The following is a 260,187-nucleotide window of genomic DNA, read 5'->3' as shown; positions in this document are numbered from 1 at the left end:
GTTGATGATGCCTGTCCGGAGGTCACAAACCGGTGCGGAGACCCGCTACAACTGCATCCAAGCCACGACCAAGGGCGTGATCGAGCGGTGCTTCAGCATCCTGAAGATGCAGTTCAGGTGCCTGGAGGGGCCCCTCCAGTATAACCCTCCAGCAGGCTGTGCTGGCCTGCTGTATCCTCTACAACATCGCGCAGCAGAGGGATCGCATGCTGGAGGAGGAGGAGGATGAACGCCAGTCTCGCCCGATGAGGTGGATGTGGGGAGGGCGAGGATGGATAGGGCATGGAGTCTGGACAGGCACACGAGGCCTCACAGCACGTGTGCCTGGGCCTACTTGCACGGGATACTCTGATCGCCTCCAGGTTCACCGACTGGGGGATTGACCATGGGCACGGACATCGTGCCCCCCCCCCCACCGTGATTCCTACCTCGCTGTGGGGTGCGGGAACCGGCTTGGCAGTAACAACGGGATTTGGCCCATGGGATGGAGGATGATGACGACCCGCTCTGGGATGAGCTCTAGTGCTCCGCATCGTTCGGTAACGCCCGACTCCTGCCCACGGTAACACTTTCCTCCGTCCATGTGGGTGATTCCTGCATGCAAACTGACCATTCGATCACACAGTCCCATTAAAGCCCTGGGGCCACCGGGCCTGGATTGGTCCAGCTGCTGCTCGGGTGTCCCAGCTGCCACCTGTTCTGTCTGCTGCCCACCAGGATGGCGAAAGAGGGGAGTACGACGCCATGTGGGACTCACCAGCATGGGCTACTCCATGGGATGGGCTGTGAGTGGAGTAAGCCCTTTAGGCACCCTCGCCACCTTGTGCTGCAAGTCCTGGTGGCCCGCTGATGTCTCGACCAAGTTGTGCATGCTCGTGGCCATGGAGCAGAGGGAGTGGACCACCTCTGTCTGGGTCTGGGTTTGTGCAGAGGGCAACAGAGCGGAGCCGCTGATTGGCTGTTGCGGGCAAAATTTGCATCAGTGCATTGCGGTCACTGTATCCAGAAGGTGGTTTGTGGACGAGCTGTTGTCAAGTGACAGTTTAACCCCAAACACTTCTTCAGTGTTTCCCTCCCTACCTCCTCCTCTAACCAAAAAAAAACAATCACTGTAAGGATCCCAGCCGAGTAAAGATCAAGAGAGAGACTCGAGAGCAGGTAGAGCCGTGACATCACAGCCAGCAGGTAAGTGATTGGCTGGTGGCTGGTAAGAGGTTTTTCTTTTCCCCGAGGTGTGTTGATAAGGTAAGGTTTTTCTATTTCCAGTTTTTCTTTTATCGTGTGATTGGTAACAATTTTTCTTTTTTTTTTCCTTTTTCATTTATCTATTATTTGATATTATAGTTGGACTAAGTTAAGCTTAAGATTAAAAATGGCAGGAGATCTCAGACCCGTGTTATGCTCCTCTTGCTCAATGTGGGAGCTCAGGGACGTGGCTGGTGTCCCTGGCTCCTTCACGTGCGGGAGGTGTGTCCGGCTGCAGCTCTTGTTAGACCATATGCCGGCTCTGGAGCTGCGGATGGACTCACTTTGGAGCATCCGTGATGCTGAGGAGGTCGTGGATAGCACGTTTAGCGAATTGGTCACACCACAGATTAGGATTGCCGAAGGAGAAAGGGAATGGGTGACCAAAAGGCAGAGAAAAAGCAGGAAGGCAGTGCAGGTGTCCCCTGCGGTCATCTCCCTCCAAAACAGGTATACCGGTTTGGATACTGTTGGGGCAGATGGCTCACCAGGGGAAGGCAGCAGTAGCCAGGTTCATGGCACCGTGCTTGGCTCTGCTGTTCAGAAGGGCGGGAAAAGAGTGGAAGGGGATTATGTAAGGGGAGAAGATAGGCGGTTCAGTGGTCGAAAACGAGACTCCCGACTCCCGAAACACCTTAAACCTATGCCCCCTAGTAATTGACCCCTCTACCCTGGGGAAAAGCCTCTGACTATCCACTCTGTCTATGCCCCTCATAATTTTGTAGACCTCTATCAGGTCGCCCCTCAACCTCCGTCGTTCCAGTGAGAACAAACTGAGTTTATTCAACCGCTCCTCATAGCTAGCGCCCTCCATACCAGGCAACATCCTGGTGAACCTCCTCTGCACCCTCTCCAAAGCATCCACATCTTTTTGGTAATGTGGCGACCAGAACTGTATGCAGTATTCCAGATGTGGCCGAACCAAAGTCTGATACAACTGCAACATGACTTGCCAATCCTTAAACTCAATGCCCCGGCCAATGAAGGCAAGCATGCCGTATGCCTTCTTGACTACCTTCTCCACCTGTGTTGCCCCTTTCAGTGACCTGTGGACCTGTACACCTAGATCTCTCTGACTTTCAATACTCGAGGGTTCTACCATTCACTGTATATTCCCTACCTGCATTAGACCTTCCAAAATGCATTACCTCACATTTGTCCGCATTAAACTCCATCTGCCATCTCTCCGCCCAAGTCTTCAAACAATCTAAATCCTGCTGTATCCTCTGATAATCCTCATCGCTATCCGCAATTCCACCAACCTTTGTGTCGTCTGCAAACTTACTAATCAGACCAGTTACATTTTCCACCAAATCATTTATATACTACGAACAGCAAAGGTCCCAGCACTGATCCCTGCGGAACACCACTAGTCACAGCCCTCCAATTAGAAAAGCACCCTTCCATTGATACTCTCTGCCTTCTATGACCTAGCCAGTTCTGTATCCACCTTGCCAGCTCACCCCTGATCCCGTGTGACTTCACCTTTTGTACCAGTCTACCATGAGGGACCTTGTCAAAGGCTTTACTGAAGTCCATACAGACAACATCCACTGCCCTACCTGCATCAATCATCTTTTTGACCTCTTCGAAAAACTCTATCAAGTTAGTGAGACACGACCTCGCCTTCACAAAACCATGCTGCCTCTCACTAATACTTCCATTTGCTTCTTGAAGAATTCTCTCCAGTAATTTCCCTACCACTGAAGTAAGGCTCACCGGCCTGTAGTTCCCTGGATTATCCTTGCTACCCTTCTTAAACAGATGAACAACATTGGCTATTCTCCAGTCCTCCGGGACATCACCTGAAGACAGTGAGGATCCAAAGATTTCTGTCAAGGCTTCAGCAATTTCCTCTCCAGCCTCCCTCAGTATTCTGGGGTAGATCCCATCAGGCCCTGGGGACTTATCTACCTTAATATTTTTCAAGACGCCCAACACCTCGTCTTTTTGGATCTCAATGTGACCCAGGCTATCTACACACCCTTCTCCAGATTCAACATCCACCAATTCCTTCACTTTGGTGAATACTGATGCAAAGCATTCATTTAGTACCTCGCCCATTTCCTCTGGCCCCACACATAGATTCCCTTGCCTATCCTTCAGTGGGCCAACCCTTTCCCTGGCTACCCTCTTGCTTTTTATGTACGTATAAAAAACCTTGGGATTTTTCTTAACCCTATTTGCCAATGACTTTTCATGACTCCTTCTAGCCCTCCTGACTCCTTGCTGAAGTTCCTTCCTACTTTCCTTATATTCCACACAGGCTTCATCTGTTCCCAGCCTTCTAGCCCTGACAAATGCCTCCTTTTTCTTTTTGATGAGGCCTACAATATCTCTCGTTATCCAAGGTTCCCGAAATTTGCCGTAGTTATCCTACCATGGATATGCGTGGAAAGATCTTTACGCAGAGGGTGGTGGGTGCCTGGAATGCATTGCCGGCGGAGGTGGTAGAGGAGGGCACGATAGCGTAATTTAAGATGTATCTAGACAGATACATGAATGGGCAGGGAGCAGAGGGATACAGATCCTTAGAAAATAGGCGACAGTTTTAGATAGAGAATCTGGATCGGCGCAGGCTTGGAGGGCCTGTTCCTGTGCTGTAATTTTTCTTTGTTCTTTATAAGCCAGTGACTGCACTGGCTCCTTCTGGGAAATGGGTCTCCTCCCTGTGTGTCTGCGCTACGTCAGCCAGCGCCTGGGCAATGCCGTGACACTCTCAACCATGGCCCACTGTGACTGGGCCCTCTGGGGCGCATTACAATGTCCAGACAGCTCTGGTAAATGGCTGCCTGTGATAGGGCAGCCCTGACCTGGACCTCGGCATACGCCTACACAGATTGCCCCAGGCCTTAGACATTTTGACCCATGGCTGAGACCTTTGCCCCCGAGGCCTCCACCATTGACACCACCCAGGGGGTGGGCAAACAGGCAGAGGTTGTTGTACATATTGGTACTAACGACGTAGGCAGGCAGGGGCATGAAGTCCTGCAGCAGGAGTTCAGGGAGCTAGGCAGAAAGTTAAAAGACAGGACCTCTAGGGTTGTAATCTCGGGATTACTCCAAGTGCCACGTGCCAGTGAGGCTAGAAATAGGAAGATAGAGCAGATAAACACGTGGCTAAACAGCTGGTGTAGGAGGGAGGGTTTCCATTATCTGGACCACTGGGAGCTCTTCCGGGGCAGGTGTGACCTGTATAAGAAGGACGGGTTGCATCTAAACCGGAGAGGCATAAATATCCTGGCCGCGAGGTTTGCTAGTGTCACACGGGAGGGTTTAAACTAGTATGGCAGGGGGGTGGGCACGGGAGCAATAGGTCAGAAGGTGAGAGCATTGAGGGAGAACGAGGGAATAGGGACAGTGTGGCTCTGACGCAGAGCAGACAGGGAGAAGGTGCTGAACACAGCGGGTCTGGTGGCCTGAAGTGCATATGTTTTAATGCAAGGAGCATTACGGGTAAGGCAGATGAACTTAGAGCTTGGATTAGTACTTGGAACTATGATGTTGTTGCCATTACAGAGACCTGGTTGAGGGAAGGGCAGGATTGGCAGCTAGACGTTCCAGGATTTAGATGTTTCAGGCGGGATAGAGGGGGATGTAAAAGGGGAGGCGGAGTTGCACTACTTGTTCGGGAGAATATCACAGCTGTACTGCGAGAGGACACCTCAGAGGGCAGTGAGGCTATATGGGTAGAGATCAGGAATAAGAAGGGTGCAGTCACAATGTTGGGGATATACTACAGGCCTCCCAACAGCCAGCGGGAGATAGAGGAGCAGATAGGTAGACAGATTTTGGAAAAGAGTAAAAACAACAGGGTTGTGGTGATGGGAGACTTCAACTTCCCCAATATTGACTGGGACTCACTTAGTGCCAGGGGCTTAGACGGGGCGGAGTTTGTAAGGAGCACCCAGGAGGGCTTCTTAAAACAATATGTAGACAGTCCAACTAGGGAAGGGGCGGTACTGGACCTGGTATTGGGGAATGAGCCCGGCCAGGTGGTAGATGTTTCAGTAGGGGAGCATTTCGGTAACAGTGACCACAATTCAGTAAGTTTTAAAGTACTGGTGGACAAGGATAAGAGTGGTCCGAGGATGAATGTGCTAAATTGGGGGAAGGCTAATTATAACAATATTAGGCGGGAACTGAAGAACATAGATTGGGGGCGGATGTTTGAGGGCAAATCAACATCTGACATGTGGGAGGCTTTCAAGTGGCAGTTGAAAGGAATACAGGACCGGCATGTTCCTGTGAGGAAGAAAGATAAATACGGCAATTTTCGGGAACCTTGGATGACGAGTGATATTGTAGGCCTCGTCAAAAAGAAAAAGGAGGCATTTGTCAGGGCTAAAAGGCTGGGAACAGACGAAGCCTGCGTGGAATATAAGGAAAGTAGGAAGGAACTTAAGCAAGGAGTCAGGAGGGCTAGAAGGGGTCACGAAAAGTCATTGGCAAATAGGGTTAAGGAAAATCTCAAGGCTTTTTACACGTACATAAAAAGCAAGAGGGTAGCCAGGGAAAGGGTTGGCCCACTGAAGGATAGGCAAGGGAATCTATGTGTGGAGCCAGAGGAAATGGGCGAGGTACTAAATGAATACTTTGCATCAGTATTCACCAAAGAGAAGGAATTGGTAGATGTTGAGTCTGGAGAAGGGGGTGTAGATAGCCTGGGTCACATTGTGATCCAAAAAGACGAGGTGTTGGGTGTCTTAAAAAATATTAAGGTAGATAAGTCCCCAGGGCCTGATGGGATCTACCCCAGAATACTGAAGGAGGCTGGAGAGGAAATTGCTGAGGCCTTGACAGAAATCTTTGGATCCTCGCTGTCTTCAGGGGATGTCCCGGAGGACTGGAGAATAGCCAATGTTGTTCCTCTGTTTAAGAAGGGTAGCAAGGATAATCCCGGGAACTACAGGCCGGTGAGCCTTACTTCAGTGGTAGGGAAATTACTGGAGAGAATTCTTCGAGACAGGATCTACTCCCATTTGGAAGCAAATGGACGTATTAGTGAGAGGCAGCATGGTTTTGTGAAGGGGAGGTCGTGTCTCACTAACTTGATAGAGTTTTTTGAAGAAGTCACAAAGATGATTGATGCAGGTAGGGCAGTAGATGTTGTCTATATGGACTTCAGTAAGGCCTTTGACAAGGTCCCTCATGGTAGACTAGTACAAAAGGTGAAGTCACACGGGATCAGGGGTGAGCTGGCAAGGTGGATACAGAACTGGCTAGGCCATAGAAGGCAGAGAGTAGCAATGGAGGGATGCTTTTCTAATTGGAGGGCTGTGACCAGTGGTGTTCCACAGGGATCAGTGCTGGGACCTTTGCTCTTTGTAGTATATATAAATGATTTGGAGGAAAATGTAACTGGTCTGATTAGTAAGTTTGCAGACGACACAAAGGTTGGTGGAATTGCGGATAGCGATGAGGACTGTCGGAGGATACAGCAGGATTTAGATTGTTTGGAGACTTGGGCGGAGAGATGGCAGATGGAGTTTAATCCGGACAAATGTGAGGTAATGCATTTTGGAAGGTCTAATGCAGGTAGGGAATATACAGTGAATGGTAGAACCCTCAAGAGTATTGAAAGTCAAAGAGATCTAGGAGTACAGGTCCACAGGTCATTGAAAGGGGCCACACAGGTGGAGAAGGTAGTCAAGAAGGCATACGGCATGCTTGCCTTCATTGGCCGGGGCATTGAGTATAAGAATTGGCAAGTCATGTTGCAGCTGTATAGAACCTTAGTTAGGCCACACTTGGAGTATAGTGTTCAATTCTGGTCGCCACACTACCAGGAGGATGTGGAGGCTTTAGAGAGGGTGCAGAAGAGATTTACCAGAATGTTGCCTGGTATGGAGGGCATTAGCTATGAGGAGCGGTTGCATAAACTCGGTTTGTTCTCACTGGAACAAAGGAGGTTGAGGGGAGACCTGATAGAGGTATACAAAATTATGAGGGGCATAGACAGAGTGGATAGTCAGAGGCTTTTCCCCAGGGTAGAGGGGTCAATTACTAGGGGGCATAGGTTTAAGGTGAGAGGGGCAAGGTTTAGAGTAGATGTACGAGGCAAGTTTTTTACGCATAGGGTAGTGGGTGCCTGGAACTCGCTACCGGAGGAGGTAGTGGAAGCAGGGACGATAGGGACATTTAAGGGGCATCTTGACAAATATATGAATAGGATGGATACGGACCCAGGAAGTGTAGAAGATTGTAGTTTAGTCGGGCAGCATGGTCGGCACGGGCTTGGAGGGCCGAAGGGCCTGTTCCTGTGCTGTACATTTCTTTGTTCTTTGTTCGACTCTCTGAAAGAGGACCCCACTCGGCCCACTCCCCTGTAATCCCACCTAGCCGTTGAACATTATGGGATAATTTAGCATGGACAATCCTCCTAACCGGAGCACCCAGAGGAAACCCACGTACACATAATGCCCGATACTTTGGCTCCTCCCGGTAATTATATCATCTTACTAAGCTGAAATCTAATTAACTCCACAGATAATCCCTTTAACCCAAACAACATTCCATGAGCCCAAGCTTTTAAGATGCTTTAATTGCACCCGTGACTCCCAAAATCTTTCAACCCAGGATTTTTTTAAACCACGAGTCACCTAGGCTTTTAACCCTTACTGCACCAAATACCTATGATACAATATCTGAAACCAGTCCAGATGGAGTCAGAGTCAGACAGACATGTCTGATGAAGAGGAAAATTCAATTGAAAGTTTTAAAAAAAAATATATATATCTATTAAAGTTTTTTAACACAATTTTTCACCCTTACAAACAATACCCCCCCCCCCTCGTAACAAAATAACAAGAAATCGCACAGAGCAAGATATATACATGGTAAAATGATATGTTGCATAGCTTTGTACACTGGCTCTCTCCCGCACGTGCCAGTTTCCCCAATCCTTCATATTATCTCTTGCTCATCCACCCTCCCAGGCAATCCCCCATTCCCCCCCCCCCCCAGGTTGCTGCTGCTGCTGACCGACCTTCCTCTAACGCTCCGCGAGATAGTCTAGGAACGGTTGCCACCACCTGTAGAACCCCTGCGCAGACCCTCTCAAGGCAAACTTAATCCTCTCCAGCTTTATGAACCCAGCCATGTCGTTTATCCAGGCCTCCACGCTGGGGGGCTTCGCCTCCTTCCACATTAGCAAGATCCTTCGCCGGGCTACTAGGGATGCAAAGGCCAGAATGCCGGCCTCTTTCGCCTCCTGCACTCCCGGCTCGTCCACTGCTCCAAATATTGCTAGCCCCCAGCTTGGCTTGACCCGGACTTTCACCACCTGAGATATTGCTCCCGCCACTCCTCTCCAGAACCCCTCCAGTGCTGGGCATGACCAAAACATATGGACATGGTTCGCCAGGCTCCCTGAGCACCTTCCACATCTGTCCTCCACCCCAAAGAACCTACTCAACCTTGCCCCCGTCAAGTGCGCTCTGTGAACCACCTTACATTGTATCAGGCTGAGCCTGGCACATGAGGAGGAGGAATTAACCCTACCTAGGGCATCAGCCCACAGACCTTCCTCAATCTCCTCCCCCAGCTCCTCCTCCCATTTACCCTTCAGCTCCTCTACCAGCGCTTCCCCCTCTTCTTTCATCTCCTGGTGTGTTGCCGACACCTTGCCCTCCCCGACCCATACACCCGAGATCACCCTGTCTTGAATTTCTTGTGCCGGGAGCAACGGGAATTCCCTCACCTGTTGCCTCACAAACGCCCTCACCTGCATATATCTAAAAGCATTTCCCGGGGTATCTCAAACTTCTCCTTCAGTGCCCCTAGGCTCGCAAACGTCCCGTCAATGAACAGGTCTCCCATTCTTCTAATCCCCGCCCGATGCCAGCTCTGAAACCCCCCGTCCATCGTCCCCTGATCGGGGACCACACCGAGGCTCCCATTGCACCCCTGTGCCGTCTCCACTGGCCCCAGATCTTTAGCGTTGCCGCCACCACCGGGCTCGTGGTGTATCTTGTCGGCGAGAGCGGCAGCGGTGCCGTCACCAACGCCCCCAGGATCGTTCCTTTACAGGACGCCATCTCCATCCTCTTCCATGCCGCCCCCTCTCCCTCCATCACCCACTTGCAGATCATCGGCACATTTGCTGCCCAGTAGTAGCTCCCTAGGTTTGGCAAAATTCAATTGAAAGTTAAGAGCAAAATAGTTTTTGTTGGAGAAAACTTCTCAGATCTGACCCAGATAGATCCAAGAACTTCCCGTCAGAGCTGGCCCAGATGGGTCATGGTTCCCATGGTTCTGAATGTTTGGTTCAAGAAACCGGTTGTCCTCTTAGGAATAGGAAACAGTGGTTATGTTGGGTTTGTAAATAAGTGAAAAACAAGAACTATATATAAGTTGAATGGAATTTGAATTTTTAGGTAACGTTTTCATGAAGGAGAGAGGGATGTAATGGCCTCTTGTGGCCATTGCCTATGAAAATCAGAATAAACCAGTTTCAGTTGAATACTTCACTTCTATGCGCACACACCTGACTCTTTTGTCCTGCAAAGATATCACAGGTATTTTTGATAAATGTTGAAATTTTACTTTCCATTCCAATATCCAAGTTATTTAAATATTGCACAAATGCAGTGGTCCTCGACTGACAATTGGGGAAGGCCACTGTTTATCACCCTCCAGTCTGAAAAAACAATCATATACTCTGACTTGTTGCCTTCTGTCGTTTAGTCAATTTTTAAATCCAATTTGATACGCGCCCTCCTATCCCTTAACCCAAATGTTTGTTAACTACCCTATCTTGTATTACCACTCTCCAATTCTCTGCTACCTCCCATACCGAGGGAAGATTGGAATATTCTGACCAGTCCTTTCACGATCTCTACTCCCACTTCCTGTAGCACCTTGGTTGCAAACCGTCCGGATCAAGTGACTTATCCACTTTAGGCACAGCCAACTCTTACCAGTACGTCCTTCCAATCACTTTTCACCCCATCCAGAACCTCAACCATCTCCACTTTTACCAAGATCTTGTTCCAACATCCTCTTCCCAGTAAACATGGTAACAAAGTTTTCATTCAATATTCTTGATTTGTCCTGCAACTCTAAGTCTCTAATAGGCTCCCAGCATGCCTCCTACTAGCTGCTTACTATAAACATGTCGGTCAAACAATATTGGGTTTCTTTGATGTTAGAGTCCCTGTGACCAGTATAATTTGCTTGGATCTATTATTATCATCATGCTCTTCCTCAGAATTCTCTGTCGTGGGTCATTAGAGAAACACTTTCTGGATGGGAGGTCAGTTCAAAGTGGAATGCCCCTCATGCTTGTCCCGCCCCCACACCATTTGGGGCCGAACAGCAAATCTTTAAGGTTCTCAATGGCTTTGGCCGCAAGCTGGATGTCATCCAATTACATATTGTGCAAGTTCTCCTGGCAACGTCCACCAGATCCCTGACTTTGGTCACCTTGGCAGTCTGGGCCCTCCTTTCTGACAGTACTGATGGGGGTGCAGATTCCTGAGCAGTGACCTTTGGACAATAACCATCACTCTGATGCAAGCAAGTACGTTCCTGGCCCTGATCAGTTCCTGGTACAAGACAGGCAGCTCTTGCAGGAGGTACGGAGACTTTCCAGCTCGGTATACAGTGTAGTGATCTCTATGTGTGCATGTACAAGGGGTTAATGTGTCATCAGTAGCACCACATGATCACTAGAGGGCCGAACCAACAGGGGTATAAAAGGCAGCCACATTGGGGCTCTCTCTCTCTCTTGGGTGCACTGTGATCAAAACAACAGCAGACTAGTTTAGATGGCCAGTGGAGTTACGTATAGTTACCATAGTTAGATTTTGTTAACCTTATCAATAGTATCAAAGTTAAAGTAGAGAATTCATGTAAATATTGTTGTAGTTACGCAATAAACCTTTTGTTACTACTGGAAGAGTTCAAATCTTCTTCATCGGGATTCAGAATACCTCATCACTAACCAAGGATTGAGTAGCACATGTTACCTACCACACAGATAACAAAACATGATACCAGTCGAGTGGCTTTAACAGATCTAGTTAGATAAGGTTAGACAAAAAGAGAAGAAAAAGAGAAGACTGGACAGTCGACTGTGGAAGATTTCACAGCAAATGGATCCTCGACGACTAACTATGGGACTCATTGGACCTCTAGGGCAGCTGGAAACAACCGGTAATTTAAGTTATGACTGGAAAAGATTTGAACAGATATTCCAAATATTTATCGCAGCTGATGGTTTAAGCACTGTCTCTAATGCAACAAAAATAGCACTACTACTCTCAATAGGAGGGCATGAAGCTAGATAAATCTATAATTGCTTTAATTACTTAGAAGGTGAAGACAACACCAAAATAGAAGTAATACTCAAAAAATTTGATGAACACTGTAAGAGTCACTCTGGTGAGATGCTGGAAAGATTTAACAATTGTCATAAATGCCAGAGAAACGGAGGGCCCATCACTGATTTTATTACAAATTTCAAGTTAATACCACAAGGCTGTAATTATGCTGATTTCAGAGACACTGTGATAATGAATCAATTAATTTCTGGACTATCTGATAAAAATTTGAGGGAAGAACTATCACAAAATAAGCATCTAACTCTAGAAAATGCTGTACAAAAATGCCTTGCTTATGAACAAAAACAAAGTCAATACTTGAGTCTTTACAAACACAGAATCAGTGTCTAGAAAAAAAAAAATTGGTAAAAATGGCGCCAAAACTTACCACGAGGCAGAGGCACGATCTCACTCGATGCAACAGCTCTTTTTGATTGGCAACCATCTTGATAAAGGAGCCGCACATGCGCCCTTCCCTAAAAGACGCAAACCTGCAAAACTGTTGCTGCAAAACAAAGCAGTTGCGCCAAAAGCGCACAATAAAGGAAACTCGAATTGCGCATGCACAATCGAGTCCTCCACATGACGTCACGAGGACCAGGACCACGCCCACTTAAAAGGGAAATGCACGAAAATGAACAAAAAGACATTTAAAGCTGCAAAACCCAATTTTCTACCTCAAAAGACAGAAAAATGCCCGAATTTACACCAGCAGTTGAAAATAACTTTCACAACACCCTGGAACAAGCAGTCTGCACCACCCAAAGTGAAGAGCACAATGAAAACTCCGAAACCAAAGAAGATGATTTGTTCATTGAACATGAAGAGAACGATTAACAACTCCGAAACAAAAAGAGATGATTTGTCTATCGAACAATACACACAATACTGCTCAGACATGGCTGAGTTATTCAGATATGCTGATCACAGCATCAGCAACACGGTTGAAAAGCTCAACACTACTCTTCTCATGGTGGATGAATCCAATACCATGGACCCATGGCAGATCGTCGATACATTGGATGACAGCAATACCCAAGATGAAGACGCCACACAGAGAGCACAGAACGACTACGTTGAGAGAGCACAGATCGACTACAGCAAGAATCTGCACGACTCCACAAAGAGAGCGATGACAGACTCCACACAGAGAGCGATGACAGACTCCACACAGAGAGCGATGACAGACTCCACAGGGAGAGCGATGACAGACTCCACAGAGAGAGCGATGGAGGACTCCACAGAGAGCGCGATGAAGGACTCCACAGAGAGAGCGCTGAAGGACTCCACAGAACGAACGATGAAAGACTCCACAAAGAGAGCGACACAAGCCTCCACAAAGAGAGCAACGCAAGCCTCCACAAAGAGAGCAACGCAAGCCTCCACAAAGAGAGTGATGCAAGCCTCACAGACAGCTTGGTGACAGACTCAAAAATGGAAGCAAGCAAACACTCCATAGGGAACGCCATGCATGAAGAAGACTCTGACAGTCTACCCAGCTCATTTAACCAACAAGAAGACACTGAATGTCTACCACTGTATGTGAGACAAGTGACGAAGAAATCACAATTCCCATACAGGATGTGCAGGATCACAGCGAGACTGACATATCTCAGCTTGTCTGCACAGAAGTACTCAATAATCAGAGGACGGCGACTCATGAGTCCAGAGAGACCATGTCAAATGAAATCGTGAAGATTTTGACTCCAAAAGAGGAGCACCAAGAGCCCAGAGAGACCACGTTGTTAAGTAATGGGTTAAGAGACATTGCAATTAGTTGTCTCATTTATGTTAAGTATCCATTAATTGACACTGATATGTAAAGCGGCTTCAGGTGGCCTCTGGCAGGTGATGTATAGGGAGAGTTTTGTGCAAAGGCTGTTGGAAGGAAATAAATGTGTGTTTGTGAAAAAGGAACAGAACTTTAGACTCTTCATATCACAGCAACTAAAATGTCTAACAATTGGTAGCAGAGGATGGTTGCTGTGTAAATGTGAAGGTTTGAAAGATACAACTTTTCCCGATCAAACCAAGGAGTGAGTGAGAAAAGAAAAAAAAAAGGGATATATGGCTGAACCGAGGATAAAGATGGCTGTATATGACTATCCTCCCTTATTTTCTGAAAGGGAATCGTACGACCAATGGAGAAGTGCAGTAGTTATGTGGACTAAGGTAACTGCTTTGGGAAAGAGAAAACAAGGTATGGCATTGGCTCTTTCTTTACCATATGGCAGTAAAATCCGAAATAAAGTGCTTTCTGAGCTGGAATTTGTTTCAGATTAAAATCCGAAACAAAGTGCTTTCTGAGCTGGAATTGGAAGAGTTAGACTCAGAAGAAGGTCTGGAGACTTTATTACATTATATGGATAAGATTTATAAGAAAGATGACTTGTTAAGTGTGTATGGTCGGATTTTGATAAGTTCCGGAAAATGGAGGATATCTCCATGGAAGACTATATAATGGAATTTGGCAGACTATAGAAAAGGCTGCAGAAACACAACCTGGAATTTCTACAGTCTGTGATGGCCTTTAAATTACTTGACTGTGCTAGAGTGAGCAACATGAATAGGCTCCTGGTTTTGACAGGAGTTCAGTTTACTGATAAGGACACCTTATTCGAACAGATGACAAAAGCTTTACAAAAGTTTCTGGGGAAACATTCAATTCCGATGGCTCTGATGACCCAAATAGGTCAGCCTGCAATAAGGCAGAATATGGAAGATACACTACTAACAGGATGGCGAAATCGTATGGCTACGAACAGGGCTCAAGACAGAAGGAGACCAAGACAAGGAAATTATGAATACAGAAACCCAGTTAGAATCTACAATAGGAAGATGAACCCCAGAAATGCACGGGGCATGATAAATCGATGTTTTTCGATGTGACTCTCAATATCATTATGCTTTCAACTGTCCAACTCGTTATGATAGAGTGTTTGAAGCGACACATGACACGGAAGAGTCAGAAGAGGAAAAAGATAGTGACCAGAAAGAAGGCATTGCCCTATTGACAAGCAGTTTTACACCGGTAATGAAGGTGTTGGTTGCAGAATCCTTCAACTGTGCTGTACTGGACAGTGGCTGCACATCTACTGTGTGTGGAATTGACTGGTTAAAATGTTACCTGGACTCTTTGAATGCTGAAAATCGTAACAAGGTTAAGGAATTTGAAAGTTCCATAAGTTTCAGGTTTGGGGATGATAATACTCTGAAGTCGCTGAAAAGAGTGGTGATCCCTTGCAATATTGCCGGAGTGAATCATTTCATTAACACGGATGTTGTATCAAATGAGATACCTTTGCTTCTGAGCAGACCATCGATGAAGAAAGCACACATGAAACTGGATATGGAACAGGATAAAGCAACAGTTTTTGGAAAGACGGTGGACTTACAATTTACACAGTCGGGACACTATTGTATTCCATTACTGACAAATAATATTTCAAGTAGAGTGGTTAAGGATGTGTTAATGGCAGTTGAAAATGGGCCTTTAGCTGATAAAAAGCTTGTGGTATTAAAACTGCATAGGCAATTTACACATCCGTCTCCTCGGAGGCTGAAAAATGTATTAAAGGATGCAGGGGTAAGGGATGACGACTATACTAAACTGATAGAAAAGGTTAGTGACCGCTGTGAAGTTTGTAGGAAGTACAAAAGGGCACCAGCACGACCGATAGTAACCCTACCTTTGGCCAGGGATTTTAACGACATTGTGGCCATGGACCTTAAGATCTGGGATAAAGCGAATAATATATTTATTTTGCATTTTGTAGATTTAGCAACGAGATTTAGTCAATCAACGATTGTACGAAGTAAAGAAAAGAGAGTAATTCTGGATCAAATCGTGGAAAAATGGATAGGGACAGGAATGGGTCCACCGGCAAAATTCCTTACGGACAATGGGGGAGAACTTGCTCATGATGAGTTTAAGGATATGTGTGAAAACATGAATATCAGAGTTATGAATACGGCTGCAGAAAGCCCATTTAGTAATGGTGTCTGTGAAAGAAATCATGCTGTCATCGATGACATGCTTCGGAACATTTTGGCAGATCGACCAAATTGCAGGCTAAATTCAGCTTTAGCATGGGCAGTACATGCAAAGAATTCATTGCAGATGGTTGGGGGCTATCGTCCTTATCAATTAGTGTTTGGTAGAAATCCTAAAATTCCGTCCATTTTGGATGACCAGCTTAGCGCTGGTTTTGCTGAACATTTAAATGCATTACATTTTTTTTTACATTTAGAGTACCCAATTCGTTTTTTCCAATTAAGGGGCAATTTAGCGTGGCCAATCCACCTACACTGCACATCTTTGGGTTGTGGGGGCGAAACCCACGCAAACACGGGGAGAATGTGCAAACTCCACACGGACAGTGACCCAGAGCCAGGATCGAACCTGGGATCTCGGCGCCGTGAGGCTGCAGGGCTAATCCACTGCGCCACCGTGCTGCCGTTAAATGCATTACATAGCAGTAGAAAAACTTTTTTGGAAGCAGAAGTCTCTGAAAGAATTCGCAGAGCTTTAAGACATAACGTACGACCATCAGATGCCGTTTTTCAGCAAGGAGGCATGGTATACTATAAGAGAGACAATTCTAATGAATGGAAAGGCCCAGAGATGATCATAGGCATAGACGGCAAAAACAATTATTTTGCAACATGGTAATCAAACTGTTAGGGTACATTCATCAAGGATAATGGGTACAGATTACAAATTTTCAAATTTAGACAGAGCAGACAGACATGATGAGGAACCAGAGTCATCTGGTACGCATGTGTTACAGAACTATGAGGACCAGTTAACTGATATAGACAGGGTTTCTGTGGAGGAGCACAACACTTCTGATGAATTAGAACAGGCCATTTTTCCAAAAGGGCAACTGCCAAAAGTTGGTACAAAAGTGACATACTTGCCTGAAGGGTCTAGTCAATGGAAGGATGCAACTGTTATTAGTAGAGCAGGGAAGGCCACTGGAAAGTATAAACATTGGTTGAATGTACAGCATTCAGGGGAAGGAGTGAAGACAATGGATTGGGAAAACGAAGTTCAAAAATGGAGGGCACAGAAACGCAGTGCCAGTTCAGATAGTACATCGGATAGTGAACAGGTCCGCAGGAAAAGGTCGAAAACTATTGAAAGGACATCCCACAGCAGAAGGGAAAGATCAAGCAGTAGCAGTGCAGAACGAGATACCAGGCGGGAGAGGCGACGTAGTTTATCAAGATCTCGGAACATGAGTAAAACTACAAATACTAATAGGAGTAGAAGCCCACATGTACCTGAGATTTTGGTAGCTTCAAATAAATTAGATGAAAAAGTTATCAAATAAGCTAAACAGCAAGAATTGCATAGTTGGAGTGAATTTGGGGTATTTCAAGAAGACCACCATCATACCGGTACCAAAGAAGAACCAGGCAACGTGCCTCAATGACTACCGACCAGTGGCCCTGACTTCAGTCGAAATGAAGTGCTTCGAGAGTTTGATCATGAAGCGCATCACCTCCATACTCCCAGAACGCCTTGATCCACTGCAATTCGCATACCGCTGCAACCGGTCCACATCAGACACCATTTCCCTGACCCTACACTCATCCCGAGAGCATCTCGAAAACAAGGACTCCTACAGTAGACTCCTATTTATTGACTACAGCTCCGCCTTCAACACCATAATCCCAGCCAAGCTCATATCAAAGCTCCAAAACCTAGGACTTGGCTCCCCACTTTGCAACTGGATCCTCGATTTTCTGACCAACAGACCACAATCAGTAAAAATGAACAACAACACCCAAAGGGTTGTAAATCTCTGGAATTCCTTGCCCAGTGAAGCAGTTCAGGCTCCTTCTTTAAAAGTTTTTAAGAAAAAGATAGATACCTTTCTAAAGAATAAAGGGATTCGGGGATATGGTGTACGGGCCGGAGCGTGGAGCTGAGTCCACAAAGATCAGCCATGATCTCATTAAATGGCGGAGCAGGCTCGAGGGGCCAGATGGCCAACTCCTATTCCTAGTTCTTCTGTTCTTATAACACCTCCTCCACAATAGTCCTCAACACCGGTGCCCCGCAAGGCTGCGTACTTAGCCCCCTACTGTACTCCCTGTACACACATGACTGCGTGGCAAAACTTGGTTCCAACTCCATCTACAAGTTTGCTGACGATACGACCATAGTGGGTCGGATCTCGAATAACGACGAGTCCGAATACAGGAGGGAGATAGAGAACCTAGTGGAGTGGTGTAGCGACAACGATCTCTCCCTCAATGCCAGCAAAACTAAAGAGCTGGTAATTGACTTCAGGAAGCAAAGTACTGTACACACCCCTGTCAGCATCAACGGGGCCGAGGTGGAGATGGTTAGCAGTTTCAAATTTCTAGGGGTGCACATCTCCAAAAATCTGTCCTGGTCCACCCACGTGGACGCTACCACCAAGAAAGCACAACACTGCCTATACTTCCTCAGGAAATTAAGGAAATTCGGCATGTCCACATTAACTCTGACCAACTTTTACAGATGCACCACAGCCTGGTTTGGCAACTGCTCGGCCCAGGGCCGCAAGAAACTTCAGAGAGTCGTGAACACCGCCCAGTCCATCACACGAACCTATCTCCCATCCATTGACTCCATCTACACCTCCCGCTGCCTGGGGAAAACGGGCAGCATAATCAAAGATCCCTCCCACCCGGCTTACTCACTCTTCCAACTTCTTCCATCAGGCAGGAGATACAGAAGTCTGAGAACACGCACGAACAGACTCAAAAACAGCTTCTTCCCCACTGTCACCAGACTCCTAAATGACCCTCTTATGGACTGACCTCATTAACACTACACCCTGTATGCTTCATCCGATGCCAGTGCTTATGTAGTTACATTATGTTGTGTTGCCCTATTATGTATTTTCTTTTATTCCCTTTTCTTCTCATGTACTTAATGATCTGTTGAGCTGCTCGCAGAAAAATACTTTTCACTGTACCTCGGTACACGTGACAATAAACAAATCCAATCCAATCCAATACACGGAAGTACCGGATAGGGGACAAAGAGCTCTATCCCACAGATGGATTTGCACGGAAAAGATTCTTCCGGATGGAACTTATAAGGCAAAAGCCAGGCTTGTGGCAAGGGGATTTGAAGAAAACTTAGAAGATCAGGATTTAAGGGTAGATTCACCTACAGCAGGAAAGGTTATTTTAAAGATCTTCTTGGCTCTGTTAGCCACAAAGGCATGGGAATGCAAATCTATAGATATAAAAGCTGCCTTTTTGCAGGGGCATCAGCTCTAGAGAGACATTTTTCTCCGTCCTCCTAAAGAAGCAGCTAACACAGAAGGGGTATTCTGGAAGTTGAACAAATGTGTATATGGATTAAATGATGCATCTAGAGTCTGGTATTTTTCGGCAAGGTCAGTTTTGTTAAAGTTAGGCTGTTGCCAGTTGAAAGCAGATCCTGCAATGTTTTACTGGCACTATAAAGGAAATCTTTCTGGCATTTTTATGATGCATGTCGATGATTTTTTGTGGGGTGGGACTAATGATTTTGAAGTTATTGTAATCTCTGGTTTGAGGAAAGAATTCAGGGTTGGAAGTCAGGCTTCCGGTGCATTTAAATATATTGGACTGGAAATTGGACAGACTAAGTTAGGGGCAACTTTACGTCAGCAATCTTATTTGGAAAGCATCAGCCTAATAGCAATTAGTCGTGGCCAGGTTTCACAAAAAGACGCAATGGTTTCAAAGATAGAAAAAGAGCAACTGCAAAGTTTAATTGGGCAACTGAACTTGTTAGGTAGACAGACTAGACCGGACGTGAGCTTTGATGTCTTAGGGTTGAGTACAAAAATGAATGATCCCAAAGTGGAAAACATAATAAGAGCAAATAAAGCATTGGCCAAACTAAAAATGCATGAGTGTGTTTTGAAGTTCCCGGTTTTAGGTGACCTTAGGCACTTGAAACTCATAGTTTATAGTGATGCGTCCTACGCAAATTTTGGTGATGGGGTTTCAAGCACAGGAGGTTTTATAATTTTCCTTTTGGGGAACAATGGTAAATGTTGCCCGCTTGTGGGGAAACAAAGAAAATAAGGAGAGTGGTAAAAAGCACTTTAGCTGCTGAGACATTAAGCCTTGTAGAGGCGGTGGATATGGCCTTTTATATAAGTATGATATTGACAGACATTTTGGGATTAGGGGATTTGGGAAATATACCTATTGACTGTCACATTGACAATAAATCCCTGTGGGAATATGTGTACTCTACAAAAAGTGTCAATGAAAAGAGGTTACGGATAGACATCGCAAGTTTGAAGCAGATGTTGGACAGAGGGGAAATAACAAAAATTAAATGGGTCGACAGGAGCTATCAACTGTCAGACTGTTTTACGAAAAGAGGAGCGAGTTCACAGAAACTTTTGGATATTGTTAATGAAGGGCGCTTGTTTCTGTGACTGTCTTTTTTTTTCTTTCTCATCCAAACAAAAAAAAAGGGGAAATCATGTGTGTGTTTTTGAGTTTCTTGAAATTTTGTTTTCACCTAATTATTTTTTTTCTCCAAGGAAGGGGAGACTGTTAAGTAATGGGTTAAGAGACATTGCAGTTAGTTGTCTCATTTATGTTAAGTATCCATTAATTGACACTGATATGTAAAGGGGCTTCAGGTGGCCTCTGGCAGGTGATGTATAGTGAGAGTTTTGTGCAAAGGCTGTTGGAAGGAAATAAATGTGTGTTTGTGAAAAAGGAACAGAACTTTAGACTCTTCATATCACAGCAACTAAAACGTCTAACACACGTCAATAGAAATCCTGAAGATTTTGACTCCAGAAGAGGAGCACCAAGAAACCAAAGGTGATTCAAATGAACCCGAAATGACTCTAGAAGATGAGTACCAAGGAAGCAAAGCAGAGGAATCAAACCCACCACAAATGACTGATGTCATCAACATCAATGCAACATCAGATCATTCTAACAATTCTCAAGAAGAAACGCTCAATGTACCAGGTACCACAAAGGACACTGACACCAATAACTGTGACAATTACTCACATCATCCAAACGGAACACTCATTGAGCGCAACAGCAACAATGAAAACAACATGCAGCGCAACAAGAGCAACAACACAAAGCGCTGCAGAAACAAGAACAACGACATCAAAAACTACAAGCACAACAACAAAAACTACAAGAACAACAAACACAACAAGAAGCATCACAAAAACAGAAACAACGAGCATGATGAGAAAAACAACAATAACTACGGCCAAAACAACAAAAACAGAAACAACAAGCATGACGAAAACAACAAGAACGACAACACCAAGAACAACAACGAAAACGACCAAGACAGAAACGACAACAATGAAATAACAACCTGTACAACATGGTACAACTCTGCACATGAAGGACAATGCCACAGCACACTGCAAAATAATGGCAAGAGTACAAACCTGCCATGGCATGGCAACCAATCTCACAAATTCACATTTGCTCCATGACAAACATGCAAACCAACTGTCAAGAAAGATGACATGCAGAATCAATACCACAAACACAAGAAAAAGTCCAGGTCAGACAACAAAGATGGCATACAGAATCAACACCACAAACACAGGAAAAAGTTCAGGTCAGACAACAAAGATGAAACACAGAATCCCTGCCGCAAGCAGAGAAAAAAAAAGCATAAATCAGACAACAAAGTGATTCGACCATTCAAAAACCTCATTGATGACTTCTTGGTTACTTAAATGCTGGAACACCGATGACGTTCACAAACAAATAACAACATCAACATTTCAAAAAAACAGAAGAAAGCAACTCCACCGAACAAACTCATAAAGTATGGACTCACAAAAAAAATAATGTTTTTAAAATTAAGACTGGACTCATAAATATTAATTGGCGTTGTATAATCGTCAAGATCACCACAACTTGTACATAACATCATTTGTCTACCTATTTTACGCAAGCAAAACAAAACTTAAGAGACAAAATGTATTAACATTTGACGGACTAACTCATTGATTTTATGTAATGCCTTTGCAAACTGCATCCATTATGTTTGTTCAATTTTCTTTACAACATACAGAAAATATATAACACGAGAAAAAGGGGGATGTAGTGATCTCTATGAGTGCACGTACACAAGGTGTTAATGTGTCATCAGTAGCACCTCATAATCACGAGAGGGCCGGACCAACAGGGGTATAAAAGGCAGCCACATTGGGGCTCTCTCTCTCTCTTGGGTGCACTGTGATCAAAGCAACAGCAGACTAGTTTAGATGGCCAGTGGAGTTACGTATAGTTACCATAGTTAGATTTTGTTAACCTTATCACTAGTATCAAAATTAAAGTAGAGAACTCATGTAAATATTGTTGTAGTTACTCAATGAACCTTTTGTTACTACTGGAAGAGTTTGAATCTTCTTCATCGGGATTCAGAATACCTCATCACTAACCAAGGATTGAGTAGCACATGTTACCTACCACACAGGTGACAAAACACACAGGAGCTGCAGATCATAATTGAGGCCTTGTAACTGATGGGAGAAATATGTTGCTAATGCACATCACTGGGTTTGGGGCCTAATGTAAAGATTTCACTCTAGGGTATCCCGGTCCAGTCAGGAAGGAAAGGATATATATATATATATATATATAAATACCAGACTACTTTATGATTTTTTTTCTATTGTTTTTCAAAATGGACAATTGCTGGAGTGACAATAGCTCCAGCTGGTCACATGCTAACTTCCGGAAATTTCTGAGCAGCTTGAAAGCAAACAAAGACCACGGCTACATTTGTGGCTGGGTGTCCCTGGAGAGGGAGCATGCGATGTCCACGGGCACCATCGAGGCCTTCCATGCCTACTGGGTACAGTAGGGACTGAAGTGCTTTATTGATCATTTTCATCACATTTCAGTTTGATGCTTGAAGTTTCAATTGCGATTTGTTTTTGTTTAAGGCAGTATCCCTTTAAGAGGCCGTCCCTTTCAATTTGTCCCTCAGTTTATTTAATTTAATTGATTTGGTTCAACTAAAATATTTGAAAGCAAACAAAGGCGAACACCTCAAGATTCCAGTCCTGGGAAAATACTTTCTCGTCCAACAAGTGGTGGAAGATATGTCACATGACCTCCCTCCAAGCTGGTAGAACTTGTACTATTGCCCTGTGGATATGACCTCAGCCGGTCACAGTTTGACCTCCGAAGAGAAACAGTAGCTCCAGGCAAGCAGCCTGCGCTGTCGACCATGTTATCATTGAGGAGGTGGCAGCAGAAAAAGTTTGGCCCCTCATCAAAACTGCAAACTGCTGTTGGAACGTGTGCCTTCAGGGCTAACTGACCTCAACATGCCTTCTCCCCTGGTGGAAGACTCATGTCTGGAAAGATGGATCACTCTGCAACCTTCCCTCTGAAGAAACAGTCCAACAGACGTTTGATGCTGGGCCCTGGACACACTCAAAACCCTAACTTGCATTTTATTCTGACCTGGTACAGAACCTTCTTTCATTTCCTTTTCCCACTTTGTGATGTGTGAGTGTAAAAGTGGGGAACATTGCAAAATCCTCTCCATATTTGTGTGCGCGTGTGAAATAAATCAACCTGTTTTGTTTTATCTTACAAAGTGTTTGCTGTGCGAGCTATTCATAGAGGATTGGAACACTCCAAATTTAAAGGTTGGGGAAAATTCTTATAATGGGGGAAATCAAAAATTAAAAACACCTTTCTGTTTACGGATGGGTAGAGAGAGGAGGAATCAGGGCTGTTTAACTTAACCTCCTTCCTGCCAGTAACAAGGTTGCTACCTGGGCGTGATGGCACACCAGCACCTGACCACCCTCCCTAAGCAGGATACTCAGATCCTCAGCAGTGAGCCAGTGCATCCTTATGTCCCAGAGGAACTCAATGTGTTTCTTCTGTACCTTTATGACAAACATAAGAGGAGGGATCAAAGTGGCCAACTGGTACCACATAACGGCAGGGCATCAGTTGGTTTATGACCAGTGCTCGACGCCTGTAGGACAGCACTTGGAGCAGTCGTTCAGTGTCCTCGGTGAGTGGAGACCTTGCCAATTTGCCAGCCAGGATGTCTCAGGAGGACAAAAGTCCTGAGCTTCTCCAGGAGGGAGTCCACTGACTGACCAGGAGTCCAATGTGATGAATGTAGGAATTTCACATGTATTCCAGGCATTTGGTGCAGTAAGGGTTAGAAGCTTGTGTGTGTGTGACTGCTGCAGGCATGTTTTAAAAGAAATCCTAGTTTGAAAGACAACAAAGCTTTTGAAAGCCAAGGGTGCAATTAAACTATTGGAAAAAGCTTGGTTGTTGCAAATTTGTTTGGATTACGGGGAATTCCCTGTGGAGTTAATTAGCTGGGTAAGATGACACAGTTACTGGGCGGAGCTTCAGCATCAGGCATTTGCAGGGAAAACAAGTCAGTGGAGTTCTAGCTGAAGCTATGAACAGATGTCAAGCAGTTTGCCCTCTGCAGTTCAGTGAAAGATATGTCTGTAGACATATTAGCAGTCTTTCAAAGCAATTCAGACTTGTCTGATGAGTAGGTGAGCAGAAGCAGCTTTTAAAGAGTTACAGGCAGAGTTTCTGCACGGTTCTGACAGGATTCAGGTATTTTCTTTAAAGTAGGATCTCTTTCACAAAGAACATTTCTGTAATGCAGGTATTCCAGAGTACTAATGGTATTTTAAAAAAATAATAATTTAGAGTACTCAATTCATTTTTTCCAATTAAGGGGCAATTTAGCATGGTCAATCCACCTAGCCTGCACATCTTCTGGGTTGTGGGGACGAAACCCACGCAAACATGGGGAGAATGTGCAAACTCCATACGGACAGTGACCCAGAGCCAGAATCGAGTCTGGGACCTCGGCGCCATGAGGCAGCAGGGCTAACCCACTGTGCCACCGTGCTTCCCTTACTAATGGTATTTTAATGGATTGAGAGCTGAGATGTTTTTTCTTACTTAGAACAAACAAAGAAATGTACAGCACAGGAACAGGCCCTTCGGCCCTCCAAGCCCGTGCCGCCCGACTAAACTACAATCTTCTACACTTCCTGGGTCAATATCCCTCTATTCCCATCCTATTCATGTATTTGTCAAGATGCCCCTTAAATGTCACTATCGTCCCTGCTTCCACCACCTCCTCCGGTAGTGAGTTCCAGGCACCCACTACCCTCTGCGTAAAAAACTTGCCTCGTACATCTACTCTAAACCTTGCCCCCTAAACCTTGCCCCTCTCACCTTAAACCTATGCCCCCTAGTAATTGACCCCTCTACCCTGGGGAAAAGCCTCTGACTATCCACTCTGTCTATGCCCCTCATAATTTTGTAGACCTCTATCAGGTCGCCCCTCAACCTCCTTCGTTCCAGTGAGAACAAACCAAGTTTATTCAACCGCTCCTCATAGCTAATGCCCTCCATACCAGGCAACATTCTGGTAAATCTCTTCTGCACCCTCTCTAAAGCCTCCACATCCTTCTGGTTGTGTGGCGACCAGAATTGAACACTATACTCCCAAGTGTGGCCTAACTAAGGTTCTATACAGCTGCAACATGACTTGCCAATTCTTATACTCAATGCCCCGGCCAATGAAGGCAAGCATGCCGTATGCCTTCTTGACTACCTTCTCCCTCTGTGTTGCCCCTTTCAGTGACCTGTGGACCTGTACTCCTAGATCTCTTTGACTTTCAATACTCTTGAGGGTTCTACCATTCACTGTATATTCCCTACCTGCATTAGACCTTCCAAAATGCATTACCTCACATTTGTCCGGATTAAACTCCATCTGCCATCTCTCCGCCCAAGTCTCCAAACAATCTAAATCCTGCTGTATCCTCTGACAGTCCTCATCGCTATCCGCAATTCCACCAACCTTTGTTTCGTCTGCAAACTTACTAATCAGACCAGTTACATTTTCCTCCAAATCATTTATACATACTACAAACAGCAAAGGTCCCAGCACTGATCCCTGTGGAACACCACTGGTCACAGCCCTCCAATTAGAAAAGCATCCTTCCATTGCTACTCTCTGCCTTCTATGACCTAGCCAGTTCTGTATCCACCTTGCCAGCTCATCCCTGATCCAGTGTGACTTCACCTTTTGTACTAGTCTACCATGAGGGACCTTGTCAAAAGCCTTACTAAAGTCCATATAGACAACATCCACTGCCCTACCTGCATCAATCATCTTAGTGACCTCCTCGAAAAACTCTATCAAGTTAGTGGGACACGACCTCCCCTTCACAAAACCATGCTGCCTCTCACTAATACGTCCATTTGCTTCCAAATGGGAGTAGATCCTGTCTCGAAGAATTCTCTCCAGTAATTTCCCTACCACTGAAGTAAGGCTCACCGGCCAGTAGTTCCCTGGATTATCCTTGCTACCCTTCTTAAACAGAGGAACAACATTGGCTATTCTCCAGTCCTCCAGGACATCCCCTGAAGACTGAGGATCCAAAGATTTCTGTCAAGGCCTCAGCAATTTCCTCTCCAGCCTCCTTCAGTATTCTGGGGTAGATCCCATCAGGCCCTGGGGACTTATCTATTCCCTAGTTCTCCCTCAATGCTCTCACCTTCTGACCTATTGCTCCCGTGCCCACCCCCCTGCCATACTAGTTTAAACCCTCCCGTGTGACACTAGCAAACCTCGCGGCCAGGATATTTATGCCTCTCTAGTTTAGATGCAACCCGTCCTTCTTATATAGGTCACACCTGCCCCGGAAGAGCTCCCAGTGGTCCAGATAATGGAAACGCTCCCTCCTACACCAGCTGTTTAGCCACGTGTTTAGCTGCTCTATCTTCCTATTTCTAGCCTCACTGGCACGTGGCACAGGGAGTAATCCTGAGATTACAACCCTAGAGGTCCTGTCTTTTAACTTTCTACCTAGCTCCCTGAACTCCTGCTGCAGGACCTCATGCCCCTTCTTGCCTATGTCGTTAGTACCAATATGTACAACAACCTCTGCCTGTTTGCCCTCCCCCTTCAGGATGCCCTCTACCCGTTCGGAGACATCCTGGACCCTGGCACCAGGGAGGCAACATACCATCCTGGAGTCTCTTTCACGTCCACAGAAGCGCCTATCTGTGCCCCTGACTATAGAGTCCCCTGTTACTATTGCTCTTCTGCGCTTTGACCCTCCCTTCTGAACATCAGAGCCAGCCGTGGTGCCACTGCTCTGGCTGCAGCTGTTTTCTCCTGATAGGCTATCCCCCCTGACAGTATCCAAAGGGTACCTGTTCGAGAGGGAGATAACCACAAGGGATTCCTGCACTGACTGCCTGCCCTTTCTGGTGGTCACCCATTTCTCTGCCTGCACCTTTATATAACTGCGATCTATGACGCTTTCCACCACCTGCATGCTCCTAAGTGCATCCAATTGCTGCTCCAACCGAACCATGCGGTCTGTGAGGAGCTCCAGTTGGGTGCACTTTCTGAAGCCTCCCGGACCTGCCACATCTCACAGTCAGAGCACTGCACCCCTCTAACTGACATTGCGTCAATCAATTAAAATTAAAAGTTTTTTAAAAATTTATATATTAAATTTTTTTTTAAAAAAGTTACTGTTAACTATCTGTTTCCTAGCACTAGATTTCTAATATGAATGCGAAAGCTAAATATAGTACTCTCCGATCTCTGGCTTAGATACCCCTCTAAATTATAATTAAGTAATTATGTTTAATTAGTTACCAATGCTTAATTTTTTTAATTTAGTGTAGATTCCCAACCAGCCACTCAGGTCACAGCTTTTCTGTGATGTCACTTCAGTTTCCCCCGACACACACAATTTGAAAAAGGTATAAAAGTAAAAATGAGTAAAAATCACTTACTTACCTTCTGAATGTCTTAGATGTTCTCAGGTTCTCTCCCTGACAGAGACTGCTCCTCCTCCTCCGAACGGCTCCCGAAACTAGGCCACGATCTTTTAAAATCTCCGCTCTGACCCGCAGCTCCTGCGCTTTTTAAATCTCCCGCGCTTTTTAAATCTCCCGGCTCCCTCTCCTCTCGCGCTGTTTTCAATATCCCGGCTCTCTTTCCTCCCGCGCCTTTTAAATCTCCCGCGCTTTTTAAATCTCCTGGCTCTCTCTCCTCCCGCGCTTTTTAAATCTCCTGGCTTTCCCTCCACTCGCGCTGTTTTCAATGTCCCGGCTCATTCTCCACTCGCGCTGTTTTCAATGTCCCGGCTCACTCTCCTCTCGTGCTGTTTTCAATGTCCCGGCTCACTCTCCACTCGCGCTGTTTTCAATGTCCCGGCTCACTCTCCACTCGCGCTGTTTTCAATGTCCCGGCTCACTCTCCTCTCGTGCTGTTTTCAATGTCCCGGCTCACTCTCCACTCGCGCTGTTTTCAATGTCCCGGCTCACTCTCCACTCGCGCTGTTTTCAATGTCCCGGCTTTCTCTCCTCCCGCGCTTTTTAAATCTCCCGCTCTCTCTCCACTCGCGCTGTTTTCAATGTCCCAGCTTTCTCTCCTCCCGCGCTTTTTAAATCTTTTTACGTGGGAATGAAGATAGCAGTTAAAGTTTATTGACTGTATGCCACTGTATTCAGTAGCATTGTCTCAGGGTAATTGGAAGCTATTTTCTGGGGTGATGTTAAAGATATTCAAATACTGTGTTAATAATAAAGTTTGTTTTAATATACCATATCCCTATTTCTTGGTGTAATCACTCCTGTGGGGAGGTATCCTTTCCTCACAGTCTTACAAAATTAAAATAAAATATTGGGGTTTCTGTCCAGTATCCTGGAAACTGTTGGGGTCTGGTCTGGTCGGCACGTTAATACAGTGGGGTCTGGTCTGGTCGGCACGTTAATACAGTGGGGTCTGGTCTGGGTGGCACGTTAGCACAGTGGTTAGCACTGTTGCTTCACAGCGCCAGGGTCCCAGATTCAATTCCCGGTTGCTCCGGGCAACCTCCCACAAGTCCCGAAAGATGTGCTATTCGGTGAATTGGACGTTCTGAATTCTCCCTCAGTGTACCCGAACAGGCGCCGGAATGTGGCGACTAGGGAATTTTCAGTGTTAACGTAAACCTACTTGTGACACTAAAGATTAAAAAAAAATAATACTGGAACATTTTCCCATGTTGATCCTGGTAGAGAATGCCGTGGATAGATTCGTTACAATCCTGTGTAGGTCAGCTGGCTCTGTGAACTTAAGGAGCACGTCATCAACGTAAGCCGAAGGCGGCACGCTGGCGCAGTGGTTAGCTGCTACCTACGGCACTGAGAACCCGTGTTTGACCCCGGCCCTGGGTCTTAGATAGTAAGACACGAGTCTTCCACCAGGGGAGAGGTCAGTTAACCTTGAAGGCACACGTTCTAATAGCAGTTTGCAGTTTTGATGAGGGTAAGTGTGGAGTTTGCATATTCTCCTCATGTCTGTGTGGGTTTCACCCCCACAATCCAAAGATGTATAGGTTAGGTGGATTGGCCATGCTAAATTACCCTTTACTTGGGAAAAAACAAATTGGGTACTCAAAATTTATTTTTAAAAATCAACATAAGCAACAACCTCCTTTGCAAGAGGTGCAGGAAAGGCTCCACGCAAATGGAACATAACTGGCCAGACATGGGGCAGTCCTAACGTACTCCTTTCCACAGAGAAGGGGTCCATTAACCTTAATGAGACAATCTTCGGTGGCACAGAGAAGTCGGATTGGAGCACCAAAATACATTCCGAATATGAATGCCCACAGAGACTCAAATAAATATTTGTGATTCTCCTGACCAAATTGTAGGCAGACAACCAATAGACCAGTTGTAGGGAAGTTTAGTGTTTTCACCCCAATGGAGGTCCCAGGATCAGGATCAGACGGTTTACCATGACCTCCCCTGAATATCAACTGTCCCTTTAAGGGTGCAGGGCTTCCCCTTTACAAAGAGAGCACCAACTCAATAAAAACCCCGGGCTGGGGGCAGATTTGGCAAGGAGACCCTTAGGGGAGTGGTGGAGTTTAGATTTGTATCATAACAAACCTTGGTCATTAATTTCTTCTTCAAAATATATATTTTCATTAAAGTTTTTACATTTTATACACTGCACTCGTTCAAGATAGATGCAACGGTTACAATTTACAATCCGGTGTTGCCCCCCCCCCCCCCCCCCCCCAGCCCCCGCCCCCCTCCCTTCTTTTGCTGTTTCAGAGCCCTTTCCTTGGCCCTGTGGTGGTTGTCTGGTGCTTATATGTCGGCATTGCCCTACTTCTTCCTCCCCCCTCCCGATCACTTGGGCTCCCCTCCATTTTTCTCCCCTCATCCCTTCCTGTTGTCGGTCTGCTTTTGAGGGTTCTCTTTTGCGTGGCCTTGTGCTGGCCCTCTGGTCTTTGTGTCGGTCTTGTTCTGGCCTGCCTTCTTGTTTCTGTCTGTTCCCTGTCACTTTGTGGCTTCGAACAGGTCTTGGAACAAGTTAGTGAATGGCCTCCATGCTTTGGAAAAGCCATCCTCCGACCATCGAATGTCATACTTGATTTTCTCCAGGTGGAGAAATTCTGATCGGTCTGCTGGCCAGTCTGCAGCTGTGTCTGGTGCTGCTGATTGCCAGCCGAGCAGGTTTCTCCAGCGGGTAATAAGGGAAGCAAAGGCAAGGGCATCAGCCCTCTTCCCCATATGTAGTTCTGACTGGTCCGATACCCCGAAGACTGTCACTCTCGGGAATGGCTCCACCCTCACCCCCACAATCTTGGACATCGCTTCGAAGAAGGCTGTCCAGAACTTGACGAGTATTTAGTGGTGCTGCCATCGACACCGGTTGTTACTTTCCTTGTTCACCTCATCTAGGTCTTGGGAGGCCCCTCTACTGACCGCCGAAATACCGTATAAAAGGAAGCTGGAGCCATTTAACGCAGGTACAGACGATTGGGGACAATTTATCTAATGCATGCAATAATTTTTTAAGAGGAATACAATTGTCGGCGATGAGAAGCAAACTGTGGTATTGCCTACGGCTTGCAGAGGGCCTGCCTACAGTGTGATAAAAAGCCTGACTCACCCGGACCTCCAAGATACCCGGTCGCTTGCCGCCCTGGTGGCATTTTAAGCCAAACTGTCGCTCATCGGACGCTGCTTCCAGTTCCACACGGCTACTCAGGCTGAAGCCGAGTCGGTGAGTGATTTCCTAGCCCGCCTCCGAAACCTGGAGGAAACTTGCGAGTTCAGGCACCATTAAATGAGATGCTCTGGGACCGCTTGGTGTGTGGACTTTGTGACGCAGCTATGCAGAATAAATTACTAGCTAACGGCAGCACGCTGGCGCAGTGGTTACCATTGCAGTCTCACGGCGCCGAGGTCCAAGGTTTGATCCCGGTTCTGGGTCACTGTCCGCGTGGAATTTGCACATTCTCCCCGTGTTTGCGTGGGTTTCACCCCACAACCCAAAAGATGTGCAAGCTAGGTGGATTGGACACACTAAATTGCCCCTTAATTGGAAAAATGAATTGGGTTCTCTCAATGAAAATGAAGAAATAATTACTAGCCGCAGGCCACTTGGACCTGCAACGCATGGTGGAGATAGCCATGTCCAGAGAAAGCACTGAAACAAGGTGTCCAGGAACTCCAGGGAATGGCGATGTTCAGTCTGGAATGCCAAGGCGAGTGCCAATCATGCTCGGCTAGGCCGCAGGGACCAGGGGAACAGGAGGCCCCGCAAGGATGTACCCGGCCACCGACCCGTCAAGTGTGACCGCCACCCACGTGACAGGGCTTACTATGTGGGAGACGACGACAGCACCTACCAGCTGTTACATTGTGTGGCTGTAGCAAGAGTGGCTCCCATCCCGATCGCTCTGTAAATTCATGGGCATCCCATCTGCATGGAGCTCGACGTTGGGGAGGTAGTGTCTGTAGTCAGTTGCCATACGTTTGACCCCATTTGGTCTGGTCTTCAGTCACTGACCCTGTTGGACACCAACGTGCGGTTGGCCACTTATACGGGGGAACTGCAAACAGTGGGCACTTCAACTGTTCTGGTCGAGTATGATCAGCAATCCGCAAGTCTGGGCAGCACAATGGCACAGTGGTTAGCACTGCTGCCTCACGGCGCCGAGGTTCCAGGTTCGATCCTGGCTCTGGGTCACTGTCTGTGTGGAGTTTGCACATTCTCCCCGTGTCTGCGTGGGTTTCGGGGGCTTTTCACAGTAACTTCATTGAAGCCTACTTGTGACAATCAGTGATTATTATTATTATTATTATTAGATGTGCAGGCTAGGTGGATTGGCCACGCTAAATTGCCCCTTAATTGGAAAAATGAATTGGGTACTCTAAATTTATTTAAAAAAAGAAAAAGCAATCCGCAAGTCTTCCTCTGGTGGTGGTCCACTGGAGCGGTCCGAGCTTGCTGGGGCATGACCAGTTAGATAAGCAGCGGGTGTGCTGCATCCACCCACGTGGCCGTGAAGGGTTCTGACCAGATTTCCGTCAGTATTCCAGGATGGCTCGGATACCATTAAAGGGGCAGTGGCCCGAATAAGTGTGGACCCATTGGCTCAGCCGTGCTACTTTCACACCCAACTTGTTCCATATGCCCTACGACCCAAGGTAGACAGGGAATTTGGACTGGATGGAGAGTTTGGGCATATGCTCGGTGCAGTTCACCGACTGGACAGCGGCAGTCGTCCTGGTCATTATACCTGATGGATCAGTGCGTATTTGCAGGGACTAGAAACTGATGGTCAACCATGTCTCGAATGGACCGCTATCCGATCTCTTGGATTGGGGATCTTTACACGAAGCTGAGCGGGGAGGGGGGTGGGGTCGCACGTTTAGGGCAGCATGGTAGCACAAGTGGATAGCACTGTGGCTTCACAGCGCCAGGGTCCCAGGTTCGATTCCCCGCTGGGTCACTGTCTGTGCGGAGTCTGCATGTTCTCCCAGTGTCTGCGTGGGTTTCCTCCGGGTGCTCCGATTTCCTCCCACAGTCCAAAGAGGTGCAGCTTGGGTGGATTGGCCATGATAAATTGCCCTTAGTGACCAAAAAGGGTAGGAGGGGTTATTGGGTTACAGGGATAGGGTGGAAGTGAGGGCTTAAATGGGTCGGTGCAGACTCGATGGGCCGAATGGCCTCCTTCTGCACTGTATGTTCTCTGTTTACTAAACTCAAAATGAGTCACGCTTACCTCCACTTAGTCCTGAAACCAAGAATCCAGTCGTTTCATAACCGTGAACATGCACCAGGGGCTATATGACTACACCCGCCTGCCCTTTGGGGTTTCCTCAGCGTGCGCATTATTCCCGCGCATAATAGAGAATATCCTGTGAGGTCTACCTCGCGCGATGCTGTGTCTGGAGAATGTCTTGATCACGGACTTGCTCCTGGCCGAGGTGGTGATGCGTTTTGAGGAAACTGGCGTCTGCTTCCGGTAGGATAAATGCGTCTTCAACGCCGCCGAGGTAATGTACCTCAGCTACCGTGTTGACCGCCATGGTTTGCACCCAGTGGAGGAAAAAGTACAAGCAATTCGGCAGGTCCCTGTGCCAGGTGGCCGACGGAACTCCGATCATTCCTAGGCCTGGCCAATTACTTTGGCAAGTTCCTCCCGAACCTGGCCACCACTTTTGCCCCTTTTTTAATAGATGGTGGAGAGGGGCTAATGCTGGGAGTGGGCCCAGGAACAGCAGGTGGCTTCCATCATGGTGAAGCAACAGCTTTCCTCAGCAAGACTGCTAACCTACTTTGATCCGTCACAACCACTCTTGTTGACCTGCGACGCTTCTCTGTACAGGTTCATTACAAAAGGGGAACATTGAGAGGACAATGGGCCTTTCAATATTATCTATTATCGTGGCCGCAACTGCAATGGCATCACCTTCCAGATGCTCATCACGTCCACTGGGTGTGCTCTTTCTTTTGTTGCCCTTTGTCTCTTGTGGGTCTCTTCTTTCCTACTTGCCCTTTTGTTTCCCTTGGTGCTTTTACCCCCCCCCCCCGCTTTCCTGTCCTCCACCCCCCCCCCCCCCCCCCAATCCCCTCCCCCCGTCCTTGCAGTTCCTCCCTCTCTTTCTATTCCTTATTTTGTAGTTTCACCCAGGTGAACCCTGGACCAAACCCAAACTGCTGCAGTACCTTTATGAGGTACATCATTTGACCCTGTTGAAGGTCTTTTCTGCACCCAGGGAGATGATCACCTCCGGTGTTCTCTCCCCGGATAGGGTCATGATCACGTTCAGCAGGTGCCTGATGTTCACTGTTAATTGCCTGCCCTTGACAAAGCCTGGCTGATCTTCCTCACAGTGCCAGGGACTCGGGTTCAGTTCCAACCTGGGTGACTGTATGGAGTTTGCACATTCTCCCCGTGTCTGCGTGGGTTTCCTCCAACAGTCGAAAGATGTGCAGGTTAGGTGGATTGGTCATGCTAAATTGCCCTTAGTGTCCAAAAAAGATGTGTAGGTTAGGTTAAGGGTTTATTGGGATAGAGCGGGCACTGAGCTTGGGTGGAGTGCTCTTTCAGAGAGTCAATGCAGACTCGATGGGCCGAATGGTCTCCTTCTGCATTGTAGGAATTCTGTGATTCTCTGATTCCCCGCCTATCTCTCCACCTCTACGCAGCTGCCCATCCGCCTCGCCAGTGCCTTCACCAGGCCCTTGGAGTCAGTATTAAGGAGTAAGATGGGTCTGTATGACCCACACTCCCATTGGGTCTTTGTCTTTATTGGGGTTCAGTGGTGGAGGCCTCTGCCAGTGTTGGCGGCAAGGTTCCCCTTGCTAGCAAGTCTGCAAACATCTCCCGCAGGTGTGGGGCTAGTGCTAGCGCAAATATTTTGTTAAAGTCCGCCGGGAATCTGTCCGGTCCCGCACTTTCACCGCCTGCACGGAGTTGATGCTGTCCATTACTTCCCTCAGTTCTTTTTTAAAAAATATATATTTTATTCCTAACATGTAAAATCAAGAACATTAATAAATCGAACAAAACAAGCAACACTAAACAGTTTGCACAATTTTATCTTGTTTTACCCCCCCCCCCCCCCCCCCCCCCCCCTGCCCCCGATGAACAAAGTCATGAACAATCCTCACCGTGTCTTGAATTCTTCCTCCGACTCCTTGACTTAAATTTGATCCTTTCCAAAAATAGAAAGTCATACAGGTCCTCCAACCAGGCTACCAGTCCTGGTGGTGTGTCTACCTTCAAATTTAACAAAATCCTACACCGGGCAATTAGGGAGGAAAAAGCAACAACATCAGCCTTTTTCCTTTCCATCAATTCCGGCACCTTCGAGACCCCAAAGATCGTCACCATTGGGTCCGGCCTGATCTCAATCCCCACAATCTTAGTTAATGTCCCAAACACCACTTCCCAGTATCTTGCCAGCTTCTCACACCCCAGAATATGTGCACACGGTTCACCAGCCCCACCCACATTTTTCAGACACATCAATCACCCACGAAAGAACCAGCTCAGTCGTGCTCGAGTCATGTGCACTCTGTGCAGTCCTAAACTGGATCAGGCTCACCCGCGCGCAAGAAGTGGAGTTCACCTACGCATAGCTTTGCACCACAGACCCCAATCTATTTGCTCCCCAGCTTCTCCTCCCACTTACATTTAATCTTTGCCCCGAGCCTCCCGACCGACCCATATATGTCCCCAATCTTGCCCTTTCCAGGCTAGTCTGGGAGTATCAATTTATCCAGCAGAGTATACCCAGGCAGCATGGGAACCATACTCCACTCTTTTTTTACAAAGTCCCGTACCTGCAGATACCTGAACTCACTCCCTCTTGGCAGCTCGAACCTTTCTTGTAGCTCATCCGACTCGCAAATTGTCCTTCCAGGTACAGGTCCCTCACCCTCTCCCGTCCTACCTTCTTCCATCTTCAATACATCCCATCTATCACCCCAGGCTTAAACCTGTTGTTCCCGCACAGCGGTGTCAACATCGATACTCCCCCCAACTTAAAGTGTCTCCTCAGTTCCATACCTTGACCATCGATTGCACTACCGGGCTCTCTGTGTACTTCGCTGGGGCAAACGGCATAGAGGGGCCACCATCAAGGCTCTCAGGCTGGATCCCCTGCAGGACTCCTCTTCCATCCTATTACACTCTGCTCCCTCATTCCCCCACCACCACCTCATCATCATCTTCACATTAACTGCCCAGGAAGACTGTAGCAGGTCCGGGAGTGCCAACCCGCTTTTCTGTCTCCGCCTTTGTAAAAGAGCCTTCTTTACCCTTGGCCATACAAATTCCGACATTACTGCCTCTAATTTCTGAAAGACTTCGGGAGAAAGATTGGGACGGCCTGGAAGACAAATGAAAACCTTGGTAACACATTCATTTTTATGACCTGCACTCTCACCACCAACGTCAAATGCAATGTGTCCCATCTCTTAAGGTCCTCCTTCATCTCTTCCACTAGTGTTGTCAAGTTCTACTGATACATCGTGGCCCATTCCCTTGTTAACATATCCCCAGATTTCTAAAACCTTCCCTAGCCACTTCAAATGGCAGCAACTAGTTAAGATAGCACTGCTGTGAAAATTGTTTTTGTAAGATGACAGAGAGAAACGTGATTGAATTTCCCTTCATTTCACTTTCCCATTTCATACTGCTCCGCCATCTTGGGTGTCCAGCGGCTGGGCTGCTCCGCCATCTTGGGTGTCCAGCGGCTGGGCTGCTCCGCCATCTTGGGTGTCCAGGACGGGACTTCCGCCCGCGGCCTCGGCCCGAATTGCCGGCTGCTTGTTGGGAGAGGAAGTTCGGCCATTTTGAGCGCGTCTTCTTGTCAGAACCGAGAGAGAGAGCGGAGTGAGGAGAGGATAAGATACCGGGTGGGTGAATAAACCGGGGGAGCGAGCAGGGTAGGAGGGTACGGAATGTGGGTAGCACTGGGCGGGATGGGATGGAGGCACTGCGGGAGTGGGGTTACTGGGGACTGCAAGGGGCACTGGGGGGGGCGGGAGGTAGTGAGGATGATTGGCGATGCTATTGGTTTGGGGGCTATTGAGGATGGTGGAGATGCTGTAGGATTTGAGGGGGAGGTCGGGGATGCTGAGTTTTTGTGGTCCTGACGTGTGGGGGACGGGTTTGGCGGAGGGCTCTGGGATACTGTAGCTAGGGAATGTAGGTCCTGGGGGTGGGAGATAAAACTGGGGAGTGGGTACTGGTGGAAAGCTCCCATGTGATGCCTCCATTGATGGTGTGGCACTGCCCCCATCGGCGGTGTGATGCAGCCCCCTGATCCCATCGGTGGGCTGGTGCTGCCCGCCTCCCCATCGGCAATGTGGTGCTGCCCCCCGCCCCCATCGGCAGTGTGGTGCTGCCCTGCCCCCATTCACAGTGAGGTGCTGCCTCCTGCCCCCATTGGTCGTGTGGTGCTGCCCCCATCGTCAGTGAGGTGCTGCCCCCTGCCCCCATCGGCAGTGTGGCGCTGCCTGGCATCGGGGGTGTGGTGCAGCCTGGCATCGGGGGTGTGGTGCTGCCCCCATCGGCAGTGTGGCGCTGCCCCTGTCGGTGGTGTTGAGCTGCCCCCGTCGGCGGGGTGGCGTGCCCCCGTCGGCGGGGTGGCGCTGCGCCCTTCGCCGGGGTGGCGCTGCCCCCTTCGCCGGGGTGGCGCTGCCCCTAAGGGGTGGTGCAGCCCGCTGCCCCCACCGGCATTGTGCTGCCATCCCGCTGCCCCCACCGGCATTGCGCTGCCAGCCCCCTGCCCCCACCGGCATTGCGCTACCAGCCCCCTGCCCCCACCGGCATTGCGCTGCCAGCCCCCTGCCCCCACCGGCATTGCGCTGCCAGCTCCCTGCCCCCACCGGCATTGCGCTGCCAGCCCCCTGCCCCCACCGGCATTGCGCTGCCAGCCCCCTGCCCCCATCGGCATTACGGTGCGGTTCTCACCACCATCGGCGTTGCGGTGCCAGCCATCCCCCATCAGTGGGGTAGCGCCAGACCATCCAATTCATCAGTCCTACAAACGTCCCTCGGTTGAGGGTTACATCTGCAAACTTGTGACTTTGTGCAAAGTGGTTGAACTAAAAACAGAAACTGCAAAACAGCAACATTGCTCCAAGACGTGCCATTTGTTTTTACAACCGGATAATGTAAGGAACAGCAGCTTTGCTGGATTGTGCACATAGCATGTACACTGCAACCAGCGAGTTGTAGCTGCTGTCTCTGTAACCCGGTGTGGGACGGAATGACCGTGTGGTGCTGAATTTTTTTTTCAGTTTCTGACTCTTTCTGAATTAAATTTCTTGTTTTCTTCAAAGGTACAGAGTGCCGTGAGTGAGCAAAAGAAGGCAGCAGTGAAAGTGACTCAAGGAGGGCTTCAAGGTAAGCGTTCTTAAAATATGTTCCCATGGCTGGCAGGGACGGCTGGTGTCCAGTTACTTGTTGACCATTGCCCAGAGTGAATTTGTATGAAGCAGTTTTGGACCTTAATTTTGGTTTAAATGAAACAAGGATTCTGTTATGTGGATACTACTTTAACTTTCTAACTATGGTTTTTTTTAAGCTGTTGGCAGCATATACGGTTTGGTGACAAGGGAAACGTAATCAATGTCCACATTACTTTGACCTCTCAAAGTGCAGCGTTCTGACCCAAAACAAGGCTTTGGTTTCAGATTCTTATGAAATTCTTCCTTTGTCACTTGAGGAGGAGACTCCGAGCTGAAGGTCGACAGCTCCTGGGGTCATTGTTAATTCGATAAATTGAAGTTGTGGAAGTGGGAGGCATTCATTAGATGAATAGTTGTGCAGGTATAAAGAAACACTAACATTGGGTTTCACTGTGAGGAGCTAAGAATTTGTAATGTTTCACATTGTCAAATCCAAAACTGAGTAACAATTGACCTCTGATCGCCTCCTTCACCAATTAGCTGTCAGGAGTTGAACAGGGTTGGCAGAGAATGGTTGTCTGAAGGTGAAGGTTGGGAACAAAGATTTTGTTAATAGACTGATGATTCCAATGCGAGCAGCATTTATGAAGAGCTGCGGAATGTAAGTGTGAAATGTCGGGGTCTGGTTACCCACTGATGTTATCAGAGTCTGAACCTTCTGAGCTGTGGAAGAATTAAATGAATAGTGGACACGTGTTAGGCCCCTACCAAAGAGGAAATAAGAGATAGCCTTGGCATTGTCGCTTCTTAGCAGCGGTTTGCTCAGAAGGAAAGTATTTTGTGAGCTGGAAACCTGTCAGTGGGATACTGAGGAAGGTTTTGTTCTTCTGCTCGGTTTCAAGGGTGAAATTTACCAGAACGTTGGATGTCTGCAAGGCATGGTCAGACTTTGATAGATTTCAATTAAAAAAAAAAAAATAATTCACAGGGTGTGGGCTTCGCCGGCTAGGCCAGCCTTTATTGCCCATCCTTAATTGCCCTTGAGAAGGTGCTGGTGAGCTGCCTTATTGAACCGCTGTCGTCCTTATGGCATAGGTACACCCACAGTGCTGTTAGGGAGGGAGTTCCAGGATTTTGATCTAGCGGCAGTGAAGTTGAGTAACTTGGAGGGGAATCTCCAGGTGGTGGTGGTGTTCCCAGACATAAGGCCTCCTAATAGTTCTAGGGATGTAGAGGAAAGGATGCCGAAGATGATTCTGGATATGAGCGAAAGTAACAGGGTAGTTATTATGGGAGATTTTAACTTTCCAAATATTGACTGGAAAAGATATAGTTCGAGTACAATAGATGGGTCGTTTTTTGTAGTGTGTGCAGGAGGGTTTCCTGAAACAATATGTTGACAGGCCAACAAGAGGCGAGGCCACGTTGGATTTGGTTTTGGGTAATGAACCAGGCCAGGTGTTGGATTTGGAGGTAGGAGAGCACTTTGGGGACAGTGACCACAATTCGGTGACGTTTACGTTAATGATGGAAAGGGATAAGTATACACCGCAGGGCAAGAGTTATAGCTGGGGGAAGGGCAATTATGATGCCATTAGACGTGACTTGGGGGGGATAAGGTGGAGAAGTAGGCTGCAAGTGTTGGGCACACTGGATAAGTGGGGCTTGTTCAAGGATCAGCTACTGCGTGTTCTTGATAAGTATGTACCGGTCAGACAGGGAGGAAGGCGTCGAGCGAGGGAACCGTGGTTTACCAAGGAAGTGGAATCTTTTGTTAAGAGGAAGAAGGAGGCCTATGTGAAGATGAAGTGTGAAGTTTCGGTTGGGGCGATGGATAGTTACAAGGTAGCGAGGAAGGATCTAAAGAGAGAGCTAAGACGAGCAAGGAGGGGACATGAGAAGTATTTGGCAGGAAGGATCAAGGAAAACCCAAAAGCTTTCTATAGGTATGTCAGGAATAAGCGAATGACTAGGGAAAGAGTAGGACCAGTCAAGGACAGGGATGGGAAATTGTGTGTGGAGTCTGAAGAGATAGGCGAGATACTAAATGAATATTTTTCGTCAGTATTCACTCAGGAAAAAGATAATGTTGTGGAGGAGAATGCTGAGCCCCAGGCCTGTACTGCGCTGTATTGTTCTATGTTCTATATGCTGCCCATGTCCTTCCAGATGGTAGAGGTCATGGGTTTGGAAGGTGCTGTCTATTCCACAGAGGAATATATCATTTACTTCAACAGATTATAAAGAATTGAAATAATTCAATTTAGAAATTCCTTGTTCTCACTGGTATTTAATACAATCCAGCAATTTAAGACGGCACATATGGACAGATTCCTGGTCTTAACTGGGATTTGGCTCTCAGACAAAGACTCCCTTTAGGAGTAGATGTTTGGTACCTTTAAAAAGTTCCTGTAGAAGCAGACATTTTGAGCAGCCTTCATGGCATAATTGGGACATTCTGTGGTGTCACAAAGAATCGACAACTCAATGATTGATGCATTTTGAGATTATTAAGACACTGAATTTCAGATGCCTGCCAATAACTTTAAGAAAGCAACTTCAAACCTCAAGTTGGCAACTGTGAGAATGACATGACCCGATTTCATGCTTTAATGCTTTAATGCTTTACTGTAAAACACAGGCTAAAGACATACAATCCCTATAGTGCAGAAGGAGGCCATTCGGCCCATCAAGTCTGAACCGACTCTGAAAGAGCACCCTACCGAGGCCCACTCCCTCACCCTATCCCCGTAACCACATTTTGGGCACTAAGGGGTAATTTAGCATGACCAATCCACCTAACCTGCACATCTTTGGACTGTGGAGGGAAACCGGAGAACTTGGGGGAAACCCACGCAGACACAAGGAGAAAGTGTAAACTCCACACGGACAGTCACCCAAGGCTGGAATTAAACTCGGCCCTTTGGTGCTCTGGGGCAGCAGTGCTAACCACTGTGCCAACATGCCGTCCACTATTGATTATTTTTGTAGACATCTTTTACTTTAAATTGCAGAACAAAACTTTCCACTTCGGGAGGCATTGGCATAGTGCTATTGCCACTGGACTAGTAATCCAGAGACCCAGAGCACTCTGGGGTCCCAGGTTCAAATTCCATCACTGCAGATGGTGAAATTTGAATTCAATAAAAATCTGGAATTAAAAGCTTAATGTAAACCATGAAACCATTGTTGATTGTTGTAAAAACCCATCTGGTTCACTAATGTCCTTTAGGGAGGGGAAATCCATCCTTACCTGGTCTGGCCTATACATGACTCCACAGCAATGTGGTTGACTCTTAACTGCCCCCTCAAGGACAATTAGAGATGGGCAATAAATGCTGGCGCAGCCTGCCACGCCCACGTCCTATGAACAAATAGAAAAAGACTACAAAATAACTCTCTTCCCAGGTATACTTTACACTGGTGATTTTCTGGACCCAGTCCAAATTGAATCTTTGCTCTTGAAGATTTACTTCTGTTCCTTTCCTATTGCAGCAGTGGAAACTTTTAATCTTCAAACTCTCTTTCACAGTGAGGGTTTTTCTTGATGATTCTCCTTCTAGTGAATCTAGCTATGCAAAACTTCTAGCCTCGTTTCAAATCCTCACAAATTTGTGCTTTTCAATCCGTGTCGCTCCCACTTCCATTCCTGCCCAATGAACCAGAGGAACTTCCTCTCTCTCCTGGATTCTGGCAGACTAACTCTTTGAGGTTCAATCATATGTTTTTAGGAAAACCTTCAACCCAATCTGACGATAGTTCCTTGGGTCTCTTCCCCCTGTCAAAGCCCATCTCCACAGCTTTGTATCCAAGTTGAAATGCTGATCGGCTATCCTTGAAATCCTGGCTCTGTTCAATCTTGGAATTAAATAGACTGTTTAAAGCATAACTTTACAACCTTACTTTCTCAACATCTTCCTGGGACTTTGGTGACGAGTAGATTAACCACTGTAAACACAGGTGCCGTTACCATTGTCTATAAGTGTGAACGCTTTACACCTTTTCCCAACAAAACAACCTCCCTTTCATCTTTAACGATGATGTGGAGATGCCGGCATTGGACTGGGGTGAGCACAGTACGAAGTCTTACAACACCAGGTTAAAGTCCAACAGGTTTGTTTCGATGTCACTAGCTTTCGGAGCGCTGCTCCTTCCTCAGGTGAATGAAGAGGTATGTTCCAGAAACATATATATCGACAAATTCAAAGATGCCAAACAATGCTTGGAATGCGACCATTAGCAGGTGATTAAATCTTTACAGATCCTACCCCAGGTTCATCTTTAACAGCATTTCATAAGGTGCCACATCAAAGGGTGTTGGTGTAGGGGGTAAGATTGGCATGGGTATAAGGTTGACTCGCTAACGGGAAACAATCTGCATAAATGTGTAAAGTTCTGGTTGGCAGTTTGTAATGATCGTCACAAGGAATCAGTGCTGGTTCCTTAACATCTTAGAATTTATTTAAATGACTTGGATGAAGGAACGGTTGCTAAATTTGCTGAAGACACAAAAGTAGGAAAGTAAACTGTGAGGAAGATATAAGCAGGCTACAAAAGAACATAGAGAGGTTAAGTGGGTAAAGATCTGGCAAATGGAGTATATCATGGGCAAATGTGAAATTGTCCATTTTGGAGGAAGAATAAAAAAGCATGTTATCTAAATGGTGAGAGTTTGCCGAGCCCTGAGATGCAGAGAAATCTGGATGTCCAAGTGCGTGAATCACAAAAGGCTGGTATCCAGGTACAGCAAGTAATTGGAAAGCTAATAGAATGTTATCATTTGAATACAAAAGTAGTGAGATTATGCTTCAGTTGTACAGGGCACTAGTGAGACCACATCTGAGGACTGTTTTAATTCCATGTGCATTCTGTGGCAGAAAGCTCGTCTTTTTTGCGCAGGTTTATTCTTAGAGCTCAGCAGAGTGATAGACTGTCCGAGTACCTCCCACTCCACGTATTCAGCTGTGACTGAAGGTGAGCCAATGCCTATCACTTGTTTTAACAATGCAGTTGGCTGATAAATTGACATTGTGAACAGCAGTGGTTCCCTAACTGGATTCTGCAGAACACTTTTTTTTGTTCGTTCATAGGATGTAGGCGTCATTGGGCTGGGCTTCCCACCCCTAATTGTTCTTGAACTGAGTGGCTTGCTCGGCCATTTCAGAGGGCAGTTAAGGGTCAACCACACTGTTGTGGGTCTGGAGTCACAGACCAGGTAAGGATGGCAGATTTCCTTCCCTAAAGGACGTTTGTGAACCAGATGGGTTTTTAGGACAATTGGCAATAGTTTCATGGTCATCATTAGACTTTTAATTGCATATTTTTATTGAATTCAATTTGCACCATCTGCCATCGTGGGATTTGAACCCGAGTCTCCAGAACAGTATCCTGGGTCACTGGATTACCAGTTCAGTGACAATACTATTGCACCACTGGGGTTCTGCTGGAGCCGCCGACAGGTTTTGCGGCAGGTCAGGCTGATTGATAAAATTTGTATTCCATGCTGTTTCGAGCTCACCCAGTCAGAGGCTCGGTTCATCAGAATCTAACTTCTGAACGAGCTGGAAACAGCACAAAACTATCGGTCAGGCTAAGCGTGGAGATGGAACGGCAGTGAGAGTGGCTTTGGGGGGTGAGTCGGACCTGGAGGGGGACAAGAATGCACACGTGTGTATCCAATATGAGAATCCAGCAGCACTCTTCCCATTTGAACCAAAGGAGCAGCAATGTTCCTCCCATTAAAAATGGCACAAAGCTAAGACCTAAGTAAGTTTTTAACAAGGGAATGTTTTAATGATAGTTAACGTATACATAAAAGTAGTATAAACAACTTCTATAAGTTAGGATTTCTTTGTATGTTTGTACTGATTCAGTTTCTTGTGGTTTGGCACTTCAGCACAATAGGATTGTTTCTTGGGTATAAAAACAGAATGCCGGATAAACTCAGCTGGTCCAACAGCATCTGTGGAGAGAGAAACCGAGTTAGTGTCTGGAGTCCAGATGACCCTTTGACAGAATAGAAGTATAGTGAGTGATATAGTTGGGGGGTGGGCCAGAATGGAACATCAGTGATAGGTGGGAGCTAAGGAGCAATTGACAAAGATGTCATGGACACGAGAAATATGGGGTGTTAATAGTGCCATTAAGGACTGAGGAAGTGCTAATAGTGGCATAAAGGTACGATAGCAGCATGTGTTAAGAGAGGAGTTTAGTGGCAGGAAAACTGAACAAGAAATGACAGATGGCCCTGCGGGGGAGGGATGGGGTTGTAATAGGGTAAGCCAAGGGAAGCAAAAAGTAATGGTGGCGGGGGGGGTAGTCCAGATGTTCAGATTCCCACATCTTTAGAGTCCAAAAGGTATCTGCTGCCTATTAAATTTGGATTCTTAAAAGCATGACTGCTTCAGTCACAAGCACACTAACCCAGGATTTTAACCCTTACAGCACCAAATACATATAATACAATACCTCTGAAATTTCTACACTCATCACACAGGAATGGGCTGGTTTAGCACAGTGGGCTAAATAGCTGGCTTGCAATGCAGAACAAAGCCAGCAGCGCGGGTTTAATTCCCGTCCCGGCCCCCCTGAACAGGCGCCGGAATGTGGCGACTAGGGGCTTTTCACAGTAACTTAATTGAAGCCTACTTGTGACAATAAGCTATTATTATTATTAGGTTGTCTTAAGGGGAAAGGTTGGGAGGATTAGAATTCTATCCACTGGAGTTTAGAAGAGTAAGCGGCCACTTGATTGAAACCTTTAAGATCCTGAGGGGTATTGACAGGGTGAATGTGGAGAGGATGTTTCCTTTTGTGGGAGAGTATAGAACTAGAGGTCACTGTTTAAAAATAAGGGATTGTTCATTTAAGACATGAGGAGAAATATTTGTTCTCTTGAAAGCTGAGAGTCTCTGGAACTCTCTTCCGCACAACACAGTGGAAGCAGAATCTTTGAATATTTTTAAGGCAGAGCTGGACAGATTCTTGATCAACAAAGGGGTGGGTGGTTATCGGGGTGGGCATGAATGTGGGGTTGAGGTTACAATCAGATTAGTTAAGATCTCATTGAATGGCGGAGCAGCCTCGAGGGGCTAAGTGGCCTCCTCCTGTTCCTAATTCGGATGTTCATGTGTCCATCGTGTTCATGGCAAGACGACCGAACCAAATATGACAGATTCAGATCCAATTCTGTTCTGATCCAAAAATGATTCCTATCCAGTTCTGGGTAAAGGCAATGGAAGGTCCAGCAACTTAATGACAGAAAAGCAAGGAGGCGCTGTGGGCCATTAGCAGCAGCAGAATTGTACTCAACTCATGGACCAGAATATCCCCCACTCTAACATTACCACCGAGTGTGACTGCTCACAGAGCACTATCTACACACACAGCCTCTCAGTGATAGATTCACACTGTATCCAGAATTACAGCTCACAGAGCACTCTCCATACGCACACTGTACCCAGTATTACAACTCACGGAGCACTTTCCAAAGGCAAACGCACACATAGACACACACACAGCCTCTCAGTGATAGACTCACACTATCCAGTATTACAGCTAATAGAGCACTCTCCATACACGTGCACACACACACAGCCTCACCCTCTCTGTGATCGACTCACACTAAATCCAGTATTACAGCTCACAGAACACTCACCACACACATACACTGTCCCTTACTGATAGACTCACATAAGTGTATGGGTTTTTGCAGTGAGGGGGCGTGTCTGGGTTATTACAGTGAGAGAGAACTGTCTGTGGGTTATTGCAGTGAGGGGACTGTCTGCGGATTTTAGAGTGAGGGGGACTGTGGGTTATTAGAGTGAGGGGGACTGTGGGTTATTCATAGAATTTATAGAATTTACAGTGCAGAAGGAGGCCATTCGGCCCATCGAGTGCACCTGCTCTTGGAAAGAGCACCCCACCCAAAGTCCCCACCTCCACCCTATCCCCATAACCCAATAACCCCACCCAACACCAAGGGCAATTTTGGACACTAAGGGCAATTTAGCATGGCCAATCCACCTAACCTGCACATCTTTGGACTGTGGGAGGAAACCGGAGCACCCAGAGGAAACCCACGCACACACGGGGAGAATGTGCAGACTCCGCACAGACAGTGACCCAAGCCGGGAATCGAACCTGGGACCCTGGAGCTGTGAAGCAATTGTGCTATCCACAATGCTACCGTGCTTATTAGAGTGAGGGGGACTGTCTGTGGGTTATTCGTGTGAGGGGGATTGTCTGGGTTATTCGAGTGAGGGGGACTGTCTGTGGGTTATTAGAGTGAGGGGGACTGTGGGTTAGTAGAGTGAGGGGACTGTGGGTTATTAGGGTAAGGGGAATGTCAGTGGGTTGTTACGGCGAAGAGGGAGTGTCTGTTTATTGCGGTGAGGAGCGAGTGTCTGTCGGTTATTGCGGCCAGGAGGGAATGTCTGTGGGTTGTTGCGGTGAGGAGGGAATGCTTGTGGGTTATTGTGGCGAGGAGGGAGTGTCTGTGGGTTATTGCGGCCAGGAGGGAATGCCTGTGGGTTATTGCGGCCAGGAGGGAATGTCTGTGGGCTGTTGCGGCGAGGCGGGAATGTCTGTGGGTTCTTGCGGCAAGGCGGGAATGTCTGTGGGTTCTTGCGGCGAGGCGGGACTGTCTGTGGGTCGTTGCGGCGAGGAGGGAATGTCTGTGGGTTGTTGCGGCAAGGCGGGAATGTCTGTGGGTTGTTGCGGCGAGGAGGGAATGTCTGTGGGTTGTTGCGGCGAGGAGGGAATGTCTGTGTGTTGTTGCGGCGAGGAGGGAATGTCTGTGGGTTGTTGCGGCGTGGAGGGAGTGTCTGTTTATTGCGGCGAGGAGGGGGTGCCTGTTTATTGTGGCGAGGAGGGAGTGTCTGTGGGTTATTGCGGTGAGGAGGGAATGCCTGTGCGTTATTGTGGCGAGGAGGGAGTGTCTGTGGGTTATTGCGGCCAGGAGGGAATTTCTGTGGGTTTTTGCGGCCAGGAGGGAATGTCTGTGGGTTGTTGCGGTGAGGAGGGAGTGTCTGTGGGTTATTGCGGCCAGGAGGGAATGCCTGTGGGTTATTGTGGCGAGGAGGGAGTGTCTGTGGGTTATTGTGGCGAGGAGGGAGTGTCTGTGGGTTATTGCGGCCAGGAGGGAATGTCTGTGGGTTGTTGCGGCGAGGCGGGAATGTCTGTGAGTTCTTGCGGCAAGGCGGGAATGTCTGCGTGTTGTTGCGGCGATGAGGGAATGTCTGTGGGTTGTTGCGGCGAGGAGGGAATGTCTGTGGGTTGTTGCGGCGAGGAGGGAGTGTCTGTGGGTTGTTGTGGCGAGGAGGGAATGTCTGTGAGTTCTTGCGGCAAGGCGGGAATGTCTGTGGGTTGTTGCGGCGAGGAGGGAGTGTCTGTGGGTTGTTGTGGCGAGGAGGGAATGTCTGTGAGTTCTTGCGGCAAGGCGGGAATGACTGTGGGTTGTTGCGGCGAGGAGGGAATGTTTGTGGGTTGTTGCGGCGAGGAGGGAGTGTCTGTTTATTGCGGCGAGGAGGGGGTGCCTGTTTATTGTGGCGAGGAGGGAGTGTCTGTGGGTTATTGCGGCCAGGAGAGAATGCCTGTGGGTTATTGCGGCCAGGAGGGAATGTCTGTGGGTTATTGCGGCCAGGAGGGAGTGTCTGTGGGTTGTTGCGACGAGGAGGGAATGCCTGTGGGTTATTGTGGCGAGGAGTGAGTGTCTGTGGGTTATTGCGGCCAGGAGGGAATGACTGTGGGTTATTGCGGCCAGGAGGGAATGTCTGTGGGTTGTTGCGGCGAGGCGGGAATGTCTGTGGGTTATTGCGGCCAGGAGGGAATGTCTGTGGGTTGTTGCGGTGAGGAGGGAGTGTCTGTGGGTTATTGCGGCCAGGAGGGAATGCCTGTGGGTTATTGTGGCGAGGAGGGAGTGTCTGTGGGTTACTGTGGCGAGGAGGGAGTGTCTGTGGGTTATTGCGGCCAGGAGGGAATGTCTGTGGGTTGTTGCGGCGAGGCGGGAATGTCTGTGAGTTCTTGCGGCAAGGCGGGAATGTCTGTGGGTTGTTGCGGCGATGAGGGAATGTCTGTGGGTTGTTGCGGCGAGGAGGGAGTGTCTGTGGGTTGTTGTGGCGAGGAGGGAATGTCTGTGAGTTCTTGCGGCAAGGCGGGAATGACTGTGGGTTGTTGCGGCGAGGAGGGAATGTTTGTGGGTTGTTGCGGCGAGGAGGGAGTGTCTGTTTATTGCGGCGAGGAGGGGGTGCATGTTTATTGTGGCGAGGAGGGAGTGTCTGTGGGTTATTGCGGCCAGGAGAGAATGCCTGTGGGTTATTGCGGCCAGGAGGGAATGTCTGTGGGTTATTGCGGCCAGGAGGGAGTGTCTGTGGGTTGTTGCGACGAGGAGGGAATGCCTGTGGGTTATTGTGGCGAGGAGTGAGTGTCTGTGGGTTATTGCGGCCAGGAGGGAATGCCTGTGGGTTATTGCGGCCAGGAGGGAATGTCTGTGCGTTGTTGCGGCGAGGCGGGAATGTCTGTGGGTTGTTGCGGCGAGGAGGGAATGTCTGTGGGTTATTGCGGCCAGGAGGGAATGTCTGTGAGTTCTTGCGGCAAGGCGGGAATGTCTGTGGGTTGTTGCGGCGAGGCGAGAATGTCTGAGTTCTTGCGGCAAGGCGGGAATGTCTGTGGGTTGTTGCGGCGAGGAGGGAATGTCTGTGGGTTGTTGCGGCGAGGAGGAAGTGTCTGTTTATTGCGGCGAGGAGGGGGTGCCTGTTTATTGTGGCGAGGCGGGAGTGTCTGTGGGTTATTGCGGCCAGGAGAGAATGCCTGTGGGTTATTGCGGCCAGGAGGGAATGTCTGTGGGTTGTTGCAGCCAGGAGGGAGTGTCTGTGGGTTGTTGCGGCGAGGAGGGAATGCCTGTGGGTTATTGTGGCGAGGAGGGAGTGTCTGTGGGTTATTGCGGCCAGGAGGGAATGTCTGTGGATTATTGCGGCCAGGATGGAATGTCTGTGGGTTTTTGCGGCCAGGAGGGAATGTCTGTGGGTTGTTGCGGTGAGGAGGGAGTGTCTGTGGGTTATTGCAGCCAGGAGGGAATGCCTGTGGGTTATTGTGGCGAGGAGGGAGTGTCTGTGGGTTATTGTGGCGAGGAGGGAGTGTCTGTGGGTTATTGCGGCCAGGAGGGAATGTCTGTGGGTTGTTGCGGCAAGGCGGGAATGTCTGTCGGTTATTGCGGCCAGGAGGGAATGTCTGCGGGTTGTTGCGGTGAGGAGGGAGTGTCTGTGGGTTATTGCGGCCAGGAGGGAATGTCTGTGGGTTGTTGCGGCGAGGAGGGAATGTCAGTGGGTTGTTGCGGCGAGGAGGGAGTGTCTGTGGGTTGTTGCGGCAAGGAGGGAATGTCTGTGAGTTCTTGCGGCAAGGCGGGAATGTCTGTGGGTTGTTGCGGCGAGGAGGGAATGTCTGTGGGTTATTGCGGCCAGGAGATAATGCCTGTGGGTTGTTGCGACGAGGAGGGAATGCCTGTGGGTTATTGTGGCGAGGAGGGAGTGTCTGTGGGTTATTGCGGCCAGGAGATAATGCCTGTGGGTTGTTGCGACGAGGAGGGAATGCCTGTGGGTTATTGTGGCGAGGAGGGAGTGTCTGTGGGTTATTGCGGCCAGGAGGGAATGCCTGTGGGTTATTGCGGCCAGGAGGGAATGTCTGTGGGTTGTTGCGGCGAGGCGGGAATGTCTGTGGGTTGTTGCGGCGAGGAGGGAATGTCTGTGGGTTGTTGCGGCGAGGCGGGAATGTCTGAGTTCTTGCGGCAAGGCGGGAATGTCTGTGGGTTGTTGCGGCGAGGAGGGAATGTCTGTGGGTTGTTGCGGTGAGGCGGGAATGTCTGTGAGTTCTTGCGGCAAGGCGGGAATGTCTGTGGGTTGTTGCGGCGAGGAGGGAATGTCTGGGTTGTTGCGGCGAGGAGGCAGTGTCTGTTTATTGCGGCGAGGAGGGGGTGCCTGTTTATTGTGGTGAGGAGGGAGTGTCTGTGGGTTATTGCGGCCAGGAGAGAATGCCTGTGGGTTATTGCGGCCAGGAGGGAATGTCTGTGGGTTATTGCGGCCAGGAGGGTGTGTCTGTGGGTTGTTGCGGCGAGGAGGGAATGCCTGTGGGTTATTGTGGCGAGGAGGGAGTGTCTGTGGGTTATTGAGGTCAGGAGGGAATGCCTGTGGGTTATTGCGGCCAGGAGGGAATGTCTGTGGGTTATTGCGGCCAGGAGGGAATGTCTGTGGGTTTTTGCGGCCAGGAGGGAATGTCTGTGGGTTGTTGCGGTGAGGAGGGAGTGTCTGTGGGTTATTGCGGTAAGGAGGGAATGCCTGTGGATTATTGTGGCGAGGAGGGAGTGTCTGTGGGTTATTGTGGCGAGGAGGGAGTGTCTGTGGATTATTGCGGCCAGGAGGGAATGTCTGTGAGTTCTTGCGGCAAGGCGGGAATGTCTGTGGGTTGTTGCGGCGAGGAGGGAATGTCTGTGGGTTGTTGCGGCGAGGAAGGAGTGTCTGTGGGTTGTTGCGGCGAGGAGGGAATGTCTGTGAGTTCTTGCGGCAAGGCGGGAATGTCTGGGTTGTTGCGGCGAGGAGGGAATGTCTGTGGGTTGTTGCGGTGAGGCGGGAATGTCTGTGAGTTCTTGCGGCAAGGCGGGAATGTCTGTGGGTTGTTGCGGCGAGGAGGGAATGTCTGGGTTGTTGCGGCGAGGAGGCAGTGTCTGTTTATTGCGGCGAGGAGGGGGTGCCTGTTTATTGTGGTGAGGAGGGAGTGTCTGTGGGTTATTGCGGCCAGGAGAGAATGCCTGTGGGTTATTGCGGCCAGGAGGGAATGTCTGTGGGTTATTGCGGCCAGGAGGGAGTGTCTGTGGGTTGTTGCGGCGAGGAGGGAATGCCTGTGGGTTATTGTGGCGAGGAGGGAGTGCCTGTGGGTTATTGAGGCCAGGAGGGAATGCCTGTGGGTTATTGCGGCCAGGAGGGAATGTCTGTGGGTTATTGCGGCCAGGAGGGAATGTCTGTGGGTTTTTGCGGCCAGGAGGGAATGTCTGTGGGTTGTTGCGGTGAGGAGGGAGTGTCTGTGGGTTATTGCGGGAAGGAGGGAATGCCTGTGGATTATTGTGGCGAGGAGGGAGTGTCTGTGGGTTATTGTGGCGAGGAGGGAGTGTCTGTGGATTATTGCGGCCAGGAGGGAATGTCTGTGGGTTGTTGCGGCGAGGCGGTAATGTCTGTGAGTTCTTGCGGCAAGGCGGGAATGTCTGTGGGTTGTTGCGGCGATGAGGGAATGTCTGTGGGTTGTTGCGACGAGGAGGGAGTGTCTGTTTATTGCGGCGAGGAGGGGGTGCCTGTTTATTGTGGCGAGGAGGGTGTGTCTGTGGGTTATTGCGGCCAGGAGAGAATGCCTGTGGGTTATTGCCGCCAGGAGGGAATGTCTGTGGGTTATTGCGGCCAGGAGGGAGTGTCTGTGGGTTGTTGCGACGAGGAGAGAATGCCTGTGGGTTATTGCGGCCAGAAGGGAATGTCTGTGGGTTGTTGCGGCGAGGCGGGAATGTCTGTGGGTTCTTGCGGCAAGGCGGGAATGTCTGTGGGTTGTTGCGGCGAGGAGGGAATGTCTGTGGGTTGTTGCGGCGAGGAGGGAGTGTCTGTTTATTGTGGCGAGGAGGGAGTGTCTGTGGGTTATTGCGGCCAGGAGAGAATGCCTGTGGGTTATTGCGGCCAGGAGGGAGTGTCCGTGGGTTGTTGCGGCGAGGAGGGAATGCCTGTGGGTGATTGTGGCGAGGAGGGAGTGTCTGTGGGTTATTGCGGCCAGGAGGGAATGCCTGTGGGTTATTGCGGCCAGGAGGGAATGTCTGTGGGGTTTTTCGGCCAGGAGGGAATGTCTGTGGGTTATTGTGGCCAGGAGAGAATGTCTGTGGGTTGTTGCAGCCAGGAGGGAGTGTCTGTGGGTTGTTGCGGTGAGGAGGGAGTGTCTGTGGGTTGTTGCGGCGAGGAGGGAATATCTGTGGGTTATTGCGACCAGGAGGGAGTATCTGTGGGTTATTGTGACCAGGAGGGAGTGTCTGCGTGTTATTGCGGCGAGGATTGATTGATATTTTTCTGCGACCAAGGGTATGTATGTAGGCAAAATGAATAGTAAGATAACATAGAAGAGCGTTATTACTAATTATATAGGAAGTGGAAAAGAGTTTTAGTCGGTCAGAACGGTGATAAGTGATAAATTAAAGGGGTCTGGTTGAGAGAGCTCGCAGAGGATCGCCATGCTCCGGCGCCATCTTGAATCGTGAAATCAAGGGGGTGTCTGTCACGGGCTCCTTGTGCTGTTTGGCCGCAAGTGGTCCTGTGTTGTTTCTTCAGCAGTTTCACAAAACATTTTAGTTGTGTCGGTGCTGTTTGAACCATAGAATTTCTACAGTGCAGAAAGAGGTCATTTGGCCCATTGAGTCTGCATCAACCCTCTGAAACACCCCTGTCCTATCCCCGTAACCCTATAACCCCGCATCTTTGGACTGTGGGAGGAAACCGGAGCACTCGGAGGAAATCCACGCAGACAGGGGAGAAGGTGCAAACTCCACACAGTCAGTCACCCAAGGCCAGAATTGAACCCGGTCCCTGACGCTGTGAGGCAGCAGTGCTAACCACTATGCCAATGTGCCGTCCCATGTTCATAGCATGCCCTCATTTTTCATTGACCCAGGGTTGATCCCGAGGCTTGTTGGCATTGGTGCAGTGGGGTATTTTCTGGCCCATGGCATTACATATTATTGAGTCGATGGCCCGCACTGTCATATTTTGCCCAGTCTTGAGTTGCTATATCTGTCTGAAGTCTGTCCTATTTCGTGCATTGGTGAATAAGATGGAGGATATCTTCAACGTGAAGATGGGTCTTCATCCCTCCAAGGACTGTGCGGTGGTCACTCTTACTGATACTATCATGGACAGATGCATCTGCAGGCAGCTTAGTGAGGATGAGGTCAGGTGGGCTTTTCCCACTTGTTGGAGATCTCACCACCTGCCGCACACCCATTCTAGTATGTATGTCCTTTCAGATTCAATGAATTTGGTCAGTCATGGTACTCCCGAGCCACTCTTGGTGTTGTACATTGAAGTCTCCCACCCAGGGTACCTTGTATGCCCTTGCACCCTCGATGCTTCCTCCAGTGGTGTTCAAAATGGAGGAGTACTGGTTCACCTGCTGAGGGGGTATGGTGAGACAATCAGCATAGAATCATAAAATTTACAGTGCAGGAGCCCATTCGGCCCATCGAGTCTGCACCGGCTCCTAGAAAGAGCACCCTATTCAAGCTCACGCCTCCACTATCCCCGTAACCCAGTAACCCCAACTCACCTTTTTGGACACTTAAGGGCAATGCATTATGGCCAATCCACCTAACCTGCACATCTTTGGACTGTGGGAGGAAACCGGAGCACTCGGAGGAAACCCACGCAGACACAGGGAGAACGTGCAGACTCCGCACAGACAGTGGCCCAAGCTGGGAATCGAACCTGGGACCCCGGAGCTGTGAAGCGACTGTGCTACCGTGCTGCAGGAGATTTATTTGACCATGTTTAACTTGATGCCATAAGACTTTATGGGGTCCAGAGTCGATGTTGAGGACTCCCAGAGCAACTCCCTTCCGACTGTATACCACTGTGCCACCGCCACCTCTGCTGCGTCTGTCCTGCGGGTGGGACTGTGTCAGGCTGTTGCTTGTCCGGTCTGTGAGACAGCTCTCCCAACTTTGGCACAAGCCCAGACGTTAACAAGGAGGACTTTGCAGGGTCGTCGGGGCTGGGTTTGTCGTTGTCATTTCTGGCCCAGTTGCTCTGTCCAATTTCATCCCTTTGAGACATTTTAGTGGTTAGATACAACTAACTGGCGTGCTTCGGGTGTCTCAGAGCTCATTTAAGAGTCAACCTCATTGCTGTGGGTTGGAGTCAAATGACCAAGTCAAGGTGGCAGGATTCCTTCCCTCATCTGAGTTAGTTGGGCTTTTATTTTTTTTAATAAAATATATTATTGAGGCATGATTAATGTTAACATACTTAACATTTTAAACAGAGAGATCCAACACACGCAAGAACCCCGCAATAACACACCCAAGTCCCCCCATCCCTAAACCTTTGACGACCCATACATTAGATTCCCTGCCCTTATCCGTCCCTTCCATGCCTCTCTCTCTCCCAGCTCTTCCTCCCGCTTCCTCTTCACCTACCTGATTGGGACCCCTTCCCACTCCATCAGTTCCTTGTATGTTTCCGAGACCCTCCCCTCCCCACACCTTATCCTGTAGCCCCTTTAGTGGAGGCAAGGAAAGCTCGGGACCTGCCTCCGAACAAAATCCCACACCCCCAGAATGAACCGGTGGTTATCACAGATCGGTGACCACACTGATGCCCCCTCCAGTCTCATGTGCTGCCTCTATTGCCCCCACACAGGGCTGCCACTACCAATGGGCTTGTGGAATACCGAGCTGACGAGAACGGCAGAGGTGCTGTTAACAAACCCGTGCCCTTGCAAGATGTCGCCTCCATTCGCTCCCACACCGACCCCTCCCCCACTACCCATTTCCTAATGATCGATCTATGAGCCGCCCAGTAGTAATTAATGAAGTTCAGAAGGGCCAAGTCCCCCTCCCCGCGCCCCCATTCAAGAAGGACCTTCACCCTTGGGGCTTTCCTGGCCCATATAAAACCCGGGATCGCCGCATTTATCTTCCTACAAAATGCCTTGGGGATGAAGATTGGGAGACAATGAAACATGAACAGCAATCTCGGGAGGACTGTCATTTTCACAGTCTGTACCCTCCCCGCCAATGACAGCGGGAGCACGTCCCACCTGCGGATGTCCCCTTTCATTTGCTCAATCAACCTGCCCAAATTTAGTTTATGAAGCTGACCCCAGTCTCTTGCCACTTGTTCCCCAGGAACCTAAAACTCCCACCACTTTGAACGGCATCTCCCTCAATCTCCTCTCCTGCTCCCTTGCCTGGATCGTGAAGACCTCGCTCTTGCCCATATTCAGTTTGTAACCTGAGAAGTGGCCAAATTCCTCTAGTGTCCCCCTAATTCCTGCAATTCCCCCCCCCAAAAGGGTCTGTGATATAAAAGGAGCAAATCATCCGCATCGATCGAGACCCTATGTTCCATTCCCGCCCCCCCCCCCCCCCCGCCCCCCTCACTATCCCCGGCCACATGTTTGATGCTCTCAGCGCCATTGCCATAGGCTCTATGACCAGGGCAAACAGTAGTGGGGAGAGTGGACACCCCTGTCTTGTCCCCTGGCACAAACTAAAATATTCTCATCAAACCCGGTTTGTCTTCACATTTGCCACCGGTGCCTGATATAACAAACCTTCCCAGAACATCTCACAAGTACTTCCACTCCACTCGATCAAAGACCTTTTCTGCATCCATGGCCACCACCGCCTCGACCTCGTGCCCCTCCGCGGGCATCATTATTACATTCAGGAGCCGCATAATGTTGGACGTCAGGTGTCATCCCTTAACAAATCCCGTCTGGTCCTCCCCTATACCCCAGAAACACAATCCTCTATGCGTGTGGCCAAGATCTTTGCCAGCAATTTTGCATCTACATTTAACAAGGAGATTGGCCTACACGAGCCACAGCTCTCCGGATCCTTACCCCGCTTCAAAATAAGGGAAATCGATGCCTGCGATAACGGGGGGAGGGGGGGGGGGGGGGGGGGGGGGGGAGCTTGGGGGGGGGGGGAGCACTCCCAGCTCCTTTGACTCGTTAAAAGCCTTTACCAGGATAGTGGAGGAGGGAGTGGACCTGGACCCTTTGGTGGCGATATTTGGGGTTTCAGAGAAGCCGGAGCTCATGGAGAGGAGGAAGGCCGATGTCTTGGCCTTCGCCTCTGATTGCACGGCGACGAACTTTGCTGGCGTGGCGGTCGGCATCACCACCGGGGGTAGCAGCTTGGTTGGGTGACCTGTATGACTTCCTGCGGTTAGAGAAGATAAAGTATGAGTTAAGCAGCTCAGCAGGGGAGTTTGAGAAAAGGTGGGGGATGTTTGTGACTGTGTTTGAGGAGCTGTTCATTGCAGGGGGGTGGGGAAGGGGGGGGGGGATGAAAAAGGAGAAAAATCTGTACAGTTGATTGTTGGGAAGAATGTTTCCCAGGGTGTTTGTTTGCTGTAACCTACTTTGATACATGTTTGAATAAAATGCGTTTTTAAAAAGAAGCCTTTACCAGGAGCAGCCCCAACAGCTCAGGAAACTTTTTATAAAACTCCACCGCGTATCTGTCTGGTCCCGGAGCTTTACCCGATTGCATAGCCCCCAATCCGTCTATAACCTCCCCAAGCTCAATTGGGGCTCCCAAATCCTCCACCAACTCCTCATCTAATCTCGGAACTCCAGCCCTCCCAGAAATCGCTTCATTCCCTCCTCCCCAGCTGGGGGTTCCGATTTATACAATTTACTATAAAACTCCTGAAACACATCATTTACTCCCGCCGGATACAAACCCCCCCCCCAAATTCCAGCTGCAGTCTCTGATGCTCCTTCAAAAGCCCATCATCCAGAGACTTCGCGTACCTCCTGTCCACCTGTAAAATTTCGCCTATGAGTCTGTTCAACTCCGCCGGCTCAGCCTTCTCCTTATGGGCCCAAATTGAGATGAATTTCCCCCTAATACCCGCTTTCAGTGCCTCCCAAATCACCCCCGCCATAACCTCACCCGTGTCATTGATCCCCATATATCTTTTTATTAAAACAGTAAAAAATATATACAAGACCAAACGGTACAAACGCTAATTATGCCTTGGAGAAACAGGGTACACTCCCCTCAGTACCAATGTATGGGGAGGGGGGGGTTGGATACTCTGATTATTAACAGTTCATAACACATTTCTACAAAAAGCAAATGGTACAAGCACTAAACTTTAAGCTGGAGAGACCAGATACCCTTGCCTCAGTACCAACAGAAGGGAAAGGAAGGGGGTGGTGGGGAGAGAGGGAATGGAGGGTGCTGGGGAGGGAGGGAGTCGGGGTGTTGGTGGAGGGGGGAGTCCAATAGGGCACTGCCTGAACTATCTCCGGAGGCAGAAAAATAAAAGAACCTTCAATTATGATGTGGCAGGTTACGGATTCCCCAGAGGGGGTGAGGGGCGACAATGTCAGACACGAGTGAGCCCTGCACCCCGCTACAGAGCGCCTCGTGCACCCTGCGCTCCCGACACTGGGCAGCTGACAGCCTTCGGACAGTCGCCCTCAGGGCCCTATATATCCCCGAATGACCTCTTTCACCCGCTCACATACCTCCTCCTCTGCTAACAGCCCCACATCCAGCCTCCATTGCAGGCGCTGGGCCTTTCCCTCGCTAACTTGCAAGTCCACCCAGTGCGGGGCGTGGTTTGACACCACGATTGCTGAAAATTCAGCATCTACCACCTCAGCCAGCAGTGTTTTGTCCATCACAAAGAAGTCTATCCGGGAATACACCTTATGCACATGGGAGTAGAATGAAAACTCCTTACTCCTCGGTCTCCCAAATCTCCATGGATCCACCTGCCCCTATGCGCTCCATGAACCCCCGAAGCTCCTTTGCCATAGCTGATACCTTCCCAGACCGAGAACTCGACAATCCAACCTTGGGTCCAGGACCGTGTTGAAATCTTTCCCCCCCCCCATAATCATTCGATGCAAATCTAGGTCTGGGATCTTCCCCAGTACCCGTCTAACAAACTCCACGTTATCCCAGTTCTGTGGTCCGCGTCTATACTCCGCATCCCGAATGCTACCCGCTTATTTTTTTTTAATAAACATTTTATTGAGGTATTTATGGTTTTACAACAACAACAACAAAATAAACAATGTACATGAATTTATAAACATAGTGCAAAAGCCATCTCCCTCCCTTACAGGTACCACCTTTACTAACCCTCTACTCTAAACTAAGCTAACCCCCAGCCCCCCCCCCCCCCCCCCTTTCTGCTGACGGTTAATTTTCCGCAAAGAAGTTGATGAACGGCTGCCACCTCCGGGCGAACCCTAACAGTGATCCTCTCAAGACGAACTTGATTTTCTCCAGACAGGGAAAGCTAGCCATGTCAGTTAGCCAGGTCCTCCGTCGTCGGGGGCTTTGGGTCCCTCCAAGCTAATAGAATCCGTCTCCGGGCTACCAGGGAAGCAAAGGCTAGGACGTCTGCCTCTTTCTCCTACTGGATTCCCAGGTCTTCCGACACCCCGAAAATCGTCACCTCTGGACTCGGTGCCACCCTTGTTTTAACACCTTGGACATGACCTCCGCAAAACCCCTGCCAGAATCCCCTAAGCTTCGGGCATGCCCAGAACATATGGACATGGTTTACTGGCCCTCCCGCACACCTTGCGCACCTATCTTCTACCCCAAAGAACCTGCTTGTCCGGGCCACTGTCATGTGGGCCCGGTGAACGACCTTGAATTGTATCAGGCTGAGCCTGGCACATGTTGTGGACATAGACATAGAATTTAGACATAGAATTTACAGTGCAGAAGGAGGCCATTCGGCCCATCGAGTCTGCACCGGCTCTTAGAAAGAGCACCCTGCCCGAGGCCACACCTCCACCCTATCCCCATAATCCAGTAACCACATCCAATACTAAGGGCAATTTTGGACACTTAAGGGCAATTTAGCATGGCCAATTCACCTTTGGATGCACATCTTTGGACTGTGGGAGGAAACGGAGCACCCGGAGGAGGACCACGCACACACTGGGAGAACGTGCAGACTCCGCACAGACAATGACCCAAGCCGGGAATCGAACCTGGGACCCTGGAGCTGTGAAGCAATTGTACTAACCACTATGCTACCGTGCTGCCCCTTAAGACTCTACTCAACGCGTCCGCCCAGAGACCATCCTCTATCTCTCATCCCACCTCCTCTTCCCACTTGCGCTTCAGCTCCTCAGTCTGCGTCTCCTCTGACCCCATGAGTTCCTTGTAAATGTCAGAGACCCTCCCGTCTCCCCACCCATATTCTAGAAACTACCCTGTCCTGTATGCCCCTTGGTGGTAGGAGCGGGAAGGTTGAGACCTGCCTGCGCAGGAAGTCCCGCACCTACAGGTACCTAAATTCATTTCCCCATGCCAATCCAAATTTCTCCACCAGCTCCCTCAGGCAAGAAAAGCTTCCCTCTATAAACATATCCTCCCTGCTCTCTGCCACCCTCCATCCATCCTTCCCGGGGCGAACCGGTGATTATTACAGATTGGAGACCACACCGATGCTCCCTCCACTCCCACATGCCTCCTCCGTTGCCCCCAGATCCCCAGGGCTGCCATCGACGGGGCTGGTGGAGTACCATGCCAGCAGGAATGGCAGAGGCGCCGTTACCAACGCCCCCAAACTGGTGCCCTTGCATGAGGCCGCCTCCAAAAGCTCCCATACTGACCCTCCCCCCACTTCCTGATCATGGCTATATTCGCTGCCCAATAATAATTACTGAAGTTCGGCAGCGCCAGCCCCCCCCCCCCCCCCCCCCCCCCCCCCCCCCCCCCCCCCCCCCCACCCCCCCCGGCTCCACGAAGCATCCCCTTTTTTACTCACGGAGTCTTACCCGCCCATACAAAGCCAGTGATTACCTTATTGACCCGTTTAAAAAAGGATCGTGGAATAAAGATGGGGAGACATTGAAACACAAACAGGAATCTCGGGAGGACCCTCGTTTTCACTGTCCGCACCCTCCCAGCTCGTGACAATGGGAGCGCGTCCCACTTCCGAAAATCATCCTTCATTTGGTCTACTAATCAGGCCAAATTTGACTTGTGTAGCCGTTCCCATTCCCGTGCCACCTGGATGCCTAGGTACCGAAAGCTTCCCCCTATCACCCTAAACGGCAGTTCCTCCAGTCGCCTCTCCTTGCCTGGACCGCAATACATACAGGAGCAGGTCGTCTGCGTGAAGCGAGACTCTGTGATCCACTCCCCCCTGGACTAGCCCCATCCAGCCCCTTGAGGCTCTCAGCGCAATTGCCAGTGGCTCTATGGCTAACGCGAACAACAGTGGGGAGAGGGGGCTTCCCTGTCTCATCCCCCGATGCAGCCTGAAAAAGCCCAATGTTGTCCTATTCGTCCGTACGCTCACAACAGGAGCCTGATACAACAACCTAACCCAGTCAACAAAGCCCCGCCCAAATCCGAACCATCCCAGTACCTCCCACAGATATTCCCATTTCACCTGGTCAAAAGCCTTCTCTGCGTCCATTGCGACCACTACCACCAAATCCCTACCTTCTGGGGGCATCATGATCACTTTTAACAACCTTCTTACATTGGCCACCAGCTGCCTACCCTCAATGAACCCCGCATGGTCCTCCCCAATCACGTCCAGAACTCAGTCTTCAATCCTAGAGGACAAGACGTTGGCCAGCAGTTTGGCGTCCACATTCAATAGGGATATCGGCCTGTAGGACCCACATAGCTTCAGGTCCTTGTCCCGCTTCAGGACCAATGAGATCGTGGCCTGTGACATTGTCGGGAGAAACACCCCACGCTCCCTTGCCTCAATGAATGTCCTCATCAACAGCGGCCCCAATGTCCCAGAGAACGTTTTATAGAACTCCACTGAGCACGCGTCCGGCCCCGGGGCTTTACCCGACTGCATGGCCTTCAAGCCCTCTGCTATCTCTTCCAACCTGAACGGGGCCCCCAGCCCTTCTACCAACTTCTGGGACACCTTCTGGAAATTCAGCCCCCTAAAAAGTGCCTCATCCCCTCCGGCCCAGCTGGGGGTTCCGACCCATATAGCCTACTGTAAAACTCCTTGAACGCCTTATTCACCCCTGCTGAGTCTCCAATCAGGTTCCCGTCCCTGTCCTTTACTTTCCCAATCTCCCTGGCTACCTCCCTTTTTCTAAGCTGCTGCGCAAGCATTCTGCTGGCCTTCTTTCTGTGCTCATAGACCGCCCCCCTTGCCATCCTCAGCTGCTCTACCGCCCTCCCTGTAGTTAACAAGCCAAACCCCGCCTGTAGCCTCCATCGTTCCCTTAAAAGCCCTGCTACTGGGGTCTCCGCATACCTCCTGTCGACCTGCAACATCTCCTTTATCAGTCGGTCCGTCTCTGCTCTGTCTGCCTTCGCCCAATGGACCCGTATCGAGATCAGCTCCCCTCTACTCACCGCCTTAAATACCTCCCCGACCGCCGCCACTGAAACTTCACCCGTGCCGTTGACTTCCAGGTAGTTCTGAAGACATTTCCTCAGCCGCCCGCACACCTCTCCGTCAGCTAAAAGTCCCATGTCCAGCTTCCAGTGCGGACGCTGGCTACTCTCCCTGCTAACCTTGTAGGTCAACCCAATGCGGGGCAAGATCTGAGATTGTGATCGCCGAATACCCCGTGTCCACTACCCCCCTCAGTAGAGCTCTGTTCAAAATAAAAAAATCAATCCGGGAGTACACTTTCTGCACGTGTGAGTAGAAGGAGAACTCCTTCACTCTCGGCTGCCCAAATCTCATGAGTCCACCTCCCCCCATCTGCCCCATAAACCCCCTTAGCCGTTGCTGGCACCCTGCCCGTCCTTGAGCTCGACCGGTCTAACTCAGGGTCAATAACTGTGTTAAAGTTCCCTCCCATGTCCAACTTATGCGAATCCAGGTCCGGGATCTTCCCCAGCATCCTCTTTTTGGTGCGTACACATTTACTAATGCCACCTGCAACCCCTCCAGTTTCCCACTGACCATAATGTACCGGCCTCACACATCCACAACTATTCTTCCCGCCTCAAATACAACTCTCTTATTAATCAGGATTGTGACCCCTCTAGTCTTCGAGTCCTGCCCTGTGTGAAAAATCTGTCCGACCCATCCCTTCCTGAATCTGATCTGATCAGTTACTCTAAGGTGCATCTCCTGTAACATCACGTCCGCCTTCAGTCCTCTCAAATGCGCGAACACGCGTGCCCTCTTAACTGGCTCATTTAGCCCTCTCACATTCCATGTGATCAGCCTAGTTGGGGGGCTCATCGCCCCCCCTTCGCCGATCAGCCATCACCTTTCTTGGCCCAGTCTCCAGCCCTTGCCCCACGCATCTGCCTGCCCGCCCCCAGGCAGCCTCCGCCCCCGACCTCCTTTCTGTCCTACAGCAAAAGACCCTCCCCGTCAGCAGAACATTTCCCCCTCCCTCAGCAGAACATTTCCCCCCCTCCCTCAGCAGAACATTTCCCCCCTCCCTCAGCAGAACATTTCCCCCCTCCCTCAGCAGAACATTACCCCCCCCCTCAGTAACAGCACTATGTCAACCACCCCCTTCGACAAGGATAACATCTGCTCACCCCTCACTGCGCTTCCGTGAGCCAGCCCGCACATCTAGCTTGGTGGCCCCCGCCCATGGCGCCAGACATTCTCCCACCTATTGTCGTCGTCGTCTTCTCCCACCCCCACCCCCCGGCTTGGACATACATATTTTTAAAAAAGCAGTCCCAACACAATTGCCCTATTTTTAAAAAACCAAGATAAATAAAGAAAACATCAAACAAGATGCAGCATCTAACAAACACAACTCCATCCCCCCATCAGTGCAAATGTAAACTTTAAGTCACTCAGCTCTGCAACAGGCCCCAAATCAATACAGAAGGCATTACAAATGATGTCCCCAAAAAAAGAAAAACAAGAAACTTTTTTAACGTGAGCGTTGCAGCAAAGTTCAAAGTGCTCAGTCCGCTACCTGCCCTTTCCTTCTAGCGAAGTCCATCGCTTCCTAGGGTGACTCAAAAACAAATGTTGCTCCTGATATGTGACCCAGAGACGGGCCGGATACAGCAGTCCAAACTTCACCCTTTTCTTAATATGGATCGACTTTATCTGATTGAACCCCGCTCTGTTCTGCACCTCCCCTGGCCCGCCCTTGTGCAACTGCCATCATTGACCCTCCTTCTCCTCCACTTCGAAAGACGCCCCCTATCCCCGCTTCTTTGACCTTCAGCTCGCCCCCCACTTTGCTTCCGCGAACTAGCCCGCCCAGCTAGCCTGGCAGCCCCTGCCCATGGCGCCTAGCATCTTAACCCCCACTGATTCCCCTCCCCCCGCTCTTAGTGCAAACATTCAAAACAAAGGCAAGAAGTAAAAACAAACAAACAATCTCTCCCAAGGTCCGAACACAAAGATCCACCCTTCTTCCCTTAACAAAGCACAGTATACTGGCCAAACCCCACCAGAGCCGAGAAACGGAAAAAAACCCAAATGAAATCCACACAACATAAACTCAAAAGTTTTTCACAATATAGTTCAGTTCTCCTCAAATCAAAATTCCTTCTCCTGCCAGTCCATTCTCCTTCGTAAAGTTTGCTACCTCCTTCGCCAAGCCAAAGTACAACTCCCAGCCCCCATAGATCACCCGTAGGTGGGCCGGTAGTCCGAACTTTACGCCCTTCTTGTACAGGGCCGATTTGACCTTATTGAAGCTCGTACTCCTCTTTGCCAGCTCTGCCCCCAGGTCCTGGTACACCCGAATCTCGGAGTCCTCCCAGGTGCATCGCCTCGTCTGCCTAGCCCACCTCATGATGCGTTCCTTGTCCAGGAACCGATGCAGTCGTACCACCATCGCCCTTGGCGGTTCGCCCCATTGGGGCTTGCACATCAGTGCCCTGTGTGCCCGATCCACCTCCAAAGGCCGGTTGAACGCACCTTCCCCAAGCAGCTTCTCCAGCGTCTTCCCAATGTACGCACCCGGTCCTTTGATTCCCTCCGGCAGACCCACAATCTTGATGTTCTGCCTCCGAGAACGATTCTCCCTCAGTCGCTTCTGCTGGTCACGCATCAGCCCAATCTCTGCTGCCATCGTGGTGGACTGTTCCTCATGCTCGCCCACCTGCTCCTCCAACTCCTGGATTGCATGTCCCTGTGCTACCAGTCTCGTCTTCATACGGTCAACCACCACCTTGATCGAGCCCACCGCCCGGGCCAGGTCCTCCGCACTTTCCTTCCGCTGTTGGGTGAACTTCTCATTCAGGAAGCTCACCAACTGATCCATCGACCATTGAGCCGATGGGGCCAGACCCTGCACATCCGCCATCTTTGCGTGCTTCTAGCTCACCTCAACCCACTGGTTCGCTTTTTTCCGGGCACTTTTGGACCGCCGTTCCATAAACTAGGGGTCACTCTCCTCTCGCTTCTGCACCTTTTTCTTACAAAAGTCCTGCAACAAACTGACATAAAGACCATCATAAGCGATAGCTGCCAAATATGCGACCCCTCACTCCATGGCCGCCACCGGAAGTCCTAGTTGGACTTTTATGATCATCGACGATGGTGTCATGGTCATCATGAAACTTATAATTCAAGATTTGTTCATTGAATTTGGTGCTGGGATTCAAACCCATGATCCCCTAGTATTTCCCTGGGTTTACAAGTCCAACGGCAGTATCACTACGCCACAGCTCTGCTTGACTAGTGGTGCAGCAAGTTCTGAAGCTCAAGTCTTATGTGCTATAACTGGAATACTGTCAAGGCCTATATAGCCTTTGTAGTATTCAATGTGTTCAGCCGTTTCCTGATATCACTTGGACTGAATCGAATTGGCTGTGATGCTGCGGACCTCCGGAGGAGGCTGAGATGTATCGTTCACTCTGCAGTTCTGACCGAAGATTATTGCAAATGCTTCAACCTTATCTTCTGCACTAATGTGCTGGGCTCCCCCCACTATTGAAGATGGGGATATTTGCGAAGCTGCTGTCTCGAGTGAGTTCTTTAATTGTCCACCACCATTCAGGACTAAATGGAGAGTGTGGGTTTAATTGAGACAGGTGATGAGCAGTGGAGAGTATGTGGGTTAATTTATAAAGTGTAGTGGGGATTAATTATTTAACTGATTCCTTTTTTTTTTAAATTCAGAGTACCCAATTCTTCTTTTTTCCAATTAAGGGGCAATTTAGCGTTGCCAATCCACCTAGCCTCACATCTTTGGGTTGAGGGGTGAGACCCATGCAAACACTGGGACAATGTACAAACTCCACACGGACAGTGACCTGGGTCTGGGATCAAACCAGGGTCCTCAGCACCATGAGGCAGCAGTGCTAGCTGCTGCGCCACCGTGCCGCCCTATCTGATTCCTTTTAAAAATATATTTTTGTTTGAGTTTTTCCATTTTGACAAATAACGCAACAAACTCCCAAAGCTGGTTCAGTACAGCAGAACTATTTCTCCATATATGGACAGAGGAAAAGATAGGAGGACATCAACATAGTTGGTTCAGTGTAATCATCCTGCCTGGCACCTCCATTTACACAAAAAAAAAATTGAAAGGGCAAGTGACTGGGTGGGGAGAAAGAACATAAAGGCATGGAAACATGGCAAAATGCTGCAGACCCTCATGTACAGCATGTGAAAGGCAGTGTTACATAGGTTCTGGAAAACCTTGTAAGAGCAAGCCAGATGTTCTGGAACCTATATATTTGAGGTAGAGCCGTATACTTTTCGGAATGCATACGATTTGAATCAGAGAATGCAGGTTAGGAATTACATTGGGATACATTCCATGACAATTTTATGCCAATTCTGAACTGGAGGAGATTAATCGCTCATCAAGGAGCAGAGTATATTCTTCCTGCGGCAAATGTTAGGATATGATACAGCCCTTTTTCATTAGCATGAATTATCTTTCTATCTGGTTACCCCAAAATGAAGAACAAAGAATCAAATTCTAAGGCTGTATCGAATATCTTCCCAAACTTTTTGAGTAGGTTTTAATTTGGGACTCTCGGTGACGGCATGTAGGAGGAAGTTGCACGTTGGGTGGCTCCTGCTCGAGGCTTGATTTTTTAGAATTTAGTTCCCGGTCCCAGGGGCAATTTTTTGACAAATAAGTGCAGGAAGACACAAGGCAGGAGGGGAATGTTGAAAAACCGAAAGAAAGCTGCTGTGAAGAAGGCAGCGAGTGAAGGTTCGCCGTCGAGCGAAAGGGTCAGCGCGGCAACTGGAAAGATGGCGGAGGCTGCGTTGCTGGGTGGGGCCGCACTGCTCATGGCAGAAAAGATGACCGAGGTGATGGCTTTGGAACTCAAGAAACAGTTTGCAAAGCACATGGAGGAGATGATGGTGGCGCTGAACGTGCTGGTGGAGGAGGCGATTGCCCCGGTGAAGGCGGCAGTGTCGAGGACTTCGGGTGAGGTGTGGGAGCAGGGTGAGAAAATGAATGGAGTGGAGGAGTCCTTGTCGCAACACAGCGATCTGCTCACCTTGATGAGTGAGGAGCTTGCAGCGGGTGGCCGAGGCCAACAAACGTCTGCGAGCGAAGGTGGAGGACCTGGAAAACAGATCAAGGCGGCAAAACTTGGGATAGTGGGCCTGCCTGAAGGGGTGGAGGGCCTGAAGCCGACTGAGATGTTCGCGGAGCTGTTTGCGGGAGGAGGAAGATCTTTCCTGTTACGAACTGGATCGGGCTCATTGGTCGTTGAGGCCTAAATCAAAGGTGAGTGAGCCACCAAGAGCAGTGATTAATTGTTTGCACGGGTACCATGTGAAGCAGAACATCCTGAGTTGGGTGAAGCAGAAGCGGGAGGTGCAGTGGGCTGGAGGCTGGTATATGTATTTACCAGGGCTTAACCGTGGAGTTGGCAAGAAGGCGGACGGCCTTTGGCCAAGTGAAGACGGCACGAAGGCTGATGTTGTGGCCTTCGCCTCTCTGATTGCCCAGTGGCAGTCCAACGCCACCGGATGTAGCGACCTGGTTGTGTGACCTGTATGATTTTCTTCGTCTGGAAAAGATCAAATACGAGTTGAGAGGTTCAGTGGAGGCTTTTAAGGCGAGGTGGGGGGATGTTTGTGACCCGTGTTTGAGGAGTTGTTCATCGCGGGGGGGGGGGGGGTAACAGAAGTGAGAAATAGGACTGAGGACTGATCATGGACCGAGGGTAGGGGGTGATAGATTGTATATAGTTCTATCTTTTATTTCATGTTATATTGTTAAATGGGATAAAGTTGCCTATTTGGATGAGGTAAGAGTGGGAATTTTTTGTAACAATGGTTTTCTGGGGTTTGTGTGTTTGCACTGGGGTTTGTTTGTTTGAAGGGGATTTCTTTGTTTCCCTGGGTCAGGGTTGGGGGAGGGGTTTGGAGGGAAGTGGGGCCTGGACAGAGGCCTCCACACTAACAAACTCAAGTCAGCTAGTGAATGGAGGTGTGGTGGGGGAGGGGCTACGGCCATTGAAGCCTGGTTGAACAAGTTTTGATGGGCCTAGGAGGTATGAAATGTTGGAGGGGGGGGGGGGGGGGGGAGGGGGGGGAGAGGACTGATACTGGATGAGCTGTTTTTGAGAGGAAGTGGATGGGGGGATTCTGGGAGGGGTTTGATGGCAATAATGGGACGGGGCGGACCAAACCCAATGGGCAGGGCCCGGAATTATGATGATGGCGGATAGGAGAGGCACTGGGGGGCGGGGGGGGGGGGGGAGGAAGGAGAATGAGAGACCCCATGTCAGGTTAGTTACGTGGAACATGAGGGGTTTGAGGGGGCCAGTGAAGAGGTTGAGGTGTTTGTACACCTAAAACACTTAAAGGCCGATGTGGTTATACTCACCTGTGGGTGAAGGTCATGTGAGGCTCAGGAAGGGCTGGGTAAGCCAAGTATTTCACTCGGGGTTCGACAGCAGGGCGCAGGGGGGTAGCGGTTTTGGTCAGTAAGAGAGTGAGGGGGCTTCATGTGGCACAGTGGTTAGCACTGGGGCTGCAGCGCTGAGGACCCGGGTTCGAATCCCGGTCCTGGGTCACTGTCCGTGTGGAGTTTGCACATTCTCCCCGTGTCTGCGTGGGTTTCACCCCCCACAACCCAAAGATGTGCAGGTTAGGTGGATTGGCTACGCTAAATTGCCCTGAATTGGAGAAAATGAATTGGGTACTCCTGGGTTGCTGCTGCTGCTGACCAAACTCCATCTAACGCTCCGCGAGATGGTCTAGGAACGGTTGCCACCGCCTGTAGAACCCCTGCGCAGACCCTCTCAAGGCAAACTTTATCCTCTCCAACTTGATAAACCCTGCCATGTCATTTATCCAGGCTTCCACACTGGGGGGCTTCGTATCTTTCCACACTAACAAGCTCCTCCGCCAGGCTACCAGGGACAAAAAGGCCAGAATGCCGGCCTCTTTCGCCTCCTGCACTCCCGGACACCTCGTCCGCTACTCCAAATAATGCTAGCCCCCATAAACACCCATTTTCTAAAGGTACTCCCACTACAGATACTTATATACACACCTATTTATAAGCACCCATTTCTTAAAGGTACTCGCACATGACAGTGGATATAGAGGAGAGGAAAGTGCACCAAAAGCTGATAGATGAGATGTTGGAGGTGGACAGAAAGTACGCGGGGGATGCAGATCCAGCACTTTTGGACAGAAGGAGGGAGCTACAGGCTAGCAGTGATCGCGTGTCCACGGGGAAGGTGGTATGCCAACTGAGGTGGGCGACGGGAGCAATTTATGAGTATGGGGAGAAGGCCAACTTCGGAGGGAGGCAGCGGCGAGGGAAATTGTCCAGGTGCGGGATAGGACGGGGAAATTGCTGGTGGCCCGTGACCAGATTAATAAGAACAAAGAAAAGTACAGCACAGGAACGGGCCCTTCGGCCCTCCAAGCCCGTGCCGACCATGCTGCCCATCTAAACTAAAATCTTCTACACTTCCTGGGTCCGTATCCCTCTATTTCCATCCTATTCATGTATTTGTCAAGATGCCCCTTAAATGTCACTATCGTCCCTGCTTCCACCACCACCTCCGGCAGCGAGTTCCAGGCACCCACTACCCTCTGTGTAAAAAAAACTTGCCTCGTACATCTCCTCTAAACCTTGTCCCTCGCACCTTAAACCTATTCCCCCTAGTAATTGACCTCTCTACCCTGGGGAAAATCCTCTGACTATCCACTCTGTCTATGCCACTCATAATTTTGTAGATCCCTATCAGGTCGCCCCTCTACTTCCGTTGTTCCAGTGAGAACAAACAGAGTTTATTCAACTGCTCCTCATAGCTAACGCCCTCCATACCAAGCAACATCCTGATAAATCTCTTCTGCACCCTCTCTAAAGCCTCCACATCGTTCTGGTAGTGTGGCGACCAAAATTAAACACTATACTCCAAGTGTGGCCTAACTAAGGTTCTATACAGCTGCAACATGACTTGCCAATTCTTATACTCAATGCCCCGGCCAATGAAGGCAAGCATGCCGTATGCCTTCTTGACTACCTTCTCCACCTATGTTGCCCCTTTCAGTGACCTGTGGCCCTGTACACCAAGATCTCTCTGACTTTCACTACTCTTGAGGGTTCTACCATTTACTGTATATTCCCTACCTGCATTAGACCTTCCAAAATGCATTACCTCACATTTGTCCAGATTAAACTCCATCTGCCATCTCTCCGCCCAAGTCTCCAAACGATCTAAATCCTGCTGTATCCTCTGACAGTCCTCATCGCTATCCGCAATTCCACCAACCTTTGTGTCATCTGCAAACTTACTAATCAGACCAGATACATATTCCTCCAAATCATTTATATATACTACGAACAGCAACGGTCCCAGCACTGACCCTGCGGAACACCAGTAGTCACAGCCCTCCAATTAGAAAAGCACCCTTCCATTACTACTCTCTGCCTTCTATGACCTAGCCAGTTCTGTATCCACCTTGCCAGCTCACCCCTGATCCCGTGTGACTTCACCTTTTGTACCAGTCTACCATGAGGGACCTTGTCAAAGGCCTAACTGAAGTCCATATAGACAACATCCACTGCCCTACCTGCATCAATCATCTTTGTGACCTCTTCGAAAAGGTCTATCAAGTTAGTGAGACACGACCTCCCCTTCACAAAACCATGTTGCCCCTCACTAATACGTCCATTTGCTTCCAAATGGGAGTAGATCCTGTCTCGAAGAATTCTCTCCAGTAATTTCCCTACCACTGACGTAAGGCTCACCGGCCTGTAGTTCCCTGGATTATCCTTGCTACCCTTCTTAGACAAAGGAACAATATTGGCTGTTCTCCAGTCCTCTGGGACATCCCTTGAAGACAGTGAGGATCCAAAGATTTCTGTCAAGGCCTCAGCAATTTCCTCTCTAGCTCCCTTTAGTATTCTGGGGTAGATCCCATCAGGCCCTGGGGACTTATCTATCTTAATGTTTTTCAAGACGCCCAACACCTCGTCTTTTTGGATCTCAATGTGACCCAGGCTACCTACACCCCCTTCTCCCAGACTCAACATCCACCAATATATTCAAGGTTGGGACCACCGGGGGAGTATCAGAGGATGCGGGAGTTCCTGGATGGATTGGAGTACCCGAGGTTGGAGGAGGAAGATAGGGGTACACTGGAGAGGTCGGTTGGGGAACAGAAGGTGAAGAAGGCAATTGGGAGGATGCATTGGGGAAGGTGGCAGGGCTTGATGGATTCACAGTGGCGTATTACAAGAAATCTAAGGATAAATTGGCGCCTCTGATGGTGGGGAAGTTTGAGGAGGTGATATGGAAGGGGGTGCTACTGCAAACATTTGGGCAGGCCTCAATCTCCTTGTTGTTAAAGAAAGATTTGGACCCGACGGAGTGTGGGTCGCACAGGCCGATCTTGTTATTGAATGTCGTTGCAAAGATATTGGCGAAGGCACTGATGGCTAGGTTGGCGGGGTGCCTCCCGAATGTGATAGGGGAGGACCAGATGTGGTTCGTGAAAGGAAGGTAGGTATTCTCAAACATTAGGAGGTTACTAAGTGTAATCATGATGCCGGCTGAGTGAATGGAGACATAGCTGGTGGTAGGGCTGGACGCGGAAAAGGTATTTGATCGAGTAGAATGGGAGTATTTGATTGTGGTTCTTGAGAGGTTTGGGATAGGGTGGAGATTCACGGAGTGGGTACGGCTATTATATACGGAACCTAGGGCGAGTGTCCGCACAAACAATATGAGTTTGGGGTACTTTGCTCTGCATCGGGGGACCAGGCAGGGGTGTCCTACATGTTATTTGCATTAGCAATAGAGCCGTTGGCCAACGCTCTAAGGAACTCTGGATTGTGGAAGAGAATAATATGGGGTGGTGGGGTGGAGGGGTGGAACATAGTGTGCCTCTGTGCATGGGCGATTTATTGTTTTATATGTATATGTATATCAGAGCCGAGTGCGTCGATGGGGAATATTATGAAGCTTCTCCAAACTTTTAGGTCCTTTTCGGGATATAATTTAAACCTGGAAAAGACTGAATACTTTGTGGTGTCCCGACCCCTGGCGGGGGTGGTAGGGCTGACTTTCCACAGGGCAGCAACCCACTTCAAGTGTTTGGGGGTGCAGATGGTGCGGAGGTGGCGGGGGGGGGGGCTCCGTAGGTACAATTTTACTAGCTTGGTGGGGAGGGTGAAAGCGGATTTGGCAAGATGGGATAGCCTCCCTTTGTTACTGTCACTGTGGTGTGAGGTGCTCCAGAGGCTGGGGCTGATACAGCTGATTGTCGTGTATAGGGCGCACCTCACGAGGGTGAGGATGAGCCAACTCTTTCAGAGAGTGGAGGACGTATGTGAGTGCTGTGGGAGAGCCCCACAAACCACTTACATATGTTTTCGTCCTGTCCGAGTTGGAGAAGTATTCTTCGGGGGTAGTGAATGTGAACGTGGAATCAGGTTTCCTGGAAGCCATTTGTGGGGTGTCAGACCGGGCATGGTTGCAGTCGGGTGTGGGGGCAGATGTTTTAGCATTCGCCTTGCTGATTGCCTGGGAGGCGGGTCCTGTTGGGGTGCAGGTCAGCTTCTCCACCCTGTGCCTCGGCTTGGCGGGGGAATATACTGGAAGTTTTGACTCGAGAAGGTGAAGTTTGAGCTGAGGGGGATGAAGGGTGAGTTCTGCAATTCATTGGGACTGTTTATTATGCACTTTCGAAAATTGGTTGCCATTGAACATTAAGGGTGGAGGGTTGGGGTTATTGTTGTTCTTTTTTAAAAAAAATATATTTTATTCAAAATTTTTGGCCAACCATGACAGCACATTGTGTATCCTTTACACAGTAATATAACAATATAAATAGCAATGGCCAGTTTTAAGCAAGAAATAAATAATGTATAAACAACATCAAACTTAAAAAACAAAACTAAATGGCAACTGCCTTGTCCCAAATAAATAGTCTCCAAAAATACAATTCAGCAGTCCAGTATACAATTACCTGTAACAACAACCTATACATATTATATTTATACACTAACATCCCTGAGAGTCCTTCTGGTCCCCCCCCCCCCCCGGTTGCTGCTGCTGTCTTCTTCTTTTCCATTCCCTCTATCTTTCTGTGAGGTATTCGACGAACGGTTGCCACCGCCTGGTGAACCCTTGAGCCGATCCCCTTAGGACGAACTTAATCCGTTCCAACTTTATAAACCCTGCCATGTCATTTATCCAGGTCTCCACACCCGGGGGCTTGGCTTCCTTCCACATCAACAGTATCCTGCGCCGGGCTACTAGGGACGCAAAGGCCAAAACATCAGCCTCTTTCGTCTCCTGCACTCCTGGCTCCTCTGCAACCCCGAATATAGCCAACCCCCAGCTTGGTTCGACCTGGACCCCCACCACCTTCGAAAGCACCTTTGTCAGCCCCACCGAAAACCCCTGTAGTGCCGGACATGACCAGAACATGTGGGTGTGATTCGCTGGGCTTCTCGAGCATCTCGCGCACCTATCCTCTACTCCAAAAAAATTTACTGAGCCGTGCTCCAGTCATATGCGCCCTGTGTAACACCTTAAATTGTATCAGGCTTAGCCTGGCACACGAGGACGATGAGTTTACCCTACTTAGGGCATCAGCCCACAGCCCCTCCTCAATCTCCCCCCCCAGCTCCTCTTCCCATTTCCCTTTCAGCTCATCTACCATAATCCCCCCCTCGTCCCTCATTTCCCTATATATGTCTGATACCTTACCGTCCCCCACCCATGTCTTTGAGATCACTCTGTCCTGCACCTCCTGCGTCGGGAGCTGCGGGAATTCCCTCACCTGTTGCCTCGCAAAAGCCCTCAGTTGCATATACCGGAATGCATTCCCTTGGGGAAACCCATATTTTTCGGTCAGCGCTCCCAGACTTGCAAACGTGTTATTGTTGTTCTTGAGGACACTGTTTACTGATTGACTTTCTTTTTTACTTGGAATGTATGGATGATGTTTTGGTATGTATACTGAATGGGATACTGTTTGGGGGATTGGTACTGTATTTTGTTTTGATTGCTTTCTTTTGTTGGTTATTTGATGAAAATGAAGAGATTTAAAAAAAAAAGTAGGTTTTAGTTTTGACATAGGACCAAACACAGTGTGTTTCGTCTCCCTGGACAACTTTGCACTTTTGGCACAGCGAGGGGCAAACCTATACATTAAGCTTGGTGTTATATGCAGGCGGTGTAATATTTGAAACTGAGTCCCCTTCGTTCTATTACAAGCTGAGATTCTGTTGACATTTTCCCACATATTGCCCCAAGTCTCATCAATATTTACTTTTTTCCCAAACTGCAGAGTCTCTGGTATATTCACACAGGACGTAGAACATTAAGATTCTTGCCTGTCAAACTACTGTTTAACTTCCCAGCATTTGGCAAAATGTTCCTGTGTGTTCACCGCAAAATCTAAACTGAATCTCCATATCTGACTGCGTCAGCCCCTGACTCCTTCCATTAACTAGAACATCACCATCCTACTCACTGGGTTCTGACCATCTTACTCAGGCTAGCCACAACCCCTCAATTTTCTAAACCCCAGAGAACCTTCTTTCTTTAAACAAAATTGCATTTGCCCTATATTGATGAACACTATCCATGGTTGGAATGAATGATGACTGTACTTTTTTGATGGTTTAATTGTACCTTCTGCAGCTACAGTGTCTGCCGATCATTTGAACCAGGATTTTTAATACCCTTACTGCTGTAGACATACGAACCCAGGCTTTCACCAGATACCCATATCACAATATATGTCTGAAATTCTGACATTCATCACAACTGACTCGCTGTTTCAGGTATTATATTCCATATCACAACAATTCATGTCATTAAAAGAATTCTGCTCCACTCCGCTCTGATTCATTTGCCAATTGAAAATCTTTGTCGGTTGGTCATTCATCCTTTTTGTCACTGGTAACGGTGTCTCCTTACTTACCCTATTCAAAGCCCGTAATATTTTTGAATGCATCTGGTTAAATTTCCAGTTAACCTCTTCTCTTTGGAGAACAACTCCATCTCCTCCAGTATCTCAGTATTGCTGATGTTCTTCATACTCTGTACCAATCAAGAAATCTCCGTTGCATCTTATTTGAAGAGCTTGATTCCCTAATGTGTGATGCCTGGAATTGGACACGCAGGTTCTCGCCATGGTCCAAGCAATGTTTTATAAATGTTTTTTTTTAACCCTGTGCCCCTGAGCCAAAGATGTCTTGTACTTGTTTTGAAAACAATCTTCTCCAGTGCCCTGCCACCTTTTGTAAAATTGCCATTTTCTCCAAATTGCCTCTACTCATTCTTCCTACCAAAGTTGTATTAAATTGTATCTGCCGTGTGTCTGCTATTTCATCGTCTGAGTCATACGGTCAATTCTTGCACAGAAGGAGACCATTCAGCCCATCGAAGCTATACTGTGCTCCTCTGCACCATTCTGTCAGTCCCTTTCCCACCCCCCTCGATTCCCCACAGCACAGCAAATTTATTCCCTTCACGTGTCCATTCCATTTCCTTTTGAAATCATCGTGTTTCCGCTTCCACCACATGTGTTCTTCTGAAATACACTCTCCTCTTCACCATATTTCCTAGTTTCCTGTCAACTGCAAGATTTGAAATTATGTCCTATGTACTCAACTGCAGTTTTGTTTATAAGCACAGTAAAATCTTTATTATGCAGAATGTGGCAGGGAGTGGTGCTGGTTAACGAAACATGCTGCTGAAGGGAGAGTTCCATTTGCTCATGGAATACAGAGCAATATTTGTAGCGTGAAGTAACCTCCAAGTATGCAAGAGTAACAAAACAGTATTCTTGTTACTTAGTCTTCAGCAGTACATTAAAACATAAATTCAAGTATAAAATAATGCAGTACACATGTACAGATTCTGGATGTCTTTGTAATTGGTTCCTAAAGTGACGATTCATAGTCACGGATTATCAGAAATTCCAGTTAGTAGAGAATTCCGGGACTTCGAGTGCCAGAAACATAGCTTACTGTACTGACACCTGTGGGTCACCATTACATACTTCACACTAAAGCAGCTGGTCACCACTACTCTCTGCTGTCTGTCTTAGAACAAAGAACAATACCGCACAGGAACAGGCCCTTCGGTCCTCCAAGCCTGCGCCGACCATGGTACCTGCCTAAACTAAAACCGTCTGCACTTAGAGAGTCCGTATCCTTCCATTCCCACCCTATTCATATATTTGTCCAGATGTCCCTTAAATGCCACTATTGTACCTGCTCCCACCATCTCCCCAGGCAGCGCATTCCATATATTTACAAAAATAAAACTTCTCCTCGCACATCTGTTCTAAACTTTTCCTCATGCACTTTAAGCCTATGTCCCCTAGTATTTGACTCTCCTACCGGAGGAACGAGCATCTGACTATCCACTCTGTCCGTGCCACTCATAATCTTTATCACTCATAATCATAACCTCTATCAGGTCGCCTCTCAACCTCCCTCATTCCATGAGAACAGACCGAGTTTATCTAACCTCTCCTCATAGCTAATGCCCTCCAAACCAGGCAACATCCTAGTAAACTGCTTCTGTACCCTCCCCAAAGCATCCTTCTGGTAGTGCAGCTACCAGAATTGTACACAATATTCCAAATGAGGCCTAACTAAGGCCCCGTGCAGCTGCAACATGACTTGCCAATTTTTATATTCAATGCCCTGACTGATGAAGGCCAGCATGCCGTATGCCTTCTTGACCACCTTATCCACATGCGTTACCACTTTCAGCGATCGGTGGACATGCGCGCCCAGATCTCTCTGCCTGTCGTACTCGCAAGAGTTCTCCAATTTATTGTGTAATTCCTACATGCATTGGACCTTCCAAAGTGCATTACCTCACACTTGTCCGGATCAAACTCCATCTGCCATTACTCTGCCCAAGACTCCAACCAGTTTATATCTTGCTGTATCCTCTGACAATACTCCCCACTATCCTCACTATGCGAACTTACTAATCAGACCAGCTACATTTTCTTCCAAATCATTTATATACACCACAAACAACAACGGTCCCAGAACTGATCCCTGTGGAACGCCGCTAGTCACAGCCTTCCATTCAGAAAAGCATCCTTCTACTGCTACCCTCTGTCTTCTGTGCCCAAGCCAGTTCTTTATCCAACTTGCCAGCTCTCCTCTGATCCCATGTGACTTCACATTTTGTACCAGTCTACCATGAGGTACCTTGTCAAAGGCTTTACTCAAGTCCATGACTTTCCCTCATCATCTTTGTTCGTTCCTCGAAAAACTCGATCAAATTAGTGAGGCACAACCTCCCCTTCACAAAACCATGCTGTCCATCACTAATAAGTCCCATTTGTTTCCAAATGTGAGTAACTCCTATCTCTAAGAATCTTTTCCAACAGTTTCCCTAACACTGATGGAAGGCTCACTGGCCTATAATTTCCTGGATTATCCCTGCTGCCCTTCTTAAAAATGGAACAACATTGGCTATTCTCCAGTCCTCTGGGATCTCTCACCTGTTGCCAATGAGGATACAAAGGTTACTGTCAAGGCCCCAGCAATTTCCTCCCTTGCCTCCCACAGTATTCTGGAGTAGAACCCATCAGGCCATGGGGATTTAGCTACTTTAATGCTTTTAAAGATGCCCAACACCTCTTTATTAATATCAACATGACTCAGAATATCTATACACACTACCTTATACTCCTCATCAACCAACCCCTTCTCTTTGGTGAATACTGAGGCGGAGTATTCATTTAGTATCTCTCCCATTTCCTCTGGTTCCACAAATAGATTCCTTCCAATACCCTTGAATGGATCGACCCTTTCTCTGGCTACCCTCTAGCTCTTTCCATATGTATAAAACGCCTTCGGATTTTCCTTAATCCTGTTTACCAATGACATTTCATGACCCCTTTTCGCCTCCCTAACTCCTACCTTAAGTTTCTTCCTACTTGCTTTATATTCTTCCAGGGCTTCATAGAGCCTTTTAGACCTTTAGAAGAGGCCTTTTAGACCTCCTGAATGCTTCCTTTTTCCTTTTTCTTTTTGACAAGATTCATAATATTCCTCGTTACCCAGGGTTCCCTATACTTGCCACCCTTATCTTTCTCCTCACAGGTACATGCCGGTCTTGAATTCTAATCAACTGACATTTGAAAGCCTCCCACGTGCCGGATGTTGATTTTCCCTCAAACCGCCTCGCCCTCTCCAGATCCTGCCTAATGCTGTTGTAATTAGCCTTCCCCCAGTCTAACACCTTCACCTGAGGACCACTCTTGTCCTTATCCATAAGCAGCTTAAAACTTACAGAATTATGATCACTGTTCCCGAAATGATCTATTAAAATTCGATCACCTGGCCGGGCTCATTCCCCAGCACCTGGTTTAATATGGCCCCTTCCCGAGTTGGGCTATTTACATATTGTTTCAAGAAACCCTCCTGGATGCTCCTTACAAATTCTGCTCCATCCATGCCTCCAGCAGTAAGTGAGCCTCAGTCAATATCGGGAAAGTTAAAATCACCCACCACGACAACCCTATTGTTTATGCATCTTTCCAAGATCTATCTGCATATCTGCTCTATCTCACCAATTTGATTTCTACACTACCCCTGTGAAGAAGTCAGTTACATGGTACTTCATTAAATATTCAAAAGGTTTGCATACACAGCATCAGCCACACTAGCTTCATCAACCAGTTTCAGTGCTTCAGCAAAAAACTCAATCAGATTTGTCATGCACAATTTACCTCTAACAAAACCTGACCGATTTTCATTTATTACCTCTGCCACTGAAGATGGCTGGAGGTGATATTTTATCCCGATTAGTCGAATTGTTTGTCAACAGAAAATCTGAAGAACTGATGGACAAATCAATCAATAATCTTCATTGCCATAAGTAGGCTTACATTAACACTGCAATGCAGTTACTGTGAAAAGTCCCTAGTCGCCACACTCCGGCCCCTGTTCGGGTACACAGAGGGAGAATTCAGATTGTCCAAATTACCTAACAGCACATCTTTCGGGACTTGTGGTAGGAAACCGGAGCACCCGGAGAAAACCTTCGCAGGCACTGGGAGAACGTGCAGACTCCGTACAGACAGTGACCCACGCCGGGAATCGAACCTGGGACCCTGGCTCTGTGAAGCCACAGTGCTAACCACTGTGCTGCCCCATGGCTGGATTGTCCCTTAGTGTCCAAAGGTTAGGTGGGGTTACGGGGAGAGGGTGGGGGAATGACCCCAGGTCGGGTACTCTTTTGGAGGGTCAGTGCAGACTCAATGTGCTGAATGGCCTCCTTCTGCACTGTAGGGATTCTATGGATTCATACAGAAATTGTGCTAATCAACAGTCACGTCAGTCAAGAATCAGAAAATTAAAATATCCTAAGAAAATATACTGGGAGAAATTAATGGGGCCAAAAGCTAATAGATTCTCAGGGCTAGATCCACAAACTTTAGAGGCAGCAGTGGTAGTAGATGCATAGGTTTTGATCTTCCAGGATTCTCTGGATTTTATAAAAATTTTCAAGGAATGAAAAGTAATGAAGACAGTGCTTCTCTTTCAAGAGCGAGAAAGGAAACGGGGAATTATTGGCCAGTTAACCACACATCTGTAGTAGGGAATTTACTTGTAAGGATAGGTAACCGAGCACTTCACAAAGCAACCATAATAGACAGAATCAACAGAGATTTGTAAAATAAAAAACTTGTGTTTTAAAATCTGTTCTGTGTTTGTGGGTGCAGTCAACAGGATAGATAAAGAGTAACCTGTGGGAGATGCTTCTTTCCCCACTGTCCCAGAATTGCGACAAGAGAGTGGGAGTGCTTCACAACCTCCCCTCTCCCTCATCAATCTACTTGGAGATAGGATACTGAGGGCAGGGGAGGATGCTGAGACTTTGGGGAATCCAGCGGGGAAAGACCTCCCCCTCTCACTGACCCACAATGAGAAATGAGATTACACGATCTGGGGTTGGGGGTTAGGATTAGAGTCAGTTACACACCCTTCCCATACCAGCCTGAGATCAGATGTGACTCGTGACCTCGGGTTGGGGTTAGGGAGGTTTATGTGGGATATATTTTTGACCCGCCAGCAGGTACCTCACAGTTAGGGAGTATTGGGGGCAGGGTGTGGTATTCCGGGTGGGAGAGGGGGTTTGCTGAACCGTCAGCAGGTAGATCATGGTCCCGGTTAGGGGGATATATAGGGGTTTTTAGGGGTTGCTGACTCGCCAACGGTAGCTCACGGTTCCGGTTAGCGGGGGGTCTATTGGGGTATTGGTGTTTGCTGACCCGCCAGCAGGTTAGATCCTGGTAAGAGGGGTTTCTGGAAGTATTAGGTTAGGTCCCAGTGAGAGGGGGTTTCTGGGAGTATTCGGAGGGGGTTTGCTGACCTGCAAGCAGGTGACTCACAGTCCTGGTGAGGGGGTTACATGGGGGTATTTAGGGGATTGCTGACCCACCAGCAGGTAACCCACGGTCTGCACGGAACTCTCTAACTGAGCGGTGGCTCCCGGGTCCCTGATGACGTAATCCTTGTACCGGAGCGCGAGCAGCTTCAATCCGTGCGCCATGACACCCTGGCCCTAATGAAACTTAGTTCACAGATTGATATGGTCCCAAGGACATAGATCTGCATCCTAGAATTATTTTACAGGATCCATTAACATTAGAAGATGGGATATATTGTTTTGTTTTAAAGAATATTGTAAAGTTTGATTTTGCATGTTGATTGTTTTAAAATGTTGTGAATTGTCTCATATGTCAAAATGTGAGCAGAGTTTTCAGAGTGGGTTGTTGGATGTGGATTGGTGAGATGGAAATTCTTTGAAAAGAAAAGCTATTTATTTTTCAGTTTTGTAGTTACAAAGCATCTACAAGGCAGGGCCAAGCCTCATGGAGGAGCTACAATTTCAATCACATGAAGTTAACACCGTATGACTGAGATGTGCACTCCACTGATTACCCTCTTCACATGTTAGCCCATGTTTTTCCAAATGACAGTTTTGTTGTGGGTTACTGCTTCAAGTAAAGTTGCCCAGTTTGTAGTTAGGAGGTTAACCCCTATCCCCTTTTCTAAAGTGGTTTAATCTGCAATTTATCAGTCTCCCTGCAGCAGGATTGAAAAATTGTGGCCAGAGCCTCCACCATTGCCGCCTTTACTTTCCTCAGGAACCAAGGATGCATCCAATACAGATTAAACTACTTTCTCTGTCGTGTGCTGCCAACCTTTAAGTACCTCTTTTTTTATTCAAGCCAATTATTATCCCCTCCTTTCCCATGACATTAGCAGCAGCATTTACTTTAGGAAAGACTGGTGCAAAGTATGAATCTTGTAGTGCAGACACGCCCTTTGATTTTGCAAGAAATTCTTCATTTAGCCCCTGAGCAGCCCCACTAATACTTTGACTATCTTTTTATTATCTGTGTTTGTACTGAATGAGGCTAGAGAGTAAATTGCTGAGGCCTTGACAGAAATCTTTGGATCCTCGCTGTCTTCAGGTGATGTCCCGGAGGACTGGTGAATATGTTGTTCCTTTGTTTAAGAAGGGTAGCAAGGATAATCCAGGGAACTACAGACCAGTGAGCCTTACGTCAGTGGCAGGGAAATTACTGGAAAGAATTCTTCGAGACAGGATCTACTCCCATTTGGAAGCAAATGGACGTATTAGTGAGAGGCAGCATGGTTTTGTGAAGGGGAGGACTTGTCTCACTAACTTGATAGAGTTTTTCGAAGAGGTCACAAAAATGATTGATGCAGGTAGGGTAGTGGATGTTGTCTATATGGACTTCAGTAAGGCCTTTGACAAGGTCCCTCATGGTAGACTGGTACAAAAGGTGAAGTCACACAGGATCAGGGGTGAGCTGGCAAGGTGGATACAGAACTGGCTAGGTCATAGAAGGCAGAGAGTAGCAATGGAAGGGTGCTTTTCTAATTGGAGGGCTGTGACTAGTGGTGTTCCGCAGGATCAGTGCTGGGACCGTTGCTGTTCGTAGTATATATAAATGATTTGGAGGAAAATGTAACTGGTCTGATTAGTAAGTTTGCAGATGACACAAAGGTTGGTGGAATTGCGATTAGCGATGAGGACTGTCAGAGGATACAGCAGGATTTAGATCGTTTGGGCGGAGAGATGGCAGACGGAGTTTAATCCGGACAAATGTGAGGTAATGCATTTTGGAAGGTCTAATGCAGGTAGGGAATATACAGTGAATGGTAGAACCTTCGAGTATTGAAAGTCCGAGAGATCTAGGTGTACAGGTCCACAGGTCACTGAAAGGGGCAACACAGGTGGAGAAGGTAGTCAAGAAGGCACACGGCATGCTTGCCTTCATTGGCCGGGCCATTGAGTATAAGAATTGGCAAGTCATTTTGCAGCTGTATAGAAGCTTAGTTAGGCCACACATGGAGTATAGTGTTCAATTCTGGTTGCCACACTACCAGAAGGATGTGGAGGCTTTAGAGAGGGTGCAGAAGAGATTTACCAGGATGTTGCCTGGTATGGAGGGCATTAGCTGTGAGGAGCGGTTGAATAAACTCGGTTTGTTGTCACTGGAACGACGGAGGTTGAGGGGCGACCTGATAGAGGTCTACTAAATTATATGGGGCATAAACAGAGTGGATAGTAAAGGCTTTTTCTCAGGGTAGAGGGGTCAATTACTAGGGGGCATAGGTTTAAGGTGCAAGGGGCAAGGTTTAGAGGAGATGTACGAGGCAAGTTTTTTTCCACAGTGTAGTGAGTGCCTGTAACTCGCTGCTGGAGGAGGTGGTGGAAGCAGGGACGATAGTGACATTTAAGGGGCATCTTAACAAATACATGAATAGGATGGGAATAGAGGGATACGGACCCAGGAAGTGTAGAAGATTTTAGTTAAAATGGCCAGCATGGTCGGCACGGGCTTGGAGAGCCGAAGGGCCTGTTCCTGTGCTGTACTTTTCTTTGTTCTTTGTTTTAAAAATATTTTTAGTTTTGTGAAGGGGAGGACTTGTCTCACTAACTTGATAGAGTTTTTCGAAGAGGTCACAAAAACGATTGATGCAGGTAGGGTAGTGGATGTTGTCTATATGGACTTCAGTAAGGCCTTTGACAAGGTCCCTCATGGTAGACTGGTACAAAAGGTGAAGTCACACAGGATCAGGGGTGAGCTGGCAAGGTGGATACAGAACTGGCTAGGTCATAGAAGGCAGAGAGTAGCAATGGAAGGGTGCTTTTCTAATTGGAGGGCTGTGACTAGTGGTGTTCCGCAGGATCAGTGCTGGGACCGTTGCTGTTCGTAGTATATATAAATGATTTGGAGGAAAATGTAACTGGTCTGATTAGTAAGTTTGCAGATGACACAAAGGTTGGTGGAATTGCGATTAGCGATGAGGACTGTCAGAGGATACAGCAGGATTTAGATCGTTTGGGCGGAGAGATGGCAGACGGAGTTTAATCCGGACAAATGTGAGGTAATGCATTTTGGAAGGTCTAATGCAGGTAGGGAATATACAGTGAATGGTAGAACCTTCGAGTATTGAAAGTCCGAGAGATCTAGGTGTACAGGTCCACAGGTCACTGAAAGGGGCAACACAGGTGGAGAAGGTAGTCAAGAAGGCACACGGCATGCTTGCCTTCATTGGCCGGGCCATTGAGTATAAGAATTGGCAAGTCATTTTGCAGCTGTATAGAAGCTTAGTTAGGCCACACATGGAGTATAGTGTTCAATTCTGGTTGCCACACTACCAGAAGGATGTGGAGGCTTTAGAGAGGGTGCAGAAGAGATTTACCAGGATGTTGCCTGGTATGGAGGGCATTAGCTGTGAGGAGCGGTTGAATAAACTCGGTTTGTTGTCACTGGAACGACGGAGGTTGAGGGGCGACCTGATAGAGGTCTACTAAATTATATGGGGCATAAACAGAGTGGATAGTAAAGGCTTTTTCTCAGGGTAGAGGGGTCAATTACTAGGGGGCATAGGTTTAAGGTGCAAGGGGCAAGGTTTAGAGGAGATGTACGAGGCAAGTTTTTTTCCACAGTGTAGTGAGTGCCTGTAACTCGCTGCTGGAGGAGGTGGTGGAAGCAGGGACGATAGTGACATTTAAGGGGCATCTTAACAAATACATGAATAGGATGGGAATAGAGGGATACGGACCCAGGAAGTGTAGAAGATTTTAGTTAAAATGGCCAGCATGGTCGGCACGGGCTTGGAGAGCCGAAGGGCCTGTTCCTGTGCTGTACTTTTCTTTGTTCTTTGTTTTAAAAATATTTTTAGCTTCCCCTTTTCGCTTCCCATTAATCTATTCTGCACTCTCATTCATTTTTTTAAAGAGCTCTTTTTTTTCTATATTCGGCTTTATTCTCATCTCTACTACGAACCTTACATAAGCATCGATATCTTTAATTATCTGGGAAGCTCTATCTATGCACGCTCTTCCACATGGAAATAAGGGGTTATGGGGAGAAGGCCGCAGAATAGGGATGAGAAAAATATCAGCCGTTATTGAATGGCAGGGCAGACTTGAGTGGCCTAATTCTGCTGTATGTCTTCTGGTCTTAGGAGAATGTGTTTACTCGGGCAGCACAGTGGTTAGCACTGCTGCCTCATGGCGCAGAAGACCTGGGTTTGAATCTTGGCCCTGGGCCACTGTCCGTGTGGAGTTTGCACATTCTTCCCGTGTCTGCGTGGGTCTCACCCCCACAACCCAAAGATGTGCAGAGTAGGTGGATTGGCCACGCTAAATTGACCCTTAATTGGAAAAAAAATTTTTAAAAAGAGAATGTGTTCACTCTGCGTCTGAATTATCTCCACTCTGAAGGTTACTGACCAATTTTTGATTCCAGTCCACCTGGGCCAAATCCCTTTTCAAATTGTTTAATTTAATCATTTTTCAGTGCAGTAGCTTCACCTTTGTCCCTTATCCTTTGCCATAATTGTTCCAAATATTGTGCTCACTTTCCCACATGCTCACCCCCACTGTCAGAAGCTCCACTTGTTCCCCTTCGAGCCAGAATGAGATTCATCACTCTCCTTTCTTTGATCAAGAACGAATGTTCTTCTGCCCATGTTTTGGACACGTTGCCCCTCCCCTCCCCCACTTGCTGTTCATGTGTTGTTGTTTGCATCTTACTGAACTTTGCAGATTTTCTCTTCCTTGTTTTCCCACTCTTTGGCCTGCAGTGTTAAATCAATTTTTAAAAAAAATTAGAGTACCCAGTTCTTTTTTTTTCAATTAGGGAAAATTTAGCGTGGCCAATTCACCAACCTGCACAGCTGTGGGTTGTAGGGGGAAGATCCACGCAGACACGGGGAGAATGTACACACTCTACATGGACAGTGACCTGGGGCCGGGATTGAACTCGGGTCCTGGGCGCTGTGAAGCAGCAGTGCTAACCACTGCACCACCGTGCTGCTCCCGTATTAAATCAATATTAGTCTAATGCTGTCGTCCATTAAATCTGGCCTTCAGCAAGACTGAAGCATCCAGTTGGGAGTTTCCTTGGAACTGCCATATCTACAGAGTAGGCCTGGGAAATGTGTTTGAATCCTCCCCGTCTCAACATTGACTCAAACTCCGACACTCCACATTGTATCTCAGCTGCTCTTGGACTGAGATTTGAGCTGCTTCACTTCCGCTGAGTGCAGGCAAAGATTCATCTTCATCAAAAGTTGAGATGCCGCTTGACTGTTTGGCATTAATTATCATGGCTGTGAGGGAGGTGTAGATGAGAGATTGGCCTAACCCCCACCATAGTTTGTCTGTGATGCATTTTGCAAGGAGGAGGCCATTCAGCCTCTCCAGCATATTCCGCCATTCACTTCGATCATAGCTGATCTGCCGAATACATCTCTGGCTTTATAAACCTTGTTGCTTGTGCATACCAAAAATCTAATCGCCTTAGCTTTGAAATGTTCAGATCATCTCCCCTGTTTTTTTATGGTGGGAGGGGTATTCCAGATTTGCATCAGCCTTTGTGTGAAGAAATACTTCCTGACAACACCCCTGAGCAGCCAAGCTCCATTGAAAATTATGCCTGGACAGAGGGAATCATCCTGCCACCCCTTCCCCCTCGCTTTTTAAACTCAAAGAAAGTGCAAGCGTCATCTATGCAGCCAGCCTGTTAACCTTTTAGAAAAATAATATAGCATTTGTATAGAACCTTCCACACCTCAGGATCCCCGAAAGTATTTTGCAATGGAGTGCTTTTAAAGTGTAGTCACTGTTGTAATGTCAGAAATGTAACCGCACAATTGGACAGCAAGATCTCCCAACCAGAAATAGCTTGCCAAAATAATCTTTTTTGTAATGTGAAGTGAGGGAGAAGTATTGTCATGGAAGCGGGATAATTGCCCTGCTGCCCTTCAGAATAGTCCCATGGAATTTTATTGCAACCAGCTGTAACATCAAGCAAGTTTAATGCTTCCTTTGATGGACAACACCTTCAACAATGCAGCACACTCTTGGTACTGTATTTGGGGTGTCAGCCTAGATTAGGATTTGACCACCAGTGTTCGCCCCAGAGTGCTATCGACTGAGCTACAGATTCATTACCCTGGTGTCGAAAATGTGCTGTACCTCGTCCAAAGCGAGTGAGTCTATCCTTCCCAGGTGCTGGTGCTGGTGTCCGGATATGCACACTCCTCCAGCTGAGGCCTAATCAAAAATGTATACAACTGTAAATTGCATGAACGTCATTTCTTCTGTCAGAACGTGTAACTGCAACACTTTCATCATAGAATTTACAGTGCAGAAGGAGGCCATTCGGCCCATCGAGTCTGCACCGGCTCTTGGAAAGAGCACCCCACCCAAGGTCAACACTTCCACCCTATCCCCATAACCCAGTAACCCCACCCAACACTAAGGGCAATTTTGGACACTAAGGGCAATTTAGCATGGTCAATCCACCTAACCTGCACATCTTTGGACTGTGGGAGGAAACCGGAGCACCCGGAGGAAACCCACGCACACACGGGGAGGACGTGCAGACTCCGCACAGACAGTGACCCAAGCCGGGAATCGAACCTGGGACCCTGGCGCTGTGAAGCAATTGTGCTAACCACCATGCTACCGTGCTGCCCTTCTGAAGACCAGCTATTTTGCTGCGGGTTTTAACACTAGTCCATTATCTCTATACCTGGCTTCCTTCACAAGTGACCCCTACCTAACTCTCCACCCCCTCCACACAACCCAGCCTAATGCAAAACAAGTCTGCACAGTGCTGATGTCAGACTGCCTGACATTAACGGTGGATTAAAGTGACCAGCAGGCTTTTATTCCCAAACATCAAGCCACCGTATCGTGATCAATCTGACAGTGGATCTGTCTGACACTGCACTTCGTCCTGCTATGTTGTACATTTTACAAAGACCCTGATGGTTCAGCACTTTCTATTGTGTGTCAGGGTGAGACTGTATTTGCTAGTTTGCCTCCCATTTAATCCAGCTGCCGGTCCAAACTGCTGCATTGTGTGCTCGTTCAGTCCAAACTGTCCTTTACGTCTCCCACGTTCTACAAAATCTCCCCCACCCCTCCCCTCCCCACACCCACTCCTCCCCCCCCACCCCCCCACCCCCCCCCCCCCACCCCCCCCACCCCCCCACCCCCATTCTCCATCTCCTGTTGAGCAGTGCAGCTGCTGTTTGGGGGCTGAGGTCTCGAGTACACGGAGACTTGAGTGTGAGCTGTTTGTGTCTCAGCCTGCTGCACCTGTCTCCATCAGTCTGCAGAGAAGATTAAAAAAAAAGAAACTTTAAAAAAAAATTTATTGTTCCCATTTTGAAAACTTGTGAGGCCTTATAAGGGGTGAAATCCGTCGCTGCCCTCGTCCTCAGCCTTGCCCTTGAGAATGTCTTCCTTCAAATTGGACTTCCTGCCGGAGATGATGGTGGATCACTGCACGCTGAGTTCTAATCCTGTGTGAGTAGGAAGCACACCCAGTGTGTAGTGGCTGCCACATGCTGTCAACGGTGACAGTGAGCTTCTCCCCAACACATGCTTTACCAGCTTTTGGTCCATCTTTCTCCATTCCTCTGGCCCTTGCTTGTTCGCTGTCTCACTCTGTAGCCCTCTCACTCATACGCTCTTGCTTGCGCATACTTGCTCATGCTCTGTCTGACCCTCACGCTCTCTTGCTTATTCTTTGACTGACCCTGTCGCTTGTTCACTTTCTGGCTCTGGAGCGCTCTGGTCCTTGTGCACCCGTTGGCTCATGTCTGGCCCGCTGGCCGGCTCTCTGTCCGGCCCGCTGTCTGTCTGGTTTGTCCGTTCGTTTGCCCGCAGGTTGTCTGGCCCGACCGTTTGCCCGCAGGTTGTCTGGCTCGTTCGTTCGCTGCTTGGTTGACTCGCACGTTTGTTCGTTCGCTGGCTGTCTAGCTCGCTCGTTCGTTCGCTGGCTGGCAGTTTAGCTTGTTCATTTGCTGGCTGGCAGTTTAGGTCGCTTACTGGCTGGTAGTTTAGCTCGTTCGCTGGCTGGCAGTTTAGCTAATTCTCTTGCTGGGTGTCTCGCTTGTTCGTTCGCTCGCTGGCTAGCAGTTTAGGTCGCTTACTCGCTCGCTGACTGGCAGTTTAGCTCGTTCGCTCGCTGGCTGGCAGTTTAGGTCACTCGTTCACTGGCTGTTGGCTCGTTTGCTCGCTGGCTGGCTATCTGGCTCGTTCGCTCGCTGGCTGTCTGGCTCGTTCGCTCACTGGCTGGCTGTCTGGCTTGTTCGCTCGCTGGCTGTCTGGCTTGTTCGCTGGCTGGCTGTCTGGCTTGATCGCTGGCTGTCTAGCTCATTCACTGGCTGTCTAGCTCATTTCGCTTGCTGGCAGTCCAGCTCATTCTCTCGCTGGGTGTCTCGCTCATTCGTTCGCTGGCTGGCAGTTTAGCTCGTTCGCTTGCTTGCTGGCAGTGTAGGTCGTTCGCTCGCTGGCTGTCTGGCTCGTTTGCTCGCTGGCTGTCTGGCTCATTCGCTCGCTGGCTGGCTTGTTTGCTCGCTGGCTGGCGGTCTGGCTCGTCGCTCGCGGGCTGTCTGTCTGGCTCGTTCGCTTGCTGGCTGTGTGGCTCGTTCGCTCGCTGTCTGGCTCGTTCGCTGGCTGTCTGGCTCATTCGCTCACTGGCTGTCTAGCTCGTCCGCTGGCTGTCTGGCTCGTCCGCTGGCTGTCTGGCTCGTCCGCTGGCTGTCTGGCTCGTCCGCTGGCTGTCTGGCTCGTCCGCTGGCTGTCTGGCTCGTCCGCTGGCTGTCTGGCTCGTCCGCTGGCTGTCTGGCTCGTCCGCTGGCTGTCTGGCTCGTCCGCTGGCTGTCTGGCTCGTCCGCTGGCTGTCTGGCTCGTCCGCTGGCTGTCTGGCTCGTCCGCTGGCTGTCTGGCTCGTCCGCTGGCTGTCTGGCTCGTCCGCTGGCTGTCTGGCTCGTCCGCTGGCTGTCTGGCTCGTCCGCTGGCTGTCTGGCTCGTCCGCTGGCTGTCTGGCTCGTCCGCTGGCTGTCTGGCTCGTCCGCTGGCTGTCTGGCTCGTCCGCTGGCTGTCTGGCTCGTCCGCTGGCTGTCTGGCTCGTCCGCTGGCTGTCTGGCTCGTCCGCTGGCTGTCTGGCTCGTCCGCTGGCTGTCTGGCTCGTCCGCTGGCTGTCTGGCTCGTCCGCTGGCTGTCTGGCTCGTTCGCTGGCTGTCTGGCTCATTCGCTCACTGGCTGTCTAGCTCGTCCGCTGGCTGTCTGGCTCGTCCGCTGGCTGTCTGGCTCGTCCGCTGGCTGTCTGGCTCGTCCGCTGGCTGTCTGGCTCGTCCGCTGGCTGTCTGGCTCGTCCGCTGGCTGTCTGGCTCGTCCGCTGGCTGTCTGGCTCGTCCGCTGGCTGTCTGGCTCGTCCGCTGGCTGTCTGGCTCGTCCGCTGGCTGTCTGGCTCGTCCGCTGGCTGTCTGGCTCGTCCGCTGGCTGTCTGGCTCGTCCGCTGGCTGTCTGGCTCGTCCGCTGGCTGTCTGGCTCGTCCGCTGGCTGTCTGGCTCGTCCGCTGGCTGTCTGGCTCGTCCGCTGGCTGTCTGGCTCGTCCGCTGGCTGTCTGGCTCGTCCGCTGGCTGTCTGGCTCGTCCGCTGGCTGCCTGGCTCGTCCGCTGGCTGCCTGGCTCGTCCGCTGGCTGCCTGGCTCGTCCGCTGGCTGCCTGGCTCGTCCGCTGGCTGCCTGGCTCGTCCGCTGGCTGCCTGGCTCGTCCGCTGGCTGCCTGGCTCGTCCGCTGGCTGCCTGGCTCGTCCGCTGGCTGTCTGGCTCGTCCGCTGGCTGTCTAGCTCGCTCGCTCGCTCTTTCATCTCACATTATTTTGCCACGTGTAATAATTACGGAAAGCAATGCCCAAAATGTAATAGATGATTGAAACTAGACTGCTGCGGATGGTCAGTTTGTTGTGAAACTTTTTACAATCATGCAGCACCTAATCATTTTTCTTCGCATAGATGGAGCTTTAGTCTGTATCTAACCCTGTGCTGTACCTGTCCTGGGAATAGGTGTGAATAATGAAAATTGTATTGCTGAGCCTAATGTGGACTTGTTGATAAGATATTGAAGGGGAATTGTTGAGTGTGTCTGTGCATGTGTTTTTTGTGTGATTCCATCTGCCATTTCCAGCATTGCTCCGTGGTCTCTCAAAATCTAGTGTACTCGGTCTTGAAGGCTCCAAACCGTTTGCCAACATGCTGAGCGTTTTGAAATGTGATCTCCACATTTTCAGTGTGCTATGTTTTGAAACGTGCTTTTGATTTCATTACAGAATTGGCTGTTCTAATTTAAAGTTTGTGCCCCCCCCCCCTGTTCTGGATCACCTCACTGGAGAAAAGAGTTTCTCTGCACGCGCCTTATTGAATCCTGTTTCCATTTAAAATGCTCATTGGGAAATGACAACAGTGGTTGATGTTTTAAGGTTTCATCTCTCTGTCTCACTGGATTGAATGGTGTGTTCCATTGACTGTTAGCAAATGCTTACACTACCCCCCGCCCCGTCCCTTCCATACACTACTTGCCGAATACACTACTTCTCAACTGCTCCAACATTTCTCTCTTGTGGTCCTCTTCCTTTCCAAAGTTGGGCGACACTGGTTAGCACTGCTGCCTCCCAGCGCCAGAGACAGGGGTTCAATTCAGGCCTTGGGTGATTGTCCGCGTGGAATTTGTATTGTCTCCTCAAATCTGCGTGGGTTTCCTCCGGCTGCTCCAGCTTCCCCTCTCAGTCTAAAGATGCGCAGGTTAGGAGCATTGGCCTGATAAATTGTCCCTTAGTGTCCAAAGGTTGGATAAGGTTCTGGGGATAGGGTGGGAATTGGGCCTGGGTGGGGTGGGGTACTCCATTCTCCTTGCATTTGTTTTCAAATTATTTGCTGTATCTGCACGATAACAATCAGTCCCTTCATCCAGGACATAACTGGCCATAAATCGGCTGCACGGTAGCATAGTGGGTAGCATTAGTGCTTCACAGCTCCAGGGTCCCAGCTTCGATTCCCGGCTTGGGTCACTATCTGTGCGGAGTCTGCACGTTCTTCCTGTGTCTGCGTGGGTTTCCCCCGGGTGCTCCGATTTCCTCCCACAAGTCCCAAAAGACGTGCTGTTAGCCAGGGGCTTTTCACAGTAACTTCATTGCAATTTTAATGTATGCCTACTTGTGACAATAAAGATTATTATTATTAACTATAGAACTTTAATAAATTTGTCAAAAACAATTTCCCTTTCCTAAAACCACATTAATTCTGCCCTATTGTATGATTTTCTAAATGTACTGCTACTGCTTCACAAATTGATTCCTCCATTTTCACAACAACAGATGTTAGGAAACTGATTTTCCAATCCTTTCCAGAATCTAAAGAATTTTGGAAGATTATAACCAATGCATCCACTATCTCTGCAGCCACTTAACACAAGAAATAAGATCAGGAAGGGTGAGATCCTTGTGCCTGCTACACCATTCAGTACAATAATGACTGGGCTTTCTACTTCATGGCACTTTCAACCCACTCCTCATGTCCATTGATTCCACCATCGATCATAAATCTATCCATCTACGTCTTGAATGTCCTCAACGATGGGAATATCCACAACCCTCTGCAGTACAAACTCTGAATGAAGGAATGCCTCCTAATCCCAACCCTGAACGATTGACTCCTTACCCTGAGACTGCCGCTGTGTTCCAGATTTCCCAGCCAGGAATAAACAACCTCAGTGTCTTAACCTGGCAAGCTCCTTTAGAACTTTCAATGTTTCAATGGGGTTGCTTCGCATTTTTCTAAACTCCAGAGAGTAGTGACCCTATTCACTCAGCCTCTCATCATAGCACAACACACTCATCCCAGGAACCAATCTCATGAACCTTTTGAGTACTGCCTCCAAGGCAAGTGTAACGTTCTTTAGCCGAGATCAAAACTGCACTTGTTTTCAGATGCGATCTCTTCAAAATCTATACAATTGTTGGAAAATTTGCTTATTCTTGTATACCAATTCCTTGCAATAAAGCCCATTACACAATTTGCTCCAAAAACAGAAAATACTCAGCAGGTCTGACCGCATCTGTGGAGAGAAAAGGGAGTTAACGTTTCGAGTCTGGATGACTCTTTGTCAAGGCTGGAGAGAACTGGAAATGGGGACAGATTTTATACTGTCATGGGGGGTGGAGCAGTGGGACTGGGTAAGGGGTCAGCGATAAGTGGCGATAGGCAAAGATGTCAAGGACAGAAGACAAAAGGAATGTAAATGGGGTGATTCAGGCTAAGAATAATGCCATTTGCTTACCAAATTAGTTGCTGTACCTACATGCTAACTTTGTGTTCCTTGTGTGAGTGCACCAGTCTTTAAGAACATCTGACATTACAAGTTTTATAACTTTTAAAAAATATTCTGCTTTTCTATTCTTTGCATCAAATAAATAATGTTTCTCCATGTTCCACTCGATGTACCACCTTATTGCCCACTCACTAACCTGTCTATACCTCGTTGCAGATGCTTTGTGTCCTTGATCTGTGGACTTCTCTTCCACAGAGAGCAGTGGAGCTGAATCATTGAATACATTCAAGGCTGAGTTTGACAGATTTTTGATTAGCAAGGTTATGGGGTTCAGGCCAGAAAATCACAGCCTTTCCTTATCCTTTTGAAATCTTGATTGATCAACTAATTATATAGCATTGGATTGGATTGGATTTGTTTATTGTCACGTGTACCGAGGTACAGTGAAAAGTATTTTTCTACAAGCAGCTCAACAGATCATTAAGTACATGGGAAGAAAAGTGAATAAAAGAGAATACATAATAAGGCAACACAAGGTATACAATGTAACTACATAAGCACCGGCATCGGATGAAACATACACGGTGTCGTGTTAATGAGGTCAGTCCATAAGAGGGTCATTTAGGAGTCTGGTAACAGCGGGGAAGAAGCTGTTTTTGAGTCAGTTCGTGTGTCTTCTCAGACTTCTGTATCTCCTGCCCGATGGAAGAAGTTGGAAGAGTGAGTAAGCCGGGTGGGAGGGGTCTTTTGATTATGCTGCCCGCTTTCCCCAGGCAGCGGGAGGTGTAGATGGAGTCAATGGATGGGAGGCAGGTTCGTGTGATGGACTGGGCGGTGTTCACGACTCTCTGAAGTTTCTTGCGGTCCTGGGCCGAGCAGTTGCCATACCAGGCTGGGATGTCGCCAGATAGGATGCTTTCTATGGTGCATCTGTAAAAGTTGGTAAGGGTTAATGTGGACATGCCAAATTTCCTTAGTTTGTGGAAGTATAGGTGCTGTTGTGCTTTCTTGGTGGTAGCGTTGACGTGGGTGGACCAGGACAGAATTTTGGAGATGTGCACACCTAGGAATTTGAAACTGCTAACCATCTCCACCTCGGCCCCGTTGATGCTGACAGGGGTGTGCACCTGAAGTCAATGGCCAGCTCTTTAGTTTTGCTGGCATTGAGGGCCAGATTGTTGTCGCTGCACCACTCCACTAGGTTCTCAATCTCCCTCCTGTATTCTGACTCGTCGTTATTCGAGATCCGGCCCACTCTGGTCCCCACATTGGGAAGAAAGGCTCCATATAAATACAAGTTATGCCTTTTCAACCTTGGAAGTAAGAGAACCACAAGCGAGATTGTTGGAATAATTGAGAAGTAGTGTATTAGTTAGTAGTGTATGAGGGGGTACGTGTAGGCATTTGATAGTCTACCCAGCAATGTGGAAAATTACCCAGGTATGTCCCGCACACAAGAAATGTGACAACCCAGCCTGGTGAATTACCACCTCCTCAGTCTATTCTCTAGCAGCAAAGTGATGGAAGGCATCATTGACATGCAGTCACGTGGCACTTGTTTAGTAATAGCTAGCTCTCTTCCCAGTTTAGACAATTTTCCACATTGCTGGGTAGGTGCCAGTGTTAGAACATAGAACAATACAGCGCAGTACAGACCCTTCGGCCCACGATGTTGCACCGAAACAAAAGCCATCTAACCTACACTATGCCATTATCATCCATATGTTTATCCAATAAACTTTTAAATGCCCTCAATGTTGGCGAGTTCACTACTGTAGCAGGTAGGGCATTCCACGGCCTCACTACTCTTTGCGTAAAGAACCTACCTCTGACCTCTGTCCTATATCTATTACCCCTCAGTTTAAAGTTATGTCCCCTCGTGCCAGCCATTTCCATCCGTGGGAGAAGGCTCTCACTGTCCACCCTATCCAACCCCCTGATCATTTTGTATGCCTCTATTAAGTCTCCTCTTAACCTTCGTCTCTCCAACGAAAACAACCTCAAGTCCATCAGCCTTTCCTCATAAGATTTTCCCTCCATACCAGGCAACATTCCTGGTAAATCTCCTCTGCACCCGCTCCATGTTGTCGCTGTACTGTCGTTGCCAGGGGAGGTGGTGGAAGCAGATACATTAATGCTGTTCAAAAGACATCTCGACAAATACGTGGATAGGATGTGTATAGAGGGATATAGCACAAGGAAATGCTGAGGGTTTTGGCAAAGGGTGGTATCATGACCGGTACAGGCATGGAGGGCCGAAGGGCCTGTTCCTGTGCTGTTTTGTTCTTTGTTCCTATCGGCAGAATGTTATCAGGGCCCATAGCCTTTGTAGTATCAAGCTCCTTCAGCCGCTTCTTGACATGATGTGAAATGAATCAAATTGGCTGTGAAGACTGACATCTGTGATGCTGGGGACCTCAGGAGGAAGTTGAGATGGATCATCTACCCGGCACTTCTGGATGAAGATGGTTGCAAATGTCTTCTACACTGATGGATCTTGAGGATGGTGATATTTGTGGGTCGACGTCCTCCAGTGAGTTGTTTTAACTATCCACCGTCCTTCCATTTATTACTTTGAGGAAGAAGGAGTCCATGAGAGGGATGTGCCATCCTGGTTAACTAAGGAAGTTAAGGATAGTATCAAATTGAAAGAAAGAGAAAACATAATATTGCGAACATTGTTGGTCGGTCAGAAGAGTGGGGCAGCACAGTGGTTAATATTGTTGCCTCACAGCACCAGGGTCCCAGGTTCGATTCTGACCTTGGGTGACTGTGTGGAGTTTGCACTTTCTCCCTGTGTCTGTGTGAGTTTCTTCCGGGTGCTCCGGTTTCTTGCCACAGTCAGTTCAGAGATGTGCTGGTTAGGTGAATTGGCCATTCTAAATTGCACAAAACGTTCTGTAGAATTACGGAGTTTGGAGTGGGGGATTGGGCCGAGGTAGGGATGCTCTATGGAAGCAAGGGCCGGTGCAAACTTGATGGGCCAATACTGCACTGTAGGGATTCTATGATTGGAACAGATTTTAGAAATCAGTAAAGAATGACTAAAAAATAAAATGAGGGAGAAATTAAGAGTATGCGAGAAAGCTAGATTGAAATATAAAAACAGATAGTAAGAGTTCCTACAAATATTTAAAAAGGGGAAAAAAGTGACTGCAGTGAGTGTTGTCCTCTCGAATGTGAGACTGGGGAATTAATAGTGGTAAACACAGAAATGGCAAAAGCCGTTTTGGTATTTTGTACTTCACTGTAGAAGACAAAGAAAACCCCAAGCAGAATTGAGAAACAAAAGATAAAGGAGGAAATTAAAACAGTCACCATCACTGGGGAAAAGATACTGGGAAATGTATATAATTGAAGATTGGCAAGTCCACTTGAGCTGATGGTCTGCATTCTCGGGTCTTAAAGGAAGTGGCTGTAGAGATAGTGGATGCATTGATTATAATCTTTCCAAATTCCCTCGATTCTGGAAAGGTCCCAGCTAATTGGGCAGCACGGTAGCACAAGTGGATAGCACTGTGGCTTCACAGCACAAGGGTCCCAGGTTCGATTCCCCGCTGGGTCACTGTGTGGAGTCTGCACGTTCTCCCCGTTTCTGCGTGGGTTTCCTCTGCATACTCCAGTTTCCTCCCACAGTCAAAAGATGTGCAGGTTAGTTGGATTGGCCATGCTAAATTATCCTTCGTGGCCAAAAAGGTGAGGCGGGGTTATTGGGTTACAGGGTGGAAGTGAGGGCTTAAGTGGGTCGGTGCAGACTCGATGGGCCGAATGGCCTCCTTCTGCACTGTATGTTCAAAAAAAAATTGGAAAATCACTAATATAGCACCTCTATCTGGGCAACATGGTGGTGCAATGGTTAGCCCTGCTGCCTCACAGCGCCGAGGTCCCAGGTTCGATCCCGGCTCTGGGTCACTGCCCGTGTGGAGGTTGCACATTCTCCCCTTGTTTGGGTGGGTATCGCTCCCACAACCGAAAGATGTGCAGGGTAGGTGGATTGGCCATGCTAAATTGCCCCTTAATTGGAAAAAAATGAATTGGGTGTGCTGAATTTTAAAAAATGTATAACACCTCTATTGAAGAAAGGAGCCGGGCAGAAAGAAGGAAACTATTGACCAGTTGGCCTGATGTCTGCAAGAGTCGAACTGATCAGGTCCATTATTAAGGAGGTTCTAACAGGACATTTGGAAAATCATAATATCAATCAGTCAGAGTCAACATGGTTTTATGAAAGCAAAATCCTGTTTGACTAATTTATTAGAGTTCTTTGAGGAAGTAACAAGCATTGTGGATAAATGGGAACGAGTGGATGTGGTTTGCTTGGATTTCCAAAAGGCATTTGACAAGGTGCAGTGGTATTGTCACTAGACTAGCAATCCAGAGACTCTAGGGGCCTGGGTTCGAATTCCAGCACAGCAGATGGTTACATTTGATTTAATCTGGAATTATAAAGTCTAATGACGAGTATTGTCCTATTGTTGATTGTCATAAGAAACCCAGTTTATTAATGTCCTTTAGGGAAGGAAATCTGCTTACCTGGTCTGGCCTACATGTGACTTCAGACCCAATGTGGTTGGTTGACTCTTAACTGCCCTCTGAAATAGCTGCGCAAGACACTCTGTTGAAGGACAATTAGGCATAGGCATGAATTGTTGGCCTTGCCAGCGCCACCCACATTCCACAAATGAATTTTTTAAAAGTCAGAAAATAGGAGTTCATTGTGTCGGGGATAACATGTTAGCATGGATACAATAAGTTTGGTTCGCTTGGAAACTGGTCATTTTGGGGGCAACAAGCTCTGACTCGTGGCGTCAAGGATCAGGGCCTCAACTATTTAATTTATATAAATGAAGGGACTGCAGGTATGGTTGCTAAATTTGCTGATGATGTTATACCAATAGGTAGGAAAGTAAGTTGTGAAGAGTACATGCAAAGGGACATAGGTTAAATGAATGGGCACACATTTGGGAAAATGTCCAGTTTGGCAGGAAGAATAGAAAAGCAGTGTATTATTTGAATGGAGAGAGACTGCAGAACTCCAGTGCAGAGGGTTCAGGGTATCCTTGTATACAATAAAGTGATTAGGAAGCGGGAGTATAGAAAAAGGGAAGTGTTGCTACAGCTGTACAGGGTGTCCTGTGTGCCGCTTTGGTCTCTTCACTTAAAGGATATAATTACATTAGAAGCATTTCAGAGAATGTTCATTCGGCAGATTCTGGGATGAAGGGGGTTACCTTTAATGAGGAACCGTCAGACAGGATGGGTTCATGCCCCTTGGAGTTTAGAGGAATGAGAGTTGAACTTCTTAAAAAAAAAAAAAAAAATATATATATATATATATATATACTACCCCTTCTCCATTCCCTCTGTCGTCAGCACCACCTCCAGCAATGTGGAGGCCAGCTCCACCGGGAAGCTCTGTATCTCCTTTCTGGCAAAATCTCGAACCTGCATATATATAAACATTTCCCCCTGCTCCAGCCCATACTTTGCTTCCAGCTCCTTCAATCCTGTAAACCGACCCCAAAGAAACAAATCTTTTATTGTCTTAATCCCCTTTACCTCCCATTTCTGAAAATTTCCATCCCACTTCCTTGGTTCAAATCTGATTCCCCTGAATCGGCATTTCCCTTGACCCTGCCCCCAACCCGAGGTGTTGGCGAAAGTGCCTCCAAATTCTCAACAAAGCTATTATTACCGGACTCGCTGAGTATTTCCCCAGGGCAATCGGGAACGGTGCTGTTGCTAGTGCTTTCAGTCCCGACCCCCTGCTCGAACTCTCCTCCATTCTGACCCACTGGGAATCAACCCCTCTGACCCAGCTCCGCATCTTCTCCACAGTCGCCGTCCAGTAATAATACATCAGGTTCAAAGAACAAAGAACAAAGAAATGTACAGCACAGGAACAGACCCTTCGGCCCTCCAAGCCCGTGCCGACCATGCTGCCCGACTAAACTACAATCTTCTACACTTCCTGGGTCCGTATCCCTCGATTCCCATCCTATTCATGTATTTGTCAAGATGCCCCTTAAATGTCACTATCGTCCCTGCTTCCACCACCTCCTCCGGTAGCGAGTTCCAGGCACCCACTACCCTCTGCGTAAAAAACTTGCCTCGTACATCTACTCTAAACCTTGCCCCCCTCACCTTAAACCTATGCCCCCTAGTAATTGACCCCTCTACCCCGTGGAAAAGCCCCTGACTATCCACTCTGTCTATGCCCCTCATAATTTTGTAAACCTCTATCAGATCGCCCCCTCAACCTCCTTCGTTCCAGTGAGAACAAACCAAGTTTATTCAGCCCTCATAATTAATGCCCTCCATACAGGGCAACATTCTGGTAAATCTCTTCTGCACCCTCTCTAAAGCCTCCACATCCTTCTGGTAGTGTGGCAACCAGAATTGAACACTGGTAGTGTGGCCTAAGGTTCTATACAGCTGCAACATGACTTGCCAATTCTTATACTCAATGCCCCGGCCAATGAAGGCAAGCATGCCGTATGCCTTCTTGACTACCTTCTCCATCTGTGTTGCCCCTTTCAGTGACCTGTGGACCTGTACTCCTAGATCTCTTTGACTTTCAATACTCTTGAGGGTTCTACCATTCACTGTATATTCCCTACCTGCATTAGACCTTCCAAAATGCATTACCTCACATTTGTCCGGATTAAACTCCATCTGCCATCTCTCCGCCCAAGTCTCCAAACAATCTAAATCCTGCTGTATCCACTGACAGTCCTCATCGCTATCCGCAATTCCACCAACCTTTGTGTCGTCTGCAAACTTACTAATCAGACCAGATACATTTTCCTCCAAATCATTTATACATACAAAAACAGCAAAGGTCCCAGCACTGATCCCTGTGGAATACCACTGCTCACAGCCCTCCAATTAGAAAAGCATCCTTCCATTGCTACTCTCTGCCTTCTATGACCTAGCCAGTTCTGTATCCAGCTTGCCAGCTCACCCCTGATCCCGTGTGACTTCACCTTTTGTACTAGTCTACCATGAGGGACCTTGCCAAAGGCCTTATTGAAGTCCATATAGACAACATCCACTGCCTTACCTGCATCAATCATCTTAGTGACCTCCTCGAAAAACTCTATCAAGTTAGTGAGACACGACCTCCCCTTCACAAAACCATGCTGCCTCTCACTAATACGTCCATTTGCTTCCAAATGGGAGTAGATCCTGTCTCGAAGAATTCTCTCCAGTAATTTCCCTACCACTGAAGTAAGGCTCACCGGCCTGTAGTTTACCGGGATTATCCTTGCTACCCTTCTTAAACAGAGGAACAACATTGGCTATTCTCCAGTCCTCCGGGACATCACCTGAAGACAGTGAGGATCCAAAGATTTCTGTCAAGGCCTCAGCAATTTCCTCTCCAGCCTCCTTCAGTATTCTGGGGTAGATCCCATCAGGCCCTGGGGACTTATCTACCGTAATATTTTTTAAGACACCCAACACCTCGTCTTTTTGGATCTCAATGTGACCCAGGCTATTTACACACCCTTCTCCAGACTCAACATCTACCAATTTCTTCTCTTTGGTGAATACTGATGCAAAGTATTCATTTAGTACCTTGCCCATTTCCTCTGGCTCCACACATAGATTCCCTTGCCTATCCTTCAGTGGGCCAACCCTTTCCCTGGCTACCCTCTTGCTTTTTATGTACGTGTAAAAAGCCTTGGGATTTTCCTTAACGCTATTTGCCAATGACTTTTCGTGACCCCTTCTCGCCCTCCTGACTCCTTGCTTAAGTTCCTTCCTACTTTCCTTATATTCCACACAGGCTTCGTCTGTTCCCAGCCTTTTAGCCCTGACAAATGCCTCCTTTTTCTTTTTGACGAAGCCTACAATATCTCTCGTTATCCAAGGTCCCTGAATATTGCCGTATTTATCCTGCTTCCTCACAGGAACATGCCGGTCCTGAATTCCTTTCAACTGACACCTGAAAGCCTCCCACATGTCAGATGTTGATTTGCCCTCAAACATCCCCCCCCCATCTATATTCTTCAGTTCACGCCTAATATTGTTATAATTAGCCTTCCCCCAATTTAGCACAATCTAGCACTGCTAGGACCACTCTTATCCTTGTCCACCAGCACTTTAAAACTTACTGAATTGTGGTCACTGTTCCCGAAATACTCCCCTACTGAAACATCTACCACCTGGCCGGGCTCATTCCCCAATACCATGTCCAGTACTGCCCCTTCCCTAGTTGGACTGTCTACATATTGTTTTAAGAAGCCCTCCTGGATGCTCCTTACAAACTCCGCCCCGTCTAAGCCCCTGGCACTAAGTGAGTCCCAGTCAATATTGGGGAAGTTGAAGTCTCCCATCACCACAACCCTGTTTTTACTCTTTTCCAAAATCTGTCTACCTCTCTGCTCCTCTATCTCCCGCTGGCTGTTGGGAGGCCTGTAGTAAACCCCCAACATTGTGACTGCACCCTTCTCATTCCTGATCTCTACCCATATAGCCTCACTGCCCTCTGAGGTGTCCTCCCGCAGTACAGCTGTGACTTCTCCCTAACCAGTAGCGCAACTCCGCCACCCCTTTTACATTCCCCTCTATCCCGCCTGAAACATCTAAATCCTGGAACGTTTAGCTGCCAATCCTGCCCTTCCCTCAACCAGGTCTCTGTAATGGCAACAACATCATAGTTCCAAGTACTAATCCAAGCTCTAAGTTCATCTGCCTTACCCGTAATACTTCTTGCATTAAAACATATGCACTTCAGGCCACCAGACCCGCTGTGTTTAGCCCCACTGTCCCTATTCCCTAATTCTCCCTCAATGCTCTCACCTTCTGACCTATTGCTCCCGTGCCCACCCCCCTGCCATACTAGTTTAAACCCTCCCGTGTGACACTAGCAAACCTCGCGGCCAGGATATTTATGCCTCTCCAGTTTAGATGCAACCCGTCCTTATATAGGTCACACCTGCCCCGGAAGAGCTCCCAGTGGTCCAGATAACGGAAACCCTCCCTCCTACACCAGCTGTTGAGCCATGTGTTTAGCTGCTCTATCTTCCTATTTCTAGCCTCACTGGCATGTGGAACAGGGAGTAATCCCGAGATTACAATCCTAGAGGTCCTGTCTTTTAACTTTCTGCCTAGCTCCCTGAACTCCTGCTGCAGGACCTCCTGCCCCTTCCTGCCTATGTCGTTAGTACCAATATGTACAAAGACCTCTGCCTGTTTGCCCTCCCCCTTCAGGTTAGGTGGATTGGCCATGATAAATTGCCCTTTATGTCCAAAATTGCCCTTAGTGTTGGGTGGGGTTACTGGGTTATGGGGATAGGGTGGAGGTGTTGACCTTGGGTAGGGTGCTCTTTCCAACAGCCGGTGCAGACTCGATGGGCCAAATGGCCTCCTTCTTCACTGTAAATTCTATGATAATCTACGTTCTCAGGTTCTCTCCCTGACAGAGACTGCTCCTCCTCCTCCGAACGGCTCCCGAAACTAGGCCGCAATCTTTTAAAATCTTTTAAAATCAGAAGACCCAAACGCCCTGCCTGTCTTCTCCTCTGTAGCAGCACCTTTCTAACTCTGGCCACCTTTCCTCCCCATGTGAACAAAGTAATCATTCCTTCAATCTCTCTGAAAAATGCCTTTGGCACGAAAGTTGGAAGACATTGGAAAATACACAGAAATTGTGGTAACGCGCTCATTTTAACCGCCTGTACCCGAACCACCAGTGAGAGAGGGAGACCATCCCACCTTGCCAGGTCAGCTTTCACTCTCACGACCAAACTAGAAATTTTGTACCGGCGGAGCCCCCCCCCCCCCCCCCCCAAAAAAAACTCCCGGTCAACCTGCACCCCAGATATCTAAAGTGAGTCCCTGCCCGACGAAACTGACCTGCTAACATGTCTTATCTCCATGCTGCACCTCTTGCTCGCCTCAGTTGGTGCACCGCCTTCTTGGTAGATAGTCGGTTAATGCTCGCCTGTAGTTCCTTCCTCTTTTCCAACTTTGTTGGGTCCCCATCTTCTGCGTAACCCCCAACTACCTCCAACATCTCATTCATTACCCTCTGCCACTCCAACCTCTCCTCTGTCTACCCTGGCCTTAAACAAGATCACCTCCCCCCTCACCACCGCCTTTAGAGCCTCCCAGACAATTGCCTTCGACACCTCACCCGTACAGTTGAAACCTACATATTCCTCAATTACCTTTCAATTTTGTCACAGAACCCTTGGGCCCCCAAATGTCCCACATCTAATTTCAACCCCGGCCACTGCGCTACCCCCTTCTCCAGTACCACATCCACCCAGTGCGGAGCATCATCTGATACTGCAATTGCTTAGTATTCCGACCCCTTAACCCCAGCCAGCAAAGCCTTCCCCACCACGAAAATGTATACCTTATGGACTGCTGAGAAAAACGAGTACTTCCGCTCCCTTGGGTGCAGAAACCTTCAAGGGTCCACCCCTCCCATTTCCACCATTAGCCAATCCCTGATGGGACCAGCGGGCGCGGCCGCGACCTGACCAACCGTGGCTCCTGCACCAAGTTCCAGTTTCCCACCCCCCCACTATCAGTTCGTGTGTGTCCAAGTCGGGGATGGCCCCAAGCACCTTCTTCGCGAATCCAGCATCATCCCAATTGGGACCGCATACACTTACCAGTGCCACTAACGTCCCCTCCAGCGCCCCTGTCACAATCACATATCTACCCCCCCTGATCTGCCACCACCTTCTCCATCTGGAAACATACTCTTTTGCTGACCATTACCGCTACCTCTCGAGCCCTTCTGTCAAATCCAGAGTGATACACCTGACTAACCCAGCCCTTTTTAAGTCTCATCTGGTCCTTCACCCTCAAGTGAGTCTCCAGCAGCAATGCTACATCGGCTTTCAAACTTTTAAGATGCTCAAGCACCTTTGACCTCTTGACCGGACCTCCTAACCCCCTCACATTCCACGTGACTATCCTAACTGGGGGTCTCTCACCCCCCCAACCCCAACCCCAACTGTGCGGAGTTTGCACGTTCTCCCCGTGTCCGCGTGGGTTTCCTCCGGGTGCTCCGGTTTCCTCCCACAGTCCAAAGACGTGCAGGTTAGGTGGATTGGCCATGCTAAATTACCCGTAGTGTCCATAAGGGTTGGGAGGGGTTATTGGGTTGCGGGGATAAGGTGGAAGTGAGGGATTAATGTGGGTCGGTGCAGACTCGATGGGCCGAATGGCCTCCTTCTGCACTGTATGTTCTATGTAAATCTATGTAAACCCTTCTTATCCACCATCATCAAACCCCTTCTTAACATCGAACCCCTTCCCTGAATCCCCCCCCTCTCGAAAAAATGTCTCCCAGCATCAATCCCTACAATACACGTCAATGAAAAGAAAGTTATAGCATTCATACATTTCCCAGCTCCCCAATCACAGTCCCTCTTCCAGCTCCGCTCCTCATGTCTGTCACAAGCCTCTGCCCTCACGAACGCTTCAGCCACTGTTTCGAAATAAAAGTCTTTGGCGTTATACGTCGCCCTCTGCTTCGCGGGGATACCATACCAAATCACACACCCTTGTTGTACAGTGCCGCCTTCGCTCGCCCGAACGCGCTCGTCTTTTTGCCAACTCCACCGTCAAGTCCTGGTAAATCCGAACTCTAGCACCATCCCGCTGCACCTCGCGCTTCTGCGTCGCCCAGCTTAACACCTTCTCCTTCATGCAGTACTTGTGGAAGCAGATAATTACTGCTCTTGGTGGTTCATTCACTTTGGGCTTCGCCCTTAATGACCGATGAGCTCGGTCCAGCTTGTACCGGGAGGAGTTCTCACCCTCTCCCATCAACTCCACCAACCTCTTAGCGAAGTACTCTGTTGGCCTTGGGCCCTCTGTCCCGTCGGGCAAGCCCACAATTCTCAGATTGTGCCACCTCGAGCGGTTCTCCAAGTCCTCGAGCTTTGCTCGGAATCCTCTGTTGACCTCCACCACCCTCCGCAGCTTGTCCCCCATCGAGGTGAGCTGTTCGCAGTGCTGAGAAACGGTCTCCTCCACCTCCTTCATCTTCTCGCCCTGCTGTCTCACCTCGGCCGATGTCTTTGCCACAGCTACCCTCACTGGGGCGATTGCCTCCTCCACCAATGACTTCAATGCGCCATCTCCTTCCTCAAAGCCTCCATGTGCCTCACAAACTGCTTTTCCAGCTCCACAGCCATCACTTTGGTCATCTATTCCACCGTAAGCAGTGAGGCCCCACCATGCGGTCCGGCATCCGCCATCTTGTCAGCGCCTTTGCTGGTCCTCTCATTCAACGGTGAGCCCATGTTTCCTCCCTTCTTCGACGCTGCTTTTTGCATCCTTTAACGACTTCTTTTAAAAAAAATTTTTCCCTTCTTTCCTTCGTCAATCTTTTTTTAAAAAAAAGAAACAAAAAAAATGTATTCCTTCAAGAGAGAATTATTTTTCCCCAAAACTTTCTTTAAAACTTCTTTCTCTTCTTTTTTGTATTCCTCAAAAATTTCTCTGAGACCGGACTTCAGTCTTAAAATGAACTCATTCTAGGCGGGAGCCACCCGATGTGGAACATCTCTGCTGCTTCGGGCCTGCCGCCTCGTCCTCAGTTTGGCTCCGTCCCCGATGCTCTGAACACCGCGTGCCCTGGGCCTGACACCTCAACTCCCGTTGCCCGACACTCGCGCGGGGTTCCTCGTCGGTTTCGAAACCGGCCCGGCTTGACGCCCTGGACGGCCCCAAAGGCTAACAACAATCGGGAGGGAGAGCGAAGAATCGGGGAAACCCCTGAAAGCACCGTAGATAGTGGCTACCGGCAGGAGCTCCCCTCAATGCAGCCGACCCGCTCGCAAATGCCACCGGAAGTCATGAGAGGTGAACTTATTGAACCATAAAAGATCCTGAGGGGACTTCCCGGGGGGTGTTAAAAAATTAGGGGTCTCCCATTTAACACTGAGGTATGGATATTTTTTTCTGAAGGTTGTCATAGAACATACAGCGCAGTACAGGTCCTTCGGCCCTCGATGTTGCGCTGACCTGTGAAACCACTTAAAGCCCATCTACACTATTCCCTTATCGTCCATATGTCTATCCAATGACCATTTGAATGCCCTTCATGTTGGCGAGTCCACTACTGTTGCAGGCAGGGCATTCCACGCCCTTACTACTCTCCGAGTAAAGAACCTACCTCTGACATCTGTCTTATATCTATCTCCCTTCAATTTAAAGCTATGTCCCCTCGTGCTAGATATCACCATCCGAGGAAAAAGGCCCTCACTGTCCACCCTATCCAATCCTCTGATCATCTTGTATGTCTCAATTAAGTCACCTCGTAACCTCCTTCTCTCTAAGGAAAACAGCCTCAGGTCCCTCAGCCTTTCCTCATAAGATCTTCCCTCCATACCAGGCAACATTCTGGTAAATCTCCTCTGCACCCTTTCCAATGCTTCCACATCCTTCCTATAATGCGGCGACCAGAATTGCACGCAATACTCCAAATGTGGCCGCACCAGAGTTTTGTACAGCTCCAACGTGACCTCATGGCTCCGAAACTCAATCCCTCTACCAATAAAAGCTAACACACCGTACGCCTTCTTAACAACCCTCTCAACCTGGGTGGCAACTTTCAGGGATCTATGTACATGGACACCGAGATCTCTCTGCTCATCCACACTGCCAAGAATCTTACCATTAGCCCAGTACTCTGTCTTCCTGTTATTCCTTCCAAAATGAATAACCTCACATTTTTCTGCATTAAACTCCATTTGCCACCTCTCAGCCCAGCGCTGCAGCTTATCTATGTCCCTCTGTAACTTGTAACATCCTTCCGCACTGTCCACAACTCCACCGACTTTAATGTCATCTGCACATTTACTCACCCATCCTTCTACGCCCTCCTCCAGGTCATTTATAAAAATGACAAACAGCAATGGATCCAAAACAGATCCTTGTGGTACACCACTAGTAACTGGACTCCAGTCTGAACATTTCCCATCAACCACCACCCTTTGTCTTCTTCCAGCTAGACAATTTCTGATCCAAACTGCTAAATCACCCTGAATCCCATGGCTCCGTATTTTCTGCAGTAGCTCATTGTGGGGAACCTTATCAAACGCTTTACTGAAATCCATATACACCACATCAACTGCTTTACCCTCATCCACCTGTTTGGTCACCTTCTCAAAGAACTCAATAAGGTTTGTGAGGCACGACCTACCCTTCACAAAACCGTGTTGACTAATCAAATTATTCCTTTCCAGATGATTATACACCTTATCTCTTATAAACCTTTCCAAGATTTTTCCCACAACAGAAGTAAGGCTCACTGGTCTATAGTTACCGGGGTTATCTCTACTCCCCTTCTTGAACAAGGGGACAACATTTGCTATCCTCCAGTTTTGTGGCACTATTCCTGTAGACAAAGATGACTTAAAGATCAAAGCCAAAGGCTCAGCAATCTCCTCCCTAGCTTCCCAGAGAATCCTAGGATAAATCCCATCTGGCCCAGGGGACTTATCTATTTTCACACTTTCCAGAATTGCTAACAGCTCCTCCTTATGAACCTCAAGACCTTCTAGTCTAGTAGCCTGAATCTCAGTATTCTCCTCGACAACATTGTCTTTTTCCTTTGTGAATACTGACGAAAAATATTCATTTAGCACCTCTCCTATCTCCTCGGACTCCAAGCACAACTTCCCACTACTGTCCTTGACTGGCCCTACTCTTACCCTAGTCATTCTTTTATTCCTGACATATCTATAGAAAGCTTTAGGATTATCCTTGATCCTACCTGCCAAAGACTTCTCATGTCCCCTCCTGGCTCTTCTAAGCTCTCTCTTTAGGTCCTTCCTAGCTAACTTGTAACTCTCGAGCGCCCTAACTGAACCTTCATGTCACATCTTTACATAAGCGCATTACCAGTGCAGTAGACAACGGGGAGCCAATGGATGTGGTATATCTGGATTTCTAGAAAGCTTTTCACAAGGTGCCACACAAAAGGTTGGTGCATAAGATAAAGATGCATGGCGTTAAGGGTAAAGTAGTAGCATGAACAGAGGATTGGTTAATTAATTGAAAGCAAAGAGTGGGATTAATGGGTCTTTCTCTGGTTGGCAATCAGTAGCTAGTGGTGTCCCTCGGTGATCGGTGTTAGGCCCACAATTGTTCACAATTTACATAGATGATTTGGAGTTGGGGACCAAGTGCAATGTGTCCAAGTTTGCAGACGACACTAAGATGAGCAAAAAGTGCAGAGGATACCGGAAGTCTGCAGAGGGATTTGGATCGGCTAAGTGAATGGGCTAGGGTCTGGCAGATGGAATACAATATTGACAAATGTGAGGTTATCCATTTTGGTAGGAATAACAGCAAAAGGGATTATTATTTAAATGATAAAATATTAAAACATGCTGCTATGCAGAGGGCCTGGGTGTCCTAGTGCATGAGTCACAAAGTTGATTTACAGGTGCAACAGGTGATTAAGAAGGCAAATGGAGTTTTGTCCTTCATTGCTAGAGGGATGGAATTTAAGACAAGGGAGGTTATGCTGCAATTGTATAAGGTGTTCGTGAGGCTACACCTGGAGTATTGTGTTTAGTTTTGGTCTCCTTACCTGAGAAAGGACATACTGGCGCCGGAGGTTATGCAAAGGCGATTCACTCGGTTAATCCCAGAGTTGAAGGGGTTGGATTACGAGGAGAGGTTGAGTAGACTGGGACTGTACTCGTTGGAATTTCGAAGGATGCGGGGGGGGATCTTATAGAAACATATAAAATTATGAAGGGAATAGATAGGATAGATGTGGAGAGGATTTTTCCACTGGCGGGTGAAAGCGGAACTAGGGGGCATAGCCTCAAAATAAGGGGAAGTAAATTTAGGACTGAGTTTAGGAGGAACTTCTTCACCAAAAGGGTTGTGAATCTATGGAGTTCCCTGCCCAGTGAGGCTCCTTCATTAAATGTTTTCAAGGTAAAGATAGTTTTTTGAAGAATAAAGGAATAAAGGGTTATGGTGTTTGGGCGGGAAAGTGGAGCTGAGTCCCCAAAAGATCAGCCATGATCTCATTGAATGGTGGAGCAGGCTCGAGGGGCCAGATGGCCTACTCCTGCTCCTAGTTCTTATGTTCTTATGAGGGTTAGTTTACATATTAAAAGGAAAAATCAAGGCCATCCAACACTGTAGATTTGGTAATGATAATGTATTAAGAAGGGACAGAGTTTGAAAGTAACAGTGAGCAAGGCATTTCCTGTGTCCCCTTGTGCAGAAATACCGTTAGCTGCATGAGCTCAAGCTCCAGGTTCTGGCCTTTTGCAGCAGCTGACGTCTCCGTAGCACATCCATGAGGGCTTTTGTGGGTAGCACGTGGTCACCGCGCAGCATATAGAGGAGAGAGAACGGGTGATCACTAGGCAGTCCAGAATAAATAGGCACCTTGTGCAGGAGCCCCCTGAGTGCGTCTCCTCGCCAACCAGTGTTCAGTTCTGAATACAGACGAAGGTGATAGTTCATCTGGCTAGTTCACCAAATCCATAGCACCACAGATGGAACAGCAGTATTGATAGGAGATTCAATAGGGGATAGACAGGCTTTTCATCAGCCACAGATGTGAATCCAAGATGCTGTATTGCCTCCCTGGTGCTTGGGTCCAGCAACATAGAAACATGGGAACATTGGACTTGGGAGCAGGAGTAAGCCATTCAGCCGTTCGAGCATGCTGCACCATTCAATAAGATCATGGCTGATTTAGTTGTGTCTCATCTCAATTTGCCTTTTGTCCCATGACTCTTTATCAAAATGCTCAGCCGTTGAATAATTTCAATGACCCCAGCCCACACTGCTTTCTGGAGAAGAGAATGCCACAGATTAATGATTCTTTGAGAGAAAACATTTTCCTCATTTCCATGTCAAATAGTGGGCACCCTGTTCTTAAACTGTATCCTCTGGTTCTCGTCTCTCCCAGAAGTGGAAACATCCTCCGAACGTCTAATTCTAAATAATAAGATTACATCTCATTCTTCTAAACTGCTGCCTTACTGCGCCAGTGATCCGGGTTTGATTCTGGCCTTGGGTGATTGTGTGGAGTTTGCACTTTCTACCTGTGTCTTCGTGAGTTTCCTCCGGTTTCCTCCCACAATCCAAAGATGTGCAGGTTAGCCTCTTAACCCCACTGATCCCCTCCACCCCCGCTTGTACAGCTCGCAACCAACAGCGCGACAGTAAAAAACAGAAGAGAAACAAACCCCACCCCTACAATTTAAAAGGTGCACTCACCCCCTCATTGCATCGAAACATCTCAAAGGAGAAGAGTTCCCCAACCACCAACCGAACAAATAATACAAGAATTACCAAAGAACAAGGGGGAAAAAAACACATTCATCTCCACACCCCCCTCTATGGTTCAATGTCCTCCTTCACCTGCCAGTCCATTGTCTCTCAAAAACTCCATCGCCTCCTCTGGTGATCCAAAATAGTGCCCTTTATTATTAAAGGTCACCCAGAGGCAAGCCGGGTACAGCATCCCAAACATCACCCTCTTTTTGGAGGGCATCCTTCACCCGATTAAACTCTGCTCTCCTCTTCACCAGATCTAGGCACAGGTCCTGATAGACTCGCAGTTCACTCCCCTCCCAGGTGCATCTCATCATTTGCCTCGGCCATCCCAAGATCTTACCCATATCAAGGAACCGGTGAAGAAGCACCACCATTGCCCTCGGCGGCTGGTTCATCTGCGGTCTCCACATTAAAGGCCTGTGCGCTCAGTCGACCTCCAAAGGCCCCGTCTCCCATCAGCTTCTCCAACATTCCAGTTATGTATGTAGCAGTGCCCGCTCCCGTGATGCCTTCAGGCATGCCTATAATTCGCAAGTACTGCCTCCGACAGCGGTTCTCAAGGTCTTCTACCTATTCCCGTAGCTGCTTCTGGGTCTCTCCTGTTCCCACCTCGGCCACCAACAAAGCCACCTGCTCCTCATGCTCCCCCACCACCACCTGCACTTTCCGGATAGCTTGGTCCTGGGACTCCAGCCTCTGCTCCACTCGGTCGATTCCTGACTTCAACAGGTCCTTGGCCAGGTCCTCATGGGCCTCTCTCCTCTGCTGGCTGAACTTCTCATTTAAGAAGCCTACCAGTTGGCCCATCGATCATTGGGAAGGCAGCGCAGGCCCTGTACCCTCTGCCATCATAAGCTGTGGCGCACAAACATTCTCCTGCTGTAGCTACTCCCTTCTTCTTGACCCACTTCTAGTCCGTGGATCCATCCGCCAGTCCCACCAGTGAAGTCCGACTTCCCTCTGGCAAGCCCTACACCTTTTCCCGCCACACGTCCACCCTCCAAACGGGGAAAAGGTCTGAAAAAAACAGCCTCGAACGTGAAGCACGTGCTATGTGCGACAGTTAAAAACAGAAGAGAAACAAACCCCACCCCTATAATTTAAAAGGTGCACTCACCCCCTCATCGCATCAAAACATCTCAAAGGAGAAGAGTTCCCCAACCACCAACCGAACAAATAATACAAGAATTACCAAAGAACAAGGGAAAAAAACGACATTCATCTCCACACCCCCCTCTACGGTTCAATGTCCTCCTTCGCCTGCCAGTCCATTGTCTCTCAAAAAGGCTATGTTGTCTGGGACATCGGCATATCTGCTCAGGCCTGGGGAGGGATAGGATCCAGTTGTTGTGGTCCATGGAGATGCCAACAGCATAGGTAGAACTAAGAAAGAGATTCTGCATAGACAATGTGAAGAGCTAGACACTAAATTGAAAAGCAGAATAATCTCTATTATTCTCTGAGTCACATGCAAATTGCCATTGGATAAATACAGTTCGAGAATTAAATGCATGGTTCAACGACTGCTATGGATTCTGGTTCGTGGGGCACTGGTACTGGGGAAAGTGGGGGCTGTACCATTGGGACTGTCGACACCTGAACCATGTTGAGACCAGTGCTCTAGTAGGCCGTCTATCGAGGGAAGTGAAGAGTGGGGGCAAAGGATCAATTTGGGAAAATATGACAAATCAGAGAGTACAGACAAAGCAAGAGAGAAAGATATTAATATGGGAAATAATAATTAATAATTACCATGACAGAAAGAGTACAAATCTAGGAGAAAATCAGCAGATAAGGTTACTGAATTAATAAAAAGAACAAAACTAAATGAAGGCTCTGTATCTGAATGCATTTGGCATTTGAAACAAACCAGATCAACGGATAGTCCAAATTGAAATAGATAATTACCATCTCATAGCCATGACAGAGACATGGCTGCATGATGGCATAATTTGGACATGAATATTGAAGGATACGTGACCTTTCAGAAGGAAAGCGAGGAAAAGGTGGAGCGATGGCTCTGTTAATTAATGATGATCTTGGCACAAAAGGGAGGGATGACCCAAGTTCAGGAAACCAGGATGTAGAAGCAATTTGGGTAGAGATGAGAAATGATAAAGGCAAGAAGTCACTTTGTGGGAGTGATATACAGGCCCGAACAGTAATCACGTGGTAAAAAAGGGTATATAGGCATAGGGGCTTGTTAGAAAGGTACAGTGATAATCATGGGTTTTAATCTACATATACACTGGGGAAAGCAAGGTAACTAAAGTGAGGAATTAATAGAATGTTTTTGGGATTGTTTCTTAGAACAGCACATTTTGGAGCCAACCAGAAAGCAGGCTATACTTGACCTGGTATTGTGCAACAAGATGGAATTAATTAATGACCTCAATGTGAATGCGCCCCTAGGTAGCAGGTCTACCACCTTGAAATATATTTAAATTTTGCATTCAGTTTGAGGGGAGAGCAGACTGGATCCAAGATTAGTATTTTATACTTAAATGAGGGCAATTATATGGGCATGAAAGCAGAGCTAACTAAAGCAAACTGGCAGATGAAGTTCAGGGATAGATCAATAATGCTACCGACATGAGGGCGAGGTGAACTGAATTATTATTGCTGTTCCTCTCTTGTGACAGCGATAGTTTTGATGTCTAATTTAATTGTTTCCCTTCGTATCCTTTCCCTTGTTCCAATGGACTGTGGTGTGGTTCCCAAACCCGGATTTATGAGGTCCAATGTTAAAAATAACCCACAGCAAATTCTTTAAGGTAAAGCAAAATTACATTCAAAATCTGAGGGATGAATCACGACACATGTTAACACTCACGGGCACACAAGGTAGAAAGGGAAAGAAGTTGCAAATTACGAGTTACTTTAAAAATAATCAAAACGATGTTTATTGGCATCAATTCACGTGAGGTAGGTCCAGTAAGTCAGCATTCAATGAAAGGACATCGGGTGGCTTTGTCTGGACAAATTGCTGGTCTTTGTCCTCAGAACTCGGATGAGGCAGTTGACGATGCAGCAAAGTATTGTATTCTCGGAGTTATTTCACTTTGGAGACAAAATACAGGATTCCTTGTGGAGATTAGTCTTTGAGAGAGATGGAGGTCAGAAGCAGGTTTCGACCCTCGAGCCTGGTTTTCTCTTATTGTTAGAATGCCAACAGTGCAGAAGGAGGCCATTTGGCCCATTGAGTCTGCACCAACCCTCTGAAAGAATACGCTACCCCACTCCCCTGCCCTAACCTTGGTCACTGAGGGGCAGTCCGCCTAACCTGCACATATTTGGACTGTGGGAGGAAACCGCAGCAACTGAAGGAAACTCATGAAGACACAGGGAGAAAGTGCAAACTCCACATGGTCACCCAAGGCCAAATTGAACCTGCATCCCTGGCGATGTGAGGTGGAGGTGCTATCCACTGTGCCACCGTGCTGCCCACAACTGAAGACCGAATTCAAAGCTGTATAACTAAAGTAATTTAAACTGCTCAAGTCTTGGTCATGTGACAGGGTGGTTTTGGGTTGAGCCATTCAGCTATCGGTGTACGTTCAGGACCCTCATGAATACCTGTTGCATTTTGAACAGATACCTGTGGAACCATGGACACAACTTTGGAGCTGAGGAGTCTCAATAGCCCTGCCTTTGTCGAGAGCTGGCTGAAATGGACATCTTGATATAAGACCTTTGTTTTGGCTTGGCTGGAATGTTCATACATGTCACATTCCAGGGAGATGATGAATTATTGATGTAAAAACAGAAAATGCTGGAAAAGCTCAGCAGGACTGGCAGCATCCATGAAGAAACAGAGTTCTTGTTTTGAGTCTATCTGCAGGCGGGACTTTTCGCATGTTGATTTTTAAACCTGTATGATTTTTGATCCTTTCAGTGTGCATGCTCACCAGTCGCTTAAGGTAACAGGGCAGGAAGAAAGTAGTTAAGAAGGGATATGGTGTGCTTGCCTTTATTAGCCGAGGCGTAGAGTTTAAGAGCAGGGAGGTTATGCGGGAACTATACAAAATGTTGGTTGGGGCACAGTTAGATTATTGTGTGCAGTTCTGGAATCCACATTATTGGAGGGTGGCATGGTGGTGCAGTGGTTAGCACTGCTGCGTACGACATTGAGGACCCAGGTTCGATCCCGGGTCACTGTCTGTATGGAGTTTGCATATTCTCCCCGTGTCTGCATGGGTTTAACCCCCACAACCCAAAGATGTGCAGGGTCAGTGGATTAGCCACGCTAAATTGCCCCTTAATTGGAAAAATAAATAATTGGGCACTCTAAACTTATTTTAAAAAAAAGAAGAAAAACAATTATAGGAGGGATATGATAGCACTGGAAAGGGTGCAGAGGAAATTTATCAGGATATTCAAGTAGACAGGAAGAAACTTTCCCTTGGGTGAGGGGGGGGGGGGGGGGCAGGGGGCATAGATTTAAGGTAAGAGGCAGGACGTTTAGAGGGGATGTGAGAAAAAGCTTTTCCATCCAGAGGGTGGTGGGAGCCTGTAACTTCGTAGCTGAAAGGGTGATGAAGGTAGAGACCCTAATAACGTTGAAGAAATATTAGATGCCTAGGCGCTCAAGGCTATGGGCCAAAGGCTGGAAAATGGATTTGGAATAGAGAGATATTTGTTTTTGACAGGTGCAGACACGATGGGCTGAAGGGCCTTTTCTTTGCTGTAGACCTATATGACTCTATTGACAGGGTGGATTCTCTTATGGGACAATCTGGAACTAGGGCCTCACTGTTTAAAAATAAGGGTCGCTCATTTAAAGAGATTTGGAGAATTTCTTTCTGTCAGAGGGTGGTGAGTCTGTGGAACTCTAATTCAAAAGGCACTGGAAGCGGAATCTTTGAATATTTTTAAGGCAGAGTTAGCTAGATTCTTGATTAACAAGTGGGTGGAAGGTTATCGGAGTGGGCAAGAATGTGGGGTTGAAATTGTACTCAATCTGAAACATGAACTGGTTTTCTCCGCAGACGCTATCTGACCTGCTGAGTATTTCCAGCATTATTTTGTTCTTATTTCAGATTCCTTGCATCCACAGAATTTTGTTATTGTGTTGACAAAGAGTAAGGCTGTTGATGTGGTGTATACTGACTTTCAAATGGCATTATAGGTACCACATAACAGATTGGTGAGCTAGGTTAGAGCTTATGAGGGAAAAAAGCATCAAAACTTGCTGAGCAACAGGAAAGAGAGAGCAGTGGTGGTTAATGAATGTTTTTTTGACTGGAGGAAGGTGGAGTTCCCCAGGGGTCAATATGAAGACCACTAGCTTTCCTGGTGGACATTAATGATCCAGACCTCGGTGTACAATGCACTATTTCAAAATTAATAGAATATACAAAACTTGGGTGTGAAACATGAAGAGGACAGTATAGAATTTCAAAAAGACAGAGGCTGGGAGAATGGGCAGACACATTGCAAATGGAATTTAATGCAAAGTTCTGTATCCATCTTGAAAGCTACCTCTGATCCTGCCAGACTTCATCTCTGTACCAGTCTGCCATGAGAGACCTTGTCAAATGCTTTACTGAAGTCCATACAGACAACTTCCACTGCCTTTCCTTCATCAATCAACTTCGTCACTTCCTCAAAAAACTCGATCAAGTTAGTAAGACACGACCTCCCCTTCACAAAACCATGCTGCCTCTCGCTGTTAAGTCCATTTGTTTCCAAATGGGAGTAAATCCTGTCTCGAAGAATCCTCTCCAATAATTTCCCTACCACTGACGTAAGGCTCACCAGCCTATAATTTCCTGAATTATCCCTGCTACCCTTCTAAAACAAAAGAACAATATTAGCTATTCTTCAGTCCATTGGGACTTCCCCTGTAGCCAGTGAGGATACAAAGATTTCTGTCAAGGCCCCAGCAATTTCTTCCCTTGCCTCCCTCGGTATTCTGGAGTAGATCCCATCAGGCCCTGGGGACTTATCTACCTTAATGCTTTTTAAGACGCCCAACACCATCTCCTTGTTGATATTGATATGACCCAGACTACCTATACACTCTTCCCTGGACTCATCTTCAGGTAGCAGAGAGCACCGGACCTGCGAGGGACACTATTGGGAGTGGAGGATGAAGGAAACACGAGGCTCGGGGCCTTTTGGCTGTTCAAGCAGCGTGCTGGGTTTGAAGAAAAAAATCAACAGTTATGTCACAGGAAGGCAGAAAGCTGATTGGAGAGTAACTGATATTGGGGACTATCTCTAAATAGCTGAAACTTAAATATCTGAAAAAGATAATCGTTAGGGAACCAAGCTTGGAGATAATGAAGTGAATCTGAAAGCGGAACCAGGAAATCAAAAGAGCTGATTGGGTGCATTTGGAGTCAGAGAATTTACAGTGCGGCAGGAAACCATTCGGCCCATCCAGTCTGCACCGACCCACTGAAAGACACCCTACTTCAACCCACGCCTCCACCCTATCCCCGTAACCCATTAACCCCACCTCACCGTATATATATTTTGTACATTTATATATTCTAATGTAAAAAGGAACAGAGACGAAGGGCCCTAGTTAATAGTTTATACTAGTTAATATTATTTCATATTAAAAGGCACAATTTTAATCTGAAGGGTAAGGCATGTCAGCAGAGCTCCAAGCCATGGTCTGCTCTTGCTCCATGTGGGAGACCAGGAACATTTCCAGTTCCCAGGACCGCCGTGCGTGCAGGAAGTGTCTCCAGCTGCAGCTCCGGGAAGCCAGAGTTTCAGAGCTGGAACGGCAGCTGGGGACACTGGAGGCGGAGTATCGTGTATAGTACTTATAGAGAGATGGTCACACCCCAGGCTCTAAGACTCCACAGGCGGGGAATGGATCACCAACAGGCAGTGCAAGAGAGCTAGACAGAGAGTGCAGGAATCTCCTGTGGCCATTCCCCTGCAAAACAGATATACCGCTTTGGATAATGTTATGGGGGGATGACCTCTCGGGGAAACAGCAACACCCAAACTCGTTGCACCACAGTTAGTTCTGTGCAGAGGGGTGAATCATAGAATTTACAGCGCAGAAGGAGGCCATTCGGCCCATCGAGTCTGCACCGGCTCTTGGAAAGAGCACCCCACTTAACCTCACATCTCCACCCCATCCCCGTAACCCTGCAAATCCCATCTAACCTAAGGACAACTTGGCTTGGCCAATCCACCTAACCTGCACATCTTTGGACTGTGGTAAGAAACTGGAGCACCCGGAGGAAACCCACGCAGACACGGAGAATGTGCAGACTCCGCACAGACAGTGAACCAAGCTGAAATCGAACCTGGGACCCTGGTGCTGTGAAGCCATAGTGCTAATCGCTGTGCTGCCCACTATAGAGACCACCAAATTGCAGTAGTAATGTTGGGAATGGCATTAGACGGAAAACAGAGATTTATGTGTTAAAGGAACATCTGTGATTATGGGTAACGTTAATCTGCATGTAGGTGAGTCCAATTAGTCACAATACAATAGAGAAGGAATTTCTAGGGTGTGTACGGGGTGGTTTTCTGGACAAATACATTGAGGAAGCAATAAGGGAACAGGCCATCTTGGACTGGGTGTTGTGCAATGAGAAAGGATTAGTTGGCAACCGTTTTGCGTGAGAACCCTTGGGAATGAGTGACCAAATGGCTGAATGGCCTCCTCTTGCTTCTATGTATCTACCAAGTCCTTCTCTTTGATGAATACTGATAGAAAGTACTCATTTAATCACTCACCCATTTCCTCTGGCTCCTCGCATAGATTCCCTCCTCTGTCCTTGAGTGGGGCAACCCTTTAGCTGCCTACCCTCTTGCTCTTTATATACGTATATGCAATTAAATCATTGCCCACTCAAGGAGAATGGAGGGAAGTTATGCATGGAACCACAAGAGGTGGGTGAAATCCTTAATGCGTACTTTAGAACATAGAACATAGAACCTACACTATGCCATTATCATCCATATGCTTATCCAATAAACTTTTAAATGCCCTCAATGTTTGCGAGTTCACTACTGTAGCAGGTAGGGCATTCCATGGCCTCACTACTCTTTGCGTAAAGAACCTACCTCTGACCTCTGTCCTATATCTATTACCCCTCAGTTTAAAGTTATGTCCCCTCGTGCCAGCCATTTCCATCCGCGGGAGAAGGCTCTCACTGTCCACCCTATCCAACCCCCTGATCATTTTGTATGCCTCTATTAAGTCTCCTCTTAACCTTCTTCTCTCTAACGAAAACAACCTCAAGTCCATCAGCCTTTCCTCATAAGATTTTCCCTCCATACCAGGAAACATCCTGGTAAATCTCCTCTGCACCCGCTCCAAAGCTTCCACGTCCTTCCTATAATGAGGTGACCAGAACTGTACGCAATACTCCAAATGCGGCCGTACCAGAGTTTTGTACAGCTGCAACATGACCTCATGACTCCGGAACTCAATCCTTCTACCAATAAAGGCCAACACACCATAGGCCTTCTTCACAACCCTATCAACCTGGGTGGCAACTTTCAGGGATCTATGTACATGGACACCGAGATCCCTCTGCTCATCCACACTTCCAAGAATTTTACCATTAGCCAAATATTCCGCATTCCTGTTATTCCTTCCAAAGTGAATCACCTCACACTTCTCTACATTAAACTCCATTTGCCACCTCTCAGCCCAGCTCTGCAGCTTATCTATGTCCCTCTGTAACCTGCAACATACTTCCGCACTGTCGACAACACCACCGACTTTAGTGTCGTCTGCAAATTTACTCACCCACCCTTCTGCACCCTCCTCTAGGTCATTTATAAAAATGACAAACAGCAACGGCCCCAGAACAGATCCTTGTGGTACGCCACTTGTAACTGAACTCCATTCTGAACATTTCCCATCAACCACCACCCTCTGTCTTTCAGCTAGCCAATTTCTGATCCACATCTCTAAATCACCCTCAATCCCCAGCCTCCGTATTTTCTGCAATAGCCTACCGTGGGGAACCTTATCAAATGCTTTACTGAAATCCATATACACCACATCAACAGCTCTACCCTCGTCTACCTGTTCAGTCACCTTTGTATCGGTATTCACCACAGAGAAGGACATGACAGATGTTGAGGTCCGGGATAGGTGTGTGAACTCTCTTGAGAAAGTGATGAGTATCCTAAATTGCATTAAGATAGACAAATCCCCTGGGCCGGATGGTCTCTATCCAAGGTTACTGTGGGAGGCATGGAGAAATAGTTGGGGCCTTAACAGATATCTTCACATCCTCTTTGATCAGAGGCGAAGTTCCAAAGGACTAGAGAATAGCCAATGTTATTCCCTTGTTCAAGAAAGGAAGTAGGGATAATCCAGCAAATTATAGGCCGGTGAACCTGGCATTAGTGGCGGAGAAGCTTTTGGAAAAAATACTGAGGGACAGGATATATGCACATTTGGAGAAAAATGGATGAGTTAGTGACAGGCAGCATGGTTTTGTTTGAGAAAGATCAAGTCTCATCAACTTGATTGAGTTTTTTGAAGAGGTGACAAAGAACATTGACGAGGGAAGGGCTGTGGATGTAGTTTATATGGACTTTAATAAGGCATTTGACAAGGTCCCACATGGCAGACTGATTCGGGGTGGGTTGGCTAGATGGATACAGAACTGGCTTCATTGTCGAAGTCGGAGGAGCGGAGGAAGGGTGTTTTTCTGAATGGAGATCTGTAGCTAGTGGTGTTCCGCACCTATCAGTGTTGAGACCTCTGTTGTTTGTAGTGTATAGAAATGGTCTGGAGGAAAATGAGGGTGGCCTGATTAGCAAGTTTGCGGATGACACAAAGATTGGCGAAGTTGCTAATAGTGCCGAGGATTGTCAGATGGATCAACAGGATATAGGTAGATTGGAGAATTGGGCACAGAAATGGCAGATGGTGTTTAATCCGGACACATGCAAGGTGATGCATTTTGGAGGATCAAATCTCGGTATGAATTATACTGTAAATGGCAACCCTTAGGAACATTAACATACAGGGGGATCTGGGCGTGCAGGTCCACAGTTCCCTAAAAGTGGTAACATAGGTGGCCAAGGTGATTAAGAAGGCACATGGCATGCTTGCCTTTTTCAGCCGGGGTATTGAGTGCAGGGATTGGGAAATCATGTTGCAGCTATATAAAACCTTGGTTAGACCGCATTTGGAACATTGCGTGCAGTTCTGGACTACATTATCAGGAGGATGTGGAAGCTTTGGAGAGAGTGCAAAGAAGGTTCACCAGGATGTTGCCTGGTCTGGAGGGTGTTGGCTATGAAGAGAGATTGAATAAACTTGGATTGTTTTCACTGGAAAGATGGAGGCTGAGGGGAGACCTGATCGAGGTCTACACTATTATGAGAGGCAGAGACGGGGTGGATAGTCGGGGGCTTTTTCCAAGGGTGGAAGTGTCAATTATAAGGGGGCACAGGTTCGTGGTGAGGGGGGAAAATTTAAGGGAGATGTGGCGAAGGTTATTCACACAGAGTGATGGGTGCCTGGAACATGCTCCCAGAGGATATGGTGGAAGCAGGCACATTAGCAACATTTTAGAGGCATCTGGATGGAGACATGAATAGGGAGGAAATAGAGGGATACGGACCGAGTAAGGGCAGAAGGTTTTGTTTTTAGTTAGGGCATCATGATCGGCTCATGCTTGGAGGGTCGAAGGATCTGTTCCTGTGCTCTACTTTTCTTTGTTCTTTACAGTGGAATTGGTTGAGAGTGGTTAATAAAGCATACAATATCTTGAACTGTATCAATATGGACAAGAAAAAGCAAAGAATTTAAAGTTGTTAGGAAAGATTTATTTGTTGCTTGGGTTTTGGGTATTAGAAATAAGATGCAAGTTCATGCTTAATTTGTGTTTCTGTACTTGTGCTAAGAAAAGGTTAAAACTTCAATTAGCTTCTGGTTAAACATGGTGCCTGCCTTTCTATAGATTTTAGTTTCACTTTAAATTGTGCCTGCAGAGTAATTAAAGGTTTGCGATGGTAATGTAAATTATAGACGGGGGAAAAAACTAAGTTGTTGCTTAGCAACCAGAGGTCCCACTGAAAAGTAACAGCAGTTGTTTTCACTTGGAACCAAGTAACCCAAGAAGCATGATGCTGTTCAGAGGCTGGCAGTACAAGGGTTGAAAACAAGACCGAGAAGCTAACGAATAGTTAGAAACCAAGGACTGAAAAGAACCCCAGGACGACTGAGCCAAAAGGAATCTGAATCTAAACAATGTCCTGTTCACACTGAAGTTAGAAAGGGGCAGAGAGAGGCTCCCAGTCACGATCAGAGCTGCAAGGTGCAGACCTGAAGAAGTCTGCTTGCGAGAAGCCAAGATATCTAAGTAACCTAAAGTTGGTGATATATTAATACAGCCTGTGAAGCAGTAATGTTCGGTTGGCATGGCTGGATACCTGAGAGACTGTGTGGAAGCATGAATGCACATGGTGATCCAGGGCCGAGGAATACTGGAAGGAGACCTTGAAATCCTGGATGTGGATGCTTGGTAGAGACATCTCAGAGAAAATCCTGTGTGGGAGAAGATTTCAAAGTGTGTTCTTAGAGAGTGATGATTGAAAACCTTTGTGTGCAAGCCAGAGTTCCAGTGAGAGCAGCTGGCTCAGTGTGACGAGCATCTGGAGGATTTGATGAGAAATCCACCAAAGTTGTATTGAGTGGCATCTGCCACTTGGTTTCAGATTGTGGTGTGTCTGACCACATTCCGCCTATTGGTTTCCATCGACTATGTCCTTACTGAGAACATTAGAGTATAAGATTGATTTTGTAACTTGTGTAAACCATATAAATCTGAATACATCTGGTAACGGAAAAGCTGGGTTGAAGGAGTAGTGTATTATAGTTAATATTTTCTTATTTAATAAAGGTTTTATCCCTTTGGTAAAAGTTAATCGGCAGTCCTGCGACTCTTGTTTCTCCGCATTTCTGAAGAAAACCGTTTACCATCTACTGAGCCAGGGTTCCACTCTGGGACCTGACCGTCCAGGGGTTACATCAGCTGGGATCGTAACATCATAGACATGTACAAACCACTGGATCAACCTCAGCTGGAGTATTGTGTCCCATTCTGGGTACTGCACTTTGGAAAAGGTGCAGAGTAGATGTGTATGTATGAGAGAGGGTGCAGAGTAGATGTGTATGTATGAGGGTGCAGAGTAGATTGATGAGAATGGTTCCAGGAATGAGAAACTTCAGTTCTGAAGTCAGATTGGAGAAGTTGGACTTATGCAGAAACTTGAGAGGAGATTTGATTGCGATGTTCAAAAGCTTTAGTGATCTGAGCCATGGGAGAAAATGTTCCCATTGGTGGAAAGACAGGAGAACCAGTGGGCACAGATTGCAGGTAATTGGAAAAAGAAAGAATACAAAAATTGCTTCATGAAAAATATTGTCACCCAGCGAATGGTTAGGGTATGGAATGCTATGCTTGCGTGTGTGGTGGAGACAGGTTCAGTGCTGAGAGTGTGGTGGAGACAGGATCAATGCTGAGAGTGCGGTGAAGACAGGGTCAATACTGAGAGTGTGGTGGAGACAGGTTCAGTGCTGAGAGTGTGGTGGAGACAGGATCAATGCTGAGAGTGCGGTGAAGACAGGGTCAATATTGAGAGTGTGGTGGAGACAGGGTCAATGCTGAGAGTGTGGTGGAGACAAGGTCAATGCTGAGAGTGTGGTGGAGACAGGGTCAATACTGAGAGTGTGGTGGAGACAGGGTCAGGGCTGAGAGTGTGGTGGAGACAGGGTCAATACTGAGAGTGTGGTGGAGACAGGGTCAATGCTGAGAGTGTGGTGGAGACAGGGTCAATGCTGAGAGTGTGGTGGAGACAGGGTCAATGCTGAGAGTGTGGTGGAGACAGGGTCAATGCTGAGAGTGTGGTGGAGACAGGGTCAATGCTGAGAGTGTGGTGGAGACAGGGTCAGTGCTGAGAGTGTGGTGGAGACAGGGTCAATGCTGAGAGTGTGGTGGAGACAGGGTCAATGCTGAGAGTGTGGTGGAGACTGGGTCAATGCTGAGCATGTAGGGCAGCACGGTGGTGCAGTGGTTAGCACTGCTGCCTCACGGCATTGCGATCACAGTTTTGATCCCGTCTCTGGGTCACTGTCCGTGTGGAGTTGCACATTCTCGCCGTTTTTGAGTGGGTTTCGCCCCCACAACCCAAAGACGTGCATTTTAGGTGGATTGACCACGCTAAATTGCCCCTTAATTGGAAAAAATGAATTGGGTACTCTAAATTATTTTTAAAAATACTGAGAATGTGTTGGAGACGGGGTCAGTGCTGAGAGTGTGGTGGAGACAGGGTCAATGCTGAGAGTGTGGTGGAGACAGGGTCAATACTGAGAATGTGGTGGGGACAGGGCCAATGCTGAGAGTGTGTTGGAGACGGGGTCGATATTGATAGTGTGCTGGAGACGGGGTCAATACTGAGAGTGTGGTGGAGACAGGATCAATACTGAGAATGTGGTGGAGACAGGGTCAGTGTCGAGAGTGTGTTGCAGACAGTGTCATGCTGAGAGTGTGGTGGAGATGGGGTCAGCGGCGAATGCGTGCTGGAGAAGGGGTCAGCGGCGAGTGTGTGCCATGGCCATATTCACACACGAAGTTAACCTTTTAAGTCTTTCGTTGCAGTACTCTGTCCTTGGTTAATCTGTTGCTCTTTAAAGATTTATAAAGCAGATTTGTGTTTTACTTGATTAAACCCGTCAATATTTCATCAGGCCCTCTCTTTTGCTTTCCTAATTTTCTTTTTCCATTTCACCTCTGTTCTCAGAATCTGATATGAGCTTTCCTTTTTCGCCATGCCCTACTTTGGATGCTCTTTGGCAAGTCTGGGTTTTTCTTTCTGGGAACATATTTATTCTGAGCCTTCTGTATGGGTGCTGAGCACATGATACTCATTGTGCAGAATTGCTCTCTACAGGCAATGTTTGGAAAAGCCCATTCAGCTTCAGTCACTGAAGCAGAGGGACCTGTACTTGTCGAGGTAAGGGACAAGGCATATTTCACTTTGATCTCAATTACACATATTTCCTAAACACTAAGTTTCATTCAACAAGATAAGGAGACACATGAGAGGGGATTTGATAAGTGTGCAATGTCCTGAAATGACAAGAGTTATAAACTGGTACAAGTTGGGCTTAAGAGTTACACCTAGAAGCACTTCATTAGCACTTCGTAGCCATTCCCTGGATCCAGGAGTTCCTTCCTTCCAGGGAGAAATTGTGCTGAAAGTGTGCCATTGTCTGTGGTGTTGTAACCCCATCTCCACATCCACTGCCCCTCCTACCCAATGCTTCCTCCACACACGGATCAGTCTTGTTTCTGAACTTTTGCCATTTCTTCTTTGCACAGATCAAAGAAGATGAACGGGTCTCTGGATCACCCCGACCAGCCCGACATCGACTCCATCAAGATGTTTGTAGGTCAGATTCCACGGTCCTGGTCAGAGAAGGAACTGAAGGAGCTCTTTGAGCAGTATGGTGCGGTGTATGAAATCAATGTACTTCGAGACAGAAGTCAGAACCCTCCTCAGAGTAAAGGTGAGCTTGCCAAAATCTGATGTACCTTGTCCAGTCAGTGTCTGCCAACACCAGTTTTATTGTAGGCGTTTCAATAATTGCAAGATGCCACTCAACCTTTGGATTGTGTGTCTTGTGCAACTTCATTGATTGAGTTCATTTTGCCTCGTGGTCTGGTGTCCAGGCCCTGGGCCTCCTTGGTCTGGGTGTCCAGAGCATTTAGCCTGTGTTTGGTCTTGTGATCCTCTCAACTTGTGCCACTCTGGGCGCCCATTGTTCTGGGTGTTTGGACCAAGGGTGTTTTTTTAGAAATACAATCACTGATCTCCCAATCTCTGATGCCATGCACACTCAACATAAAGACAGAAGAAATAGGACAAAGTATAGTCCATTTGGCCCCTCGAGCCTGCTCTGCTATTCAATAAAATCATAGCTGATCTGATTGTGGCACCACTTTCTGGCCTGAACTCCATAAGCCTTGACTCCCAAGCTCATCAAAAATCCGTCTAACTCAGCTGTGAATATATTCAATGACCCAGCCTCCTTGCTCTCTGGGATAGAGAATTCCAAACACTCTTGACTCCCAGGAGAAGAAATTCTTCCTTGTCTCCATCTTAAATGGGAAATTCCTTATTCTGGAAATGTGTCACCTAGTCCTAGATTCTCCCATGAGGGACAACGTCCTCTCAGTATCCACCCTGTCAAGCCCCCTCAGAATCTTGTATGTTTCATTAAGATCACGTATAATTCTTCGAAACTTCGATAAGTATAGCCCAATCTGCTCAACCTTTCCTCCTAAGAAAGAGCGGCACTGTGGCCAAGCGGTTAGCACTGATTGCTCACAGCGTCAGCGACCCGGGTTCAATTCCAACCTCGGGTGACTGTCTGTTTGGAGTTTGCACTTTTTCCGTGTGTCTGCCTGGGTTTCCTCCGTGTGTTCCGGTTTCCTTCCACAGTCCAAAGATGTGCAGGTAAGGCATGGTTACAGGGATAGGGTGGGGGAATGGGCATAGGTAGAGTGCTCTTTCAGAGCATTGGTGCAGACTCGATGGACCGAATGCCGTCCTTCTGCACTGTAGGGATTCTATAACACATACTCACGAGTGAGGGGACCAAACACCTTTGTTCCAGGAATCAGCCTAGTGAACCTTCTCTGAACTGCTTCCAATAGATTGTTTCCGATTTACTCCTGAAGTGAATTGACCAAAACTGTATAGAGTTCTCTAGGTGTTGCCTTCCCAATGCCCTGTACAGCTGTAGCAAGTGTTGCAATATCCTGGGCAAGTGCACGGTCAGTTCCAGCCCCACAGACCCTGGATTCTCAACATAAGTGAACTAACCAATAAGTTGTGTTTTCCTGAGATCTTTAACCCCTGACTGCTCCAATGAGTTACTGACACAAACGGTTTATTTATAACAAGAGTAAAAGATGAACATAGAAAATAAATAATTGGAACTATGGTCTACTAATCTACCTATTCCCCAAACCCCGTCCATCCTCCACCCACACACACACACAAAACAGATACACGGTGAAGAGATATGAAAAGAGTTAGAATAACAGGAATGTAGGGAATTTTTTAAAAATGATTTGTCGCTGCTGCGGTTGTAGCCTCTGTAGGCGCTGGTCTTCTCTGAATGCAACCCTCTGGGAATTGGTTCATACAAGAGATTCAGGTCGGTGCAATTATGACCTCCGACCACCAGATGGAGCCTTCATCTTCCTGAGACATTGCTGGAGCTTTATGCCTGAGAATTGTACAGGCATTTTTGTTTGCCTAATCTCTGTGCAGAAAATACGGCTGTATTCTGAAGAGAGTTCTCAGTTTGGGTTCTTCCCAACCATTCAGACAGAGGATTATAGTATTACAGACCTAGTGAGAAACTGCTTGCAATCTTTCACTCCAGAATATCCCATCACAGTTCTAACTGCTTTCTGACTTTTAAATAAGAGTGCCTTCCCAGGTTTGATGAGGAGTTTTTAAAATTGCCTGGCAGAGAGAGAGAGTGTCTTCCAGCTGCCTCCTGACTGAATCTCTTCTCACAGAATTCAGGACAAAATGGAGCTCTTCACATGACCCGCCTTTCTCCCGAAGATTATGAATGTCTCCACCAATCACGAGCAACAACAGGAGATGGTTCAGAATTTCAGATTTGCCGATTGGCTGCTTGCCAAGTCTATCAAACTGTCAACATGTGCTCTGCCACAGAACCCAAAGGGGAAGTCCTGGCTAGTCCATTAGGCCAGGGATGTTTTTGGTTTGTAGCAGTTAGCAAGAAGATTATAGATTAAAGGCAGCCAGGACAAGAATTAATAAGGAAACACAGATCAGACAAAGGTTTCCAACAGTATCATAATACAATACTTCACTACTCTTGTACTCCCATCTCCCTTGCAATAAATGCCATTTGCCTTCCTAATGACTTGCTGTACCTGCATGTCGACTTTTTGTGATTCATGTACAAGGACACCTAGATCCTTGTCTTTGACGTGGCACCTTGTTAAATGCCTTTTTTGCAAATGGAAATGCAGGACATCAACTAGTTTCCCTTTATCCAGCATGCTTGTTACATCCTGAAAGAACGTTAATAAATTGGTCAAATTTGAGAGAACGATCAGTGGTAGACATGGACTTTAATGCTGGCTGCGGATTGCTGAAATTGCTTTGTATTTAGGATCTATTCAAAGGAATGGTCCGAGGGTGGAGTTGTTAGAGGAGCTACAGTTCTTACAACACATTGCAGAATGAGTGGGGGCGGCATGTGGCGCAGTGGATAGCACTAGGACTGCGGCGCTGAGGACCAGGGTTCGACTTAAGTGGGTGAACTTAAGGCATGGATCAGTACTTGGGACTACGATGTGGTGGCCACAACGGAAACTTGGATAGAAGAGGGGCAGAAATGGTTGTTGGAGGTTCCTGGTTATAGATGTTTCAATAAGATTAGGGAGGGTGGGAAAAGACGTGGGGGGGGGGGTTGCATTGTTAATTAGAGATAGTATAACAGCTGCAGAAAGGCAGTTCGAGGAGTATCTGCCTACTGAGGTAGTATGGGTTGAAGTCAGAAATAGAAAAGGAGCAGTCACCTTGTTAGGAGTTTTCTATAGGCCCCCCCAATAGCAGCAGAGATGTGGAGGAACAGATTGGGAAACAGATTTTGGAAAGGTGCAGAAGTCACAGGGTAGTAGTCATGGGTGACTTCAACTTCCCAAATATTGATTGGAAACTCTTTAGATCAAATAGTTTGAATGGGGTGGTGTTTGTGCAGTGTGTCCAGGAAGCTTTTCTCACACAGTATGTAGATTGTCCGACCAGAGGGGAGGCCATATTGGATTTGGTACTTGGTAATGAACCAGGGCAAGTGATAGATTTGTTAGTGGGGGAGCATTTTTGTAGATCGTGACCACAATTCTGTGACTTTCACTTGAGTAATGGAGAGGGATAGGTGCGTGCAACAGGGCAAGGTTTACAATTGGGGGAAGGGTAAATACGATGCTGTCAGGCAAGAACTGAAGTTCATAAGTTGGGAACATAGGTTGTCAGGGAAGGACACAATTGAAATGTGGAACATGTTCAAGAAACAGATACTATGTGTCCTTGACATGTATGTTCCTGTCAGGCAGGGAAGAAATGGTCGAGTGAGGGAACCATGGTTGACAAGAGAGGTTGAATGTCTTGTTAAGAGGAAGAAGGATACTTATGTAATGCTGAGGAAACAAGGTTCAGACAGGGCGCTGGAGGGATATAAGATAGCCAGGAGGGAACTGAAGAAAGGGATTAGGAGAGCTAAGAGAGGGCATGAAAAGTCTTTGGCGGGTAGGATCAAGGAAAATCCCATGGCCTTTTAAACATATGTGAGAAATATGAGAATGACTAGAGTGAGGGTAGGTCCGATCAAGGACTGTAGCGGGAGATTGTGTATTGAGCCTGAAGAGATAGGAGAGGTATTTCTTCAGTAATTACGAATGAGAGGGGCCATATTGTTGGAGAGGACAGTGTGAAACAGACTGGTAAGCTCGAGGAGATACTTGTTAGGAAGGAAGGAAGATGTGTTGGGTATTTTGAAAAACTTGAGGATAGACAAGTCCCCCGGGCCTGAAGGGATATATCCAAGGATTCTATGGGAAGCCGTTGGCAATGATCTTTTCGTCCTCGCTGTCAACAGGGTGGTACCAGGGGATTGGAGAGTGGCGAATGTCGTGCCCCTATTCAAAAAAGGGAATAGGGATAACCCTGGCAATTACAGGCCAGTTAGTCTTACTTCGGTCGTAGGCAAAGTAATGGAAAGGGTACTGAGGGATAGGATTTCTGAGCATCTGGAAAGACACTGCTTGATTAGGGATAGTCAGCACGGATTTGTGAGGGGTAGGTCTTGCCTCACAAGTCTTATTGAATTCTTTGATGAGGTGACCAAGTGTGGATGAGGGTAAAGCAGTGGATGTAGTGTACATGGATTTTAGTAAGGCATTTGATAAGGTTCCCCATGGTAGGCTGATGAAGAAAGTAAGGAGGCATGGGATAGTAGGAAATTTGGCCAGTTGGATAACAAACTGGTTAACCGATAGAAGTCAGAGAATGGTGGTGGATGGCAAATATTCAGCCTGGAGCCCCGTTACCAGTGGCGTACTGCAGGGATCAGTTCTGGGTCCTCTGCTGTTTGTGATTTTCATTAATGACTTGGATGAGGAAGTTGAAGGGTGGGTCAGTAAATTTGCAGACGATACGAAGATTGGTGGAGTTGTGGATAGTGAGGAGGGCTGTTGTCGGCTGCAAAGATACATAGATAGGATGCAGAGCTGGACTGAGAAGTGGCAGATGGAGTTTAACCGTGATAATGTGAGGCTGTCCATTTTGGACGGACAAATATGAATGCGGAATACAGGGTTAACGGGTAGGGTTCTTGGCAATGTGGAGGAGCAGAGAGATCTTGGGATCTATGTTCCTAGATCTTTGAAAGTTGCCACTCATGTGGATAGAGCTGTGAAGAAGGCCTATGGTGTGCTAGCGTTCATTAACAGAGGGATTGAATTTAAGAGCCGTGAGGTAATGATGCAGCTGTACAAAACCTTGGTCAGGCCACAGTTGGTGTACTGTGTGCAGTTCTGGTCGCCTCATTTTAGGAAGGATGTTGAAGCTTTGGAAAAGGTGCAAAGGAGATTTACCAGGATGTTGCCTGGAATGGAGAGTAGGTCTTACGAGGAAAGGTTGAGGATGCTAGGCCTTTTCTCATTAGAACGGAGAAGGATGAGGGGAGACTTGATAGAGGTTTATAAAATGATCAGGGGAATGGATAGAGTAGACAGTCAGAGACTTTTTCCCTGGGTAGAACAAACCATTACAACGGGACATAAATTTAAGGTGAATGGTGGAAGATATAGAGGGGATGTCAGAGGTAGGTTCTTTACCGAGAGAGTAGAGGGGGCATGAAATGCACTGCCTGTGGAAGTAGTTGTGTCGGAAACATTATGGACCTTCAAGCGGCTATTGGATAGGTACATGGATTACGGTAGAATGATGGTGTGCAGATGAATTTGTTCTTCATCTAGGACACAAGTTCGGCACAACATCGTGGGCTGAAGGGCCTGTTCTGTGCTGTATTTTCTATGTTCTATGAATCCCGGCTCTGGGTCACTGTCCGTGTGGAGTTTGCACATTCTCCCTATGTCTGTGTGGGTTTCACCCCCACAACCCAAAGATGTGCAGGTGAGTTGGATTGGCGACGTTAAATTGCCCCTTAATCGGGAAAAAAATAATTGGGTACTGTAAATTTATTTTATAAAAAAAAATAAAAAATTGCAGGATGAGTGGTGTAGCGGCTAAGTAGCTGCACCCCTCCTGGTGGGTTTCAGGCAAGGGATTGGGGGAGGTCTGAGAGACAGGTTGGGCAGGCTCATGTCAATGTGGGCAGCATTAAATAGTTATTGGAGCACTGCTACTTTTCCATGGCTTCGGCTGTTCTTCAGTCTTCGCAACACCCGGAGGGAAGGAGTTCCTGTCCTGGACGCTTTAATCACAGAAAATGCTTCATCTTCAAACACTAAGAACATTTTGGAAGAATTCATGTTTCTAAAGGACATTGTCTCTTCAAGTGTTAATGGAAAATGTCTGGTTGCTTCTGTTCCTGGAAAAGACAGCATTTTACAAGAAAGGGTAATTAAGCAGTTTTAAAGAAGCTGGAAACCTTGACCCTGGTGGACGGTGTACAAAGGGTCACACGTGTTTATGACATTGAAACAAAACATGCCCAGAAAACTGATAGGCTAGATTTGCTTTGGGGAGTGTTATGAGAGGGAGATATTAGGAACTTGGGTCCAAAAATGGGACTGAAGAAAATTAAGAATCATAGAATTTACAGTGCGGAAGGAGGCCATTCGGCCCATCAAGTCTGCACCGGCTCTTGGAAAGAGCACCCTAACTAGGCCCACACCTCCACCCTATCTCCATAACCAAGTAACCCCAGCTAACCTTTTTTGGACACTTAAAGGGCAATTTATCATGGCCAATCCACCTAACTCGCACATCTTTGGACTGTGGGAGGAAACGGGAGCACCCGGAGGAAACCCACGCAGTCACGGGAGAACATGCAGACTCCACACAGACAGTGACCCAAGCTGGGAATCGGATCTGGGACCCTGGAGTTGTGAAACAACTGTGCTACAGTGCTGAACATGTAGCAGGCAATTTAGAGGTTAACAGACTTGAGAGAAAAAACTGCTAGCTCGGAGTCAGAGGGATATGCCCATAAATGGCCTGAGTTACATTGTCCCATTCAAACTTAACCTCATTAGTGGGACTACATATGATGCCCTGTTCAGCCAGGGTGAGTCACTCAAGATCCATTGTCCTTCAGGACACTCATGTCTGACCAGCTATTAGCCCATCATAGAGTCTGATGGCCTCTTTGTCCGTCAGTGGGAGGTTTGTTGCAAATCAATAGCGTGACTCTGTTCTTTTGTATTAACGGGAGCAGGAAATCAAACAGCCAAGATAATGATGATGGGTTCAAGTCTGGCAACCCCAAGGGAGAACCTTTATTTGAGGGGCTGGGCAGAGCTCAGAGAGAGAGAGAGAGAGAGAGAGAGAGGGGGGGGGAAGAATCCGGTTTGAACAGTTGGGTGCAGAGGATTTGAAAAGCCACAGGGAGAGGTCATGGAAAGCTTTTCCAGAGACAGACTTTCGCGAAAAGTTCTGAAAGAACTTCACTAATAGAAGAAAAATTGCTTCTTAAATGCACGTAGCACCTTTGCCTTGCCGTGTAAGTGGAATGAGAGCTGCATGTTCCTTTGAAGTGCTGTTTCATGGGAACTCGTATTAGGGTTAAGAAGCTACATGTAGGGTTGAAGTTTTAAGGTTTAAATATTGTTTTTCTTTGCTTTTAATAATGTTTGTTTATAAAATAACCAAGCCCTATTTCTTGCGCTATCTCAACTGGAACAAATCAACTGCTTGGATAAAGAAAGGTTATGGTGCTAAAGAGGCCAATTAGCCCATTGTGTCTGCGCCGGCCAAAACAAACTACCCTTTAATTTTAATCCCACTTTCCAGCACGTGGTCCGTAGCCTTGTTGGTTACAGCGCTTCAGATGCAGATCCAGATACCTTTTAAATGGGTTGAACGTTCCAGCCTCAACCACCAATTTAGGTAGTGAATTCCAGGTGCCCACCCACTTTCTGGGTGAAAAAAGTTTTCCCTCCTGTCCCCTCTAATCCTCCCACCTATCACCTTAAATTTTTGCCTCCTCGTAATTGACCACTCAGCTCGGGAAAACAAATTTTTCCTATCTGCCCCATCCAGGCCCCTCATAATTTTGAACACCTCAATCAGGTCATCCATTTAGGCTCCTGTGTCCTAAGGAAAGAAACCTCGGCCTAATCAATCTCTCCTCATAGCTGCAATTTTCAAGCCCTTTTAACAAGACAGAGGGCTCTTGGCCCAGTCAAAAGCGAAAGATGAATGCAGGTTTCTCCGATGTCTCCCTTAATTGACTGACTGTAGGATTCCTGCAGCATCTGCCGGAATCGTAGTGCAAGGGTCACTGATTGTTTCACAGACCGTGCTGAGAGACCATCCGTATAACCCGGGCACCATTCAAGGACTCCCATCGGCTATCCTTGTCCCTTACAGTTATGTTTAACCTTTTGGGACAGAATTACTCATTTTATTTATATCTTTTGGTTGAGAGTTTGGTTATTTAGAGTAATTATTATACTTTCATATTTAAGTTAATGAGCTTTGCCATCTACTTGACAAGTCTGATTTTATAATAAACTAATAATTTTGTTGAAGAAACCCTGGCATTGAGTGGTCATTCTGAGATTAACCAGTAAAACACATAGTTGACCATATAGCTAGCTGGAGAAATCATTTAAATACAAGGTGGCACAGTGGTTAGCACTGTTCAATTCCGCCTTGAGTGACTCTCTGTGGAACTTGTACATTCACCGTGTCTGTGTGGGTTTCTTCCAGGTGCTCTGGTTTCCTCCCACAGTAGAATGATGTGCAGTTATGTTATTTGGCCATGATCAATTGCCCTTAGTGTCCAGGGATGTACAGGTTAGGTTATGGGGTCACGGGGATAGGGCAGGCAGAACGGAGGAGTAGACATGGGTAGAGTGCTCGTTCGAAGGATCAGTGCAGACTCGATGGAGCAAATGGCTTCCTTCTGCACTGTTGGGATTCTATATATTGTGACCCATGGAGTACTGGAATTAGAGTACGCCTCCCAGCTCCAATGTAGTATTGTCAAGAATGGATCAGTGCCCAAGCAGATTGGAAGGTCCCCGATATTCTGGGATTTGGCAGGTGAGCTGGCATTTATGGTTTTTACTCTTTACCTTTCTTTCTAGGTTGTTGCTTTGTAACGTTTTATACCCGTAAAGCAGCGCTGGAAGCACAAAACGCTCTTCACAATATGAAGATACTGCCTGGGGTGAGTATATCCATGGTAACTAACACCTCAATAGGTCGGGGATTGGGATCTAATCTGTGCCTGGAAGGGTTTTTGACCAATCTGTCAGTATTCTATGTGTGCAGTTAAACAGAAATTTGTAATTCTTGGGGCGATCAACAAACCAAAAGAACCAAATTTGCTGCATGACCCCAATGAGAACCAGTGGACAAGATTTCACTTTTTAACCACTTAAAATCAGCATAAATTAAACTATGAATTTACACGCAATTGTGGCCATTATAAACTATAAATTAAACAGCAAATGCAACAAAGATCGATCTCTCAGATTTATTCGGCAGTCCATTCTGCATATATGGCACCAATTTAAGCCGCAAGGTCTTTCACTGTTCTGAACTTCCTCCGATAAAATTCCAGCTCCTTTTACTCGAGGATTTAACCTGATCTCCAGCTGACTGCAGAACCCAACCAACCCAAGCTCCAAAATGGCAGAACCTCCTCCACTGTATTCAGAATGATCTTGATGGTGTAGATCTAACCATAAATAAAAAATCCACCAATGCTGCAATTGTGTATTTGCTGATTCCCAGTTCCTCGATCAAGCTCCCCTCTTCAGCCTACTTGTGCTGCCCCACTCGAAACTGAGCTTGAATGGTTCTTTGCCTTTTTATTTGGTTTCAAACAATGTCAATTTCTCTAGAAACCCAAAGTTTCTGTTTCCATTTCAGATTTAGATTTCCCAGAAACTTCAAGATTCTGTTTCCCTCTCTGAAGTTTCCATTTCTTTTACAGTTACGGCCTATTTCAAAAAAGACTCACTCCAAAACCACAGATTCCATCAAGGCAGCCTGTCAGTCAGTCAGTTATTTACATCAGACTTTGCAGACAGTTGTATAGGAGCTTGCAGTGGCACGGGGTCAGAAAGCCCTGGGAGATTTAAGAAAATACAAGGATGAAGAGAGGCCCGTACATCCTTAGAAACAAGGTGCATGAAGGACTGAAGATACAGTTGGAGTTGGGAATAGGAGAACGCAGTGATATCGTCCCTGGGCTGGTATTCCAGACACCCAGGGTAATGCTCTGGGGACCCAGGTTTGAATCCCACTATGGCAGATTTGAATAAAAATCTGGAATTAAAAGTCAAATGATGACCATGAAACCATTGTCAATTGTCATAAGAAACCATCACTAATGCCCTTGAGGGAAGGAAATCTGTCATCCATACCTGTTCTAGCCTGCTTGTGACTCCAGGCCGACAGCAATGTGGTTGACTCTTAGATGCCACCTCGTGGACGATTAGAGATGGGCATTGAATGTTGACCTAGCCAGCGATACCACATAAGGAATTAGACCAGATCATAGAGGGGGTTGGTTGCTTTTAGAGTGCGTGCAAAATAAGGTTGATGAGCGACAGACACCAATAGCCACATGGGAATGTGAGGGTGATATCCGAGACCTGACTCAAAAAAGGGGACAAATGGATGCTTAACATTTATGGGTGAAAGATATTCAAGGGAACAAAAAGGGAAGGAAAAATTGAAGAGGGGGTAACTCCTCGACAGAATCCAAGACAAAATTGAACTGGAAACACAAAAGCAAAAGAATGCAGATCTGGGAATCTGAGAAAAAAAGCAGAAGGTGTTGGAAACATGCAACATCTGTAGAGAGAGAAACAAAGTTAAAGTTTCAGGTCTATGATCATTCATCAGAACAAGACGTCAACTGAAATGTTAACATAGAATCTATCCGATTGGAGTGTTTTTTTGCTCATCCAAGGGATGTGGGCATTGTTGACGAGGTCAATGTTGATTGTTCGTCTCTAATTGTCCCTGAGAAGGTGGTGGTGAGCCACATTGAACTGCTGCAGCCCATGTGTTTTAGGGGCCCCGATCTGTGAGGGGGTCCAAGGATATTGACAATGAAGGAATGGTAATATATTTACCAATTGGGGGAACTCGCCACTTGCCAGCCCAAGCCAGGATATTGTCCAGGTCTTGCTGCTTTTGGACATGGACTACTTCATTATCTGAGGAGCCGCGAATGGTGCGGAACATTGTGCAGTCATCCGCAAATATCCCCACTTCTAACCTTATGATGGAAGGTAGTCAATGATGAAGCACCTGAAGGTGGTTGGGCCCTGAACACTACCCTGAGGAACTCCTGCAGTGATGTCCGGGAGCTGAGATGATTGACCTTCAACCAGCACAACCATCTTCCTTTGTGCCAGGTATGACTCCAACCAGTGGAGAGTTTCCCCCCCTGATTCCCATTGACTCCAGTTTAGCTAGGGCTCCTGGGTGCCAAACTCTGTCAAATGCTGCCAATATGACATGGGCAGGCACTCTGACCTCACCTCTGGCATTCAGCTCTATTGTCCATGTTTGAACAAGGTTGTAATGAGGTCAGGAGCTGAGTGACCCTGGCGGAACCCAAACTGAGCATTTGTGAGCATTGCCGAGTAAGAAATTGGCCTTTATTGGTAGAGGGATTGAGTTCTGGAGTCAGGAGGTCATGTTGCAGCTGTACAGAACTCTGGTACGGCCGCATTTGGAGTATTGCGTACAGTTCTGGTCACCGCATTATAGGAAGGACGTGGAGGCTTTGGAGCGGGTGCAGAGGAGATTTACCAGGATGTTGCCTGGTATGGAGGGAAAATCTTATGAGGAAAGGCTGATGGACTTGAGGTTGTTTTCGTTGGAGAGAAGAAGGTTAAGAGGAGACTTAATAGAGGCATACAAAATGATTAGGGGGCTGGATAGGGTGGACAGTGAGAGCCTTCTCCCGCGGATGGAAATGGCTGGCACGAGGGGACATAACTTTAAACTGAGGGGTAATAGATATAGGACAGAGGTCAGAGGTAGGTTCTTTACGCAAAGAGTAGTGAGGCCGTGGAATGCCCTACCTGCTACAGTAGTGAACTCGCCAACATTGAGGGCATCTAAAAGTTTATTGGATAAACATATGGATGATAATGGTATAGTGCAGGTTAGATGGCTTTTGTTTCGGTGCAACATCGTGGGCCGAAGGGCCTGTACTGCGCTGTATTGTTCTATGTTCTATGTTCTATAAGCGCCGCTTGAAAGCACTGTTGATGACTCCTTCCATCACTTTGCTGATGATGGAGAGTAGACTGATTGGGCGGTAATTGGCTGGGTTGGATTCGTCCAGTTTCTTGTATACAGGACACACCTGGGCAATTTTCCACATTGATGAAGTAATGCCCTTGTCGTATCGGGTGCCTGGTTCGATGCCGGGTGGTCCGTCCGGTTTCATTCCTTTTTTGTGTTTCTGTAGCGGTTTAATACAACTGAGTGGTTTGCTCGGCCATTTCAGAGGGCATTTAGGAGTCAACCACATTGCTGTGGGCCTGGAGTCCCATGTAGGCCAGACCAGGTAAGGGGGGTAGATTTCCTTCCCTAAAGGACATTAATGAACCAGATGGGTTTTTATGACAATTGACAATGATTTCACGGTCATCATTAGACTTTTAATTCCAAGTATTTTATTGAGTTTAAATTCTATTGACAAAACATTAAATTCTTTACCCGTCAGTCTGGCCTCAATAAAACTCGAGATGGATTTGTAGGCATAGCATTAGTTATTTTTATTCGACTTGCAAGTCTGACTCGTTTCACAAAAACCCAGAACACAAGCAGTCTCCTAGGTCTCCAGAATCGAGTGCTGTTGGAAACAAAGAAATCTCTACAAATACATTCAAATGGCATCACGTTTCACATACACGATTCCCATAGGGCATCCTATACCCCTCCTGACCTGGCCATACATCCTAATTGGCTCACTTCTCATTCCTTTCCCTGTCCTCTTGTTACCCAGCATCCTTTTCTCCTCATACACTAGACACCCCTCCCCCTTCCCTGCCATGCTCTCTGAAATCCTTTGTCTGTGAACTAACATGAATTAGACCCGCCTACATCTACATTACTGTAACTAATATCTTTAAAGTAACTATTTTATATCACATTCATCACTATCACCTGCCGAGGTGGGCTTCGAACCCGGGACCCCAGATCATTATCCTTAGGTCACTGGATTATTAGTCCAGCTACAATACCACTTTGCCACTGGTTCCCTCTGTCCTGAGGTGAATGGGGGAATAATCGGAGTCCCCCCTGCCTCCTACCCGCATGTGTTTGCTTAGCAACCGAGCTTCCATTTAATTTATATTCCAATTATTTTCCCACTCTGCTGTTACTTTGTCCATTTGGTGCCTTACACTGACCTTTATGGACTGCAAACCTTGCTGTTGATACTGTTTAATGTGATGGAGCTGGCTTTGTGCTGGCTGTCACATTAGTGTAAGATATATTCTGTATATCTTCTGGGCCTGTGGGAGCAGTTGAATAAACTCGGTTCGTTCTCACTGGAACGAAGGAGGTTGAGGGGAGACCTGATAGAGGTCTACAAAATTATGAGGGGCATAGACAGAGTGGATAGCCAGAGGCTTTTCCCCAGGGTAGAGGGGTCAATTACTAGGGGGCATAGGTTTAAGGTGAGAGGGGCAAGGTTTAGAGTAGATGTATGAGGCAAGTTTTTTACGCAGAGGGTAGTGGGTGCCTGGAACTCGCTACCGGAGGAGGTGGTGGAAGCAGGGACGATAGTGACATTTAAGGGGCATCTTGACAAATACATGAATAGGATGGGAATCAAGGGATACGGACCCAGGAAGTGTAGAAGATTGTAGTTTAGTCGGGCAGCATGGTCGGCACGGGCTTGGAGGGCCGAAGGGCCTCTTCCTGTGCTGTACATTTCTTTGTTGTTTGTTGAGTGTGGACAGCTCTCAATTGCCACACTCTTGGCTGAAATAATTTATATAGCGCTTTTCACAGCCACCAGGCATCTCATTGTTTCATAGCCCATTTATTCATTTTTGAAGTGTAGTCACTGTTGTAATGTGGGAAACACAGCAACCAAATGGAATTTCCTCCCTCTTCTTTGAAATAGCGCCATGGAATGTTTTACATCCACCTTGAGTAGGCAGATTGGGCCTCAAAAGACAGCTCCTGAACAATGAGTCTGAGGAGATGGGGGAGGCCTTAAATGAATATTTTGCTTCAGTATTCACAAGAGAGAGGGACCTTGTTGCTCATGAGAACAGTGTGAACCAGGTTAATAGACTCAAACAGGTTGATATTAAGAAGGTTGTGCTGGAAATTTTGAAAAGCACCAGGATAGATAAGTCCCCAGGGCCTGACGGGATATACCCAAGGTTACTACAGGAAGCGAGGGAGGAGATTGCTGCGCCATTGGCGATGATCTTTGCGTCCTCACTCTCCACTGGGGTAGTACCGGATGATTGAAGGGAGACGAATGTTGTTCCCCTGTCCAAGAAATGGAATAGGGAAATCCCTGGGAATTACAGACTCATCAGTCTGGCGTCTGGTGAGCAAAATATTGGAAAGGATTCTGAGAGATGGGATTTATGAGTATTCAGAATAACATAGTTTGATTAAAGATAGTCAGCATGACTTTGAGGGGGGCAGGCCATGCCTCACAAGCCTCATTGAATTCTTTGAGGATGCGACGAGACACGTTCATAAAGGTCCGGCTGTGGATGTGGTGTACATGGATTTCAGTAAGGCATTTGATAAGGTTCCCCATGGTAGGCTCATTCAGAAAGTTAGAGAGCATGGGATACAGGGAAATGTGGCTGTCTGGATACAGAATTGGCTGGCCGAAAGAAGACAGCGAGTGGTAGTGGATGGAAAGTATTCCACCTGTAGGTCGGTGACCAGTGGTGTCCCGCAAGGATCTGTTCTGGGACCTCTGCTCTTTGTGGTTTTTATAAATGGCTTGGATGAGGAAGTGGAAGGGTGGGTTAGTAAGTTTGCCGATGACATGAAGGTTGGGGGAGTTGTAGATAATGTTGAGGGTTGTTGCGTGTTACAACAGGACATTGACAGGATGCAGAGCTGGGCTGAGATGTGGCAGGTGGAGTTCAACCTTGATAAATGTGAAGTGATTCATTTTGGAAGGTCGAATTTGAATTCTGAATACAGGGTTAAAGGCAGGATTCTTGGAAGTGTGGAGGATCAGAGGGATCTTGGGGTCCACGTACATAGCTTCCTCAAAGTTGCTACCCAGGTTGATAGGGTTGTTAAGAAGGCGTATGGTGTGTTGGCTTTCATTAACAATGTTATGGGCCAGGGTGTAGAGAACCCCAAAGTGTATCATGGAGTTCACCTGACCCACAACTTTTAATAGATTGTGGTAAGGGGAGCACACGGCCCAGTCTACAGGTGTGGTACAGCAGAAATGGAGAAGTATTTTTCAAAGCAAAACAATGTTTATTCTATGAACTCAAGTTAACCTTTTTAAAACATACAGTGAACATAGAACATAGAAAAATACAGCACAGAACAGGCCCTTCGGCCCACGATGTTGTGCCGAACCTTTGTCCTAGATTAATCATAGATTATCATAGAATTTACAGTGCAGAAGGAGGCCATGGCCAATCCACCTAACCTGCACATCTTTGGATTGTGGGAGGAAACCGGAGTACCCGAGGGAACCCACTGGGACCCTGGAGCTGTGAAGCAACTGTGCTATCCGCAATGCTACCGTGCTGCCCTTAAGAACAAATTAATCTACACTATATCATTCTACCGTAATCCATGTACCTATCCTTGAAGGTCCCTAATGTTTCCGACTCAACTCCTTCCACAGGCAGTGCATTCCATGCCCCCACTACTCTCTGGGTAAAGAACCTACCTCTGACATCCCCCCTATATCTTCCACCATTCACCTTAAATTTATGTCCCCTTGTAATGGTTTGTCCCACCTGGGGAAAAAGTCTCTGACTGTCTACTCTATCTATTCACCTGATCATCTTATAAACCTCTATCAAGTCGCCCCTCATCCTTCTCCGTTCCAATGAGAAAAGGCCTAGCACCCTCAACCTTTCCTCGTAAGACCTACTCTCCATTCCAGGCAACATCCTGGTAAATTGCCTTTGCACCTTTTCCAAAGCTTCCACATCCTATCTAAAATGAGGCACCATCAATTCAAATACAACCCCCAAAGAAAAGAACACTAAGTAATCCTTAATAACGTCACAAACAACACCCAGAAGACAGAAGAATCACTTTTAACAGAAGCACATTAGGTTTACCTTCACTACTGAGAACATTATAATTCTGAATTCACCAAATGATCAAGAGATAGTCTTTCCATGGCAGAGTGATCGACAGTGCACCTGCTCTGTCTGGCTTCAGCTCCAACACTGAAAACAAAACTAAAAACCCACCCTGCAGCAAACAGCCTAAAATGAAAGTAAAAAGCTGACAGACAGCCCAGCTCCACCCACACTTTGACATCACTGATAAACACCCATTTCTTAAAGGTACATTTCTTAAACACCCATTTCTTAAAGGTACTCTCACATGACAACAGGGGGATTGAGTTTAAGAACCGCGAGGTTTTGCTGCAGCTTTATAAAACCCTAGTTAGACCACACTTGGAATATTGTGTCCAATTCTAGTTGCCTCATTATAGTGTTGCTGATTTTCTCCTTGGTTCAATTGCTCTGTTTTATAACCTTTACTCTCGAGTCAGCAGGTATTTTTATGATGCCGCCACGAGGTTCAAGTCCAAGTAATGATCAATAACACAATACACCGATTAGTAAGATTTAAATCAAAGCACATTTATTATACACAGTAATCGCTACTCATGCACAAATTCTACGTCTAAGCTACTTCTATAACTAACAGGCCTATACTTAACTTCGGACTGGCCCACCAGGTCAGGAGAACAAATGGCCTTTCGTTCGGGTTCTGGGTCTGCGGAATTCGAAGTTGGTACGGATTGGTAGCTAGGAGCACATAGCGAGCGTTGAATTAAGACTTACTTCTGTCGAGAGTCACTGCACCAGTCACGGTTAATGTTGGCCCGTGTTGCTGGGTGACCCGGGCAGGATGCAGAGGTGAAGAGAGAGCGATTTGAACTTGGGGCTCAACTCTTCTTGTCCCCAGGGGCTTCCCGATTTTCGGGGCGGACCCTGTACCTGGTCCCAAGTGATTGGACTTTGTCCCAATCGCTTGGTTCGATTATCTCCAATACTGGAGCGGTTCCCTGATCGATGGGTGGTCTTGAGGTGCTCGTTCACCTCCTTTGTGTTGGCTCCTGCTGGCGCCGAGGCGTCTGGCTTTGCTTTGTGTGTCCAAAATGTTACTTATTGTTCCCGGGGATTGCTCATCAGTATGCAGATGGCTGCTACTTTGTTATGCTGATGGTCACTGGTATCAATGTTGTCTGGCATTTTCAGAGGTAAATACACAGCAAACCTGCAGCTGCTGGTTTCTGTCTCTGTTGGCTGACTTTCCCATCAGCCTTTGCCGTTCGCCATTTTAAATCTGGAGTGGGCCAATTTAGGTGGCTACAATAGGAAGGATGTGGATATTTTGGAGAGGGTAAAGAGGAGATTTACCAGGATGCTGCCTGGACTGGAGGGCATGTCTTATGAAGAAAGGTTGAGGTAGGTAATGCTTTTCTCACTGGAGCGAAGAAGTGTTGCTAATTGTGTTTCTCTTTATTTGGCTCTGAATATGGCGGTCAATATGGTCGCCTTCCTTAATTCTAATTACGGTTTGCTCTAGAGTCACAAGGTATCTTTCGTTACAGCCACAAGGTTCAAACCGAATACTGATCAAAGGCTCGATACACCAGTTAGTTAGTTCAAAGTCAAATGCTTATTTATTTACACACACAGTTGAATATACTCATGCACAAATACTACAGACTAAACTACCACTACTGCTAAAGCCTATACTTAGCTTCGGGCGCCCAATCAGTCAGAGGAACAATGACCGTTGTTCGGATCTGAGGCTGCTGGGGTCGATCTGATGAAGGAGAACAGCTAAGGTCGTCTGTCTGGTAGCGTGCGTTGACCTTGGACTTACTTGCTTCTGGTGCAGCTGTTGGACAGGTCTCACCTCGGTGGGAGCCGGATCCAAGAGAACGATCCTCTCTTGGGGGCTCCTTCTTGTACCCAAAGGGGCTTCGTGCTCTTTTGGATGGGCCTTGAACTTGGTCCCAATTATAATTGGGCCGTTTCTCGATCGGAATGGGGTGGGTGCCCTGATGGCTGAGCGTGTCCAAGGTGGCCGTTGGCCTGTTTTGTTCTGGTCTCCTCTGGCGCCGGGGTGTATGCCTTAGTATCGGTTACTCAAATGTTACTCTTTTGTTCCCGGAGATGGGCCATTAGTATGCTAATGGGTTTGCAGTTTTGGTCTTGTCTGGGAGATGCGGCTCCAATATGCAGACAAACCTTGAACCTGCTTGTTTTCTCAGTATTGTCCGTTTTCCCTGCAATCTTTGCAAAGTGTCCATTTTGTAATCGGGAAGTGGCCATCCCAGATGGTTACACACCCTCCTTGTGATCCCCAACGCGAAGCGTGAAGGATCACATTACCGCGTCGTCTTCGTTCTCTGACCAAGCGGGGTACCCATCAGCACTTCACGGGCTCTACACTGCCCTATCCTATGAAACGCAATTTTTACCTAAAATCATTTTACTTACACACATCAGTATAAAACTCTACGGGGCGCTATGACATTCAGGCATGCATTACAAAATAAAAAACTGGAACCTCTAACTATCCTCAATAAATTAACCTCACTCAAACAATCAAAAATAATCTACAACACTTTAAACTGTACAAATAGCAGCAACCAAGTTTCTCTGCCTTGGCAGTTAAGCACAGAGGTTTACATTTCTTTATTGAACGAACAAAACACACACACAGAATAACGGATGCACTTTAAGTCACTCAAGGGGTTGGGGGGTTTGGTGAAATCCGAAAATAGGGGACCTAAACGTGTATACCGGGGTGCGAGAGCGGGAGGCTCTCCTTCGCCATTTTCTGATTGTAAGTGTCTGCACGATACTGCAGAGTATTGTCAGTACTCAGAGCGATTCTACTATGTAAGATAGTGAATACCAGGTGATAAACTTGTCACACCAGGTCGGGGTGTCGGTAACTGTCTCGGGGGTAACTATCTCGGGGTTAACTATCTCGGGGTCCCGTGTATGGCAGGGGTGGGAATCATTCACGGCCTTTGTGGTCAGGGGGGTAGCGTCCGCGCACAACTGAAGGGATCCCTCTAAGATCCAGGTGAAAAGCATGAAGGTTGTCTTCATCTTTTCTTTTGTCGGTCTTTTTCTTCCTCTGGGGTTCCTGAGGTTCCGGAGTTCTGTGGACACAAGCATAATATCTGTTATTATTTTGCTTAAGATCTCGTATGTCTGTCTGTCTGTCCTTTGTTGCCAATTACCCATTATAATTGGTCACCATCTGTGACTCCCTCATTTAAAAAAAAACAAATATTTGGACAAGGCATCCGAGAAAAATACTGACACAGCCTGGTAGATCGCAGCTTGTGCGATCTACCACCCTAGTGTTTGAGGATGTAAATAGCATACGGAAGCAACCTAAGGGTCGCCAGAAACAAACAAATGAATTTCGAATTTAACGAGCCAAAATGGGGTGCATATGGGCCACGGCGTGTAAGAAATGGGTGGACTCCCCGGGTAGGACGGTGATCAGTGCCGTTTGTGCTCTACCTGAGCGTAGCTGACCAGAGGGGGGGGTCCTCAGGCAGGGCGGGGACCAGTGCCGTTTCTCCACTGCCTGAGCGACCGGCAAGAACGGGTATGAATGTGGTCATCGTGGGGGCTGCCTCTCATGATTGAATCAGAAGAGTAGCTATGAGTGGTGTCTGCCGTCAAACTAGTTACACTGAACGGTTGTCAGTCGACAAACTAGTTCCTCTAACAGCCATTGGGCGTCAAAAGGGTGGCGGCGTGGGGCCATGAAAAACTTTCGAATTCACAAACAACAAACATGTACATTAAACGAACAAACATACAACAAACATGTGCAGGTTCCATCAGAAAGGACACCGTATCTCTCCACCGGTTCCTTTTTTCCATCATGTGGACACCTTATTGCTCAGTAGCGAATAGGGTCGCAAAGGGATTTGTTTGGTGGGAGTCAGACTCTATGTCATCATCTTCTCCCGACTGCCATACTCTTGACTGGAGTAGTTTGGCTAAAGCTGCTTGGGGTGATTTAGGGTCCATCTCATCATTCCGGATGAGCCTGAACGAATTGTCGCGGTGCCAGAATCGTGTGTCGAGGTTGGAGCTGCTAGGTTGTAATCCGTAATAATCGGACGGTGGGCTTTGAGGTAGGTGATTTCGAAGGGGCACTGGAATCATGCTCGGATTCGCTGGGAGTGGGGCCTGGTGCAGGGGTGTAATCATAACGTGGTGTGCTGTGGCTGTCGTCATTGCTATCGCTATCACTGTCGCTGCTGGTTGAAGGGAGTGAGAGGCGGAGTCGTGCCTCTGGGGGTGGAGTTGAAGATGTGTCTGAGGACTGGCTGGGAGAGGATAGGAATACGTCATCTGTGGGCGGAGCGTGCTCTGCTGCTGCAAGCAAGATGTGGTGTGCATGGTTCTGCGAGCCATAAGCCTTCAGCTGGTTTATGTGGAACCACGCAGACTTGCCATTGGGATATGTGATCTTGTATACCGAGGGGCTTACTTTGTCCGAAATGGAGTACGGTCCAGAAAATTTGGGGGAATGTAATGAACTGGGGTTGTATAGGGAAAGCATCACTTGCTGCCCTACTACAAACTCGGTGGCGTGTACCTTTTTGTCGAAACAAGCTTTGCTTTGTTTCCTCCTGTCCCAAGTCTTGCACCTGCTGCGAGCTGGGCTGCCTTTATATTCTCAATTAACTGCTGTACAGCATTTTCATGTGTGAGGGCGGTGGCTGCGGGGCTGGCCAAATCCAGTCCTAATAAATACTCTGTCCCTTTCATGGGGCATCCAGTCATGCGGCTGTGGATGTGGATACTGTGTTTTGTAGGAACATTAAAGCAAATGGGAGAACTGAATCCCAGGTGCTGTTGTTCTGTTGCACCATTTTCCTGAGAGTGGCTTTTAGAGCTCTGTTCATCCTCTCTACAATGCCGCTTGACTGGGGGTGGTAGGCTATGTGCAACTTTTGCCTAATTCCGAAAATTGTGAGGACGTTTTTCATTACTCGGCCTGTAAAATTGGAGCCTTGATCGGACTCTATACTGCGTGGGAGGCCCCATCTTGTAAAGATGTGCTGTGTTAGTATATTTACTTTTTCTGAGTTACAAAGCCAGGGCTCAGAGTGTGGGTCAGGGGTGAACCCCTAATCCAGCTCCTCGCCTGCTCCATTAGCTGTTGTTTTGGCCGTATTCTTTCTCGATGGAAAGGCTTCCACCCATTTTGTGAAGGTGTCGATGACCACCAACACATACTTATAACCATTTCTGCAGGGGGGGGGGTGGTAGGGGTCCTTTGTAATATATCTGTAAATTCGTCCAGGGGCCATTAACGGGGAGGGTGTGACTAAGCTGAGCCTTTCTTGCATATCTGTCCGGATTGTTCAGGGCACAGATCAAGCAATTTTCAATGTAGTGAGTAACATCGGCTTTTAAATCAGGCCACCAGCAGAGAGGTCTGAGGTGGGTTAGGGTGGGTTCAATGCCTTGGTGTCCATGATTGTCATGGAACTGACAAATAATCTGGTTCCTGTCCTGGCTGGGAACTACATAAATGCCTTCTTTCAAAATCACACCGTCAAGTGTGGTGTTTGCGTTCTTAAACTTGTCATACGGGGCTGGGAAGGTTCCTTTTAAAACTTCCCTGAGTTTTTCATCTTCCTTCTGGGCCTTTGCTAGATCCTCAATGTTGGTCTGTGAGACCTGAACCGCGTGTACTGGGGTGCTCTCGGGTGGGGGGGGGGTTTCCTAAAGTAACCATGTCTGGAACCTGCCTTCGCTAGGGCGTCTGCTTTAACGTTACCGGGGGGGGGAAGAACGGTGATGACTGCGAACCTTAATTATGCCATATTTCCTATCTTTAGCTGTCTCTAGGATATGTCAGAGTAATGGGGCTGAGGGTTAGGGGCTTTCCGTCTGCGGAAACGAATCCTCTAGTTTCCCACAGGGGTAGGAATTCTGTTAAACTATTGCAGACATATAAACTGTCCGAATATATGTCTGCCGGGGTTGGAAACGAGTCGGGATGGTCTACAATGTACGCTATGGCTGCCAGTTCTGCTGCCTGCGAGCCTAGATGTCCTGGCAATTTTAGTGAAATCTCATCTAGGGCGCGTCCCTGCGCGTCCTCCACATAAATGCCGCAACCAGTGATTCTCTTTCCATTCAAAACTGTGGAGGAGCCATCCACATAAATTTTCAGGGGTGCGCACGCGTCTGTGGGCTCTCTGGTGTGTACTACCTGCTTTCCTGGGAGCTGACTTACGTATAAATGGGCTTGTGTTGTGTTTTGTGGTGATGATCTCATACTCGTGGGGTACCTGCATATTGCAAATTATCAGCTAGGAAAGTGTGGGTCTTGGTTCTTTTAACTGTAATGTCCCGTCCCTGTAAAAGAAGGGTCCAACGGGCTGCGCGGATTTGGCTGACTGTGCCATCTTTAAGTCGACCATCTAATAATAGCTGTGTTGGGGTGTGTTCAATGAGAATGGTGATGGGGTTGAGTCCTGTAATGTAGGTGAAGTACTGCCCAAAAAACTGCGAGCAGGTGCCTTTCACAGGCAGAAAATCCTTGCTCGACAGGATCTAACACGCGTGAGGCGTATGCCACGGGAGGTAATTGGTCATGGCATTCCTGAAGGAGCACGGCCGAAAGTGTTCGGTCGGTGCTTGCAACTTCGATTGCGTACGGGGAAAGTGGATCTGGGACCTGTAATGCTGAGGGCTCTTTTTAAAGCATCCTCTGCATCCGTGTGCTGTGGAAGCCATTCCCAAGGTGCCTGTTTCTTGAGAAGGTCGGATAGGGGCGCTGCTTTTGTGGTAAAACCATCGATATGGTTTCTGCAGTAGCCAACTAGTCCTAGAAATGACCGGAGGGCTGAGACATTATGGGGAAGGGGTAAGTTGACGATCGAGTCAATTCTCTTGCTCGATCTCGCGTTTACCATGAGTGATTACTGTACCCAAGTAAATCACTTATTTCTGCAAAATCTGGGCCCTCTTGGGGTTCACTTTACCTCCAATCTCTTTTAGGACTGCCAGGAAATGAAAATGAAAATCTCTTATTGTCACAAGTAGGCTTCAAATGAAGTTACTGTGAAAAGCCCCTCGTCGCCACATTCCAGCGCCTGTCCAGGGAGGCTGGTACGGGAATTGAACCGTGCTGCTTGCCTGCCTTGGTTTGCTTTAAAAGCCAGTTATTTAACCCAGTGTGCTAAACCAGCCTCTGTTCGGCGAGAAGCGAAATGTGCTCTCCCTTTGTGTCTGTGTAGTAGCAAGTCATCTATGTACTGGACCAGACAATCGGGGTGGGAAAATTTTGCTAGTCCATTTGCCAGCTGTCGGTGGAAAATGGAGGGGGAGTTGTGGAAGCCTTGTAGAAGACACGTCCACGTATATTGTTGTCCCTGGAATGTAAAGGCGAATTTGTACTGGCACGCTTTATCCAATGGAATGGACCAAAAGCCGTTGCTAATGTCCAAAACTGAATTTTTTTTTGACTGGAGTCCCTGATTGAGCATGGTCTCGGGACTCGTGGCTACGGTGGGGGCTGCTACTGGGTTACTTTGTTCAGTTCCCGGTAATCAATGGTCAATCGCCATGATCCATCGGGTTTCCTGACGGGCCAAATTGGTACGGTGTTCATGGAGGCTACTGATCTGAGTACGCCTTGATCAAGCAGACTCGGTATTACCTTTGAAATTTCTGCCTCTGCCTCTTGGGGAAAACCGTACTGCTTTTGAGGTCTGGGGTCGGGACCTGTAATATTTACCAAGCCAGCTATTTTGCCGCAGTCGTGCTTGTGCTGTGCAAATGCTGCTTTGTGTTGTTGCAGGACTTCCCTAACCTGTTTGTCCTGACTCATGGCTCGAGGGTCGAACCAGGAGTCTCCTACTGAGCTAATTCTGTTTTCATAGTCTCCAACTGTGAGCGTGGCCGGGGCTCATGCTGCCTTTGCCATTCTCCATACACATTTATTAACCGGATCAAAAGCGAGGTTGTGGGAGCTCATAAAATCGATTCCTAGGGTGTGTTCAGCTGTTTGGGGTAGATCGACCAAAACTACAGGGTGTTTAGTTGTAATGTTCCCTATTTGTATCGCTCCAGGGGCTGTGATGTGTCCCTGCTGTAAATGACCTGTAAAGCCGCTGAGTGTGATGGTGCCTGTTGTGGGCCACGTGTCTCGCTGACACATCGTGGAGGAATTGAATGTGGTGCGGGACCCTCCTGTGTCCCAAAGAAATTCTACGGGGTGTCCCCGGACTTTGCCTGCTCCGACCAGTCTACCGGACCTGTCCCAAAGGGTGCCGCAGACCCAAGTTGGGGAGCCCAAAAACCGTCAGTCAGTGCCGTTCATGTCTATGGTCTCTGAACGGGCGTTAACGCTATGGATTGGCTTTGCCCTATTCTTATTTAGGATGCCTGTCTGTTGGTTTCTCTGCTGCTTCTGGGGGGCTTGACATTCTCCTGCAAAGTGTCCCAATTGTCCACAGTTGTAGCATTCCTGGGATTTGGGTTGCTGTGGGCTGTTCGTGCCCTCATTTACCCATGCGAGGTTCTGGTGCGTCCTAACTGGATTCATGTCTGCCTGCTCTTCCTCTGGTTTTGCCAATGCGGTTTTGCCTTGGACGGATTATTCCCAAGAGCGGGACAATCTTTTCAAAACCCATTTCTTGTTGTGGGCCTCGTCTGAGGGGTCGTAATTTGCGCAAGCTCTCTGTCCTGCCTCTGTTGCATGAGAGACTAGGATTCGAGTCCATTTGGCCATATTATCCGCAGACAAATGGGCGCGGGCTAACTCTCCGAATACCGCTGTAAAATGTACCCACAAGCGTCCAGCATACGCTGTGGGTGCTCTGTTTTCTTTTGCCTACGCTTTTTTAGGCCTTCTATGGGGTCTCCTCTGTTGTAGCCGATCGCATCTAGGATCGCTGCATGCATTTCTTGGAGGGTGCTTCCCCCTACATTCTGTGGGTCAGGAAGGGCTGCCACGACTGAAGGGTCGAGGCTTAAAACTGTGAGCTTGACTTGCTCCTTTTCGTCCAGGCCGTACATGGTAGCCTGCTGTTTAACTCTAGCGAAAAACTGGTGGGGGTCTGATGTGGGAAGGAATGGTGTTATTTTTACACACGCGTCCAGGAATTGGGTCACGGTTAACGGGGTTGTATATAGGAAATCTGCGTTTCCTTCTGCTGCGGCCCTGCGGTGTGTGGTTACAGGATTCATGGGGGTGTGTTCTGCCTGTTCAGTTCGGGGTTGGGGTGCTTTTCTCTTCTGGGGTTTTTCTTGCGTACATGTCCCATGTACATATCTGCGGGCAGTTTCATTTAACCCCTGCCAATCGGGGCCGTTTTCCTGGTCTAACTGGGGTCCAAACGTACTTTGAAACCCATTCTGGACAGAAAGCAGAGATTGCAATTTGCTCCGGCACTTTGCGTAATCTACGGAGCTCTGTCCTTGTTCCGTCGTGGAAGTGTGGAGCGCTCGTACGGCTGCTTTTAAATCATTGCACTGTTTCTGCAATTGCTCTACCTGTTGCTCGGTTTCTTGTCTTACCAAGACCGTGCATTGTGTATCCTGGTAGGCCTTATCGTACTGGGTCTGAAAACTATTCAAATGGGCGAGACGAGACTGGTGTGCCACCTTGGCATCATCGACCTCTCTGTCGCTTGCTGCTAACTGTTCTCAGATTCGCTCACATCTCCCTCACTATTTCTGTGTCTCTCCTCAATCTCTCTACGGAGCGTCCTAACAACCTCCTCTGTGCCTCGCAATTGTGCCAAACAGGACACAATTGCCATCGGCTTGCGAGCTTTCCCTAAGCTCTTCTTGTGTATCTCTGAAAGGTTCTCCACCAAGTATGTCCTATACTCCCGGGACCTGTTTCGTCATTGGCGCAGAATTCACTCCAAAGGGGCCATCCTTTCCCTTTGAGATATTTCCAGATCTCTTCTTCCCATACACAGGACACTGTCCTACTCTACTGGTCGCTGCGACCTCAAATTCTTGGGGGTTCATAAGGCGTTCCATTGCCTTCATTGCCATTTTCTCTCTATCTCTGGGTTCTCTACTGAATTTGGAACAGGGGGTGATAAAGTGGTGATGTAAACACGGGTACGGCTTACGCTATTTTCCGGCCTACAAAACTCCCGACAGTTTTACGCAACAAAATCTCTCAGGTTTACCTTGTATCCCTGTTAGTACGTATGCATTAACACACTTCCGAATCTCGGAGGTTTGATCAGTATCATTCTCACACTTGTAGTTTTTCTGTTTCCAATTGGATTCCAATTCAGATTTGGCGTCTCTCGGAGTGACTAGGCCATTTCTAGGTCAAATCCCATCTGGGTCGCCAGTAAATGTTGCTAACTGTGTTTCTCTTTATTTGGCTCTGAATATGGCGGTCAATATGGTCGCCTTCCTTAATTCTAATTACGTTTGCTCTAGAGTCACCAGGTATCTTTCGATACCGCCACAAGGTTCAAACCGAATACTGATCAAAGATTCGATACACCAGTTAGTTAGTTCAAAGTCAAATGCTTATTTATTTACACACAGTTAAATATACTCATGCACAAATACTACAGACTAAACTATCACTACTGCTAAAGCCTATACTTAGCGGGCGCCCACTCAGTCAGAGGAACAATGGCCGTTGTTCGGATCTGAGGCTGCTGGGGTCGAAGTGGTGAAGGGGAACAGCTAAGGTTGTCTGTCTGGTAGCGTGCGTTGACCTTGGACTTACTTGCTTCTGGTGCAGCTGTTGGACAGGTCTCTCCTCGGTGAGAGCTGGATCCAAGAGAACGATTCTCTCTTGGGGGCTCTTTCGTATACCCAAAGGGGCTTCACGCTCTTTTGGGCAGGCCTTGAACTTGGCCCCAATTAATTGGGCCGTTTCTCTATCGTTCCTATCGATTTCCTCCAAGAAAGGGGTGGGTGCCCTGATGGCTGGGCATGTCCTAGGTGGCCGTTGGCCTGCTTTGTTCTAGTCTCCTCTAGCGCCGGGGTGTCTGCCTTAGTATCGGTTACTCAAATGTTACTCTGTTGTTCCCAGAGATGGGCCACTAGTATGCTAATGGGTTTGCAGTTTTGGTCTTGTCTGGGAGATGCGGCTCCAATATGCAGATAAACCCTGAACCTGCTTGTTTTCTCAGTATTGTCCATTTTCCCTGCAATCTTTGCAAAGTGTCCATTTTGTAATCGGGAAGTGGCCATCCCAGATGGCTACAGAAGGCAGAGAGGTGATTTGGTAGAGGTGTACAAGGTGATGAGAGGCATGGCTAGCCAGAGACTTTTCCCCAGGGTGGAAATGGCTGTCACGAGGGGCCATAATTTTAAGGTGATTGGAGGAAGGTATAGGGGAGATGTCAGAGGTAGGTTCTTTACACACAGGGTGGTGGGTGTGTGGAATACACTGCCAGCAGAGGTGGTGCAGTCAGAGTCATTAGGGACATGTAAGCGACTCTTAGACAGGCACATGGACAGCAGTAAATTGAAGGGGTGTGGGTTGGGCTGATCTTGGATTGGGATAAATGGTTGGCACAACATCATGGGCTCAAGAGCCTGTACTGTGCTGTACTGTTCTATGTTCTAATGCAGTCTCCCAGAGTACTGCATTGGAACGTCAGATTTGATTTTTGTACTTGAGCACTGGACACAGATGCACTGATGGTTGCTGATAGGCAGGGATAGACTATTAGGAGCAGCTTCCCGCCAACACTGTGTACTGATTGATCCATTGCCTCTTCTCTTTTTCCAGATGCACCATCCTATACAGATGAAACCAGCTGATAGTGAGAAGAACAATGGTGAGTCATTCCTTGCTCATCAGAATGTAGGACACCATAGTCTTGTTTCAGGAGAGACTGTGTCTATCTGGTGTGCACGATGGGGAAAGCATACACCTTTGCCATTTGACCCCTCATGCCTTTTCAGCCAGTGTTACAGACGCCTGGTCAGCCCTCAACAATGGCTGAGATACTGAACCAGGCGCATAACATTTTTAAAGTTTTAAGACTGCAGAAAGATCGATTCGTTCTGGGGTGATATTATAAGAAATAAGGCTTGGCTATTTTATAAACCAACTTTATTAAAATGAACGAAAAGAAAACAATACTTAAACGTTTTCTTCAGCTGGAACACTAACTGATTATATGCAGTTTCTTAACCTTAACACACTAGTTCCCAGTAGACAACGCTATAAATGAACATAGCTCTCATGCCACTATTGCAGGGAGTCAAAGGCAATACTTGCATTTATGAAGCAACTTTCTAGTAGGGACATTCGTTCTGAACCCTTTTCCAATGCCTGCTTTGGTGGCAACTTTCATGTCCTCCCTGCTCAGTTTCACAGTCTTTGTAACTGTTCAAAACAACATTCATTGCCACTCACTCACTTGTTCGCTCTCTATAAGCTCTGCCCACTCCCTCAAGCAAAGGTTCTCCCTCTGAGGTGGTCAGACTTTAACCTATTCTCATTATCTTGGCTGATTGCCCACGCCCGTTTATACAAAAGAACAGACAAATAGGTCATCAAACTCTGTGATGGGCTGATGGCTGGTCAAGCAAGGTTGACCCGAATAACGATGAATCTTGAGTGGATCATCCTGGCTGATTCAGGACATCCTGTGTATTCCCACTAACGAAGGTTAATTCTGAATGGGACAAGGTAACTCTGGTTGTGGGTGTATCCCTCAGACTCTGCTGCTAGCAATCTTTTCCTTCAGTCTGATTGACCCCTAAATTGCCTACTGCAACTTGGACTTCATTTCTGGACCCAAGTTTGAAATATCCCCTATGTCGCCAGTCAATGAGATGGTGTCTGATCTGTGACCTAGCTCTTTGTTCAATGTTTGTTAACATGTGGAAAGCAAACGTTAGCAGAAGAGAATTCAAGACTTTTATCAGCCCTTTCTGTGTAGCAGCATTTCCTAATTTCTATTCTGAACGTTTTTTCGACTCTGCTTCCTAGTCGTAGCCCAGTGAAAGTTGATTCACTCTACCGGCCCACTCTCTTCAGCTCAATATCTTAAAAACCCTCCCACATGCTTTCTATTTTCCAGGGAATAAAACCCTGGTATGTGGCATTGGGGTGGTTAGTTGGCGGCACAATGACAGTGGTTCGCATTGCTGCCTTCCAGCACCAGGGACTCTGCTTCAATTTTGGTTTTGGGTGACTGCGTGGAATTTACACCTTCTCCCCGTGTCTGCGTGGATTTTCTCCGTGTGCTCCAGTTTCCTCCCACAGTGCAAAGATTGGGGGGTGGCTGAGGTGGATTGGGCGTGCTACATTGTCCCTTGGTGTCCAAAGATGTGCAAGTTAGGTTGGATCACAGGAATTGGGGGAGAGTGGGTCTTTGTGGAGTGCTCTTTTGGAGGGTCGGTGCAGACTTGATGTGATGAATAGCCTCCTGCACCGTAGGGATTCTGTGTACATGACTCCTTACATAACTGTCTGACGTTAAAATTATGCCCTTGTTTAATTGCAGCTGTGGAAGACAGAAAGCTCTTTGTGGGGATGATTTCAAAAAAATGTAATGAAAATGATGCCCGAGTAATGTTTTCACCGTTTGGACAGATAGAAGAATGTCGAATATTACGGGGTCCAGATGGACTGAGTCGAGGTAAGTAGAAGCTACATTACAGAGCAGCAGGGATGTGGTACTGAGTCGAGGTGAGTGAGTGATGTTACAGAGCAGCAGGGATGTGGGACTGAGTCGAGGTGAGTGAGAGTGATATTACAGAGCAGCAGGGATGTGGGACTGAGTCGAGGTGAGTGAGAGTGATATTATAGAACAGCAGGGACGTGGGACTGAGTCGAGGTGAGTGAGAGTGACATTACAGAGCAGCAGGGACGTGGGACTGAGTCGAGGTGAGTGAGAGTGATATTACAGAGCAGCAGGGATGTGGGACTGAGTCGAGGTGAGTGAGAGTGATATTACAGAGCAGCAGGGACGTGGGACTGAGTCGAGGTGAGTGAGTGATATTACAGAGCAGCAGGGATGTGGGACTGAGTCGAGGTGAGTGAGAGTGACATTACAGAGCAGCAGGGATGTGGGACTGAGTCGAGATGAGTGAGAGTGATATTACAGAGCAGCAGGGACGTGGGACTGAGTCGAGGTGAGTGAGAGTGATATTACAGAGCAGCAGGGATATGGGACTGAGTCGAGGTGAGTGAGAGTGACATTACAGAGCAGCAGGGACGTGGGACTGAGTCGAGGTGAGTGAGAGTGATATTACAGAGCAGCAGGGATGTGGGACTGAGTCGAGGTGAGTGAGTGATATTACAGAGCAGCAGGGATGTGGGACTGAGTCGAGGTGAGTGAGAGTGATATTACAGTGCAGCAGGGATGTGGGACTGAGTAAAGGTGAGTGAGAGTGATATTACAGAACAGCAGGGATGTGGGACTGAGTCGAGGTGAGTGAGAGTGATATTACAGAGCAGCAGGGACGTGAGACTGAGTCAAGGTGAGTGAGAGTGATATTACAGAGCAGCAGGGACGTGGGACTGAGTCGAGGTGAGTGAGTGATATTACAGAGCAGCAGGGATGTGGGACTGAGTCGAGGTGAGTGAGTGATATTACAGAGCAGCAGGGACGTGGGACTGAGTCGAGGTGAGTGAGAGTGATATTACAGAGCAGCAGGGACATGGGACTGAGTCGAGGTGAGTGAGTGATATTACAGAGCAGCAGGGATGTGGGACTGAGTCGAGGTGAGTGAGAGTGATATTACAGAGCAGCAGGGATGTGGGACTGAGTCGAGGTGAGTGAGTGATATTACAGAGCAGCAGGGACGTGGGACTGAGTCGAGGTGAGTGAGAGTGACAATACAGAGCAGCAGGGATGTGGGACTGAGTCGAGGTGAGTGAGAGTGATATTACAGAGCAGCAGGGACATGGGACTGAGTCGAAGTGAGTGATATTACAGAGCAGCAGGGACGTGGGACTGAGTCGAGGTGAGTGAGAGTGACATTACAGAGCAGCAGGGATGTGGGACTGAGTCGAGGTGAGTGAGTGACATTACAGAGCAGCAGGGACGTGGGACTGAGTCGAGGTGAGTGAAAGTGATATTACAGAGCAGCAGGGACATGGGACTGAGTTGAGGTGAGTGAGTGATATTACAGAGCTGAGCTTGTGAGATTGTCGAATGGGAGTGTGTGTGTGTCTGAGGGTGACGCACGTTTGTCTGAGGGGGCTCACATACATCAGTATCTTGAGGGTCTAGTGTGTGCATTTATCTCTTGAGGGCATACGCGAGTATGTATCTCTGAGGGTGGGCACACATGTCTCTGGGCATTGGATCACCTATTTGTGCCGGTGGGCGCATGCGCCTATATATGCAGGCATGTGCACATGTCTGTGCGGGCACCCAGTCATGTGTGTCTCTCTGCGGGCCCACGACAGTCTGAGGGTGTGTGCGCGCACGTGCGTGTTTGTGAGGGTGTACCTCTGTGCATGGCTGTGATGGTGCGTTTGTGTGCATGTCTGAGGGTGCGTATGTGTATGCGTGCGTGTTTGAAGATGTGTTTCTGTGTGCGTGTCTGAGAGTGTGTTTGTGCCTGGGAGGGTGTGTTTCTGTGTGAGGGTGTGTTTGTGATTTCATATAATTTACAGTGCAGAAGGAGGCCATTCGGCCCATCGAGTCTGTACCGGGTCTTGGAAAGAGCACCCTACCCAAGGTCAACACCTCCACCCTATCCCCTTAACCCACCAACACTAAGGGCAATTTTGGACACTAAGGGCAATTTATCATGGCCAATCCACCTAACCTGCCATCTTTAGACTGTGGGAGGAAACCGGAGCACCTGGAGGAAACCCACGCACACACAGGGAGGATGTGCAGACTCCGCACAGACAGTGACCCAAGCCGGAATCGAACCTGGGACCCAGGAGCTGTGAAGCAATTGTGCTATCCACAATGCTACCGTGTGAACAAACAAAGAACAAACAAAGAACAAAGAAATGTACAGCACAGGAACAGGCCCTTCGGCCCTCCAAGCCCGTGCCGACCATGCTGCCCGACTAAACTACAATCTTCTACACTTCCTGGGTCCGTATCCCTCTATTCCCATCCTATTCATGTATTTGTCAAGATGCCCCTTAAATGTCACTATCGTCCCTGCTTCTACCGCCTCCTCCGGTAGCGAGTTCCAGGCACCCACTACCCTCTGTGTAAAAAAACTTGTCTCGTACATCTACTCTAAACCTTGCCGCTCTCACCTTAAACCTATGCCCCCTAGTAATTAACCCCTCTACCCTGGGGAAAAGCCTCTGACTATCCACTCTTGTCTATGCCCCTCATAATTTTATAGACCTCTATCAGGTTGCCCCTCAACCTCCTTCGTTCCAGTGAGAACAAACCGTGTTTATTGAACCGCTCCTCATAGCTAATGCCCTCCATACCAGGCAACATTCTGGTAAATCTCTTCTGCACCCTCTCTAAAGCCTCCACATCCTTCTGGTAGTGTGGCGACCAGAATTGAACACCATACTCCCAAGTGTGGCCTAACTAAGGTTCTATACAGCTGCAACATGACTTGCCAATTGTTATACTCAATGCCCCGGCCAATGAAGGCAAGCATGCCGTATGCCTTCTTGACTACCTTCTCCACCTGTGTTGCCCCTTTCAGGTACCTGTGGACCTGTACTCCTAGATCTCTCGGACTTTCAAAACTCTTGAGGGTTCTACCATTCACTGTATATTCCCTACCTGCATTAGACCTTCCAAAATGCATTACCTCACATTTGTCCGGATTAAACTCCATATGCCATCTCTCCGCCCAAGTCTCCAAACAATCTAAATCCTGCTGTATCCTCTGACAGTCCTCATCGCTATCCGCAATTCCACCAACCTTTGTTTAGTCTGCAAACTTACTAATCAGACCAGTTACATTTTCCTCCAAATCATTTATACATACTACAAACAGCAAAGGTCCCAGCACTGATCCCTGTGGAACACCACTGGTCACAGCCCTCCAATTAGAAAAGCATCCTTCCATTGCTACTCTCTGCCTTCTATGACCTAGCCAGTTCTGTATCCACCTTGCCAGCTCACCCCTGATCCCGTGTGACTTCACCTTTTGTACTAGTCTACCATGAGGGACCTTGTCAAAGGCCTTACTGAAGTCCATATAGACAACATCCACTGCCCTACCTGCATCAATCATCTTTGTAACCTCCTCGAAAAACTCTTATCAAGTTAGTGAGACACGACCTCCCCTTCACAAAACCATGCTGCCTCTCACTAATACGTCCATTTGCTTCCAAATGGGAGTAGATCCTGTCTCGAAGAATTCTCTCCAGTAATTTCCCTACCACTGAAGTAAGGCTCACCGGCCTGTAGTTCCCTGGATTATCCTTGCTACCCTTCTTAAACAGAAGAACAACATTGGCTATTCTCCAGTCCTCCGGGCCATCACCTGAAGACGGTGAGGATCCAAAGATTTCTGTCAAGGCCTCAGCAATTTCCTCTCCAGCCTCCTTCAGTATTCTGGGGTAGATCCCATCAGGCCCTGGGGACTTATCTACCTTAATATTTTTTAAGACGCCCAACACCTCGTCTTTTTGGATCTCAATGTGACCCAGGCTATCTACACACCCTTCTCCAGACTCAACATCTACCAATTCCTTCTCTTTGGTGAATACTGATGCAAAGTATTCATTTAGTACCTCACCCATTTCCTCTGGCTCCACACATAGATTCCCTTGCCTATCCTTCAGTGGGCCAACCCTTTCCCTGGCTACCCTCTTGCTTTTTATGTACGTGTAAAAAGCCTTGGGATTTTCCTTAACCCTATTTGCCAGTGACTTTTCGTGACCCCTTCTAGCCCTCCTGACTCCTTGCTTAAGTTCCTTCTTACTTTCCTTATATTCCACACAGGCTTCGTTTGTTCCCAGCCTTTTAGCCCTGACAAATGCCTCCTTTTTTTTTGACGAGGCCTACAATATCTCTCGTTATCCAAGGTCCCTGAATATTGCCGTATTTATCCTTCTTCCTCACAGGAACATGCCGGTCCTGAATTCCTTTCAACTGACACCTGAAAGCCTCCCACATGTCAGATGTTGATTTGCCCTCAAACATGCGCCCCCAATCTATGTTCTTCAGTTCCTGCCTAATATTGTTATAATTAGCCTTCCCCCAATTTAGCACATTCATCCTAAGACCACTCTTATCCTTGTCCACCAGCACTTTAAAACTTACTGAATTGTGGTCACTGTTCCCGAAATACTCCCCTACTGAAACATCTATCACCTGGCCGGGCTCATTCCCCAATACCAGGTCCAGTACCGCCCCTTCCCTAGTTGGACTGTCCACATATTGTTTTAAGAATCCCTCCCGGATGCTCCTTACAAACTCTGCCCCGTCTAAGCCCCTGGCACTAAGTGAGTCCCAGTCAATATTGGGGAAGTTGAAGTCTCCCATCACCACAACCCTGTTGTTTTTACTCTTTTCCAAAATCTGTCTACCTCTCTGCTCCTCTATCTCCCGCTGGCTGTTGGGAGGCCTGTAGTAAACCCCCAACATTGTGACTGCACCCTTCTCATTCCTGATCTCTACCCATATAGCCTCACTGCCCTCTGAGGTGACATCCCGCAGTACAGCTGTGACTTCTCCCTAACCAGTAGCCGGGCTCTTTCCCCAATACCAGGTGTGTGAGGGTGTGTTTGTGTGTGTGAGGTTATGTGTGTGAGGTTGTGTTTGAGGGTTTGTTTGTATGTGCGCGTTTCTGTGAGGGTGTGTGTGTCTGAGGATGTGTTTGTGTTTGCATGTCTGAGGGTGTGTGCGCGCGTGTCTGAGGGTGTGTGCGCGCGTGTCTGAGGGTGTGTGCGCGCGTGTCTGAGGGTGTGTGCGCGCGTGTCTGAGGGTGTGTGCGCGCGTGTCTGAGGGTGTGTGCGCGCGTGTCTGAGGGTGTGTGCGCGCGTGTCTGAGGGTGTGTGCGCGCGTGTCTGAGGGTGTGTGCGCGCGTGTCTGAGGGTGTGTGCGCGCGTGTCTGAGGGTGTGCGCGCGCGTGTCTGAGGGTGTGCGCGCGCGTGTCTGAGTGTGTGCGCGCGTGTCTGAGTGTGTGCGCGCGCGTGTCTGAGTGTGTGCGCGCGTGTCTGAGTGTGTGCGCGCGCCTGTCTGAGGGTGTGTGCGCGCGCGCGTGTGTGAGGGTGTGTGCGCGCGCGCGTGTGAGGGTGTGTGCGCGCGCGCGCGCGCGCGTGTGTGAGGGTGTGCACGCGCGTGTGTGAGGGTGTGCGCGCGCGCGTGTGAGGGTGTGCGCGTGTGAGGGTGTGCGCGCGCGCGTGTGAGGGTGTGCGCGCGCGCGTGTGAGGGTGTGCGCGTGTGAGGGTGTGCGCGCGCGCGCGCGCGTGTGAGGGTGTGCGCGCGCGCGTGTGAGGGTGTGCGCGCGTGTGAGGGTGTGCGCGCGCGCGCGTGTGAGGGTGTGCGTGTGAGGGTGTGCGCGCGCGCGTGTCTGATGGTGTGCGCGCGCGTGTCTGAGGGTGTGTGCGCGCGCGTGTCTGAGGGTGTGTGCGCGCGCGTGTCTGAGGGTGTGTGCGCGCGCGTGTCTGAGGGTGTGTGCACGCGCGTGTCGGAGGGTGTGCGCGCACGTGTCTGTGCGCGTGTCTGAGGGTGTGTGCGCGCGTGTCTGAGGGTGTGTGCGCGCGTGTCTGAGGGTGTGTGTGCGCGCGTGTCTGAGGGTGTGCGCGCGCGTGTCTGAGGGTGTGCGCGCGCGTGTCTGAGGGTGTGCGCGCACGTGTCTGTGCGCGTGTCTGAGGGTGTGTGCACGCGCGTGTCTGAGGTTGGGTGCGCGCGCGTGTCTGAGGGTGTGTGCGCGCGTGTCTGAGGGTGTGTGCGCGCGTGTCTGAGGGTGTGCGCGCGCGTGTCTGAGGGTGTGCGCGCGCGTGTCTGAGGGTGTGTGCGCGCGCATGTCTGAGGGTGTGTGCGCGCGTGCGCATGTCTGAGGGTGTGTGCGCGCGCGTGTCTGAGGGGGTGTGTGCGCGCGCGTGTCTGAGGGTGTGCGCGCGTGCGTGTCTGAGGGTGTGCGCGCGCGCGTGTCTGAGGGTGTGTGCACGCGCGTGTCTGAGGGTGTGTGTGCGCGCGCGCGTGTCTGAGGGTGTGCGCGCGCGCGTGTCTGAGGGTGTGTGCGCGCGTGTCTGAGGGTGTGCGCGCGCGCGTGTCTGAGGGTGCGCGCGCGCGCGTGTGCCTGAGGGTGCGCGCGCGGCGCGCGTGTGTCTGAGGGTGGGTGTGCGCGCGTGTCTGAGGGTGTGTGTGCGTGCGCGCGTGTCTGAGGGTGTGTGTGCGTGCGCGCGTGTCTGAGGGTGTGTGTGCGTGCGCGCGTGTCTGAGGGTGTGCGTGCGCGCGCGCGTGTCTGAGGGTGTGCGCGCGCGTGTGTCTGAGGGTGGGTGTGTGCGCGCGCGTGTGTCTGAGGGTGGGTGTGCGCGCGCGCGTGTGTCTGAGGGTGGGTGTGCGCGCGCGCGTGTGTCTGAGGGTGGGTGTGCGCGCGTGTCTGAGGGTGGGTGCGCGGGCTCGCGTGTCTGAGGGTGGGTGCGCGCGCGTGTCTGAGGGTGGGTGTGCGCGCGCGCGTGTGTCTGAGGGTGGGTGTGCACGCGCGCGTGTGTCTGAGGGTGGGTGTGCGCGCGTGTCTGAGGGTGGGTGCGCGGGCGCGCGTGTCCGATGGTGCGCCCGTCCCAGTCCGAGGATGCGTGCGTGTGCTTGTCTGCGGCTGCGCGTGTGCGTGCCTGAGGGGGGGGGGGGTGCGCCTGCCTGGGAGATTTAGGATTCTCTGGGAAGCTAGGCAGGAAATTGCTGAGCCTTTGACTTTGATCTTTAAGTCATCTTTGTCTACAGGAATAGTGCCAGAAGACTGGAGGATAGCAAATGTTGTCCCCTTGTTCAAGAAGGGGAGTAGAGACAACCCCGGTAACTATAGACCAGTGAGCCTTACGTCTGTTGTGGGCAAAATCTTGGAAAGGTTTATAAGGGATAGGATGTATACTCATCTGGAAAATAATAATTTGATTAGAGATAGTCAACACGGTTTTGTGAAGGGTAGGTCGTGCCTCACAAACCTTATTGAGTTCTTTGAGAAGGTGACCAAACAGGTGGATGAGGGTAAAGCAGTTGATGTGGTATATGTGGATTTCAGTAAAGCGTTTGATAAGGTTCCCCACTGTAGGCTCCTGCAGAAAATACAGAGGCATGGGATTCAGGGTGATTTAGCAGTTTGGATCAGAAATTGGCTAGCTGGAAGAAGACAAAGGGTGGTGGTTGATGGGAAATGTTCAGACTGGAGTCCAGTTACTAGTGGTGTACCACAAGGATCTGTTTTGGGGCCACTGCTGTTTGTCATTTTTATAAATGACCTGGAGGAGGGCGTAGAAGGATGGGTGAGTAAATTTGCAGATGACACGAAAGTCGGTGGAGTTGTGGGCAGTGCAGAAGGATGTTACAAGTTACAGAGGGAAATAGATAAGCTACAGTGCTGGGCTGAGAGGTGGCAAATGGAGTTTAATGCAGAAAAGTGTGAGGTGATTCATTTTGGAAGGAATAACAGGAAGACAGAGTACTGGGCTACTGCTATGATTCTTGGCAGTGTGGATGAGCAGAGAGATCGGTGTCCATGTACATAGATCCCTGAAAGTTGCCACCCAGGTTGAGAGGGTTGTTAAGAAGGCGTACGGTGTGTTAGCTTTTATTGGTAGAGGGATTGAGTTTCAGAGCCATGAGGTCATGTTGCAGCTGTCCAAAACTCTGGTGCGGCCGCATTTGGAGTATTGCGTGCAATTCTGGTCGCCGCATTATAGGAAGGATGTGGAAGCATTGGAAAGAGTGCAGAGGAGATTTACCAGAATGTTGCCTGGTATGGAGGGAAGATATTATGAGGAAGGGCTGAGGGACTTGAGGCTGTTTTCGTTAGAGAGAAGAAGGTTAAGAGGTGACTTAATTGAGGCATACAAGATGATCAGAGGATTGGATAGGGTGGACAGTGAGAGCCTTTTTCCTCGGATGGTGATATCTAGCACGAGGGGACATAGCTTTAAATTGAGGGGAGATAGATATAAGACAGATGTCAGAGGTAGGTTCTTTATTCAGAGAGTAGTAAGGGCGTGGAATGCCCTGCCTGCAGCAGTAGTGGACTCGCCAACACGAAGGGCATTCAAATGGTCATTGGATAGACATATGGACGATAAGGGAATAGTGTAGATGGGCTTGAGTGGTTTCACAGGTCGGCGCAACATCGAGGGCTGAAGGGCCTGTTCTGCGCTGTAATGTTCTATGAGGGTGTGTGTGCGCGCGCCTGCCTGCCTGAGGGGGTGTGTGCGCTCGTGCTTGCCTGCCTGCCTGAGGGTGTGCGCGCGCGCGTGCCTGCCTGCCTGAGGGGGTGTGCGTGCGCGTGCCTGACTGTGTGCGCGCACGAGTGTAAGTGTGCCTCTGTGTTCCGTGCTGGAGCCACAATTATTTACAATATATATTAATGATTTGAACAAGGGAAGTGAATGTACTATTGCCAGTTTGCGGATGACAGAAAAATAGACAAAGGCAAGTGTTGAGAATATCACAATCTACAGAGACAAGTTAAGTGAAATTTGGCATTTGGATTATTGTTACGACACCCTGGGCAAATGCGCGGTCAATTCCATTCAACATCTTGGCCCTTCGTGCCAATATCATTTCCTAATGCAGCCTCAATGTCATTTTTAACCAATAAAGCAACTCCACCACCTGTTCTATTCTTTCAGAATACTGAGTACCCTTGGACAATTAACTCCCAGTCCTGGGCATAGGTCAGGTATTAAAAGGATGGGGGACCTGTTCAAAGACGGGACTTTTCCCAGCTTGAAGGTGCTGGAGGAGAAATTTAATCTGCCCCCTGGAAATGCCCTCAGATACCTTCAGGTACGCGCCTTCCTAAAAGAATAGGTGGTGGCATTTCCGTTGCTACCCCCATGTAGGATACAGGATAGGGTGGTCTCTGGCACCTGGGTAGGGGAGGGGAAGATGTCGGACATCTACCAAGAACTACAGGAGGTGGAGGAAGCCCCAGAGGTGGAACCTAAGGGCAAGTGGGAGGAGGAGCTAGGCGGGGAGCTGGATGGGGGTCTGTGAGCTGATGCCCTAAACAGGGTTAATTCCTCCTCATCATGTGCCAGGCTTAGCTTAATTCAGTTTAAGGTGGTCCATCGGGCACACATGACGACAGCAAGAATGAGCAAGTTCTTTGGGGTTGAGGATAGATGTGCGAGGTGTGCGGGAAGCCCAGCGAACCATGTCCATATGTTCTGGGCATGTCCGGCTCTCAAAGGACTCTGGCAGGGATTCGCTAAGGCAATGTCCAAGGTGCCGAGTCCAGAGATAGCGATCTTGGTGTGTCAGACGATCCGGGCGTTCAGGAAGCGAAAGAGGCTGAGGTTTTGGCTTTTGCCTCCCTGGTAGCCCGGAGACGGATCTTTTTAATGTGGAGAGAGTCAAAACCCCCGAGTGTGGAGACCTGGGTTAGTGACATGGCTGGGTTTCTCAGTCTCGAGAAAATAAAGTTTGCCTTGAGATGGTCCATGATGGGGTTCTCTCGGAGGTGGCAGCCATTCCTCGACTTTCTAGGAGAGCCTTAAAATGTCCGGGGGAGGGTGGGGAAATGTTTACTTACTGCATATTCTCTTTTTTTTAATAATGTTAACGTTCACCTTGTTTTGTTAAATGTTGTTAATGGTTATGTAAAAATTTTGTTTCGATTTAAAAACCTGAATAAAAAATAATTTTTAAAAAAAACCACCCAGTCCTGGTCCTCCTGTAATCATGTTTCAGTGACCACCACCAAATCATACCCATTTGTCTCTATTTGTGCCGTAGGCTCATTGACCTTATTACGAATACTGCATGCATTTCAGCACAAGGTTTTTAAATATGTCCGACTGATTTGTCTTTCCCTTGCAGGATTGTCTTGTGCACAACGTTTTTCACACATTCTGACCTTCATTAATCTGCCTCATCCCCAACTTTCACTCCCACAGTCACCTTAACATTTTAATTTCCGTAGTCATGAGACTGGCCCTGCCTGTTCATTCCATTAACCTCTTACCTTCTCCTCACATGTTGACCTGCTGCTCTGGTTCCCATCAACCATTTTCACTCCAACACTGATCCTTTTCGCTCCAACACTGATCCTGGATCGGCTCAGGTGGAGACCATCCAAACGGTACAGATCCCTCTAGTCCCAATATTGATGCCAGTGCCCCATTAAACGGAACCCCTCTTTGCCGCGCCACTCCTTTAGCCACGTGTTTACTTCCCTAATTTTCTCATTCCTAAATCAATTTGCATGTAGCTTACTCAGATTATAACCCTTGAGGAGCTGTTCTTAATTTTGTTCCCAGTTCCTGATGATCCCCAAACAGGTCCTTTTTCCTAGTCTTGCCTCTGTTGTTCGTCCCAACATGGACCACAACAATTAAATCCTCCCTCTCCTACTCCAATATCCTTGCCGGTTAGAGATGTCCCTCACCCTTCCACCGGGCAGGCAACATACCATGTGGGACTCTCGGCCCTGCTTACAAAGGATGCTATCTGTCCCCCTAATTATAGATTTTTCTGGAGAGAGTTAGCTGGATCCCTTCACTGTGCTGCCAGAATCAAAACCTGGAACCATACTCAAACCTTGGACTCTGAAAAGTATATTAGTGGGATCAGAACCAATCACCACGTTTTCCAGGGAGAGTGCAGCCTTTTGGGCCAATTCATTGGCCACCAGCCAATCAAATCAAACTGTGTCCCAACTCATTCCTTTGTTTGGTGCCGGCAAGTCTGCAGCTTCTGTTTAAACCAGCACAGCCTTTTGGAATCTTCCTGCTTGAAATTAAAGATGCAGTTTGCCTGACGAAAAGTCACACGGGCGGTAGGGTAGCGCAGTGGTTAGTACTGCTGCCTACAGCGCTGAGGAACTGGGTTCAATCCCGGCCCCGGGTCACTGTGGCATTTGCACATTCGCCCCGTCTCTGCGTGGGTTTCACCCCCACAACCCTAAGATGTGCAGGTTAGGTAAATTGGCCATTATAATTTGCCCCTTAATTGGGAAAAAAAAAATTGAATACTCTAAATTTATTTTAAAAAGAATTAAAGTCACATGTCCATTAATCATCTATTGATCAAAAATGTAACTGCAAAAATAAAAGAAAGGGGAAATAAGGGAGTAAACAGGAAGGACCCGTCCAATATAATGCAGGAAGATGTGAAGTTGTTTACTTTGACAGAAAGAATAAAGGAACTGAATATTATTTAAATAGAGAAAGACTGCAGAGATCTGTAGCACAGAGGGATTTTGGGGTCCTCTTGCATAAATCACAAAGAGAGCATGCAAGCTCAGCAGGGAATTGGGAAGGCAAATGGAACTTTGGCCTTTTATTTCAAAGCGAATGGAGTAGAAAAATAGGGAAGTCTTGCTAAAACTATACAGGGTACTAGTTGGACCACACCTAGAATACTGTGAACAGATCTGGTCCCATTGTCTAAGGAACGATATACTGATATTGGAGGCAGTCCATAGAAAATTCACTCATTTGATCCCGGAAAAAGGAGGGGTTTTCTTAGCAGGAGAGTTTTAGTTGCTTGGACTCATGGGAGTTTAGGGGAACGAGAGGCAACCTTATTGATACATATAGGATTTTCAGGGGGCTTGACAGGGTAGATGTTTGTGTGTCTTGTTGAATCCTCTACCATACTGCCCTATCGTCTCTTCCACAGGTTGCGCATTTATAACGTTTGCAACACGTTCAATGGCACAGAATGCAATCAAGACCATGCACCAGTCACAGACAATGGAGGTGAGTTCTGAGAATACCAGAGTCACACAGCTCATACGACCATTCAGGCCATCATGTCTGTGCCAGCTGTTTCAATGTGTTAGCCCATAACACTGCCTGCTCCTCGTGGCTCTGCCGTGTTTGCCCTGTCAAGTATTTAACCAATATCTTTTTGAAATGTGTTCCCTCCAACCTTTCAGGCAGTGCATTCTGCATCACGGCTACTCACTTCTGTGAAAGGAAATCACCTCACCTTCCTCATTTCTTCGATTGAAAACAATTTGGAACACCTCTAGAATCTTCTCAGCTCGGAGGAGAGCAATTCCAGCTTCTCCACATGATTGAAGTTCTGTATCCTTGGGGCCATTGAAGTAAACTTCTTCTGAACCTTCTCCAAGGCTTTGTTCAAAATAGAGCAAAATAGAGCACAGAACTCCAGCTAAGGTTTATCTCAAGTTGTGGAAAGGTGGAATACTTTTGTATTCTTTGCAACTATTAATAAAGCCAAAGATCACATAAATTTTGTTAATTGTGTTCTTGGCTTGTCTTATCCCCAGAAAAGGTTATGTACATTTATCCCCAGGCTCTTTGGTCCTCAACCCTCATTATCATTAGAGCAAATTTACTCACCTCATGGTTGTCATCATAATCCGTAAATACTCACTTTTGGGTTTGATTGTACCTGCGCATGAAACCACTTCTACTGAAATGAGTAAACCGTCTGCTTCAATGTTTACTATGTTTTGAGCTGCCCCTGTCAGGTTCTGTGCACTCCAGTTTCCCTCACTCCATCTGACAACTTCCCTGGCCCGCAACTGCCCGCAACTTGTGCCTCTCACCCGTCACGCGAACTGTCTCCCCCCCCCCCCCCCCCCCCACAACAACGCACTGTGCAGGCTCCTCACCAAGTGCACACTGCCTGAATACTGCTCCCCCCCCCCCACCAGCTCCCCGATCCTGCCACCAGCTTTTCCCCAGCGCCCCCCCCCCCCCCCCAACTCTTTCTCTGACCCCTCCTCCTCACACGCTCTCTCTCTGACCCCGCCCCCTATCTCTTGCCCGCACCCCGGCCCTCGTCCCCCGCCCCACCCCGCCCGCTCCCCCTCGACCCCCGCCTGCTCCCCCTCATCCCCCGCCCGCTCCCCCTCAGCCCTCGCCCGCTCCCCCTCGTCCCGCCCGCCCACTCCCCCTCAGCCCTCGCTCGCACCCCCTCGCCCATGCCTGCACCCGCTCGCCTCCACCCTCTTCTGTCCCCGTTCCCTCTTCTGTCCCGTCCTATAAGACCATAAGACATAGGAGCGGAAGTAAGGCCATTCGGCCCATCGAGTCCACTCCACCATTCAATCATGGCTGATTTCAACTCCATTTACCCGCTCTCTCTCCATAGCCCTTAATTCCTCGAGAAATCAAGAATTTATCAACTTCTGTCTTAAAGACACTCAACGTCCCGGCCTCCACCGCCCTCTGTGGCAATGAATTCCACAGACCCACCACTCTCTGGCTGAAGAAATTTCTCCTCATCTCTGTTCTAAAGTGACTCCCTTTTATTCTAAGGCTGTGCCCCCGGGTCCTAGTCTCCCCTGTTAATGGAAAGAACTTCCCTACATTCACCCTATCTAAGCCATTCATTATCTTGTCCCTCTCTTTTCCTGAGCTCGCCCGCCCCGCCCGCCCCCCCCCCCCCCCCCCCCCCCTTCAGGCCTCTGTTCCCAACCCTTTGACCGATTGTGACTGCTTTCTCCTGAACAGGGCTGTTCTTCCCCGATTGTTGTGAAGTTTGCTGACACACAGAGGGATAAAGAGCAGAAACGAATTGCTCAGCAGCTCCAACAGCAAATGCAGCAGCTTAATGCAGCCACCATGTGGGGTAACCTGGCAGGGCTGAACACACTTGGACCCCAATATCTAGCTGTGAGTATTGGGGCGGTCACAGAGTGCGAATGGGCCATTTATCATTTTCGTATTCGGGAGGAGAATTGTGGGACAATAATACTACTTCTGAGCTGCTGTTGAGATGAGAATGTTCCAGTGTCTTCTCCATGTGTGTTCCTGTATGCACACCATTTTGCTGTCTGCCCTGCCTGCATCCGCCTTCCCCGAATACACTTACCCCACTAGCCCCACAGATGTCGTCGTCTCTCCCCACTCCCTCCCAGCTAAGAACAGGAACAGGCCCTCCAAGCCTGCACGGATCATGATGCCTGTATAAAACATCACTTTCGGGGTCCGTATCCCTCTATTCCCATCCTATTCATGTATTTGTTAAGATGCCCCTTAAACATCACTATCATACCTGCTTCCACCACCTCTCCGGCAGCAAGTTTCAGGCACCCACTACCCTCTGTGCAACAATTGTGTCCCTCGTACCATGAACCTATGTTCCCAAGGAATTGCTTTTTCCACCCTGGGAAAAAACTTCTGACTGTCCACTCTGTCCAAGCCCCATATAATTTTGTGAGGCGTAAAATCCACGCAGACATGGGGAGAATATGTAAACTCCACCCGAACAGTGACCCGGTCGGGATCAAACCCGGGTCCTCAGTGATGTAGGCAGCAGTGCTAACCACTGTGCCACCGTGCTGCCTGTCTCCTCATAGCTAATACCCTTCAGACCAGGCACCAACCTGGTAAACATCTTCTGTACTCTCGCCACATCCTTCTGGTTGTGTGGTCTAACTAATGTTCTGTACAACTGCAGCATGACTTGTCAATTTTTAGACCCAACCGATGAAGCCAAACATGCTGTATGCCTTCTTGACTACCTCATCCACCTGCGTAGCCAGTGACCTGTGGACTTGTACACCCAGATTCCTCTGCCTGACAATACTCTGAAGGTTGCTGCCATTTAGTGTATACTGCCCACCTGTATTCGACATTCCAAAATGCATTACCTCGCGTTTGTCCGGATTAAATGCCACCTGCCATTTCTTCACCCAAGTCTCCAACCGATCTACATCCTTCTGTATCCTCTGACAACCCTCACCACTATCTGCAATTCACCAACCTTTGTGTCGTCGGTGAACTTACTAATCAGACCAGTTACAGTTCAAATAATTTATATACACTACAAGCAGCAAAGTCCCAGCACTGATCCCTGCGGCACACCATTAGTCACAGCCCTCAATTAGGAAAAGCACCCTTCCAATGCTACTCTCTGCCTTCTTTAACTGAGTCAATTCTGTATCCATCTTGGAAGCTACCTCTGATCCAGTGTGACTTCACCTTCTGTACCAGTCTACCATGAGGGACCTTGTCAAAGGCCTTACTGAAGTCCATGTAGACAACATCCACTGCCCTACCTTCATCAATCATCTTCGTAACTTCCTCAAAACACCCGATCAGGTTAGTGAGGCACGACCTCACCTTCACAAAACCATGCTGCCTCTCGCTAATGAGTCCATTTGTTTCCAAATGGGAGTAAATCCTGTCCTGAAGAATCTTCTCCCATAATTTCCCTACCACTGACTAAGGCTCACCGGGCTGTAATTTCCTGGATTATCCTTGCTACCCTTCTTAAACAAAGGAACACCTTTGGCTAATCTCCAGTCCTCTGGGAGCTCACCTGTAGCCAATGAGGATACAAAAAATACTGTCTTGTCCGCAGAATTTTCCTCCCTTGCTTCCCTCAGTATTCTGGGGTACATCCAGGATGTTTTTCAAGGCGCCCAATACCACCACCTTTTTTGATATCGACATGACCCAGACTATCTACACCCCCTTCCCTAGACTCATCATCCACCAAGTCCTTCTCTTTGATGACTACTGATGCAAAGTACTCATTTAATACTCTCTCATTTCCTCTGGCTCCACACATAGATTCTCTCCTCTGTCGTTGAGTGGGCAAACCCTCTCCCTGCCTGCCCTCTTGCTCTTTATACAAGTATAAAAAGCCTTGGGATTCTCCTTAATCCTTTTATGACCTGCTTTAGCCCTCCTGACTCCTTGCTGAAGTTCCTTCCTACTTTCTTTATATCCCGTAAAGTTTTCATCATTCCTTGCTTCTAGCCCTTGCAAATGTTTCCTTTTTGTTTTTGACTAGGCTCACAATATCCCTCGTTATCCAAAGTTCCCAAAACTTGCAATACTTATCCTTCATCCTCACAGGAACATGCCGACCCTGAATTCTTATCAACTGATGTTTGAAAGAATCCTACATGTCAGACGTTGATTTACCCCAATCTAAATTCTTCAGTTCCTGCCTAAAGTTGTTATAATTAGCCTTAATCCAATTTAGCACCTTCACCCGAGGACCACTCTTATCTTTATCCGCAACTTACTGAATTATGGTCACTGTTCCTGAAATGCTCCCCTATTGAAACTTCGACCACCTGGCCGGGCTCATTCCTCAATACCAGGTCCAGTACAGTCCCTTCCCTCGTTGGACTATCTACACATTGTTTCAAGAAGCCCTCCTGGATGCTCCTTGCAAACTCTGCCCATCCAAGGCCCTAGCACTAAGTGGGTTCCAGTCGATACAGGGAAAGTTAAAATCACCCACCACAATAACCATATTGTTTACAAAATCTGTCCACATATGAGCTCCTCTATCTCCCGTTGGCTATTTTCGGTAATCCAAAGCACAAAGGGACTTGGGAGTCCTTGTTCAAGATTCTCTTAAGGTTAACATGCAGGTTCAGTCGGCAGTTAGAAAGGCAAATACAATGTTAGCATTCATGCCGAGAGGGCTGGAATATAAGAGCAGGGATGTACTTCTGTGGCTGTATAAGGCTCTGGTCAGACCCCATTTGGAATATTGTGAGCAGCTTTGGGCCCCGTATCTAAGGAAGGATGTGCTGGTCTTGGAAAAGAACCAGAAGAGGTTCACAAGAATGATTCCTGGAATGAACAGTTTGTCGTATGAGAAACGGTTGAGGACTCTGGGTCTGTACTCGTTGGAGTTTAGAAGGATGGGGGGGGGGATCTTATTGAAACTTACAGGATACTTAGTGGCCTGGATAGAGTAGATGTGAGAGGATGTTTTCTCTTGTAGGAAAAATTAGACCCAGAGGACACAATCTCAGACTAAAAGGACGATCCTTTAAAACAGAGATAAGAGGAATTTCTTCAGCCGGAAGGTGGAACTCTTTGCCGCGGAAGGCCATGGAGGTCAAATCACTTGCGTGTCTTTAAGAAAGAGATAGATAGGTTATTGATTAATAAGAGGATCAGGGGTTATGGGGGTGCGAAATCGGGTTGAATGGCGGAGTAAACTCGATGGACCGAGTGGCCTAATTCTGCTCCTCGGTCTTATGGCTGTTTTATAATAGTAATCTTTATTGTCACAAGTAGGTTTACATTAACACTGCAATGTGACGATACTGTGAAAAGCCCCTAGTCGCCACACTCCGACGCCTGTTCGGGTACACGGAGAATTCAGAATGTCCAATTTACCTGACAGCACGTCTTTCGGGACTTGTGGGAGGAAACGCACCTGGAGGAAACCCACGCAGACACGGGGAGAACGTGCAGACTCCGTACAGACAGTGACCCAAGCTGGTAATCAAACCTGGGACCCTGGCGCTGTGAAGCGACAGTGCTAACCACTGTGCTGCCCATACTGTAGTAAACCCCTAACATTGCGACTGCACCCTTCCTATTCCTGAGCTCTGCCCATATTGCCTAGCTCCATGAGCCCTCTGGGTGTCCTGCAGTACAGCTGTGATATTCTTTTTAACCAGTCATCCCCCACTCTTTTACACCCCCCTCTATCCCATCTGAAGCATCTAAATCCTAGAATGTTTAACTCCCAATCCTGTCCTTCCCTCAACCAAGTCTCTGTAATAGCAGCAACATAGTTCCAAGTACTCCAAGCTCTTTATTTCTCGCATTGAAACAAATGAAACAAAGACCACCAGTCCCGCTGTGTTCAGTAACATCTCCTTGCCTGCTCTTCTTCTCAGTCTTACTGGCCTTATTCACTTGGTCCCCCTCAGTTATTTCTCCTCTTGACCCACTGCTCCAGTTCCCACCCCTGCCACAGTAGTTTAAACCCTCCCCTATGACACTAACAAACTTTGCGGCCAGGATACTTATGCCCCTCCAATTTAGATGCAACCCGCCCTTCTTGTACAGATCCCACCTGCCCCGGAAGAGCTCCAAAATGATCCCGACATCTGAAACCCTCCCTCCTACACCAGCTGTTTAGCCATGTGTATAGCTGCACTATCTTCCTATTTATAGCCTCACTGGCACTTGGCCCAGGGAGTAATCCTGAGATTACAACCCTCGAGGTCTGATTTTTTAATTTACTAACCAACTCCTTGAAGTCCCCTTGCAGGACTATGGCACCCTTCCTGCCTATGTCTTTAGTACCAATGTGTACCATGACCACTGGCTGTTCATCCTTCCCTTCTAAAGAATGCCTCGTTCAGAGACAAACCACAAAGAACAAAGAAATGTACAGCACAGGAACAGGCCCTTCGGCCCTCCAAGCCCGTGCCGACCATGCTGCCCGACTAAACTACAATCTTCTACACTTCCTGGGTCCGTATCCCTCTATTCCCATCCTATTCATATATTTGTCAAGATGCCCCTTAAATGTCACTATCGTCCCTGCTTCCACCACCTCCTCCGGCAGCGGGTTCCAGGCACCCACTACCCTCTGCGTAAAAAACTTGCCTTGTACATCTACTCTAAACCTTGCCCCTCTCACCTTAAACCTATGCCCCCTAGTAATTGACCCCTCTACCCTGGGGAAAAGCCTGGACCCTGGCACCAGGGAGACAACATAACATCCTGGAGTCTCTTCCATGTCTACAGAAGTGCCTGAGTGTGCCCCCTTACTATAGAATATCTTATAACTATCGCTCTTCTATTCTTTGTCCCTCCCTGCTGAACAACAGAGCAAGCTGTGGTTCCACTGCTCTGGCTGCTGCTGTTGTTGTCCCCTGACAGACCACCCCCCCGAACAGTATCCAAAATGGTATACTTGTTAGCGAGGGAGACAGCCACAGGGGATTCCTGCACCCACTGTCTGCTCCTCCATGCGGCCATCCATCTATCTGCCTGTACCTTGAGTGTGACCACATGTCTAAAATTCCTGACTATGGCATTTTCCACCCCTGCAAGCACCTAAGTGTATCCAACCAATCTATGCGGTCTGTGAAGAGCTGCAACTTCCTGCAGATGTAGTTGTCTGGAACACTGGAAGCTTAATCAACCTCCCACATCTCACTGGTGACACGCTGACATTTCTAGCACTACTTAATGAATTGATTTAAAATATTATTTTCAAATTGAGTGAAGACTCCTTACCAGCCAATCCGGTCACAGGTTTCCTGTGACGTCACTTTCCGGTTTTTTTTTTCACTCTAGGTACTCACCGCTCTGGTACCCCACCCTCTAAGACTGCTCCCTGGAACTCGGCCACGGATCTCTCCTCTCCCCACGCACTCTTTTACCCTGTGTCTCCACCACTCTTGTTGCGTTCTGAGGGCAGACTCCCTCCCCCGCCCCACCCCGGCTCCCACCTTTCCCTAGCGGCAGGTCTCTGCCGATGGTCTCTCAAGTTTCACCAGCCAGCTCACCTCCTTGCACCTCCTGCGTGCCTGCTCGTTCCCAATCTCACCCATTCGGGTGGCAACTGTCCCCCTACATCGCGTCGTCTGGGTCTCCCCCCCCCCCCAAACAGCCACCACCTCCAAATGTCCGCTGTCCCGATTTCCTTCGGCGCCCTTGCCCTGACTTGATGATCACACTGTACCATGCTTTTCTGGCCTACGTGTGAATCCCGACTCGCAGCAATCCAATTGACTCTAAAATGCCCTCTGAGATGGCCTCCTGGGAAATCACTCAGTTAAGGGCAACAAATGCTGATCTTGCCAGTGATGGCCCCATCTGTTGAATTTATTAAGATAGAAGATAGAACATAGAGCATTACAGCGCAGTACAGGCCCTTAGGCCCTCGATGTTGTGCCGACCTGTGAAACCACTCTGAAGCCCATCTACACTATTCCCTTATCGTCCATATGTCTATCCAATGACCATTTGAATGCCCTTTGTGTTGGCAAGTCTACTACTGTTGTAGGCAGGGCATTCCACGCCCTTACTACTCTCTGAATAAAGAACCTACCTCTGACGTCTGTCCTATATCTATCACCCCTCAATTTAAAGCTATGTCCCCTTGTGCTAGACATCACCATCCGAGGAAAAAGGCTCTCACTGTCCACCCTATCCAATCCTCTGATCATCTTGTATGCCTCAATTAAGTCACCTCTTAACCGTCTTCTCTCTAACGAAAACAGCCTCAAGTCCCTCAGCCTTTCCTCATAAGATCTTCCCTCCATACCAGGTAACATTCTGGTAAATCTCCTCTGCACCCTTTCCAATGCTTCCACATCCTTCCTATAATGCGGCGACCAGAATTGCACGCAATACTCCAAATGCGGCCGCACCAGAGTTTTGTACAGCTGCAACATGACCTCATGGCTCTGAAACTCAATCCCTCTACCAATAAAAGCTAACACACCGTACGCCTTCTTAACAACCCTCTCAACCTGGGTGGCAACTTTCAGGGATCTATGTACATGGACACCGATCTCTCTGCTCATCCACACTGCCAAGAATCATACCAGTAGCCCAGTACTCTGTCTTCCTGTTATTCCTTCCAAAATGAATCACCTCACACTTTTCTGCATTAAACTCCATTTGCCACCTCTCAGCCCAGCACTGTAGCTTATCTATTTCCCTCTGTAACTTGTAACATCCTTCTGCACTGTCCACAACTCCACCGACTTTCGTGTCATCTGCAAATTTACTCACCCATCCTTCTACGCCCTCCTCCAGGTCATTTATAAAAATGACAAACAGCAGTGGCCCCAAAACAGATCCTTGTGATACACCACTAATAACTGGACTCCAGTCTGAACATTTCCCATCAACCACCACCCTTTGTCTTCTTCCAGCTAGCCAATTTCTGATCCAAACTGCTAAATCACCCTGTATCCCATGCCTCCGTATTTCCTGCAGTAGCCTACCGTGGGGAACCTTATCAAACGCTTTACTGAAATCCACATCAACTGCTTTACCCTCATCCACCTGTTTGGTCACCTTCTCAAAGAACTCAATAAGGTTTGTGAGGCACGACCTACCCTTCACAAAACCGTGTTGACTATCTCTAATCAAATTATTCCTTTCCAGATGAGTATACATCCTCCCTTCTAAACCCTTGCAAGATTTTGCCCACAACAGAAGTAAGGCTCACTGGTCTATAGTTACCGGGGTTGTCTCTACTCCCCTTCTTGAACAAGGGGACAATATTTGCTATCCTCCAGTCTTCCGGCACTATTGCTGTAGACAAAGATGACTTAAAGATCAAAGCCAGAGGCTCAGCAATCTCCTCCCTAGCTTCCCAGAGAATCCTAGTATAAATCCCATCCGGCCCAGGGGACTTATCTATTTTCACACTTTCCAGAATTGCTAACACCTCTTCCTTATGAACCTCAAGCCCTTCTAGCCTAGTAGCCTGAATCTCAGTATTCCCCTCGACAACATTGTTTTTTTTCCTGTGTGAATACTGACGAAAAATATTCCTTTAGCACCTCTACTATCTCCTCGGACTCCAAGCACAACTTCCCACTACTGTCCTTGACTAGCCCTACTCTTACCGTCGTCGTTCGTTTAATCCTGACATATCTATCGAAAGCTTTAGGGTTATCCTTGATCCTACCTGCTAAAGACTTCTCATGTCCCGTCCTGGCTCTTCTTAGCTCTCTCTTTAGGTCCTTCCTAGCTAACTTGTAACTCTCAAGTGCCCTAACTGGACCTTCATGTCTCATCTTTACATAAGCCTCCTTCTTTCTCTTGACAAGTGTTTCGACTGCTTTAGTAAACCACGGTTCCCTTGCTCGACCACTTCCTCCCTGCCTGACAGGTACATACTTATCAAGAATACGCAGTAGCTGTTCCTTGAACAAGCTCCACATTTCCATTGTGACCATCCCCTGCAGTTTTCCTCTCCATCTGATGCATCCTATGTCTTGCCTCATCGCATCATGATTGCCTTTCCCCCAGATATAACTCTTGCCCTGCGGTATATACCTATCCCTTTCCATCACTAAAGTAAACGTAATTGAATTGTGGTCACTATCAGCAAAGTACTCACCTACCTCCAAATCTAACACCTGTCCGGGTTCATTACCCAGTACCAAATTCAATATGGCCTCGCCTCTCGTTGGCCTATCTACATACTGTGTCAGGAAACCCTCCTGCACACAGTGGACAAAAACGGACCCATCTAAAGTACTCGAACTATAGCGTTTCCAGTCAATATTTGGAAAGTTAACGTCCCCCATAACAACTACCCTGTTGCTTTCGCTTCCATCCAGAATCATCTTTGCAATCCTTTCCTCTACTTCTCTGGAACTTTTCGGAGGCCTATAGAAAACCCCTAACAGGGTGACCTCTCCTTTCCTGTTTCTAACCTCAGCCCATACTACCTCAGTAGACGAGTCCTCATCAAACTTCCTTTCTGCCACCGTAATACTGTCCTTGACTAACAGTGCCACCCCTCTCCCTCCTTTACCACCTTCCCCGAGGTTACTGAAATAACTAAACCCAGGCACCTGCAACAACCATTCCTGTCCCTGCTCTATCCATGTCTCCGAAATGGCCACAACATCGAAGTCCCAGGTACCAACCCATGCTGCAAGTTCACCCACCTTATTCCAGATGCTCCTGACATTGAAGAAGACACACTTTTTTTTTAAATTAAATATTTTATTGAAAATTTTTGGTCAACCAACACAGTACATTGTGCATCCTTTACACAATATTATAACAACACAAATAACAATTACCTATTTTAGAAACAAAAAATGAATAAATAATAAATAACAAAAATGAAAACTAGCCCTAATTGGCAACTGCCTTGTCACAAGTAACACTCTCCAAAAATGTAATTTAACAGTCCAATATATAATTATCTGTAGCAACGACCTATACATACTATACAGTATATATTAACAACCCTGAGCGTCCTTCTGGTTCCTCCTCCTCCCCCCCCCCCCCCCCCCCGATCCTGGGCTGCTGCTGCTGCCTTCTTTTTCCCATTCCGTCTATCTTTCTGCGAGGTATTCGACGAACGGTTGCCACCGCCTGGTGAACCCTTGAGCCGACCCCCTTAGGACGAACTTAATCCGCTCTAGCTTTATAAACCCTGCCATGTCATTTATCCAGGTCTCCACCCCCGGGGGCTTGGCTTCTTTCCACATTAGCAATATCCTGCGCCGGGCTACTAGGGACGCAAAGGCCAAAACATCGGCCTCTCTCGCCTCCTGCACTCCCGGCTCTTGTGCAACCCCAAATATAGCCAACCCCCAGCTTGGTTCGACCCGGACTCCTACTACTTTTGAAAGCACCTTTGTCACCCCCATCCAAAACCCCTGTAGTGCCGGGCATGACCAAAACATATGGGTATGATTCGCTGGGCTTCTCGAGCACCTCGCACACCTATCCTCCACCCCAAAAAATTTACTGAGCCGTGCTCCAGTCATATGTGCCCTGTGTAATACCTTAAACTGAATCAGGCTTAGCCTGGCACACGAGGACGACGAGTTTACCCTGCTTAGGGCATCTGCTCACAGCCCCTCCTCGATCTCCTCCCCCAGCTCTTCTTCCCATTTCCCTTTTAGTTCATCTACCATAGTCTCCCCTTCGTCCCTCATTTCCCTATATATATCTGACACCTTACCATCCCCCACCCATGTCTTTGAGATCACTCTGTCCTGCACCTCGTGTCGGGAGCTGCGGGAATTCCCTCACCTGTTGCCTCGCAAAAGCCCTCAGTTGCATATACCTGAATGCATTCCCTTGGGGCAACCCATATTTCTCGGTCAGCGCTCCCAGACTCGCGAACTTCCCATCCACAAACAGATCTTTCAGTTGCGTTATTCCTGCTCTTTGCAACATTCCATATCCCCCATCCATTCCCCCCGGGACAAACCTATGATTGTTTCTTATCGGGGACCCCCCCAAGGCTCCAGTCTTTCCCCTATGCCGTCTCCACTGTCCCCAAATCTTCAGTGTAGCCACCACCACCGGGCTTGTGGTGTAGTTCCTCGGTGAGAACGGCAATGGGGCTGTCACCATAGCCTGTAGGCTAGTCCCCCTACAGGATGCCCTCTCTAATCTCTTCCACACCGCTCCCTCCTCCTCTCCCATCCACTTACTCACCATTGAAATATTAGCGGCCCAATAATACTCACTTAGGCTCGGTAGTGCCAGCCCCCCCCTATACCTGCTACGCTGTAAGAATCCCTTCCTCACTCTCGGGGTCTTCCCGGCCCACACAAAACCCATGATGCTCTTTTCAATCCTTTTAAAAAAAGCCTTCGTGATCACCACCGGGAGGCACTGAAACACAAAGAGGAATCTCGGGAGGACCACCATCTTAACCGCCTGCACCCTCCCTGCCAGTGACAGGGATACCATATCCCATCTCTTGAAATCCTCCTCCATCTGTTCCACCAACCGCGTTAAATTTAACCTATGCAATGTGCCCCAATTCTTAGCTATCTGGATCCCCAGGTAACGAAAGTCCCTTGTTACCTTCCTCAACGGTAGGTCCTCTATTTCTCTACTCTGCTCCCCTGGAGGCACCACAAACAACTCACTTTTCCCCATGTTCAATTTATACCCTGAAAAATCCCCAAGCTCCCCAAGTATCCGCATTATTTCTGGCATCCCCTCCGCCGGGTCCGCCACGTATAGTAGCAAATCGTCCGCATACAAAGATACCCGGTGTTCTTCTCCTCCCCTAAGTACTCCCCTCCACTTCTTGGAACCCCTCAACGCTATCGCCAGGGGCTCAATCGCCAGTGCAAACAATAATGGGGACAGAGGGCATCCCTGCCTTGTCCCTCTATGGAGCCGAAAATATGCAGATCCCCGTCCATTCGTGACCACGCTCGCCACTGGGGCCCTATACAACAGCTGCACCCGTCTAACATACCCCTCTCCAAAACCAAATCTCCTCAACACCTCCCACAAATAATCCCACTCCACTCTATCAAATGCTTTCTCGGCATCCATCGCCACTACTATCTCCGTTTCTCCCTCTGGTGGGGCCATCATCATTACCCCTAACAACCTCCGTATATTCGTGTTCAGCTGTCTCCCCTTCACAAACCCAGTTTGGTCCTCGTGGACCACCCCCGGGACACATTCCTCTATTCTCATTGCCATTACCTTGGCCAGGACCTTGGCATCAACATTTAGGAGGGAAATAAGTCTATAGGACCCGCATTGTAGCGGGTCCTTTTCCTTCTTTAAGAGAAGCGATATTGTTGCTTCAGACATAGTCGGGGGCAGTTGTCCCCTTTCCTTTGCCTCATTAAAGGTCCTCGTCAGTACCGGGGCGAGCAAGTCCACATATTTTCTATAGAATTCGACTGGGAATCCATCCGGTCCCGGGGCCTTTCCCGCCTGCATGCTCCTAATTCCTTTCACCACTTCTTCTACCTCGATCTGTGCTCCCAGTCCCACCCTTTCCTGCTCTTCCACCTTGGGAAATTCCAGCCGATCCAAGAAGCCCATCATTCTCTCCCTCCCATCCGGGGGTTGAGCTTCATATAATTTTTTATAAAATGTCTTGAACACTCCATTCACTCTCTCCGCTCCCCGCTCCATCTCTCCTTCCTCATCCCTCACTCCCCCTATTTCCCTCGCTACTCCCCTTTTCCTCAATTGGTGTGCCAGCAACCTGCTCGCCTTCTCCCCATATTCGTACTGTACACCCTGTGCCTTCCTCTATTGTGCCTCTGCAGTGCCTGTAGTCAGCAAGTCAAATTCTACATGTAGCCTTTGCCTTTCCCTGTACAGTCCCTCCTCCAGTGCTTCCGCATATTGTCTGTCCACCCTCAAAAGTTCTTGCAGCAACCGCTCCCGTTCCTTACTCTCCTGCTTCCCTTTATGTGCCCTTATTGATATCAGCTCCCCTCTAACCACCGCCTTCAACGCCTCCCAGACCACTCCCACCTGGACCTCCCCATTATCATTGAGTTCCAAGTACTTTTCAATGCACCCCCTCACCCTTAGACACACCCCCTCATCTGCCATTAGTCCCATGTCCATTCTCCAGGGTGGGCGCCCTCCTGTTTCCTCCCCTATCTCCAAGTCCACCCAGTGTGGAGCGTGATCCGAAATGGCTATAGCCATATACTCCGTTCCCCTCACCTTCGGGATCAATGCCCTACCCAGCACAAAAAAGTCTATTCGCGAGTAGACTTTATGGACATAGGAGAAAAACGAGAACTCCTTACTCCTAGGTCTGCTAAACCTCCACGGGTCTACACCTCCCATCTGCTCCATAAAATCTTTAAGTACCTTGGCTGCTGCCGGCCTCCTTCCAGTCCTGGACTTCGACCTATCCAGCCCTGGTTCCAACACCGTATTAAAATCTCCCCCCATTATCAACTTTCCCATCTCTAGGTCCGGAATGAGTCCTAGCATCCGCCTCATAAAATTGGCATCATCCCAGTTCGGGGCATATACGTTTACCAAAACCACCGTCTCCCCCTGTAGTTTGCCACTCACCATCACGTATCTGCCCCCGTTATCCGCCACTATAGTCTTTGCCTCGAACATTACCCGCTTCCCCACTAATATAGCCACCCCCCTGTTTTTCGCATCTAGCCCCGAATGGAACACCTGCCCCACCCATCCTTTGCGTAGCCTAACCTGGTCTATCAGTTTCAGGTGCGTTTCCTGTAACATAACCACATCTGCCTTAAGTTTCTTAAGGTGTGCGAGTACCCGTGCCCTCTTTATCGGCCCGTTCAGCCCTCTCACGTTCCACGTGATCAGCCGAGTTAGGGGGCTTCCTACTTGTCGATTAGCCATCACCTTTTTCCAGCTCCTCACCCGGTTCCCACCCAGCTGTATCTCCCCCAGGCGGTGCCCCCCCCGCCCATCCTCTCCCATACCAGCTCCCCCCTCTCCCCAGCAGCAGCAACCCAGTAATTCCCCCCTCCCACCCCCCCCGCTAGATCCCCCGCTAGCGTAATTACTCCCCCCATGTTGCTCCCAGAAGTCAGCAAACTCTGGCTGACCTCGGCTTCCCCCCGTGACCTCGGCTCGCACCGTGCGACGCCCCCTCCTTCCTGCTTCTCTATTCCCGCCATGATTATCATAGCGCGGGAACCAAGCCCGCGCTTCTCCCTTGGCCCCGCCCCCAATGGCCAACGCCCCATCTCCTCCACCTCCCCTCCTCCCCCCATCACCACCTGTGGGAGAGAGAAAAGTTACCACATCGCAGGATTAGTACATAAAACCCCTCTTTGCCCCCCACATTCGCCCCACCACTTTGTTCGAACGTCCTTTTTAATAACCCGCTCATTCCAGTTTTTCTTCCACAATAAAAGTCCACGCTTCATCCGCCGTCTCAAAGTAGTGGTGCCTCCCTCGATATGTGACCCACAGTCTTGCCGGTTGCAGCATTCCAAATTTTATCTTCTTTTTATGAAGCACCGCCTTGGCCCGATTAAAGCTCGCCCTCCTTCTCGCCACCTCCACACTCCAGTCTTGATAAACGCGGATCACTGCGTTCTCCCATTTACTGCTCCGAGTTTTCTTCGCCCATCTAAGGACCATTTCTCTATCCTTAAAACGGAGGAATCTCACCACTATGGCTCTGGGAATTTCTCCTGCTCTCGGTCCTCGCGCCATCACTCGGTATGCTCCCTCCACCTCCAACGGACCCGCCGGGGCCTCCGCTCCCATTAACGAGTGCAGCATCGTGCTCACATATGCCCCGACGTCCGCTCCCTCCACACCTTCAGGAAGACCAAGAATCCTCAGGTTGTTCCTCCTTGCGTTGTTTTCCAGTGCCTCCAACCTTTCCACACATCGTTTCTGATGTGCCTCCTGCGTCTCCGTCTTCACCACCAGGCCCTGTATGTCGTCCTCATTCTCGGCTGCCTTTGCCTTCACGACCCGAAGCTCCCGCTCCTGAGTCTTTTGTTCCTCCTTTAGCCCTTCGATCGCCTGTAGTATCGGGGCCAACAGCTCTTTCTTCATTTCCTTTTTGATCTCTTCCACACAGCATTTCAAGAACTCTTGTTGTTCAGGGCCCCATGTTAAACTGCCACCTTCCGACGCCATCTTGGTTTTTGCTTGCCTTCCTTGCCGCTGTTCTAAAGGATCCACTGCAATCTGGCCACTTTCTCCTCCTTTTTCCATCCGTATCCAGGGGGGATTCCCTTCTGGTTTACCGCACAGTGTTTTTAGCCGTCAAAATTGCCGTTGGGGCTCCTATCAAGAGCCCAAAAGTCCGTTTCACCGGGAGCTGCCGAAACGTGCGACTCAGCTGGTCATCGCCGCACCCGGAAGTCAAGAAGACACACTTTTAACCACCTTCCTGCCTGCTGGTACACTCCTGCAACTTTGAAACCTTACTCATGACCTCACTACTCTGAACCTCCTGTATACTGGAGCTACAATTCAGGTTCCCAAGCCCCTGCTGAACTAGTTTAAACCCTCCCGAAGAGTATTAGCAAATTTCCCTCCCCAGGATATTGGTACCCCTTTGGTCCAGGTGTAGACCATCCCGTTTGTAGAGGTCCCACCGACCCCAGAATGAGCCCCAATTATCCAGAAATCTGAAACCCTCCCTCCTGCACCATCCCTGTAGCCACGTGTTCAACTCCTCTCTTTCCCTATTCCTCGTCTCGCTATCACGTGGCACGCGTAACAACCCAGAGATAATAACTCTGTTTGTCCTAGATCTAAGTTACCACCCTAGCTCCCTGAATTCCTGCCTTACATCCCTATCCCTTTTCCTACCTATGTCGTTGGTACCTATGTGGACCACGACTTGGGGCTGCTCCCCCTCCCCCTTTAGGATCCCGAAAACACGATCCGAGACATCACGTACCCTGGTCACGTCTCTCTCGTTCCCACACAATCTCCTATCTATCCCCCTAACTATGGAGTCTCCAATGACTAATGCTCTACTCCTCTCCCCCCTTCCCTTCTGAGCAACAGGGACAGACTCTGTGCCAGAGACCTGTACCCCATGGCTTACACCTGGTAAGTCCCCCCCCCCCCCAACAGTATTCAAAGCGGTATACTTGTTACTAAGGGGAACGACCACAGGGGATCCCTGTACTGACTGCTTCCTCCCAGCCCCTCTCACCCGTCACCCATCTATCTTTATTCTTCGGAGTAACTACATCCCTGAAGCTACTATCTATGACCACCTCTGCCTCCCGAATGATTCGAAGTTCATCCAACTCCAGTTCCCTAACGCGGTTTCTGAGGAGCTGGAGATGAAATCAGCAGGGTCACTGACGGCGTCTCTCACCTCAAACATTCTGCAGGAGGAACATTGCACTACCTTCCCTGCCATCCCCTCTAGAGAAAAAAAAGAAAAAGAAAGCTCACCTGTTATTCACTCCCCTTCTCAGCAAGCACTGACTCAGCAACCTCTGCGCCACGCACGATAACACCTGAGGGAAAATAACAGAACTACTACTCACCAGTCACCAGCCAATCCCTTACCTGCAGGCTGAGGTCACGGTTCAACTTCTTTCTACTTCTACCTGCCCTCGAGCCTTCCTCTTGATCTTTACAGCGGTTGGGTTTTTTTTGGTTCGAGTAGGGGGGTCGGGTGGGAAACACAAAAGAAGTGTTTCGGGTTTAAGTGTCACTTGACAACAGCTCCCCCACAAACCACCTTCAAGTTAGGGTGAGCACAACGGGCGTATGCAAATTTTCCCTGCAACCGCCAATCAGCAGCTCCGCTCTCCTGCCCTCTGCTGGAATTACTCTTGTTCTAGTGTGTTCTCCCCCTCTCTAGCTCTCTCTCTCTCCCCATTCTTTCGCTCTTTTTCTCCTTCCTGTTTTCTCTCTTTTTCTCGCTCTCTTTTTAAAATGGTCCATTTGCTTGCTTGCTGTACCCTTCTTCCAGACTTCCTCGCTCGCTCCCTCTCTGCCTGTGTATAGATGTGTATACACAAATGTTACAGCTTTGACTTGTTTGTGTGTCATAAGATTGAGTTAACAAATTAAAGATGGTGTGTTTCAGAATTGTGCCATGCTAACTGTTTCTGTAAAGTGTTCCCATGCTGACCCTTGTAACCATTACATATTTTATAAACTGTAAACTGCCAAGGAAATCAGTCTTCAAACCTCAACTGTGCCAATGAAGTGTCTGAGGTGCTTGAATTAAGCCCTGTCTGTCACTGTCCTCCTCTCTGTCTCCAGTGCGTTGCTCTCTTTCTCTCTCTCGTTCCCTGATATTCCGGGCACTGCTGACACACTCTGTTTTTGTTTTGGTGTAATGTCTAGCTTTATTTGCAGCTCCTACAGCAGACAGCGTCCACTGGGAACCTCAATACACTGAGCAACCTGCACCCCATGGCTGGTGAGTACCTTTGCCCTGTCCGTTCTCAGCCACTACTGCAAGCAGCCCTAACTCATTCACACCTTCCAATGAAAACACAGACCAACAACACATCCCGTCGAATGCAGACCAACCTGCCGGTCCTGTCGAGCGCCGGCCGGCCTGCCGGTCCCGTCAAAAGCAGGCCGGCCTGCCGGTCCCGTCAAAAGCAGGCCGGCCTGCCGGTCCCGTCAAAAGCAGGCCGGCCTGCCGATCCCGTCAAAAGCAGGCCGGCCTGCCGATCCCGTCAAAAGCAGGCCGGCCTGCCGATCCCGTCAAAAGCAGGCCGGCCTGCCGATCCCGTCAAAAGCAGGCCGGCCTGCCGATCCCGTCAAAAGCAGGCCGGCCTGCCGATCCCGTCAAAAGCAGGCCGGCCTGCCGGTCCCGTCAAAAGCAGGCCGGCCTGCCGGTCCCGTCAAAAGCAGGCCGGCCTGCCGGTCCCGTCAAAAGCAGGCCGGCCTGCCGATCCCGTCAAAAGCAGGCCGGCCTGCCGATCCCGTCAAAAGCAGGCCGGCCTGCCGATCCCGTCAAAAGCAGGCCGGCCTGCCGGTCCCGTCAAAAGCAGGCCGGCCTGCCGGTCCCGTCAAAAGCAGGCCGGCCTGCCGATCCCGTCAAAAGCAGGCCGGCCTGCCGATCCCGTCAAAAGCAGGCCGGCCTGCCGATCCCGTCAAAAGCAGGCCGGCCTGCCGGTCCCGTCAAAAGCAGGCCGGCCTGCCGGTCCCGTCAAAAGCAGGCCGGCCTGCCGGTCCCGTCAGAAGCAGGCCGGCCTGCCGGTCCCGTGAAAAGCAGGCCGGCCTGCCGGTCCCGTTGAGCGCCTGCCGATCCCGTCAAAAGCAGGCCGGCCTGCCGGTCCCGTGAAAAGCAGGCCGGCCTGCCGGTCCCGTTGAGCGCCTGCCGATCCCGTCAAAAGCAGGCCGGCCTGCCGGTCCCGTCAAAAGCAGGCCGGCCTGCCGATCCCGTCAAAAGCAGGCCGGCCTGCCGGTCCCGTGAAAAGCAGGCCGGCCTGCCGGTCCCGTTGAGCGCCTGCCGGTCCCGTGAAAAGCAGGCCGGCCTGCCGGTCCCGTTGAGCGCCTGCCGATCCCGTCAAAAGCAGGCCGGCCTGCCGATCCCGTCAAAAGCAGGCCGGCCTGCCGGTCCCGTCAAAAGCAGGCCGGCCTGCCGATCCCGTCAAAAGCAGGCCGGCCTGCCGGTCCCGTCAAAAGCAGGCCGGCCTGCCGGTCCCGTCAAAAGCAGGCCGGCCTGCCGGTCCCGTCAAAAGCAGGCCGGCCTGCCGGTCCCGTCAAAAGCAGGCCGGCCTGCCGGTCCCGTCAAAAGCAGGCCGGCCTGCCGGTCCCGTCAGAAGCAGGCCGGCCTGCCGGTCCCGTTGAGCGCCTGCCGATCCCGTCAAAAGCAGGCCGGCCTGCCGGTCCCGTGAAAAGCAGGCCGGCCTGCCGGTCCCGTTGAGCGCCTGCCGGTCCCGTCAAAAGCAGGCCGGCCTGCTGGTCCCGTCAAAAGCAGGCTGACCTGCCAGTCCCGTCAAAAGCAGGCCGGCCTGCCGATCCCGTCGAGCTCCGGCCGGCCTGCCGATCCCGTCGAGCTCCGGCCGGCCTGCCGATCCCGTCGAAACCAAACACAAGCCAACCTGACATTTCAAATGCAGGTCAGTAGACATTTCTTCCAAATGCAAGCCAACCTAATGATCTAGTCAACTTCAGGCCAAGACAATCCTATAAACCGCAGGCCAACCCAGACATTCCAAACACAGGCCACCCAGATAATCCTACTGAAGGCAAGCCGACCCAGCACAGGCCAACCTGACGATCTAGTGAATTGCAGGCCAACCGCATATTGCAAATGGAGACCAACCAGATAATTCTATAAAATGCATGCCAATCAGCCATTGTAACTGCAGACCAACTAGACAGTCCAGTCAAGCATGGGTGAAACTTATGATCCAGTCAAATGCAGACCAACCAGTCATAACAAATGTTGGCCAACGTATCAAACACAGAACGACCAGGCAGTCCTATCAATCACATGCCAACCACATTCCAAACACAGGCCAACCAGGCAGTTCTGTGGAACACAGAATGACCAGGCAGTTGTATGAAATGCAGAACGATCAGGCAGTTGTATGAAACGCAGGCCGACTAGGCTGTTGTGTGAAACACAGGCCGACCAGGAAGTTGCGTGAAACACAGGCTGACCAGGCAGTTTTGTGAAATGCAGGCTGGCCAGACAGCTCTATGAAATTCAGGCCAAACAGGCAAGCCCAAAAAGCATAGCCGGTGGCATGTCTGCAGCTTCTCCTCTGCTGGTAAAGATTTGGGATTTAAATTGTGGAACGTGGGGGCAGAAAGACAAAGTTATTTCCCCTAAATTCAGCATCTGGTTCACATTGGACCCTAGAGTGGCGTGCACTACCAAATAGAAATGGTCTTTCTGGTGCATGAATACAGCATCTCCTTCCCTTCCAGGTCTCAATGCCATGCAATTACAGAACCTTGCTGCTTTGGCTGCAGCTGCAAGTGCAGCTCAAAACACAGTGCCCGGCACCAACGCATTGACCGCAGGCAACAGTCCCCTGAGTGCACTGACCTGTTCAGGTAAGGTCATCAACCCAGTAATCAGGGCCGCAGTTCCGGAGTTCATTAACCAGTTCATGAATGGGCAGTCTGGTCCTTATACTGTCAGCTAATGAGAATTGTTTTTTCTTTGTCTTATCTGACATCTGTCATAATCTTTTCCACACTATGCAATTTCTTGTCCATCTCCTTTGCTCCAAGGAGAACAACCCCAGCTTCCCCAACCATTGTGGCTAAAATGCTCCATCCTTATAACCATTCTGGTAAATTTACTCTCCGTGCTTAAAGGGTCCTTACATCCTTCGCATGTCCACTTTTATGACAGTTACTATGTTTGTCCCCTTGAATCAAACTTCTTTTCCAGACTCTTTCACTACTCCGAGTAGCACCTGTATCTTCCCCAGACCAATTTCCTCACAGATTTCTTATTTCTCCAGTTTCCCCTTGAGCTTCCAAACAAAGGCCCGATGTTAACATGAGTGAGAGACAATTCGTGGCCGTCTGCCATTGCTGCCGCCTCCCTTATCTTCGAAACTTTACGATCTTCTACGTGGGATCTTATTCCCAAAGAGGCAGAAATTTTAAATTATTTTGTCAGAATCACCTCTTTAAATTTTTCAAAGTCTTGTTTAACCTTCATCTATCAAGCACCATTTTATTTTCTCTGACAAATTCCACAAAGTCTAACTTTGTTTCCTAAATTTTGAATTATCTGTCAGCCTCGAGAACTAACTTGTAGGCAGAACAGCAGTTTTCACTGTATCATAGTCACCAGACTGTCTGAAAGAGATGAGCACACTCAGAATCTTAGAATTTAGAGCGCAGAAGTAAACCATTCGGCCCATCGAGTCTGCACTGGCCCTTGAAAGAGCACCCTACAGAAGACCCCACCTCCACCCCATTCCTGTAACCCAGTAACCCCACCTCACCTTTATGGACAATAAGTGCCAACCCACCTAACCTGCACATCTTTGGACTGTGGGAGGAAACCGTAGCACCCAGAGGAAACCCACAGACACGGGGGGTAAAAGTGCAAACTCTAGACAGACAGTCGCCCGAGGCCAAGAATTGAACCCTGGAGCTGTGAGGCAGCAGTGCTAACCACTGTGCCACCGTGCTGCCGTTAGAAGGCGAACACCATCTTCCCAGAGGAAGGAGAGAATTATAGAATCATAACTCCTCCAAACTTCCATCATAAAATAGTCCAATTTTCTCAAATGACACAAAATACATTTCAACTCTTCCTTGGTGTATTTAAGCACTAGCGAATATTCCTTGTCAAATCAAAGCTCTGAATTAATTCCGAGTAAACCTCTCAAGTTTTACTGCCACCCTCTGCTTGCATAATTGAAGCTTTACTCAATCCAGTTCAAATTTTCTTGCTCCCTTTTCTCTCTAAAATTCAACGTTTTGCTTTTACAATTCAAGTTTTGACCTTTTTCTTTCTCGAATTTTAGGTTATTTCATTAACTAGTCTGACTAACTCAGCTTGATTGTGATCAGGATCACCCTTTTCCTCAAGATTTGAGCACTGAGCCATTCTGCAACAGCTCCTACTTTCACGACAACCCCTAATTTCTCTGCCACAGCTTTCAATTAATCTTGATATGTTGCAAGTCTCCTCTGTCCAAAATCACGTTGGCATTAAAAATATTCATGTTGACTTTTCGTTGCGCATAGTAAATTTCATAGTGAAATCGTGTTTAACTATGATAAATTCTAGTGGAGCAGTAGGCAGCTTCTGGGTACTATTCATCATGAATCTCCAATTTGTTAAAATCCCTGTAGAAATCAATGACTTGTGTAAAAAAACAAAAAACAAATTCATGTCCCAGCAACTGATATAACCAAAGGACAAGATTACACTTTTTAAGCTTTTACTGTAACAAACAAGCTAAAAAGATGCCGACCCTTTCGTTGTGTGCCATGCTTATGGCAGACATGCAGCACTACAGGAGCAGTCCCACAGTCACTCCCAGGAGGTGAGGGTTAGCAGACCAGGTTAAAATTTCCAGTGTTCTTCGACAAAATGTTCCACTCAGCCTGAGTTTTCCCTGACAATATAATCACCAGCAAGGTGTACGTTGGTGTCTCTCCATTCCTCAAACCTCCAGGAACCCCTGTCTGTTCTGTTTCATTTCTTTTGAACAGAAACCAAAATCTCTTAAACATCCTGTTTGCTTGCTAACAAAAAGAATAGTCCACCTGCTTCCCCACAGCTGTAACTCAAACTGCAGCTGCCCTTTTTCTGTGAAATATTGTGAAAAGTTGTTAAAACTGCCACTGCACCCAAATGGTTTTCAGTTTGTGTAACTCAACCAATGACAACCAGATCATGTGGGCATGTCTCTGAGCTGAAGTGTTAATCTGGAATTCTGTGTTTTACTTGGACCTGAGGGTACATTTCAAAATATGACTGCCTTGTAAATCTCAACCTTCATGATGGTACCACCTTTGAAATCCTCGCAAAGGAGCCCAAATGTCTCCGCATTGGCCACTTGCCTGCTTCATTTGGGAAGACACATTTTCCAGCTGAAGATATACAAAGTTAGTAGTGACTGTTTAGTCAAATGCCATGACAAACTGTTTCAACCTATGTGGCACTCAGGAATGCTCCTCAGAAGTTCAAAAATAATTAAATTGTTTACCTCAACTCATTGCTGGAAAAATCCGAGCAGTGGCTTTATTCAAAATATTGTTAAAATAAATCCTGAGACAGTCAGTGTGCGAGACATACAACGGACAATTTTATAGTTGGAGAACCTGGCAGTCATTTGGTCATAGACAACATGAATATTGCTGAAAAAACACATTTAGTTGACGTTTTTTGTCTTACACTCATCAGGATAGTCGCATTGGTTTTATAAACATTGGCAATCTTGCAATTATCCTGATGAGTGCAAGACTGAAAACTTCAACAACTTGTCTTTTTTCAGCAATAAAAATGTAGAGAGCAGAATTGTAGAGCTCTGTTGACCTAACAAAGGCTTTTGGGCTTTGCTAACAGAAAAGGCCTCATGGGACTCCTCTCCATGTCGCAATGTCCAGACATTTCAACTCAAGGGATGGGACTGGGGAGAATCTCATCTCCTTTCCCAGAGCAAATGATGTTACAGAAGGTTGTGTCCTGACATCATTACTCTTCACTGTTGGTTTTGCTACTATGCTTCTTGTAAGCTTTCAGTAACTTTAGTCTGAGTCAAGATCCGATTAGTGAACGAAAAGCAGCTCTTCATTTGAAAGCTACAAGAAAGAAGCTGAAAGAACTTGTTTGCATGTTTCTTTGTGATTGTGCTCTTGTTCACCAATGATATCCGGACAAGATAATATACAAACAATCACGGACCATCTTGCAACAACATCTGCAATTTGGCATGTCCATCAACTTTTCAAACCAGCCCCAGGTCAAAATCATCTCTTTCGGTGATCATATACTTACTCAGAGAGCATCCAATGTAGCGAAGTCCATAACAATTTTTAAAAATTATTTCATTGGATATGGGCTAGCCTAGCATTTATTGTCCATCCCTAATTGCCCTTGCGAAAGTGGTGGTGAGCTGCCTCCTTGAACCGCTGCAGTCCATGTGGTGTAGGTGCACTCACAGTGCTGTTGGGTAGTGTGGTCCAGGATTTTGATCTAATGACAGTGAAGGAACGGCGATATATTTTCAAGTCAGGATGATGAGTGACTTGCAGCAGGTGGTCTCCTGCATCTGCTGCCTTGTCCTTTGAAGTGATAATGGCTGCAGGTTTGAACAGTGCTGATGAAAGCCTTGGTGAGTTGCTGTCATGCATCTTGTAGATAGCTACCACTTTTGTCACTGGTGGAGGTTTAAGGCGGTGGATGGAGTGTCAATCAAGCAGGCTACTTTGTCATGGATCGTGTTGAGCTTCTCAAGTGCTGTTGGAGCTGCACTTATCCAGGTAAGTGGAGAGCATTCCATTACACTCCTGACTTGTGCCTTGTAGACTGCTTCAGTATGTGAGGAACTGAGAATGGTGCTGAACATTGTGCAATCATCAGAGAACATCTCCACTTCTGACCTTATGATGGAAGGGAGGTCATTGATGAAACAGCTGATGATGGTTGGGCCTCGGACACTACCCTGAGGAGCTCCTGCAGTGATGTCCTGGTAGTGAGATGATTGACCTCCTAACCACTACAATCATCTTCCTTTGTGCAGCCAATGGAGTGTTATCCCCCAGATTCCCATTGACTCCAGATTTTGCTAGGGCTCCTTGGTACCTTGATGTCAAGGGCAGTCACTCACCTCACCTCTGGAGTTCTGCTCTTTTGTCTGTGTTTGAACCAAGTCTGTAATGAGGTCAGGAACCTGGCAGAACCCAAACTGAGCAGGTAAGTCCACTCGATTACACTGTCGACAAAACTTATCATTGATGATCAAGAGTGGATTGATGGAGGCTCACGGTTTGTGTGTTGCCTCCTGGGTGCCAAGGTCCGTGACGTCTCTGATTGTGTTTTCAGACTCCTTTAGGGGGAGGGGGAGCAGCCACAAGTCGTGGTGCACATCGGTACCAACGACATAGGTAGGAAAAGGGATGGGGATATAAAGCAGGAATTCAGGGAGCTAGGGTGGAAGCTGAGAGCCAGGACAGACCATGTTGTCATCTCTGGTTTGCTGCCAGTGCCACATGCTAGCGAGGTGAGGAACAGGGAGAGAGTGCAGTTAAACACATGGCTACAGGGATGGTGTAGGAGGGAGGTTTTCAGTTACTTAGATAATTGGAGCACATTCTGGGGAAGGTGGGACCTGTACAAACAGGGCGGGTTACACCTGAACCAGAGGGGCACCAATATCATGGGAGGTAAATTTGCTACAGCTCATCGAGGGGGGTTTAAGCTAATTTGGCAGGGGGATGGGAAACTGATTTGTAGTCCAGGAGATAGCATTGCTGGAGTTCAGGAAGTTGAGGGTAGTGCAGTACTGAGGAAGGTACTAAGGTCACAAGAGTGGACCTGCAGGCATGAAGGTGGTTTGAAGTGTGTCTACTTCAATGCAAGGAGCATCAGGAATAAAGTTGGTGAGCTTGAAGCATGGATTGGTACCTGGGACGGCCATTACAGAGACGTGGATAGAGCAGGGTAGGAATGGTTGTTGGGTGTTCCAGGGTTTAGATGTTTCAGTAAGATTCGGGAAGGTGGTAAAAGAGGTGGAGGAGTAGCATTGTTAATCAAGGATAGTACAATGGTTGCAGAAAGTCAGTTTGAGGAGGATCTGTCTACCGAGGTAGTGTGGGCTGAAGTTAGAAATAGGAAAGGAGCGGTCACTTTGTTAGGAATTTTCTATAGGCCCCCAAACAGTAACAGAGATGTGGAGGAAAAGATTGCAATGCAGATTTTGGATGGGTGCGGTAGTCACAGGATAGTTGTCTTGGGTGACTTTAACTTTCCAAATATTGATTGGAACCACTATTATTCGATTAGTTTGGATGGGGCTGTTTTTATCCAGTGTGTGCAGGAGGGTTTCCTCACACAATATGTGGATAGACCGACAAGAGGCGGGGCCACATTGGATTTGGTACTGGGTAATGAACCGGGCCAAGTGTTCGATTTGGTTGTGGGACAGCACTTTGAAAATAGTGACCACAATTCGGTGACTTTCACTATAGCAATGGAGAGGGATAGGAACATACGGCAGGGCAAGGTTTATAACTGGGGGAAGGGTAATTACGATGCGATTAGGCAAGAATTGGGGAGCATAAGATGGAAACGGGAACATTCAAGGATAGGCAGAATTGAGATGTGGAGCTTGTTCAAGGAGCAAATACTGCGTGTCCTTGATATGTATGTTCTTTGTCAGGCAGGGAGGAAATGGTCGAGTGAGGGAACCATGGTTTACAAAAGAGGTTGAATGTCTTGTCAAGAGGAAGAAGGGAGCTTATGTAAGGATGAGAAAACAAGGTTCAGTTAGGGCACTTGAGGGATACAAGATAGCTTGAAAAGAGCTCAAGTAAGGGCTCAGGAGAGCTAGGAGGGGGCATGAGAAGTCCTTGGCGGGTAGGATCAAGGAAAACCCCAAGGCTTTTTACACTTATGTGAGGAATAAAAGAATGACCAAGGTGAAGTTAGGGCCGGTCAAGGGCAGTAGTGGGAACGTGTGCATGGAGACTGAAGATATAGGAGAGGCCCTAAATGAATACTTTTCTTCGGTGTTCACAAAGGAGAGGGGCCATGTTGTTGAGGAGGATGGTGTGATACAGGCTGGTCGGCTGGAGGAGGTAGATAGTCGGAAGGAAGATATGTTAGAAATTTTGAGAAGCCTGAGGATAGCTAAGTCCCCTGGGCCTGATGGGATATATCCTAGGATTCTTTGGGAGGCGAGGGATGAGAGTGCAGATCCTTTGGCTTTGATCTTTATGTCCTCACTGTCTACAGGAATAGTGCCAGAAGACTGGAGAGAGGAGAATGTTGTCCCCTTGTTCAAGAAAGGGAATAGGTATAACCCTGGGAATTATAGGCCGGTTAGTCTCACTTCGGTCATAAGTTAATTATTGGAAAGGGTCCTGAGGGATAGGATTTATGAACATTTGGAAATATACAGCTTAATCCATGGTAGTCAGCACGGATTTGTAAGGGGTAAGTCTTGCCTCGCAAGTTTGATTGTATTCTTTGATGAGGTAACTAAGTACATAGATGAAGGTAGAGCAGTTGATGTCGTATACATGGATTTTAGTAAGGCATTTAACATCAAGCTGCCCCATGGTCGGCTCATGCAGAAAGTAAGGAGGCATGGCATAGAGGGAAATTTGGCCGATTGGATCAGTAACTGGCTATCACATAGAAGACAGAGGGTGGTGGTAGATGGTAAATTTTCATCCTGGAGCCCAGTCACCAGAGGTGTACCACAGGGATCAGTGCTGGGTCCTCTGCTATTTGTGATTTTTATCAATGACTTGGATGATGGAGTTGAAGGTTGGGTTAGCAAATTTGCTGATGACACCAAGATTGGTGGAGTAGTGGATAATGCGGGGAGGGCTGTTGTCGGCTACAAAGAGACATTGATAAGATGCAGAGCTGGGGTGAAAAGTGGCAGGTGTTTAACCCTGATAAGTGTGAGGTGATTCACTTTGGTAGGACAAATTTGAATGCGGATTACAGGGTTAACGGCAGGGTTCTGAAGAATGTGGAGGAGCAGAGAGATCTCGGAGTTCATGTCCATAGATCTCTGAAAGTTGCTACCCAAGTGGATAGAACCATGAAGAAAGCCTATAGTGTGTTGGCATTTATTAACGGGGGGATTCAGTTTAAGAGCCGTGAGGTTATGCTGCAACTGTACAAGACCTTGGTTAGACCACATTTGGAGTATTGTGTGCAGTTCTGGTCACCTCATTATAGGAAGGATGTGGAAGCATTGGAAAGGGTGCAAAGAAGTTTTACCAGGATGCTGCCTGGATTGGAGAGTAGGTCTTATGAGGAAAGGTTGAGGGAGCGAGGGCTTTTCTCATTGGAGCGAAGGAGGGTGAGAGGTAACTTAATTGCGGTGTATAAGATGATGAGAGGGATAGAGTGGACGTTCAGTGACTTTATCCTCGGGTGGATGTAGCTGTTACAAGGTGGCATATCTATCAGGTTCATGGGGGAAGATATAGGGGGGATGTCAGAGGTAGGTTCTTTACTCAGAGAGTGGTTGGGGCGTGGAACACACTCCCAGCTATGGTAGCGGATTCGGACACTTTAGGAACTTTCAAGCGGTTATTGGATAGGCATATGGAGTGCTTGGATTCATATAGAATGATTGGGAGTAGGTTGATTTGATCTTAGTTTCAGACTAGTTCGGCACAACATCGTGTGCTGAAGGGCCTGTACTGTGCTGTACTGTTCTATGCCAGATGTTGATTTACCCTCAAACATCCGCCCCCAATCTAGATTCTTCAGTTCCTGCTGAATATTGTTAAAATTAGCCTTATCCCAATTTAGCACCTTCACCCGAGGACTGCTCTTATCTTTATCCAACAGTACCGTAAAACGTAATGAATTATGGTCACTGTTCCCGACATGCTCCCCTACTGAAACGTCGATCACCTCGCTGCACTCATTCCACAATACCAAATCCATTACGACCCCTTCTCTAGTTGGGCTATCTTCATATTGTTTCAAGTGTAGTTCGACTATCTACATATTGTTTCAAGGCTAGTTGAACTGTCTACATATTGTTTCAAACCTAGTTGGACTATCAACATATTGTTTCAAGTTTGCGGCCAACCAGGAGATTCGTTCCATTGAGAGGTGGGGAGTTTGCATGGTGTAGAATATATTCCAGTAGCGACTATGTGGTTTTTATCTGACGCTCGTGACAGTGGGAGTGCTTTGTCAGTTGTTGGCCGATGGTGTTCTTTGAGAAAGATGTTTTTCTTTCGGCTATCAAGAAGTTCAATATCTGCTAGCACAGGAATCCACTCCAGCTGTGCTGGTTTTCACGTCCCAGGAATAAGCCTCGGGACGTTCCAGAGTTTTGCTGGCTGGAGTGCGAACGTCTTGACAGCATTAGTTTGCAGATTTTCAAGTAGGAACTTTTTTCTTTAACAGGAAGGCCAGATGAAGGTTACTGTTTTCCTCCCATTTTCTCTTTGAATTTAATGTACTTTTTCATTTCACCAGATTTGCTCTGCATCAGCTTCTCTTTGTTAGTTAGAAAAATATTATCTTTTTCAGTATGGATAGGCAGAGCGCTTTACAATTACTGAAGTGGAAGGTTATATACGTCGGATTGTATGGCTATTCTAGCCAGCGACAGGCGGAACATAATTGAATAAATTTCTGAGATCAAGAAATGTGAGAGTTAAACCAACTGCGTACGGTGATTCAGCTTGAACAGAGGTTACGAGTGGAACAGTTAACTATCCTCAAGAAGGCATGGATTCTGAGCCAGTTGGAAGATTTCAAGACTGAGATTGACACATTTTTGTGAGATTAGGGTATCAGGGTCTATGAATCAACAGTGAGACAGTGGTGTTGTGGTACAGATTAGCCATTATCGAGTAGAATCGAGCTCTTCAGTATCCATTTTGTGGGTGCTGTCATTCCTCCTAAAATTTAAAAATGGTGCACCCGATGCATGTGCATAAGACTGCACTGGACACCATATTTGTAAAGGGTTTGTATGTGCACACTAACAACCCGACAGTCTGCAGAACAGGAAGATCGAAATGTCTGTCAGTGCAATGTGATTTGATGCCAGCGCTGCCGTTTTCGAGCTCTGCTCTTTCTTAACCTTACACAGCTGAACACACATTAACAGCATGAAGAACTCCCAGCAGCACAATTTAACGGGATCATAAACTATTCGCAGGTTAGTTGCTCGATTATTTTTGCTGGTTGTTGGTGAAATTGTATGGTTTTTGCTAGGTTTCCTATACATACTAAGTTTTAGAGGCCTAGAATGAATTTGACTAGTGCTGAAGTACTTTGTTAGTCATTTAAAATTGCAAGCTGAAACCAGTTGCTTCCAGATATGGATGGCCCGTAAGAGCTTCCTCTTGGGGATCGGGATGACTGGCGAATGAAGACATGTTATGTAGAAGAGGATAAGCTGTTAGAAAAGGGAGGAAGGAGTAAGAGGAGAGTTCCCAAAAGCAGTGTTCAGGGAGCCATTTGTAAAATCCCAACTTGATATGATCCTCCACCCGACCCCAACATTTTTGTTATGATCCGGTTCGGAACCACTAACCTTCTGTTTGAAGTAGACAAAGTGTCTGAGGTCCCAGATACTGACAAAGAGAATAAAGCCACAAGATTCTACAGGTTTTGAAAAAACAAAATAAGCTTGACTATATAAAGTCAGAAAAGAAAAGCAATTTTCAATATCTATCTTGTACTTCAACATTCAGAATTAACATGAGGTATGTGTGAATTAACAGCCAACCTGGTCAGACACATTGCACTGCATAATACATGGCAGATGTATTATGACTGATCTGATGTGATAACCCTCAACTCCACTTTCCCACCTTGCCCCATAACCCTTGACTAGCTTTTAATTCCAGATTTAGTAATTGTATTTAAAAGCCAGCAACTGCCGCAGTAGGATTTGAACCTGTGTCTCAAAACATTAGCCGGAGCCTCAAAATCGCTGGTCGAGTAACATTACCACAATCTCACCATCTTGATTCCCATATTGATTAAAAATCGGTCTATTTTAGCATTCTTAACTATCCAGCATTTACAGCCGTCGGCAGTAAAGAATTCCATAGATCCTCTATGTGCAGGGAAGGTCATGTCCTACAAACCTAATAGGATTCTTTGAGGACGTGACAAAGTTAATTGATGAGGGAAGAGCTGTTGATGTCATATACATGGACTTCAGTAAGGCGTTTGATAAAGTTTCCCATGGCAGGTTGATGGAAAAAGTGAAGTCGTATGGGGTTCAGGGTGTACTAGCTAGATGGATAAAGAACTGGCTGGGCAGCAGGAGACAGAGAGTAGTGGTGGAAGGGAGTGTCTCAAAATGGAGAAAGGTGACTAATGGTGTTCCACAGGGATCCATGCTCGGTCCACTGTTGTTTGTGATATATATAAATGATCTGGACGAAGGTATAGGTGGTCTGATTAGCAAGTTTGCAGATGATACGAAGATTGGTGGATTTGCAGATAGCGAGGAGGACTGTCAGAGAATACAGCAAAATACAGATACATTGGAGAGTTGGGCAGAAAAATGGCAGATGGAGTTCAATCCAGGCAAATGCAAGGTGATGCATTTTGGAAGATCTAATTCAAGAGCAGACTATACGGTCAATGGAAGAGTCCTGGGGAAAATTAATGTACAGAGTTCAGGTCAATTGTACCCTGAAGGTGGCAACGCAAGTCGATAGAGTGGTCAAGAAGACATACAGCATGCTTGCCTTCATCGGACGGGGTATTGAGTACAAGAGTCGGCAGGTCATGTTACAGTTGTATAGGACTTTGGTTAGGCCACATTTGGAATACTGCGTGCTGTTCTGGTCGCCACATTATCAGAAGGATGTGGATGCTTTAGAGAGGGTGCAGAGGAGGTTCACCAGGATGTTGCCTGGTATGGAGGGTCAAGCTATGAAGAAAGGTTGAGTAGATTAGGATTATTTTCGTTGGAAAGATGGAGGTTAAGGGGGGACCTGATTGAGGTCTACAAAATTATGAGAGGTATGGACAGGGTGGATAGCAACAAGCTTTTTCCAAGAGTGGGCGTGTCAATTACAAGGGGACACGATTTCAAGGTGAGAGGGGGAAAGTTTAAGGGAGATGTGCGTGGAAAGTCTTTTAAGCAGAGGGTGGTGGGTGCCTGGAACGCTTTGCCAGTGGAGGTGGTAGAGGCGGGCACGATAGCATCATTCAAGATGCATCTAGACAGATATATGAACGGGTGGGGAATAGAGGGAAGTAGATCCTTGGAAAATAGGCGACAGGTTTAGATAAAGGATCTGGATCGGCGCAGGCTGGGAGGTCCAAAGGGCTTTTCCTGTGCTGTAAATTTTCTTTGTTCTGTGTTCTTTCTACCCTCTGAGAGAAGGAATTCCTCATCATCATTATCTTAAATGGGCTGCCCCCTTCTTCTGGGGTTATGCCCTCTCGTCCTAAACTCTCCCACAAGAGGAAACATGCTCTCAGCATCTACCCTGTCAAGCCCACTGAGAATCCTCTATGTCTCAATAAGGTGATCTCTCCTTCTAAACTCGAATGAGTACAGATCCAACCTCTCACAGGAAAATCCCACTATACCGGGATCTACTTTGTGAACCTTCGCTGGACTGCCTCCAATGCCAATATATCTTTCCTCCGATAAAGAGACCAAAACTGTTAGCAGTATTCCAGGTGTGGTCTAACTCGTGCCTTGTATAGTTTTAGCAAGATTTCTCTATTTTCATACTCCATTCCCTTTGAAATAAAGGCTGACATTCCATTTGCCTTACCAATTACCTGATGAGCTTGCATGCTGACTTTTTATGATTTATGCATGATAACTCCCAAATCCCCATGCTGCAGCTTTCTGCAGTCTTTCTCCATTTAAATACTATTCAGCTCCTTTATTCTTCCTACCAAAGTGCATAACTTCAAATTTTCCTACATTCTAGTCCATCTGCCATGTTTTTGCCCACTCACATAAACTGTCTATATCCCTCAGCAGACTCTTTGTATCACCCTCATCACTTGCTTTCCCACTATTTTTGTGTCATCCGCAAACTTGGCAATAGTACATTCACCTCCCGCGTCCACGTCATTAATATATACTGTAAATAATTGTGGCCACAGCACTTATTACTGTGGCAATCCACTAGTTACATGCTGCCATCCTGAAAATGCCTCTCTTCTCCCAATCTCTGTCTTCTATCAGTTAGCCAATCCTCTAACCATGCTAATATACTACCCCCAATACCATGGGCTCTTATGTTATTAAGTAACCTTTTGTGCGGTACCTAATCGAACGCTTTGTTGAAATCCAAATATGTTACTTCTGTCCTGCACACACCTCAAGATTTTTGAAGAAATTTGTCAGGCACGATTTCTCTTTCCTGAAGCCATGCTGCTTGCTAATTTTAGTATTGTGTTATGTTAGAAGTAGCTCCGACTTAGACAGCTTCAATGACTGCTCACCTTGCAGGGTTCCAATTCACTCTTCGGAGACTTTGGTCGCCTGGATTCCAGAGTCTTCATTCCAGTACAAACTCATAGCCATGACTTCAGTTCTTCAGCCATGCCAGGCCCCTGCTCCAAAGGCTTGATGGCATGCAGCATGGAAGCCCCAACCTTCTACTGCCTTTTTTGGATCAGCAGAGCTTCTTCCAAGCCCTCACTGCTTGCAGCCAGCCAACCACAGGGCTTTTACTGCTTGGAGCCTTTCTCTGCTCCTCTCCCCAATGGTTCCTCCTGTGCTCTCCCCGTGCTGGCACCTTCCCTGGTCCTCCCACTCTCCCTGGGTTCCTTTTACCACTCTGGGACCGATTCCTGTCCTGGGACTCCTCTTGTTATGGCACCCACTTCTGGGTTCTGTGAATGGTTAATGCTGCCATTCTTGTTCCGCACACCTGGGCTCCTGGGCCCGCCTGAATGTCTCACTGTGCTGAACTGGACATGTGCAGCCTGCTCCTGATTCACACGTGCTGAAACTCCTGGTCATGTCGGGAATTGTAGTTTCTGACCTCCACTCAAATGAGGTAAGTTCCAGTCCAGCACGTGGTGCGGTGGTTAGCACTGGGACTACGGCACTGAGGACCCGGGTTCGAATCCCAGTCCTGGGTCACTGTCCGTGTGGAGTTTGCACATTCTCCCCGTGTCTTCGTGGGTTTCACCCCCACAACTCAAAGATATGCAGGTTAGGTGGATTGGTCACGCTAAATTGCCCCTTAATTGGAAGAAATAAATAATTGGGTACTCTTTTTTAAAAAAATACTTTTTAAATGAGGTAAGTTCCCCTTTCTTGGCAAATTTCTGAGGGGATTTCTGTGTGGGATATCAGCACTTCAATCATGGAGCATGACTGAAATCTACCACCAACTGCAAACAAGCTCCGACTTTGGAAGAGGACATGTGGCTGTCAAAGTAACTGTGGCTTTTAACTTCTATGTGTGTGGTTCCTCCCAGGCTGTTGCTGAAGATAATAAGCAACATGTCACAGTATAAAGCACACTGCTGCAAAAGACGGTTTATAAAAGCTGTCTCGATAAAAAGAGACAGCTTTGTCTCATTCAGGTTGAGCTTTCACTGCAGCTGTCAGCCTTTTAGTTGAAGATGATTGTACTGCTTTGAAAGTGGAGACATCAGCTGTTGGTTGTGCTGGATCATGGTTTTGCTGATGCTAGTGATCCATGTTAGGTAGGATAGGCTCCAAGCTCGATATAATTGCAACCTGTCCTTTCAAACTTTCTTTTGCTGCATTTAGAGTCTGAATCTGCTCTTCCTTACACCTCACCCGGTGCCAAGTTCAGTAAGCTCCATGTATTAAGCATAGGCTCCTCAGGTTTTCCTGTGTACCCAGCATTTTGGTGTGTAAAACCCATTGAGTGCCTCTGTAGCCTTACACGTTGAACTTCTCTGAAGCAGAGCTCATGTCTGCACCTGACCTCTGGTGAGCTGGAACGTGTTATCCTTTCGCCCTTGCTGGTCCCTGCGCACTTTGACTGATGCCTCCCCACAGACATATCCCATTTCTAATTGATCATGTGACCGAGAGATTGAGTGACAGTGTGCCCGGCTCTCTGAGCATATTGACCAGCTCAGATTGGGAGCACCTATGTGGGACCAATGGTTACTTGAAGGCATTAACCTGTCACCACTGCAGTGACAAGAGCCCAGTTCCACTTTGTCCACACAAAAGGTTTTGTAAGAGCACCAAAGAGGACAACCTGCAGTCCATCCAGTACATTAACCAGTTCATGACAGGACACCAGGTAGCAACACATTGATCACAGCCACTAATCTCCTTGGGTGTGTGCAGTAACACATTGCCCCCAGCTACCTCTGTTCATTAACCTGTTCAGGTAATGTGAAAATTGTGCATAAAATATCATAGTACAAATTACAGTGATTAGCACTACTGCCTCACAGCGCCAGGTACCCAGGTTCAATTCCGGCCCCAGGTGACAGTTTGCACGTTCTTCCTGTGTCTGCGTGAGTTCCCTCCGGGTGCTCCGGTTTCTTCCCACAGTCCAAGGATGTGCAGGTTAGGATTGGCCATGATAAACTGTCCCTTAGTGTGGAGTGGTGACCTGACCTGGGTGGGGAGGCTCTTTCAGAGGGTGGATGCATACTTGATGGGCCGAATGGCCTCCTTCTGCACTGTACGAATTCTACATTGCTATAATATTAGAAACCTTCTCTGCGTGCACACCCTTGTCTGCAAATCTTTAATTCTTGTATTTCTCACATTTTGGCTAACTTCTCCCATAAATATTCATATGTTGAGATTTATAATGGATCCAGCTAGGGTAAGTATGTCACGGTGTGTTCGGTTTCCATTCCAGCTTCCCCACTGTTAGTCCCGAGTAATATATAAATACTGAATGACATCTGTTTCCTGATCTCGTTCTCCCCCCTCTCCAGTACATTTGTTGTTGCTGTGTGTCGTCATGGATGTTTACAGGTTACTTTACACCCATTTGAATTGTGTGTGTTGACGTAATTTCAAGTAGGTCTGTCTTTCATTTGGTTATCACTTTGCAGGTTCTTCAAGCAGCAGCCACACAAACTCCTCAATGAATCCGATGGCATCCCTGGGGGCACTACAGACACTGGCAGGGGCGTCAGGAGGCCTCAATGTCAGCTCTCTAGCAGGTGAACGGAGCACTGTTTATACAATGTTCAGATTGCAGCAGAAACAATAGGATTTAGGGTATTTAGGGTTTTATCAGCGCAACGCGTTATTTCAAAATAGAGGTCTCTCTGCAGCATAACGAACCAAATTCAAAATGTTTTCGGTTACCCCAGAGTACGGTGGATGCTGGGACAGTGAGTAAATTTAAGGAGGAGTTAGACAGATTTTTAATTGGAATGGGTTGAAGGGTAATGGGGAATGGGCAGGACAGTGGAGTTAAGGTCGGGTTGGGATCAGCCATGGTCACGTTGAGGGTGTTTAGGCTCGGGAGGCTAAATTGCCTACTCCTGCTCCTCGGTCATGTGTTCTAGGGAGGAGATGCTCTGGCTGATTTTGCAGTCCAGCTCTTGGTCTGTAACATTGTAGGTAGCAGATGAGGAACATGTCAGCCATGAAAGAATGGTGGAGTAGACTCGGTGGGCCAAATGGCCTAGTTCTCCGATGTCTTAGAATGGAAATAAAGACCAAGCAGGGGATGAATTGATGGAGATTATACTGCATCTCCATTGGTTTTTTGACTGATCACCTCAGACTCCAGTCTGGGAGTGGAGGGGATTAATTGGGCTGAACGGTGAGGTAGTTTGGGGGGGGTGGGGGGTAGTGCTCTAGCCGTTGACTAAGGTAGTGGCAGAGGTGATCAGGCTCCAGTCTGGTAGACTCTATTTCGGTGAGGTAGTGGTCGGGGTGGAGATGATGGTTTGTGGGGGACCAGCTCCAGTCTGCTGAGGGGGGTTTGAGGGGAGCACGGGCTCCTTTCTGATGGCGAAGGGCAGCTTTCGGGGGAGGGAAGCCAAGTGGGTTTTTGGGGGCAGAGGGTGGGGGGGGTGGGGGGGGGGATTGCGGGGAAGGGAGTCGAGCTGCAGTCTGGTGGGAGAGTTGGGGGAAGTGTGGGAGGTCTCCAGGCTGATGGGAGGTTGGGAGAGTGCTCAGACTTTAGTCTGGTGAGGGTGTCGGGGCTGTTGAGTTGACTTTGGGCTTTAATCCAGGGGTGGATCAGATATAGTCTGTTCATTTTTACTCATGACTTGTCGAGCAAATTCTAAATGTAGATATGACCAGTGACCTTATCAAAACTGTCCTCAGGTATGGCAGCTTTGAACGGAGGCCTTGGATCTGGGGGTCTGTCGAATGGTACAGGCAGTGCAATGGATGCACTGACACAGGCATACTCGGGGATTCAGCAGTATGCAGCTGCAGCACTCCCCTCCCTCTACAACCAGAATCTTCTCAGCCAGCAGAATCTGAGCGCAGCAGGGAGTCAGAAAGAAGGTAAGCATGAGAAGCACCAACCCAGTCCCAACCATTTTGTCTGGAATCCAGGATAGTGCACAAGATTTCTGAGTGTGGTTGGGGTCGGGGCCAGTACAAGGCGGGGGGGGAATGGGGCTTGGCCAGTACGAATGGGGTCCGGGGCGGGTTCAGTAAGAGTGGTGTACGGGGACAGGTTCAGTAAGCATGGGGTACACAGCAGGGTGAATGCGACTGGTGTCAAGGGCGGGTTCAGTACGAATGGGGTATGGGGGTAGCCCCTTAATTGGAAAAGAAATTGTGTACTCCAAGTTTATTTTTTTTTAAATTGCCCCTTAATTGGAAAAAATAAGTTGGATACTCAAAATTTTTTTTTTTTTTTTTTTAAAGAGTCGGGTACTGGGTGGGTTCAGTAAGAGTGGGGCACGGGGGCGGGTTCAGTAAGAGTAGGGCACGGGGGCGGGTTTAGTAAGAGTGGGGTACGGGGGCATGGTCAGTAAGAATGGGGTACGGAGGCAGGTTTAGTGAGAGTGGGGTACGGGGCAGGTTTAGGAAGAGTGGGGTACGAGGAGGGTTCAATAAGAGTGGGATACGGGGGCAGGCTCAGTATGAGTGGGGTATGGGGAGGGTTGAGTAAGAGTAGGGCACGGGGGCGGATTTAGTAAGAGAGAGATATGGGGGTGGGTTCAGTAAGACTGGGGTATAGGAAGGGCAGCACGGTGGTGCATGTGGTTAGCAAGGTTGCTTCACGGCGCTGAGGTCCCAGGTTCAATCCCGGTCCTGTCTGTGTGGAGTTTGCACATTTTCCCCGTGTCTGCGTGGGTTTCACCCCCACAACCCATAGATGTGCAGGTGGGGTACGGGGATGGTTCAGTAAGAGTGGGGTACGGGGAGGGGTCAGTAAGAGTGGGGTCAGGGGAGGTTCAGTAAGAGTGATGTACGGGGAGGGTTCAGTAAGAGTGGGGTATGGGGAGGGTACAGTAAGAGTGGGGTACGGGGAGGGTTCAGTGCGAGTGGGGTACAGGGGAGGTTCAGTAAGAGTGAGGTACGGGGAGGGTTCAGTAAGAGTGGGGTACGGGGAGGGTTCAGTAAGAGTGGGGTATGGGGAGGGTTCAGTGCGAGTGGGGTACAGGGGAGGTTCAGTAAGAGTGAGGTACGGGGAGGGTTCAGTAAGAGTGGGGTACGGGGAGGGTTCAGTAAGAGTGGGGTACGGGGAGGGTTCAGTAAGAGTGGGGTACGGGGAGGGTTCAGTAAGAGTGGGGTACGGGGAGGGTTCAGTAAGAGTGGGGTACGGGGAGGGTTCAGTAAGAGTGGGGTACGGGAAGGGTTCAGTAAGAGTGGGGTACGGGAGGGTTCAGTAAGAGTGGGGTACGGGGAGGGTTCAGTAAGAGTGGGGTATGGGGAGGGTTCAGTAAGAGTAGGGTACGGGGACGGTTCAGTAAGAGTGGGGTACGGGGAGGGTTCAGTAAGAGTGGGGTACGGGGAGGGTTCAGTAAGAGTGGGGTACGGGGAGGGTTCAGTAAGAGTGGGGTACGGGGAGGGTTCAGTGCGAGTGGGGTACAGGGGAGGTTCAGTAAGAGTGAGGTACGGGGAGTGTTCAGTAAGAGTGGGGTACGGGGAGGGTTCAGTAAGAGTGGGGTACGGGGAGGGTTCAGTGTGAGTGAGGTACGGGGAGGGTTCAGTAAGAGTGGGGCACGGGGAGGGTTCAGTAAGGGTGGGGTACGGAGAGGGTTCAATGCGAGTGGGGTACAGGGGAGGTTCAGTAAGAGTGAGGTATGGGGAGGGTTCAGTAAGAGTGGGTTACGGGGAGGGTCCAGTAGGAGTGGGTTACGGGGAGGGTTCAGTAAGAGTGGGTTACGGGGAGGTTCAGTAAGAGTGGGGTACGGGGCGTGTTCAGAAAGAGTGGGGTACGGGGAGGGTTCAGTAAGAGTGAGGTACGGGGAGGGTTCAGTAAGAGAGGGGTACGGGGAGGGTTAAGTAGGAGTGGGGTACGGGGAGGGTTCAGGAAGAGTGGGGTATGGGAGGTTCAGTAGGAATGGGTTACGGGGAGGGTTCAGTAAGAGTGGGTTACGGGGAGGGTTCAGTAAGAGTGGGATACGGGGAGGGTTCAGTAGGAGTTGGGTACGGGGAGGGTTCAGTAAGAGTGGGTTCTGGGGAGGGTTCAGTAAGAGTGGGGTACGGGGAGGGTTCAGTAAGAGTGGGTTACGGGGAGGGTTCAGTAGGTGTGGGATACGGGGAGGTTTCAGTAAGAGTGGGTTCCGGGGAGGGCTCAGTAAGAGTGGGTTACGGGGAGGGTTCAGTAAGAGTGGGTTCTGGGGAGGGTTCAGTAAGAGTGGGGTACGGGGAGGGTTCAGTAAGAGTGGGATACGGGGAGGGTTCAGTAGGTGTGTGATACGGGGAGGTTTCAGTAAGAGTGGGTTCCGGGGAGGGCTCAGTAAGAGTGGGGTACGGGGAGGGTTCAGTGCGAGTGGGTTACAGGGGAGGTTCAGTAGGAGTGAGGTACGGGTAGGGTTCAGTAAGAGTGGGGTACGGGGAGGGTTCAGTAGGAGTGGGGTACGGGGAGGTTCAGTAAGAGTGGGGTACGGGGCGTGTTCAGTAAGAGTGGGGTACGGGGTGGGTTCAGAAAGAGTGGGGTGCTTGGTGCGTTCCAAAAGAGTGATGTAAGAATGGGGTACCTGGAGAGTTCAGTGAGAGTGGGGTACTCGGTGGGTTCAGTAGGAGTGGGGTACTCAGTGGGTTCAGTAAGAGTGGGGTACTCGGTGGGTTCAGTAAGAGTGGGGTACTCGGTGGGTTCAGTAAGGCTGGGGTACTCGGTCGGTTCAATAAGAGTGGGGTACCTGGAGAGTTTAGTAAGAGTGGGGTACTCGGTGGGTTCAGTATTGGTGGGATACCTGGAGAGTTCTGTAAGAGAGGAGTACTTGGAGAGTTCAGTGAGAGTGGGGTTTTCGCTGGGTTCAGTAAGAGTGGGGTACTCAGTGGGTTCAGTAAGAGTGGGGTACAGGCAGGGTTCAGTAAGAGTGGGACACTGGGAGGGTTCAGTCAGACTGGGGTACAGGAACATAGAACATACAGTACAGAAGGAGGCTATTCGGCTCATCGAGTCTGCACCGACCCACTTACGCCCTCGCCTCCACCCTATCCCCGTAACCCAATAACCCCTCCTAACGTTTTGGTCACTAAGGGCAATTTATCATGGCCAATCCACCTAATCACATCTTTGGACTGTGGGAGGAAACTGGAGCATCCGGAGGAAACCCACGCACACACGGGGAGAACGTGCAGACCCCGCACAGACAGTGAACCAGCGGGGACTCGAACCTGGGACCCTGGCGCTGTGAAGCCACATTGCTATCCACTTGTGCTACCGTGCTGCCCTTCAGTAAGGGTTCAGTAAGTGTGGGGTACGGGGACAGGTTCAGTAAGTGGGGTACGGGGACAGGTTCAGTAAGGGAGGGGTACGGGGGCGGGTTCAGTGTGAGTGGATTCAGTCAGTGTGGGGTACAGAGGTGTGTTCAGTGCGAGTGAGGTATGGGGTCAGGTTCAGTAGAGAGGAGTACTGGGGTGGGTTCAGTGCAAGTGGGGTACGGAGGTGGGGTTCAGTCCGGGTGCAGCTAAGAGTCGGGCACGGGGCTGGGTTGAATACCGGGGGGGGGATGCTCGGTATGGGGATTGGTAGGAGTTGGGCACAGGCATCAATCTGAATGGGGTAATGGGGCAGGTATCTGTACGAGAGGGGTACAGAGACTGGGATCGGTTTGAGTGGTGTTAGGGGTTGGGTATGTTATGCATTATTCTGGCAGTATTTCCAACGATGGGCAATGAAGGGTGAGATCTGACAGTGTTGCAGTCCACATCGGCACACGCTGCGGAGAGGGGTGGGGAAGGCGGTGGATCTCCACGTGAGTCTGCACATTAGGGATGGCCATTCTTGACATAAACAGCTCCAGACTGCATGCTACTGAGAGGTTTATCCGATCCTACTGTCTGCTCCTCTCCTGTGGCTTTTTATAATAAATAATCTTTATTAGTGTCGCAAGTAGGCTAACATTAACAATGCAAAGAAGATACTGTAAAATACCCCAGTTGCCACACTCGGGCGCATGTTTGGGTAAGCGGAGGGAGAATTCAGAATGTCCAATTCACCGAACAGCACGTCTTGCGGGACTTGTGGAAGGAAACCGGAGCACCCAGAGGAAAACAACACAGACACAGGACGAACGTGCTAACTCTGCACAGACAGTGACCCAAGCCGAATCGAACCTGGGACCCTGGCGCTGTGAAGCTAAATGCGCAGCCTGGTGTCCCTGGAGAGGGAGCTTGTGGTGTGTGTGGGCACCATCGAGGCATTACGCATCCGCTGAGCACTGCAGGGGCTGGCGTGTTACATTGAGCCTCCTAAACACATTTTAATTTGATGTTTTGGGTTTCATTAGTGTTTCGTTTTTGTTTAAGGCAGTATCCTTTAAATTGCTGCTGGTTAAATTTGTCCTCAGTTAATTTAATTTAGATTATTTGGCTTCAACAAAATAGTTGGTATCCACATTGACCTGTTGTTTGAGTTCAGTGATGCAATGGCTTTGCTCATATGTTAAGAAGTGACACTGTAGTCAGTTTAGCTTCAGCTAATAATTTTGCTTTTTTCCGCTCTCCTCCCCCTCCCTCCCCGGCTCTCCCTCTCCCCGCTCCACCTCTCGACCCCCGCGCTCTCCCTCCCCGCGCTCTCCCTCCCCGCGCTCTCCCTCCCCGCGCTCTCCCTCCCCGCGCTCTCCCTCCCCGCGCTCTCCCTCCCCGCGCTCTCCCTCCCCGCGCTCTCCCTCCCCCGCGCTCTCCCTCCCCCGCGCTCTCCCTCCCCGCGCTCTCCCTCCCCGCGCTCTCCCTCCCCCGCGCTCTCCCTCCCCCGCGCTCTCCCTCCACGCGCTCTCCCTCCCCCGCGCTCTCCCTCCCCGCGCTCTCCCTCCCCGCGCTCTCCCTCCCCCGCGCTCTCCCTCCCCCGCGCTCTCCCTCCCCCGCGCTCTCCCTCCCCGCGCTCGCCCTCCCCTTCCCCCGCGCTCGCCCCTCCCCTTCCCCCGCGCTCGCCCTCCCCTTCCCCCGCGCTCTCCCTCCCCTTCCCCCGCGCTCTCCCTCCCCATCCCCCGCGCTCTCCCTCCCCTTCCCCCGCGCTCTCCCTCCCCTTCCCCCGCGCTCTCCCTCCCCTTCCCCCGCGCTCTCCCTCCCCTTCCCCCGCGCTCTCCCTCCCCTTCCCCCGCGCTCTCCCTCCCCTTCCCCCGCGCTCTCCCTCCCCTTCCCCCGCGCTCTCCCTCCCCTTCCCCCGCGCTCTCCCTCCCCTTCCCCCGCGCTCTCCCTCCCCTTCCCCCGCGCTCTCCCTCCCCTTCCCCCGCGCTCTCCCTCCCCTTCCCCCGCGCTCTCCCTCCCCTTCCCCCGCGCTCTCCCTCCCCTTCCCCCGCGCTCTCCCTCCCCTTCCCCCGCGCTCTCCCTCCCCTTCCCCCGCGCTCTCCCTCCCCTTCCCCCGCGCTCTCCCTCCCCTTCCCCCGCTCTCTCCCTCCCCTTCCCCCGCGCTCTCCCTCCCCTTCCCCCGCGCTCTCCCTCCCCTTCCCCCGCGCTCTCCCTCCCCCGCGCTCTCCCTCCCCGCGCTCTCCCTCCCCCTCCCCCGCGCTCTCCCTCCCCTCCCCCGCGCTCTCCCTCCCCCTCCCCCGCGCTCTCCCTCCCCCTCCCCCGCGCTCTCCCTCCCCCTCCCCCGCGCTCTCCCTCCCCCTCCCCCGCGCTCTCCCTCCCCCTCCCCCGCGCTCTCCCTCCCCCTCCCCCGCGCTCTCCCTCCCCCTCCCCCGCGCTCTCCCTCCCCCTCCCCCGCGCTCTCCCCCCCTCCCCGCGCTCTCCCTCCCCCTCCCCGCGCTCTCCCTCCCCCGCGCTCCACCCTCCCCCTCCCCTGCGCTCGCTCTCTTCTCTCCCCCCTCCCCACTCTCTCCCCGTCTCTCTCAGGACCAGAGGGAGGTAATCTGTTTATATACCACCTGCCCCAAGAGTTTGGAGATCAGGACCTGCTCCAGATGTTTATGCCTTTCGGAAATGTCGTTTCTGCCAAGGTTTTCATTGACAAACAGACGAACTTGAGCAAATGTTTTGGTGGGTATGTTGCCTGTTGTGGGTGTAGTGAATATCAGCCTGTTGTGATATGTGCAAAATGATGTGAGGCTGCTGTTGGAGTGAGGGCATTGATACGCTGAACAGCCCTCTCTTCACTCACAGGGGGACAGTTTGTGAGACTGCAGTGCTCATTTCCTCTCTCATGGATGTCTCTCTTTATTCAGTGCTCACGTTCACCCTGGCTCGTTTGCCCAAGAAGTGGACCCTCACCAAAGCCTATTTGCCCACAGATCCGTGCCCAGCATCAGAATATTCCAGATTGCCAAAAAGCAGAATTGGAGAGTTTCCATTAGCACAGGCTGTCAATTTTTTTTCACTGTGTAGAGCCTGGGCCCATCTCCAGGTGTTGGGACAGTCCCAAAAGGCCTGAGCTCAGCTTCCCAGCCACTTCAAGAGCAACCTTTACTCTTTTTTTATAAGTTACACATTTCAACAGTACCCTTGATGTGCTGCTTTCCAGCATTTTGTCAAGGTGCACATTACAACTACATTGTGCTGACGTTGTGCCTTGTAAATGGTGGACAGGTTTTGGGAGTCGGGAGGTGAGTTGCTCGCTGCAGGATTCTTAGCGCCTGAGCCTACCTGGTAGCCACCGCATTTATATGGCTGATCCAGTTCAGTTTCTGGTCAATGGTAACTCGCAAGATGTTGATGGTGGAGGATTTGGTGATGATGATAATGCCATTAAATGGCCCAGGTTAGTCTCTCTTTCACCTTGATTGGTCACTTTTTTCCCTAGATTTAGTTAACTGAGTTTAATTCTCAGCGAGCAAGTTAGAATTTTAACTCGGGTATCTGGATCATTAACTCACTCCAGATTGCTGGTCAATTAACATGGAGTGGTGGGGTGGCACTTGAGTGACTATCCATGTGGGGTTTGAACATTCTCCCCGTGTCTGTGTGGGTCTCACCCCCCACAACCAAAAAGATGTGCAGAGTTGGTGGATTGGCAGTGCTAAATTGCTCCTTAATTTAAAAAAATGGAAAAAGAAAATGATGACATCTTTCAGTGGAATCAACATAGGTTTAAGAAAGCATTTGACAAATCAGTGAACCTTTTGAAATTGTAACCAGACTAGATGAGAGAAAACCATTGGATGTCTTTTTTTCAAAAATCATTCAATGACTTGCCACGTAAAAGATTGTAGAATTTACAGTGCAGAAGGAGGCTATTCGGCCCATCGAGTCAGCCCGGCTCTTGGAAAGAGCACCCCACTTACGCCCACACCTCCACCCTATCCCCATAACCCAGTAACCCCACCCAACACTAAGGGCAATTTTGGACACGAAGGGCAATTTATCATGGCCAATCCACCTAACCTGCACATCTTTGGACTGTGGGAGGAAACCGGAGCACCCGGAGGAAACCCACATGCACACACGGGGAGGACGTGCAGACTCCGCACAGACAGTGACCCAAGCCGGGAATTGAACCTGGGACCCTGGAGCTGTGAAGCAACCATGCTAACCACGGTGCTACCGTGCTGCCCCAAAAGAAGAAGAAAATTTCAGGTTCACAGGAGGCCATCTGAATTGAGGAATAGTTAATGCACAGAAAGCAGGAGGAATGAACAGAACATTTTGAGATTGACAGGTGATAACTAGTGCGGTACTGCAAGGGTCAGTACTTGAGCCTCACCTAATTACCTATATCGGCTCCTTATATAAATGGACAAAATGTCATGGACCAAGTTAACATCCAAAGTTAGGTTGGAAAGTAAGCTGCAATGAGGACACAAAAGAGTGATCGAGTCATTAAGGCACAGAAGGAAGTCATTCAGCTAACCAGTTCTGTGTGGAGCATCCAGTCAGTCCCACTCTCCTACTCCTGCTCTCTCTTTGTGACCCACACCTTTAGTTCCCATTCAGTTTCATTTTGAAATCATTGATATCTCCACTTCCACCCCTCTCTTGAATAGAGAGTTCCAGGTCGTTACCACTCGCTGTGCAAAAAAAATCCTTCACCACATTCCTCCCTGCCTCTCCTGTGCAAAATATTAAATGTGTCTCCTAGTCCTTATACTGTCAGCGAAAGGGAAGAGCTTTTCCTCATCTACCTTATCCAAACCTGTTATAATCGTGTACCTGCCTATCAAATCTCCCCATTATCTCCTCTGTTCCAGGATAGCAACTCCAGCTTCTCCAACCCTAACTGTGGTTAAAATCCTCCATCCCTGAAACCATTGTGGCAAATCTGTTCAGCCCCTTAGGGGCACACACTTCTTCTGAAAGTGTGGTGGTGAGAATTGGGCTCAATGCTCTAATTGTGACCTAATCAGAGCTTTTCCATGTTCAGCCTAACCGCCCTGCTTCTGCATCAATGACTCTATTTATGAATTATGCTTTACTAACTACTCTCTTAATATGTCCCGTCACCTTCAGAGATCGGTGCACCGAACCCCTGAGTCCCTCTGTTCCTGGACACTTTTGTGCCATTCAGTCCATATTGTCTCTCCCAATCCCTCCTGCCAAAATGCATCACCTCATACTTTTCAGTATTAAATGCCGTCTATCATTTGTCTGCCCATTCACATCTCAAATATTCCAGAATTCTGGTCACCTTACCAAAGCAGCTATATACTTGCCTAGAAGGAGTGCAATGAAAATTCACCAGCCTATGTCTGTGGGTGCCCTATGAGGGGGGATTGAGTGGATCAGGCCTACATTTCCTGAAGCTGAGAAGAATGAGAGATGATCTGTTTAAAACAAAATTCTGAATACACTGGATAGTGTATTCGAGGTGGATGCTGAGGAAATGTGGCTGGGGCATCTAGGCCTTGGAGTAACCGTCTCAAAAGAAGGATTCGGCCATTTCGGACTGGGGTAAGAAATTTTTTTCACTCCAGGGTTATGAATCATCGGAATTCTGCACCCCACAAATGTTCGATCATGGAGTTTATTGCAAAGGAAGGTCAATGAAAATTTGGATGACAAGAGAATCCAAGGATATGGCAGTTGTGTGGAAAGGTTGACTTCAGGTGGAAGACAAATCATACTGAATGGTAGAGCTGGTTGTGAGGGGAGGGGCCGAATTGTCTGCTCTTGCTCCTATTTCTTATGTTCTTCTGACCTCAGGATGAGGTTGAGGTGGATCATCCACTCCACACCTCTGGCTGAAATTGCTTCATTGTCCTTTTTTTGTAGAGGTCTTTCGCATCATTGGGGATAGGGCTGTTTTTCGAGCCTCTGCTTAGTTGTCCACCACCAATCACAACTACATGTGGCAGCACTGCAGAACTTTGATCTGTCTATCACATGCTGCTTTCACTGTCTTACATGCATGCAGTCCTGTGTTGTAGCAAATCGGTGTCTCATTTTTACGTATGCCTGGTGCAGCTCCAGACACACCTACTGCTCAGACTTGCTATGGGTAGAGTGGGTGATGTGTTCGGCCATGAGGTTAGAGATTATGCTTCAATACAATTCTGCTACTGCTACAGCGCCTCATCAATGTCCCAGTTTTCACCTACCCGACTATTATTTGTGGCTTGATGCTCAGTTTACTGCCTGAGTAAAAGTCAGTGGAGTCCAGCCATATTCCAGATTCCAAAAACAGACGAGCACCACAATACAGCACTGAAGAAGCGCAGAGCTATCAGAGTAGCAATTGAGACAGCATTGCAGTGTCAGAGCGTCACTGCACTGTCGGAGAGGCAGTACTGAGGGTCCACTGAAGGATAGGCAAGGGAATCTGTGTGGAGCCAGAGGAAATGAGCGATGTACGAACTGAATACTTTGCATCAGTATTGACCAAAGAGAAGGAATTGGTGGATGTTGAGTCTGGAGAAGAGTGTGTAGATAGCCTGGGTCACATTGAGATCCAAAAAGATGAGGTGTTGGGCGTCTTGAAAAATATTACGGTAGATAAGTCCCCAGGGCCTGATGGGATCTACCCCACAATACTGAAGGAGGCTAGAGAGGAAATTGCTGAGGCCTTGACAGAAATCTTTGGATCCTCACTGTCTTCAGATGATGTCCCGGAGGACTGGAGAATAGCCAATGTTGTTCCTCTGTTTAAGAAGAGCAACAAGGATAATCCAGGGAACTACAGGCCGGTGAGCCATGCGTCAGTGGTAGGGAAATTGCTGGAGAGAATTCTTCGAGACAGGATCTACTCCCATTTGGAAGCAAATGGATGTATTAGCGAGAGGCAGCGTGGTTTTGTGAAGGGGAGATTGTGTCTCACTAACTTGATAGAGTTTTTCGAGGAGGTCACAAAGATGATTGATGCAGGTAGGGCAGTGGATGTTGTCTCTATGGACTTCAGTAAGGCCTTTGACAAGATCTCTCATGGTAGACTGGTACAAAAGGTGAAGTCAACACGGGATCAGGGAGCTGGCAAGATGGATACAGAACGGGCTAGGGCATAGAAGGCAGAGAGTAGCAATGGAAGGGTGCTTTTTTAATTGGAGGGCTGTGACTAATGGTGTTCCGCAGGCATCAGTGCTGGGACCTTTGCTGTTCGTAGTATATATAAATGATTTGGAGGAAAATGTAACTGGTCTGATTAGTAAGTTTGCAGACGACACAAAGGTTGGTGGAATTGCAGCTAGCGATGAGGACTGTCAGAGGATACAGCAGGATTTAGATCGTTTGGAGACTTTGGCGGAGAGGTGGCAGATGGAGTTTAATCCGGACAAATGTGAGGTAATGCATTTTGGAAGGTCTAATGCAGGCACGGAATATACAGTGAATGGTAGAGCCCTCAAGAGTATTGACAGTCAGAGAGATTTTGGTGTACAGGTCCACAGGTCACTGAAAGGGGCAACACAGGTGGAGAAGGTAGTCCAGAAGGTATACGGCATGCTTGCCTTCATTGGCCGGGGCATTGAGTATAAGAATTGGCAAATCATGTTGCAGCTTTATAGGACCTTAGTTAGGCCACACTTGGAGTATAGTGTTCAATTCTGGTCGCCACACTACCAGAAGGATGTGAAGGCTTTAGAGAGGGTGCAGAAGAGATTTACCAGAATGATAGACCTGATAGAGGTCTACAAAATTATGAGGGGCATAGACAGAGTGGATAGTCAGAGGCTTTTCCCCAGGGTAGAGGGGTCAATTACTAGGGAGCATAGGTTTAAGGTGAGAGGGGCAAGGTTTAGAGTAGTTGTACGAGTCAAGTTTTTTACGCAGAGGGTGCAGAAGAGATTTACCAGGATGTTGCCTGGTATGGAGGGCATTAGCTATGAGGAGCGGTTGAATAAACTGTTTGTTCTCACTGGAACGACGGAGGTTGAGGGGCGACCTGATAGGGGTCTACAAAATTATGAGGGGCATAGACAGAGTGGATAGTCAGAGGCTTTTTCCCAGGGTAGAGGGGTCAATTACTAGGGGGCATAGGTTTAAGGTGTGAGGGGCAAGATTTAGAGGAGATGTATGAGGCAGGTTTTTTTACGCAGAGGGTAGTGGGTGCCTGGAACTCGCTGCTGGAGGAGGTGGCGGAAAGCACGGACGATAGTGATATTTAAGGGGCATCTTGACAAATACATGAATAGGATGGGAATAGAGGTATACAGACCCAGGAAGTGTAGAAGATTTTAGTTTAGACGGGCAGCGTGGTCAGCGCAGGCTTGGAGGGCCGAAGGGCCTGTTCCTCTGCTGTACCTTTCTTTGTTCTTTGTTGTTTTTTGGCTAGTTGGCTAGCTGGAAGAAGACAAAGGGTAGTGGTTGATGGGAAATGTTCAGACTGGAGTCCAGTTACTAGTGGTGTACCACAAAGATCTGTTTTGGGGCCACTGCTGTTTGTCATTTTTATAAATGACCTGGAGGAGGGCGTAGAAGGATGGGTGAGTAAATTTGCAGATGACACTAAAGTCGGTGGAGTTGTGGACAGTGTGGAGGGATGTTACAATTTACAGAAGGACATAGATAAGCTGCAGCGCTGGGCTGAGAGGTGGCAAATGGAGTTTAATGCAGGAAAGTGTGAGGTGATTCATTTTGGAAGGAATAACAGGAAGACAGAGTACTGGGCTAATGGTAAGATTCTTGGCAGTGTGGATGAGCAGAGAGATCTCGGTGTCCATGTACATAGATCCCTGAAAGTTGCCACCCAGGTTGAGAGGGTTGTTAAGAAGGCGTACGGTGTGTTAGCTTTTATTGGTAGAGGGATTGAGTTTAGGAGCCATGAGGTCATGTTGTAGCTATACAGCACTCTGGTGCGGCCGCATTTGGAGTATTGCGTGCAATTCTGGTCACCGCATTATAAGAAGGATGTGGAAGCATTGGAAAGGGTGCAGAGGAGATTTACCAGAATGTTGCCTGGTCTGGAGGGAAGATCTTATGAGGAAAGGCTGAGGGACTTGAGGCTGTTTTCGTTAGAGAGAAGAAGGTTAAGAGGTGACTTAATTGAGGCATACAAGATGATCAGAGGATTGGATAGGGTGGACAGTGAGAGCCTTTTTCCTCGGATGGTGATGTCTAGCACGAGGGGACATAGCTTTAAATTGTGGGGAGATAGATATAAGACAGATGTCAGAGGTAGGTTCTTTACTCAGAGAGTAGTAAGGGCGTGGAATGCCCTGCCTGCAACAGTAGTGGACTCGCCGACACTAAGGACATTCAAATGGTCATTGGATAGACATATGGACAATAAGGGAATAGTGTAGATGGGCTTTAGAGTGGTTTCACAGGTCGGCGCAACATCGAGGGCCGAAGGGCCTGTACTGCGCTGTTATGTTGTATGTTCTTACTGATTGTGGTCAGATAGTCTTAGATACAGTTGCAGAGTGAGGAACAAGTCCTAGGTTTTGGAGCTTTGATATAAGCATGGCTGGGATTATGGTGTTGAAGGTGGAACTGTAGTCAATAATCAGGAGTCTGATGTAGGACTCCTTGTTGTCGAGATGCTCCAGGGATGAGTATAGGGCCAGGAAAATGGGGTCTGCTGTGGACCAGTTGTGGCGGTATGCAAATTGCAACGGATCTAGGCATTCTGGGAGTATGCAGTTGATGTGCCTCATGACCAACCTCTCGAAGCACTTCATTGCAATTGATGTCAAGGCCACCGGACGATAGTCATTGAGGCACGTTGCCTGGTTCTTATTTGGCACCGGAATGATGGTGGACTTATTGAAGCGGGTGGGGACCTCGGAAGGAAGTAGGGAGAGGTTGAAAATATCCGCGAACACTCCTGCCAGCTGGAAGAATGCACAGCTGCACAGGATCTGAGTGCATGACCCGGGACCCTGTCCGGACTCGTCACCTTCTGAGGGTTTACTTTCATGAAGGACGATGGGGATGGGAGTGTCCGGGGCTGCTGGGGCAGTCCACAGCAGTTTGATGGTTTCCTGCTCAAACCGAGCATAGAATGCATTGAGTTCATCAGGAAGGGGTGCGCTGCTGCCGGAGATTCTACTTGGCTTCACTTTGTAGCCTGTTATGTTGTTTCAGCCTTCCCACAACCGCCGAGAGTCCGTAACATTAGTCTGTGACTGTAACTTGGTCCGATATTGTTACTTGGTATCCCTGATGACTTTGCGGAGGTCGTACCTAGATTGCTTGTATAGGTCAGGGTCGCCTGACTTGAAAGCCTCAGACCTAGCCTTCAGTAGGGAGTCAATCTCCCGATTAAGCCATGGTTTCCTGTTGGGGAACGTATGTACTGCTTTCTTTGGCACACAGTCGTCTACACATTTGCTGATAAAGTCTGTGACGGTGGTGGCATACTCGTTTAGGTTGGTTGCTGAGTTCTTAAATATGGATCATAGTGTTGTCGCCCCTAGTGGGACAGGAGATGTGTTTGTGGAATTTTGACAGTACACTCTTGAGGTTGGCCTTGTTGAAGTCTCCGGCCACGATGAACAAGGCCGTTTGTTCTGTTTCGTTGTTGTTTATGATTGTGTACAGTTCGTCCAGCGTCTTCTTCACTTCTGCCTGGAGTGGGATGTAGGCCGCTGTGATAATGGCTGAAGTCAACTCACGTGGATAGTAGTACGGGCGGCACTTCATGGGCAAGTGTCCCAGGTCTGGGGAGCAGCTTACTTAAGTTCCTTCCTACTCTCTTTATATTCTTCAAGGGCTTCATCTGTTCTCCGCCTTCTAGACCTTACCAATGCTTCCTTTTGTAGTTGACTAGGCTCACAATATCGTTATCCAAGGTTCCCAAAACTTGCCATACGTATCCTTCATCCTCACAGGAACATGCCAGTCCTGAATTCCTATCAACTGACGTTTGAAAGAATCCTACATGTCAGATGTTGTTTTACCCTCAAACAGCCGCCCCCAATCTAAATTCTTCAGTTCCTGCCTAATGTTGTCGTAATTAGCCTTCCCCCAATTTAGCATCTTCACCCGAGGACCACTCTTATCCTTATCCGCAAGTAGCTTAAAGCCTATGGAATTATGGTCACTGTTCCCAAAATCCTCCCCAATTGAAACTTCGACCACCTGGCCGGGCTCGTTCCCCAATACCAGGTTTGGTATGGCCCCATTCCTAGTTTGACTATTTGCATACTGTTTCAAGAAGCCCTCCTGGACGCTCCTTACAAATTCTGCCCCATCCAAGCGTCTAGCACTAAGTGAGTCCCAGTCAATACAGGGGAAGTTAAAATCACCCACCACATCAATCCAATTGTTTTTACATCTTTCCAAAATCTGCCTACATATCTCCTCTATCTCCCGTTGGCTGTTGGGAGACCTGCAGTAAACCCCAAACATTGTGATTTCCCCTTCCTTTTCCTGAGCTCTACCCATATTGCCTCACTGCATGTGCTCTCTGAGGTGTCCTCACGTAGTACAGCTGTGACCATAGAATCCCTACAGTGCAGAAGGAGGCATTCGGCTCATCGAGTCTGCAGTGGCCCCTTTGAAACAGCACCCTACTTGAGCCCAAACCTCTACCTTATCCCTGTAACCCAGTGACCCTACCTAGTCTTTTGGACACTGCAGGGAAATTTAACATGGCCAATCCACCTAACCTGCACATATTTGGACTGTGGGAAGAAACCCGGAGGAAACCCACGCAGACACGGAGAGAAAGTGCAAACTCCACACAGTCACCTGAGGTTGGAAGTGAACCTGGGTCCCTGGAGCCATGAGGTAGCAATGCTAGCCACCGTGCCACCCCCCTTTTTTTTTTTCTTACCTGTCATACTCAGTGCATTGAAGCAGATGCACTCCAGACCTCCAGTCCCACTGAGTTCGACCTTCCCCATCCTGCCCTTCCTCATAGCCAGACTTGCCCTGGTACCATGCTCATCCTCAGTCTCTACACTTTCTGGCTTACTGTTCTGATTCCCACCCCTCTGCCACATTAGTTTAAACCCATCTGAACCATACTAGGAAACCTGCCAGCCAAGATATTGGTGCCCCTCCAGTTCAGGCGTAACCCGTCCTTCTTGTGCAGGCCCCTGGAATATGCCCCAATAACCAAACAAACTGAAGCCCTGCCTCCTTCACCAGTCTTTAGCCACGTGTTCAGCTGCACTATGTCCCTGTTCCTGTCCTCGCAAGCACGTTGCCATTGCAAGACCTTGCTATTCTTTCTAAGCTGTTTAGCACAGGGCTAAATCGCTGGCTTTGAAAGCAGACCTTGGCAGGCCAGCAGCACGGTTCAATTCCCCTACTGGCCTCCCCAAACAGGCGCCGGAATGTGGCGACTAGGGCTTTTCACAGTAACTTCATTTGAAGCCTACTTGTGACAATAAGTCATTTCATTTCATATATCATTCGTGCCACTGTGGACAATGAACTCTGTCTGATTTCCCTCCCGTTTTAGGATGCTTTGTACCCGCTCAGAGACACCCAGGACCCTTGCACCAGGAGGCAAACTACCATCCTGGAGTCCCTTTCACCTATCTGTGCCCCTGACTATTGAATCCCCTATCACTATTGCTTTGCTGCGATTTGTACTACACGTCTGTGCAGCAGGGCTAATTGTGGTGCCTTCACTCTGGCTGCTGCTGTCCCCTAATAGACCTTCCTCCTCATAAGTATCCAAAACAGCATACTTGTTAGATAGAGGGACAGCCATAGGGGACCCCTGCACTGTCTGCCTACCCCATCTGGCAGTCACCCATCTATCTTTCTGTACCTTGGGTGTGACCACATCTCTGTAGCTATTATCTATAACAATTTCAGCTGATTGTGTACTCCTTAGTGCTTCCAGCTGCTGCTCTAACCGATCCATGCATTCAGTGAGCTTTTCCAACTGAATGCACTTCCCACAGATGTAGTCCTCGGGGACACTCGGTGTCCATGATGTCCCACATCGTGCAGATGTCGCACACGGCCCCGCCAATTGATATCTCTCTCCCTCTGTTGGTTGTTAGACTAAAAACTAAATACTAGTTAGGCCCTTAATAAAGATTTACTGCTGCTGGTTAGTAAAGGTTGGTATAAAATATTAAATTTAGCTTGCTCCCCTCAAGTAAGTGTGAGAAAAAAAACCTTGTACCTTACAAATGTAACTCAGAATCTACTCTTGTGAGCCTTCCCAGACTGCACTCTGGATTTCTCCCAATGTGAAGGACTTAGCTGCCTCATCTGCTACTCACCAATCAACTCTCAGATATTCTACTTAACCAGTGATGCAACTCCCTTAACCCCTTTTGCATCCCCCTCTATCCCGCCTAAAGCATCTAAATCCTTGAACGTTTAGCTGCCAATCCTGTTCTTCTCTCAATCAAATCTCTATAATAGCAACAACAACATCATAGTCCCAACACCTAATTCAAACTCTTAAGTTCATCTGCCTTACCTGTTATAGTTCTCGCATTTAAACAAATGCAGCACGGTAGCATTGTGGATAGCACAATTGCTTCACAGCTCCAGGGTCCCAAGTTCGATTCTGGCTTGGGTCACTGTCTGTGCGGAGTCTGCACATCCTCCCCGTGTGTGCGTGGGTTTCCTCCGGGTGCTCCGGTTTCCTCCCACAGTCCAAAGATGTGCGGGTTAGGTGGATTGACCATGATAAATTGCCCTTAGTGTCCAAAATTGCCCTTAGTGTTGGGTGGGGTTACTGGGTTATGGGGATAGGGTGGAGGTGTTGACCTTGGGTTGGGTGCTCTTTCCAAGGGCTGGTGCAGTCTCGATGGGCCGAATGGCCTCCTTCTGCACTGTAAATTCTATATGTAAATGCACTTCAGACCACCAGTCCCGCTGTGTTCAGCAACACCTCCCTCTTAGTCTTACTCTGCGGAGTCTGCACGGTATCCCCGTGTCTGCATGGGTTTCCTCTGGGTGCTCCAGTTTCCTCTTACAGTCCAAAGATGTGCAGGTTAGGTGGGGTGGCTATGTGAAATTGTCCTTCGTGTCCAAAAAAAAGGCAAGATGGGGTTACGGGGATAGGGTGACGGGGTGTGGGCTTAAGTAAGGTGCTGTTTCAAAGGGGCTGGTGCAGACCCGATGGGCCGAATGGCCCCCTGCACTGTAAATTCTATAATTCTATGGCCTTGTTTCCCCTCAGTTATTTCACTTGACCACTGCTCTGGTACCCACCCCCTTCCACACTATTTTAAACACTCCCGAGTGACCCTGGCAAACCTCCCAGCCAGGATATTGGTGCCCCTCCAGTTTCGATGCAACCCATCCTTCTTGTACAGATCCAACCTGCCCCGGAAGAGATCCCAATGATCCAGATATCTGAACCCTCCTTCTTACACCGTGTAGCCAGATGTTTAGCTGTACTAGTTATCTATCTCTAGCCTCACTGACACATGGAGGAATCCCAAGATTACAACCCTAGAGGTCCTGTTTTTTAATTTGCTACCTAACCCCCTGAACTCCCCTTGCAGGACCTCCTCACTTTTACTGCCAATGCCATTAGTACCAATATGTACCACAACCTCTGGCTGTTCACCTCCCCCTTCAGAATGCCTCCTGCCTGTTCAGAGACATTCTTGACACCAGGGAGGTAACATACCGTCCTGAAGTCTCTTTCATGTCCATAGAAGTGCCTATCCCTATGCCCCTGACAATGGAGTCCCCTATAACAATTGTTCTTCTGCACTTTGACCCCGATCTATGACATTTTTTGCCACCTGAGTACTGATGAGTGCTGCTCTGTCAGAGGGTCAGTATTGAGGGAGTGCTGCACTGACAGAGAGTCAGTCCTGAGGGAGTGCTGCACTGACAGAGGGTCAGTACTGAGGGAGTGCTGCACTGTCAGAGGGTCAGTACTGAGGGAGTGCAACACTGTCGAAGCGTTGGTATGGAGGGAGTGCAGAAATTTTGGAGGGTCACTTTATCATGGACTCTATTAACGTGTTTATTCTCTTCACAGTCTCTGTAAACTCTATAAAGCGTTACAGCACTCTTCTCACCTATTAACCATCAATTAACGTCCTTCATAGGCAATGGATTCTACCCAGACTGTAGGTTCTAATTCCTACTATTTTATTGAACACTTTAAAGGAAGTAAAGATTCTGGAAATGCTCTGTAGTTCAGGCAGTATCTGTGGAGAGAGTTAAAGTTATGCATTGTGTCCTTTTCTCAGAAAGGGATAGGGGAAGTCCTTTCCTAAAAGGTCCAGGTGAAAAGTTCTCTCTCCATGTCTGAATCTGCTTCACTTTAACAAGCACGCTGCTGGTTATAATACAGTTTAAATGGCAGGTGTGTTTGTTTGAGCCTCTCCTGTTAACTCTGCTGCCGTGTTTTTGATTGCAGGGTTTGTAAGCTATGACAATCCAGTCTCCTCGCAGGCTGCCATTCAAGCAATGAATGGCTTTCAGATTGGCATGAAGCGCCTGAAAGTCCAACTCAAGCGATCGAAGAACGACAGCAAGCCATATTGAGCTTTAGTCAAAATAAACTTGAGTTAAACATGTTCACTGGTAAGTTGGGCGCAGCTGTGGAACCAATCGCGAGAGAGGGCGGTCGTCAACTCCATGAGTAACCCCAATGTGACTGGGGCCGTTCTCTGCACCCTCGGTCTTTGTGTGTGTGTGCGTGTGTGCGTGCGTTTCACTTCTGTTTTTATTGACAACATTAACAGTACTATTTTCTGTTGTGAACTTTAAAGTTTTATATACACAAAGATGTACTGATGCTCAGTACAAGGGTAGTCTAAAGGTATTTTTCTTCACTGAAAGTTTAGCTGCCATATCATTTTTAATTTGGCGTTTGCTGTGTACTGACAGCCAGTTGTGTTACTGGAGAGAATCTCTGTTGTTCAGTGGTATATGTCAAAGTTATTACTGTGCTGCCACCCTATTGAGGACTGAAGGTGCCATATCCTAAAACACTGTACCATTGAAGTATTAATGGAGATGATGAAGGAATGGAGTAGCCATAAAGAACTGGTCAATATTGATAATTTTAGTTACAGAATGTAATGTCAATGCTGCCACCTCTCACTCCTCCTTCTCAATCTCTCTTTCCCTCTCTTTCAACTCGTCCTCTTTTTTTTCTCTGCTTTGCCATCCTCCATCCTTTCATTTTCCTCATCTCCCCTTTCCCCTGCATCCCCCCTCCCCTGCGTGTGCCCCCCTCCCCTGCGTGTGCCCCCCTCCCCTGCGTGTGCCCCCATCCCCTGCGTGTGCCCCCTCCCCTGCGTGTGCCACCTCCCCTGCGTGTGCCCCCTCCCCTGCGTGTGCCCCCTCCCCTGCGTGTGCCCCCTCCCCTGCGTGTGCCCCCTCCCCTGCGTGTGCCCCCTCCCCTGCGTGTGCCCCCTCCCCTGCGTGTGCCCCCTCCCCTGCGTGTGCCCCCTCCCCTGCGTGTGCCCCCTCCCCTGCGTGTGCCCCCTCCCCTGCGTGTGTGCCCCCTCCCCTGCGTGTGTGCCCCCTCCCCTGCGTGTGTGCCCCCCCTGCGTGTGTGCCCCCTCCCCTGCGTGTGTGCCCCCTCCCCTGCGTGTGTGCCCCCTCCCCTGCGTGTGCCCCCTCCCCTGCGTGTGCCCCCTCCCCTGCGTGTGCCCCCTACCCTGCGTGTGCCCCCTACCCTGCGTGTGCCCCCTACCCTGCGTGTGCCCCCTCCCCTGCGTGTGCCCCCTCCCCTGCGTGTGCCCCCTCCCCTGCGTGTGCCCCCTCCCCTGCGTGTGCCCCCTCCCCTGCGTGTGCCCCCTCCCCTGCCTGTGCCCCCTCCCCTGCGTGTGACCCCTCCCCTGCGTGTGCCCCCTCCCCTGCGTGTGCCCCCTCCCCTGCGTGTGCCCCCTCCCCTGCGTGTGTGCCCCCTCCCCTGCGTGTGTGCCCCCTCCCCTGCGTGTGTGCCCCCTCCCCTGCGTGTGTGCCCCCTCCCCTGCGTGTGTGCCCCCTCCCCTGCGTGTGCCCCCTCCCCTGCGTGTGCCCCCTCCCCTGCGTGTGCCCCCTCCCCTGCGTGTGCCCCCTCCCCTGCGTGTGCCCACTCCCCTGCGTGTGCCCACTCCCCTGCGTGTGCCCCCTCCCCTGCGTGTGCCCCCTCCCCTGCGTGTGCCCCCTCCCCTGCGTGTGCCCCCTCCCCTGCGTGTGCCCCCTCCCCTGCGTGTGCCCCCTCCCCTGCGTGTGCCCCCTCCCCTGCGTGTGCCCCCTCCCCTGCGTGTGCCCCCTCCCCTGCGTGTGCCCCCTCCCCTGCGTGTGCCCCCTCCCCTGCGTGTGCCCCCTCCCCTGCGTGTGCCCCCTCCCCTGCGTGTGCCCCCTCCCCTGCGTGTGTGCCCCCTCCCCTGCGTGTGTGCCCCCTCCCCTGCGTGTGTGCCCCCTCCCCTGCGTGTGTGCCCCCTCCCCTGCGTGTGTGCCCCCTCCCCTGCGTGTGTGCCGCCTCCCCTGCCTGTGTGCCCCCTCCCCTGCCTGTGTGCCCCCTCCCCTGCCTGTGTGTCCCCTCCCCTGCCTGTGTGTCCCCTCCCCTGCCTGTGTGTCCCCTCCCCTGCCTGTGTGTCCCCTCCCCTGCCTGTGTGTCCCCTCCCCTGCCTGTGTGTCCCCTCCCCTGCCTGTGTGTCCCCTCCCCTGCCTGTGTGTCCCCTCCCCTGCCTGTGTGTCCCCTCCCCTGCCTGTGTTCCCCTTCCCCTGCCTGTGTTCCCCCTCCCCTGCCTGTGTTCCCCCTCCCCTGCCTGTGTTCCCCCTCCCCTGACTGTGTTCCCCCTCCCTTGCGTGTGTTCCCCCTCCCTTGCGTGTGTTCCCCCTCCCTTGCGTGTGTTCCCCCTCCCTTGCGTGTGTTCCCCCTCCCTTGCGTGTGTCCCCCCTCCCTTGCGTGTGTTCCCCCTCCCTTGCGTGTGTCCCTCCTCCCTTGCGTGTGTCCCCCCTCCCTTGCGTGTGTCCCCCCTCCCTTGCGTGTGCCCCCCCTCCCTTGCGTGTGTCCCCCTTGCGTGTCCCCCCCCTGCGTGTGTGTCCCCCCCTGCGTGTGTCCCCCCCTGCGTGTGTCCCCCCCTGCGTGTGTGTCCCCCCCCTGCGTGTGTGTCCCCCCCTGCGTGTGTGTCCCCCCCTGCGTGTGTGTCTCCCCCTGCGTGTGTGTCCCCCCTGCGTGTGTGTCCCCCCTGCGTGTGTGTCCCCTCCCCGCGTGTGTCTCCCCTCCCCTGCGTGCTTGTGTCCCCCCCTCCCCTGCGTGCTTGTGTCCCCCCCCTCCCCTGCGTGCTTGTGTCCCCCCTCCCCTGCGTGCTTGTGTCCCCCCTCCCCTGCGTGCTTGTGTCCCCCCTCCCCTGCGTGCTTGTGTCCCCCCTCCCCTGCGTGCTTGTGTCCCCCCTCCCCTGCGTGCGTGTCCCCCCTCCCCTGCGTGTGTCCCCTCCCCTGCGTGTCCCCCCATCCCGCTTGTGTGTGTCCCTCCCTTGCCCACCTCTCACCTGCCCTACACCCCTTCTCCCACTCCACTCGTTGTCTCATCTCCCTACCTCCGCTCATCCTTCCCCTCTCCCCTCATCCTTCCCCTCTCCCCTTCTCCCTCCTAAACACTCCTTTTCCCTGCTCCACTCCCTTCTCACCTCATCCTCGTGCTCTTTGCCATACCGCAGTATATAAGACTCTCCATCAGTCCTCAAAGGATCCAGCACGGCCATCCTGCTTGCACTTCCTCTCTCCAACTCCAAAGAAACCTGGTGCTGTGCATATACCGTGTCTGACTTGCCAATCTACTTTCAGATATTGGGAGGGTCGCATCGACCTCCTCTAGAATTTTATTCTCTCCAGTTGTTTTTCTTTGGAACTGATGGGCTTTTTAAAAATCAACATGACAAAATGTTCTATTGTTTTCACACATTGAACTTTAAAAATCCCCCTGGGATTTAATGAAAATTTGTTTTAAAAATGCACAAAACGAGATTGGGATGAATGTATAATTACAGTTTTACCTTTTCTATTTTTATAGAGGTTTTTTACTGCTCCCAAGTGTTGGAGATTATTTATTATCTGAGATATTTTACTGGGGAATCAGTGTTTTGTAGGCGATTGGTTTACATGGCTGTTATATGCAATGTTTGAGGTGGGACTACTGATACAGGGTCCCTTTGACGCTCTTTGATCCAAATACTTGAAACTTATTGTGTTTTTTAAATAGCTGTTTGGAGAGAAGCGGATAGTTTAATTTTAAAAGAAATGGCGAAACTCAATCAAACCATGATGCATGTTAAATGCCAGAGTATGATCTCCCATTGGAAAGTTTGGCTTTTCTCTCAATATTGTTTGGACACCTGACCCTGAGTGTGGATCTGACTCAGGATTAATCCATGTTACACGGGCTGTCGAGTAATTGTGGCTGGTGAGGGCTACGACATGTACAGGACAAGGAAGCCACGACCCAAAAGCAAGTAGCCAACATCTAAATTCAGCCCTTGGCGAAACAGCAGAGATTGATTCTGTACCTTCCCACCTGCCCTGCCAGACTGAACTCAGTGCAGGTGAGGAGTTGCTGCTCCCTCCCTTTCTGCCCCCGACACCTGCCCCCAAGGTCAACGTACTGAATCACTATGATTGGCTCCATTAGTGATTGAAGACCTGATCTCCTAAAGTGTTGTGGATACGAATCCCAGTTTGTACCGGGAAGCTTGGGCTGTGCATGAGAAAACTGATTGGTCATTGTGCAGGACTCCTAACATTCATGGGTAGAAACCTTCTTCCTCCCACTCCAAAGATCTGCGCAAATGAGCCACGCAAACACATAAAGGGAGTGCTGCACTGTCAGAGGGTCAGTACTGAGGGAGTGCTTCACTGTCAGAGGGTGAGTATTGAGGGAGTGCTGCACTGTCAGAAGGTCAGTACTGAGGGAGCGCTGCACTGTCAGAGGGTCAGTACTGAGGGAGTGCTGCACTGTCAGAGGGTCAGTACTGAGGGAGTGCTGCACTGTCAGAGGGTCAGTATTGAGGGAGTGCTGCACTGTCAGAGGGTCAGTACTGAGGGAACGCTGCACTGTCAGAGGGTCAGTACTGAGGGAGTGCAGCACTGTTGGAGGTGCCATTTTTCAAATCTGATGTTAAACTGGTGCACTATCTGCCCACTCAGGTAGATGTAAAAGATTTGTGACGCTATTGGCAGAAGAGCAGGGTCCCTCTGGTTACTGCTGTTTGTGGGACCACTTAAGTGCAAATTGCCAGCTGAATTTGCTGTGTTACAGTAACTCACTGCTGAGGGGCTTTGGGATGTTCTGAGCTGGTAAAAGGCACTAAACTGTTTCCTCCTTTTAAATGAGCTGTCCTGACCTGCACCCTTATGTTTGGAGTGATTAATGGCCAGTGCTTTATGGAATGTTGGTGCAGCTTTACTTCCAGGCCACTGTTCCTGCACCATTCTGACTTCATGATTTGTAGCTGGGAACATTTTTTCAACACAGCTTTACCTGTACAAATCTTTTCAGTGGATTTTCCTCACCCTGAGTATGTGTGCCCATCTTTCCCCACTTTGTGTCTGTTTACTTACTGACATTCTCCCTTTTACAAGGAATATTTCCTTTATTCTGACTGGCAAACTGCAAATAAAAGGACACCGGGTGAGGGCCCCTGCCCCTTCCTCATCTTCCAATCCCTGACCTCTTTGGGTGGCTTAGGGTTGTCTTGTGTTCTAATTGTGTGTGTGTGTGTGTGTGTGTGTGTGTGTGTGTGTGTGTGAATGAATTACATTTGTTTAGCATGTGCTGTTTCTGTCCCCATTGTTCAAATTATGCATTGGCCCCCATGCACTGTATCATTGTGTTTTGTTTTTAATTTTAATTTTATTTTATTTCTTCCTTTTTTATGGCTTTGTGTAACTTGGTCCTTCTCCCTTTCTGGTTTTGTTTTTTTTCTAGATATCTTCGTGCCCGTTTGTTCATCGTCTGCCTAGCATGTTGCTGTGACGTCCAAGTTCATCGTCCCCTCGTTGTCTCTCAGCTTCTCTGATGCTTGACCTCTACTGACCTTTGACTTTGTTTTGGTCTTATTAAATTTGATATATTTCAGAAACCTTTTGTTCACCTCTTTCCTGCCCACCCCCTACCCCACCCCACTCAATGCTGCTGGGGCAGGCTGCATTCAACAAGCTTACAAAAGATTGTTACATTTAAATCTTCTTTAAGAGTCTATTTTTCTAGAATTTCTTAACTAAATTGCAGCATTTTGAAACTTGTTTCTACTCCTTTTTGCGAAGCGCCCTTTCTAGCACGAGCAGAAGGCTTTATATCTCAAGCAGCCAATTGATAAAAAAGCAGAAAATGATTTGTGTGTGATTTTGTTTCCGTTTTTTTTAGTGTGCAGTGTGTTTAGAACAGTGTAGAGTGTTTGTCACATTTTGCTCCAAGGAAATTAAGCTGAGATGCGTCTTCTCCAGATTTTTCTCCAGTTCAACATTATCCTCTCCCCCTTTTCACATTCCAAACCTTCCTCAAGCTGTCTTCTCCACCCCACTCCCTCCATCCCTCTCTTTCTGGATCCTTCCCTCCTGCCCGCGCTGCCGTGCACTTTCTCTGCCCACTCGCTTCCCCCTCTCCCTCGCACACTCTGCCCCCATGCTCACGTGTGCACTCCCCCTGCTCGCACGTGTACTCTTTCCCCCCCCCCCCCCCTCCTCTCCCGCGCTCACGTGCATTCTACCTCCTACCCGCTCCCATGTTCTCCCTCCCCCGCTCAGGTGCATTCTTCCCCCCCCCCCGTTGACATGCATGCTATCCCTCCCCCGCTCAAGTGAGTTCTCTCACCCTCCTGCTCACTTGTGCTCTCACTCCCCTCGCTGGCGCGTGCTCTCTCTCCCTCCCCCCTACTCACCCGCTCTCTCTCCCCCCTTCCCCTGCTCGCGCGCACTCCCTCTCCCCGCTTGTGCACTCTCTCTCACCCTCCCCCGTCCGCGTGCTCTCTCTCACATTCCCTGCTCATTCTCATCCCCAGCCCTTCTCCCTCTCCCCTTCTCCCCCTCACTGATACTGGAGTGACATCAATAACTATAAGCTTGAATAGCTTCTTTCAAAGTGGAGGCCATTTCCCATCGGGTTTATTTTTGGAAACTTTGGTTTTCTGTCTTTAGCAGTAAGTGTTTGAAGAAACAAAACAAAAATGGGAAGTGTGTAGTTTAATGTTGTCGAGTTTGGTGTGAATATACCTTGCATGTACTGTATCTCTGCTGAAATCCTCAGCAAAATGTGATGTGACTTGTTGTTAACTCAATTCAGTGCCAAGTGTTATTTGCATGTTACAGCCTTTTCCACTTTGTACAGCTTTCCTGTCTTTCTGACTTCAAATTTACTGTTTGATATAGTGCAAAATATTGAGTTGGAGGTTTAAATAAAGTATATTTTTGAACTGTGGTGTGGCAAATATCATACACAGAGCAGGTGGGTCCTGTTGAACAATTCCCCCTCCATCTGCTTTAACCCAGCATTGACAGACTGTGATGTTAAAGCTGCTCCCAGCAAACCCACACACTCCTGTTGGTGGGCAGTGTGCAGTGAGCTCCTTTTTTCTGTTTACGTATATCTATAAATGTTTGATTCTCCTTGGGGTTAGACGTCAGATGACTTGGTGTTTGGTGGGATGTGTTATTTGAAGATGGATGCGAGGGGGAGCTGACGAGAGCTGAGGGTTGGTTACAGTTTGAAGTGAATCACCGCTGGGATCCTGGGGAAGCGCAGTGCTGGTCCCTTACATTGTGACTTGGAGCAGTTGAGGGTTTGGGGTGCTTTCAGACCTATCGGAAACAGGGAGGGAATTCCATTCCTTCTCTCAGGAAATCCCCTCCCCCAACTCAATTCAGACAAATGTGTGTGATTGGTGCAACCTCAAACATCCAATCATAAATTTCCATGCCCCTCAACAAACACCTCAATCCCTACCTCAACTCCAACCCCTACCCCCAACCAACCCCCAACCTGAAACACCCCCACCTCAACTCCAACCCCTACCCCCAACCAACCCCCAACCTGAAACACCCCCACCTCAACACCAACCCCTACCCCAAACAACCCCCCAACCCCAAACGCCCCCACCTCAACCCCAACCCGAAACACCCCCACCTCAACACCAACCCCAACCCGAAACACCCCCACCTCAACACCATCCCCTACCCCAACCAACCTCCCAACTCAAAACACCCCCACCTCAACACCAACCCCTACCCCAACCAACCCCCCAACCCGAAACACCCCCACCTCAACACCATCCCCGACCCCAACCAACCACCCAACCTGAAACACTCCCACCTCAACACCATCCCCGACTCCAACCAACCCCCCAACCTGAAACACCCCCACCTCAACACCAACCCCCAACCCAAAACACCCCACCTCAACTCCAACCCCTACCCCCAACCAAACCACAACCCAAAACACCCCCACCTCAACACCATCCCCTACCCCAACCAAGCCCCAACCCGAAACACCCCCACCTCAACACCAATCCCTACCCCAAACAACCCCCCCAACCCCAAACACCCCCACCTCAACACCAACCCGAAACACCCCCAACTCAACACCATCCCCTACACCAACCAATCCCCAACCCGAAACACCCCCACCTCAACACCAACCCCCAACCCAAAACACCCCCACCTCAACACCAACCCCTACCCCAACCAACCCCCCAACCTGAAACACCCCCACCTCAACACCATCCCCTACCCCAACCAACCCCCAACTCAAAACACCCCCACCTCAACACCAACCCCAACCCGAAACACCCCCACCTCAACACCATCCCCTACCCCAACCAACCCCCCAACTTGAAACATCCCCACCTCAACACCAACCCCAAAGCCCAACCAATCCGAAACACCCCCACCTCAACACCAACCCCCAACCCGAAACACCCCCACCTCGAAACACCATCTCCTACCCCCAACCAACCTCCCAACTCAAAACACCCCCACCTCAACACCATCCCCTACCCCAACCAACCTCCAACGCGAAACACCCCCAACCCGAACACCCCCACCTCAACACCACTTCCCCAACCCAATACATTCCCACCTCAACACCAACCCCCAACCCTAAATACCTCCACCTCAAAATACGCCCACCTCAACACCAAGCCCTTCCCACCCCAACCAACCCGCAACACCAACCCCTCAACCCAAAACCCCCCACTCCGACCCCAGCCCCCTCAACGTCCGACCGCAGCCCCCTCAACGTCCGGCCGCAGCCCCCTCAACGTCCGGCCGCAGCCCCCTCAACGTCCGGCCGCAGCCCCCTCAACGTCCGGCCGCAGCCCCCTCAACGTCCGACCGCAGCCCCCTCAACGTCCGGCCGCAGCCCCCTCAACGTCCGACCGCAGCCCCCTCAACGTCCGACCGCAGCCCCCTCAACGTCCGACCGCAGCCCCCTCAACGTCCGACCGCAGCCCCCTCAACGTCCGACCGCAGCCCCCTCAACGTCCGGCCGCAGCCCCCTCAACGTCCGGCCGCAGCCCCCTCAACGTCCGACCGCAGCCCCCTCAACGTCCGGCCGCAGCCCCCTCAACGTCCGACCGCAGCCCCCTCAACGTCCGGCCGCAGCCCCCCCCCCAACGTCCGACCGCAGCCCCCCCCCCCAACGTCCGACCCCAACGCCCTCAACATCCGACCCCCCTCAACATCCGGCCCCAGCGCCCTCCACGTCCGACCCCAACGACCTCAACCCCCTCAACATCCGACCCAACATCCGACCCCACCCCCTCAACATCCGACCCCACCCCCTCAACATCCGACCCCAACCCTCTCATCACCTGACCCCCTCAACATCTGACCCCAAACCAAACTCCCTTCCTCAACTCTCAATCCCCACGAGGGCAGCACAGTGGTCAGCACTGCTGCCTCACGGCGCCGAGGACCCAGGATTTAACCCGGCCCCAGGTCACTGTCTGTGGAGTTTGCATATTGTCCTCGTGTATGCGTGGGTTTCAACCCCTACAACCCAAAAGATGTGCAGGTTAGGTAGATTGTCCACATTAAACTGTCCCTTATTTGACAAAAACAGAATTGGGCACTTTAAATTTAAAAAAAATACTCTCAACCCCCCACCATTCAAACCTCAGGTTTTCTTGAGAATTTAATTTCCTTGTGCTATAAAAGCTTATATGTCATCACATGTACCTTTCACTCTCCCCAGCACCTATGGTGACCCAGCAAAGCAACCCTGCTTCTTAAAGGGTCTCCTGTCACAGTTCTGTCTCTTAAAGAGCCTCCCCCACTCCCCTGTCAAGCCTCTTAATAAACTCCCCATTCCACAATCCTGTCTCTTAAAGAACCCCCCCAACCCAGTGTCCAGTCACTTAAAGAACTTCTCTGACCCACAGTCCTGTCTCTTAAAGAACCCCCCAAAACTATCATCCTGTCTCTTAAAGAACCCCCCAACACACAGTCCTGTCTCTTATAGAACCCCCAAAACCATCATCCTGTCTCTTAAAGAGCCCTCCAACCCAGTGTCCTGTCTCTTCAAGAACTCCCCTGACCCACAGTCCAGTCTCTTAAAGAAACCCCAGTCTTATCTCTTGAAGACCCCCCCCCCCCCCCAAAACCCAATGTCCTGTCTCTTAAAGAACCAAGTCCCAGACCTGCCTCTTAAAGAAGCTACCCCCCCTCACAAATATCCCAACCATAGCACTGCTTCTTAGAAATACTCTACACCCCTTCACAACGCTGCCTGTTAAAGACATAAGAATACAAATGGATGAGGGCTGTGGCGAGCATTGGAGGTCACCAATGTCGATACACACCGATCTGATCCTCCCAAAACAGTTCATGTTCCAGAATCTCCTAATCTGCCAAATTAGTAACTGTGAAACTCATCAACTCCTGTTAATCACAGTTTTCAAATAAAATGGCTCCCTTTTAAAAAAAATTAATTAAATCTCCCAGCCCCTAATTTTTTATGTTACAAGCGTTTCTCCTTTGGAGGCAGTAATTGGTTTGCCAGACCTTTCTCCATGGACTTTGGCCCTATTTAAGACCCCAGTTAGTTGGGTGAGTTATTCCTGATGCACATCAAGTTGTCCCACCATGCACACCTGGCTCCTGAACACTCAGCTTTGTGCATGGAATGGGGAGACCATATTAAGATTCAAATTCTCAATGCCACTAAACCCTGCTAACTTGTACAGGACAGGCGGTCTCACATCAGCTCAAGCCAAGCCAGGTGGGCCTGCAAAGTAAATTCATTATGGCTCCCATCTTGTCTTCCATTAAACACTGAGTCAGAATTAACACACAACCCACCCCGTCCCCAGCACGACAAACCTGGACAGCCTGCACTCCACCCAAGGAAATTTAATCCCTGTGATTGACTGGTGGTGGGTGTGCAGCATGGTGTGAGGAGCATGATGACAGGTTGGCGTGTGTTACACTATTGTTGCCTCACCCCTCACACACTCCTGGGCTATGTTCCCTCTCCAGCATTATTGCCAATCCTCACTCAGTCGCCCTAACTGTACTGCCTGCGCCAGAATCCTGTGGAAAATACTTAGCAGATGTTTAATTGCCATCTTGTTGTCTTTTGATAATGTAAAGAGTACAAACAAACACAAAATACTTGAGTGACTGATTTTTCCAAACCCTTGCTGCTTTGTGAGTTAACAAACAATTCAGAATCCTGTGGGCTTTTTATTGGTACAAACTGATTGTATTTAACTCTATAGGTTTTGTAAAACTTTGCCTTTTATACGAGGACTATAAAACGATTAACAAATGTGAACGTTACTGATTTCTAGAAGTTTGCCACAATGACCAAACCTCTCTACTAAAGTAAAATGCAATTTTGCTCTCTTATTACAAAGGAAAAGCTTTTTTTTTTTTTTTTTTTTTTGCAAAGTGTCATTATTTAGTGTGATTTTCTTTAGTGATGTAACCTTGAGACAAATTATGGAATTAATAAAAAAAAAAATCAAAAACCACTTGTAAGTTGTTTTGGAGCCAACAGTTTGTGTAGAGGAATGGCAAAATGTTGCTAGTTTGAATAAAGCTGGTATTTGTTTCAGATTTTTCCTACAATTTTTGTCTTGAAAGGGTACTAAACTGTTTTAACTGCACGCACAGATTTGCAGTCATTTTGTATGAGAGTGTGGTACCTTCCTTGTTTAGTATTTACTATTAAACAGTTTGAGAAGATTCTGTCATCTGCCTCTTTTTGTTATGCATGTGTGTGCATACGAGGTGCACACAGGCCTGAGTACTTTGTGTTCACACATCTGTTTGATTTTCATTCTGCAATGGGGAGATCACTAGCAAGTACAGCATTTATTACTCCCCTCTCGTGTTATTGAGAACATGGTTAAACCTGAGTCGTAAAAATATTTCCATAGTACTTTTCGGTAGAGAATTCCAGGATTTTGACCCAGTGGCAGTGAAGGAGTGGCGATATATTTCCAAGTCACAGTGGTGAGAGACTTGGAGGAGAACCTCCAGGTGGTGGTGCTCCCAGGTATCGGCTGCCCTTGTCTTTTTGGATAGCAATGGTTTTGGGTTTGTATGATGCCTTGGTGAGTTCCTATAGTGCATCATAGAATCCTTACAGTAGAGAAGGAGGCTATTCGGCCCATCAGATTTGCACCGACCCTCCAAAACAACACATCCAGGTGCAGTACCCTGTCCTATCCCCATAACCTAACCTGTACATCCGTGCACACAAAGGGGCAATTTAGCATGGCCAATCCACCTTCCCTGCACATCTTTGGACTGTGGGAGGAAACCAGAGCACGCAAAGAAAACCTCACGCAGACACATGGAGAACATGCAAACTCCACACAGTCACCCATGGCCGGAATTGTACCCAGATCCTTGGCACTGTGAGGCAGCAGTGCTCACCACTGTGCCACCATGCTGTCCTTGTAGATGGTAAACACTGCTGCCACTGTTTGCCAGTGGTGGAGGGAGTGAATGTTTGTGGAAGAGGTACCAACGTGCTAACTGCTTTGCCCTGGATGGTGTTGAGCTTCTTGAGTGTTGTTGGAGCTGCACTCATCCAGGCAAGTGGAGAGTGTTCCATTGCACTCCTGACTTGTGCCTGTAGGCGGTGGACAGACTTTGGGGTGTCAGGAGGTGAGGTACTCTCCACTGGATTCCTAGCCTCTGACCTACTCTGGTAGTCACAGTATTTTTATGGCCAGTTCAGTTTCTGATCAATGGTAACCCCCAGGATGTTGAGAGTGGGGGATTCAGTGATGATAATGCCACTGAATGTCAAGAGGTTATTCTTTCTTCTTGAAGATGGTCGTTTCCTGGCACTTGTCAACCCAAATCTGGATATTGTTCAGGTCTTGCTTCATTTAGCCATGAACTGCTTCATTATCTGAGAAGTCAGGAATGGTTCTGAACACTGCAATAATTACCAAACGTCACCACAGCTGACCTTCTGATGGAAGGGAGGTCATTAATGAAACAGCTGAAGATGGTTGGGCCTAGGACACAATTCTGAGGAACTCCTACAGTGATGTTCTGGAAATTAGATGATTGACCTCCAACCACCACAACCATCGTCCTTTGTGCCAGGTATGACTCCAACCAATGGAGAGTTTTCTCCCTTATTCACATCGACTCCAGTTTTGCGAGAGCTCCTTGATGCCATGTTTGGACAAATGGTGCCTTGATGTCAAGGGCAGTCACTCTCACCTCACCTCTGGCGGTCAGCTCTTTTGTCCATGTTTGAACCGAGGCAATAAAGGGGTCAGGAGCTGAGTGACCCTGGCAGAACCCAAACTGAGCGTCTGTGAGCAGGTTATTGCTAAACAAGTGCTGCTTGGTAACACTTGATAACCCCTTCCATCACTTTACTGATGATCGAGATAAACTGATGGGGTGGTAATTGGGCGGGTTGGATTTGTCCTAATTCCCTTGTCCAGCGCATACCGGGGTAATTTTCCACATTTTCAGGAAGATGCAAGTTCTGGAGCACAAGTCTTCAGTACTTTTGCTGGAATATCGTCAGATACCTTTGCGGTATCAGTGTCTTCAGCAAGTCACGGTGATATCTGAGATGATGGTGTTCCCATGTACCCACTGCCCTTGTCCTTCTAGGTGACAGTGGTCATGGGTTTCAAAGGTGCTGCCTAAGGAGCCTTGGTGAAATCCTTGCAGTGTGTCTTGTAGATGGTATCGCTGCCACTGTGTGTCAATTGTGGAGCAAGTGAATGTTTAAGGTCATGGATGTGTGGCACGGTGGCGCAGTGATTAGCATAGCTGTCTCATGGCGCCGAGGACCAGGGTTCGATCCCGACCCCGGGGCACTGTCTGTGTGGAGTTTGCACATTCTCACCGTGTCTGCATGGGTCTCACCCCCACAACCCAAAGATGCACAGGGTAGGTGTATTGACCAGGCTAAGTTGCCCCTTAATTGGATTTTTTTAATCAAAAAAGGTTTTGGATGGGATGTCAGTCAAGGGGGCAGCTTTGTCCTGGATGTGTTATGAACCCTGTGGAGACTAAAATGGACACAATCTAATTTTTCTTAACTTTAACAACCAAACAAAAATAAACATACAATGAATTAACAGGCAAATTCAACAGAAACTAAATCATGCTTCAAATATTTGATACTAGATTAGATATCCTGGTCTTACTGGCAGTTCCCTCAACACATGGCATCAGATGTAGCCCGAAGGCCTTCACAACTCGTGTCTTCTTCTGTTCAATTCATTTTCCTCATGCAAAATTTGATCAAGTCGTCCCAACAGCATCTTTCTTTACTCCATTCAACTTCCACGTGATGATTATCACCAAACAGCACACACTTCTACAGAACCTCCATCGCTTGGTTCATGGTATTTCTGAGTGCATAGATATCCCAGGGTCATCCTCATCTGAGTATATGGTAGGGCCTGCTTTGTGAATACTGATTCAGTGGCAATGACCATTGCTGAAATGTGATCTCAGTTTTGAGATCTTTGAGTCTGCACTGACACGTGAAAAACACCTGACCTATCTACTTAATCCCATTAACAGCACTTTGCCCATAGCCTTGACTGTCATGGTGCCAAGTGCTCATCCAGGTACTTTTTAACGGATGTGTGGCAACCCACCACTACCACCCTCCCAGGCAGTGCATTCCAGACCGATAGCACCCTCAAATCCCCAGCCTGTCACCTTGAACTTGTGTCCCCTTGTGACTGACCCTTCAACTGAGGGGAACAGCTGCACCCTGTCCATGCCCCTCACATTCTTGTACGCCTCGATCAAATAGCCCCTCAGTCTCATCTGCCCCAACGACCTTCTTTCCCAGGATCTTGGAGTTTTGGTTATTCTTTCCATTAGGCCTGTCTGAAACCCCCTTTTCTAAGGGGATTCAGTGCAGAGGGAGAAGCGAGATGCTGTTTTCTGCCTTTAAAATAATTATAGTTCATGGAAGTTTGAGGCAGCAAATATTTTAAGTTTTCTTGGTGTTTTAGTGTTTAGAGCAAAGTAATGCACTTTTACAAAATAAAATGTAAAATAGATGCCAAGTATGTCTTCCAAGTTTGTTTTTCCTACTGTTTCTGACACAACTCGTTGCTGTATATTTTGTCACAATTTGCTGCTTTGTACCTGTAGCGCACAAAGACTCCGTGAGACGAATAGAGTGAAGTCGATGAGGCTTTATTAAGCGTGTCTGTTCCCCCGCAGCTCGATAGTAGAATGGCCTGCGGAGGAGGACTCCGGCTTCTTATACTCCGCCTTCAGGGCGGAGCTAGAGGTCAACGGCCAACCAGGACCCGGGATCTGCCAGCCAATGACATTAGGGCTTCCAGTCCCGCATGACCCCTAATACATACTACCACATTCACCCCTTGTCAAAAATGAACCCGGCGGGGTGATGCTTCGTATGGTGGTAAGGGTTTACAGGGCTGGTCCTGGGAGGAAAACATTCACATGGCAATACAGTATTGTACAATTTTGTCCTGTTTCAACTATTTACAGAAGGTATCGGGAGAAAAGCAAAATGTTCTTGTGAAAAGTCCATATATTGATTTAGATCGACGCCACGAGTCGGTCGGGCGGTCTGGTCTTCCGTGTCGATCGCCTCGGCCCCGGTGGTGGTGGTGGTGGTGCTTGTACCGGTGTTGTCGTCTCCGGGAGCCTTACGGTTTCAGCTTGGGCTTTATTCTTGGCCGGGCCTGAGGGGAGGGGAACCGATCCTCCTGAGAAGGGGGCGGTCACGGGGTGTGGCGGTGGCAGGAAGGGGGGGGTTGGGTGAATGGTGTCGGGGGTGTGTGTGTTGCCGGCGGGCGCCAGATCCCGCAAGGAGACCGTGTCCTGTCGGCCGTCGGGGTACTCCACGTAAGCGTACTGTGGGTTCGCGTGGAGGAGGTGAACCCTTTCGACCAACGGGTCCGCCTTGTGTGCCCGCACATGCTTTCGGAGCAAGATGGGTCCTGGGGCCGCCAGCGACGTTCCAGAGGAGGACCTCCTAGGGAAGACAAGGAGACGCTCATGAGGCGTTTGATTAGTGCTCGTACATAATAGCGACCGGATGGAGTGGAGAGCGTCCGGGAGGACCTCCTGCCACCGTGAAACTGGGAGATCCCTGGACCGTAGGGCCAGTAGGACGGTCTTCCAGACCGTGCCGTTCTCCCTCTCTACTTGCCCGTTCCCCCGGGGGTTGTAGCTGGTCGTCCTGCTTGAGGCTATGCCCTTGCTGAGCAGGAACTGGCGCAGCTCGTCACTCATGAAAGAGGACCCCCTGTCGCTGTGGACGTATGCGGGGCAACCGAACAGTGTGAAGATGGTGTTCAGGGCTTTAATGACTGTCGCCGCGGTCATGTCAGAGCAGGGAATGGCGAATGGGAAGCGGGAGTATTCGTCCACCACATTAAGAAAGTATGTGTTGCGGTCGGTGGAGGGGAGGGGCCCTTTGAAATCGAGACTAAGGCGTTCAAAGGGGCGGGAAGCCTTAATCAGGTGCGCACCATCCGGCCTGAAAAAATGCGGTTTGCATTCCGCGCAGATGTGGCAGTCCCTTGTGACTGTACGGACCTCCTCTAAAGAGTATGGGAGATTGCGGGACTTGATAAAGTGGAAAAACCGAGTGACCCCCGGGTGGCAGAGGTCCTAGTGGAGGGTTTGGAGGTGGTTAATTTGTGCGTTGGCACATGTGCCGCGGGATAGGGCATCGGACGGCTCGTTCAGCTTTCCGGGACGATACAAAATCTCGTAGTTGAAGGTGGAGAGCTCGATCCTCCACCTTAAGATCTTGTCGTTTTTGATTTTGCCCCGCAGTGCATTATCGAACGTGAAGGCTACCGACCGTTGGTCGGTGAGGAGAGTGAATCTCCTGCCGGCCAGGTAATGCCTCCAATGTCGCACAGCTTCCACTATGGCTTGGGCTTCCTTTTCCACTGAGGAGTGGCGGATTTCTGAGGTGTGGAGGGTCCGGGAGAAAAAGGCCACGGGTCTGCCCGCTTGGTTAAGGGTGGCCGCTAGAGCTACGTCGGAGGCGTCGCTCTCGACCTGGAAGGGGAGGGACTCGTCGATGGCGCGCATCGTGGCCTTTGCGATATCCGCTTTGATGCGGCTGAAGGCCTGGCAAGCCTCTGTCGACAGAGGGAAGGTCGTGGTCTGTATTAGGGGGCGGGCCTTGTCTGCGTACTGGGGGACCCACTGGGCATAGTATGAAAAAAACCCCAGGCAGCGTTTCAGGGCTTTTGGGCAGTGCGGGAGGGGAAATTCCATGAGGGCGCGCATACGTTCGGGGTCGGGGCCTATTATCCCATTGCGCACTACGTAGCCCAGAATGGCTAGCCGGTTGGTGCTAAAAACGCACTTGTCCTCGTTGTACGTGAGGTTCAAGGCTTTGGCGGTCTGGAGGAATTTTTGGAGGTTGGCGTCGTGGTCCTGCTGGTCGTGGCCGTAGATGGTTACATTGTCGAGATACGGGAACGTGGCCCGCAACCCATGTTGATTAACCATTCGGTCCATCTCCCGTTGGAAGACCGAGACCCCGTTTGTGACGCCAAATGGGACCCTTAGGAAATGGTATAATCGCCCGTCTGCCTCGAAGGCTGTGTACTTGCGGTCACTTGAGCGGATGGGGAGCTGATGATAGGCGGACTTCAGGTCCACGGTGGAGAAGACTTTATATTGGGCAATCCGATTGACCATGTCGGATATGCGGGGGAGAGGGTACGCGTCTAGTTGTGTGTACCTGTTGATGGTCTGGCTATAGTCTATGACCATCCTTAGTTTCTCCCCTGTCTTCACTACTACCACCTGTGCTCTCCAGGGACTATTGCTGGCCTGGATTATGCCTTCCTTTAGTAGCCGCTGGACTTCGGACCGAATGAAGGTCCGGTCCTGGGCGCTGTACCGTCTGCTCCTAGTGGCGACGGGTTTGCAATCCGGGGTGAGGTTCGCAAACAAGGACGGGGATTGCACCTTGAGGGTTGCGAGGCCGCAGATAGTGAGTGGGGGTATTGGGCCGCCGAATTTGAACGTAAGGCTCTGTAGATTGCACTGGAAATCTAATCCCAGTAAAGTGGGGGCGCAGAGTTGGGGAAGGACGTTTAGTTTGTAGTTTTTGAACTCCCTCCCCTGCACCGTTAGGGTAACTATGCAGAAACCTTGGATCTGTACGGAGTGGGATCCTGCAGCTAGGGAAATCTTTTGTGCGCTGGGATAGGTGGTCAAGGAACAGCGTCTTACCGTGTCATAGAACATAGAACAATACAGCGCAGTACAGGCCCTTCGGCCCACGATGTTGCACCGAAACAAAAGCCATCTAACCTACACTATACCATTATCATCCATATGTTTATCCAATAAACTTTTAAATGCCCTCAATGTTGGCGAGTTCACTACTGTAGCAGGTAGGGCATTCCATGGCCTCACTACTCTTTGCGGAAAGAACCTACCCCTGACCTCTGTCCTATATCTATTACCCCTCAGTTTAAGGCTATGTCCCCTCGTGCTAGCCATTTCCATCCGCGGGAGAAGGCTCTCACTGTCCACCCTATCTAACCCTCTGATCATTTTATATGCCTCTATTAAGTCTCCTCTTAACCTTCTTCTCTCTAACGAAAACAACCTCAAGTCCATCAGCCTTTCCTCATAAGATTTTCCCTCCATACCAGGCAACATCCTGGTAAATCTCCTCTGCACCCGTTCCAAAGCCTCCACGTCCTTACTATAATGCGGTGACCAGAACTGTACGCAATACTCCAGAGTTCTGTACAGCTGCAACATGACCTCCTGACCCCGGAACTCAATCCCTCTACCAATAAAGGCCAACACTCCATAGGCCTTCTTCACCACCCTATCAACCTGGGTGGCAACTTTCAGGGATCTATGTACATGGACACCTAGATCCCTCTACTCATCCACACTTTCAAGAACTTTTCCATTAGCCAAATATTCCACATTCCTGTTTTTCCTTCCAAAGTGAATCACCTCACACTTCTCTACATTAAACTCCATTTGCCACCTCTCAGCCCAGCACTGCAGCTTATCTATATCCCTCTGTAACCTGCTATTTCCTTCCACACTATCGACAACACCACCGACTTTAGTATCGTCTGCAAATTTACTCACCCACCCTTCTGCGCCTTCCTCTAGGTCATTGATAAAAATGACAAACAGCAACGGCCCCAGAACAGATCCTTGTGGTACTCCACTTGTGACAGAACTCCATTCTGAACATTTCCCATCAACCACCACCCTCTGTCTTCTTTCGGGGTGGATAAAGCTCTCCGTGCTCCCGGAGTCGACTAGGCATCGTGTCTCGTAGCCGTTTATTAGCACCGTTGTCGTCGTCGTCTGGAGTGTCCGGGGCCGAGCTTGATCGAGCGTAATTGAAGCGAGACATGGTTGTAGTAGTGGAGTGGGGTCTGTTGTTGCCGTCCAAGATGACGTCGGGGATGAACAAAATGGCTGCCCCCATACATCGCACATGGCTGGGTGGTCACAAGATGGCGGCGGGGTGGACAAAATGGCCGCCCCCACGCGTCGTACAGGTCTGGGGTGGTCCAAGATGGCAGCGCCCTTCCTCCCCTCGTGGTGGCCGGGACCCAAAATGGCGGCGTCTGCGGGTCGCACATGGGGCGCTGGGGGGGTTGGGGAGCGTTAGGACCGCGCGGGGCTCCCTCATCTCTGGGGACAGCGGTGGTCGGGACCCAAGTTGGTAGCGCCGGCGGGTCAGACGCGGGGGGGGGGGGGGGTTGGGGGGCGTTAGAGACGCGCAGAACTCCCTCTTCTCCGGGGAGAGCAGTGGTCGGGACCCAAAGTGGAAGCGCCAGCGGGTCATACGTGGGGGGGGGGGGGGGGGGGGGGGGGGGGTTGGGGAGCGTAAGCGGCGTGCAGGGCTCCCTGTTCTCCCGGGACCGCGGTGGTCGGGACCCAGAGCGGCTGCGCCTGCGGGTCGTACATGGGGCGCTGGGGGGGTTGGGGAGCGTAAACGGCTTGCAGGGCTCCCTGTTCTACCGGGACAGCGGCGACCTCGCGGGACCGGCACACAACCGTGAAATGGCCCTTTTTCCCGCAGCCGCAGCACGGTAGCATTGTGGATAGCACAATTGCTTCACAGCTCCAGGGTCCCAGGTTCGATTCCGGCTTGGGACACTGTCTGTGCGGAGTCTGCACATCCTCCCCGTGTGTGCGTGGGTTTCCTCCGGGTGCTCTGGTTTCCTCCCACAGTCCAAAGATGTGCAGGTTAGGTGGATTGGCCATGATAAATTGCCCTTAGTGTTCAAAATTGCCCTTGGTGTTGGGTGGGGTTACTGGGTTATGGGGATAGGGTGGAAGTGTGGGCTTGGGTAGGGTGCTCTTTCCAAGAGCCGGTGTAGACTCGATGGGCCGAATGGCCTCCTTCTGCACTGTAAATTCTATGATTCTATGATTCTTGCAGATTGCTGCGCGGGCCGGGCAGCGCTGCCGGGGGTGTTTCGCCTGGCCGCAGAAATAGCAGCGGGCGCCCCCGGTGCGACTTGGCGTTTGGACCGCGCAAGCCTGTGGGGTGTTCGGGGGGGGGGTTTGTCGCGGCGGGTACGTACGGAGCCCAATGGGCTGCCGCGCGGTCGGGGCCGTAGGCGCGGGTATTACGCGCGGCCACGTCTAGGGAGGCTGCTAGGGCCCGGGCCTCTGAGAGTCCTAGCGACTCTCTTTCTAGAAGTCTTTGGCGGATTTGGGAGGAATTCATACCTGCCACAAAAGCATCGCGCATTAACATGTCCGTGTGTTCATTTGCGTTCACCGAAGGGCAGCTGCAGGCTCGTCCCAAAATCAGCAGCGCCGCGTAGAATTCGTCCATCGATTCTCCGGGACCTTGCCGTCTCGTCGCAAGCTGGTAGCGAACGTAGATTTGGTTAACTGGGCGGACATAGAGACTTTTCAGTGCTGCGAACACCGTCTGGAAATCCTCCGCGTCTTCGATGAGGGAGAAAATCTCCGTGCTCACCCTCGAGTGCAGGACCTGTAGTTTTTGGTCTTCTGTGACCCGGCCGGTGGCCGTTCTGAGGTAGGCCTCGAAACAAGTCTGCCAGTGCTTGAAGGCTGCTGCCGCGTTCACTGCGTGGGGGCTGATCCTCAGGCATTCCGGGATGATCCTGAGCTCCATAGTCCTTTTTAGGCACGCTTAATAAATTGTAGCGCACAAAGACTCCGTGAGACGAATAGAGTGAAGTCGATGAGGCTTTATTAAGCGTCTCTGTTCCCCCGCAGCTCGATAGTAGAATGGCCTGCGGGGGAGGACTCCGGCTTCTTATACTCCGCCTTCAGGGCGGAGCTAGAGGTCAACGGCCAACCAGGACCCGGGATCTGTCAGCCAATGACATTAGGGCTTCCAGTCCCACATGACCCCTAATACATACTACCACAGTACCGCTCGTTCATTTGGGCATTTACTTTAATTTTAACTCTTGCCTTCCACATTGAAATCAGCTTTATCTACCATCTTAGCAGCTGTTTTGTGTTTCTCTCTTTCAAACATGACATATTGTGATCACTGTTCGACAAATGTTCAACACGAAATCTGGCTCATTACATGTTACTAATCCCCTCTTGGCTCTTTGATGTAGAAATCTATGCTGGACTGCGAAGCCTGGATAGAGTGGACGTGGAGAAGATGTTTCACTTGTAGGAAAAGCTAGAAGCCGAGGACACAATCTCAGACTTAGGGGACAATCCTTTAAAACAAAGATGAGGAGGAATTTCTTCAGCCAGTGGGTGGTGAATCTGTGGAACTCTTTGCCTCAGAAGGTTGTGGTGGTCAAATCACTTGAGTGTCTTTAAGACAGAGATAGATACGTTCTTGATTAATAAGGGGATCAAGGGTTATGGGGAGAAGGCAGGAGAATGGGGATGAGAAAAATATCATCCATGATTGAATGGCGGAGCAGATTTGATGGGTCGAGTGGCCTAATTCAGCTCCTATATCTTATGGCCCTTGTCTTACTGGGTGGTAGAGGTTGCAGGTTTGGAAGATGCTATTGAAGGAACTTTGGTGAGTTGCTACAGTGCATCTTCTAGATGGTACATACTGCATCAGTGGTGGAGTGAATGTTTTTTTTAATTTAGAGTACCTTTTTTCCAATTAAGGGGCAATTTAGTACGGCCAGTCCACCTACCCTGCACATCTTTGGGTTGTGGGGGTGAGGCCCACACAGACAAAAAAAAAATGTGCAAACCCCATAGTGACCCGGGCCGAGATCGAACCCATGAGGTAGCAGTGCTAACCACTGATCCACCAGGGAATGAATGTTGATCGTGGTGGATAGGGTGCCTGTCAAACGGGCTATTTTGTCCTGGATCATGTTGAGCTTCTTCAGGCTGTAAAATATAGGAGGAGTAGGCCGTTAGGCTCCTCGAACCTGCTCTGCCATTTAATAGGATCACGGCTGATCTGACATTCCTCATGTCCACTCTCCTGCCCTTTCCCCGTAACCCTTCATTCTCTTACTCATCAAGAATTTATCTATCTCAGCCTTAAAGATACACAAGGACTCTGTCCCCACAGCTCCTTGTGACATGGAGTTCCAAATACTCCCAACCCTCGAAGAGAAGACATTTCTCCTCTCAGCACCCTTTTATTCTCAAACTATGATCCTAGACTCTCCCATGAGAGGAAACACCCTCTCAGCATTTATCCTGTCAAGCCCTTGAAGAATCCTGTATGTTTCAATGAGACCACCTCTCATTCTTCTAAATTCCAATCAGTCGAGTCCCAACCTGTTCAACCTTTGCTCATAAAACAATTCCTCCATAACGGGGATCATCCTAGTGAACCTTCTCTGAACTGCTTCCAATGAAATATTTTTCCTTAAATAAGGGGACCAAAACTGCTCACAGAACTCCAGATGTGGTCTTATCAGTACCTTGCACAGTTGCAGAAAGATTTTCCTTTTTACTCCAACTCTCTTGAAATATGGAACCCCACTAGTTACACGTCACCAACCTGAAACAAACCCCTTATCCCCACTTGTTGTTTCCTGCCCATTAGCCAATTCTCTAACCATGCCGAGCCACTACCTCCAACACCATGGGCTCGTATGACTTAACCTTTTGTGAGGTACCTTGTCAAATGCCTTCTGGAAGTCCAAATCTAACACATCTACTGGTTCCCCCTATCCACTTTGGTTGAGACTTCCTGATTTTATGATTCCTCGAAAAACGTCGACATGATTTCTGGATGGATTGGATTTGTTTATTGTGATGTATACCAAGGTACAGTGAAAAGTATTTTCCTGCGAGCAGCTCAACCGATCATTAAGTACATGAAAAGAAAAGGAAATAAAACAAAAATCATAATAGGGCAACACAAGGTATACAATGTAACTACATAACACCGGCATCGGGTGAAGCATACAGGGGTGTTAATCAGATTAGTCCATAAGAGGGTCGTTTAGAAGTCTGGTAACAGCGGGGAAGAAGCTGTTTGTAAGTCTGTTCGTGCGTGTTAGACCATAAGACATAGGAGCGGAAGTAAGGCCATTCGGCCCATCGAGTCCACTCCACCATTCAATCATGGCTGATTTCAACTCCATTTACCCGCTCTCTCTCCATAGCCCTTAATTCCTTGAGAAATCGAGAATTTATCAACTTCTGTCTTAAAGACACTCAACGTCCCGGCCTCCACCGCCCTCTGTGGCAATGAATTCCACAGACCCACCACTCTGGCTGAAGAAATTTCTCCATATCTCTGTTCTAAAGTGACTCCCTTTTATTCTAAGGCTGTGCCCCCGGGTCCTAGTCTCCCCTGCTAATGGAAACAACTTCCCTACGCCCACCCTATCTAAGCCATTCATTATCTTGTAAGTTTCTATTAGATCTCCCCTCAACCTCCTAAGCTCCAATGAATATAATCCCAGGATCCTCAGACGTTCATCGTATGTTAGGCCTACCATTCCTGGGATCATCCGTGTGAATCTCCGCTGGACCCGCTCCAGTGCCAGTATGTCCTTCCTGAGGTGTGGGGCCCAAAATTGCTCACAGTATTCTAAATGGGGCCTAACTAATGCTTTATAAAGCTTCAGAAGTACATCCCTGCTTTTATATTCCAAGCCTCTTGAGATAAATGACAACATTGCATTTGCTTTCTTAATTACGGACTCAACGTGCAAGTTTACCTTTAGAGAATCCTGGACTAGGACTCCCAAGTCCCTTTGCACTTCAGCATTATGAATTTTGTCACCGTTTAGAAAATAGTCCATGCCTCTATTCTTTTTTCCAAAGTGCAACACCTCGCACTTGCCCACGTTGAATTTCATCAGCCATTTCTTGGACCACTCTCCTAAACTGTCTAAATCTTTCTGCAGCCTCCCCATCTCCTCCATACTACCTGCCCCTCCACCTATCTTTGTATCATCAGCAAACTTAGCCAGAATGCCCCCAGTCCCGTCATCTAGATCGTGAATATATAAAGAGAACAGCTGTGGCCCCAACACTGAACCCTGCGGGACACCACTCGTCACCGGTTGCCATTCCGAAAAAGAACCTTTTATCCCAACTTTCTGCCTGACAGCCAATCGTCAATCCATGTTAGTACCTTGCCTCGAATACCATGGGCCCTTATTTTACTCAGCAGTCTCCCGTGAGGCACCTTATCAAAGGCCTTTTGGAAGTCAAGATAGATAACATCCATTGGCTCTCCTTGAGCTAACCTATTTGTTATCTCTTCAAAGAACTCTAACAGATTTGTCAGGTACGACCTCCCCTTACTAAATCCATGCTGACTTGTCCTAATCCGACCCTGCACTTCCACGAATTTAGAAATCTCATCCTTAACAATGGATTCTAGAATCTTGCCAAAAACCGAGGTTAGGCTAATTGGCCTATAATTTTCCATCTTTTTCCTTGTTCCCTTCTTGAACAGGGGGGTTACAACAGCGATTTTCCAATCCTCTGGGACTTTCCCTGACTCCAGTGACTTTTGAAAGATCATAACTAACGCCTCCACTATTTCTTCAGCTATCTCCTTTAGAACTCTAGGATGTAGCCCATCTGGGCCCGGAGATTTATCAATTTTTAGACCTTAGTTTCTCTAGCACTTTCTCCTTTGTGATGGCTACCATATTCAACTCTGCCCCTGCCTCTCCGGAATTGTTGGGATATTACTCATGTCTTCTACTGTGAAGGCTGACGCAAAGTGCTTATTTAGTTCCTCAGCTATTTCCTTGTCTCCCATCACTAGATTACCAGCGTCATTTTGGAGCGGCCCAATGTCTACTTTTGCCTCCCGTTTGTTTTTAATGTATTTAAAGAAACTTTTACTATCATTCCTAATGTTACAGGCTGACCTACCTTTATAATTGATCCTCCCTTTCCTTATTTCTCAATTTGTTATCTTCTGTTTGTTTTTGTAGCCTTCCCAATCTTCTGACTTCCCACTATTTGCCACATTATAGGCTTTCTCTTTTGCTTTGATGCATTCCCTAACCTCCTATGGCTGCCTAATCCCCCCTCTAATAACCTTTCTTTTCTTTGGGATGAACCTCTGTACTGTGTCCTCAATTACTCCCAGAAACTCCTGCCATTGCTGTTCTACTGTCTTTCCCACTAGGCTCTGCTCCCAGTCGATTTTCGTCAGTTCCTGCCTCATGCCCCTGTAGTTACCTTTATTTAACTGTAACACCTTTACATCTGATTCTACCTTCTTTCTTTCAAATTGGAGATTGAATTCTACCATATTATGATCACTGCCTCCCAAGTGTTCCCTTACTTTAAGATCTTTAATCAAGTCTGGCTCATTACATAACACTAAGTCCAGAATGGCCTGTTCCCTCGTGGGCTCCATCACAAGTTGTTCCAAAAAGCCCTCCTGTAAACATTCAATGAATTCCCTTTCCTTGGGTTCACTGGCATCATTATTTACCCAGTCCACCTGCATTTTGAAATCCCCCATGATCACTGGCATGCACTTTCTATTTCGTGGTGCATTTTGTGCCCCCGGTCCTGACCACTGTTAGGAGGCCTGTACATAACTCCCATTATGGTTTTTTTGCCTTTGTGGTTCCTCAACTCTACCCACACAGACTCCAGTGTTCTCAGACTTTTGTATCTCCTGCCCGATGGGAGGAGTTGGAAGAGTGAGTAGGCCGGGTGGGAGGGGTCTTTCATTGTGCTGCCCACTTTCCCCCAGGCAGCGGGAGGTGTAGATGGAGTCAATGGATGGGAGGCAGGTTCGTGTGATGGACTGGGCTGTGTTCACGACTCTCTGAAGTTTCTTGCGGTCTTGGGCCGAGCAGTTGCCATACCAGGCTGGGATGCAGCCAGATAGTAAGTTTTCTAAAGTTGGTAAGAGTTTCATTCGTGAAGCTATGCTGACTCTGCTTGATGAGTGCCATAGAATAGATCCGTAGAATTCCCCGTAGTGCAGAAGGACTATATTCGACCTAGTGAATCTGAACCGACCCTCTGATAGAGCACCGTATCTAGGCTCACTCCACTGCCTTATCCCTGTAACTCCACCTAACCTACACATCTTTGGACTGGGAGGAAACCCATGCAGAATCTCCATACAGAGTCACCCAAGACCAGAATCGAACCCAGGTCCCTGACACTGTGAGGCAGCAGTGCTAACCATTGTGCCACCGTGCTGCCCTCTGCCACATTTCCAAATCTGCTTCTATTACTTCCTTAATAATTGATTCTAACATTTTTACAACCACAGATGTTGGACTAATCTGTCTATAGTTACCCACTTTTTGCCTCCCTTTTAAAATGGGTGTCAAATTAGCAGTTTTCCAATCCTCTGGTACTTGTCCAGATTGGAAAATTACAACCAATGCATCCACTCTCTCTGTAGCTACTTCTTTCAGGATCCTAGGATGCAAACCATCAGGGACAGGGGGCTTAACTGCCTTTAGCCCCATTAGTTTGTTTAATACTACTTCTCTAGTGATGGTGATGGTATTTACTTGCTCCCCTGTATTCTTTACATGCTTTTTCTTTCAACTTAATACTCTCCTTAACTTGGTCTGACAGCATCTGTAGAGAGAGAAGGGAGCTAATGTTTTGAGTCTGGATGCTGTCAGACCTGTTGAGATTGTCCAGTATTTTCTGTTTTTGTTTCAGATTCCAGCATCTGCAATAATTTGCTTTTACTCTCCTTAACTTCCTTAGTTAGCTATGATTGGTTAATCCCTCTCTTAGAATCTTTTCTCCTTACTGGGATACATATATATAGTTTTAAAAGTATTTTTATTGATTTTTATTTGTATTTAGAACAAAAAAGATAAGAAAACACAGGAAACATGTACAGGAACATGTGGCAATTAACAGTAATCGGTTACAACAACCATCCCCTATACTATGTACAGGCTACCCCATTGTATTTAAACATACAAGGGGGTGTGATCGAGGCAACGGTAGCATAGTGGATAGCACTGCTGCCTAACAGTGCCAGGGACCCGGCTTCAATATTGGCCTTGGGTAACTGTGTGGAGTTTGTACGTTCTCCCAGTGTCTGCATGGGTTTCTTCCGGGTGCTCTGGTTTCCTCCCACAGTCCAAAGGTGTGCAAAGTTAGGCGATTGGCCATGCTAAATTGCCCCTTAGTGTGCAAAGATGTGCATGGTAGGTGGGGTTACGGGGATAGGGCAGTGGGAGTGGGCCTAGTTAGGGTGCTTATTCAGAGGGTTGGTGCAGACTCAGTGGGCCAAATGGCTTCCTGCACTGTAAGGATTCTATGGTTCTAAAACCAACCTATTAATTGCTGTGGCAGCATAAATGGATTTCCCCCCTCCCTCAGCATCCTTTAAACTCTCTGAATATGTTTCCCCTGTATTCCGGTTGTTGCCTCCTCTTTCTCCCCCTCCCTTACCCTGTCTAATTCGGTCTCTATTTTGTTGTTTTGTAGCCTCCTTATATCCACTTCACAACTTAATTTCCGACCTATCTTTGTGTCATCAGCAAATTTAGTAATTATCCCTTCATCCAAATCATTTATAGAAATTGTGCAAGATTGAGTCTCCAGCACTGATCCCTATGGTACACCACTTTCCACATCCTGCCAACCAGAAAATGACCTATTTATGCCAACTCAGTTTCCTCTTAGCTAGCCAATCTTCAATCCATACCAATATGTTTCCCCCTATACCATGAGCTTTATTTTCAGTCATAACTTTTGATGTGGCACCTTATCAAATGCCTTCTGGTGGGAATTTGGGACTCGGTGGGGGATGGTGTCAGGCTTTGGACGGTGGAGGGTTGGGGATTGGGGTGGTGATGGTAGGGCGGGCGTTGGGACTCTGAAGAGGAGGCAAGGTGTTGGACCTCTGGTTGGTGGTGTGTAAGGGCCCCAGGGGGCGGAGAGGGAGGTTGGCCTTTGTGTGGGGGAGGCGGAAGGGAGGGTGTTCGACTTCGGGATGGGGGGGTTCAAGTTGCGGGTTGTTTATGGTCAGGCCTATGAGGGAGGTGGAATTAGGGGTGATGGTCGGGCCTCTCAGGGTGGAGAGGGATCCCATGGGAGGGTTGAGTAACGGGGTAAATCCTAGGGGCATGAGAGGAGACCCCTTGGCCCTTGGGTGAGAGGGGCCAGGGCATTTGAGGAATCAGTTCCCTGGAGTGTCAGGGCATGGAGGGAGTTATGTGGAAGTTCAGTCTGAGTTTGTATAATAGCTACCCCAGGCGGTCGAAATGGTTTTGATCGGTGTAATGCGAAATTGCTCAATGCAGTTGGCTGGACGGCTGATTTATGATGCGGAGCGATGTCAGCAGTGCGGCTTCAATTCCCATGCCGGCTGAGGTTATTTATGAAGGCCCGCCTTCTCAACCTTGCCCCTCGCCTGAGGTGTGATGACCCTCAGGTTAAATCACCATCAGTCAGCTCTCCCCCTCAAAGGGGAAAGCAGCCAATGGACATCTGGGTTTATGGGGACTTTCAAAGAAAAAAGAAAATTTGTGTCGTCTGCAAATTTACAAATCAAACCAGTTACATTTTCCTCCATTTCATTTATAGATATTATAAACAGCAAAGGTCCCATCAGTGAGCCCTGAGGAACGCCACTAGTCACAGCCCTCCCTTCAGAAATGCATCCTTCCACTGCTACCCTCTTTCTTCTATGACTGAGCCAATTCTGTAGCCATTGTGCCAGCTCACCTCTGATCCTGTGAAATGTCACCTTCTGTACCAGTTTGCCATGAGGGACCTTGTCAAAGGCCTTACTGGAGTCCATGTAGACAACATCCACTGCCCTACCCTCATCATTCATCTTCGTCACTTCCTCGAAAAACTCGATCAGCTAGTGAGACATCACATCCCCTTCACAAAATCATGTTGCCTATTGCTAATACGTTCACTTATTTCTAAGTGAGAGTAAATCCTGTCTCGAACAATCTTCTCCAATAATTTCCCTCCCACTGACGTAAGGCTCACAGGACTGTAATTAACTGAATTATCTTGCTACCCTTCTTAAACAAAGGAGCAACACTGGCTATTCTCCAGTCCACTGGGACCTCCCCTGTAACCAGTGAGGAGACAAAAGACCCCAGTGATTTCCTTCCTTGCCTCATTCTGGGGTATATCCCATCAGGCCCTGTGGACCTGACTACCTTAATGTTTTTCAAGACCACCAATACCTCCTTTTTGATCTCAACATGACCCAAAATATCGACATACCCTTCTGCACACTCATCATCCACCACGCCCTTCTCTTTGGTGAATATTGATGCAAAGTACTCATTTAATACCTTGCCCATTTCCCCTGGCTCCACTCATAGATTCCCACTGTTGCTCGTTTTAGCCTTAGTTTACTTATTCTAATTCTGTCACCTTTGCTCATGAGTCGCCAGGTATCTTTCTGATACCGCCACGTGGTTAAAGTCCAAGTAATGATTAATAATGCAACACACCGCTTAGTAAGAGTTAAATCAACGCTCATTTTTTATATACAGCAATTAATACTTATACAATAATCCTACTTCTAGACTGCTACCTACCACTAAAGGCAAGTAATTAACTTTGGAAATGGCCCACCAGGTCAGGGAAACAAATGGTCTTTCGAATTGGTTCTGAGCCTGCGGGATTCAAAAGCTGGTACAAGTCGATAGTCAGGCGTGCCTATCTGGTAGCGATCGCTGGAGTAAAACGTACGGTTTCTTGTAGAAGGGTCTCGAAGGTTGCGAGCAGGAAAAGAAGGGTCGAGTTGAACTTGGCCCCTATTCTTATAGTCCCATGGGGCTTCCCGCCTCTCGGGGCAGACCTTGTACCTGGTTCCAGGTGATTGGACTTGGTCCCAATCACTTGGTTCGATATGCTGGAGCGATTCCTTGAGCGGGGGGTGGTCGTTTACCTTTCTTTGTGTCAGCTCCTGCTGCCGCCGAAAGGTCTGGGTCGGCTTTGAGTTGCTAATTTGTAACAATTGTTCCCGGGAATAGCTGCTTAATATGCAGATGGCTGGGGTGTGTGATGTTGATGGCTGCAGGTATCGGTCTGGACTGACTTCCCCAGAGGCGAATACGCTGTTTTACCTGCAGGTGTCCGTTTTGAGTCCTGTTGGCTGATTTTCCCATCAGCCTCTTCCGTTCGCCATTTTAGATCGGGGTTTGACCATTCTAATCAGGAGTCAGCCATTTTACATGGCTACATACCCTCCTTGTGATCCTAACGCGAAGCGTGAAGGATCACATCAATTTGTTACTTTCCATTCCTCCTACATGGCCTCTGCTCTGACCATAGCAATGCGCAAAAAATTTTAACTAACAATTCTAAGGGCGCTATGTCAGACAGGGACATGCATTACAAAATAACAAACGTGGAACCTCTAATTTATCCTTATTACACTACACTCGTTAAACATTTCATTATCCTATCTTCCTCAAACATACAACAAAATCACATCATTCCATAATCTTTCCTGGCTTGGCAGTCAAGCTCAGGATCAGACAATGTTTTTCATGAAACGTTTTGTACATTTCTTTATTGACAGCAATAATGCAAGTGAATGCACTTTTGTTTTATTATAGATCGCGGGGGTCGGGGGTCTGGTCGTAACCGAATATAGGGGATCTGATCCTATATACCGGGGTTCGAGCGCGGTACGCTCTCCTTCTCCATTTACGTAGGCGCATAGTCTGCACTACACAGCAGAGTATCGCCAACACTAACAGTGCTTCGATCACGTAGGACAGGGAGTACCAGGTTATGAACCTGGCACACCAGGAAGGTGCAGTGTCGCTGGTGACTGGGCTCTGGGTACTGCGGGGCAGTGAAACATTAACGGCTGGGAGGTTTGAAATCATGGGGTTCGCGTTCATGTGCAACCAAATGTCCAAGATAAAAATGTTGATCACGATGAAGGAAGTCCTCATGGCTGTCCTCTTTCCTTTTCTTTCTTTGAGTTCTCTTTATTTTCTCCGATCCTGGAATTCTGTAAAACAAGCATAGTATCTGTAACTATATTTGTTTAATATCTGGTATGCTAGTGTGTCTGTCCTTCGGTGCCAATTATTCCCTTATAATTGGTCACTATGTGTGACTCCCTCATTTTTTTTTTTTTTAAATGTTAGGACACGGCACACTTCCCAAAGACGGACCAGTGCTGATTTACCATCCAAATGTTCCAAGATGTAAATAGCAGATGGCGGGCAACCTAAAGGTTCCCTAAACAAATGAAAACTTTTTGAAATGAAAAATGTCAAATGAGGTGCGCATGGGCCGCGACGGGTAAGATTTGGATGGAGTCCCCGGGTCGGACGGCTACCAATGCCGTATCTCCCCTACCCGAGCGTGATTGACCAGCGCGGGGGTCCTAAGGCAGGGCGGGTCTCACGCCGTTTCTCCACTGCCTGAGCAACCGACAAGAACGGGCATAAATGTAGTCATCGTGGTGGGGCTGCCATAGCGGTTCTATCCTTCAAACCAGAAGGGCAGTTACGATCGGGCGTCTGATACCCGAACAAGTATCAGCTGAAAAGCTAGTTCCACTGAACAAGCGTGTGGTCTGTTGACCAGGTATCTGCAGATAAGTTAGTTCCGCTGAACAAGCGTGTGGAAAAAATTCTCCTGTCGGACATACAACATTAAACAAACTTACTAACAACATAAAACATTCTGCAGGTTCCATCAGGAAGGACAACACTTTTCCCAAGCGTTTCCTTTAAACATCATCATGTGGACACCTCAGTTCTCGGTTGCGAACAGGGTCGCAAAGGGGTTGGCGGTTTGGGAGTCAGACCCGAGGTCGTCACCTTCTCCCGGGTGCCACACTCTGGAGTGGATTAGGGCTGAAAGGGCTGCGTGGTGTGAGTTGGGGTTGTTCTCGTCGTTGCGGACGAGTCTGTAGGAGTTGTCGCGGTGCCAATAAGTTGTGTCGAGTTGTGTGGGGACAAAATCGGGGTCGTCCGTGTGGTTCGGTGGTCGGTGGTGGGGTTTATTTAGAAAAGTGATCAGGGGGGGATCACTTGGATCGTAGTCGGAGTCGCTGGGTGTGGGTCCGGTTGCATGGGGATAGTAGGGAGGCGTGCTGTGGCTATCATCTGAGTCACAGTCGCTGTCTCTGCTGCTGCAGTCTGTGGGCGTTCCGGGGCGGAGTGTATATTTTAGGGGTGGAGTCGAGGTCGAGTCCGTGGCTGGGCTGGACGTGGTGGGGGTTGGTCGGGTTACGTTGGCTGTGGGCGGGGTGTGGTCTGCTGCGTCAAGCATGACGTGGTGTGCGTGGTTCGACTGTGTTCCATAAGCCTTTAACTGGTTTATATGAAACCATGCAGTCTTACCATTGGGGTACTTTATTTTGTAAACGGATGAGCTTACTTTATCCGCAATGGAATACGGACCCGAGTATTTTGGTGACAGGAATGTGCTGGGGTTATATACAGACAGCATCACTTGCTGTCCGATATCGTACTCCGTTGCATGCACTGCCTTATCGAAACAAGCCTTGCTCTGTTTCTTTTTGGTGCCCAATTTTACTGCGGCTGCTAACTGAGCCGTTTTTACATTTGCAACTAATTGCTCCACGGCTTTCTCGTGGGTAAGGGCCGTTACTTCAGGGCTGGTCAGGTCTAAACCTAACAAGTATTCTGTCCACTTCATGGGGCATCCGGTCATGAGAGTGTGTGGGGTGTAACCTGTGGAGGTGGAAACAGTGTTACGCAAAAACATCAGCGCAAAGGGGAGGACCGAATCCCAAGTGGTGTTGTTTTGCTGGACCATTTTTCTGAGGGTGGTTTTTAGGGTCCGATTCATGCGCTCCACGATACCACTCGACTGTGGGTGGTACGCAATGTGGAATTTTTGGGTGATGCCAAATATCGTGAGGACGTTCTGCATGACACGTCCCGTAAAGTGAGAACCTTGGTCCGATTCAATGCTGCGGGGGAGTCCCCATCTTGTAAAGAATTGGTGGGTTAGGATCTTGGCTGTGGTTTTCGCAGTGTTGGTGCGGGCTGGAAATGCTTCCCCCCATTTTGTAAAGGTGTCTATGACCACCAGTACATATTTATAGCCATTCCTGCAAGGGGGCAGTGGACCTATAAAATCAATCTGAAGGTTAGTCCAGGGGCCGTTAACAGGTCGGGTGTGGCTGGGTTGGGCCTTTTTGGCAAAACTGTCGGGGTTGTTCTGCGCACAGATAAGGCAATTCTCAATGTAATGGCTTACATCTTCCTTGAGATTTGGCCACCAACAAAGCTGTTTGAGGTGGGCTGTAGTGGGATCGATTCCCTGGTGTTCATGACCATCATGGAACAAACAAATCAATTGGTTCCTGTCCTGTTCAGGAACTACATAAAGGGTGTCCTTTAACACCATACCGTCATGTGTGGTCAGTGTATTTCTGAACCTCTCGTAGGAGGCTGGAAACTTTCCTTTCACAATCTCCGCGAGATTGCTGTCCTGCTTCTGGGCCTCTACTAGATCCTCTATTCTAGTCTGTGTGACCTGAACTGCACTCACTGGCGTGCTTTCGGGGGGTTTCCAAAAATACCCATGTCTGGAACCTGCTTTAGCCAGTGCGTCGGCTTTTACATTTCCAGGGGGATGAGGAACGATGGTGGCTGCGGACTTTTATGATCCCAAAAGTCCTGTTCTGGGCTTTCTCTAAAATATGGCAGAGTAATGGGGCTGAGGGGAGGAGCTTCCCATCTGCGGAAACAAACCCTCTTGCTTCCCACAGGGGCAGAAATTCTGTAAGGCTGTTACAGACATAGAGGCTGTCCGAGATATGTCTGCTGGGCTGGGGAAGGAATCCGGGTGCTCTACTATATATGCAATGGCCGCAAGCTCTGTTGCCTGCGCGCCTAAGTGTCCGGGTAGTTTCAATGCTATTTCCTCGAGGGCGCGTCCCTGCGCGTCCTCAACATAGATCCCGCAACCTGTTATGCGTTGCCCATCCAAGACTGTGGAAGATCCATCCACATAAATCTTAATGGGTTCACACGTGTCCGTGTGCGGGGGGCTCTGAGATGAATCTCCTATCTTTCTGGGGGGTGTTTTAGCGATAAAGAGGCCTGTGATATGGTTTGGAGAGATGATCTCACATTCATGGGGGGTTCCGGGGTACTGTAAGTTGTCGGCTAAGTATGTGTGTGTCTTTGTCCGTTTTACTGTGATGTCCCGTCCCTGCAAGAGAAGGGTCCACCTGGCTGCTCTTATTTGGCTGACGGTACCGTCCTTGAGTCGTCCGTCCAGTAAAAGTTGGGTGGGGGTGTGTTCGGTCAGAATGGTGATGGGGTTCAGTCCGGTAATATACGAAAAGTACTGGACTGCCCAGAAAACTGCGAGCAGGTGCCTCTCACAGGCTGAAAATCCCTGCTCCACAGCATCTAAAAGTCGGGAGGCGTAAGCTACGGGTCTTAACTGGTTGTGCCGTTTCTGGAGGAGCGCGGCTGAAAGGGTGCGGTCTGTGGTCGCTACCTCTATGCGTAAGGGGAAAGCGGGTCTGGAACTTGTAGTGCGGGGACGGCTATGAGTGCCTGTTTTAAAGAGTCCACAGCATCCGTGTGCTGCGGAAGCCATTCCCAGGGGGCTCCTTTCTTTAGGAGGTCTGAGAGGGGCGCTGCCTTGCTGGCGAAACCGTCAATGTGGTTTCGGCATTGCCAACCAGTTCTAAAAACGACCAGAGGGCTGAAACGTTCTGGGGAAGGGGCAATTTAGCGATCGAGTCAATTCTTTTATGCTCGATCTCGCGTTTACCGTGCGTGATAATTGTTCCCAAATATACCACATTTTCTTCCAAAATCTGGGCATTTTTGAGGTTGACTTTACAACCAATGGAATGTAACAATTCCAGGAGTTCGGACAGAAGCGCAATGTGCTCTTCCTTAGTGTCTGTCTGCAGTAGTAGATCATCTACATACTGTACCAGACATTCGGGGCGAGAACATTTCGCTAGTCCATTTGCCAGCTGTCGGTGGAAAATGGAGGGGGAGTTGTGGAATCCTTGTGGAAGGCATGTCCACGTGTACTGCTGTGCTTCAAAGGTGAAGGCAAATTTGTACTGGCACGCCTTTGCCAATGGAATGGACCAGAACCCATTACTGACGTCCAAAACTGTGAAGTAGCGGGAATTGAGTCCCTGCTTGAGCATGGTCTCGGGACTTGTTGCTACGGTGGGGGCTGCTGCGGGGGTGACTTTATTGAGCTCCCGATAATCAATGGTCAGGCGCCATGATCCGTCGGGCTTTCTTACTGGCCAAATCGGGGCATTATTAGTAGAGGCTACTGATCTTAGTACGCCCTGCTCTAATAAGCTCTCTATAACTTTTAGGATTTCTCCCTCTGCTTCTAGGGGAAATCTGGACTGTTTTGGGGGTCTAGGGTCAGGTCCTGTTACTTGTACGGAGCCAGTCATCCGTCCACAGTCGTGCTTGTGGGTCGCGAATGCTGCCCTGTTCTTTTGCAGGACTGCCCTAACCTGCTTGTCCGTGCTAAGCGTGGTCAGGTTGAACCAAAATTTGCCTACTGCGCTAATTTTGTTCATGTAGTCCCCTATGTTGAGCGTTGCGGGGGCTCTAGCGGATTTCACCATCTTCCAGACACACTGGTTGACTGGATCGAAGGATAGGTGGTGGGAATTCATAAAGTCAATTCCCAGAATATGTTCTGCTGTGTGGGGCAGGTCTACTAAAACTACGGGGTGTTTTGTGGTTATGTTACCAATTTGAATGGGTACGGGGCTGTGATGTGTCCCTGCTGTGAGTGGCCTGTAAAGCCGCTGAGGGTGATAGTGGCTGTAGTGGGCCACGTGTCCTTTTGAAAAAGGGTGGAGGAATTTATGGTGGTGCGGGACCCTCCTGTGTCCCAAAGAAATTCGATAGAATGTCCCCGAATTTTTGCTGCGACTACGGGTCGTCCTGACCTATCCCAAAGGGTGTCGCAGACCCAACTCGGGGTACACCGTCAGTCCGTTCCGGTCAAGTCCGTCTGATCCGAACGGGCGCTAACGCTATGGATGGGCTCTGTCCTTTTCTTAATCAGAGTGCCTGTCTGTTGGTCTCTCTGTGGCTTTTTAGGGGCATTGCACTCTTTTGCTAAATGTCCTAAATGTCCGCAGTTGTAACACTCTTGGGACTTGGGTGGGGGGCTGTTCTTTCCCTCATTTACCCAGGCGGGGTTGTGATGGGTTGCTTTTACTGCCTGCATGTCTTGCTTTGCTTCGGTGGTTTTAGCTGTGGGTTTACTCTGGGCAGACTGCTCCCAAACGCGGGACAATCTTTTAACTACCCACTTCTCGTTATGGGCCTCTTCTGAGGGATCATAACTAGTACAGGCATTCTGTCCTGCATCTGTGGCATGGGAGATAAGGGTGCGGGTCCATTTGGCCATATTGTCTGGGGACAACTGGGCACGGTCTACGTCTCCAAAAACGGCTGCGAAGTGAATCCACAGGCGTCCTGCAAACGCTGTGGGGTGCTCAGACTTCTTCTGCCTACATTTATTGAGGCCATCTACGGGGTCACCCCGGTTATACCCGATCGCACCCAGGATCGCGGTATGCATTTCTGCAAGAGTGCCTCCTCCTACGTTCTGTGGGTCGGGAAGGGCTGCTGCTACCGATGGATCTAAACTTAGAACCATGAGCTTTACATGCTCTCTCTCATCCAGGCTGTACATGTTCACCTGATGTTTGACGGTAGCAAAGAAATGGTGGGGGTCTGAGCTGGGGAGGAATGGTGTGATCTTCTCGCACGCGTCCCGTAATTGGGTCACTGTTAAGGGGGTGGAATATAGAAATTCCGTATCGTCTACCAGGGCTGTGCGGTGGGTGGTCACAGGGTTCATTGGAGCCTGAACTACCTGCTGTGTGGGGGGTTGGGTGCTTTTCTCCTTTGGGGCTTTCCCTGCGCACATGTTCCCTGAACATATCTCTGCGCTGTTTCTTGTAACTCTTCCCAATCAGGGCCGTCTTCCTGGTCTAACTTTTTCCCAAAGGTTTCGTGAAATACTTTCTGAACAGAAAGCAGTGACTGCAGCTCTGCAATCTGCTTCCGGCACTTTGCATGATCTATTGTGCTCTGTCTTTGTTCTGTGGTGGCAGTGTGGAGCGCTCTCAAGGCTGCCTTGAGATCACTACATTGTTTCTGTAGTGCCTCCACCTACTTTTCTGTTTCTTTCCTTACCAGGACTGCACGCTGCGTGTCCTGATAAGCCTTTTCGTACTGTGATTGGAAACTGCTTGAATGCGCCAGACAAGACTGGTGACCCCGTTTGGCGTCAGCCACCTCTTCATCCTTTGCTGCTAATTTCCTTCTTAACTCTAAATTCTCTTTCTCAACCTAGCATACATCGACTTTGCTCATCCGATGTATACCCCCTACTTCTTTGCGGAGCGTCTTGATGACCTCCTCTGTGCCTCACAATTGTGCCAAACAGGACACGATTGCCATCGGCTTGCGAGCTTTCGCTAAGCTCTTTTTATGTATCTCACTCATGTTCTCCCACCAAGTATGCCCTATACTTCCGGGACCTGATTTGTTGTTATCGCAGAAATCATTCCACATGGGCCATCCTTTGCCCTTGAGATATTTCCGGATTTCCTTTTCCCAAATGGGACACTGTCCCACTCTACTGCTGCTGGTCGCTGCGACTGCAAATTCCTCAGGGTTCATGAGGCGCTGCATTGCCTGCATGGCCACCTTTCCTATCCGCTTGCTTCGTTTAAATTTGGAACAGGGGGCTAAGTCGGTGTCGTAGATGCGGGTACGGCTTGCACTAATTTCCGAAAATACAGACTTCCGACACTTTTGACGCAACAAAAATCTATCAGTTTTACCTTATAGCCCTGTTAGTTACGCATGCATACACACACTTCCGAATTATGACTATTAATCAGAACCGCTTGAACACTCGTGGTTTTCTGTTTACAATTGGATTCTAATTCAAAATTTCTTGGGTTCTCCCGGAGTGGTTTTCCACTTCTAGATCGTGTCCCAGCGGAGTCGCCAAAATGTTGCTCGTTTTAGCCTTAGTTTACTTATTCTAATTCTGTCACCTTTGCTCATGAGTCGCCAGGTATCTTTCTGATACCGCCACGTGGTTCAAGTCCAAGTAATGATTAATAATGCAACACACCGCTTAGTAAGAGTTAAACCAACGCTCATTTTTTATATACAGCAATTAATACTTATACAATAATCCTACTTCTAGACTACTACCTACCACTAAAGGCAAGTAATTAACTTTGGAAATGGCCCACCAGGTCAGGGAAACGAATGGTCTTTCGAATGGGTTCTGAGCCTGCGGGATTCAAAAGCTGGTACAAGTCGATAGTCAAGAGT

At 48.6% G+C, this 260,187-nt stretch overlaps 2 protein-coding genes across 7 annotated transcripts; both read left to right on the top strand.

The window, feature by feature from the left end:
- The first annotated feature begins 36,217 nt into the window (after nucleotides 1-36,217).
- Nucleotides 36,218-228,414, top strand: LOC140430920 (CUGBP Elav-like family member 1). Of its 6 annotated transcripts, none has more exons than XM_072518724.1 (15): nucleotides 36,218-36,336; nucleotides 37,768-37,831; nucleotides 123,278-123,465; nucleotides 132,290-132,372; nucleotides 151,173-151,221; nucleotides 152,902-153,036; nucleotides 165,127-165,206; nucleotides 166,935-167,096; nucleotides 183,483-183,546; nucleotides 186,021-186,149; nucleotides 201,280-201,390; nucleotides 202,514-202,699; nucleotides 208,655-208,798; nucleotides 221,424-221,590; nucleotides 226,932-228,414. In XM_072518724.1, the coding sequence occupies exons 3-14, from the start codon at nucleotides 123,288-123,290 to the stop codon at nucleotides 221,549-221,551; spliced, it is 1,449 nt and encodes a 482-aa protein (XP_072374825.1). In that variant the 5' UTR covers nucleotides 36,218-36,336; nucleotides 37,768-37,831; nucleotides 123,278-123,287; the 3' UTR covers nucleotides 221,552-221,590; nucleotides 226,932-228,414. The 6 variants fall into 6 exon arrangements, with proteins under 6 accessions (XP_072374825.1, XP_072374824.1, XP_072374822.1 ...); XM_072518723.1 differs by having other exon boundaries at nucleotides 183,471-183,546; nucleotides 208,661-208,798; XM_072518721.1 differs by having other exon boundaries at nucleotides 183,471-183,546.
- Nucleotides 228,415-228,578: 164 nt separating this feature from the next.
- LOC140430250 (uncharacterized) lies at nucleotides 228,579-232,781 on the top strand. The gene is made up of 4 exons (XM_072517677.1): nucleotides 228,579-229,574; nucleotides 229,625-230,040; nucleotides 230,076-230,257; nucleotides 232,717-232,781. The coding sequence occupies exons 1-4, from the start codon at nucleotides 228,915-228,917 to the stop codon at nucleotides 232,779-232,781; spliced, it is 1,323 nt and encodes a 440-aa protein (XP_072373778.1). The 5' UTR covers nucleotides 228,579-228,914.
- The last annotated feature ends 27,406 nt before the right edge of the window (nucleotides 232,782-260,187 follow it).

This window comes from Scyliorhinus torazame, chromosome 10 (genome assembly GCF_047496885.1).
Source record: "Scyliorhinus torazame isolate Kashiwa2021f chromosome 10, sScyTor2.1, whole genome shotgun sequence".
NCBI classification, from domain to species: domain Eukaryota; kingdom Metazoa; phylum Chordata; class Chondrichthyes; order Carcharhiniformes; family Scyliorhinidae; genus Scyliorhinus; species Scyliorhinus torazame.
Note: the sequence above shows the minus strand (reverse complement) of the source record. Positions and strands in the feature narration are given on the sequence as shown.

Excerpts from the sequence above, each read along its gene's own strand:
- LOC140430920 (XM_072518721.1), top strand. The coding sequence starts at position 123,288 with ATGAACGGGTCTCTGGATCACCCCGACCAGCCCGACATCGACTCCATC. Across the intron at positions 132,373-151,172 it reads ATATGAAGATACTGCCTGGG|ATGCACCATCCTATACAGAT; the intron begins GTGAGTATATCC and ends CTCTTTTTCCAG. Across the intron at positions 208,799-221,423 it reads GAACTTGAGCAAATGTTTTG|GGTTTGTAAGCTATGACAAT; the intron begins GTGGGTATGTTG and ends TTTTGATTGCAG.
- LOC140430250 (XM_072517677.1), top strand. The coding sequence starts at position 228,915 with ATGCCCCTCAACAAACACCTCAATCCCTACCTCAACTCCAACCCCTAC. Across the intron at positions 229,575-229,624 it reads CCAACCCGAAACACCCCCAA|CTCAACACCAACCCCCAACC; the intron begins CTCAACACCATC and ends AAACACCCCCAC. Across the intron at positions 230,258-232,716 it reads CCGGCCGCAGCCCCCTCAAC|GTTTTGTAAAACTTTGCCTT; the intron begins GTCCGGCCGCAG and ends TTAACTCTATAG.